Source organism: Sphaerodactylus townsendi, linkage group LG04 (assembly GCF_021028975.2).
Source record: "Sphaerodactylus townsendi isolate TG3544 linkage group LG04, MPM_Stown_v2.3, whole genome shotgun sequence".
Taxonomy (NCBI): Eukaryota; Metazoa; Chordata; class Lepidosauria; order Squamata; family Sphaerodactylidae; genus Sphaerodactylus; species Sphaerodactylus townsendi.
The window spans coordinates 83,299,208-83,583,869 of NC_059428.1; the positions used below are offsets into that span (position 1 = coordinate 83,299,208).

Here is a 284,662-nt window from a genome sequence, read left to right on the forward strand (position 1 = left end):
CTCCATTCAGACAGTCACACTAACCAGTTAGTTTAGCTACACCATAGTTTGAATGATGTCTAAACAAAGCCAGTGCCTTTCTCAGCAGCAATAAAGAGAGTCTACACTGTACAATTTATCTATGTGTTTAGGACTGTAATTTTACTGCGCATTAATTTGTAGAGTAAGGAGGAAACCAGTGTTAATGGTTTCAAGCCATTTCCCTCTCTCAGTAATGTATTTTACACAAAAAGAAATTGTGAATATATTGAGAATATATTAGTTACTGCTGTAGAATGTTAGAATTTTGCTCATATCAAGATTCTACTGTTTACCCACCCCAACATTTTAACAAACTATGCATTGTATATGTTTGGGTAGGGGCTTCATGCATACAGCCGCTAGAATTTAGATGAAAAATGCTGGTGGTTCTAAACTTGTATCAATATATGTCAAGCTTACAGACAACTTATCCTGAAAAAAGTGGTTTGAAAAATCTACAAGCAATGACAAACTATATTTGGTTTAGTTCCAGCTGTTTCACAGGACTCCACCCAGTTCTAAATAATTTCTTGTCTACTGTTGCCAAAAGGAATGACTAGACTTCAGCTTTTGTCCCGAAAAGCATGGAATATTTTCTGTTAGACTCTTATCTTTATTGTCATACATCATTATTGTTTTACCACTATATTAGTCAGAAAGCCAGTTGCTGTTACCCCCTCACCTTTATTGCTGCATTTTATTATACAGGAAAGCCTTTTATAAAGGGAATAGATTCATAGTTAAGGTCTATGAAATGTTAGGCAGTTTTCACTGTTTTGTTTATTTTATAGATTGCAAGTTGGGGACCCATGAGAACTCCTAGAGAAAGTGAAGGTCTAATTTCCATTTTCCTTCCCTACTTTTTGCTTTTTATCTTCACTTCCCTCTGACAGTCCCTTATCCCTCTCCTATTCTTCACTCTCACACATCTACCCATCCACCCGGCCACCCACTGGCAGTCTGTGCCCTCCCTTACCCATCTGAATGGCCAATGAACTTAACAGGGGCAAAATAAGACCTATAGCTCTTCCTGCTATTTTCCATACGGCACATTTTCTAACCTCTGTAAATTACATTGAATATCACATCAACTTTATGCTGTTGGTTTTATGTGTTGATTGTTTTTACCCCATGAGCTGCTTCAAGCGGGTCTCCAGAATAGCAGCATATACATTTTTTAAATAACTAGATTCTGTGGACAAGATGTACACTGGCTTGAACTCCTTTGTGGAACCACAGGATAAGCATTTGAGGCGTGGAATGGAATCCCATTCCTGCACCATAAGAACTAATCTATTAATGCTAATGCAAATCATCTCTGTGGACATATGATTTGTATATTTGTCTGTATGGAGAAGGGCAGAGGAAATCTTTAACTAGAAGCCTTTGGTAGATTTAGGCAACTTTGTTTTCAATGTCAGATCCCAGGAGGCTCATTGTAAGGGTATTAGTCTAGGTAGAGTGGCTATGCTATGTGAAATGTTAGGTTATTGTAATTCTGTGATTATTATATTGCTACTGTTATGAAATGTTATATTTAATGTTGGTGTTATTATATGTTGATTTACTTGTTATGACTTGTTAACCTGATTACATTATTGTCTGAATTGTTGGGCTGGGAGGCTATTGAATATGGGTACTAGCCTTATGGTTTTGTATTATTATGTTATTGCGTATTATTATGTATTATTTTGCTGTTGTGCACCGCCCTGAGCCCTCCGGGGGAGGGCGGTATATAAATATCATATCATACTGTGGTATCTTATTTGCTTGGCAGCCTGACCTGGCTGGCCCAGGCTAGTCTGATATCATCAGATCTCAGAAGCTAAGCAGGGTCAGTTCAACCTAGAAATTGGATGGGAGACCACCAAGGAATACCAAGGACAGAGGCAGGTAATGGCCAACAGCCTCCGAATGTTTCTTGCCTTAAAAACCCTGCTGGTTTGCCATAAGTCGGCTGTGACTTGACAGCACTTTGGACACACAAATACACACACACACACACACACACAATTAAGCACATTAATCAGAAAAGTGGGAATCTGGTTTGCTGCTTCTGAGCTGACTCACTGTAGAACAGCAGGAGCTATCTAAGTGAGCAGTAATTTCAGCTGAGTGTTCTTAAATGCCCACATGAAGAATTATTTGCCCCAGACTCCTCTTTCTCCAAATAAGTCAGTCTAGAAATATTTTAATTTAATTTCTTTATGTATTCCCTTCAATACTTTTTAGAAAGTTATGTCATGCTAGATCTGGCTTGTGTGAATGCATAGAGTTAGGAGTCTATACTTGGTATAGAGACATAACAAGTTATAGTGCTGTTGACCCTTCTTTGAACATCTTGTTCACCTGCCCAACAACCTGATCACCATTGTTCTAGTTTATTCATCCTCATAGTACACACCATGGTGCTTGCTCAAAGAACAACTGTTAGAAAACCAGTTGACTTTCACTGAGTCTGTATGGTGAACAGTACTCATTAAATTACTCCCCATTCAGATTCTAGTGGGGATGTATGAGCAGATTCTTAAAATTCTTCTGGTAATGACTGCATTAAAGTCTTGTCAGTATGGATGGAAATAGCTGCATTTTCTTCCCTGTATCTATCATATCTGTTTAATCTTGATGGATAATGCTCTATCAGATGTGAAGGTAAATATTTTAAATTGTGGAGAAGTTTTAATTCAGCTTGTTTTTGTGCTTCATTTAGATACAGAAATAAACCATTTTCTATGCATTATACTTTTATGAATGCAGAAATCCAGAATATTTATTTATTTCAATTTCTATCCTGCCCTCCCACCTCAAAGTAGGGATCAGAGAGGCTAACAACAATTAAGAAAGAAGAAGAGAAGTTTGGATTTATACCTCTTCTTTCTCTCCTGTCAGGAGTCTCAAAGTGGTTTATAAACTTCTTCTTTTCCTCTTCCCCCAAGAGACACTATGTGGGATATGTGGGGCTGAAAGGGTTCTGAGAGAACTGTGACTAGTCCAAGGTCACCCAGCAGGCTTTATGTGTAGGAGTGGGGAAACAAATCAAATAAGAACCTACCACTCTCTTAAAAGGTGAGGAATCAAACCCAGTTCTTCAGAATAGAGTCCATTGCTCTTAACCATTACACCAGGCTGGAAAATACAATTCACTATACCATGCTGAAAACTATAATAAGAACAATTTTAAAGCTCTGTATATAAATACAATAAAATACAATATAAAACTTAAAGATCCAACAAAACATTACGTTTTGTTGGTTGTTACATTACGTTTTGTTGGTCGTTCACATTACGTTTTGTTGGTTGTTACCAAACTGGAATATCAAACTAAGGTTTGTAAATTGTATATTAACCAAATTGTACTAATTTCAACCACTAATTGTACTAATTTGTTGTGATGTCTAAATTTACAAATGACAGATTGCTGTGGTGTCACCTGTTCTGTCCATCTAACGATAAAGACATAAACATTGGCAGGATATCCTCCCAGGTGGACTTCAGTGGACTTAGAATGATATAACTCTTCTTAGGATAGCACTGTTACAGGACTTTAGAAAGGACAATTCTGCTTAGGATAGCACTCTGGTAGGATCAATATAGTTGGATACTATAATCATTCACCCAGACTTTGCACTTTAAGTCTGTCCAGATCCTGTAGTACAAACTGTGGTTTAAAGAAAACATGGTCCACTGTAACATCTGAAGTGTTGTAGTTTGAGGGTCTGTATGGTTTTACAGGATCTACATGCTAAATTGAAAACATGATCAAAGTGATGTAATATTAAAATGTAGTTAATGAGTGAGCTTTGGAACCAATTTAATTTTTGAACAAAACTGACGCCTTTGAAGAGCATTTTGAATTGTAGTCTTCATAAATGCCAAAACAAACATCTGAAAACTTTCTTCTTGGTTAGGCTAAAATTATGTCACTTGTGTAAAGATTTTATTTTCTTTAGTATTAGTACAAATGCTTCAGGGTATCAGGAACACTTCCTAAGAAAATATAACAAAGTTACTCTATGAACTATGTAATTTTTCAAAATGAGAAACAACAACATTTGAAGTTCTGCAAAAGAATGACTCTTTATAACCAGCATGCTTTGTAGAATCATCAGTATATATAAAAGAGTAAGTCTAGCTTGTGGAAACGACTCACAGACAATCGTGACACACAACACACTTCCAGCCAAGCCAAATGTGTCAATTGGCAGGAAGTGAATCATTTGTGGTGATTGACAACCTGGGTTGCTCAGGGGCCAGCAGCAACTTTTCTCTGCCAGGCTGCCCTCTTCTGTTGGGCCCTTTCCGCACGGGTCTTTTACAGCGCTCTAGGGACTGCAAATACGCCGTCCCTAGGGAGCTGTTCACATGGGGGGCGCAGCTGCATCGCAGCCGCGCCACCCTCGCTCCCCCCCCAGCGGCGCAAAGCAGCTGTTTCCAAACCTTGCTCCCCGAGCGAGGTTTTCTGGAAACAGCGACTGGAAGGCGCCATCCCCCCCTTTTCTGATTGACTTACCTTCCCTGCAACCTTCTGGCATGTTGCCGAGGCCTGGGGACACGCCCCCGTGGCTCCGGAGTGGTCGCGCAGGACAGGGGGGCATGTCTCATAGACTCGGTGACGCGCCGGAAAGTCGCAGGGAAGGTAAGTCGATTGGGCGACAGCGCAGCGCCATCTTCCCTGTCTTTACCAGGACTGTTCGTGCGAACGGTCCCGGGGTGTGTGTGTCGGCATCGTATACACCAACGCACCCCCCAGCGTGGCCGTGCAGAAGTGGCCTTGGTCTCTGGGCTTTGCTGGGGGGTTGTGAAAGGCATCTCCTGAGACCAAAGAGGTGGAGGGAGGGAGCAGTGCTTTCACCTGGCCTGGGTTCTTTTTCAGCCCCCCCCCCCAAGAGAGATGGGGCGCATCTCCTCCCCAGTTCAGTACTAAGTAAACTGGGAAAGACACTCTGTACATGCTCCAGGACATGCAGATCCCACAACAAAGTGGCGCTGCCTCTGACCACTGAATAATCATCACATTTGGCTTAGTTGGAAGTGAGTGGTGTGTGGCGATTGTCTGGAAGTGAGCCATCTCCACCAGCTAGGCTTACTCTTTTATATATACTGATGATGGTTATAGTGTTGGATGGGCTGTGATCTGGGAGACCTGAGTTCAAATTCCCACTCTGGTACAAAAGCTTGCTGGGTGAACTTGGAACAGTCAACATATTTTCACCCTAACCTACCTCACAGTGTTGTTGTGAAGATAGAAGAGAGAAGAATAATGTAAACCACTTTGGGTCCCTATTGGAGAGAAATGGAGGGTACAAATGAAGTAAATAAAAGAAAGAATTAAAAACAGAGGGACAAATGCTAATTTCCCACAGGTATGAAGATTATGGGCTCAAGGTGGATTCCAACTCCAATTTAAAAACATACAAAATTTAATAAAATTGCTGTTAACCTACATCCCATTAAAAGCCATAGTTAATAGAATGGCCTTGCAGTGCCTCCTAAAGACAGTATCTTAGTTACCTCCCCAGGAAGCCCCTTCCATAAAGTGGGAAGCTACTACAGAAAAGCATGGTCTCTAGCAGATTTCAGGCAGGCTGGCTATCTTGTGTGAGAGATACAACTAGCAGGTGGTGATCCAGCAGACTTAGGTGCTTTGAATAAACTGTTAGTAGTGGAGCTACATATTAAGAAAGTCAGTGCTGGTTGGAAGTATTCATTTAAATAGAGAGCACTGGGTGCACATTGCAACACTGTGGAAAACACTGTCTCACTGCCTCCATATGAACAAACTTGCTAAATACATGTATATGCATGACAAGAAAGGTAGACACTGGACAGTTAAAATTATTATTGTTGTTGTTGTTGTTGTGTTGTTAAACTTATATGCCATTCTCCCCCATATGAGAATGAGAAGAGCAGCTTTCATTCAATAGATCAAAATAAAATACATTAATAAGATACATTAAAATACAGATTAAAATAAATACATTACAATAAAATACATTAAAATACATTCAATGCATTAAAACAGAATACATTAAAATACAGTCCACTAAAACCCTATAGCCGGCGGCATTCCTCACAACTTTCCTCCTCCCCCCTTTCCTGAGGAGAGGCTCATTGATGTTATGTAGGAGACCAATTGGTGTGATGGCCTCAACCAAATGCCTGGTGGAACTGCTCTGTTTTACTGGGCCTAGGGAACTTTTTCAAGTCCCGCAGGGCCCTGTTGGAAGTAGGTAGAGCGTCCCACCAGGCTGGGTCCAGACCCGTAAAAGCCCTGGTCCTAGTCAAGGCCAGTCACACCATGGGGGGGGGGCAGGGGTCACCAGTAGATTTGCCTCCACTGATCGGAAGGAACATGTGGGGCAATTCGGGGGGAGTCAGTTCCTAAGATAAGAGGGTCCCAGCCAGTGGTGCGATTCAAATTGTTTAACAGCCAGTTCTGGTGGTGGAATTCAAATAATTTAACAACTGGTTGTTTACAAGCACCATTTTAACAACCAGTTCTGCTGAAGTATTGCGAACCTGCTGAATCCCACCATTGTTCCAAGCCCACTAGTGGTCTCAAAGGTTAAAACCAACACCTTGAACCTGATTCGGAACTCCACTGGCAGCCAGTGAAACTCATGGAGGACCGCGGTGATATGCTCCCAAAGCGAAATGCCAGACAGGAGCCGTGCCGCCATGCTGTGAACCAGTTTTACACGCCGAATCAGGAATAAGGGAAGATCAGCATAGAGAGAATTACAAGAGTTCAGCTCCTAAAAGACAGTATCTTGGTTACCTCCCCTGGAAGCACCTTCCATAAAGTGGGAAGCTACTACAGGAAAGCATGTTCTCTAGCAGATGCCAGGCAGGCTGTCTACCTTGTGTGAAGGATGCAATTAATAGGTGGTGATCCAGCAGACTTACATGCTTTGAATAAACTGTCAGTAGTGGAGCTACACATTAAGAAAGTCAGTGCTGGTTGGAAGTATTCATTTTAATAGAGAGCACTCTGAGATGGCCTCCAGCAGCTGGGACATGTTGCCTGCTGGTGCGCTAGGCAACTGGTACACCAGACGAACAGCCAGCCTCTCCAAGGCACCCCACATCAGACCAACACATTGTATCCTGGAGATACACAATGTAGGAATCGCCCTAAAGGGAATAGAATCATGGATGAAGACTGCCACATCCCCACTGGCTCTGTGTTTGGTATTGGTGAAGGCACGTGAAACCTAGGGGGAGGGGGAGCGCACTCAGAGCAACTGTCTTGCCTCTTTAACCCAGGTTTCCATGATGTCCACCTGTTGGTCTTTGAGGTAATCCCCAAGGACCCTGAATTTATTGTTGATGGACCTGGCATTCACCAGCACCAATTATGAAGCAGGGAAAACCACTTGCCCACAACCCTCAGATCTGGGAATAGGAATGAGGCCAGAATGGGGACAAATCATATATTGTCTCAACGCCCTTCTCTCATTCAGCTCATCCTATCAGCATACCTTCCCCGCCCCATAAGAACTGGGATCCCTGACCCCTTATTGGCCCCCATAGTGGCCAGTCTCTACCCAGGACTCTCATCAAGGATGTAGGTAAGGGGGTGTTCCCAGGTTCACCCCCCCATTGCATGTCCGAAGCTCTGCCCCCATTTGTTTTTTTTGTTTTTTAGTGTTTTTTCAGTTTTGGCCTGTAGGGGGCGCAGCTTTTAGGCTAGCAGCACCAAAACTTCAGAGATTTTTTGGGAGACATTCCTGTTGATATCACACAAGTTAGGTGAGGTTTGGTTCAGGGGGTCCAAAGTTATGGACTCCCAAAAGGGGCACCCCCAAAGCCCATTGTTTCCAATGGGAGCTAATAGAAGATGGAGGCTACACCTTTGAGGTCCATAACTTTGGACCCCTAGAACCAAACATCACCAAACCTGGGTGGTATCATCAGGAGAGTCTCCTAAAGATACCTTAAAAGTTTGGTGCTGCTAGCTTAATAACTGCACCCCTGATAGCAGGCATCCCCCAAATTTCCCAGGATTCTCCTTTTAAATCCCCCCTCTTCGGCATGGATTTAAAGGGAGAATCTGAGGCCCTCAGTTTAAACATTGAAAGTGATGCTGTTTCAGGGTGGGGGAGAATCCACACTTTCAATGTTGTTCTAACTGGGGACCCCAGATTCTCCCTTTAAGGTAGATTTAAAAGGAGAATCTGGGCTCCCTAGTTTAAACACCATCAAAAGTGATTCTGTTTGAGGGTGGATTCCAGTATCACAGCAGCCGCCCATGGGGGGGCGCAAAACTCAGATTTTGCACCAAGCTCCATTTTCCCTACCTATGCCTCTGCCCGGAGGGGAGAGCAGAAGGGACTGCCGGTTGCCTGCTGGGAGCCCAGGCGGGGCGGGGGGCAGGGGAGTCTGCCATCCCCGGCCTCGGAGAGCTGCTTTTGTAAGCACTGAGGCTGGGGCAGGGCTTGTGGAGGCGTAGTCCCGCCCCTGTGGCCCCGCCTTCCAAACCCACCCCATAAAAAATCTATACCTACGTCACTGACTCTTGTCCTCACTAATGCTCAGCTAGGTTAACACAAAATCAGTGGCTACATGGCCATTATCCGATGAGCCAAACTATGGCACCAACGGAAAGAATCATAACTACTGCTAGCCTCTTATTTAACCCTCCCCTCCCCTCTTACAGTAGAACATTCCTATGTCAGCCTAATAATATAATATTAAACATCTTTCTGAGGACTTAATTAACCCAAACTTACAGCTATCTTAACAAGACTAGCTAACTACTACTAGGGAGATATAATAGACTATGGGAAGCAGGTTCAGGTTGTATTGCTAAGATGTCTGCTCCATTGCTGCTGTCATCTTGGGTCCCCAGCCATCCGGGCACAGGTGCAGGCCACAGCTCACCAGGTGTTGTTCTGCTGCAAGGTAAGCAGGCTCTCTTGCAGGCAGGACTGCCAGGCTGGCTGCCTTGGGCTGCTGCTGCTGCAGTGTCTTTGCAATGGAGTTGATAGTAAGCAGTAGCGTTCCTGCCTAGGGACAGGGGGTACCCTATGTCCCCGGGCGCCCCCCATTTGGTCACGTGGGGGGGGCGCCAACATTTCAGGATCATTTGTGTTTTTTTAATTTTTTTAGTGTTTTTCACGTTTCGGGCTGCAGGGGGCGCAATTTTAAGGCTAGTGGCACCAAATTTTCAGGGTACCATCCAGAGACTGTCCTGATGATACCACCCAAATTTGGTGATGTTTGGTTCAGGGACAGCAAAGTTATGGACCCCCAAATGGGGTGCCCCATCCCCATTGTTTTCAATGGGAGCTAACAGGAGATGGTGGCTACCCATTTGAGGGACCATAACTTTGGTCCCCCTGAACATAACTTCACCAAACTTGGGTGGCATCATAAGAATAGTTAACAGATGATACCCTGAAAATTTGGTGTCACTAGCTTTAAACATACACCCCTTCCAGGCACCCCAAGAAATTTGCCCAAGATTCTTTGTTTTGCAGTGACTTTGCTCCATTGTAGCCAATGGGGAATTTCTGAGTGTGTAGGCAGGCTGCACATTTTTGAAGATAGAGGCACCAGACTTTCAGGGTGGCTCCAAGAGGGCCTCCTGGTAATAGCATCCAGGTTTGGAGACCTTTGCTTCTGGGGGTTCAATTTTATGGGCCCCCAAAATGCTTATTTTGTTTCCCCGCTCCTGCACATGAAAGCCTGAGGACTGAGTTCTCTCAGAACTCTCTAAACTCACCCCCCCACACCCAGAAGCAAAGCTCACCAAGATTGGATGCTATTACTCAAGGCCTCTTGGAGCCACCTTGAAAGTCTGGTGCCTCTATCTTCAAAAATGTGCAGTCTGCCTCAGAAATTCCTCATTAGCTACAATGGAGCAACACCCCCCCAACAAAGAATCTTGGGCAAATTTCTTGGGGTGCCTGGAAGGGATGTATTTTTAAAGCTAGTGACACCAAAATTTCAGGGTATCATATGCTAACTATTCTTATGATGCCACCCAAGTTTGGTGAAGTTATGTTCAGGGGGACCAAAGTTATGGTCCCTCAAATGGGTAGCCCCCATCTCCTGTTAGCTCCCATTGAAAACAATGGGGATGGGGGCATTCCATTTGGGCATCCATAACTTTGCTGCCCCTGAACCAAACATCGCCAAACTCAGGTGGTATCATCAGGGCAGTCTCTGGATGATGCGCTGAAATCATGGTGCCACTAGCTTTAAAAATGCGCTCCCTGCAGGCTGAAAAAAACACCAAAAATACCCCCCCCCCAACCCAAATACCTTGCATTCACATTTGTTGATTTTGGGGCAGGACATAATCGGACAATTTTTGTCTGAATGTGCCCAAATTTGCCCAGATCCAGCCGAATCTGCTATTTGTTTCATCTGAATCTCCAACCTTCAAAAGTGATGCTGTTTCAGGGTGGGGGAGAATCCATTAAATAGCATCACTCTCTACTTTAGTGCTAACCGGGGACCCCAGATTCTCCCTTGCTGGGTAGATTTAAAAAGAAGAATCTGAGTTCCCTAGTTTAAACACCATTGAAAGTGATGCTGTTTGGGGGTGGATTCCACTGGAGGTGTTTTGTGAGAGATGATGCTGACATTTGTTTGGTAAATGTTTTGCTGGGGGTGATTTGTGAGAGATTTACATGCTTAATACCCACTTGCACTGCCTTGGAGTTGTTTCTCAGGCTAACAACCTACCTCATAGGGTTGTTGTGATTAGGAAATTAGGAAAAGAGTTGGTGGGTAGAGAGCCATGTATGTTTTGATGGGAGTGGGAGGTGATTTGTGAGCTGGTGCAAAAAATAATTGTTTGGTCATGGTGGGGGAGGGTGGCCACCCATACGCCGGGTGGGGGGGGGGCGCCAAACTCAGGTTTTGTCCCCGGGTGCCAGTTTGCCTAGGTATGCCCCTGATAGTAAGGCAAAAGGAACTACCAAAGATGGTAGTTAACGTCCCCTATAGTTAACGTATTTTTTCATTTGCTCTCCTGTCCATTATTTCTACAAACTCTTAATTGTCAAATCCAGAGAAAGTAATGACAGAAGTGATATTAACTAGACTACAATTGGAAATTGTGCGGAAGAAGGGCAGGCATATTCAAAAACAACAACAGCAGCACTGATATAATGCTTGTCTATTTATTTACTGGAATTGTCATGGCTGACTCATGGCAACGTCATAGGAGTTTCAAGGCAAGAGATGTTCAGAGGTGATTGGCCCTTGCCAGTCTCTGTGCCGTAACCCTTGAAGATCTCCCTTGCAAACACACCCTCGCTTAGCTTCTGAGATCTGACAAGTTTAGTTAGTCTGGGCCATCCAAGTCAGGGCAAAATATTAGGATTAGCCAAAATACTACAAAATAGGGATGGTAAGCTTTGGAATTCGGCAGAATTCTTGATGTGAGGCTGTGTGATAAGTAGAAACAGTGTGTGGTGGAGGTGGGAATGGCCTGGCATAAGAAGACCCCTGCTGGATCAGACCATTTAGTTCCTGCCACACAGAATGGCCAACGGATTGCCCTGGTGGGCCAACAATATAGCATAGAGGCTGATGTAGTCTGCTAGGAGTTGCATACTTGGTGGTGGTGGTGGGGGGAATCAATCACAGCGGAGGAGGCAGCTGCCATCCCCTCCAAAGCGTCTCTGCTGCGCCCCCACAACCCCTCCACCGCCGATGGCGCCAGGACTGGCTCTGCCTAGGCCCCGCCCCTCACCCTCCCCTGCCGCCGCTACTGTTTCGGCGGCTGTGGAAGGAGCAGGTCTGCGGCGCCTGCCTGCTTGCACTTTCCCGGGACCAGCTGCCTCCAGCGCCGCGCGGCGAAGTTGCTGCTGAAGCCTCTGCGGGGAGACCAGGTGGGGGCTTCTGCCTTGGACTGGAAAGGGACTGAGGGATCTCCGGGGAGGGGGCGGAACTGCTTGGCACCAGGGTCGGTGGGCAGAAATGACCCGACAAAACCTCGGCTGGAGGGTCGTTGGTAGCGCGTTTGGAGAGACGCAGGGCTACCAACGACCCTCCAGCCGACCCTGGCGCCAGAGCACTTTGCTTTGCCTTCATCCAGCTTTGCCAAACGTCCGCGGGGCAGCGAGCGAGGCTCAAGAGCCAGAGCACCTCTCGACAAAGTTGCTCATTCGGGTTGCCGTCTGGGAGGGGAGCAGCCCGGTTTTTGAAAGCTTTGCTTGGGGTGTATAAATAACGGAGAATGAATTGCAGTCGGGACAGCCCTCGCCGCCCCCCGAATTCGCAGGCTTGCTTGGGCGAGGAAGATGCTAAGCCTTCCTTAGCCCAGGCGTCTGGAGCGTCCATCTCCCCTCGGGAAGGGCCGGTCCGAGAAACCAGACTCACTTTTTCCGTCAGCCAGATGGAGCGAGAGGAAGGAATGAGAAATGGACAGTTTGGCCTCAATAAAAACTTGCGGGATGACAGACTGACTCCTCCATCCCTTCCACAGCTTGCTGGAAAAGACGGGTCTGCTGTGGAAACGGAGTGGCCAACAGGTGTGAGGGACCGCTCTGTTGGCAGAGTTGAAAGCACCGAAGTAATGGCGTTCCCTGATGAAAAATGCTATGAAGTTTAGGGAAAGAAAGAAAGAAAGAAAGAAAGAAAGAAAGAAAGAAAGAAAGAAAGAAAGAAAGAAAGAAAGAAAGAAAGAGTGGACATCCTGTGAAGGAGACTGTACAGATCTCTTACCGAGTTAGTTACTTTGGTGGTTAAAGAGAGGTTGAAACTGTTTGAAGAATGGCATAAGAGTGGAGTTACCCAGGTTTCCAGGAATGTAGACAGGTGAAACTAATCACTGTTCTTAATTCTGGAGAACACATTAATTCGAGCACATTAATAAAGCATCAAATAGAATGACATAGATGATCATCAGTAGTGTGGTCTCTTTTAATGCACTTATGTAAAAGTAAGAAGTAAGATTTTTCTTGGGATCCAAGTTCAGGCTAGAGGTTTGAAACTTGAAATCTTGGGTCCTGCTTTGTGTTGTTGCAGTTAGTCCCAATAAATGGCACTAGGCTGCTGCTGATTTGTGTTTTTTTGGTTTTCCTTGCAGTCTATAGATTATCAGAGAACAACAACTCCATTAGTATACTTTGGAAGAATGGGAGATTTACTGTTGTTTAAGCACCTTGATTGTGTAAACAAAAGAGTACTTTGGTAACTGAACCACAATGATTCTGGATAAGTATTTTTGTGTTGTGTTTATTGACTTTGATAGGTCACTTTGAACCTATATGTCATAATGTGCAAGACACAATGCAAATGCTTTGAGGTTGCATTAATGTCAGTTACATGAAAGAGAGTTAAAACAAGTCCAGACAGCTATCTTAAACACACTTATTAGGAAATGTCCCATTGCATTTTGTGAGAAGGGGTTTACTGCTGAGTAAACATGCATGGGATTGTACTGCGTATGTCTTTAACCTTGACTAGACTGACTGATTTTTTAAAAAATCTTACAATCTGGTAACAATTGGATCTGGTAAAAAGTACGGTTCATTGATTTCCATGGGGAAAAGTAAGGACAGGCTTAATTATTTGAATTGAAATCAAGGGAACTTATAACCAGTTCTGTGTCTGGTATTCAAGAGTACATTCCACTGTGTGTGTTAGGATTAGTCCCCTTGTATGTATACAATTACAGCCATAATCGCTTTTTTCAATTGTTTTCTAATTCTTTAAAACATTATCAAATTACTAAAAAAGATTATGTTGAAGATGTAAGCAAAAGTACAGGCATCTATGAATCTACCAACAGAAATGTGTGGTTGCTTAATAGTAGGGTATATCTTTTAAAATCCTTTCATCCAACTCTTTCTTTAGAATGTTCAGACTGATTTATGTGGAATATGTGTGATGCATAGATGCACAACAGCAGAAGAACCTATGATGTTTGTTCAGTAAATAGCTGGAGAAGACAATTCATTACCCAAACTGAATAAATTATGTTTAGGTTGATAGTAGTACCGCAGAAATAAATATTGATTGCATGGCTGGTTGGACAGGTTTTTCAATAAGTTAAAGGATAAGGTGAAAGAATTTTTCACTTTAATGTTGTAGCACAACATTTCCCTTGTTCTCATGATTAAAGAGGATTTGACCTGGGGAGTACAGACTACCGCGGTGGTTAAGAAAGCCCAGCAAAGACTGTACTTTCTGAGACTTTTAAGGAAGCAACAACTAGATGGAAAACTTCTGGTGTCCTTTTACCGCTGTGCTATAGAGAGTGTCCTAACCTACTGCATCTGTGTATGGTTCTCCAGTTGCACAGTGGCGAATAGGAAGGCGCTCCAAAGGGTGATCAATACTGCACAAAGGATTATCGGCTGCCCTCTCCCCTCCTTGGAAGAAATCTATAATGCCCGAAGTCTAAATAAAGCCCAAAATATTCTAAGGGACCCGTCTCATCCAGCACACTCTCTTTTTAAACTGCTACCATCTGGCAGACGATACAGGGCCCTCAGAACTAGGACAAAGAGGCTTAGAGACAGCTTCTACTCTAGAGCTGTGGCTATGCTAAACTCCGCTGCTTCATATTGATGTATTTGGGGCTATGTAGGGATGGGTGGAGGATGATGATGTATGAGTCTGAAATTGCATGAGTCTGAAATTGTATGAGTCTGAAATTGTGTGCATCGAGGAATGCTGCTGTAAATTTCGTTGTGCGTGCACAATGACAATAAAATGCTTATGCTTATGCTTATGCTTATGCTTATGCTTATGCTTATGAGGGAACATGGCATGATTATGATACACAGAAAGTTAGCTATTTCAGGGAGTCAGTGTGCCTCACTCTCCCATGAAAAACAATAGTATATTAAAGTACTTAATAGTGGCTGAATTGAACCCCACATATTTTGGGAAATTACTTATGAAATATTTTTATGGAATACATATATACCAATAAGAAAAGGTTGCATGCAGAGAAGATTTTTAAAAACTGAGATTCCCAATGTGCCTCACCAGGATAATGAAAGACAAACTGGGAAATAAAAGCATACAGAGTTTCAACCATTGATTTTCCTTAGCACAGTATACATTTACTTGGAGTCAAGTCTATGCAGTTAATCAAAGATAACTGCGTGGGTTGCAACCTAAGCATGCTTACTTGAAAGTAAGTTTTCATTAAATCTTACATCAGTATAATTTGGATCCTAAAACGGGTCATGTGCGGCAAGATTACATTGAACACGCTGGGCAAATTTTGTAAACTTGTGTTCCTTCTTCTTCATTTCTTTGGCAGTGTTTCTGGTTTATATCTGTATTTTAAGGATTCTAGTGCAGTCGATTTTAATGGGGGAATGAAGAATAAATTTAAATAACATGCTGAATTAATGGGACTTTAAAAAGTTGAACATTGGCTGAATTATGGTCTCTTGAGTTTATGTCTATCAGATTGATTTAATTTCATATCTAGAAATACCAATCTTCTAGACACAGTTGTATTCTATGCCATTCCTAATGTACTTTTTGTGGTTTGGGACTGCATTATTTATAGTGAATTTCACTTACATCATCAGTTCCTTCCTTTTTATGTATCGGTAATGCAGACTTTCTTGTTAGGGCACACGTCAAATGTACAGATCAGTATAGATGGGAGAAAATCCTAGTGGGCAGATTCATAATTATAGAACAAGTAAACAATAGAACAAGAAAGAGTAAGTGGGATAGGGAGGGTAATGTCACAACCCTGGAAAGGAATGACATAAAACCATGGTGAGCTCAGTCTGTACAGCATGACTTCAATGGTAAATATCTGGGATTATCATGAGCTCTCTGATGTTCATGAGTCCATTCAGTAAGTCTGCTAGTTGTTTTCATTGGTTTTAATGGCAAACATCTGAAGTGAGAATGAATTAAAGGTGCTAAACTTCGTTGGAGAGGCAGGTGCTCTGGTGAGGCTAGGGTTGCCCACTCTGGTTTGGGAAATTCCTGGAAATTTGAGGGTGGAAGGTTGGAGGAAGGGAATGCTGTCAGTGAGGTATAATGTCACAGAGTCCAGTTTCTAAAGCAATTGTTTTCTCCTGGGGAACTGATCTCTGTTACCTGGAGAGCAGCTGTAATTCTGAGAGATATCTAGGTTCCCTTCTGCCTGCCCCAGGAGGGGTTTCTGGAGTTGCAACTGGTTCTGGACAATGGGCTATAAATTTGCTCTAAGAGGAGAACAGGGTTGTTTCCCAAGGTGAGACAACTGTCACCCAGTTTGTAGGACAAGTAAAAGGTCTGTCACTGGTGTTTGTGTTCTGAGATACTCCATTTTTTCAGTGGTCTGAAAGTGGATCTATAGATTTAATCCTACATGACACTTGATACAGCTCACAATGGCCATGCCCACTGCAAAAATGGGCTATGCATTGCTAATCTGGGATTACAGCTCTACAGTGAAATTTTATATATGTTTGCTTAGAAGTAAGTTCCATTTGGGTCAATAAGTTTTGTATCCAATGAGGTATGTTCAGAACTGTGACCTTCAGTCAGTGAAGGTTTCCTTGTTTGAAGGAGGTTTAAAGTTACTGCCTTTAATGAATTGTTTAATTAATTGTTCCTAAACTGGTTTTCTCCTGCCAACTTTCAGCCTTTTCAATGTTTATTTTCTGAATTCAAGTCCAGCTGTTTCTTTTGTCTTTATTATTTATTAGTACATTTGCTGAAGCCTAGAAATGAAAGTTATCTTTAAAAATGGTCTTCAAAATTGCTGATGGATTCAGGAGAGTATTAAGGAGAAGTAAGAAAACACAGGATAGAGTAAGGCTATCGAGACAGGAGAGATGAGATGGCTAGAAGAGGGCTCTAACAGCAAGTGAGTCCTATTTCAATAATAGTTTGGAAGACACCTGACAGTTTGCTCCTGAAACATATTCATAGAACCATGAAGTGGGCTTGATTCATGTAGCTGTTCTGCTCCCCACTCCACAGGGTCAGTTCTGATGGATAAATGCAATGAGAAAGTACCACATGGAGCTCCAGGCCTATCTCTGTCATTGTTAGCGCTGCTGGCTCTGGGTTGGAAAATATCTGGACATTTTGGGGGTAGAGCATGGGGGGAGGGGTCTGAGGAAAGGAGTGACCTATAATGCTATAGACTCCACCCAACCATGTCCTTCAGGGGAATTGATCTCTGCAACCTGGAGATCTGGAGAATGCAAAATTTTGAGAGATCACATGTCTCTACCTGAAGACTGGCGACCCTAACATGGTGCATGGCTCTTGCAAGACTGACACAGCCACTCAGCAATGGAGGGCATATATTTTGCACACATGAACATTTTCAAATTATTTATTTTTTTTACTGTCAAGAAAGGAGATGGAGATAAAAAATTGTTTTCCTTTTTATTGCTGTATTTTTGTGGGGAAAAAATTGAGAATTTTTAAAAGAAAACTCCCCCCACCCCCAGTTCCAGTTGTTGAAAAGTTATGAGGAAAGCACATGGCTTAACATATTATTGCAGCGCCACCAGGAAATGGTGGGCGAACAATGCAAAAAGCCTGGGATTTATCAGCCTTGCTGCTGCTTGAAACCCAGAACCAGTCCTCCTACTGGCCAAATCATACTGTCCACAATAGACAGTATGATGTTACGATTTTCATTCACAAACCGGGCTTTAAAATACAAGAGGGCAGCAGGGAATCGAATGTGGCCGTTTGGCTGCAATGTCTTCTGGATTCTCTGTAATAACTGAGTGGAAGAATTAAGTCAGTTCTTGAGAGCAAGGCTAATATGGAGGCAGACTCTATGATGTAAATGTATTTATTGATCCTGTGCCAATGTTGCATAAGAACTTTCAATAAAACCATGTTGCAATATTGTTTTTGACTTCATTTTGAGGTGTTTTTACTTCTTAATACACCTTGGGAAAATGTCCACCAGCTATTAAGGATAGTGTTTTTAAAAGAAAGTTACTTCTTTTACTGTTAAATCGGTGGATAGTAAAACTCTAGTTTTCTCAGTGACATAAGACTTTCCAGTATACACACCTTCTCCATTACTCTGCCATCTCATGCCAAGGTTTAATAATAAAAAATGCTTTACTATTTTTGTAAGCCAACGGAATTATGAAAGCAGCTGATGGAAGAGATTTATATTCTAATAACCACAGGCAATAATGGGAAGAGCAGATATTGACTTTGACGATACTCCTTGTTCTTTTCATTCCATTTATAGGCTTAGATGTTTTGATATTTGCTGTTTTGATATTAATAATATCAATAACAATATATTGCTATTATTACAATTGCTGATTTGATCAAAGAGAAGTCATATCAACAGCATTGATTTAAATATTACTCTAAGGTTCTCTGTGCGTGTAAAGTGTTGTCAAGTTGCAGCTTATTTGTGTTGACCTCAGCAAGGTCAAGTCAAGTAAGAAGCAGAGTGCTTTGTCATTGCCTTCTTCTACAGAGTCTTCCTTGGTAATCTCACACTGAAGTACTGTCCCAGCTTAGCTCCAAGATCTGACGTGATGAGTCTATAACATGTACCCTCCCCCCCCCAAAGGCTATACTTCATATAAAATCATATTATTTACAGTGTGTTTATTCCACTTGATATTAAAAATACAAGAACTGTTATGTTTGGCCACTATGGCACAGAGTGGTAAACTGCAGTACTGCAATGAAAAGCTCTGCTCACAACCTGAGTTTGATCCTAATGTAAATGGGGTTCATGTAGCTAGTTCAAGGTTGACTCAGCCTTTCATTTTTCTGAGGTCGATAACATGAGTACCTAGCTTCTGGGAGTAAAGTGTAGATGACTGGGGAAGGCAGTGGCAAACCACTCTGTAAACATGGTTAGCCTAGTAAACATTGTGACGTGACATCACCTGTGGGTCAGTAAAGACAGTATTTGCACAGGGGACTATGTTTACCTTTTATGTTTGGGGAACATATTTATCTGAATATTGAAACTGTAGACAACCAGCAGAGAAGAGCCATTATCGTTAAGCTTGCATATAAGCTTACTGAAAGTATCAGGGTAGCCACTGATGAAAGTAGAAGACCGGACTCAAATGGCTTTTGGGTCTGATCCATTATTTTCTGAAACATAATGGAAATATTTTAAATATTTAAAATGGACTATTACAGTGAATGGACTGCAGAAAAATATCTTCAGGTCTGAAACATAGTGGAAATATTTTAAATATTGTGAGTGAGGGCAGTGGCAGAACCACCTCAAAATGGCACCCGGCCCCCCTACCACCGAAGTTCCGCCCCATGCCCCCTCTGAACTCCTGCTGTCCCATCACTACTGCACTCCTCCCACCTTCTGCCACCATTACACTCCTCCACCTCCACCACAACCATTGCAACCCCCCACAAACCTTTTTCTCCTCCCAGTGGCACCAGCTGGCAACACACTAGTGCAGGGGAAAGGCCAGGAAAACTTCTGCCCCCAGTGTGCTGCTGGCCAGCACCGCTGGAAGGAGGAAAAGGTGTGTTGTGGGAGGAGGTTTGCAGGGGCAGCGAGGCAGCAGTGGCGGGGGAGTTTGGCAGCAGGCTGGGCACGTGAGGAGAGGGGGCAGGGGGGAGGGAAATGCACCCCCATCTGATCCAGGCAAATGGTGCCTGGATCGTCTGCCCCCTCTGGCCCTCCTAGTTCTTCCTGTGAGTCAGGGTCTTCTTGCATGGTTACTTCAGTAGTTTACATGTAATTTAATCATAGTCAGATGTTCATGCATGGTCTAAGTCAGGGGTAGGGAACCTGCGGCTCTCCAGATGTTCAGGAACTACAATTCCCATCAGCCTCTGTCAGCATGGGCAATTGGCCATGCTGGTAGGGGCTGATGGGAATTGTAGTTCCTGAACATCTGGAGAGCCGCAGGTTCCCTACCCCTGGTCTAAGTTGTCAGTTTTAACTGCCTGAATAGTCTTTCTTCACTAACTCTATGGAATGCAGACACAGAGAGGCACTGGGAAGCCTCTGGCACAGCAGAGTTTGCTGTAGTGATAGGTGAGGGTAGATGGATCACCGATACAAAGACAAAGCAGGGCAGGCACTTGGTATCCAGCAGGCTATCTTGGTATCCAAAAATCTTGGATCCAACAGGCACTTGGTATCCCACAACCTAAAAGAGACTGGTCTATATCCAGCCATGCATTTCTGATGATGTAAGGAATGTATGTTTTAGGAAGGGAGGAGATAGTTGTCAGCCTAGATGACTAAATGAAATCCCTGTGCAGAGAAGCAGGGCTATCAGAGCCACTTCAATCGTATAATTTACATAAGAAGAAGATAGAAGGATTTAGATTAAGAACCAGAAAGTTTTATAAATTTCATGTTATATTAAAAGAAAAAGCATAATGTGGAAAAACAGCATTGGATGGCAAAACTATATCACAGGATCAGATCACCTGCTAGAACAAAGAGGAACACCTTGAATTCATGTGTTAGATAGTGCTGTGTTTACACTGCCTCCTGACAATTGAAATTGAGGGGGACAGGCGAAGAAGGAGAAGTTGTTCCATAATCAAGAGGCTGCTACTGAAAAGTCTCGCTCTTGTATACCCACCAAACAAACTTTTTTGATTGATAAGATAGTCCAGAATGCATCTCTCTATTATCTGAGTTATCAGGCAGGAATATATAGAAGATTATCCTTCAGGTAACAGGTCCCTAAACTATGTAGGACTTTAAAAGTCAGAACCAGCACCTTGAATTAGACTTGGGAGTGGATTGATGTAATTGCTGTAATATCGGGAATACATTCTCCTGACAGCTAGCCCCATAAGCAGCCTAGACATAGTGTTCTGTCGTAGATCTCTCAGAGGGGTCACATTTCTCTGTGTTCTTTGTCTAGTTCTTTGTCATCAACCAAGGTGACCAAAACAGTGTCTGTTCTCAATTCCAGCATGACCCCACATTGAAATGGATCAAGAAAATCAGTCTCTTCCAAGAGCCCCTATAGCTGATAAACCCCCTTTAGCACCTTCCCCAAGACAACCACTGCCCTCAGGAAAGTGTTTACCACTCCACTTATCCACTCAGCCAGCGTTCTTCTGGAAGTTTTTATCAGCCAGGAAGGGCAAGGGTCAAGAACACAAGGGGTAGATGTCATCTCTCCACAGATCTTGTCCACATCCTTGGGCTTTGCAAGGTGAAAGCTATTTATATAAATTGTACGTGATGCCAAAGGTACATCGTCAAACGTGCATCCATACCAGCATCTAATCAGACCAGATCTTTGTGATTTTGTCTGCCAAATTAGTGAGTCGAGAACAGTGGGCTGTTGTGTGGTCAGAATCCCAGTCCTTGGGGCAATGATGTAAACCCACAAACCACATGAAATAGCTGATTATGGGTGTATCTCTGATTCTTTTGAGAGACTTTCTTGCTGGACCATGTGAAAGTCTAACAACTTATGAAATTACTTTAAAGCCATTTCATAATATTTCCAGTGTTGATCTTTATTCTGACCATTTCTTTAAAATAATTTGTCTGTGTGTGCTTTCTAGGATGATAACTTCTGGAGTACACCAATGCTTTGCTGACAGAATATGGAACTTTTTACTGAAATGTAAAGCTTCTTGTGGCGGCCTCCTTTTCTTTTCTTTGATATTGGCTACTTCTGGCACAGGTAAGTTCTTATTTCTCATATTTGTCCAAATATTGTCCCTATAAAAAGTCACTGTCACCTAGATTTTTTAAAAGTCTGATGAATACTTTCAGATTATAATTCTGCAGGAGGTATACATAGCAACACGTGTCACATGATTAAAGCCACATTCAGTATCTGATCAGTGGCATCTCCTGATGGAGTATTGGGAGGGGTGGGGAGCCCAGAGACACTGGCATGCCAGTCAGCTTCCTGCCGCTTGTGAGAGCAGCTCTGCTCATGAGAAGTGGAGCTCTGCAAGGTTCCTTGGACCACTTGTAGCATGATCTTCAAAAGGGCTTAGGAGGATGCCAATGGCTGTCCTCTCCAAGCTGAGCAAGAAGGGAACTGATGAGACACAGACCCTCTCTTCTATCCCTTTCATGCTATGGGTGGTGTTTCAGGGCCTGTGCATTTGGGAGAGCCAGGCTGGGAACCTCTCTGCATTTTGTAATCTTATAATCTGAACTAGGAAACTTACATGGTAGCTTTGGGTAAGTCATTATTTCCCTATCTCGTAGGGCTGTTGTGAACATAAATATGATTCATCTAAGAAATCTTATTAATGAATACTGGCTGCAGGAAGCCCCAGTTCAGAGCAAAGCATGGGGAGACTTAGCCATCCCCCCCCTTACAAACACACATATTTTGGGTTTTTTCCTCTCCAAATAATCTGTGTGAGCACATGTTTGTCCAATTGTGGAAAACATAATATACCAGCAACTGGCCTGTTTCCTGAACAGAACAAATAGCAGCTCTAAGAGGACATTTGTGGTTGGAAAAATGGTGCAGGAGAAGGGGATTTAAAAAAACCCAATGTATTTTTAAACTGGTATCAGCCACAGGAGCCCAAAGTTTGATCAGGAGTGTAACAGAGGAGAGAAGCATTATCTTTTAAAATCCCTTTCACCTGCACCATTTTTTCAACCTCAAATAGTGCCTTAGGGCTTGATTCAAACTGGGATCACGATACATTGTTCACAGTGATTCAATTGTGGATCCTACTGCAAACATTTTGTCGACCTGAAATTAGAGTGTCAGGCTCATAAGACTGGATCCAGATTAAATTTTCTGCTCACACAAGGTGCTTCCGTTAGTGAAATTTAAGGTCTGGAACACAGCAAGGGTATTGGTGGAAATTACCATACCTCTTCTTTTAGCAAAAAGTTTAGTCTGGATCCTTCCCATACATTTATTTTTCCTTACCCTGTTGACTAGAAAATAATTCATGGAGGATAGTTCCATTAATAGCTAAAAGTTATTGTGGCAAAAGGAATCTCCATATTCAAAAGCAGCAAATTTCTGAATACCAGACTAGGAGACATTATTTGTTGTTTATCAGGAGCAACTGGATGGCCACTGAGTGAAATAGAATACTTGACTAGATACACCATTGGTCTGTTCCAGCAGGGGTCTTCTTATGTTCTAATCAATTCTGAATAGAACACTGTGTATGATATAGCCGAATACTGGATCTATGTGTACTCTGTCAAATCTGTTTCGAAAAAAAAGGAATAGATTGTTAGGTCAGGGAGATGCTGGGATGTTGTCTGGTCTGATGTTACTTTCTACCCAGGGTGAGTAGAATGATGAGAAGTTACACTAAGTAACTTCCATCCAGGTTCTTAATGCATATGATTTAAATAAAACGTCACTTCAGTAGTAGTTTACTTACATAAGAAGCATAACTCAAAAGCACTTGCTGTTTCAAAATAAGGAAATAGTTCTAGTGCTATTTTAGACCTTGATAGGATTTACATGCTCTAGAATATGCTTGGAAAACAAAGATTGGATACTTAACACATGTTTCTTTGGTTAAGTAAATTGCTGTTTACAATATTTCATCTTTTCCAAGTATCTCTCTGTGGGGACTTTATATAGATATAGGAGTTCCATATATGTGTGCATAAAATTGATTGGCCGCTGTGAACAGTGATGGTGTAGAGTAGAGCCTGTTTGGATCTGATCCAACTGCGTGTTAGGTCAACAGTCAAATGAAGAGATATGCGCCTGGTCTTAGGAAAGGAGGGGCACATTTTGTTTGATATTCTTTTGCAGTAATTCCCACTGAAGAACTGATTGACTTTGTGGCACTGGAAAGTACAGAAGCAAAAAATGTATATACATAAATTTAAAAAAATCCATGTCTACACAGTTCACATGCTGTACCCCACAATTTGGTGGTGGGGTCATGATCAGCAGAGGCCAATTTACTGGTGGTTCCTGGCCCCTCAATGATGCGGCTGGCCTCCACTCGGGCCAGGGCCTTCTCTGCCTTGGCCCCTGCCTGGTGGAACACTCTTCCTCCAGCTGTCCGGGCCCTGCGGGACCTTGGTGAATTCCGCAGGGCCTGCAAGACTGAGTTGTTCCACTGGGCTTTTGGAGTGTCCAGCCGCTGATGAGGTGCCCCTTCCATTCCTCCGGTTTCAGAGCCCCCTTGTCGTCTAGGGAACCCACTTTCTTTTCTGTTTAGCCCTCTTTGGGAGGGTTTAATTGGGGTTATTGCTGACGCCATTTTATTGATTTTACCGCTGTATTTTAAATGTTTTAAATTCCAAATCTTAACTTTATATTTACATTAATTAATTAATGGGGTTTGCTTGTACACGTTATATGAAGTGTATGTTGTACACCGCCCAGAGCCCTTCGGGGGTTGGGCAGTACAAAAATCTCATAAATAAATAAATAAATAAATAAATCTTACTTTAATTGAAGTTTGCAAATTATACTTCAAATATCTTTTGATTGCACTACTGGACTGAGCATCTGGGCTGAAATGAGAAGTGCTAAACTGACCACTGGTACTAAAACCTTTGAATGACTCAAGATCCTTTAGAATATATTCTTGCATTGCGTTGGTAGTGTAGCAGCATCACTTCCTTCATGTGCCGCCAAGATAATGTGAGAAACTCATGGAAGGAGCCTACAGTGCAAATCTTTCCTATATCAGCATCAACCCATTTCCTTACAAGTTAATTATTGATTAGGGAAGATTTACTCTACGGATTTTCCCACACAGTCTGGGACTGGCTCACAATGCCTCAGTTATTAAAGACAGCTCAAGGTTGCTACAACTCTCACAGCATAATGTCAGGACCAAGTCTTACACAGTTGCCAGTGTATCCTCTCCCACCCACCCCATGGACATATAACCTGTATTTGGGATTCAATAAAGGAAATGAAAGACTAGCCATGCCTCCTCCACCCCCAAGTGTCATTGCTGTGATCCAAGTTGATGTTCTAAGTTTAAAAACTACCTGGGGTTATAATTTCCAGCTCCAAGCTGGGAAATATCACGAGATTTTGGGGGTGGAGCCTGAGGAGGGTTGGGGTTGGGAATAGAAAGGATTTAAGTGGAGTATATAATACCATAGTGTCCACCTTCCAAAGTGGCCATTTTCTCCAGGTGAACTGTGCAATAGCAGGAGATCTTTAGCCAGCTCCTGGTGATTGGCAACCTTATGTGGGATCCATTCATTGAACTCCTATTTTTTCATCTAGCTTGGTCTCGTGTGTCAGGATTGAGGAGGAATTTAAGGAACTGTATTTCAAATACAGTTTTTCACAAGACAACATGAATACAGATTCAGAAATCCACAATAACACTGCATCAGCTAGTAAAGATAAAGTTATTAACAAGTTTTGGGTTTTTCCCCTTAGCTCATGATGGTTTCTTAGGACAATACAGAGCTGTGTTTAATGCTGCATGTAATGATGTCTGGACTCTGTCACCTGGAATTTCTGTGCCTGCTCTTAAAAACTTCACGGTTTGCATTTCCCTGAAACTATACACTACCAAAAATTCTTGGACTGCATTTGTGTACAACAGAATGGAACTTAATGACACTCCTTCCATAAACACACGTGAACTTGGACTTGCAGGAAATCATGACAAATTGACTTTTTGGGTGTTTGGTAATGAAATAACTTTGGATGAAGGACTGGATGAACGCACCTGGAATCAGGTATGCATAGTATGGAGAAGTGAACTGCAGGAAGTGACCTTATATATCAACGATGAAGAGAAAAAGAATGAAAAACTATCTAAAAGTGAGGTACTTTATCCAGATGGGCAGCTTTTACTTGGCTGTTCAGAATCGCCAGACATGTCTTCAACTTCTGCTGAAGGAATGGTTGGTGAACTGTATATGTTCAGAATGTGGGATAAAGCAGACATAAATCATACTCATGACTGCCAAGATGGCACCGTTATACGCTGGAGGAAAGAGTACTGGATCCATAATAAGACAGCGCGTTACAACAACTCTTTAGCTTGTGGTAAGTAATGTGTCATTATTTTTGCTTATGGGAATACCTCAGATTATTTTCAAAAGGTTTAATATGTTTAATAGTTTAATATGTTGTTATGTGAGCTAGCTCAGTCCTTGGCATTGTTATTATAATGGATCCTCCAAGCAGTTCATTTGCCTTATTTCCTTATTCTTCTACTATTCCCCTGTTCAACCTGAGGTACCAGCAGAGTTAACTATGAAATATTCTGTAACTTTTTAAGATTCATTACTCTGTTTGAATCTGAAAAACTTCTTTCCATTTTGTTCATGGAACCAAAGTAACTTTAAGCCTTGGGTGTCCTTCTTTGTACAGTTTACGGCAGAATCTTAAAGGTTAGAGAATTGTCTATGAACAACTGACCACTTTCAGGATATCTGAGCACAGCAATAACAATAACAGAAGAAAACATAATAGGTTGCTTCCAGGCCAGGCTCTAAATATTTTACTAAATGGAACTCTTTCTGTATTTTTGTGCAACTGGTGGAAAGAAATGGTCAGCAGTCCCAAGATTGTGCATACTCCTTGTTGCTAGGACATTTGTTAATCAGTTGGCTCAAATTAATTAACTGATTAATTAACTGATCACATTAATTAACTGATTTGTTAATCAGTTGGCTCAGATTAGCCCTGAATGACTGGGAGATCTATTCCTGAATCTTCAGTTTTTTGGAAATGTAATATCAGAATTAGGACTTCTCTGTGATCTAAAGGAAGAACAAAGGAAGAATTTTAAGACAGTTTACAGTTTCAGTGGGGAGAATAAGAGCAAGAGTGAGTAAACTGTGTGTTGATTGATTCTGAAAACTTGCTGGAAAGTAAGTCCCACTAGATTTAGTGAAATGTGTTCTATAGAAAGAAGAAGGTTTTCTGTCTTGTAAGGAGTCTCAAAGTGGCTTACAATCACCTTTCCTTCCCCTCTCTGCAACAGTCACCCTGTGAGGTGAGACTGAGAGAGTTCTGAAAGAACTGTGACTCACCCAGCAAGCTTCAGGTGTAGGAGTGGGGAAACTAATCCAGTTCACCAGATAAGAGTCTTCTGCTCATATGGAGGAGTGGGGAATCAAACTAGGTTCTCCAGATTAGATTGCATCACTCTTAACCATTACAACAGAGGGATTAGGTTATATGTTTTTAAAACAGCAACAGTTTTTTTAAGGAGAAGTAGTGAATTTAGGAGAAGAGATTTGCATGCACCTATTAATGACTCCTTAAACCAGACACAAAGATACTTAACTGTGGTTCCTGCGATATATTTTATTCCTGCTGTGTTGTTTCAGTATTTGGGCATCCATATTTAAATACCAAATGGTCCTTGTTGCCTCCAGTGCTCATATCTTTCCCTTGGTGCAATTTCTTCCATTGCCTCTTTTATGTGTCATGTTTACAATTTTAATATCATTTTAAAATGATATAATCAAAGTAGCACACACAATGCATTAAGTTGCCTGCACTTTCCTTTTCACTTTAGAAAGGAGGAAATTCCATATATATTTTCAATGGATGTTATCGAATCATAGAATCATAGTGTTGGAAGAGACCACAAGGGCCATCAAGTCCAACCCCCTGCAATGCAGGAACACACAATCATGTGTGTTTGATATGTTCTTAAAAAGAATAACTATCCATGGGGAACATGTAGTAACTGAACAAATAATACTTGCTGATTCCCATTGGTAAAGAAGCTCAAATTTGACCTTTCCCTTTTTCCTTCTCATTGTTTGTTTCTTTTCCTTTGATATTGGAGTCACTATCTGAAAGTTCCGTTTGTGAGAAATGGTGATGCAAACTGTTTACCCTCTTGCCTTTGTCATAAATGCAAGTGGAACTTGCTTCCATGTTTACTCCATAGTTGTACACTCGTATGGAGTATTCGGGGTAAATAGTGCTGACAGGTTAATTTTGACTGATTTGATTTTTGTGGTCAAAAACAACAAGTTTAAACAAGCCTGAGAGCTGCTTTGATTTGATTCCCCCTTTCGTTCCAAGCATAACACATTACACATAAACCTCCACCTCAAGTATTTGATTTTGTTGTGAGCTACTACAAGAGGACCATGTTCTCTTTCATTGCTCCTGGAATACTTGATTGTTGTAGAACTACTATTTTCCTTACCTTGATTGGCTTGGTCACAATAGTTCATATTTTTCTCATAAAACATTAAAATTACAAATATTTGATTGTAATTCATAGAGTGGTAGGAAGTTCATGGCAAGGTAGGCTTAATTTTCTTTGATGGAAAAGCTCAAGAATATGGAGGAATACACAGGATTAAAGGAAATGGTAGAACAAGAGAAGCCAGTACTAGGTGTACCCTCCCCCAAACAATTCATCCATGAAGTCCTAAAAAGCTAAAAAAAAGTCCTAAAAATACATCTCTTCATGTTTGCCAAGGCAAGTATTAACCAATTCACAAATATCTGCCAGTTCTGTAAATACAGTCCCTGTATTTTATTTATAATCTATTTTATAGAATCATACTGCTGGAAGAGATTACACGGGTCATCAAGTCCAACCCCTGCCATGCATAAATACACAGTCAAAGCACTCCTGATAGATGGCCATCCAGTCTCTGTATAAAAAACTCCAGAGAAAGAGACTTCACCACCCTCCAAGGCAGAACATTTCACAGTCAAACAGCTCTTACCTCCAGGAAATTCATCCTAACGTTTAGGTGGAATCTCTTCTACTGTACCTTGAACCCTCCTTGTCCTGGTATCTGGAGTAGCAGAAAACAAGCTTGTTCCATCCCTTCAAACATTTAAACATGGTTATCATGTCATCTTTTAACCTTCTCTTCTCCAGACTAAACATACCTAGCTCCTTGAGGCTCTCCTCATAGGGCATGGATTCCAGACATTTTACCATTTTGGTTGCCCTCCTCTAGACCCCCTTCAGATTGTGAAATATCCTTCAATTGTGGTGCCCAGAACTGGACACAATATTGCAGGTGAGGTCTGACCAATGCAGAATAGAGTGATTCTATTACGTTCCTTTATCTAGACCAGGGGTAGGGAACCTGTGGCTCGAGAGCCACATGCGGCTCTTCTGCCCTTGCACTGCGGCTCCACGAGCAGAGCTGCCGGCCCCATCCCTGCCCACCCTGCAGGCAGCAGGGCGGGCGCACCAACTGCCCGCGGTCAGCTGGGCCGTGCTGCGGGCTTCCCCTCTCACCCGCCCCGTTGGAGCGGGGTGGGTGCTTTCCCGGCGGCCGGCGAGGCTGAGCTGCTGGCCCCATCCTTGCCCGCCCTGCAGGCAGCAGGGTGGGCACATCCATGCACTTCTCAGAATGAGCGGAGTAAAAGGTAAAAAAAACCCCAATATATATAGTGTTATCTTTATTTTAAATGTCAAAAATTATTTGCGGCTCCAAGTGTTTTCTTTTCCCGTGGAAAACGGGTCCAAATGGCTCTTTGAGTGTTAAAGGTTCCCTACCCCTGATCTAGACACTATGCTCCTATTGATTCAGCCCAGAATTGAATTTGCTTTCTTGGCTGCCACATCACACTGTTATCTTCAGTTTGTGGTCTACTAAGACTCCCAGATGATGATCCCTTTCACATCTACTGTTGTCAAGCTAGGTGTCACCCATCCTATATTTGTGCAATTCATTTTTTCTGCCTAGGTAAGTATCTTACTTTTATCTCAGTTGAAATTCATTTTGTTAGAGTGGCGCAGCTCTCCAATCTGTTCAGGTCATTTTGAATTCTAACCCTGTCTCCTGGGGTATTAGCTACCCTTCCTAATTTGATGTTATCTGCAAATTTTATTAGCATGCCCTCTATTCCATCATTCAAGTTATTGATAAAAAATATTGAAAAGCACTGGACAAAACGCTGTGGCAACTCACTAATCACTTCTCTCCAGGATGAAGTTGAGCATTGGTGAGCACTCTTTGGGTTTAGTCAGTCAACCAATTACAAATCCATCTAACAGTAGAATTGCAGTCGCCCGCATTTTACTAGCTTGCTTGCAAGAATGCAATGGGGGACCTTGTCAAAGCCCTTACTGAAATCAAGGTATACTACATCCACAGCATTCCTGTTGTCTACCAAGCTTGTCACTCTATCAGGAGAGAGAGAGAGAGGATTAGTCTGGCATGACTTGTTTTTAAGAAAGCCATGTTGACTTTTAGTAAGCACAACATTCTCGTCTAAGTGTTTAATGATCTGCTCTAAAATATTTCCTAGTATTGATGTCAAGCTGACTGGGCAGCAATTTTTTGGGTCCTATTTTTTCTCCTTTTTGAAGACGAGGACAACATTAGCCCTCCTCAAGTCTGCTGGAACTTCTTCTGTTCTCCAGAAATTCTCAAAGATTATTGCAAGTGGTTCTGAGATTACTTCTGCCATTCTTTTAATATCCAGGGATGTAGTTCATCATGTCCTGGAGATTTGAATTCATTTAAAGTAACCCTGTACTACCTCTTTATTTATTCTGTTCTGAATTTCCCCTACTGCATCTTCTGTTCCATTTCCCCCTGGTTGAGCACTGTTTTCCTTTTGGGAGAAGACCAAGGCAAAGAAGGTGTTCAGTCATTCTGCATTTCCTCTGTACCTTGTTAGCATTTTGCCATCTTCTCCTATCCTTTTTCTTCTTTTTGGTACAGACAAAACCAAAAAAGCCATTTTTATTGTTTTTAACTTCTCCAGCAAGCCTGAGCTCGTTCTGTCTTTAGCTTTTCTGACTTTCTCCCTACATGTCCTGGCTATTCGTTTGAATTCCTCTTTGGTGATTTCCCCTTTTTTCCATTTCTTGTACATAACATTTTAAAATCTTAGCTCAGTTGAAAGTTCTTTAGACATCCATTCTGATTTCCTTAGACACCTTCTTTTTTCCCTCCTCACTGGAACTGTTTGAAATTGTGCCTTCACGATCTCACTTTTAAGAAACTCCCATCCATCATGTATCCCCTTCTCTTTTAGTATTCTTAACCATGGAATCACATCCAGTAGTTTCCTAAGTTTACTGAAATCAGCTTTCTAAAAGTCTAGACTATACTTGGCATCCTCTCTCACTATATAACAAATTCCAGGAGAACATGATCACTCCCACCTAAGGATCCTACCCCTTCCACCCCATTAACCAGGTCATCATTGTTGGTTATGAGCAGATCTAAAATAGCCAATACCCTTGTTGCCTCTTCCACTTTCTGGACCATGAAATTCCAATGAGGAGTATGTTGGATCATACAGTCTTGGCAGAGTTTGACTTCCAACAAATATCCAGATAATTGAAATCTCCCACTACTACTATTTTTCTTCTTTCTAAAAGTCTGGTAATCTGTTCCAGGAAGGCATCATCCAGCTCTTGAGTCTGGCTTGGGGGTCTGTAATAGACTCCCACAATGAGATAACTGTTGTTTCTCTACCCCTTAATTTTTACCCAGATTCTTTCAACCTGGCTTCCATGATTTAAGTCATGGGCCTGCTCACAGGTATAATCATCCCTGACATATAATGCTACTCCACCTCCTTTCCTAGTTGGTCTATTTCTCTGAAATAGGTTATGCCCTTTAATTATTACATTCCAATCATAAGGCTCATCCCGCAAGGTTTCAGTGATGCCTATTATATTTTCTTTGCTGTGTTAAGAGTTTGAGTTCATCTTGCTTATTTCCCATGCTCTGTGCATTAGTGTATAGACATCTAAGACCGTGGTTCATTTCCCCTGGCTTCTTATTTAAGGTTTTTTCTTCTCCCACAGTCAAGCAAGTTGGAAGAGTTTTTGTCTCAGAGAAATGAGTTTTTAATTAACTCCCCTTCCATTTAGCTAAATAGCAGATTGTAAGGGAAGACAGTATTCCCACATTATCAAAGTCAGTGCTAGTCAGTACTTTATTGTGATTTGTAAAGAAAGCTGAAATTTAGTAGAAGTGTAGGAGTGATAGGAAGTAGTGCTACACAGCTGGGGTTAAAATTTAGATGCTGTCTAGGCCCTCCTAGCTTTTTGCACACCTATGGATATCTGTGAAGTTGTCCACCAAACATAGTGCCAAAGTATTTCCATGTTTATGGAGGGAGTCTCCTTGCTATAACTCTTTAAATCTGACAAGCTTTGTGCAGCTTTAAGGGATAGACAGCTCCTGATTATCAGAAGATCAGAAAATATCAACATACTGATACATGCCTTGAATAGGTGATAGGGAAGAAAATACAGGAAAATCTGCCAATTTTATGGAATGAAATTTCTTTCTGCTGCACTTTTGACAAATGTTCTGATAGTACTAATATGTACAAAGTACAAATCAGATGAAACTTGTTTAATATGTCTTAATATCTTTATTCCATCCATTCCATGAACCTTTCATTTCAAATTTACCAGAGTGCTGTTTTACTCAGAAAAGTGGTGTAGCTCATGTGTTTGCTTCCAGGACCAAGGTTAGGAAGAAGGAAACATAGGTGTTATTTAAGCTGGGGCATTCCCGTGTAGCTAATCCCTAGCAGAAATGTTAGAACACACAGCACTGAGTCAAAAGACATGGTTCTTTACACAGAACTACCAGCTACATATTTTATCCAAGTGATAGCATTGCAGGAGGCTAGCAATCAATTGGCCCCTTAGCCAAGTTCTTCTACCAACTGGAAAAGTGGTATTTTTAAATTTCTGTCATGGAACTATTAATTTCTGTTAAGAAAATATGGACAGCCCAAGTGCCAATGTGAATGCAGCATTCTTTTCGATGAATAATACAATATGGTATGTTTTTGCAATTATGACTACATTCATTCTTTGGTGGAGTGTGTTTTTTAACATGGAAACTAGCAGAAATAATGTAATGATGAAGAAAACATGTGTGAATACACCTGAGAAACTCTTTGCAACTATTTTAGATATATTTGCATAGAAATATATTGCCCATTTTTCATTTTAAATACAAGTTACAGTGGGTGTAATCAGATGTTCATGATTTGCCATGCATTTCAAGCTTGGCTCTAAACCAACCTATTTTGGGGCAATAATTTATTTTAGAATTGACGCAGATTTCAGAAAGATTTTCTGAAATGAAGACTTATGAAGAATCAGGAAAACATTCCTTAGCCTCTTTCACTGTGTTTAAATGAGGGATCTGGAAAGGTGCTAATAAGTTGCTGAGTTGTAATGGTCAGTACAGAAGTCTTTGGGAAATAATAGTATTTTTAGCATTTGTTGGTAGCCTTGGAAAATAGCATCCTTTCCTAGAACTCCTGGAAGGTTCAAGTGATGGCTTTCTTAAATGAGCAAAATAATGTTTAAAGCAGATCATTTTTTGTTTTGTTTTCAACGTGCCACAAGATATTGTACTTAGATGTCTAGGTGATGGGCCCACAGTAAACCAGTTTTTTTTGCATGGAATTCAGGTGTGCCACAGGTGCAAAAATAACCCACTTTTGCACATTTAAAGGGAGATTTTTCTATCCATCACTGGTTTGTTTTGTCTGGGTGATGAGTGAAGACAAACTAGGTTTTTCAGCAATAAATAATTTCAAAGGCAGAGTGGAAAACTTGTGTTTGTGAGATACAGTAAATATTTGAGATGCTTCAGTTTGTGAATCTTCCAAAATAATCTAGACCATGTCTCTGCAACCTGTGGTCCACTGATTTGGACATAATCCAACAGCCAGTGGTCTGTCAAGGACTTGTAACTTCCCATCCCAATTTTGCTGTTTAAGACAGGTACAGAAAACAGCAAGTTTAAGGAGCTTGGTTGTCCAGTTCTGATCTAATCTAATCTAGCAAAGTTGCAGAAGGTATCCATCTGATAGTGCTTCAATGCTTTGGTGAATATTTATTGCTCTGTAGCAAAGCAGCACAGTTCAGTAGGAACTGAAAAAGTAGTATAAATTCTGTGTAGGTTGGACTCAGGTGCCATATGCAGTATTCGGGTTTTTCAAAGTCTGGTTCATATGGTCAGCTTTGTTTCCTGATTTGCTGAAAACATATTTGAAAGTATGAATGTGGACCATCAGGGACATGGATGGTGCAAATACATTTCAACATTTGGCATTGAGGACCATAGCCATTCTAGGGCTATAAATATTCACTATTTAGCCTCCACAAGGTTTTTTTCTCCTTGTTTAGTTTTCTATACTGTTATGGTTTGCATTTTTGGTGCATTTTGGTACTTCTGAGGATGTGGCGTTACAAACTATGAGAAAAAAACTGGCATCCAATTTTTTAATATTTGTTCAGAGGTCAGGCAGCCCAATTCAGAGTCCTGGGGTGGCTAGGGATGGGGCCACTGTGGCGCCACCCTGCTGCCTTCAGAGGGCTTCCTAACAGTGCAGGGAGACAAAAAAAACCTTCTCACTGCTGGAAAGCCCTCCAAAGGGGTGGTATAAGTTGCAGGCTTGGTCATGGTGTATTTGGAGGGAAACCCGGGGTGGCAGTTGATTAATGTTGGCTCTGGAACACTCCTGCTGTGTTGATGGGGCCTCAAGTGGTGCCAGAATGCTGATGCAGTGCTCTACGTCATGTCCAGGCATTTTGGAGGGCCACAGTGGCTGTTCACTGGTGGATTTGACCCTCCACCAAAGTAAGTGCAGATGTCACTTCAACATGTCGCTTCACCCCCTCCTTCCCAATTGGGCATCTGATGTCCATTTTTTTGCTCAAGAAACCCAAAAGCTGCATATGGCACCTGAATCCAAACAACAGACCACAACAAAGGAACGATGGCAAATGCTGAGTTTTCAGTGGAAAAGTAACAACTTCTTGTTAGTCAGTCATTGTGAGAGTAGGAAAATGAAATGAATGAAGGTGGGGCTTATTTTTAGATGTGCTGGCCAGCTGGTTCTCTCCTGCTAGGCTGCCACCAACTGCATTTTCCCTCATAGGAAGAGAGACATATGTTTGTGTTGAGTAGCACCTACTTTGGGCATCTGTAGAATTGAACCTTTGGGCCTAATTCACTTGAAATATTGTAAAATTGAACCTTTTGACCTAATTCACTTGAAATATTGGCTGGAGGGGGGAGGGGTGGTGGATCTTAGATTAGAAGGAATATTGGCTGGAGGGGGGTGGGGTGGTGGATCTTAGATTAGAAGGAATATTATGTTACGTGCAAATTTGGTACCATTACCTTTATAAGCTGCCTCACACCCTCTGGTAGATTCCTCATTGAGAATAATGGGTCTGAAACTTTATAATCTGAACAAACCACACACATGTGAATCTTTGACTGGAAATGTCCTGCATTAATTTATGGATGTACAGTAAAATATTTTCTCCCAAATCCAAGGTAGGAAGTTATAACAGATTTTTTGTTACCACATACCCCATATCTAAATATTAGTCTGAGCAGATGCAATGTGCCATCAATAATTAATTATCCCTCAGTTTCTTTCAGAAAATGAACAGATTGTGTGTGCGTTCCATAAGTTGTTTAAGACCCAGAGATGAGTAGCTAATACTAGCAAATATTATGTTATCAAGCCTTTCATGTCTTAACAATGAGGAAAACTTGGACTGGGCTTTTGAATTTTGTTCAAACAAAATAAAACAAAGAATACACGAGGGTGTTTCCTTCTATAAAATTTACACTTAAATAGTTACCTATATGTTGAATGAAACAATGAGCAAACAGTTCCCCAGAGTCAGGCTCCAAACTTAGAACAGAAAGTGCAAGGAAGGAACAAGGATAGAGAATTTTGACCTCCGAATGACAGGCAGTTCCAAGTTAAAGTGTGCCTGCTATATTTGTTTTTGTTAAAAACTGGAAAAAAAACCCCACTGACATTCAGATCATGTGGACACTGACACATGAAAGCGATTCACAGTCCAACCTTACACACAGTTACTCCAGTCTAAGTCAATTGATTTTTGTGGATTCATACTGAACTAACTCTGCATGGGATTTCACTGAGATAGATATTGAGATAGATATGGCAGTGAAAGCCCTTAAACCAGTATTTTGCCCCAATGTGTGTTTTTGCTGTAAGGTATGATTATAAACCGCAAGAGAATGATTCCTGGCTTCATATCTGACAATCATATCAAGTCTGCTAAGTTGCTCTTCGAATAACTTGCTTAGCAGGTTTGGGATGTATTATTGCGTATTAAAGGATTACAAGTTTAATATTCCAAAAACAAGCCTGAGATGAAGGGCTTGAGATTTCCTGTTAGTTTAGGGTGTGGAAATAAAACACAAAGACTGTGGACTCACTTGAGATTTATTTTTAATGTAAATATGGGATTTTTTCCCCTATGTTCCCTTCGGATACTCATCACCTAATGGATTCATTGCCCACTTGCACTGGTGATACCTCCTCTATTTTCATTTTTTGGTGGTTCTATCCAAAAGGAGACAGAAAAAGAGAATTGCCAGATGAAAAGGAATATTAGAGAAGAAGTACCAGTGTGTATAGATGCAATCCTAAAAACCTTTTCTGGAAGTAAGCCTCATGCCATTAAGTAACCTGGGACTTTCTTCTTGGATTGCACCCACTGTGACATACACATGTGTGTATAGCTTTAAGTGAGCCCTCAAGATTTAGGTCCTGTTTTCCCCTTATGACTTTTGTGGAAGAATCCTCAATTAGGTCTTATTTTTGGTGCTGTCTCCCAGATAGTGTTCTTTTTCTGCAAATGTTCTCTCCAATTGGAAGTAATAAAGGTGTGCAGGATGCAAAGTGAAGGTGCAATCTAGAAACAGTATAGGTTTAGAAACAATAAGCAATAAACAGTCTAGAAACAATAAGCTCACCCTACCCACCATGTCACAGAGGATGGTATACCCAGAGGATGCTGCACACCTGGTTAAAAAAGGGTGACGATGATGCGTGCCTCTTTTACATCTCATTATTCCAGAAATTAAAGGAAAGGGTATTTTAAAGGAAAATATTTTAAACTAATTCCCATGATGTAACTTCAAATTCAAAGTGGGCTATGGGTCTAATGATGCTGAAGAAGAAGAAGAAGAGTTTGGATTTATATCCCCCCTTTCTCTCCTGCAGGAGACTCAAAGGGGCTGACAATCTCCTTGCCCTTCCCCCCTCACAACAAACACCCTGTGAGGTAGGTGGGGCTGAGAGAGCTCCGAGAAGCTGTGACTAGCCCAAGGTCACCCAGCTAGTGTGTGTGGGAGTGTACAGGCTAATCTGAATTCCCCAGATAAGCCTCCACAGCTCAGGCGGCAGAGCTGGGAATCAAACCCGGTTCCTCCAGATTAGATACACGATCTCTTAACCTCCTACGCCACTGCTGCTCCTACAGTGTTAGAACTTCGTTATTTTGCCTACTGATTTAAGGATAGTAAGTGATATTTACTGTATAGTAAATATGTAAATGGTGAGAACTTTTCCACTTTGTGTAGTGTTGATGCCTAGTAGGCTGACCAGATTAGCTTGTTGTGGCACAAAAATATTGTAGCAACAGTTAGATTTAATGTATAGACATTTAGAAATTTGTCAAATATATGAAGTGTTCTCCTAAACTGTATATGCCTGAGGAGATCAGGTTAATACAGTGGAAACACCAGAAAGTATATAAGTCATATTTTTATGATGAATGCAAGATCCACAATCCCATTAACTTCAATGGACATAGTAAGGTATGACTCTTCTTAGGATAGAACTATTGTCTAGATAATTCCAATTTGGAATTTCCACTCTGTGTGAAATTCTGATAATCTTAAAATATGTGCATGAAAACCAACATGCACTAAGATTTTTAGCTTTCGCGTAATGTCAGATCTAAGTAGAACACTCAATGTATTTTAACCTTTGGCACATTAGATTTTTTTACATTTTTAGACAGCTTCTATTTATATCAGTAGCCACTGTCAATTTAATTTATTAATGTTCAGATATCGAAGAACGGTTATTCAAGGATAATCACTTTTTCAGCTGAAGTGAGAAATGTGAGAAAAAGTGAGAAAGCAGTTTTTTCCATTTCCTTAAATACTGACCTAGTTTTAAACACAATACTGTTTTTATTAATGCTATATACTTTTCCATTATATATATGCTAAACAATTCTGTTTTTAATTGTTCCAGTTTCAGGGTTTTCTTTTCACATGTAGGATTATTTTAAATAGTTCAGTGTTGCCCTCTTCTGGTGGATACTGCTTCCAAACTGGAGTTTTCTCTCTACCTCTCTTTTTGATATAACATGGTAGTTTTCCCCATTCTCAATATGCTCTTCCCCAAACCTTGAGTTCTTTCCGAAAAGACCAGAGTATTCCAAGTGTATTATTAGCATGAAGTGTGAGAGGAATTGTACACATTATCCTGAAACAATGTACACATTGTTACCATTTTCCCAATTTTTTCTCATTTTGCTAGAAAGTTTTGATCACTTAAAAAAGAAATTGCTATAGTTTGATATTCTAATATGTTGGTGCATATCTGTTTCCATTTCAAATGTTAATAGTTGTGTGTTATTGCTCATTTGTGAAGAAATAAAATAGGTGGCAAGTCTTCATGCCAGCTGTGACAGCCATACCCCCAAAGTCCAATTGCTATTGGCTATTGCTGAGCTCATGTGGAAAAGAAATTATAGGAACAAGATGGAAGAAGGTGTGCAGTCAACATGTGGAAAATCTGTTCACCAGTGTGCATATTCCTGCATTCACTGTTCACCAGTGTGCATATTCCTGCATTCATAGTGACAATAAGAACAATGTGGAGAATCCTTTCAGTGTGGAAGCAGCCCTAGATAAGAAAGATCATTGTTACAAAAACATTTTCATTTAACCTAACAGGTGTATTGAATTGTTCACTTTATAGCGGGTGCTAAAGATGGCCGATCAGGACTACAAGTGGATCCAGCAACCACTCCAGGTAAAACAACAGCTGTCTCTCTTGTATTTTAGTTTAAAAAGAAAACAGTGGATACAAATTACCAGAATAATTTCTAGTGTTGGTAAAGGAAACAGCTGTCTCTGATGTACTCTGATGATTGTAAACCATGTCTTGTGTCTGTTCATTTTGAAATCTGGTCTTCCGTGTGAATATTTCAGATCTCACTTGTACAGAATATTCAAGATAAGTCAGTGAAATAGTTTATCTGTCATAGAGATATGATGGTCTAGAGGCACTTACACCAATTTTGGGGAAAATATATTCTTCTTGAAAACTCCTATTCATCTTTTTTTTCTCTTTGGAATGAATGGACTGCTTTAATGACTTGATTCTACTCACTCAAATTGTATGGTGTACAGTTTTTGGCAGACTGGCAGGGAATTTTGGGATGAGTTAGATGACAAGAGATTTGACATCACACCAGTGTGCAACATCACTTGTGATGCAAAATGAGAAGTGATTATATTGTTCCAAGTTCTGCACTGGAAGTGATGTTGCACACTGGCGCTATATTGAATTTCTCCCACCACCTTGTTGAGCAGTTGCTGGGAATAGAATGCTGAGAATGAAGACTTTTTCTCCTTTGTGATCACTGAATGAGTTTAAGACAAGGCTTTACCCACTCAAAATATGGAGCCTAAAAATTATGTAAGACAATCTACAGCAGTAATAATTTTATTTATTTTATTTTATTGAATTTATATCCTCCCTATTCCCAATCAGAGTCAGGCTCTGGATGACTTACAAAGATTAAAAACATAGTACAGTGAAACCTCAGTTTTCGTTGACTGCGGTTATTGTCAGTTTTGGTTTTTGTCGGATTTCTCCGCGTTCGTCGCCATGCCATGTGACCTCGTTGCTAATTTCCTATGGAAATATCCTATGGAACTAATTGCCTCGGTTTTTGTCGGTTTCGGATTTCGCCAATTGTTTTCAGACGGATTACCAACGAAAACTGAGATTTCACTGTAATAACATAAAACTAATAGGAAATTAATCTTTCTAAAGTCTAAACATAGGATCTATTAATGGCAACTAAAATAGCAGTGTCCTCTATAGCCCGTAGTATACATTTCCCTGCCTCAGCAGATCTCCTGTTTATCCATGGATTGGAAAAACAAGCAAAGAAAAGGGAGGTACATAATTACTAATTAATAACTAGTAGTTGATAGCTTGTAGTTTGGGAGACCAGCAAGACAGTATAGCAGACAGCAGGTGCCTGCAACCAAAAGCCTGGAGGCACATCTCCATCGTACAGGTCCTTCAGCCAACAGCGAGTTCCAACAGGCTGGAGCCAGGGCCAAAAAAGCCCTGGCTCTGGTTGAGGCCAACCTCATGTCCTTGGGGCCTGGAACTAACAGAAGATTACTGTCGAGAATCTAAGTGTCCTCTTAGGGCAATATGGGGAAATGTGTTTCCAAAGGTACAAGTTTGTAAATGAATGTTGTAGACATATACCGCATATTTTCAGAGAGATATTTACTGTTTATATGTAAATAATGTAGGCAACAATTAATATGCTACAGTGTGATTGATAATATGTTATTGAAGAATTCAGTTCCTCCGTGTTGTTGTTTAATCCAGATAGGCTGATGATCCTGTGGTAATTGCATTAATCTTTTTGGCCCAGTAATATCATTCTTTTGTTTACTACAAAATTTGTTTTTCAATTTCAAAAACCTTTAATGGCATAAGAAAATTTGTTTTTTTTTCTAATTTCAATTTTTTTCATTGCTTTTTCATCTAACCTATGGGAAGATTTTGATGTGTTACTTCTTCTGTGATCAGAGATCTATAAGGCTACCATTGAATGTCAGGTGACACAGAGCAAGGGTAGTGGGGTGGTCTCTGCTCCTTGACATTCTACCCCAGCAGATTTTCTTCATAGATGTAGGTGGAATCTCTGCTTTTGTGGAATTCTGCCTTAAGCATATAGTATATAAGTTGCCTTATTATGATAGTACAGTGGGATTAATTTTTATCTTGAAAAGCAAATCCACATATGATATTACAGCCTGCTTATAAACACTTCACATTTTTAAAAGACCTTTGCTGTGCTGCGTGGAGTAGCAGCTGCTGCTTGAAAAAAAAATCTAAAGCCTTTTAGTGTTCACAGAATGAGTTTTATGACTCTTTGGGCAAAGATAAACTTTTCCGCTAGTAGCTGGTACAGACTATTTATAAAACTTGGATGGAATATTTCAAAATAAAGTGAGTCTTGAGCCACTTTAAAGAATAACAAAACTTTTATTCTAGCATAATCTTTCATGGTCTAGACCTTCTTCTTTAAATGCTATGACTTTGCATTATTTTTTATTATCCAGAAGAGTTAAGGTATCATGAAATGCACAAAATCAAGGTGAATTGTAATTATGTAAAATTTAAAATCTAATCAAGAAAAAAAGTAGAAAATTATTCATCTAACCCAGTTAATACCAGTTATGGGTTGGAATTCATATATCCAACTATTACATAGTGCTGCCATGCTTAATTTCCAAGATCTGATGAGGTCAAGCTAGCCAACCAAGCCAACACAAACGTTGAAAAAAAGGATTCAAAGTATTATTATCTTAACAAATCATGTGACTCCCTACATTTTACTGGCATCAGTTGAACATAATTAAATAATTATTAGTGTTAATAATTTTCCTGGTTAGGCTTGAGTTTGACATAATTATATTTAATGTCGAAGGCTTTCACGGCCGGAATCACTTGGGTTCTGTGTGGTTTCCGGGCTGTATGGCCGTGTTCTAGCAGCATTCTCTCCTGACGTTTTCGCCTCTGAAGATGCCAGCCACAGATGCAGGCAAAATGTCAGGAGAGAATGCGGCTAGAACACGGCCATACAGCCCGGAAACCACACAGCACTCAAATAATTATATTTCATTCTGAATTACCTGCATTTCTTGACCCTGCCTGTTTTTTAGCCTCTTACAACAAAAATGATTGCAAAATGACTACCAGTGTATAACATCTGAAGAACTATTTTTATTTATTTATTTATTTATTTATTTATTTATTTATTTATTTATTTATTAAACTAGTTCTAGTTCAGAAAAACATATGCTAGAGTAACATTAGTCCAAGTTCCACAGATGCCCGTTTATTTTAATTGTAACAAGCTATCCCTTTAGACATTCCAGTCACTTCTACATATATAGCTTCTTACATTTCTCATTTCATTTGCATTTTAAAAAATATCTATTTATTTACAGCGGATTCATCTATTGTCACTTTTCTCACCTACTCCAACAGTGCAACAGGCAAGGCTTCATAAATATTTATCATACCTACCGGTAGTGGGTTTATCTTTAAATTATTTTCCCCTCACAGTTTTGCCATTTGTATTACTTTTGTGCTTTCTCCCCTTTAGATTCATCTTCATTTGAAACGATGCCTTCTGCAGGTGAGGATTTGCACAGAAAATATTATGTATACAAACTGTGTGTAATGGGTAGCTTTTAGTTTTAATAAAAGCAAAGCTTATCTTTAATTAAAACCGAAATTATCTCATACAAATTCTGATACAGAAAGTATTTGATTCTTTTTAGATTAAGAGAGCTATGGTTATATCTAAATGGACAATTTCTACTGTATAATAGTGAAATATTTTGGATGTAATACAGAATTTCTCAAACTGTGGGTCAAGATAGACAAAGGTCGATTCCTCATGGGGGAAATATCCTGGGATTGGACCGGGACCATAAAATACCTGTACCTTTTTATTCTGGTCTGTCCCTCCCTACCGCAGCTGTGTCTGCAGAGAGTTGAAACCAGGATCTTGAGTTGAAACCAGGATCAAGGTGACCACCTCCTTTCCACGAGCTCGGGATCAGCTTGGGGGCTCTTTTGTTGCTAGGCCATGATTGGCTGTTGCATTGGGGTGGGAACATGAATGAGCATTCCCTTTTTGTTTTGTTTTTTCCCCGTAACGATCACGTAGCTGCGTCATCACAAAGCATAGAATGTAGGGAGGCATATTGAGTTGCATGGTCGTGTGTGTGTATATATATATATTCCTGCCCTGAGTCTCCATTCGGGCACAGTGGCCTGGGAATGCTCAGAATGGGTGAGTCAAGGTGGGCAGGAATGCGCTTTAAAGTGCATTCCTGCCCGCCTTGAGTCACCCATTCGGAGCATTCCCAGTCCACTGCGCTCGAATGGAGACTCAGGGTGGGAAAAATAACATAGGCCTCATCCTGGGATGAGGAGGATATTGTAGGGCAGGGCTGGGACAGAGCTGAATTTGCCCCGGGAGCTGTGGGGAGTCCCTCCTTGAACCGGGATGCCTACCATGCTTGTCCCGGGATATTTCCCCTGTGAGGAATCGACCATAATGATTTTTTTGTGTCTGCCATGAGGATGCCATTTGAGAATCCACTATTTAAGAATCATTTAAAAATGCTGAAGTGAGGTGAGCTGAGGCACACCCCCCCCCCCAAATCTTGTCAAATGCAGAAAAAGCCATCCCACCTGCAGCTGTTTCAGCACTAGAAAAACTGGGAAACAAGAGAGCTGTGCTATGGGCTCAGTCAGGGAATGGCAAACCTTTGGGATGCATTGCTTCATTCCAAACTGGAATGCATTATTCCATGTAATAATTTGTGTCCTGGCATCCAACCATTCAGTTATGGGAAGGGGGTAAAGTTGCAACATGGCCTTACCTGTATGAGGTCTGTGATGTGTGTGTATTACTCTTTCTTCAATATCCTTTGTAACCTTAGTCCCCAACTGTACATTCTATTGCCCTTGTGGGGAAAAGTTATAGCTATCCATTCTCAGATATTTCTTCTCCCAGTCAAATACAAGTAAGACTTACAAGCTGTCTCCCTCTCCAAAGCATCCTTGAGTCTGGGCTAATGGGAGAAACAGGAATGATGGAAATGATGTTATGATGCATCAACATCACTTCCAGGCAAAAATCCAGACATAACATCAGTGTGTCAGAACACTCTAGAATCCCCACCTCCACCTCGCCAAATTCAATGGTAAATTCCACATCATTATCTAATACACTGACATCACATCTGGGTTTTTGCCCAGAAGTAATCTCAATGCATCATGTGACATCATTTCCACCCCTTGCCTAATGGGTCCAAGCAACCCTGCTCCTGGAACAAAGACTGCCAAAATAGTCCATGGATGGATGGGGACACTTAGCCCTCTCTGTACCACAGCCCTGATTTTGATCTGAGTTCCCTGGGTCCATTTATCTTTAACAACAGTCCTATAAATCAGGTGTGCCTGGACTTTTATTCTGTTTCTTATGCTATGTTATGAACCAGTTTTTCTGTTTGCAGTTCATCTTGCTTTTTTGCGGTCTGGACTTTGGCATTACTTTTTAAAATTACATTTATGTTGTATCAACTCTGTTTGAAGTTTCGATCAATTTTCTTGTTTGTAATGCTATATTTTATTAATGTTATTATTTGCATTGGATATTAAATTAGTTATTTTTAGCTTAAATCAATATTTTTCTATATTCTAGTGTTCAGTTTCCATCTGAATATTTGCAACGTGGTTGCTTTCTGCTCAACACTTTGAACTAACTTCTAAATACTGTAGAATAGACAATACAACTTCTAAATAGTTTGGGTTAATTTTACACGCAGTTCAAAATACTTTTTCATACAGGTATGAGTAAATGTTTCTGCCTGCAATGAGATTTAATTGCTTAGATACAAAGATGCCCTTCTGCATATGTAAGGTGAATGAGTTCTACTCACCTTACTTTAGCGAGTTGTGCAAGACAATGGTCATTTCTGCACAGCACAAATAAAACGTCTTGAGAACATTTAAAGAAGCATTTTGGGGAGAATGTTCGCACAGCATTTTCCCCAGGACACCTTCAAGATGTTTTATTTCTGTTCAACCTGCTTTTTAAAGAAAATGCTCAACTAACAATCTTTCCCCCTCAAAACAGGTTGAAGATGTCTTCTACTTGCTTGTGTGAACAAATAGGAAACGTTTTATTTCTCCTGCCCAATTTTAAAGCTCTTACATTCATTTTATTTATTTATTTATTTATTTATTTATTTATTTATTTATTTATTTATTTATTTATTTATTGTATTTATAAACCACCCTCCCCCGGAGGGCTCAGGGCGGTGTACAGACAAATTTTCATCGCAGCTTCCACTCACCATTTTCTCTATGCCACCCACCATTTGGTGAAGGTTTCCCTCAGTTTCCTCTACTTGCAGCTTATCTGCCACCATTTCTATGTAAGAACTACATGATTCAGCGCTCATGTAGTTTTTCCTTTTGCGTGTGTATTGAGGGAGCTGTCTTCGAAGCTACAGCGACTCAAAATACGTGCATATTGCAGATTCTCGTATCATGTTGTCGTAACTTTGAAGACACTTCCCTCAAAATAACAAAAAAAAAGAGAAAAATGACAAGTGCAACAAACCAGCAGTCAAAACTAACTTTCTTCAAGTACTTTGTACATGGAAATGGTGGGCAGATGAGCTGCAAGCAGAGGAAACCTCTGAGGGAAACCTTCACCAAATGGCAGGCAGCACGAATCACAAGCGGGAGAAAATGGCAGGCACAAGCTGAAATAAAAATGGAAATGAGAGCTAGTGGAGGGGGGAAGCAGGGAAAAGAACCACTTTTTCTGGCAACACAAGACTTTATTGTGCTGTGCAAAAATGGTCAGTGAAAACTAAACCCAAATATATACTTAACACATGTATGAGAGGTTGCGGAACAATTTGTACTAATGTATTGTTGAAGGCTTTCACGGCTGGTTTCAACTGGTTGTGGTGGGTTTTCCGGGCTGTGTGGCCGTGGTCTGGTAGATCTTGTTCCTAACATTTTACCTGCATCTATGACTAGCATCTTCAGAAGTGTAACACATAGAGAGATGTCTGTTACACACTGCGTCCATTTAAAGGGATCAGATAGGAAGTGATATCTTGAAAAGCAATTGCTAATCAGAGTGGACAAAACTGGTGTTGAAAGACCAATGGTCTGACTCAGTTTAAGGTATGTTTATGTGTTCATTAGAGCTTCTCCCTTGCTTTGAACAACAGAGGACCTCTTCAGATATAATAAAGAATTGTTATCAATCATATGCACATGCATTTTTGTTAGTATGTTCTTTGGAGAAGGAGAAATGGTTGACTATTGTGATTGATAGAATGTAGTTCTATAGCAGCAAGCCATGATGAAGCTGTGTGCCTTATGTATGTTCGTGGCTGATAGGTTAAAATTGTTGTGGGTGTTTTATTGCCTCTTTCTGAAGCATTGTTATGACAAACTGCTAAACAACAGTACATTTTAATTATACATTAAAATATTTTAATTATGTATTATTACTCAGCAGAACGGTTTTTCTCCCATGACTCCCAATGGTCATGCCAGGAAATGGTTATTATTATAGGTGGTATCAAAGTTTCATAGAATAAAGAACTATTTGGTTGTCTGGGAGACCCACACAGTTTCTATAACTCTGAAATGTCATAGCTATATGCAGTAAAAATTATTGTACTTAATATTACAATTTTTGCTGTTTGTTTAGAAACAATGAAAGTGACAGAACCTAACTTCTTAACCATCACTGGTATGTAGTTTTATCACTTTAGAACCCAAATTGTGAAGTTATTTTTATGTCTGAAGCATTGCTGTTTGACTTCTTCTGTGCCTATAAAATACATTTTGTGGCATGGATAGATACAATAATTTACAAGCAAAGCAAATCCTTAGATTTGTTTGCCTTCCCATAATAAAAAGAGTAGACATGATCCTACCAAAATGAAGCATTTTTATGTCTTCATTCACATGTGCTCCTTTATGGAGTATAATCCCCAATCTCCATGCCCACCCTAGGTATGCCACTGGTTTGAAGGCAAAACCTTTGCAACTGCAGTGAGTTGAGAATCTGTTCAACTTGGTGGGGGGGGGGGGGGCCATTGTTCTGAAATTGTGAATTAACTCAAGTTCAGCAGTATAGTTTTCCCCTCACATTTCTTTGTTTGACGACTGCCACTCTTAGGTCAGGAATGAAATTACCTGGAAGGTTAAAATATTTTCCCACTGGTTTTTGAGTATTGCAGTGTTTAATTTGGATTTATGCTCAATTATCCTTTTGCATAGGGACTGACCTTTTTGTCCAATGTAGAGAGTGGAAGGGCATTGCTCAAATTTGATGACATTATATTATATTATTTAAGGCATGATATTATTAAATTATTTATGTTATTATTTTAACATGCAAACTTCTCTAACAAGTGTTTGAATTGAATCAATGATTTCTTGCAGGAACTGAATTTCCAGAAAATAGTGTATGTAACTTAGCAGCCCTGTGTAAAGACTCGGGTTAGTGTCTTTTCTTTTATTATTTTCATTTTTGCGTGTAAGAAAATGTTTGCAGATTAAATAATATTTCTTGAACAACTGTTGAATCAACTGAACAACAGACACATTTCTTATACCAAGCCATTTTTTATTTATATGATTGTATTTTCAGTCTTCTACACAGGCATTGTGAAATTTCAGACCAGTGGAAACAGCACAGATGATTCATTTAGACTAAAGCTAGTAAGACTCTTTATTGTGATATATTATTTTATTGTCATGTTTTGGTTACATTCTCTGTGCTATAATACATCTGTCATATGTTAGGTACTAGAAAATTTTTGAAATAAAATTGTAAAAGAAGGGTTGTAAAAGTAGGGTTAAAGGGTATCATCTTATGGGACTATTTTCTAATTGATGTACCCTGTCATGAAAAGTATACTTGGGCCCATTGTACATGGAACACTTACCTTGGGACTCCTCTCTGTGCTGTGGGCTTGCAGTGGGCTCTCCTCGCAGTTCTCTGTGTACACACAAGGAGGCATTCCCTCCTGCACAGTTTTTCTGCAGAAAACTCTCCTGGCCTGATTCTCTCAACTCTGCCCATCAACTTATTCTTAAAGGCACAGATCTTAATGACATTCTTAAAGACACAAATCTCATTATGCTTAGTAGTCAAGATTGCTGGCTTAGTCTTTAAATTGCACTTTTATCTATATTACTGTTCCATCTTTTCCCCCAAATGAAAGTGCAAAGCAATTCCCTGCACTGCAGGGTGCTAGAGAAGGGGACATTGGGCTATAGCCAATATTCTCTGTCCCCGCCACTCCCTGCTGTTACTGCTGCAGGAGCACAGAGAGGCTTGTTTATTGTGTCAGTATCTCGATATATCAAAATAATGCGGAGGTCGGTATATTTTGGCTAAACCCATGTGAGTAAGTTTCTTTTCTTTCACTTGAAGGAGCCAGCAACATGGAAGGGAGGGCAAGGGGAAGGGGTGTAGGGCAGTGGGAGAAAGTGGGAAGGCTGGCTGTGGGTGGAGGGAATATGTCTGGGGCAAAGCTGTGCTCACTGGCAAATCTGGTCACTCTTGTGGTGAAGCAAAATTAAAATCATATTAGAAGTGGTCTCACTTGCTCCAGAGAGAATGACATCCATTCAGAGAGAAATACATCCATACAAGAAATTCAGAGAGAAATACATCCATACAAGAAATCTTGCTGTGATGGACATTTTCCCCCTCCTTGCAGCAAACACTTTGTGCAGAATTGGCCTTAAACAAGAAAGGAGTCACCAAGAAGTTTTCTTGGAACTCTTGAAGTCATTGGAAGGAGTGATGGCTGACATTAATTAGATGGAAAAGCAAACAGGCAGTGAGTGGATGGATAAATTAATTGCTGCTTAATAATTGCTACTTACCAATTTCATTTCCTCCTCCTCCTCCCTCTGCTACTATCTCCATTGCCATCAACCCAGACCATGTTTCCGCTGATCATATTTCTAGCAGATCACATTTTTCACTATAAGAATACTGAATCTACATTAAATATACATTTTAAATAATATCCAGTATGTATTCCTGAATATCATATTTATAATGTATTAATTGGCTCTTTCTTTTCCTAGCATTATTCTAGAGATAACACCAGTGAGGTTACGAAACTCCAGATGCCATTTATTCAGTCTTCCTCAAAGGATTACGAGTAAGCATATTTCTAGCTAATTATTAGATACTTATCCTTTTGCATTATTTTGAAATCAGCTGGAATAATATGATTAAATGCTGTCTGAATAGTTCACCACACATTTCCATGTTCCCTTTCTAACCATTAAAAATATACATTTCCTTAATGTTAATATAAATTAGATATATTATTTTAATTTTGGACTGTATTCCAACTATATTTCATACAGGTAGAAGGTATTTCAGTGGATGAGGAAAGAGCATTTTTGTTAATCCCCCTCCCACTTTACTCCCGTTATGCTGTGGGACACAGCAGGATTTAGCAGGTGTGGAATGGCCAGAAAGATTGTTGTTACAAGTGATGCTCTCCTTGAATTAAATCTGTAATGAATAATGTCAGGAAAGTGAATTAACAAAAACATTTGTTAGCTTGATAAAATATTAATTGAAAATTGTGTCTGAAGACACTAAAGAATGGTAAGCAATGCAAGAACAGTAAGCAACTATGTGACTTCACTTTTTAGTAATAGTATGTACATTTCACATTATTTACAGCTACAGCCACTTAAAAATATTGCTGTATGGATTATGTTTAATATGGAGCCCTGTTTTAGCTGTGCTAAATAGAGGTGTCTGTGCTAAATTGAGGTGTCTTCCACACAGAGAAGGGGTTAATCGCAGCATCAGGGCTTCCATGTGGATGATTTTGCTACAGTTTCCTTGCCTCAGTCCCTAGAAGGGCCCCCCTTTCCCCTTGGCCCCTAAGGCTTTTGCACTTTTAAAAAATTAGCACAGGAATATAATACCTATACTCTGTTGTAAGACAGGTGCAGTAAGTTCTCTGAATTCCCAGCTTTCATTAAAAAAAATAAATAACAGCCCCATCCGGGGAGGGCTAATTCCCCTCTGGAGCTGGCACACCTCTGTGCCAGGATGGGTGTCCACTCCACAAGTGCAAGGGGCAAATGCGCCAGCGGGGTTACTTACCATGGTGGCTGAGCACCGCGTGGCTCCTTAGTACCCAAACTGGAAGCCACTGCTCTTGCCTTGGCTTGACAGCACAAAAAGCTGTGCCAGCATGGCTGGGGGCATTCTGAGGGTGGGCTGGAGGCTGGAGCCAACATTAGTTGACTTCCTTCCAGCCTTTGCCTGCCGGAATGCTAGTGCTGGGGGCTTGGTCCATAAGTCCATAGTCCATAAGTCCTAAGTCCATAGAACCCAATGGAGGACTTCTTGACAGCAGAGAGACTTTTTTTTGCATTTGGCCTTCCTGCACTGCCGAGAAGCCCTCTTAGGAGCAATAGGGCAGTGCTGAAGCAGTGTTACGGCCTGCCACTGCAGATTGTGGATTGTGCTGTCAGTCTCTGTCGCTTTTCCTTGCAAAAATATGCCTGCTCAGGAAGGAGATAGAGAATTTCTTTTTAAAAAATGAAAGCTCAGAACCTGTTACACATATTGTTACAACGATGTATGTTGCTATAACAATGTTTTAGTGCCAATTTAAAAAAAAGTCCACCAGTTGGAAGGGAAGAGGGGGCTGCTGTGGGAACAAGGTAAGGAAAAATGGCTGCCTTGTGGGTCAGAAGATCCAAATTTTCACTATTATACATCAGCCAATCAGGCTTTATTTCAATCCTTCCCAAAATTCCAAAGCAAAACAGGCTTGAAAAAAAACTGAAGAAATGTCGGGGAACTCCCCAGAATTGCACAAATGCACTGCGGTGTTGTTGCAAAGCAGGGAAAAAAACAACCCCTGCTTCCTAAAAGTGTTGAATTTGGTGTGGATAACCTATGCAGAAGATGTTGAAGACTTGTGATCCAGTAGCTAATGCCGCAGGTTTTGGCTGCAAAGCTTGAATGGCAGATTTCTGTCCTCTCCTGCTCCTTCCTTATTGCTTTGCAACCATGTGATATAGGGACCCTTGCAGTGGGCTTAAAAACACCAAAGGCTTTTATGAAGGGCACTTCCATGGTGAGATACAAGCAGCTGAGTACTATTATCTTTAGTTCACTGCCACATGGACTCAGGGGACAGTTTGCAAATAAAAATCTAATGTAGAGTTTCTGTTCATACATTTTTTGTTTTAGAATTTCAAGTCTCAACAGTACGCTTCAAAAATTTACTGAGGTAAGTGATTGGGCAAGGCTGCATTTAATTATGGATTCTCAGAAATATACCTAATTTTGGATGATTAAATACATATTTTAATGATGAAATAATTATATTTTTATTTTCTTTTAGTTATCTTTCATACAGTGTGATGCAGGAAACCAAAGGTTTGTTCTTTTCAAAAATAATTCCACTTATTTTTATGATTCAGCACCTCTGCTGTGTGTATTAGAAAATATATTTCTGTTCATTTAAGAACTCTTATCCCATCTCTGTAGAGCCAGAGTGGTGTAGTGGTTAAGACTGGTGAACTCTTATCTGGAGAACCAGGTTTGATTCCCGTTCCTTCACATGAAGCCTGCTGGGTGACCTTGGTCACAGTTCTCTCAGAACTCTCTCAGCCCATGGAGAAGCAGACAATGGCAAACCACCTTTGAATGTCTCTTGCCTTGAAAACCCTATGGGATCCCCATAAGTCAGTCATGACTTGATGGTACACATACATATATCCCACCTTTGTGGGAGGGAAGTCAATATGGTATAGCTCAGTGTCTTCAAATCTTGAAAGCTAAGCTTGGCTGGTACTTGGATGGGAGACTAACAGGGAAGACTCTGTGGAAGAAGGCAATGGCAATCCATCTCTGCTTTTCATTTGCCTTGAAAAGCCCCTTGCAGGGATCACCATAAATTGGTTTTGACTTGACAGCTTTTATACACACACACACCCCACCTCTTCTTCACAGGGATCAAAGATTCAAGAACTGACAGGCGAGAGAGGTGTGAAGAAGCTTGCCCTAAGGCTAAGGCAAGACTTCAAGTTTCCCAACCGCCTGGATTATTCCCAAGAGGGGTTTTCGTTTCAAACCAACCTCCCTATGAGGTAGTGTAACCAGTGGGTTAATCAATCAGTAAGAGCACAAGAGAGCTTAGGTCCAAAGATTTATTATAGGCAAGAGCACCCAGAAAAATATTACATTCAGGCAAAACAAAATAACACTCTAGCCCCATTTTAGGGCACTAGCTAACAGACTTTCTCCAGTCCCAAGACAAAAGAACAGACTCTGGGGGTAAGTCTGTCAGCTTCAGCTTTCCATCCCCAGCATTCCGCTATGTTACAAAGAGTACTCCACCTGCAGCAATTCTGCCTACTCCCCAACCCAACCTGCAAAACTGTGCATTCTATCCAGACTATAAAATCCCATTCCTTCTGCCCGGTGTTTTACTTTACTAAGCACACTGTCTATCTGCCTAAAGTGAAATTATTCACAGCTGGCTCTTTGCCCTTTGTTCTACATAGATATTGTTTATCAATTTAAATTTCACTCTTCAAGAAGATATTTTCTTTTTAACAGAAGGATGTAGTGGGCCCTCTCAGCCATCCTTCCCAGCAACCTGAAATGCTGTAGAAGGAGCAGCAGAGACAAGGGTTAGAGTGCACAGATGATTGTTGTCAGCACACAGGCTCCAATGTGGGGCTCAAAGGATGCCATGGCTCAACATCTACAATGTTAACAGCGTTATACTTTTATTGAGGTGCATAAGGATATACATTTTTGCCTCCTGACTACCTGAAGCAGAAGATGAATAAAAGCCCCACTTCCTCATAGGATGATACAGTTTCTACAGAAATTGCCATAGGCCCTCAAATTACCAACGGTAATTTCATTACACAATGGGTAATGAAACTCGCATAGATATTTTGCCATTCTTTAAGGAGGAATTGGTTTTCCTTAATGGTGCTTGCTCTAGTAAGTAACAGTTCAGTGTGCTATGAGCCTATCTAAAAGATCAAGCACAGCAGGTGCTAACATCTGCAACCTTTTAAGAAAGTGATATGGAGATGTCATTATTTATATGTGAAAGAAATACCAGTTTTTCCATCGAGTGGGATTTACATTTATTTTTCCTCTTTGTAGTACCCTAGATTGTAGTTTCATAGTAAAGCTGGGCAAGAGAATGAACATAAGCAGAGTATTGGCATATTTACAAAGCCAAGCAGTTGTGGGCCCAGTTGGTAAGTAGTCTTGGAACATACAACATATATATCTTGATGTAAAGCTGCTGTGTTTTAGCCAAAGACAAATTTCTGAGTCCAAATTTCAGCACTTTAGTAGGAATTCAAACAGATGACAACACTGTTAGCTCTAAGGCAACAAAAGCCCCCAAGAATCAACAAACAGTAGTATAGCGCCAAAGGGGTGGGGGGTGGGGCATGGTGGGGGCGTTCCAGGGCGTGGGGGGTGGACACTGCTGCGATGGGTGCAGTTTCCCCTCACTCCGCCCGTCAACAAATGTAGGTTTTTTTAAAAATTGCATGGGCATGCTGGCTTCTTGGTCACCTTACCATTTTACTTATACGTCCCATTAAAGTATGAAAAACATCAGTATTATTTATCAGCTTTCACAAAGGATGTTAGTTTGTTATGGGTTAGTCTTCCATTTGAGGTTTCCTCTACCCAAACAATGATGGTACGTTAAGGGAGGAAAGATTACACTGCTTTGACTGATGTCACTGATCCTATGGGGGAAAAAGAAGTCCACATTCTTAGCAGCAGGCAAGACTAAGCAAAACTGCAGGAAGAGACACCAGCTGTGCAGGCATTGCAATACCATGCCCAGTAAGTGAACAGTAGCACCTAGTGCAGGCTAATGATATGGTTAACTTACACTGGGCAATATGGGAGACTGCCCGGAGCTGCTGATCCTCTTTTCTGTAAGCACATAGGTTCTCTTTTTATAGTTTGTAGTAGAATTGCATTCCCACCCCCTATTCCACAATTGGCCCTGGACAGAAATCTTAACAAAAATTATGTATTTCGTGTGATTTCTGTGAAGTTTAAAGACATATTGACAGTGTGGAATGGCTATATGGAAAACAATGATAGTGGGGAGGTATGTGTAATAACCTCAAATGAATGTGACATTTGTTTCCCCTCTCTCTTTCTCTCTTCTTTAAACTACAGAACTCTGCTGCTGTTCAGCTTCACAGATTTCTTCTTGTCCCTCAACTATAAAAGAACTGCAACAACTGCAATGGTAAGAGTGACATAAAAATGGAACAGCCAAATTTGGGGAGTTGGGGGGTACTTGGGTTGGGTGATTGTTCGTTCCAGCCAGTTGTGCAAAACATTTATCTCTGCATTTGGGTGTGTTTGATTCCCTATGTGGTTTTGGTTTGCATAGGGAAGACAAGCACTTGCTAAAGCTAAGCTGTAGTGCATAATTTCTTCCTTTCCACCAGGCCCCTTTTATGAGTAAAAGGTAAGCAGAGGGGTAGGGTCCTTTCCAGGGCTGTTTTGGTCTTTAAGGGAGGACTCATTGGGGCCAGGCATGTCAGGAGGCATGTCAGCTGGGTGACTTGATACTCCTTGACTTGCTAGACTCAACTAAGCCTGGCTGCTCAACAGCAGCCACCCCATAAAAGCCAGTGTGGTGTTGTATTTAGGGCTTCAGAATAGGGTCTGGTAGACCAGGTGAAAAGCAAGCTCCATCCTACTGTGGAAGCTGACTGGATAATTTTGGGCCAGTCACATACTTTCAGTCTAACCTACCTCACACAAGATTGTTGTGAGGATAAAAAGGATGAGAGGAGAATAACAAAGTGATTTAGTCCCGCTGTGGAAAAAAAGGTATAATTAAGTAAATAAATGATAAATAATAAACATAGCTGAAGATGGGAGGCAGATGTAGGTTGGTGAATGGCTGAGAAGGCAAGAATGAGGCAGAGAAAGGAAGAGTGTATGGGGGTTGCCAGGAAATACAGGGGAGAGTAAGGTGTTCCCCCCTCCCCACAAATTGTTGTGGCTTCTCTACCATGTGTGGGCCTGATCAAGCAGTCAGCACCATACAACAGAACCATAGCTGACTGCTGCCAGGGGAGAGGGAAAGCTAAAGATGTGGGTAGAGGCACTGATAATAGTAGGTTGGCTTAAGGGGGGAAGGAGAGAAGGAAGCATGAAAAGGGGAGAGGCTGTGGACACTTTCAGGGAAGGGGAAGAGAAAATGAGACACCTCTTGTAAGTCATTGCAGATCCCCTGTTTGTTTCAATATAGTTCTTGTGTTTTTGTCTTCGTATACCATTAAGGTATTAATTTCCAATGTATTAAGCTTCACTGAAATTTATCTAAGGGATCTGTAATCTGAGTAGGTGCCAAGAAAAACCCTGCAAACTGATGTGTTAGTACAGTGCTATATTGTGATCAGACTGTTTGTGGCAATAGGAGCAGGGAGACATCTTGTTGAGTGCCTCTTTTTCTTTCAAATCTTATCACATGTCATCTGCGCACTAATCCAAAAGCAAGGGCTTCTCATAACAGAATTATTAAGATATTTGTTATTCATTAGATATTTATTTTATTTAAAATAGTGATGTTCTTTCCTTTGCCCCTCGAAGTTCTATAACTAATGTGTTAGTGTGCAGAGAACTTGTTCATAGAATCCAAATCTTATGCACTACAGTGTTTCTTTGGAACATTATTTGTGTCTTTGCCTGTCCAAGTTGTGAATATCTGTATAATTTTGTCTGTTTCTCCCCTATAGTGGTTTGCATAAAGTAACCTGTGCTGAACATAGTACATCTGGCCCACCAGTATCACCTTTTGTTCCTTCTGTCAGGCCTTCTATCCCTGTAACGCAGCCTGACACTCTTTCTCCCAAATTAATCACTATGTCTCCTCCATTGCTGACCACACCTACAGCCTACTTTCCTGCCCCCACTCGGCTAGGATAAAAAAAACTACACTTCTTCCTTTCATCAAACTAACCTCAGTGGTCCTTCCATCTCCACCTCTGACAACATCTACCAAACCAATTGTTCTATCTCCTGTTCCTACTTTTGAAACAACTACTGCAGTCCTTCCTACAGTATTGTCTACCAAGTCTACTCCTGCACCTTCTATAACAAAGCATCCCACCATACGTACTACTGAAGTATCCTACACTACATCGTCTGCCAGTCTTTCAACAGAAGCTTTGCCAGCTACATCTTCCTTCTCATCTGCTGCAACCAGTGCTTTTTACATAAATTCCACAACCAATCCAACTGGAAATTCAGGTAAATAGACTTGATTTTAAATTGAATAATGATGTTATTTGAGTCTAGGACTGATTCACATATACGTATTGTGTTGCATGCTATTGAAAATGTAACCTTATGGACGTTGCTTTGTGTGACATGCTGTTTATATGAAGATCTGCAGTTTTGGCATTTCTCCACATGAACACAAATCTAAAGAAACTGTAGGCTTTGCAACGCTATGACGAAAATTGCCAGCATGTAATGGGAGCCATTTTGTACTAGCAGATTGTCATGAGGAGCAATTTGCATGAGTCTGCATAGTGGAACCAAGACAATGAATTCAGAGGGATGTCATCAATGAAGAAGGAACCTGGGACAGGGCATGTTAAAAAGAATTGGATGGATTTATTCAGTGCATCTGATTCAGTGCATCTGATTCTTCAGTGCATCTGTAGACTGGAATCTTGCACTAGCTCCTATTGGTTTGCATGATAGAAGGGAGCATCACAGAACATGCTGTTTGCTTTGGTCAAGGTGTCATGATGTCATGGCATTTCCCAGGCCACATCATACCAAGAAGAAAAGCAATATAAAAATGTTTTAATTAATAAATGAATACAATATGACTTCTCTGTGACATCTTCCAAACTTTTAAATTGGTGTCAAAGTGGTAAATAGGGAACAGGAGAAATCCATCAGCAGATATGCCTTGAAATCAACATAAGCTATTCATTCTTTTAAGACCTCAGAACATAATGTTTTCATTTTATATTTACAAATATATTCATAAATTATTTACAAATTATTAAGTAACACTTCCATTAATCAGGATTATGGATGAGACAAAACCCCCCGAAATAAACTGCTTTCAACATAATGCTTCATTTTCCTGTTTCTTTTGTAATCACCTTGGTATATATTTATAAATGTACATTTGGCGTATTTTTCTGCTTTCCCTTGCAGAACAAATATTTTCAGATGTCACCAAGGATATTAATTCTTCCTCTCTTGAGACCATAATATCTGAAATGGAGAGGATATTGTCTACAGAAAAAATTGAACAAAATCGTGCTGAAGAGATGGTGAACAAAGTTGGTAGCCTTCTGGATAATCCTCAATTGCAAATATCTTCAGTATCTAAAAGGTATTTCTCTTTGTAGTATGATGAACTTTTGTGCTTCTCATCCCAATATGCTTTTAATGTGTTGCACACTCAGGCATACATTTTCTATTTCATTTTAAATGTCATATCTTCTTACTAAAACCAGGATCTTGTGGTCACAGCAGTGCATCATTCTGAATCTGTGGAGCTGGAACAAGTAAAAATCCCTTGGATCTAAGCTTCCTTAAATGGATCTAAGCTTCCATTGGATCTAAGCTTCCATTGGATCTAAGCTTCCTTTAATTGGAGAAATTCATGGAAGAGATTTTACTACATTCTTCATCACCTAGTAGCTTCAGCATCCCCTAGAAGCTGTTCCTAAGCTTGTTGAAGGTCAAGGAACACGACAGATTGTCGGTGGCGTATCTACCTAGGGACAAGGGGTTGCTTGCTGTAGTAATTCATTATAAGATCAAGTATGACACAGAACTTGTGTTGGAATTTGAGTTGATTGTAATACAAACAACAATTGATAGATTTGTTGGCAGATCATAATTGATATTTTAGTAATGAGTATTTTGTTCAGTAGCTATTTGACTGTTCTACCACCACTACCCTTTTTGTATTTTGTATAGCATATTTGCATTGTCCTAAGGTACATTTCTCCAAATAAGGACATGAGATCACAAGAATGCATTTAACTAATTTAAATGGCCTTAAGTAGCCCTGTGTAACTCATTCTCTGATTTGTTGGCAAGTTTCCAGCACTGGTAACCCCATCCCATGTTTTATCTATTCAAGAAATGGCTTTGGTGCCATGAATGTATTTTTCCTGGATTTCCTAGATTTTAAAGAATTGCAAATGGAACTTCTTTATAAATGTTTGTACTTTTACCCGTGACAGAAGGAATAAATTAGTACAATATAATGTTTTACATTTCTTTCTTTTTTAGTTCCTTAGTGGTCAAGTTTCAAATAAACTTATATAGGTTTAGTGATGATTATATAGAAATCAAAAATGCAATATATCTGTCTTGTATTTTTACCTCATCAGAATAATAAAAATAGTGGATGCAATCGGTTTAAAATTGAACTTTGCGGCACAGTCCATTAATTTGACATCCGGTTCCCTGGCTCTGGCAGTTCTGAAGATCAACAACAGCTTCTTCAATGGTGTTTCTTTTGCTGTTGAAGATTCCTCACATCTTCAGGTAAGCCCAAGCTTTTCTAAAATGTTTATTTATTTCAATAGACAATGGGAATTTGAAAACATTTGATACTGCATTGAAGTCTAATATCCAGATGTACATAAAAGGAATTCAAAAATATAAGAATCTGAGAAGAGCCCTGCTAGATCAAGATCAAAAATCCATTTACTACAATGTCATATTTCCATAGTTATAAAGCATTTGCCTCTCTAGAATCCTAGAAACAGGACACAAAGACCAAAAGTAGTTAAAACCAGCAGTTCAAAACTCTTTTGACTTTTTTTAAAGATGCCATATTTTTAGTTTCATCATGGAAAACATAGAAGTGGAAATGTTATCATTTGTCAAACAAATCTTATGTGTGATACATTAGGCCTTCAATCTGGATAGTGTGTTTTTGCTACATGTGAAATCTTCTGTGGATGCCTTGCCAGCTACACTTTGGTCTGAAGATGGAATTAGTTACCTCTGTCTTGCAGCTGATACTTGACTTCATGGACCATGTACTATGTGCAGTGGCGAAGCTACCAGATACGAGTTTTAAAAATTGCATGGGCATGCTGGCTTGTTCCTGCCACCATTTTGCTTATCGTCCCATTAAAGTATAGAAAACATCAATTATTATTTATCAGCTTTCTAGGATGTTAGTTTGTTATGGGTTAGTCTTCCATTTGAGGTTTCCTCTACCCAAACATGATAATTTACGTTAAGGAGGAAAAGATTACTGCTTTGACTGATGTCACTGATCCTATATGGGGGGAAAAAGAAGTCCACATTCTTAGCAGCAGGCAAGACTAAGCAAAACTACGGGAAGAGACACCAGCTGTGCAGGCATTGCAATACCATGCCAGTAGGACAGACAGTAGCACCTAGTGCAGGCTAATGATATGGTTAACTTGCACTGGGCAATATGAGAACTGCCAGACTGCTGATCCTCTTTTCTGTAAGCTTTATAGGTTCTCTTTTTTTATAGTTTGAGTAGGGTGCATTCCCACCCTATTCCTAATTGGCCCCTGGACAGAAATCTTAACAAAATTATGTATTTAGGTGTGAGTTTCTGTGAGAAGTTTAAAGACATGTGGCCAGTGTGGAATGGCTATATGGAAAACAATGATAGTGGGGAGGTATGTGTGTAATAACCTCAAATGAATGTGACATTTGTTTCCCCTCTCTCTTTCTCTCTTCTTTAAGCTTCTGAGAACTCTGCTGCTGTTCAGCTTCTGAATTTCTTCTTGTCCCTCAACTATAAAAGAACTGCAACAACTGCAATGGTAGAGTGACATAAAAATGGAACAATGAAATTTGGGGGAGTTGGGGGGGGGTACTTGGGTTGGGTGATTGTTAGATTCAACCAGTTGTACCAAAACATTTATCTCTGCATTTTGGGTGTGTTTGATTCCCTAAGTGTGGTTTCCTTGGTTTGCATAGGGAAGACAAGCTACTACATAAAGCAAAGCTGTAGTGCATAATTTCTTCCCTTTCCACCAGGCTGTTGCTTTATGAGTAAAAGGTAAGCAGAGGGGTAGGGTCCTTTCAAGGACTGTTTTTTGGTTCTTTAAGGGAGGAGTTTCATTGAGACCAGGCATGTCAGGAGGCATGTCAGCCATGGGTGACTCTGATACTCCTTGACTTGCTAAGACTCAGCAACTCAAGCCACAATAGCAGCTGCTCAACATGTTACAGCCACCCCATAAAAGCTTTCAGTGTGGTGTTGTATTTAGGGAGACTTCAGAATAGGGTCTGGTAGACCAGGTGAAAAGCAAGCTCCCATCCTACTGTGGAAGCTGACTTGGATAATTTTGGGCCAGTCCACATACTTTCAGTCTAACCTACCTCACACACAAGATTGTTGTGAGGATAAAAAGGATGAGAGGAGAATAACAAAGTGATTTAGTCCCGCTGTGGAAAAAAAGGTATAATTAAGTAAATAAATGATAAATAATAAACATAGCTGAAGATGGGAGGCAGATGTAGGTTGGTGAATGGCTGAGAAGGCAAGAATGAGGCAGAGAAAGGAAGAGTGTATGGGGGTTGCCAGGAAATACAGGGGAGAGTAAGGTGTTCCCCCCTCCCCACAAATTGTTGTGGCTTCTCTACCATGTGTGGGCCTGATCAAGCAGTCAGCACCATACAACAGAACCATAGCTGACTGCTGCCAGGGGAGAGGGAAAGCTAAAGATGTGGGTAGAGGCACTGATAATAGTAGGTTGGCTTAAGGGGGGAAGGAGAGAAGGAAGCATGAAAAGGGGAGAGGCTGTGGACACTTTCAGGGAAGGGGAAGAGAAAATGAGACACCTCTTGTAAGTCATTGCAGATCCCCTGTTTGTTTCAATATAGTTCTTGTGTTTTGTCTCTTCAGACACCATTGCTGTATTAATTTCCAATGTAGTGATCGTCAGGTCAGATAAAATAATAATCTAAGGGATCTGTAATCTGAGTAGGTGCCAAGAAAAACCCTGCAAACTGATGTGTTAGTACAGTGCTATATTGTGATCAGACTGTTTGTGGCAATAGGAGCAGGGAGACATCTTGTTGAGTGCCTCTTTTTCTTTCAAATCTTATCACATGTCATCTGCGCACTAATCCAAAAGCAAGGGCTTCTCATAACAGAATTATTAAGTTATTTGTTATTCATTAGATATTTATTTTATTTAAAATAGTGATGTTCTTTCCTTTGCCCCTCGAAGTTCTATAACTAATGTGTTGAATTATTTTTTTTTGAAGAGAACTTGTTCCTTAGGAATCCAAATCCTATGCACTGGTGTTTCTCTTGGAACATTATTTACATTATGCGCTGCCTGTCCAAGTTGTGAATATCTGTATGGTACTGTCTGTTTCTCCCCTATAGTGGTTTGCATAAAGTAACCTGTGCTGAACATAGTACATCTGGCCCACCAGTATCACCTTTTGTTCCTTCTGTCAGGCCTTCTATCCCTGTAACGCAGCCTGACACTCTTTCTCCCAAATTAATCACTATGTCTCCTCCATTGCTGACCACACCTACAGCCTACTTTCCTGCCCCCACTCAGATAAAAACTACACTTCTTCCTTTCATCAAACTAACCTCAGTGGTCCTTCCATCTCCACCTCTGACAACATCTACCAAACCAATTGTTCTATCTCCTGTTCCTACTTTTGAAACAACTACTGCAGTCCTTCCTACAGTATTGTCTACCAAGTCTACTCCTGCACCTTCTATAACAAAGCATCCCACCATACGTACTACTGAAGTATCCTACACTACATCGTCTGCCAGTCTTTCAACAGAAGCTTTGCCAGCTACATCTTCCTTCTCATCTGCTGCAACCAGTGCTTTTTACATAAATTCCACAACCAATCCAACTGGAAATTCAGGTAAATAGACTTGATTTTAAATTGAATAATGATGTTATTTGAGTCTAGGACTGATTCACATACTAACATTATTGTGTTGCATGCTATGGAAAATGTAACCTTATGGACGTTGCTTTGTGTGACATGCTGTTTATATGAAGATCTGCAGTTTTGGCATTTCTCCACATGAACACAAATCTAAAGAAACTGTAGGCTTTGCAACGCTATGACGAAAATTGCCAGCATGTAATGGGAGCCATTTTGTACTAGCAGATTGTCATGAGGAGCAATTTGCATGAGTCTGCATAGTGGAACCAAGACAATGAATTCAGAGGGATGTCATCAATGAAGAAGGAACCTGGGACAGGGCATGTTAAAAAGAATTGGATGGATTTATCTCCAGTGCATCTGATTCAGATGCATCCTGATCTCTTCAGTGCATCTGTAGACTGGAATCTTACGCACAAAACTCTATTGGATTTGCATGATAGAAGGGAGCATCACAGAACATGCTGTTTGCTTTGGTCAAGGTGTCATGATGTCATGGCATTTCCCAGGCCACGTCATACCAAGAAGAAAAGCAATATAAAAATGTTTTAATTAATAAATGAATACAATATGACTTCTCTGTGACATCTTCCAAACTTTTAAATTGGTGTCAAAGTGGTAAATAGGGAACAGGAGAAATCCATCAGCAGATATGCCTTGAAATCAACATAAGCTATTCATTCTTTTAAGACCTCAGAACATAATGTTTTTTCATTTTATATTTACAAATATGATATTCCTACAAAGTGTTTGCACAAATTATTAAGTAACACTTCCATTAATCAGGATTATGGATGAGACAAAACCCCCCGAAATAAACTGCTTTCAACATAATGCTTCATTTTCCTGTTTCTTTTGTAATCACCTTGGTATATATTTATAAATGTACATTTGGCGTATTTTTCTGCTTTCCCTTGCAGAACAAATGTTTTCAGATGTCACCAAGGGATATTAATTCTTCCTCTCTTGAGACCATAATATCTAGGAAATGGAGAGGGATATTGTCTACAGAAAAAGTGGAACAAAATGCAGGTTGCTGAAAGAGATGGTGAACAAAGGTTGGTAGCCTTCTGGATAATCCTCAATTGCAAATATCTTCGAGGTATCTAAAAGGTATTTCTCTTTGTGAGTATGATGAACTTTTGTGCTTCTTCTATCCCAATATGCTTTTAGTAATGTTGGGTAACACTCCAGGCATACATTTTCTATTTCATTTTAAATGTCCTTATCTTCTTACTAAAACCAGGATCTTGTGGTCACACAGCAGTGCTGTCATTCTTGAATCCTGTGGAGCTGGAACAAGTAAAAATCCCATGGATCTAAGCTTCCTAGCATCTAATGGATTCCATTGGATCTAAGCTTCCATTGGATCTAAGCTTCCTTTAATTGGAGAAATTCATGGAAGAGATTTTACTACATTCTTCATCACCTAGTAGCTTCAGCATCCCCTAGAAGCTGTTCCTAAAAGCATGTTGAAGGTCAAAGAACACGACAGGATTATTCGATTGGCATTATCTACCTAGGGACAAGGGGTTGATTGCTGTAGTAATTCATTATAAGATCAAGTATGACACAGAACTTGTGTTGGAATTTGAGTTGATTGTAATACAAACAACAATTGATAGATTTGTTGGCAGATCATAATTGATATTTTAGTAATGAGTATTTTGTCTCAGTGGCCTATTTGACTGTTTCTACCACCACTCACCCTTTTTGTATTTTGTATAGCATATCTATTGCATTGTCCCTAGGGTACATTTCTCCAAATAGGGACACTTGAGATCACAAGAATGCATTTACTAACTAATTTAAATGGCCTTAAGTGGCCCCAGGTAACTCATTCTCTGATTTGTTTGGCAAGTTTCCAGCACTGGTAACCCCCCATCCCATGTTTTATCTATTCAAAAGAAATGGCTTTGGTGCCATGAAGATGTATTTTCCTAGTTTCCTAGATTTTAAAGAATTGCAAATGGAACTTCTTTAATAAATGTGTTTGTACTTTTACCGTGACAGAAGGAAATGAAGTGGTACAATATAATGTTTTACATTTCTTTCTTTTTAGTTCCTAGTGGTCCAGAGTTTCAAATAAACTTATATAGGTTTTAGTGATGATTATATAGAAATCAAAAATGCAATATATCTGTCTTGTATTTTTACCTCATCAGAATAATAAAAATAGTGGATGCAATCGGTTTAAAATTGAACTTTGCGGCACAGTCCATTAATTTGACATCCGGTTCCCTGGCTCTGGCAGTTCTGAAGATCAACAACAGCTTCTTCAATGGTGTTTCTTTTGCTGTTGAAGATTCCTCACATCTTCTTGTGGTAAGCCTCCAAACTTTTCTAAGATGTAACATTTATTTCCAATAGAACCAATGGGAATTTGAAAACATTTGATACTGCATTGAAGTCTAATATCCAGATGTACATAAAAGGAATTCAAAAATATAAGAATCTGAGAAGAGCCCTGCTAGATCAAGATCAAAAATCCATTTACTACCAAATGTCCTTATTTCCATGGATTTATAAAGCATTTGCCTCTCTAGAATCCTAGAAACAGGACACAAAGACCAAAAGTAGTTAAAACCAGCAGTTCAAAACTCTTTTGACTTTTTTTAAAGATGCCATATTTTTAGTTTCATCATGGAAAACATAGAAGTGGAAATGTTATCATTTGTCAAACAAATCTTATGTGTGATACATTAGGCCTTCAATCTGGATAGTGTGTTTTTGCTACATGTGAAATCTTCTGTGGATGCCTTGCCAGCTACACTTTGGTCTGAAGATGGAATTAGTTACCTCTGTCTTGCAGCTGATACTTGACTTCATGGACCATGTACTATGTGCAGTGGCGAAGCTACCAGATACTGCGACAGACCGGGCGCACCATTTCTAGTCATGTGGGTGCATGACTAGAAAAATCCCCCCTTCCCCCACGGTCCCCTCCCACTTGGCGCCCCAGCACACACCACACCACTTATTTTTAGGAATGGAGCAGGCTGGAAGCCTGCCATAGCCTGGGCCTGGTGGGAACTACATTTCCCAGGGGCTCCCCTGGGAAATGTAGTTCCCACCAGGCTTCAAACAACACTGAGTAAGGTTCCGGCCTTCTTCTCCAGCCTGCTCCTTTCCTAAAAGTAAGTGGGGTGGGGTGCCGACATGGGGACGCTGCTGAGAATGCTTGATGAAATAATAGGGGGGGGCTTAATAGCCAGAGTGTTCACTGACGACTCTGGTCCTGGGGGCTACGCCTCTGACTATGTGGGGAAGACCATGTACTATGTGGGGAAGAGTGTTTCATTCTGGTCTACTTACTTGCCAGTGCTGTTAAGCATACAGCTAGTCTCCTTCTTTTGCACTCAGAGTTATTTTATCTCCTTTTTAATGTGCAGGTGGCACTAGGAAGTCAAGTTCCTACAAATAGTGTTGGAGCCATTTCACTCCCTTCATCAGTAATAACAGATTTGTCATCCGGAGACAGGCATTTGGCTTCTAGAATTATATTCAACTTTTTTGAGAAGACAGCTTTGTTCCAGGTAATGTTTATGCAATCCGAATACTTCACATTCATTACAATGGCTCTCCTGTTGCAACCCGAAAGTATCCAACGCAATCGGTTAATAAGCTTTTTTTAAAAAAACCTCAGGATCCCTCATTGAATGCATCTCTGATCAGCAGTGTTATATCATCAAGTGTCGCTAATCTCACGATTACCAACTTGAAGAAAAATGTTATCATCACTCTCAAGAATACTAAGCCTAGCCAGGTATGACTCGAATTTTGATACCTTTGCTTATTTGCCTAGTTTAATAATGATTTTGGCTAATCTGATCTCATCCTGCTTCTATCTTGTGCAATATTTAAATGTGTTTTTTTCCACTTGAATATTCTTAGTTCTTAATTTACCTGAGTTATTAAGTAATGAGCAACTTTAATTTATAGTTACAGTGGGATCATTATATATTTCTAAGGTAGCACTATAGGGCAGGGGTGTCACATCTGGCCGCTCAAGAGAGCTAATAAGCCCCGCAAACCAGCTGAGGCATGCCCCCCACTTGCTCTCAATTGGCTCATGAGCCTGATAAGCCCTTTCAGAGCAGCCACCCCATCCCACTGTGGACTTGCCAGTCCAGTTCTCCCCCAGTGCCGTTTTGGGGCCAGCTGAAACAGTCTCACCCCCTCAGCCCAGCCCGATCAAGTCACATTTATGTCATATTCGGCCATCATAACAAATGAGTTCAACATTGGTGTCCCTTGTTTTCCTTTTGGTGTTTGAATCTGGAAATCCATATTGATGAGATCAGTAACCTAGAGCAATGGGGGAGCCTTTGTAGACCATGTATACTTCAAAGGACATTTTTTGCAAAGATGCAATGAATTCCAGTAAATAGCCCATCCCTTTTGACTTCCGAATTGTTCATCATTTGGATGACTACTGAAGCTCTAACAAATTTGCAGCAGTAAATAAAGACATAGATAAAAGGAAAAATGGGCAAGCCCAAACCTTGTTACCCTGTGTGGTTTGGTCTGTGGATGAGACCTGCTTTCCAATCTGGTTCACATTCATTATGGAGAAAATCTTCTGCCACCTTTCACTCCTTAGCTAAAGGCACTGCTCACTTAAGGCTAAAAAGAATGACACACACTGTCAGTAATTAGTACGTAGTTTGGCAAAGTGGTAAACTAAGCAAGATTAGTGGAAGCAAGATCTCATGACATATAGTGAAATCAGAGATATTGTTATTGAGGGAATTTAGACAATCTAAATAAGCAGCAACAATAATATCAGACAGACAGAAATACACACGTTTAGGATTATCAACAGGCCTGGAAAATGTCCTGTACCTTTAATATAGGCTTAATGCATAGAGATGGGCCACTGAAGTATTTTATGAGATGATAGTAAATAACATCCTTCACATAATAAATAACACCTCATTAGCCTCTCCTAAAGGCAGGATATTCTTTCTCCAGTCCCCTTGGGAACACCAGGCAAACAAATACAATAATGCCACACTATACTCCAGCAAGGAAGGCAAAAGGCCAAAAATAGAACAAAAAGATTGAGCAATGAGTGACTAATAGCTATTTGACTGGGCTACCAGGGGAAAGATCGAAATCTTATCTACCACATCTGGCCAATTAATAAATCAACAGATACATTCAGAGGGAAAAGGACAGCAAGGCTTCGCATAGCAGGACCCAGTACAGGTTTTGCATGTTGTCAGGGCCCAAAGCAGGCAGTAATCTAATTAATGATCTAAATTAGTGAGGAGCAGTAATAGAAAAACAGTTCATCTGTGCAGGAACAAGAGTTTCCACAAGCACCTTACAGAATTAAATCAGAACAAATGCACAGACAATTCAACTTGGAAAAAATATTCAAGGTTTAGTTATTGGGTTAGAAGTTTGAATACACAAAGACGACTTCTTCTCAAACTTGCAGTGGAATCAAGGTGAGTCAGCCAGTATACCTAATGACTGGCAGAAAATGTAAGGAGGAGATAGATTTCCTATACACTGTCTCACAAAAAGATGTAAGTGGAACTGTGAATTAATCCGCTACCACTTCATCCCCCTCCCAACTCTCCCTCCACCCCAAAGAACAAGCCAGGCCTAGCAGGGAAAGGGGAGATTCTTACTCTTTCATTCCCGGGTGGGGCAGCAAGTGAGGCTCCTCCATGGAAGCCTCACTCCAGCTTGCAATGGAAATAGCTACGGGCTCCCTTCCCTTCTTCCCATGGTGCCTTTCCAGCTGCTGGTCAGGAGAGGGGAGAGGGCAGCTGGTGCTCCCCACCCAGATCTGGAGGGGGTAGCTTGGCCAGTGCTCAGAGACAGGTGGTGGGCAGGTGGTTGCATGCAGTTAGCAACTGGTGCATGGGGCTTTTATATTCTTGCGAGACACAGTATAGTTCTGGGGACACTGGCACATTTAAACATTTCCCAGTATCATAGGCTTTGCTCACATCTAGTAGAATACTGAACAGTTTCCATATAGTTTCTATAAAGATGTGTACAATTAGAAGCAAGGAATTTTACCAGTACTGAAAGTACTGAAAGTGATAGCACAGATGAGTCCTAGATATGACTGCAAAACTGCAACAACAAAAATTACATGGAAAATAAGAAATAAAAATGAAATACTCAGGTAGTTATTTTGGCTCTGATCAAAGGCAATAAAAGTATCAATTAACTCAAAGAAGAGTTATTGCTGTGATTTTTATTGTTTAATACTGTTGGTACTGTAAATACTGTAAAGTGTATAAGTGGCCCAGTTTTGCATTAAGTCTTTATAAGCTACATTAGACGAGACAAATATCCAAAGAGAGCAGCCCTTAAAAATGGAGTAAAAATGAAGAAGTGACAAAAGGTTAGGTAGCACTGATCAGACAGGAAAGAAGAGGCTATTGGAAGTGAACAGGCTGATTCAGAGGCAAATACAGTGTTTTATTTTATTGTCCATCATGTAATATTAAATCAATTCACAGTAATTTGAAACTTGTTAAATTGTCTTCATTTTTCTCCTGAGACAGGAAAATGTCACTGTCAGATGTGCATTCTGGAACTTTTCCATAAATGGTATGTCCTTGCAGTATAACTTGTTAGTTACACTGTCATTGCATAATATTTTAAAACTATCCCATTTGCATTTTTCTGTTTAAATAATGCAAACTTTTCGTTTCTGGCAGGTGGCAAAGGTGGCTGGTCCTATGAAGGCTGCACAGTTAAAGAGAGAAGAACAAATGAAACAGTCTGTAGTTGCAACCATCTTACAAGCTTTGGGGTTCTACTGGTAACACCATTACAGCAGCTCCTTACATTTCCATGTTCTGAAAGTAGTTTTGCATATTGTATTTGAGGGGAGGCATGAAGTCAAAAGTCTTGTTCCTTAGAGGGCATAACTGCTAATTGCAAGGTTCTCTGGATTGTAGCTAGGCGTCAGCTTAAAAGTGCCACAACATTGATTTCCTGGGCTCGTATATGGGAGAGGTCTAGTTTTGTTCTGTTTTTTTTTCCAAGGCCACCTGCAGCAAATGTAATGTTTTAATCATATGTACCGGATGGGGAATGCCCTGCAGACCTTTGCACCCTTATCCTTTCCTTCATCCATAGTGGCTCTCCCTTTAGTTCTAAGGCTCAACCATGGCACATGTAATGTTATATCTGCAGACATCAACACTACCCATGACCCACTTTAAGACAAGGCTTTGAAGCTGATTTTAGACAGTTTAAAACCAGCCATGGTTAAAATGAGCCTAACCATGGAAGGAAGGGCATTCACCTCAAGAAGTTTAAATAGACATATGGCAGTTAGCCATGGTTAAATGATTGAGAACTGCTATATCTGTTAGAACACATAGTGCCCATGTGTTCTTAATCAGCCTCAGGGTTATGACCTACATACTGAATTTCACTCGAATTATTTTCATAACAGGTATGTTTCATAATCCATAAAGAACCATGCCAGTTACTTAATTTTTACATTCAAATAGATCTTTAAGACTATTTCTTAAACAGATGTTACTTGGTGTAGTCTTAGAATGTCAAACTAGTATCTAGGAGACTATTACCAAAAGACAATAGCTCTTCTCTGACTTAAAAGGACTCAGAGGCAATAGGGCTCAGCTGCACAAGTGGGGTGGAAGTTGGAGACAACTGCAGGAAGAGAGAGAAAATACAATAATTCTTATACCTTTTTAGCTCTTGGGAGTCCCCTAAAAAAGTGACAGCAGATGAACCTCCTGGAAATGGTCACCATGCAGGATCTTTCCTAGTCTCAGTCTATGCTGAGATTCTCCATTAGGGCTGTCCCCACACACACACCCCTTGGGTATTATCTGACATACATTGATTACACCTGTAGTTTTACCATACCTTGCTGACCTTGACAGATATCACAAGCCTGCCCAAGAGTGTCTGATTAGTTTTGGTAGCTATGCTATCATCCCCGCTACTCCCCTGACTTCAAGCAACACACTTCCAAGTTCCAACACTTGAATAGAAAGGGAAGGGGTGACACAAACATCTGCTTAAAGCATCCAGGTCTTAAAGGTGAATTGCGCACAACTCAAACTGACATTGGTCTTCCATAGTTCTGCTACAGAAACCCAGGTTTTGATCCTCACTGCCAGACCCCTGCCAGACCCCTGCCCTGACTTGACTCCCCCCTCTCCCAGTGAGACACGGTCAGTGGGAAGCACAGAGGCACCTTACCTGGAGCAGTTGAGTTAGGGAAACCACAGGAGTCAAGGGGGAGGAAGTGGTTCCAGTTGCTGGAGCACTGGAACCATGGAAGAAACTGGAGGAGGCAGCCACAGCAAACAGGATGTAACCAGGAGAAAGGGGGTGAGCCAATGAAGGGAAAGAAGAGAATCAGAGTGTTGTAACCCCCTCTCCTTTCCCATTCTGAGGCTGGTTGGGAAGCCTACCTGATCCTCGGCAGGTTGGCAGAGGGCAGATCACCAGCCCACTCTGCCATGGAAGCTCATTGGGTGACCTTGGGCCAGTCACACAGCCTAGCCAACCTCGCAGGGTTGTTGTAAGGATAAAACAGAAGTAAGGAGAATATTGTAAGCTGTTTTGGATGCCGACTGCAGAGAAAAATGGACAGTAAACAAGATAAAATATAATACTGGCTGTTGTGAGTTTCCCAGACTATGTGGCTATGATCTGGCAGTTTTTGGAGCCAGTGTTTCACCACATCTTGGGCTGCTGGCATCTTCAGATGCATCTCATGGTAAGATGTGGGCAAAACGTTAGGAGCAAAAACTAGCTGATTCTGACCCTTCAATAGTGGCTTAAAAGAGGTAGAGGGAGGAGAAACTGTGCCCAGGGTGCGCGTGCATGCCCCGTGTTCCTGCCGTGGCGTTGCCCGCCCCCGCTACGCTCCCTGCATGACCCATTGGCGCTACACCACTGTGGCTTAATGTGTGGAAATGAAGGTTTTCATGGTAAATTTGTATTTCCTAATAAGGAAATAAATAAGGAATGCCTTGTAAATAGTATCCCATTAAGTGTGCATTAAGGGAGATGACATTTTTTCTTCAAACCTGATGGCAATAGTAGGGTTCATCAATATGTGCTATACCACTTCCAAAAGGAAGCAATGTCTGTTGTGCTGAGGCTCCAAAAAGATTTAAAGAAGACAGTTCACCTACGACCAGTAGCAAGTGTTACCTACCACGTATTTGACTGGATAGGAATGAAATGTAAATGTTTTCATATAGAAAAGGGAAGTCTGATATAGTTTTTAAAGACAGAAAATATTTCATTGTTCCATTGTCCTGGAAATAGTGTTTCTACAGAGTTGAAGCCTTGATTGTATTGGCTCTTACAATTTATGTAGGTTGTGATCGTTAGACATTTTTTCCATGACTAAAACCTATTTCTGTTTTCTTTTCAGGACTTATCAAGAAATACCAATCTCTCCCCCATCCAAGTGCTGGTCTTGACCTTTATTACCTACATAGGCTGTGGTCTTTCTGCAGTTTTTCTTTCTGTTACGCTTGTTACATACATTGCATTTGAGTAAGTATCCACTCAACAGTAGTAGTAGTTAAGGTGTCAGACTGGGATCTGGGAAACAAAGGTTCGAATCCCCACTCTGTCATGAAGACTTGCTGGGTGACTTTGGGTCACTCACACACTCTCAACCTTGACCTTGGCAAATATTTGGATGGGAGACTTCCAGGGAATACCAGAACATGACGTAGAAGCGGGATGTCCTTTGAAAACCCCATGGAGTCACCATAAGTCAGTCGCTTTATCAGTAAGCACATGGGAATTCTGAGTTGGATAGAAAGGTGTCAAAGAAATGTTTTTAAATAAATAAATGTACATTTGATCTTACCCAACATGATTGTGATATGCACATTGATATCAGCTAGATTCAGTAAAATCATTTGGCCTTTGAACTGCTCATGAAAAAGGCTACAATTTGCATCTGAAATGGACCAGTGATAATATTTAATATTTAAAAAGTATTACTAATTATAAATATTTTATTTGCTTCTATAGGAAAATTCGAAGAGATTATCCTTCTAAAATTCTTATCCAATTGTGCGTTGCATTACTTCTACTGAACTTAGTTTTCCTCCTGGATTCATGGATTGCCCTGCATCATATCCGAGGACTGTGCATCTCAGTCGCTGCATTTCTTCATTATTTCCTCTTGGTTTCTTTCACTTGGATGGGACTTGAAGCCTTCCACATGTATCTTGCCCTGGTCAAAGTGTTCAATACCTATGTTAGGAAATACATATTGAAGTTCTGTGTTGTTGGCTGGGGTATGTATACATATTTTAAATACTGGTTTATCTCTACAATTCATTTTGTGGGTAAAGAACTCCTATGCACACAGCAAAATGGCAGATTCTGTTCTGGAAACTGGTTTAGAATGCAGGGAGATTTAAGTTCAAGTCACCTTTAGGCTGGCCTTAGGCAAGTCATTTTGTCTCTTTACAACCATATAGAATTGTTGTGAAGAAACTTAACTAAGATGATGCATGTCATGAAGGAGCTTAGGAAACAAGGAGCTTAGGCAAATGTAACAAAAGCATTTAAGTACTTTTTTCCCCATCTGAGCAACTCATTTAAAATAACTACCATAGCTTGCATGCCTTTTGTAAAGATTATTGAGATAATACTTTTGAAGCACATCAAACACTTGAAACACAGTATCAAATGTTTGCTGTTATGTATAAATTCTCATTTGCAGGTCTTTCTTTGCAGCTTCTGAGTTCCCCTCATGATATCTGTTATGCCCTCTATTCAGGTTTATGGTTACATGTTTGTTTAATAATCATAAGAATTTTAATCTGTAATCTGCATACATTATCATGCAGGCAAAAATAGTGTATTGGCTCAAATGAGTTCCATTAAGTGAGCAGTTATGCTCCACTGGAAAAACATTACATGCTGAGCAGAAGGAAGTGCCTGGGTCTAATCTGCTGCATTTACTTGCATACAAGTTTATTCAATTTACTGATTACAAATCATATGATATTATTTTTGCCTTAAAATAATAACACAGGAGAGAATGCCTCTCCCAAGATAGCGTTTGTCACCTTGAATTTTTATTTAACTGATTTATTAACTACTAACCATACAACCTTACTTTTTCTCTTTCAGGTGTCCCAGCAATAGTAGTAGCTATCGTACTGGCAATAAAGCCAGATAATTATGGGCTGGAATCATATGGAAAGTTTCCCAATGGCTCATCTGATGAATTGTAAGTCAGTACTCTAGGTGCACTTCATACTTTTTTGATTCACTGTTAAGTGATGAACAACTACCGTATATACTTGCATATAAGTCGAATTTTTCAGCACATGTTTTGTGCTGAAAAAGCCCCCCTCGACTAGGTGATTTTAAAAAAATATTTTAGGGTTTTTAGTTTGTCGGCTGCCAGGGGGCGCGGTTTTTAGGCTAGCACCACCAAAATTTCAGGGATTTTTCAAGAGACTCTCCTGATGGTACCACCCAAGTTTGGTAAAGTTTGGTTTAGGGGGTCCAAAGTTATGGACCCCCAAAGGAGGTGCCCCATTCCCCATTTTTTCCAATGGGAGCTAATAGTAGATGGGGCTACATTTTGAGGGTCCATAAATTTGGACCCCTTGAACCAAACTTCACCAAACCTGGGTGGTATCATCAGGATAATCTCTTGCTGACACCATCCAGGTTTGGTGATGTTTGGTTTAGGGGGTCCAAAGTTATGGATCCCCAAAGTGGGTCCCCCATCCCCCATTGTTTCCAATGAGAGCTAATAGTAGATGCGGCTACATTTTGAGGGTCCATAACTTTGGACCCCTTGAACCAAACTTCACCAAACCTGGATGGTATCATCAGGAGGGTCTCCTAAAGATACTCTGAAATGTTGGTACTGTGAACATAAACATTCCTCCCCTTACCAAAAATCCAGTTTTGAAGGATTTTAACTCTTGTGTTTTCGCTTGGTTGCTGAAAAGTTTGAGCTAAGTTTTTGTACTTTTAAAGTTATTGTTGAGACCATATTGTTTTTGTTGACCCTCTTTTCCACTTACAGAACTAGTTTACTGTTTTTCTTTGAAATAAATATTCAAAAACATTTAACCTACTGATGCCTCAATTAATGTAATTTTATTGGTATCTATTTTTATTTTTGAAATTTACCAGTAGCTGCTGCATTTCCCACCCTCAACTTATACACGAGTCAATAGGTTTTCCCAGTTTTTTGTGGTAAAATTAGGTGCCTCGACTTATATGCAGGTTGACTTATACACGAGTATATATGGTATGTTATTAAGCCTAGTAAAAATCTGGTTCAGCAAATGGCTTAAAAATTGGACATGAATACAATTTTCCCTGGTTAATAATTTTATCTGCTGTTAGTGAATATATATTTGATTTGTATAATGTTCATCAGAACTGCAGTCTGTAGACACAATCCAAAAATTACCTGTAGAATGATACATGCACAGCTCTCTATTTTGCAGATTTGCAAGAAGAAATGCTATGGGCAGACATGAATGTTACAGAGCTAATGGTGACTTTCAGCCCATATGTTTTATCATTTTTGAAATCATTAATGCTTTTGACTGATATTTTCTCCCCCCTCCCCTTTTTCTCTTTGTTATATTTTTAGTTGCTGGATTAAAAATAACATTATATTTTACATTACCGTTGTGGGATACTTCTGCATAATATTCTTGTTGAATATCAGCATGTTCATTGTTGTGCTGATTCAACTCTGCAGAATCAAAAAGAAGAAACAACTTGGTGCCCAGCGAAAAACTAGCATTCAAGATCTCAGGAGTATTGCTGGCCTTACCTTCTTATTGGGAATTACTTGGGGATTTGCCTTTTTTGCATGGGGTCCTGTCAATCTTATATTTATGTACCTCTTTGCCATCTTCAACACCTTGCAAGGTATGTATTGCTGGGTTTATAAAAAGCAAATTATATAATAAAAAGAATATTTCTAATATTATGGACAACACACTGTGTATTATAAATTAAATTATTAAAATAATATAATGTAAACAGTTTCTCAGTGGTATCCATCATCATGGTGGTAGGCTAAAATCTATAATACCTCTTCAGGTACATGCTGGTTCTGTAAGTCCCGACTTTTTGTGTACTTAGGGTTTCTGTCATTGGGCTAATAACTTCTGGTGAAAAATTGTTGAATAGATAAAAGCTGGTATGTTTAAATGTGCCATTAAGACCAGCGATATGAGTCTTCTTTGTGGTTGGCCATGTTTGAGAACCAATCATTTTGTTTTAGAGCATATATTTTTAATTAGAAAAAATATAAATTAAGACTTTCTGATACCATTTCAAGAATCCTCATAATGGTCTTTATAGTCATTGTTCCAAGATTTAGGAACCTTATATTATCTCATGCTTTGTCAGTTATGGAAAGATCACATGAAACTATGGCTTCATAGAGAAGGAGCAAAAGTTTAGGTGTATTGGTTACATTTAAAGACTGAATCAGAAATTGTAAACATTTTAACAATAAAATAAAATGTCTCAAATGCAAGTTTGACTTGGTGCAGGCAGCACTGTTGCTTGTTTAAGGTGGGAGGAAGGGAGATTTCAGCCATCTTCCCTTTGCATGTGTGTGCATCTATCATACCATTCTGCAAGGTCCCTCAGATTCCAGGAGGGCCTTCTCGGCAGCACTGGACAGCAGGGAGAAGAAACAAGCAGGAAAGTCATATACTCGAAGCTGATATTAGACAAGTTTGTTTTAAATCACAAAGTTTTAGAATGCAAGTTCATGAATTGAAATGAATATATTTTCATTTGAGAGGATTTCCTATGAAATGGAAAAAACCCTGAAATCTTTTCTGTGTGATATGGAGAAAGTGACAGTAGAAATTCTTCTCACCCACCACCAAACATCCTGGCAGAATTAACATTAATGTCTTTCTTGAACTGCACAGTAGTCCAAATGTGGGCTTCTTTGTTCTCCAAACTTTTTTTCAGACAAATATTTTGAGCACAAACACACTTGCATACAAATAGAAATTAGCTCTTCGGTCAGAATAGTGGACACACACTGGTAGACTTTCTTCAGAATCACAATGACTGCTTTTTTCATAAGATGGCAACTGTAAGTTAAAGTTTGATTGTATAAAAAGGCAATCATGCATTACCCAATTAAACTTTTTAAAAGTCACAAAAATTCAGTGCCTTGTTCTGAACTTGTAATATATTATTCTACAGGATTTTTCATTTTCATCTTCTACTGCGTAGCAAAGGAAAATGTCCGTAAACAGTGGAGACGATATCTGTGTTGTGGAAAATACAGACTGGCTGAAAATTCTGGTAAATAAAAATATTATTTGATTATTCATTCAGTGGTTTATCAAAGGTATGGCACATGCCCTGAGTGCCACTTGAAAGTGGATGCAATCTTTGCTTGCCTGCCGCAGACATTCCATCCGTTCACTTTGTCTTGCCTTGCTCCACCCACCATCTGCCCTCTTGGTGCAGCTCTGCCACTAGCGGCACTGTGCCTACCTGATGCTCAGCTGAGCTTTGGGGAGAGGCTCCCACTGCTCTGATTCAGCAACAATCAGATAAGGTGCAGAGGTGCAGAAATGCATTAATTAAAATATATATAAACTGCACTACGTCTTAACAGTATAAAAACTGTATTTTCAACTCTGAATCATAAGCAATACTTAAATAAAGAGATTCTAAAATTTAAAAAATTCAGTCCACAAAATAGTTGCAAACTAATTACTATTACCAAAGAACTGTAAGGATGCTACTCACATCTGTATTTTAAAGAAAACTATGTGGGAATTTTCAAAGTGGCCTTCAAGCAGGCCAGAACCCAGTTATTATTTTCTTTCAGTCCTTCATTGGGGCATATACATTATTAGTGGAATTGAAATTTTGGTTTCAGAAGAAAAAAGTGGAGATGCATTTGAAAGTGATTTTTTTTAAAAAAAATCTTAATTGAGTCAGTATCTTTAAGATGGTAGACAACTTTAGAAAATGCAAATCTTGATCATCATACTGAATAAGGTATTATAAACTTAAAGGCTGCACTTATCAGAGACAGAATAGGCAAAATGGGATATGCGTTTAAAATTTAGGACATTACAAACCTGTTGCATAACAGCAAAAATATAATGTAAACAGTTTCTGTTTACATTAATTTAATGTAATGTAAACAGCATATAATGTAAACAGCAAAAATTGTTAATTTACAACTCAGATTTTATTGCACTGAATGAAGCTTAAACATACAACTATTTTCTGTTATATTTATTCTATAGATTGGAGTAGAACTGCTACTAATGGTTTAAAGAAGCAGAATGTTAATCAAGGAGTATCCAGTTCTTCCAATTCCTTACAATCAAACAGTAACTCTACTAATTCCACAACAGTGCTAATGAATAATGATTATTCAGTTCTTACGAATGGGAATGGTATGTATATTGAAGTAACCAATTTTACATTTACATTATTTTCTGTAACTTGTTTTTATACAATATTATGGCTAAAATAAGTAATATTTGAATATGTATGTAATATTTGAATACATCAAAACAAGTTGGTTTAATGAAAATACTATTTTCTCTATTTGTCTCTCTCTGCATAGAAACAAGCAGAATAATTATAAATCTTATGATAAAAGGATAAGTGCTTTTTAATGTAAACATAAGATTGTAGAAATATTAGTCAAAACTCTGAGGCTGCTTTAGTTGTTACATTTGAAGTGTGGTGACTGCCTAAAACCAGAGTTCTGAGAAAATGATCAAAAATGGCTCCTTATCACAGCAGTGAAGATGTCATTGACAGCATTATTTATTTTTATAACATAGCCATGATGGAGCCATTTCTTAAGGTCCATTTATGTATTGCATGAATGGCTTGGAAGCTATTTCATGGGGTAACTGATAATGAGAAACAATTCTTGCCATGGCTAAATTTTAAAGGAAAAAATACATTTTTTTTATTTCAGGCAACATCCTTAGTGAGAAGAATGGTGTTTCTTTTACTGTGCAGAATGGTGATGTGCGACTTCACGACTTTTCAGGAAAACAGCTTGTATTTCATGAAACGGATGAAACAGATTCTAAAAAATCCCAGATTTCACTGAGAAGGACTTCAAAGAGAGGGAACCTGCAGTTTATTGAACCAATGTGATTTTTTTAAAGCCCCCTTTATTCCATAGTGTGAATACAGATATATTTTAACTGTTTTCCATAATGTGAGGATACCAAAAAAAGACATTATTTAATATATAATAGAAAGTTTAAGGCAGCCTAGGATTTTGAAACAGTGTTAACTCAGATTGTCAGAGTTTTTCTTATAATTTTTAATGTCAGTGGTACTTATTGACAAGGTACTTTAGGTACAGCATCATAGCTGTAACCAATCTTCCAATATTTTTGGAAGATTCTTTAGTAAGTTCAACTTGCTGTTAGGAATAACTGAAAACAGTATGCAACGCTGTACAAACATAGATAATTGTAAGCAAAACTAAAGCAGATGCTCAAACTGAGCTCCATAGTAATCTGTGATGCTTTCATCTTCCTTTTAAGAAGTTGTAGTCACAGAAGCATAGCACTGTATATAGGCAAAACAACTTGTACCTTTTGATTATGCTATAATTTTATATTTATTTCTTGTAAATTTAATATTCCTTTGTATATAAAAAAAGTTGTGTTGGCTTTTTAGACATTATTGTAATTATTACTAATCTGTACAGTGCTAATTATTTTTGTCAATCTTTTATAAGTCTTACACTAGAAATGTGTTCTGTATGTGTAATATCTCAAAATGGCCAAGTACAAAAAGCTACAGGAAAACATCAAATTGTAAATAAGAATTTTGTTGCTACAAAAGCACTCCTTGCCTGTTTCTTGGATATTGAATCTGCAACCATTTTTGCCCTTTCCAAGGCAGTTGTTTTGAAGGGAAGACTTATAGTACAATCCTATATAGAGTTGGTCCAGTCTAAATTCATTTAAATGAATGGGCTTAGACTGGAGTAACTCTCTTTAATTGCACTACTTGTGTGGGTGAGGGAGGTAATATGTGGATTCCCTGCTATGGTCACTTAAGATAGAAAGTGGGAATTTTAAAAACTGTAACATTTTATTTCAGCGTAAACCTTCATAGATTAGAGCCATGGAACTTTATGTAGGAATAAAATTTTGTTATTATTCGTTTTAGATGCAACACATTACCACAGAAATTGACATCTATCCAGTGGTGGGATTCAGCAGGTTCGCACCACTTTGGCAAAACCGGTTGTTAAAATGGTGTTGTAAACAACCAGTTGTTAAATTATTTGAACCCCCCCACCCCCTGCCACCGGAACAGGTTATCCCACCACTGAATCTATCCTGTCTTACTGCCATAAATTCTAGAAACAACTGAATAGTCAGCGATCTACTGTTTTATGCCAGCACTATAGAAATGCAGATGGCCCTAGCCAGGACAATAGCCTCGGTCAGATCTTAGGTGTAGACTAGAGTTTGAGAAACAGAAAGGAAATAACAAACTTTGCCCTTGAGATCAGAAGAGATGGAAGATGAGATAATAAGAACTTTGGAGATGAGGAAGGAGTTGTCTTACTCTTAGACATTTTACTGCAAGTCATCCTGAGCACATGCTGATGAGACTACATGGGTAGAGCCCCAATTACAATCATGAATGCCAGAGATGTACCTACCTAAAATGGTGCCCAGGGCAAGAACTGAACCTGCACTCCCCTACCACCTCCCTAAGAAAAGTAGGCAGTCTGATCTCCTCAAGGCACACCTCTCTTCAGTCCCTGCCAGAAGCATCCCCAGGACTTTTGGGCACAGTGCCTAACATGCAGGAGAAGCCAAGTCCTGGCACGCCAGCCAAGTAAGCACCTCCCTTAGCCCACCTGGCTGCACCCTCAGCCCAAAGCTCACCTGGCGCTCTGCAGCCCGGATGCTACAATGCTACAAAAGCACTGGCACCTTTGCCACAAGGAAACATTCTGAGAAGTGAGCCTTGCCAGATGTGAAGGGAAAGCCACACGCCTCTGTCTCTAGAGGACTTCATGCTGTCCAGTTGCTGTAGTCCCACTGCAGCCACTGAGCAGGCAGGCAGCTGGGACTCTTGGATGGTGAAGGTGGGGCTCCCTCTCCTGCCTTCCAGACGGTCAGAAAAGGAAAGAGTCGGGTGGGTCCTTGGGACCAAGACAGATGGAGACATCTGGAGGTCACCTGGGAGATGAGGAAGGGGGCAGGAGGGGAGCACTGACCCAGGTGCACTGAGGATGGTGGCCACACAAGGGCTTGGAAGTTGGGAAGTCTTCGTAGTCAGGCAGTTGGTCCCGACCAAGCGGCCACCAATGAGTAGGTATAAAGGGGAAGATACGGCGGGGCCAAAATGTGCCTTCCCACATGACCCAAGCAAATAGCGCCTGGGACAAATGACCCCATCCCCTAGATATGCCAGTGATGTTTTCTAAATGCTTGCAGTTGCAGGAATTAAAAGCCTATTCTTACATACCAGCATAGAGATATGTGAAAGTTAGGATTTACATGATTGTGTGGCCTATTTCTTTTGTCTTTACTCAGTCTGTCACCTACCCTTTTTCCCTCTGGGAGATTAAAGTAGGGCTCAGGCTGGATGCATACAGCCACAGAAACATATGAAATGAAATGTATCACCAAAGTCTCCTGAGAAAACTTAGCAGTCATGGGATAACAGAATAGGTTCTCTTATGGAGTAAAAATTTGTTAAATTACAAAAAGCAAAGAGTAGAATAAATGGACAGTTCTCACGGTGGAAGGAAGGAAGGAAGCAGTGGGGTCCAACAAGTTTCAGCATTGGGACTGGTACTATTTAATTGGTTCATAAATGATCTGGATATGGGGTGAACAGTGTGGTGGCTGATTTTACAGCCGACACAAAATTATTCAGGATGGTAAAAAGCAATAATTATTGTGAAGAGTTCTAGGAGAATCTCCACAAATTATGTGAGTAACAATGTGGTAGTAATGCAGCAAGTGAAGCTCATTATGGGTAAGTCTAAATATATGTAAGTGTCATTCTGTGATGGAGACACCTGCTTCCAGATGGGGTTTTTTGAAGCACATCTTCACCAGAAAGGCCAGTGGCTGCGGTTTGCTTTAGGGAAGAGATACTGTTTTGACTGCAGTGTCCAAAGTAAGTACACCCTCCCCCATACCACAGTGAGAGACTACCAAACTCAGAGACCTAAGAATTTATATTGCCAAGTCTTTTGCTTCAGATTGGATTTTCTGTTAAAGACTCTTTGGGTTTTATCTTCAGGAAGCAGCTATTAGGTGCCAGGAAACACATCCGCAAGTGCCCTGGGGATTGCAGGCATAATAAACGTAAGGAAGGGAAACCCCATTTCTCTGTCACACGCAGAACTCAATTCCGATTGCCATGTCACTGGCAAAACAGACTGAACTATTTCAATTGAAACTGTCATCCCTACAAGGAATACTCTGCCCCCAACACCTTTTAAGGTTGCCAACCTGCAGGTGTGGCCTGGAGCTCTCCTGGAATTCCAATGGATCTCCAGGCTACATAAATCAGTTCTCGTGAAGAAAATGGATGCATTATCATGCATGTGTTGCAGGGGCCTTATTTAGTCAGCACCTGCCGGCGTTGTTTGATTCGTCCTCCTCGAAAAACAAAACAAAACGTCCATCAGCGTCACTGTGGCGCTCTCTCGTATTGTCCTGTTCTCTATCCAAAGGGAGCCTGCAACTAGGTCCTGACAGCCACATAAAGAAACATCCCGTTAAAAAAAAAAATAAACCAGAGAGAGCGGACTTTTAAGGACAGTCTTACACAGACAGAGCATAGAAATCCTTCCTGTCGTTTTCACCCAGTTTGTCTTTACCAATATTTTGAGGCTTCGGTCTGCTCTTCCACCAGCCCAGCGTGACCCGCCTGCAGAGCAAGCTGCTAGCAACACACCGCTTGTTTCAGGCTGCTCTCGGCCCCGGGAAACTGACTAATAGAGGAAGCCCCGTTTCTCTTGACCCGCGGCGCGAGTTTGGAGGGGACCCCACCTCGGGAGCTGCCTACTGGTCGACCGCGGTTGCAGTCAGGATTGCAGATTTGCAGTCAATACTGGCGTCGTTGACTTTAGACCACAAACCCAGACCCAAGGCTTCCTAACCGGGGCGAGGATCGGTGTCGCAGCTTCTGTCAGTAGCGAGAAGCGTCCTTGAGCAGGGAGGGTTGCGTATTGCTTCTTTATCAATTGCCGAAAGCAGTAGCATATCGCCACCCTGGGGAATGGAAACCGATAGAAATCCTTGGCAGGTAAGGGGATGGCCTCTACTCTGTACGCGTTTTCATGTTCGGTCTTGGAAGCGCAATGCAGTGAAAGTTGGTCTTGATAACCTTCGAGAACCCTCAAATTATGTTTTGGGATATGATGTTTAACATGTAAAAAACGCGGCTTGTGTCAATGGCGGGGGAGAGGGTGGAAATTGAAAACATTGCGTAGGGACTTGTGCTCTGAAATAATGGAACAGTTCATTTAAGCTGAACCTTAACATGTAAACACTGGGGCACTGAAGTAACATCTCAATTCAGATCGTGTAGGTCTAACTTTTTGCCGACCTGAACAATTTGAAATAGAGCTTTAAGGTCAAAGCCAACACTTTGAATTGGACTGGGAGCCGAACAGTAGCCAATGTGTAATAATTGCCTGTAGTATTGGCGTCACATGCTCCCAGTAGCTGGCTCCAGCTGCCAGTATAATTCCAGTGTTCTGCACTAGCTGCAGCCCCCGAGCATTCTTCAAGAGTAACCACAGTTGCAGTAGTCCAGTCTAAGGCATGGATCACTGTGACTAGATCTGACTGACCCGGAACTGGACACAGGTGATTCAGCAGCTGAAGCTGGGGAAAAGCTTTCTGGAGCACCACAGCCATCTAGTTCTCTAAAGTTATCACTGTGCTGAGCAGCACCCCATCCAAGACACGACAGTCAGTCTGCCTTTCGACTAACCCAGCAAACCTCTTTCTTGTCAGGATTAAATTTCAGCTTATTCACAGTCTTCTCGCCCACTACTTATTCCAAGTACTGCTTTTTAAATTTTTTATTATTATTAGATTTACTAACCCATCCCTCCACGTTTGGGCTCTGATAAAACAAATTTCCAAGTGGCGATTCAGAAAATCAACAGCATCTTTGGAATTAAGTGCTTGTGAGTCCTAGATACTATTGCCTTGTTATTTTTAATATAGTCATTAATACATCATATTCATTAATCACATTAAACCGGATTTATTGGAATTGCTCACTGGGTTACACTTCATCAGTAAATAGGCAATGAAGTTTGGATACACCCAAAAGTGCTGTCAGACAATTACAGTGCTGAGGCAGGCATCCATGGAAGTTTGGAACCCCAAGGACAGTTGCCCTGTCAGCTTAGGCCAGTCTTCCAGTCAGGTTCTACGGTGTTTTCAGATTCATTTATTGGTCTAAAGACGAGAGGAGAGGGGGATGGATGTAGGAGTAGCAGAACCATATTGGTTTCAAAAAGCTGTGGAGACCATTAATCTGGAAAGAACACAGCAGCACTTCTGCTGATATTCTTTTACCCCCTTTCTGATTTGACAGACTTATTCTTGCTGCTTATTCTGTGCATGTATTTTAGGGGATTTATCAGGACAGTGTTTGCTATCCAGGAATTACTGAAGTGAGGGTCGCATGTGAAGAAGAATGAAATGGCAAACCATCAGTGCTTGCATTACTGGAGTTCTGGCCGCTACCTGTTGTGATGGGCAACCTTGGACACAGTTTTTAAAAGTGCTAGGAGCATTTGTCTCCTTGCATATATTCAAGGGTCTTTAATGGCTAATCTCTATCATGTTTGACGATGGCCGTTTGCCTGGCTGAGGAGTGTACTCAGGTCTCCAGTTCTACATAGCTTTGTTTAATGTATCGAGATCCATGTGTGTTATGACCCCAAGTAAGATGTTTTTGGCCAGCTGCTTTCTTGGCTATCGTACCCCTCTCCCCCATTAGCTGTCCCAACTGCCTCACAGTATGCTGCATAGATTGGCTGAGAGAATTTTCTTGCCAAGGGGAAATGCCTTACCAGTTGTTTTAATATCTCATTTCTGGAACAGTGTCAAGATTCCCATTTCAATAGTATCCCTTTCCACTGGGGTTTTTGGGTTTCACTGGCTTTTTTCAACACTGCAAACATTTGTTCACATTTAAAATAATTTTATTCCACATTAAATTACTCTATATTGGATTATATAGAATAGTTTAATATGGCAAGCTATACCTATGTGGTTTACTTTCAGTTCTGATTCTAAGTGAGTTTATTCAGAAGTAAATTTCTCTCAAAGTTCCAGCAACTTAATCCTGCTTAAGCAGATTCTGCATGGGCCAAAAACAGCAGTGTGAAAATGGTGTGAAAACTGTGTAAAAGGGTTTAAAATGGTGTAAAAGAGTTTATACTGTTTTCACACAACTTTTTTTGGCCCATGCAGAATCTGCCTTAGATTGTGTAGGATTGCAGCCACTGTGTCATTTTGACTGTAGATTGTATGTAGGCAAAAGGGAAAACTCCTCTGTTATTCCTGATTTGTTGACTGTTTATTTTGGAACAAAGATGCCCGTTGACAACAGGAGTCAAGGTTCATCTTTCTGATGGATGAAGAAGCTGAAAAGTGCTAAGGTCGTCTGCTAGAAAGACCCAAGCTCCCTCCAACCAGACGCACTGTTCACCTTGAAGAGTTGGAGATGAGGAGCAGAAGCAATTCTGGAGTCCGTTTGGATGGCTATGCTCGGCTGGTTCAACAGACCATTTTGAGTCTTCAGGTCAGTGCAACTCCAGCAACCTATGCTTGATATAATTCTGTTACTCTTTATACTCTTCAAAAAATCAACCACTGGTTGTGTATAGGATACTAGCCATTTGTTCTTCTCCCAAGGATACTTACATTTTACTTCAGCTATGTGTATACAATATTGGGGGATGGGGAAACCATTTACCAAAAAAAGAGATTTTTTGAAATACATTGTGAGTATTTGTGGGTGAATGCCAGCAATATGCAGTTCAGTTTACAATAGTTATTTGGTTCTTGGTAGACTTCATAAAACCACATAATATAATAGATAAAAATAGTGTCAGAGAGGAGTCCAGCTTTCGTAATTCTCTAGGTCTCTTCCAAACTTTTTCGAAGGGTATGAGTGGGTTTTGAATAGTTTAAAAGTACTGACAAATTCCAAAGACAATCTGCGCAGCAGGGCATATTGCCCCCTTTTTAAGGTGACAGTGCACGTCAACTCAAGGATGGGGAGCTCTTATCCTCAGTCCTCCACGATCTTTCAGTTGAGTGAATATTGGCAGCAGCTGCTCCTGGTTTTGAATTACCAGTCACATTTTTGTGAAGTGAGAAGATTTGTCTTGAGTGTTCTCATTCTGTCTCCCACCCTAAGCTTTCCTCTGCCTTTTCTGGGTATCATCTCTAGATGTAACAGAAACTGACTGTAGTGGGGAATGTTTGGCCTTTTGCAGTCTGTGGAGGTATATGTTTCTCCAGTTTTTGTGCTTCCGCACATTTAGACAGCTTGAAGATACAGATAAACTTTTATCAGTAAATTCTTTAATAATATATTCACATAGTGTGGTTATACATATCAATTTAAAGCACAGAGCATTTTTCTAGTTTTACTGCATTGTTAATATAGTACAGTTGTAGTAGTAAACAGTAGTACCATTAATACTAGTGACTATTAATACCTTGCATGCATTATAAAAATTTCTTAATCAGTTTCCCAGATATTAAGCATACAGCTTCAGTAGCAAATACATGCTTTTCTCATAATTATGAATAGACATTTGTCTACAATGAACATGCTATATTCTACACTGGAAGTGTTCTGTTTGAAAATCATCCTGGTTGATGTGACCTTTAAACTAGATACTGTCCTTAATAAAACTGATAGTGTACATCTGGTATTTATGACAGTGTGGCTAAAAAAGGAACAACCTTGAGCTTTGTGCAAGTTGGTATGTTAAAAAGCTAGATCCAAGTTTTACTCCTAGATAGTCATCATGCTTTGGTTAGGTCAACCTGTTCAGCCATTTAACCTAATCTGAATACTTCTTAGTCTAAAAAGTCACAGTGTCTTGATATAACCACCAGTTAAATAGTCTAATCTGTACGTGAGGATTCTTTAACCCGTGATTCTTTAACCCATCTTCCAAATGTACTTCTTGCCAAATGCTGTAAACTGGGGTAGTACAATAAATGCAGCATTATACATTGTAGACTTTTTAAAAGATCTTAATGTCAATGGCAACTCTGTCACAAACTCTGAGTAGACTCTAGATAGGATGAATAACTTGGTCTTTATCCCCTTAGAAAGTTAACATGCATGCCACACTAAGATGTTTATAATATACATATATATTACAAATCATATGCTTAGAATAGGGTAAATCATGTCGGTACATGGTGTGATTCTTAGCAGCTGTGGTGTAATTCCCAAAATAAATATTTTTTTACTTTTAATTTAGACAGAGACTTTGAATTAATAGGTTTAGGAAAAAACCCTAGATTAAACTACACCCCTGAGATCTAGTGTGAAATATGTACATGTATGGTACCCTTTTTGAAGACAGTGGAACCATGACATTTCTCAAGCACATAACTGAAGTGAAAAACAAGAAGTACAAAAGAAAGAAGTGCCTCATATGACCACTCATGCCTCTTGTAACTGTTAATGTCAAATGACAAGCATAGTGTCTGTTTTGTGAACAAGGCAGATTCGATTTAAACCAATTTGATTTAAATCATAATTTAAATCATGATTTAAGTTACTAGTCAGTATGATTTAGTTTCTATAATGGCTTTCTACATAAAGACTCATTTTTGCTGATATAATCTTAATATTTGCAAACAGACGAAGGTTTCATTTTTAAAATAACTTTTTGAATTAGTTTTACACTTACATCAAAATTACTGATTTAGTTATACTATTAGAAATACATAGGTAAACAATTATAAAATTATTGCAAGGTGAACTATCTTCAGTTTTATTCAAGCCACTAGTCCTTGCATTTCTTTGCTACAGTGTTTGTATGCATGTGTGCCTGCCTTACTCATAGGCAGAGGAACTTATTCAAAGATTCCCAAACTGGGTCTCTTTTACAGCCGTTTGCCATTATAGATTTTCTCTTTCAAAGAGAGAATAATATGATCGACCTCAGGCTATAAACAGAGAGACCTCAAGACTTGTGGAGTATTCTGCTCAAAAGGTTTCACTTTCATTTTTACTGCTTGACCTCATACTTACTGCCCCATCTAAAGAGCTGGGCACCTGGCCACCAGGCTGCCACCCCCAAAGAGGCTTCCCAGTGGGGAGACATATTGTTGAAAGCCTTTATGGCCAGATTCAACTGGGTGTTGTGGATTTTCTGAGTTGTGTGGCTGAGTTCTGGTAGTTTTTATTCCAATGTTCCGTGAAGATGTCACCCATAGAGTTAAGAGAAATGTTAGGAGCAAAAACTACCTGGTAACAGCCACACAGCCTGGAAAAACCCCAATACCCAGACCAAATTTTTATTTTATAACATTTTTACTGTGAAGAAGAGGAATCTTATATCTGCAGATGCAAATTTATACTTTTGAGAATTGTAAAACCAAGCATCTGTGATAATATGCTGTAGATGGCACAACTGACAAAATAATCTTACAAGTGCATGCCAATGTAAATGGATTAATGGAATTAAATGTTGTATGAATATATAGTCTCATGCTACATAATACAATCTCATATTATAAACGAATCTTTATTTCATGATGAATAACCTTTGGACTACAATGTATGTTAAACAGAAAACTATTAAAACTATATTTAAATAGATTTTTCCTCAAATATGATTTTATTAAAAAGATCTGATTCAAATTTTAAAAATCCAATTTAATTTTTAAAAAATCTGAATTTTTATTTTAAAAATCTTTCACCCTGTCTGTAAACACCACAACTGAGTCCATGATAAAGTAATGTCAAAACAGAACCAGTAACTGGCAGTAGAAAGCTGAAATCTCAATTATTTAATGAGATTTATGTAACCTACGTTCAGAGGCGTAGCCAGGGAAAATGAAACCCTGTGCAAAATCCGAGGGCCCCCCACCCCACCCCCCGGGGTGGCTGCTGTGATGCTGGAATCCACCCCCAAACAGCATCACTTTCAATGATGTTTAAACTAGGGAGCCCAGATTCTCCTTTTAAATCCACCTTACAGGGAGAATCTGGAGTCCCCAATTAAAACAAGATTGAAAGTGATGCTATTTTGGGGTGGATTCTCCCCCACCCTGAAACAGCATCACTTTATGTTTAAACTGGGGATCTCAGATTCTCCCTTTAAATCCATGCTGAAGGGGGTGGATATAAAAGGAGAATCTGGGAAAATTTGTGGAGGGGGTGCCTGCTGTTAGGGGTGCAATTGTTAAGCTAGCAATACCAAACTTTCAGAGTATCTTTAGGAGACTTTCCTGATGATACCACCCAGGTTTGGTGGTGTTTGATTCAGGGGGTCCAAAGTTATGGACCCTCAAAGGTGTAGCCCCCATCTTAGCTCCCATTGGAAATAATGATGGATGGGGCCGCCTCCTTTGCGAGTTCATAATTTTGGACCCCCTGAACCAAACCTCAACTACCTTGGGTGGTATCATCAGGAGAGTCTCCCATAAAATCCTTGAAATTTTGGTGCTGCTAGCCTAAAAACTGAAAAACACTAAAAATACATCCGAAAATGGAAAAACACTAAAAATACCCACAGACCTGAAATTTTTGCACGCACCCCCGGTCCCCTGGTAGCTACACCTCTGCCTACATGTGTGCAAGACTGCAGCCCAATTCAGTTCTGGGTTATGCCATTTTACTTCTTCTGTTACTTCTTTTATAACACATTTTGAATTTTTCTTGAATAGGGTTTCATATAAGCATTCATTTTTGTTTACTTCATTTGTACTCTGCCTTTTAAAGAACAGATTTGTGTTGTTAATATCAATAAAATAGAAACAATAGGAAGGCATATTTTGTCACAATTCACTTGCAGCATGGTGTTACTCCCACTTGTAAAGAATGCTTTCAGGGCTCAGTAAAGTCTTTTTTTCTCCTACTTCTCCCTATCACTTTCAAGTGCTGTGCAACAAGATTATGAGAGTAAAAAGGAGATCTGTGAATACCTTTCCTGATCCTTTCATCTCTCAACCTTGCAGACATCTCATTCTCCAAATGGAAATAGCTTGTATTGGTTTCCTGTTCTGATTACATGCTATACAGCAGTGGCGTGGGAGGTTACGAGCTCGTGTATCTAATCTGGAGGAACCGGGTTTGATTTCCAGCTCTGCCGCCTGAGCTGTGAAGGCTTATCTGGGGAATTCAGATTAGCCTGTGCACTCCCACACACGCCAGCTGGGTGACCTTGGGCTAGTCACAGCTTCTCAGAGCTCTCTCAGCCCCACCTACCTCCCAGGGTGTTTGTTGTGAGGGGGGAAGGGCAAGGAGATTGTCAGCCCCTTTGAGTCTCCTGCAGGAGAGAAAGGGGGGATATAAATCCAAACTCTTCTTCTTCTTCTTCTTCTATACTCATGGAGGGGCGAAGGAAAAGAGGCTCCGTGGAGTCCTGTTGGGATTCTGTGTGGTCCAGTGCAAGATGAAAAGATCTCTCTTCCTTTTTTTTTTTAAAAAAACACCTGATAGTCATTGATCACACGTGCTATACTTTTGCTTTTGTTTGATGCGGGAAAAGTTCAAAGCTTTTATATCAGAATGACATTGTGAGCTGGACTTTAATAGTGCAACATAAACAGAGCCCTGTGGTTTCAGAGCATCAGGCATCCTATCTCATCCAGTGGCCAAATAATTACTCTGGAGGTCTGACAACAAGGCACAGAGGCCAAGCCATTCCTTCACTGGTAATCAAGTTTGCTGCCTTTAAATTTGGGTGTTCCTCTTAATTACTATGGTTTGTAGCCGCTGATAGACCTATCTTCTGTGAATCTGTCTAATCCCCATGAAAGCAGTCTAAGCCTGTGGCCATTACGACCTCCTCTAGGAGCCATTCCAAATTTTAATTACTCTTTGAGTAAAGAAGCATTTCCTTTTTTCCATCCTGAATCTGCTGCCCATAAGCTTTGTTGGATGCCTGGTAGTCCTTTAATTATCTGGTTTCATTTTAGATCCCTTTCCAAAAATCAGTGTAACTTTTACTCCTCTCCAGTGTTCTGATGCAGTGGCTGATTTGATGACAAGTTATATTAGGAGATCTACTCTCACATTTGAATTCTCATATAGTTAGATATTAATCTTTACAATGAGGCATGCAAGGGAAGAGAAGTGAGGGAGGGGAGAGAGTGAGGGGTGGCATGCAAAGGAGGGGAGGGAGCGGACCCAGCATCTGGACATGACCCTCCCACCCTAGCGGAGGGAGAGGGAAGGGAGGGAGGGGTGGCATGCAAGGGAACAGAGGGAGGGAGAGGGAAGAGACGGAGGGGGAGGCATGCAAGGGAAGAGAAGTGAGGGAGGAGAGAGAGTGAGGGGTGGCATGCAAGGGAGGGGAGGGAGGGCCAGTTACAGCTGTATGCACATGGAGATTTGAGCCCAGGGTAAGATTAGAGTTTACTTAGTTAATTTCATAATGAAATTGACATTCAGACAGCAGGCTTCCTGGTTCATAGCTGCAGGACAGTAAATCTCAGCTAGTTTGTAAAAGAAATGTTTGTTTGTTTGTTTGTTTTTCAGAACCCAGTTACAGGATTGCTGTCTGCCAGCACAGAGCAAAAGGATGCTTGGGTCCGAGACAACATCTATAGCATTTTGGCTGTGTGGGGCTTGGGAATGGCCTATAGGAAGAATGCAGACCGGGATGAAGATAAAGCCAAAGCTTATGAACTAGAACAAGTATGTCTTCATTGTCCACTAATTAATTCAGTGGACAAAGAATTAGTTTTCATTACTTACAGTACAGCGACATGAAGGTTTTGGCTTGCTAGATCTGAGTCCGGTAGCACTTTAAAGAACAAAAAGTTTTGCAGGGCATAAGCTTTTGACAGTCAAAGCTCTCCTTGTCAAGACCTGTAATCTTAGTTCATGATAAGTCCCATTGAGTCATATGGGCAGTGTTATAACTTTAGAACTGAAGAGAAGCAAGATCAGTGGTGAGGAGATTATCTGCTTCTTTGACTTTTCATGCCTTGAATAGATTTTGGAATGTAGCCATTGGATTTCATATGAGAAAAATTAAGGATTCTGTATATACAATAGTGAGCAAGACTTCTTGGACATGAGTAGATTCACATAAAACAATCCTAACTGGGGTTTGATCCAGGCCTTACTTAGCTCAGTTTAGGATCCATCCTATACTGAGCATCAGGTCTCTTTGTACACTTAGCCATGGCACTGAGAACATGACAGGATCTGAGACCATTTGCCTTTCTCCTAAACCCGGTGGAAGCAGAGATAACAAGAAAGGTACTGTAGCAGGAGCACTCCATGACCCCAGGGGTAGCCAGATCATTCCAGGATATTCCAGTGCAGGAAGAATACTCCTGATATCAGGATTCACGGTGGGAGGTTACAATTCCAAGGTCGCTTGGTACTCGCAATGCTTCTACAAGACCTAGTGAAGGCTGTTAACTGCTGCATTTCAGTGTGACAGAGAAGTGGGCCACAGTGGTGAGGTGGATTTGGGGCTAGTTCTTGGAACTTACTACAGGCTGTTCCTATATGTAGATAGGGGTGGGGTTAGTGTCCTGATTCCTGCATACCATCTACAGATGTTATTTTCCCCTTTGATGTATCATCTGAAAAAGTCCACTAGCTCACCCCATAAAATCAGAATGGCTGATGGAAGGGATGAGATGGATGATTCGATAATGCTTCTTTTTTCTTCTATTATATTCTTACAGAACGTTGTAAAACTGATGAGGGGACTTCTGCAATGCATGATGAGACAGGTAAGCTTACAAACAGGGTTAAAGTCAATGTCAGGACCAAATCTAACAATATGATTGCAGTTTATGAAGGGCAGGAGGAAAAGATAAGGATTTGGATAAATTAAGCAGTACTCAATTTATTTATAGCTCACTGCTCTCTCTCTCTTGTTTTTAAACAATTTCAGTTCTCAAACAGTGCATTTTGCAACATGTCTGCGTTGCCCTGACATTATTAATTAATATCACTTCTTAAAAGGAATATTAAAGAGGTGTTCCATAAGGGACGTTATATAGCTTTTTAAAGTCACACAGTATGTTTTCCTTTGTTTGTTTTTACACTATTGCTGCTGCTATTAAAGTGAGAAATGCCCCAGAATTGGTTTCTTGACTGCTTTAATGATACCTTGAGGTGACCGCATTGCCTGTGCCTTGGCATGAAAGCTTGCTTGACATGAAACCAGCAGTGCAATCTGGGGGGCACAGTGACGAAGCGAGAGGAAACTGCCGCTACCAAACAAACCTCCAAGCCTGTGCACTGCCTCTGCTCCCCTGGGTTCCTGATCCACTCCACATCCCCATCCATCCCCCCTGCCCCTGGAGGAGGTGAGGGTCTAGATATTCTCGCTCCCCATGTGACACCAATGGCACCCCCACCACCCATCCCGTTGCAGCTTCACCATGGGGGGCAAGTCTCCCACTGGGAGCAGCACAGGCTTACACTGGCAACATGCCCTCTCTGGTCCAAGGAGGAGGGCAAGGAATGGGCTGGCAGGAGGCCAGGCACAGCCCATGGGTCCAGCTGGCTGACTAGTGGCCTGTGGGCGCTGGACATCAATGGTGAGGGAGCAGAGACTTTCCTGAGTCTCTGGTGCACGCTTGGGGAATGGCAGGCTCCCAAGCCGTGAACCCCCCAGGCTGCAGAAAGGAAGCAAGCCCCATTCCTACCATGGGGAAACAGAGGTGCCAGTAGCCACATGGGGGTGTGGGAGAGGATGCAATTTCATTGCTTGCCCCTGGGTGCTTTTTACCATAGGCACGCCCCCGGATATAATTGTAAACCAACAGAAGAATTTGCTGATCTAGTTTTCAAATTTCATGTAGCTCTACCCAGACTGCTTTGTTAGTAAGCAGAGCATGTATTCTGATGAACCTGAGTCTTGATGTATTGAGGCCCATGAAATCAAACCCTGTTGAGTTATTTATTAAAAGCTGTGATTCAGCAAATTTTTGTGCCTTGGGAGCTTCTTTTAAAATGTATGGTTTTTTTGTAGGTAGACAAGGTTGAGAAGTTCAAGCACACACAGAGTACCCAAGACTGCCTGCATGCCAAATATAACACTGCCACCTGTGGTACTGTGGTGGCCGATAATGAATGGGGGCATCTGCAAGTAGATGCAACTTCACTTTATCTTCTCTTCCTGGCTCAGATGACAGCCTCTGGTAAGCTAAAATGAGTAATTTGGAATTGGAATTTTTTAAAAGGACAGAGCTGTTTAAATCAGCAGGTAACGTAGCAGCAGGAGAGTCTGCTGCTGTCCTGGCAGTTTGGGGGAGAAGGGAAAGAGTATCATTCTAGTTCTTCTACTCTCTTCTTGCTGCCAGCTGCACTTGGTCAATGAGAAGATACCAAGCTGATGATACTGACTGCTGGAAGGATCCTGAGATGCCTTATTTGTGGCACTGATTGTACCTGGAGAAGCCAGCATGCTGACTCACCTCTTCTAGCAACCAGCCCCTTCCAGCTCAGCTGGTCTTTATAATTCAGCTTTCCTGTCAAGGACAGTGCCAGGGGCAAATTAGAGGAGGACAACAGAGGGGGCTTTCCTTCTGGCATGTTCCTCCAGTGGGGAACTCTGGCAGCTGATGGATCCCCTCTGTGGGCTCTATTACAAGTGTTGGTTGTGGATGTCTGGGGAAGGAAATTTGCACCTGGCTGCCTTCTAGTGTGTCTGTTGTTCCTTCTTGGATTGAAATGATGCGTTGGATGAGGAGATGTGGAGGAGTGCTGGTGTCGGAAGATATCCAGGGAGATGTAATGGTGCTTGCTTCATGTCTAATCTCCAGCTCATCCCTCAGAATGTGAATGGAGACACTCTGTTAGGTAGCTCCACCTCGACCTTGGTGTTGTGCAATGCCAGGTCTGTGAAAGATAAGATCTCAACAATGTCTGGCCAGTTGCATAAGAAGCAGGCTCACTTGACTGAAACCTGGCAGGATAACTCTGATGTGGTCACTCTGACACAGCTCACATCAGCTGGGTATAAAGTACTTCTCCAACTTCAAACAGAATGATAGGGGTGGGTGGGATAGCATTTCTTTTCTGTGTACATTTCTCAATCATGTACAACGGCGTTACAATGTACAATGGTGTACATGTATCCAGTGTAGACAGAGGCCAGTTTTCATTACATGTACCTTGTGTTGGACACAAGGAATAGATTAGGGATCTTCTGGTTGTACCATCTACCTAGGTTACTATGCTTTCAGCATATGTGTAAAGGCTGCCTTGTCATGTCAGGCTCAGAATTCATGGCCACCATGACAACCATGGGTCTGTCTCAGATAGTTATGAGTCTATCACATGAAGAAGGACATATGCTGGACCTTCCTTTCTGCACTGAGAGGCTTATGGGGATCTGATTAGCAGCTGGAGTTTCAACGTTTATAGTGGTCAAATCAGTTTGGCTGGTTGCCAACTCCATTCAGGGCAGTGGACAGATTTGGGTAGTCCGCCCAGAGAGGTTAATGGATCCTGATGGTTTTCAGGTGGCTCTGGGGAATTTTGAGAGTTTGTGTCAAAAAAACAGACCGGAAAAATTATACAAGACACACGTATGCTGCTAAAGTGGCATTCAATGTATTACCCTCTTATATTTCTAATCATACATAAAATACAAGTGCAACAATCCTCGGGGATAGGGTGGTATAAAAATCTAATAAATAAATAAATAAATAAATTAAATAAATAAATAAATAAATAAATAAATAAATAAATAAATAAATAAATAAAAAATATTTCTATTCCAAGTGGACTTCCTTAGAAGGAGCGCAGGGATTTTCTCACGCGTGGACATCCATTAAGAGAGTAACAAGATTTAGAATGACAAGGATAATGGCAAATACGGAGCACTGAAGAAGGCATCGTAAAGCTTTAGTTACGCGACTAGCTTCTGCTTGCTGAACTTTTTGCTTACTGAATTTTTCTCCGCATTGCAACAAGGCTCCTTTAAATGGACTCCAGAAGGAGATCACGTAAGATTTCAGCCACGTATCCAGAATAACAACATACTCTTGAAGAATAAGAACTTAGTAAATGTCAGGATAATATCCTATGACTATGGTTTTGGATACAAATATATGAAGAGCAGGACTAATACGTTGGACTGTTTTGAGTGTGCACTCAAATATAAGAGGGTAATACATTGAATGCCACTTTAGCAGCATACGTGTGTCTTGTATAACTTTTCCGGTCCGTTTTTTGACACGCTCTTTCAGACGCACGTTTCCATTCATGAATTTTGAGAGTTTCACTGGTGACTCTTTGGAGGCCCTTGTAGCTTCATATATGGCTGACTCGGGCCATAAACAGAGTTGCTCCTGGCATCTTCTTCCAGGCTCTATGAGGCCCCTGGCTTCTTGGTTTACTGAGGAAGCTGAGTGACATGAAATAGACAGGAAGACTTCTAGAGCAACTTTGGTGGAAGTCTTTCAATGAATAAAACATTTAAAGGGTACATCATAAATCCCATTTACAGGCTTATGAGATGGTGGTGATGGCAGCAAAGACTTTATTCCTTGCCACCATTGCCTCAAGAGAATCTCATCCAGCTTAATTGTTTAAAGAGTTTTGTAACTTGATAACACCTTCTCTCTGTGATTCACCTCTGAAGATGCCAGCCACATATGCAGGCAAAACGTTAGGAACAAGATCTACTGACTATAGCCACACAGCCTGGAAAACCCACAACAAGCAGTTGAATCCGGCTGTGAAAGCCTTTGACAAAGCTTATATTTGTTTACTATCTGCTAATTACAATATTGCCCTTTCTTAGAAAGCAGGCAGTGATAAAATACTGATAGTCTCTGTGATATTTTAATATTTATGTGATTGTGATAAGTTATTTTTGATTCAGTATATTGCAAGGCACAGCGCCTATTTGTCCATGAACTCTTTTACTTTCTGCACCAGAGCTCACGTCAGTGCATATTTGTAAATGTTATCAAGATCACTCTTCCTATGATGAATTACTTGACTACCCACAAAGCATATGGCTATTTCTGCACTTATTATTTTATCCTTTAAAAGCAACTATTTCTTAAGGAATTTTCCTTAGTTAAATGTTCAGTTGGCCTGTAACCAATCACAGAACACATCGTTGTGGGTAAGGTTTAAACAGTCGTTGAGCTCTGATGCTAGAAAGTAGGAATCCATCCACAACAGAAAACTAAATGTGTATTATCCTGTGGATGGTATTTTTTACCAAGTAAAACTTACCTTAATGTCTGAATCAGGGTAAAAAGAAGCTTATAAAACCTATATAAAATAGATTATCTTCTTTCATATTATGTGAAACTATACCAAAAAAGACATCTTTCCAGGTGCAAATTCAGTGGGTCAGAATTGTGTTTCTGATGTTAATGAAAAGCAGCATAATTGTTATCCTTTCTTAATTAGGACTGCGTATTGTGTTCACTCTTGATGAAGTTTCATTTATACAGAACCTTGTGTTTTACATAGAGGCTGCATACAAAGTTGCTGTAAGTATGATCAAGTTAGTTTTCAATTACTGTTCATCTCAGGTTAATGTTATGAATGTCTCGAATCCAAGGAACCATTATTTTATATTTCTCTTGGGCATTTGTAATATGTAAATCAGAAATTATTGAAGAGACAGCATTTTGGTGAAAATGTGAATGGGAGGCAAGGTGACAGACTACAACCTGATCTCATCAGATGTTGGAAGCTGAGCAGGGTTGGCACTTGGGCGGGAGACCACCAAGGATGACTCTGCAGAGGAAGGCACCTTTGCTTCTCACTAGTATTGAAAGCACCTTGCTGAGATTGCGATAAGTCAGCTGTCACTTGACATGACTTCACAGTAATGGCCAATTACAGACAATAATGGCTAATTACAGACAGGCTTTACAATAATGGCCAATTACAGATGGCATCAGGTACATGCCAAGAACAGTAGGCGTGCAGCAACTTCCTTATATATTGATACAAGAAAGTTTGCTGTGCGCCACTTCTGCTCTCTGTGTGAGGCAACCAAGGAAGTTTTCCTGTGGGGGTTCAGTTGCCAGCATGCCCCAAGGGGCCTCCTGTGTAATCGGCCAATGTGAATCAATGTTATCTGATTTTTATGGTATTGGAGAAAGTCTTAAAATGACTGAACGGCTATCTTCAAAGTTGCAGAAACAAAACAACCAAATGGAAGATCTGACTACTATGAACTACTAGTCAAAGGGCATGTCCATAGATTTATATTACAAGATGGGGCAGACTTAGCATCTAAAACTTCCATTCAGGAAAGTGGAAAAGAATACCACCAGAAGTGATGGATTAGTTGTTGGCGGTTTTCAGATTAAGACAAGGGAATTATCCAAAAACTCATAGAAATATTGGTCATTCCAAGTTGTAACAGTTCATGGACAATTTATTGCAATTCTTGAGTTACTCTGGATTTAGTTTTAAATGTTTGTCTGCTTTCTTCATTCTTTTGTTTCAGGATTATGGCATGTGGGAACGTGGTGATAAAACCAATCAGGGCATTCCTGAACTAAATGCAAGTTCCGTAGGAATGGCTAAAGTGAGAATGTATTCTGTTTTTATAAATCAGTTTTGATGTAGTGAAATTTTTTTGCTTGCTGTAGAGTTCTTGCACAAGAAGAAACACAATAACATGTTTAATAAAAAGAAAATGACCACGAAAGTTGCTGTCACTAATCAAAGTTATTATATTTCCACTTGTGAAGATCTTGTGCGACCAGTTTCTGGGCACTTTAATACATAAGATGGAAAGTGCTAGGTATTGTACAAGATCTTGCACAAGCACAACTGTTCTAAGTTTATTCATGGCTCTCCATGCATTGGCTCCAAGTCATGGATTGAAAATTAAGCACTATATAATATATCGGATTGCTTCAGTACATCCATGCATTTTAAGCATTATATTATAAGATATTGGCTTCTGTTGTATTTAAATTCAGTACGATGTATTTGGAATTACAGCCTTCAGGTTGTAATGACATTGAGGGGAGGGGTTTCTGTTGATTTTAACAAGGTCTTGGTTGCGTTCCTTACCACAAAGGTAACTCTTTCCAGCAGAGGCGTGTCTGGGCAAACTGGAGCCCAGGGACAAAACCTGAGTTTGGCGCCCTCCCCCCATTGGCCAAACACACAAACCCTCCCCCACCACGACCAAACAATGATTTTTTGCACCAGCTCACAAAATACTTCCCACCCCCAGCAAAACATACATGATTCTCTCCCCACCAACTCTCTTTCCTAATTTTGTCCTCACACCAACCCTATGAGGTAGGTCGTTAGCCTGAGAAACAGCTCCAAGCCAGTGCAAGTGGGTATTAAGCATGTAAATCTTTCACAAATCACCCCTAGCAAAACATTTACCAAACAAATGTCAGCATCATCTCTCACAAAACACCTCAGTGGAATCCATTCCCAAACAGCATCACTTTCAGTGGTGTTTAAACTAGGCAGCCCAGATTCTTCTTTTAAATCCCCCTTAAAGGGAGAATCTGAGGTCCCCAGTTAAAACAAAATTGAAAGTGATGCTGTTTTGGGGTGGATTCTCCCCCACCCTGAAACAGCATCACTTTAAATGTTTAAACTGGGGACCTCGCATTTTCCCTTTAAGTCCATGCCGAAGGGAGTGGATTTAAAAGGAGAATCTGGGGAAATTTGTAGGGTGCCTGCTGTCAGGGGTGCAGCACCAAATTTTCAGGGTATCCTTAGGAGACTCTTCTGATGATACCACCCAGGTTTGGCGAAGTTTGGTTCAGGGGGTCCAAAGTTATGGACCCTCAAAGGTGTAGCCCCCATCTCCTATTAGCTCCCATTGGAAACAATGGGGGATGGGGCACCCCTTTTGGGAGTCCATGTACCCCATGTCCCCTAGACAAATACACCACTGCTTTCCAGATTAAACAGTCGCATCAAGTTGTGCTTTTCCAGATAATGCTGTAAAAGTGTACTTCTAATTGTATAAATAATGCCTATTTCAGTGGGATGAGATTCTATCAACTTGTGCTAATAGAAACTACTGAAGACATTCTGTTCCACCAGCATGACAATATTAATTAGAAATCAGAACCAAAAACTAATTCTATTTCTCTTTTTTTACTGGGCTAAAATCTGTACAGTGAATATACTGTGACAAATTGAATTCATATTTCAAGAGAGAATAGCCAAACAAGGAATGTGTGATCGGAGTTACAAAGATGTGATACCATATATTCCCCAGATATTTGTTAGCTACTCTGAGACTTGTTAAAGAAAAACTATACATTTAAATAAATTAGAAGAGGTCAAGCAGTGTTAAATGAGAAAGGAATCACAGAATCATAGGCCGTTTCAAGACGTGCTTCATTTATGATGGCCTGGGGCTGTGAAGTGTTTCCCCAGGCCGCCGCTCTCGCATTGGCCAGCAGCGGGCGCATTCCGGATTCTTCTTCCCTCCCCCCAGGGCGGGCGTCTGTCGGCTTTCAAACAACAACCCTTTTAAAGGGTTGTTGCTGGGGAGGGAGCATCTTCCCTGCGGCGCAGTGCGAATCAAGCCGCCTGGAAGACGCTGTCTCCCGTCTCCGCCCCACCATTTTACAGTGTCCTCCTCGTCAAATGCTGGATATGCGTCAGAAGCTCCTCGCTTCACACTGTCCCTCCAACCTCCAGGGGTCGGAGGGCAGCGTGGGCATGGGCTGGCACGCTCTCGCAGGCGACGAGGAGGACACCGCAAGTGGGAGGGAGGAGGGGGAACAGGCGGCTCCGGCGGCGGAGCCGCCTGCCGCCTGCCGCTCTCCGCTTCTCCGCTCTCGCGATAAGCTTGCATGAGTTAACGGGCTTGCGTTTCATCACCGCAAGCACTCTTGGCGGCGCGCAAGCTTAAGGAGGCCGTGCGGAAACGGCCACAGAGTTGGAAGAGACCACAAGGACCATCTAGTCTAAACCCTGCCATGTAGGAACACATAACCAAAGCACTCTCAACTGATGGCCAACCAGCCTCTGTTTAAAACATCTGTTTAAAACCTTCTGAAGCAGCATATTCCACTGTTGAGCCCTTACTGTCAGGAAGTCCTTCCTAATGTTTAGGTGGAATTTCTTTTAGTGTGGTTTGAATCTATTACTCCAGAAAACAAGGTTGCTCCTTCTTCAACATGACATCCCTTCAAATATTTACACATGGCTATCAGGTCATTCCTTAACCTTCTTTTCTTCAGACTGAACATACCGGGCTCCCCAAATCTGTCCTCATAGGGCATGAGGACACCTTTTACCATTTTGGTCACTCTCCTCTAGACATGGTCTAGTTTGCCAATATCCTTCTTGAATTGTGGTGCCCAGAACTGGACTCAGTATTCCAGGTGAGGTCTGACCAATGCAGCATAGAGTGGTAATGCACGAAACAGGCCAGACCTTGAGCAAGCCTGGTAAGAGCTGTAGAGTAACAGCACTTCTGAGCATTCTTGCTTTGGAAGTATCCAAGAGAATATGGTAAGGTCTGGACAATTAGTATCATGGATCCGTTTATAAAAGTAAAGATAACAGCCTGCCTCTCTGGTTTATTAGGAGGTGAAATGAGATTAAATGGGGTGGATCCAGTTGCATGTTCTCTTGAGTGCAGGGACTTTTGCCTGTGGAGTACAACTTTTCTGTCTTCCTCCTTTCGTGGCAGACCAAAATAGACCCTTAAATCTTGCTTCTGGGGAAGAGTCGAGCCCCGGTAGCAGGATTGGGGGGGGGATTTGGGGGTATTAAAGGAAGCAGGAGCTCTGAAAGTCACACTTCTTGGGTGGAAGTCATTGCATCTGCAAAAAAAGCACCATCAAATCCACCCCAATAATTGTTTTAATATTTGTTAAATTTAAAGTTTCATTCATTACTGAGGTTGTTGACAAGATTCTGAACAACTGTGTATTTTTTGAAGGCTGCATTGGAAGCAATTGACGAATTGGATCTTTTTGGAGCTGGAGGAGGAAACAAGTCAGTAATTCATGTTCTTCCAGATGAAGTTGAACATTGTCAGGTAACTCTAAAACTCTTTCTGCTGAGGGCAGTGTAGCTGTAAAACAGAATTTACCCTTTTTAAAGCTCACACTAAACATATCTGAAATATTTTTTAAAAACTATTGCTACAACTAGCATTTAGATCCATCATACAGATATTGTTGTATATGATTCTCCACTATGGAAGGCAAAATGTTTGAGTATAGGTATCCCATGGGTGTTGATGAGAAATCTCTGGCATTATTGGCAGTTTATGGCCTTATTCTGTTACAGAATGCACCATCAATTGATGTATGTACTGATGATAGCAAAAATAGTGATCTCTGACTTGTGGAAAGAGTTTGTAACTTTGAGCACAAGCAGAGTATTCTTTCTGTATTGAATAAAATACTTTGAAATAAACTAATTGTTTTTATTTTATCTTTGCTTTGTCTTTTTTTTTTTTTGGTATGTGCCTGTGTATTCTGCTTAGTCTATTCTATACTCCATGTTGCCGAGGGCATCCACATCAAAAGAGATCGATGCCGGTTTGTTGTCCATCATTTCTTATCCAGCCTTTGCTGTAGAGGACATGAACATTGTTAATGCAACTAAAAATGAAATTATCACCAAGCTCCAGGTAAGAGGCCAATTTTTTCTTTATTTTAGCTTTTCTAAAAACTCTTGTATTCATTTGTTGAGTAATAAGTTTAGACCTATACTTAAGGATGAAGGAACGCAGAAAATAGCATCCTGTGTCGTGAAATGCAAATGCATTCATACACACATACACATATATATGCACACACACCAGAGGCATAGCAAGGGGGGAAAGTGCCCGGTGCACTGGTGCGTTCTCTGCCCCGCCCCGGAACGACCACGCCCTGGAACGACCATGCCACCGCCACACCCCACAGGGGTGTGTCCAGTGCATCATGCCCCCCTTCCCCTTGAAGCTACACCTCTGACACACACAAAATATATAGACGCACCCAATAACAAAGTTCTCACACAGTGTTTGTTCTGTTTGTCTTCCCAGGGGCGATATGGCTGCTGTCGATTTCTTCGAGATGGTTATAAAACTCCAAGAGAGGTCTTGCTTTTGCAGTTCTTGAGATCTTGTCTTTTGCCACATCACATTGCTGCCTGTCAGATAGCAAAACTGGAAAAGCTACAACAGCATGAAAACAAGAATGCATACAATGATAGATAACAAAAACAATAAACATTCTGATGTGTTTATAACTGTCATTATATATGTTTTAGGTCTCATCAAGCAAGGCCAGTGTCAGCACACCTGGAAGTTTCTAGAAGGGGCCCCTGCTGCCAGCACCCCCTGCATACTCACTTGTCACCTCTCTTCTGGCCATGTGCCCTGCTGTGTGCATTGCCCAGTGCTACTGGGGAGAGGTGTGCAGGCTGTTGTGAGCACTTTTCATTAATGTCACTATGACTAATAGTATTGTGAAATGTTATGCTGCTTGTAGCTGTCAGTGAATCTGAGTTTGGATATAGATTGGTTGAAGACCTTAATGCCCAGATTTCACAATACAAACTGAATTGGATCACTGATGGGATGGGAGCATGCAGGTGGGATGTAAAGAGGGCATGAATGACTAATGTTGGGCAGAGGAGGGGAACCATGGGAGCCCTGTGTCTCGGGTCTCCCAAAGCTTGGAACCGGCCCTGCTGTCAATCAAGAATTAAACATATTGAACTCCCTTTCATGAATGAGGCATAAAAAGTCTTGGCTTTGGCCTTTTTAAATTCCTGAAGCCCAATCAGGAAGTCACCCAGTGACTTCACCTACCAGTGATCCAATTCAGTTTGTATTGTGAAATCTGGGCATTAAGATCTTCTGCCAATTAGTCATAATGACACTTAATGAAAATTTAATGTAGTGTTTAGTTCTAGGTTATTTGGAAATATTTTTAATCCTGTAAAAAAAAAAAGCAGATGTAATAGGTTGGTCATTTTGAAAAGGCAAGGCTAAGTACGGCCTGGTTCAGATATCATTTGTTTAATCCTGTGAATGGTGTTTTAGACTATCAGGAACATGCCACAGGCTCACAAAATCTCACAAAGTCCATCTTGTACTCCAGTGCCCTTCCTTTCTCATTTATGGGAGTAAACTGTGAGACATGATAATTAACTGGGAAAACTGTGGCATGGACCAACAATTATTCCAAACTAGGGACTGAAACCACAATTCTGTGAACTTTGTGTGTTTCCAATTGAAATATTTCTCAAGTAGTAGGTTTGTCTGAACAAGGCAAGTCCAAGATAGCACATAATTTCTGGATTAGTTATGTTTCAGTGTACTGTTAGTCCTTCTGTGGGTACAGCAGCATGTAGGCTATGAGCCTGAACTCATATGAGTAGGGACAGGATGCGAGTAGGAGAGCCAGAGGGGAGGTCATTCTGTGGAGTATCTGTGAAATAGCAATAATGAAGCATGCAACTTTTTACTATCTCTTTCTAGGATCCAAGTCGATTACACTACGATCCCGCTGAGCTCAAATTGTTTGAGAACATAGAATGCGAGTGGCCTGTATTCTGGACATATTTCCTCATTGACGGTGTGTTTAATGGTGACAGAATTCAGGTAAGAGCAGGAATGAAAGCAGGGCTGAAGTTGTAATTAGCATTTTGATAGCTGTCCATAAAACTGCTAAGATGTGGCTTTTGGGCAGGAGATGAGCAACCTGATTGTACTCTGGTTGCCAGTTGCACTGGATAGTGCTAGGTTAGATAATTCAGGTGACTCAACAAGGAGAAGGCAGCTTCATAACTTCCCTTTGGGATCCTTTATAGTGTAGCATCAACTACGACCCTTTCCGCACGGGCCAAATACAGCGCTGTGCAAACGGTGTAAATAACACTGATGTCGCCCCAATCCGTTAGCACAGCAAGCACATCAGCAGGGCTGCGAGAATTCGCATGGCGGTGCAGCGAGTTTTTTTGTTGGCTGCACTGCCATGTGAAGTCTTGCAGCCCTGCCAATGTAGCTATGCAGGAATGCACACATGTACTCCCACAGCAACGTTGACATTCCATGAGACCCTGATACAACCCTGTGCGCCTGCATAGCTACACAGAAGTGAATGGGAAATTTTAAAAAAAGCAAGTGTGACTGGAGCAGAAGCGCCTCTTGCCCGGCCTTTCACTCGGCGCTGGTTGCAGAGCGCTGTTTTTGGAAAGAATATATGCTGTTTTGGGGGAAATAGAGCATTGCAGTTTTGTTGCAGAAATGGTGGCTGTGCAAAGTTCTCTCCCAAAACATTGTTTTTACCGTCCTTAAACCAATGTTTTTGGCCCATGCAGAAGGGGCCTATGCAAGGCAAGTAGGACAGAGCTAGAGTATCTCTAATCCTGTTTGCTTCTGAAAGCTCAGCATTATATGTGTGTATAAATGTGGTTGATAGGAACACCTTCCTCCCACATACCTTTGAAGTTCATTAGTACTTCTACACTACATACAAAGAGCAAGTGTGGTGAATGGGTTCAGAGTACCGGAGTAGACCCAAGTTCAAATCGCCTCTCACTAAATGACTGTAGACTAGTCATGCTAGACTACCTCAGAGATGGTTGTTGGGAAAGGAAAGAACTACCTCAGAGATGGTTATTTTGAAAGGAAAGAATGACCTCAGGATGGTTAATGGGAAAGAAAAGAACTACCTCAGGGATGGTTATTGAGAAAGGAAAGAACCTTGTGCACCACCCCAAGTTCTTAGGAAGAGCAGAATCAAAATGCACCAAATGAATATAAAGGCACTTTTGCATTGATGCAGCAGTGCCAGTGTGTGAATTTGCACTAGTGCTTGGTGCTCTTAGCCCATTTCCTCTGCTTTTCCTAGAAAACTGTAGTAATAGGCCCTAAGTGCTCACTGAAGATAACGGAACTAAAGGTCTTAGTGTTCTAGTCTAAATGGCTATTAATGTTGCTGTGGTTTTGTAGGTGACCATTTGTCTTCTTTCACATGACAAGACTAAACACAGGAGGCTGGCTCAAGGATTCAGTTTAAAACAGTGATTTTCCCTACTGCACAGAACGTTATCCTCTAAATTATATGTGAGCATGAAATTTCAGTACTTGTTTCGCACTCTCCAGGTACAAGAGTACAGAGAAGCCTTGGAGGGAATACTAATAAGAAGGAAAAATGGGATTCTCCTGATGCCAGAACTGTATGCTGTTCCTCTAGATAAGGTATTTTTATGGCTGAACATGCTCTAACAATGCCCTATTCTTTGGTAGTTTTGAGTAAACCTGTGTCTTTTCAAACAATGTGTAGTCAGTTACAATAGCTTTTGGTTTTATAAAATATTGTAACCTCATGACACATCAATGTAAAGATTGTGATAAGTAAACAAGCACAAGAGGAAAAGAGATATTTGCAGAGAGGCAATAGGGAAATAAACACTGCTCTTCACAAAGGGAATAGTGAGATGTCCAAAATGGTGGCCATGCCTTGCCATGGACCTTATTGGATGGCTTTGTTAAAGTTGTCCCAACCTAGCTTACTGCACAGGGTTGCTGTGAGCAGAGCTTGGTATTCTCACCAGCAAGAGTTTTGTGGTCAGGGCAGTATATTTGAAACACACATACTGTGAGACTTTTTAAAACAGTTGCTACTCATGAAGTATATGGCAAGCTGGTTTTGCGGTTTGGAAGAAAAGCAGTTTTCAAAAAGGACTTGTAAAACTGAGAGTCCATTATGTGAAAGCCAGTATACAAAGTATTTCCAATCCCTGTTTACTACATATCTGGTGTGTGTTTAAAGGTGCAGCCTGTACTGTGGCTGTCTATTCTTATGTTGTCTAGGCAACAAGTCAGACCATCATACCTATCAGAAATCAGATTACTTGAAAAACCCATACTGAGTCATACAGAATGATTGCAATTTCATGTAATAACCTGCTTATATAGTCCTGCTCAGGCAACATCTGTAGACAGGTGATACACGGAGGTAGAAGCCAGTGCATGCAAATGAAAAGTGCCCTTGCCTGACTACATGCCATTTCTAGAATGTGGGGCATGATTGTATACTTGAGAACATTAAAAGAGCATTATTTTAAATCACAAGAATAGAAACTGTATTTATGTGTGTTTGTGCATATGTGGGCACCCTGCCCATATTCTAGTCTCCTTGTGGAGCAGGGCCAGCTCTTATAAGAGCTTGTAAGTGGGCCATCAGAGGTCTAGCTATGCAGTTCCGTATCCTCATTAACATAATGCTTTTCTGTGGAGTTGGGTCACACATTGGCCCCTTCCGCACATGCAGAATAATGCACTTTCAATGCACTTTCACAAATGTTTGCAAGAAGATTTTGCTATTCCGCACAGCTGCAGAGTGCATTGAAAGTTGATTGAAAGTGCATTATTCTGCATGTGCGGAAGGGGCCATGAAGCCAGGGGAGCATAGAAGAATCAGTCTTTATTCCATTTGCCAGGTGAATGAAGAGTATGAGAACCCTCACACAGTGGACCGTGTTCCAACTGGGAAGCTACCTCATCTCTGGGGCCAATCATTGTACATCCTCAGTGCCCTCTTGGCAGAGGTAATCTTTATATTGCCTGCAAAGTGCATTTGTGACAATCTTTGTTATACTTATTCTGCTTGTATCAGCTGTAGAAATTATGTAATGTGATGTTTCTCTGTCCTGGGTCCAATATAATCAGATTCTAACATGTCTACATTTCTGTGGCCTTTGAATCTTGATCTGATTGTGGCCTTTGAATCTTGATCTGATTCCCCTGTCCCCCCCCCCCCCCTTTTTTTCTTGTATGTGTTTTTTTTTTTTTTTTTTTTTTGTCTTTTTTTTTTTTTTTTTTTTTTGGCTTTTTAATTTTTTTTTTTTCCCCTGCCCCCCCCCCCCCCCTTTTTTTCTCCTTACAAGGGTTTTCTGGCTGTTGGAGAAATTGATCCTTTAAATAGGAGGTTTTCAACTGCTTTTAAACCTGATGTTGTTGTTCAAGGTAAGTGATTATTTTGTGTGTGTACCTTGTAGTCCTGTAGAGAAGGATAGGGGGCAGATACGGGAGCAATTAAAATTAAAAATGGCAATTCAAAAAGTCATTCACAAATAGGAATTCTGTAAGGGGACTGTTGCTATGACATGGAGTCAGTGTGTGAATTTGTTGCATTCCATGCCCTGTGAACTGGTTCTGACAGCAACACTAATTGAGAAATAAATGTTGTGTTGGATAACCTTTGTCTTGTCTTTTACACCAGTGGTTCCTGACCTGGGGCCGGGGGGAGGTGGGGGTGCAGGGTACATGCCAGAACATTTTGTGGTCTGCAAAAGAACTTACATAATGGGTTTGCTAGTATGGGGGTACAGTTTTAAGGAAATGGGTTGCCAAGGGTTTAGTGAAAAAAAAGGTTGGGAACCACCGTTCTACACTATCTACTGTTTAAAACTATAACAAAATATTTGGCAGAAACAATTGCGTATTTCCTGTTCTAATATTTCAGGCTAGATTGTAAGTATGATAGCAAAAGAAACGCCTTGCTTCATTTTAGGAAACCACAAGGTATTTTTTCTTCCCAGAAGACGCTTGTGTAACTGTATTTCCTAGAAAGTAATTCTGCTTAAAGCAACCAATTTTTTTATTTTTTCTACTTTTGGGACTCATGTACAGTAACTGTCCTCGCAGAATCCAATGAAATTAAGAAACTGTTGAGACATCATGGACTCAATGTTCAGAGTATCGCTGACATTAATCCGGTCAGGGTGCATCCAGCACGGATCCTGAGCCACCTGTATGCCAAGCTTGGTATGTTCTGCAATGAATGATCAAATCTTAAGTTGCTTCTCTCACTTTTGCCCTCATTTCTTTTTCTTTTCCTGTCATTTTCTTTAGCAGTTTAAAACTTGTGTGGCATTTTACATCATCATTATAGGAAATGTGAGCATTTTGTAACAGTGAACCAAAGAATATACTAATACTTGTTCTGAAATGGTTAGCATACTTCACAATTCTATAGGACTTTCACTGAAGTAGCATATGAGCCTCTATATGCCCTTTGATAGAGAATGTGGCTTCTATGCACCATGTTTGTAACTTGATGTTACTGATGTTACTGGAGGAGAACAGAGCAGCTTTTACACATGGAGAATTTCACTGTGCTTTGAAACTTCATGTGTGTTGAATGTCGTTCTCTTCTGAACTCTTCATGAACTCTAGCCAACAGACAAGAAGTCTGAACAAACGTTGATGACAAGGTACCTTGATTTAAGATTCTACAAAGGCCAACTCCAAATGCAAATTTTTTTTATGGTGATAGTATTTTGCATAGATGATTTTTAAAAAGAACATAAGAAAAACAATATCATAATCCCAAGTAGGTTTAATATGGGACAAGTTCAGACAGAATGTGAAAGCACCGTTTATTTTAACTATGGTAAATTGGGAGAATCCAGGGTTCAACTCACATGTGATCATTCAAATCTTGATTAGTGTTGACAGCTGCCTGATTTCACTTCCTCCCCTCTTATCTCCACCCCCTCACAGGTATTCCAACCTGTATTATGGTGAGGACGGTGCCTGGGATGCCATAGTTATATGAAATCATAATTAAGACTAACTGTGGCTAATAAACCAATTTCATCTATGTTTTCAGATCCACATTTGATTTATCCTAACTGACCCTAGTGACTGGAGTGGTCCATAACCAATCGATACTAATAATAGTTAGGTTAATTAAACCACAGTTTTGTGTAATGTCTGAACTGAGCCATTAGATCCAGACCTATCTTGGACAAAGTCAAGCAACTGGTTTATTAAGAAATGATAAACTGCTTTTAGAGGTGCCCTTACATGAGCAGAGTGCTTTTCTTCTCTTGCAAACAGAGGGTCTGTGGTTTCCCAGTCAAGCTACAGTCTCCTGTTCTTCAAGCTCTGCTCACAGTCCTTTGGATCCAATCTTATAAATATATTGATAAGCAGCTTTTAGATGCTAATGATACATATTAAGTGGAGTTTGCTAATTGTGTGCCCAGTTCTTTCACAAATGACTTAATGTATAATAAATGTATGAATAATTTATGAATAAGCCTCTTGGCAAACTTTTAATGGATTTGGAGAATCCATTAATAATTGTAGCAAATAAGTTACATGAATTTCAGAAAGACATTGCTTGATCTTATGAGGCAACGAGAACCTTTCTTTAATTCAGGCAATTTCATACTTAGTTATTAAATGGTAACAGTATATTACTTACTTTGTGAAGTAAGCATTTTTTCTTTGTACCATAATAAATGTGATATATTAATGGCTTTGATATTTTCCTTTGATGGAAAAATATTTAGTAATTGCATGTTGTATACCATCTATAGGTGGAAATTAATGTTCGGGGTTTTTTTTATTTTAAACAGGCCATAATAAACACATGAAATTGAGTGGGAGACCTTACCGACATATTGGTGTCCTGGGAACATCCAAGCTTTATGTTATAAGAAATCAAATATTTGCTTTTACTCCTCAGGTGAGCTTATAAAGCAGGCAAACAAAAAACCCTGTTTGGTAATTGTTAGTAAAACACTTGGTTTTGACGTGGCCTTCTCCTTTTATGTAGGCAGAACTGATAAAATTCTATTTGTTTTAGTTCTTTATACAGCTGGTTGATAATAAAACAAGGACACCGGTAAGGTCATTTTCTCTCTATGAAAGACATTTTACCCTTGCTAATGGCATAGGCTAGAAATTGGTCATGGCTAGACATTCCTTTCCTGAAGGCTAATTACAAGATCAATATAGGCCCAGCAAAGCTTGTAAGTATAATGAAATGATTACATTTTCTGTTAATTAGTTCAGTTGAGACTCTAGTTCCAACTACTCTAGGGCCCTTTCCGCACACTCAAAATAATCCATTTTCAAACCATGTTCACAACTGTTTGCAAGTGGATTTTGCTATTCCGTACAGCTTCAAAGAGCACTGAAAGCAGTTTGAAAGTGCATTATTCTTCATGTTCAGAATGAGCCTACGTGTAACACTCAAAAGGTTTTAGAAATGATTTAATAAGAGTTGTATAAAAGACCGAGAAATGTTGGTACCGAATGTACATGAATTGTTTGTCGTTTTATATGCCATTTGGAGTACTGAACATTTCTAATGGAGAAAATTGCCTTGCAATGACTTCAATAAATAAAATATTTCAACTAAAGTTTATAATAATTTGCTTTCAGTGGGTTAGAGACATCAGCCTCTTTTCATTGGTTAATCCCTGCAATTCAACCATGATGACGCAAAGTTCAGCCTCAGAGCAACAGAGAGCCATGGCTCATATGTAAAGCAATACGATGCTGAAATAGTACAGTATGGAAGGCACGCATGCCCCTCCCACCCAACACATGAAAAAATTTGCCTTGAGAGCATGCAGACATGAAGAAACCCAAGTTTGGTTGTTTGTTTTTTAGGGATTAACTTTGCACAAGCCAGGGTTCCTTTGGAATGAAGGACCTAGTTCACATTGGAGGCTGTCTATCTGGTGATCATGCTCAATCTTGCACCATTTCCATTCCAGAACTAATGTCTGGACACAGCAGAGCACATGTATAAACTTTCTGAAATGAGTGGACTAAGGCATGCTTAACTCTTGTTTATATTGCAGTCTTCATTCTTGGCATATCTATTCTGGGAAGAAGTACCCAGAAATCCTTCCTGTATATTCACACACATTTGGGTGGTTGGCTCAGGTGATTTAGTCTTGCAGACAAATAATTTCATCCTGTGCTGTATAATGTGCACAATCCTTGAAATGTATGTTACCCTGGACTTGCATGCACTTTGTGTTAAAGTTCAGGCCTTCTGTTGATAAGTAAATGCATAATCGGTTCCTTTGCCTTTCAGTTTACAGATCAGCATCACTTCTATTTGGCTTTAGACAATCGGATGGTTGTGGAGATGCTTCGAACAGAACTGGCTTATCTTACCTCCTGTTGGAGAATGACTGGGAGACCAACTCTTACGTTTCCAATTACCAACACAATGCTCAGTCAGTAACCTTCATAATTACAAGCCAAACACCACAGCTTTGCTCTAGTTACTCTTCTGAATGTTGCTCCTCTGAATTTGTGCTGTTCTCTATAGCATGTTTCATTTTTTGTTTCTCATATACCATGTATTAATGGATGCAGAAATAAATTGCTATCTTAATAAATCATTTAGACCTCTATCAAGATGAGTCTGATGGCAACACAATGATCGGCAGGATTTATTCCAGCATAAGCTTTTGTGAGTCAGATCTATGAGAATTAGATGCAGAAAGTGTATCTCCATAACTCAGATGCAGTTATATTCACCACAGAAAGGTGGTGGTGGATTATGTGTGTGAATATGTTGAATATCATTTCTGTGATGAGTATTGACCTTTCTGATTGAGTTTGAGTCACAAAAAAGTACGTTGAATAAATTATGTTAGTCGGTAAGGTACTGGACTCCCATTTTGTTTTGCAGCTACACACTAACTTGGCTATTTATCTATGATTTAGAATATTATAGTGAGTTTTATTTTCTTTAAGAACTTGGTATTAACTGGGCTTTAAAAGGCTTTTTGTAGTACTCTGTAGGATGGTAACTATAGAAGCTGTTACTAAGAACATTATAAAGAAGGGCTATTTTGTGTTTGGATTGCTTTGAAAGATGCTTTGAAATCTGACTGAAATAACATTTTATATGGCATAACTGTCCACTTGATAATGATGCTTACAAAAGTCTCCACATCAGCTTTCCTATACAGGAGATCTCCTTAAATCCATTGTGTTCTTCTGGTGCACTCAGTTGCTGAGGCTTCTGTGAATACCTTTAGCTTGCGTAGTGCAAGGGATTGCACCAAATCAGACTGAAGATACAAAAAGCAGAAATCATATTATGTTTGTAATGAACAAGAAATACTTAATGGATTTAATTCTAAAATTGGACAAACTAGATAAAATTTAAGTTTATATAAGGGTACTTTATGAAGTACAGACCTCTCCATTGCATTCTTCCTTAGAGGTACATTCTGTTGAACTCTTGAGGCCTTTCTTCTCCCTCTGTCCATCTTTAGCCTACAAAAACAAAACATTCAAACCAGCAATCAGTTCAAATTAGGTGATTTTGTTTAAAGTCTAATTTCAAGTTATCTTCAATTTTATAAAGAAAGCTAGTGTTAAGTTATGAATCCATTTTCTGTCTTTCTTTTCAGTTAATGATGGATCTGACATTGATCCAGCAATTCTTGCCACCGTACGAAAACTTGGGGATGGATACTTTGGAGGAGCTAGGTACAAACTTTCATTTATACAACATTACATTATTTATTGTAGCTTATGTGGAAGTCAGGAAGGGGGCAAACAACCAACACTTTTGAACTTAATGAAATTTGTGGGAAATACAGATTACAGTTTGCAGTTAAGTAAAGCATTTGCCTATATAAGCCAGTTGTTGAATTTTTTATTTAATTTATGTAATGTCCTGATGTTTTCCCTGGATAGTAGGACTCAGAGTGGGTATCTCAAAAATAAATACAGTATCACATCTACAAAAGTAAAAAGTAAGCACACAATAAACTTCTTTCATGGGCCTCTAAAGAACATTGGAAAAAATCCACTTTACAAAGCCTCCAAAATCTGTGTGAGGTTGGGAGCACTTTTGCATGTGCAGAATAATGCACTTTCAATTCACTTTCACAATTGTTTGCAATTGGATTTTGCTATTTTGCACAGTAAAATCCACTGCAGAGTGCATTGAAAGTGGATTGAAAATGCGTTATTCTGCATGTGTGGAAGTGCCCTAGGAGCCTCTTCACCTCCTTGGAAACCCAGTTTGACAGCACAGATGCAGCCACCAAGAAAACATCAGCCCAAGCGTCAACCGTTCTTGCTGAAGTATGTAGATGTTCTTCTCACGGCAGACTATTCCTTCTCTGAGGCGTGGGCCTCTTCTTGTATCAGAGGAAGGTTCTTGAGTTAAACAAAAACACTTCTACTAGCAGAACAGGTTGCCAGGTCCATCTTTAAGACTATGACCCATTGGCAAAGACCTTTAAGATTCTGCAGCCTGATGCATTATTTTTTCATATGCATATACTTGGTGCTTGCATGTGAATTAGGGTCTGGAACATAAGTAAACATACATGTGTATTCTTTGGTGTTGATTGCATGTCAGGAAGCTTCCTTTGCGTCCTATATGAAACCTCTCAAACCATGCTCATGCTTCTTAGAAACCTTGAGAAAGTTGGGGATGCCTCAAAAAAGATGGGGGTGACACAAGGTAGATCAGCCTAAACTGTTGGTGATTTGGTGATTTGTGAAATTGAAGCTTCCCTTCTTGATTTCAAAGTATTATTGTTTCTTAATGTGAGGCCATTTGACTATTATAGGAATAGTCCTTTCTTTATGACTTTGTGTAAACAATAAGAATCAGCAATGCCTTCTCCTGACTAGTGCCTGTGGACCATGGTGACCATTAGTATTATACAATAAGCCTATGGTTTCTCTCTGTTCTTCCTCATGCGATTCTTCAGGGTGAAGTTGGGTAAACTTTCAGATTTTCTTACTACTTCGTTCTATACAAACCTAAGCTTCCTGGACCCAGATTGTGATACAAAACTGTTTGATGATTTGAATGAAGGCTATTCTAGTCCTGAAAGTGGCTATGAACTAGAAGATTATACAGACTTTGGTGACAAAGGTAATTAATTTTCTGCTATACTTTTCCCATTTAAGTGGTATTATTTCTGTTTGTATCCAAAACTGGCACAGTCAATGCATCACAACACAGTCCTGTGCTTTGTCATGAGTAAGGTTGCTAACCTCCAGGTAGGGCCTGGAGATCTCCCACTATTACAACTACCGTATAACTGAGATTAGTTCCCTGGAGAAAATGGCAGCTTTGGCAGGAGGGATCTATGGCATTATAGCCTGCTGAGGTCCCTCTCCTCCCCAGACTCCACCCTCCAAATCTCCATCTCAGGGCTGGCAGATCTAGATATGAGGCAGGGACTCAGGCTGCAGAGGGTGTTTCATAAGAGTAGACGTGGGAAAGGGAATCTGTGGAAAAGTGAACGTGTGAATTTGACTTAACCATCAGATTGTTGGTCCATTTGGTGAATGACAGTAGCACTCTAGTATTTCTTGCAAAGGTTTTTCTGAATCCTGGTTTGTGATTTCATTTATTTAGAGCTGGAAGAGATACTCGGGAACTTCTGCCCCTGCATCCTTCAAGCAAATTATAGTACATGCACTAAGAGATTTTTCAAGTGCAGTCTAAGGACTTGGATAAAAGGCACATTGAGTATTTTTGATAGACTTGCACTTGGAATAATGCACAGCATCGTTCTAGATTCTGCCTAGATAAAGTTTTGAATTGTTTTCCTTTTGCATGTCTCGACAGAAAGCCAGGACGAACTGGATCAGTATATACACAGTATGTCACAGAGTACAGCTCTTAAATCCTATCTGCCTCCAATCTCAAAAACCTCCAGTTCACCCCATGTATTTAGTGCTGCTCATTCCACCAGAGAAATACTATCAATCATGGCCAAGGCAAAAGGCTTGGAGCTTCCAAGTGAGTTTTTATAGCATTTTACATTTCTGTGTGTTCATAAATGAAATACCCATACATGTCAAATTCTGTTGATTGAAAAAAGATTTGACAGTCGTTGGTCCAAACTGAAGAGGAAAGAACAAGTTGGTCCGAGGAATCCCAGAATAGTTGTGGCATTATTTCCACAAAGTAATGTGTCGTTTTATGGTAATCGTGCAATTAACTTGTTTCTGTAGCTAACATGTAGCAGAGTGTATCTGTAAAGAGTGAATCTAAGCACATGTGGACTGTAAGAAAATAAAAAAATAGTCGGATAGAAATGATGGCAAAGCAGCAAGATAGCAAAGGAGTGCTTAAATATTTGTTCAAATGACTTCTTCTAGGAAGTATAGATGAATCTTCGTGGTATTCTGGGGGACTGTGTTTGCGCAGACCTGCCATGGAAAGATTTTCACACTTTCTGCTCTGCAGCTCTAAAGAGCACTCACTCCCCCTCCCCCTCCTCCTAGGTCAGACCCAGAGAAGCTGAATCGCTGCCGCTGCCACACACAAGCCACCAGAAAAACTTGCAGCCCTGCCACTCGCTTCCACCGGGAGGCAGTCATTTTGTTAAAAAAAAAATGTAGGCAGTTTTCCAGATTGTGAGGAGTGCTGCACCCCTGATCCCAGCAACGTGGAAAGGACGACTGTACAGCATTGTCCTTTATCTGTATAACTGTAGTTCATTGAGTGGGTTTCTATGCAGACACACATCCCGCCCTCCTATACTGCCGTGGGCTGCTGTTTTCACAAAACATTGTTATTGGATGGTTTTCCCCCCTAATTTCTTGTCTAGCTGTGGCAATGGAAGTAAGAGATCTGAGGGCAGAGCACTCTTCCCTCGCCCATCACATGAACATTTGGGCAAGAACTTTCCCTCCTTGAGGGAGGGAGAAGTGAGTGCTCTTTGAAGTTGCAGAACAGCAAGAATTCTTGAAAATCTTCTGGTTTTTTGCATCCAATCAATTTCAAACTTTTTTTTCTGACAAGGTTGCTTTAGGGGCGGGAAGCTCAAGGTGAGGAACTATGGGGGGCAGGAACCCTTTATCTTTTCAATGTAGCACTTCCTCATTTACCCAAAACTGTTTTTCCTGAAAAATTATTGCTGTTATGCTTAGCAGCATGGATGGGTGCGTACAATTATCTCCTTTCTGTCACAGCACATTTTGGATTCTCGAAGTCCATTCAGTTCTTACACTAGCCCAGGGGTAGGGAACCTTTAACACTCAGAGAGCCATTTGGACCCGTTTTCCATGGGAAAAGAAAACACTTGGAGCCGCAAATCATTTTAAAATAAAGATAACACTGTATATATTGGGTTTTTTAACCTTTTACTCCGCGGGCAAGGATGGGGCCAGCGGCTCGGCTCATGGAGCCGCAGTGCAAGGGCAGAAGAGCCGCATGCGGCTCTCGAGCCGCAGGTTCCCTACCCCTGCACTAGCCTTTCTGCCTTTTCAGACTGGCCTGATTTGTTTGTTTTTCAGGTGTTTCAATGTCTTTGCCTACAAAGGTTTTAAACACACACCGGAAATCATTGAACCTTGTTGACTCCCCGAATCCAGTGATGGACAAAGTAAGCTTCCCTGATTTTTACATGTGGAAAGTGTAGTGATTTATCTTTTAATCACTGTAAGAAGAAAAGTTGCTTTTCAGCTCGTAGTTCCGTTAGGGAAATAAACGTGGACCATTTTAAATGTGCCGAATCTATTGACTTAGAATTGCTTGGCCCATAGCTGGATCATCACATGCTGAAAAAGGTATGAGAAGAGAGTTAATCCAAATCTTGCAGAGTTTGTTGTCTGTGGCTGCAGAGCTTGATCAGCTCCTGCAGAGGCAGTACATCTGCCTCTGAAAGGAGAAAGTTAATAGACTTGGGGAATATTGATTGCTTTCAGACAAGCCAAGAGATAGATGTTACAGGACAATCCTAACAGCTCTTTAGCAGTTTCATAATGTCTATCTAAGGCCAGAAGGATTGCTTTCTAAGCTCCTGCAGAACTGCTTAATGGTGCACTCAGGTTGTTTCTTCTGGGTAATCCAGACAAAACAGCACAATCCCAATTCAGAGAAGAATGGTTTGAGTCTATAGCACAACCTTCCCCCATTCTTTGTGAAATAAGATGCCATTGTCTCCTTCTCCGATGAGATTCATCCTGTTTATATATATGAGCTTAAAATTCTCCTAATTTAAAACTGATATGGGGAGAACAATTGCTCTTTAGAAAAGAAAGGTTCAAGCCTACCTGCAAACTGGATTGTGGCCCGTGTTGTTTCAATTTAAAGGGTGTTTTAGAGGACTAAATGAATATTGCTTTACTTATTCAAGACCTTGGAAGAGGGCCTGCACATTAAGCAGAATAAATGCATGTGATGTGGATTTGATCATTGTAACAGTGTTAAACCCTTATGAAATTGCACCAAGGACCAGAATTGAGTAGTAGATTGAAGGAGCCCCAACATCTTTTCAGAAACTGCGTCAACCTAAGTTTACCTTTATTGTTCCTGTCCATTGTATGTTCATTCAGATTGTAACTGCAGCTTCAGGGACTTTTTGTTTGTTTTTAGCATCAGCTCTTTGTTAGTCAGATTTCACCATGATGATGTCACTAGGACAGATAAAACTTCTTTTGACCTCTTTGTTCTCAGTGATATCATCATGAAACCAAATCTGATTCACTGTGTGACAGCGTCACTGTAACTAGGAAGAAGGAAGACTGTTTTGAACAGGCATTGAATCTTCAACTGGGGCTCCGCAGAGCTTCATGGTGTAGTGTCGTTAGAATGCCTGATATAGGGTGTGTCATTTTTGTCCATCTTTAACATAGAGACATAACCACCCTATGCGATTATACTATAGTGTTTCTAGCTCCTAGTAAAATCTTTCCTTTTGAAATTCTCCTCATTAACTCAAACAGCTATAATTGTGATTTTTACCAATTTTAAAAAGTTGACATTCCTGTTTTACTCTCTTCTATCTGGATGTCCACTCTCATGAAAACAGTAGGTTGAGCAAAAAGGGGAACTTTACTAAGGAGTTCTATTTCAAATATGCAATTCCATTTCTGTCTCCCTCACATTCTCCAGGCAGCAATTTTGGCTAATGAGTTGCAGAGCAACCATCCAAATTTGGCTCCTTTTGGTTTTTGGTTATCTGATGTTTGTATTTGATTAGCAGGAGCCGGAGGAGGTTCTTCACTTGCCCAAAGATGATCATGGTGATTTGGATTGTGAGAAGTTAGTTGGGCAGCTCAAGGAATGTCCAAGTTTACATGACCAGGCAGACATACTATACATCTTGTATCTAATAAAGTAAGTTGCCTGGCATTGTGGAGCTGATGCTGGTTTTTTATTTTGTGAAAGAACGACATTTACAGGAACTCCAAGTTCCACATGCTAATGTCGCACAAGATTCTTGTCCTACAATGCCCTGATGGCCATAAAAGTTCTGACTTTCCTATATTATTCACTTATGAACAGGAGCAATCTACAGTTGCACAAAGCTGTGTTCCAGTATTGCCATTTCCATATGTAAGTCGGAAGGCTCAGCGTGAACTGGTCCTTGCAATTACAATAATTTTTATTTCCCTTCCATTCTATTGCTTTTTCACACCTTTGCTAAACGTTGTGAGGGCTACCTTCTGTATGGTTTCAAGCTAGATGTTCCTTGTTAATTTTGACCATTTGATCTGTTATACTACAAGGCACAGTTAGCCAACTGTTATTCCGCATACGCTGCTATTTTAGGACTAAAGGCTGCATTCATGCAAAGATCTTTTGAGCATGAATGGAGCAAACACACAAGTGCCGGCTGAACATTGAGGGAATGAGTCATGCACTTGACTTCATTGAATTGCTCATGTGCCTAAATCAAGAACTGCCTTGCTGGGGTATTCAAAGGGGCTGTGGGAGGTTAAATGTCAAAAACCTATTAATTTGGAATTAAACTTGTGTGCTCAAGTGACTTTAAAAATAACAGCTTTTAGTGCTAAACGTCAGGTAGGAACTTTCATATACTTTCATCGAGATCAAGATATATGGCTATATGTTTTTTAACCATGGTAATTGTTAATGTGACCTTTTTCTTATTTTAAGAGGCCTTGACTGGGAAACACGGCTCTATGGCCAATGTGGAATCACTGTTCATTGTCTTCTGAGTGAGCTCTACAGCAAAGCAGGCCTGAATCAAGAATGGGGCTTGATCCGCTACATCTCTGGCATACTCAGGAAACGGGTGGAGGTCTTGGCTGAGGTACAGCACAAATTAGATATCTTAGTCTATACTGAATGTGTTGAACAAAATATTCCTTGGCCACATAATATGTGTGTGTTTATTGTGGATTACTAATCAATGCTAGATTTTTTAAAAAAATATATGCTGGTATTATGTTCTTTCTTGCGGCTGCCAGTGGATTCTCATCCAGGCTACTGATGGGTCATACTCACCTTTAGCAAACCTGCAACATTATAATCTCTCAGGGCAGATATAACATTTTAAGTACAATATAGAATGAGAATTGAAAACACTTTTTTCCATGGCTAAAGATAAGTGCCTCGAGATGCAGTGAATGTGTGCTCTGGCCTCTTCAATCAGACTTAATATATGTGCCTGACTTTATGGAGTACAGGAGTACCCAGTGCAAAAATTGATGCGAAAATTAAGACCTTTACTGGGACCCACTTGTTACCAGATTGAGAAATAACAGGTAGCTGATTTTTACCACACACCACTCTGGTTTGCCTGCTTGTACTTCCTCTTGTTTAACTCATGTTGAGATTATCTTTACCACAGCACTATGCTAGGAAGACATAGTCAGTGCAGCCCTAAATAGAGTTACACCCTTCTAAGTCCATTGACTTTGGTTGATTTAGGAAGGTGTAACTCTGCTAGAATGGCACTGATCATCTCCTTTTAGATGGGCAACAAGCACTGAGGGTGCACCAGAGTCACAGTGACAGGAGGCGTCGTCTCTTCTGCCAAGCATGCTGAACCTGTCATTTAAAAAAAGGAGACCCAATTTCTGTGAGTAGAGTTTTTTTCAAGGCTCATAATTCACATCTGCACCAGTGCAACAAGATTCAGAAAGTATTTTACAGAGTACAGCCCTTATGCCCAACATGGTAATAAGAAGCCAGAGCCCTTCAGGGATTGGGCGGTATATTAAATCAAATAAATAAATAAATAAATAAATAAATATAATAATAATAATAATAATAATAATAATAATAATAATAATAATAATAATAATAATAATAATAATAATAATAATAATAAAAATAAAAATAAAAATAAAAATAAAAATAAAAGAAGGAGGAGGAGGAGGAGGAGGAGGAGGAATGGCTTGGCAGATGAATAGATAAATGGGTGGATAGATTTTCTTTTGGTATTTCTTTATCTTTGCACATGTGTCCTCCTTGAATGTGTCTGATTCTTTTCTCCTGTGTCCCCACTCCATAAATCAATTTTATTATACACTAATGTTTACAGGACCAAGAAACAGCTTCTTACCACATTAAATTAAGCAGAAGAGATGGGGTTTTTTTGGGAGATGGGTAGTTTTTGGATTGCTGAAGTAACTAGAAGTTGTGGGTAAATCTGATCCCAGTAAGTTAAAAGATGTCTGTAATTGTAGTCTACCTCTCATGATATAAAATGGCAAATCTTCTAATTTTTACTTGCTTTCTTTGTCTTACAAGCGCATGCTATTGTAAATAAACTTCCCAGTGTATTGAACAGTGTTAGTAAAGATGTTTGTGACTCCTGTGAGGATATGGCCAAATAGTTCTGAACAAGAAATGCAAAAATAAAATAAAATGGTGCAGGGGTTGTCAAGTTTGATTAATGTTTTTCCCTATTGAACTTGTCTCTCCCCCTCCCCCCTTTCTCTTGTTTGGTTATTGGTGTGGCCCTCTCTCCTGGACTCCTGATTGGCTCTAATCCATAGTAGCAGACTTGGAGCTTAGGGTTGCCAACCTCCAGGTGGTTTTGTAAGAAAGAAAAGGGGGGGTGGATCCACCAGAGATATGGCAACAATATAAATCTGTATCCTTTTTGTTGCTGATACCACTAATCTGTTTATAAAAAGAAAGATGAAACCTAAAAAAATTACTTTCTAAAATAATATCCAATAAATTCAGCAAAGAAATGTGTGTGTGGAACTTTGGATTCTCTCTTGTCTAAAAAGAACTCTTGTTTACAATACTGCAAGCTTCCTCATGAGGAATATTAATATAAAGAGCAGATATATCCATAACCACTAGGCAAGCATCCCTTGGAATATGTTTATCTTCTACCTTACTGAAGAAATCCATGGTGTCTTTAATATAAGAAGGGGTAAGGGATACAAATTCTCTCAAAAATAATCAAGATATTGGGCTAAAGGTTTAAAAACTGAATTTATACCTGAGACAAAAGGCTGAGCCTCTCCATGGCACAGAATGCCTTAGATAAAGGGAATACTGACAATAGACTCTGTGGGAAAGAACAAGCTGCTGCAAGTGGTTGAAATGCGGGCAGAGGTTGTCTGTCAAGTATCTGCTACTGAGATATCCCTTTTAACTGGGAAGCCAAGGGCTGAGTCTGGCTCTTGATGTATGGAACCATTATTGATGTATGGAACCATTATTGGTTATGCGAAACAGCACTCAGGCACCCCAAGATAGCTGTTGTAGGTGGCATTCTCATTGCAAGGTAGGTCATGCCTCTGTCCCATCATGCAAACCTTGTAGAGTAAATGGGAGGTGTGCCAGATGCCTCACATCATAAAGCAGATGCAGATCTAGATGCATGGACATTTTGTCTGCATATCTGATTCCCAGACCTGCAAAGCAATCTGCACGTAGAGTCTGCTTTCCCTGCTAGATGGGGACACTTTTGCTAATGCCTCGAGAATGTGAAGCAACTGTTTTAACATTTGAAACAGACTATGCTGGCTGTTTACAGATTGATCTCTCCTGTTGTAGGCGTGCACAGACCTTTTGTCACACCAGAAGCAACTTACAGTGGGTCTGCCCCCTGAGCCACGTGAAAAAACAATCACAGCGTAAGTGTATCTGCCTCACATTGCAGTATTACTTAACGCTTTATGGAGCTTCTGATATACTATGAAATATTGGATTCAGGATGAATAATGTGGACTGACCCTGCTGAGCAGTTTGGTGTATGATATATGAGAAATATAAACTATACAAAATTTAGACCAACAACACAGCAGAGATGCAGGGAAATAGTGGCAAGAAAGACATGGTCATCTCTGCAAGCCTGGCACCAGGCAAATGGTTAGGTAAGCCTGGAAGCAAGAACAGCAAGGGGAAAGGAATTTGGTGGGTAAGCAGGAAAACTTCAACAAATATGGCTTGACTGTCGAAAAAACAACCTGGGTGGATAGGGGCTGATTCTCTACTGAACCAGACCAAGATCTGGACTTTGAAGGGAGGGGAACATTGTCCAAGAGAGCCCAGCCTGAGCTGAATATTCATTAATGTATTTCAGAAATAAAACTGTCAGTTTAAAGACTCGTGAAGTACTTACAGGATGTAAGGGAGGGGGATCTCTCGTGGTGGGACTTGAATCATTGCTGACAAAAATGTTGGTTTTGTGGTCTCTAATTACTGGTTCCCTATCTTTAGTCCTTTGCCACCTGAACAGCTTACTCAGCTTATCTATGAAGCCAGCGGAGAAGACATTAGCATTGCTGTTCTTACTCAGGTAATATAGAAAGAGGCTCAGTCTACTTGTACTGAAGGGCTTTGTTTGTCTTGTCATGTCACAGTTCTCATAACTGTGGTAAAACCAATTTTCTTGGTTCTCTTCCTCATGATAGGAAATAATGGTGTATTTGGCCATGTATGTCCGATCACAGCCCAGTCTCTTTGCAGAGATGCTCAGACTTCGTATTGGTCTCATCATTCAAGTGATGGCCACAGAACTGGCTCGCAGTTTGAATTGTTCTGGTGAGACCTGTTTTACCACAACCCTGTAATAAAATGGATGTGTGTTGTTTGTGAGAAAGAGTCATAGGATCCAATTTGCTGCCTCTAAACATGGAGGTTCCAACTGGATGTCGTGGCTAAGAGCTATTGATCCACATTAAATTTGTCCGATCTCTTAAACTGATCTAAGCCAAGGACCACTACCACTTCTCATGGTATATAGTTAAGATGTATTGGGTTTGGAAATTATGGGGATAAAACAGAAAGTTATAAAATTGTCCTACTGAAGAAGAGCATACCAAGTATTTATGTTTTAATTAATATGGGCACCTGAAGGGAATTTTTGTCGTTCATTTCAGCCCTTTCAATACGATGAACTGTGTTTATGACACCATGTGCTCTTATTAACGGCAATTGAAATTGAACCTTTGTTCTCATTTCTACAGGTGAAGAAGCCTCAGAAAGCTTAATGAATCTAAGTCCATTTGATATGAAGAATCTCCTTCACCATATTCTCAGTGGGAAAGAATTTGGAGTCGAAAGAAGCAGTAATGTTACTTTTCTTTAGTGTTCATTAGTACTTTAAAATGGCTTTTGTTCCAATTTAATTTTTGTAACAAGCAGGTTTTGTTTTATTTCCCCTTCAAGTGCGTCCTCTTGATTCTTCCACATCAAGCCCGGCCATATCTATTCATGAAGTGGGCCATACAGGAGCAACTAAAACAGAGAGAAGCGGCATTACGAGGCTGAAGAGCGAGATGAAGCAGGTGAAAACATGTCTGTGCATTTATCTCCAGGCACTTAAGGACAAGTTCCTAGGGCTCTTTTCTTATTGGTAACTATAGCTGATCCCTGATTTTTACTTGGCCTCTTATATTTATGAAGTGCCTACAAGCTAGATGCTGTACAAAAAAAATCTTTAGAGAAAGAAAAACACTCCCTGCCCAAGTAAGGCATATTACAAATATTCTGCTGGAATCCAAAGTGCTATACTTGAGCATCTCCTCCACTGGGATGTTCAGCCTTCTTTTTACCATAGTACCAAAAATCTGCTTCTGAATGTGGGAGACCTTTTGGACAGCTTCCAATATAGCATAAAGGGTTATGGCAAATAGGTCAGCAGTCCCCCTCCCTGCCCCCCATGTGTATGCAAAAAGCACTTTAGCATGTGCAAATGACCCTTCCCATGCAGGTCTCTCTCTTTTTCTTTGATAAACATGCAGTTTATCCCATCCCATGTGGAAAAGGAGGATTCTGGTGGTGTTTTAAAGCCATACGCCCGATCTCGTCACTGCTCTTGAAGGGCACAGTAACTCATATTAACATCTACATTAAGACACTGATTGGTTGTATGTATAGTGGGAGGATCAGATTTCACAGCATTTGCTACTGTTGTTAATTTTTGGCATCTGTAATGAATTTATATAACTTGATTTTATACCTCATTTTGTTCTATTCTAGAGGCATGGGAGACTAAGTAGTAGTGAACAGGTGAAATAAAAATGCCTATGTCCATATAACATTGTTACAGTTGCATGTTTTATTTGGTATTGCTTTATACGCACTTGATGTGGGGGTGTGCACGCACACACTCAGACACACACTCTTGGTTTGAAATATACAGTCTTCGACAGAATTACTAACATAATGCGTATGTGAGATTTTGAGTGGGTGGCTGTCGCTGGCTGGGGTTCCAGGGCTGTTTCCAGGGTTACTCATTCAAGCCTATCCTGAATCAATACTCTCATATTATAGGGTGTTTTAAAAATAAAGCTAGAGAGAAAAGAAAAGAGATAGCCCTCTGCTGAAAAGAAACAAAGTATTAGAAAGCTAAAATATTGAATTACATAAATTTGATATCAACTGTCAATTTTTTTTCATTCTTGTGTTTTAAAAACCAAAACCAAAAAATGTCAGCAGCAGTATCTCAGTCATTCTTACAGTTCAGTTTAGGGGGCGGGGTGTGCTCATTAAGTAAAATTCCAATGTGACCTGGTAGGTTTCTGAAAACGAAAGCTGGCAGAAATTCCCCATCAGCCTTTCTTTGTAATGCAGGAAAGGTTCTTAGCATACTGCACACTTTTAATTCCAAAGATGTTAATTGGGTAATGGTCAGGAGACAAAACTCTTCACTTATGGTCTTGTTTCTATTTGGATTTACCTCAACCCAGCCTAGATTGAAGCCAGTTAAGATTCCAGTTGATCATGTAGAAGGCAATGTGTGGATTCGTTTTGCCTGGAAAACAGCCTTATAGTTGATATTTGATTCCTTTTGATTTACTTTGTCTGTGTTCATCTCTTCTATAAAAATGATGGTGCCAAAAATATACTGCTGTTGCTGCAATGTGATTTTATCACTGTGTTACACCCACTCCAATCTTTCCACCTTCAGTTCCACGAAATAAGACTGAACTTTGTTTCCTGTGGAGAAGTCAGCTTCCCACTAGAGGGCACCATTAACATGCTGTCATTGTACAAGATTTCTTTAAGAGTCAAAATAAATTCAAAGTGGAAGATCTGTGAGTGGCTCTCCCCTTATTTATTTATTTTTAAAGAACAGCAGCTGTTGGGGCTGGAGGGGAGTCTTCTGATTTTAACAGCAGCAACATAGGATAGGGCTGTCTAAACTTTTTCATTGCACCTTCTTCCTGATCTAAAGATGTGAGTAAACCCTCAGCAGAAAAAATGCAGTATGAGTTGAATTTGGCATCCCCCTTCAGGTTTATGGTTTCAACATTCCTATAGAATGTACTGTGACATTGCCATTTTGTTTGAATCAGGTTATGCACCTATAATCTGTCTTGGGTACACATGATCAGAAAGTAGAAGTTTTCAGTAGGACAATTTTATCACTTTCTGTTTTATTCCCATAATTTCCATTACCATGAGAAATAACCAAAGGGAGAAAGTAGTGCTGTCTTTTTAAAAAGAGAGTGGCACTTTCTCCCATTGAAGTCATGTACTTAGAAGAGTGCATCTCTGTGTAGGATGGCAAGTGTTGGAAAGTGTGCAAAGGGGGAATGGGAAACTTGGAAAGGTCTTCTGGGTTTGCATCCTTGCAACCTGACATTGGTACCAAAATGGGATCTGTAAAATTAAATAGATTGGTATAAAGCATGATTTTGAAACATCAGTTTGTATATCATAAGTTGTATCTTGTATAGTGTCCAGAAGCTTGAGGTGCTTCCACAATTTTCCCTAATTCGAACTGGAGTTCTGAATTAACTGGGCTTTTGATGAAGTGAAACCTATTCATTAGATTCCCTCCATTTTTATTTCTGAATTTTGATCAGAGGGCAATGCACGTTCAGCTTGCAGGAACTCTAAGTTCCTTCATTTGTTTGGGTCACCTTCCCAAGTTATCAGTGCACATCTGTTAATCTAATGCACAGGAGTATATGTGCAGACTAATAAAACACTGTATCAAAGGGAAAAAACCTTGATGCAACCATACATATGTTCATAGCAAAATTACCTTTTTATACTGTTTTATCAATGTATCCTTGCAAGAGGTGGGGAATGGGGAAAATCAAAAGCTGCAGGAAGTTGCAGAATTAATTTAGAAATTCTCCTAGTTGAAGTGGAATTAAGGGGATATGGTAAAGGAACAGCAGCAGTAAAGGAGCAGAACGTGGAGAATCCATTCAGCCCTAGGATATAACCTATTATATTCTGATAGTTAAAGCTAAAAATAAAGCAATTCAGAAAATGTTTTTCATCATGTTTGAATGTTATCTTAACCTTCTGCTTCTTAGCCTGTTCTGCATTTTGATCACCTGCATGTTCTTGCTTTCTTAAAATGGAAATCACTAAGGTTATGGTGCATGTTGCATGGGAAATAGAATCTGACATTAGGCTAAATGTGCTGCATGTGTTAAAAATTATATTTCCCTCATTTGATTGAATTGGACCCTACCAGAGGATGGAGGGGGCCCTTTCAACTCCCCTCCCAATTATCCAAGGGATCACAGAACCCACACAACTTAGAATGGGGATTGAAGTGAGGAGGGGATCTGGGAAAGGTTGCCCCTTCTACCTCTTGTGCCAGCAGAGAATCTAACCCATTGTTATAATTGCTTCCTGCTATCTGAAAGCCAGTAAACAAATTTTACAGATTTGTAGAAATGTCAAGGACATTTTTCTTACAAATACAGATTGGGAATGACTTTTCTATCAAAAAATTGTATTCTGATACATGCAAACCAACTTATTGATAACCAGCAAACGGTATAAATTAAATATGGCATCCCTGATGCCAGCAAACTTGCAGAATTGAGAGAGAATTCATAGCGGGAACCATCCAATGAAGGCTTCAGAACATTTACATTTTTTTAGTTTTGTTGTTCATGTATCTGTCATTTCACTTGACTTTTCAGTTGTCATGTTTTCACTGATTGTCGTTTTGTATTTCTGTTTTGTAGTTCTTCTATGGGGGCCATTCCACATCCAGCAGCATGCATTCCTCCAGGTCCATGGTAATCTTTCATTAAGAATCTTAAAATCTCTCTCTTCTTAATAGGGACAAACATATGCATTAGTTTCCTGCCTCTGTTTGATAGTAAAGACTGTGTTTTGGGGATTGTCTCTTACAATGGGTTGTCATGCAAAACAGTTGTAAGCATATTTGTACCATTGTGTTTAGAAGTTACATAATTAGTTCACATTGTTACATGTCGTCCTGATAGACCAGCCTAGTTTAATCTGGTTAGAACTTGGAATTCATCGTTGTGTCTTCAGTGCAGTCCCGCATAGGTATGCTCAAAAACTTATTCATACATCTGAGATCCATGATATGGTGATAGTGAACCAAAAAAAGAAAGAGAGAAATTGAGTTGTGACCTGTGTAGACATGCTACCTGCCTTTCCCTAGTTGGTGGGTCCCTAGGGGAATGACTACCCCTCTCCCACTGCCTCTGCTGGGAATGTCGCCTATGTTGCTGCGGAATGCATGGGAATTGGAGATAGGGATATGACTTAGAGAGAAACTCTGTATTGAATGATGAAGGAAATGTAAGACTACTTTTTCTAATTCTTTTGAGGTTGGTGACAGTTTCCTCATTGAAGATAATTTTTCCTTTAAAGGGCAAGGATTCAACTCTTGCCCTAGTATCAGGAGGTAAAGAGGAAGCCTACTACTAAGCATGTCTCCTCAGAACTATTCCAGAGGTCATGGCTCTGCTAGCACTGTCAGCCATATGTCCAGCAGCACTCAACTGCTGCTTACCCAGCCTAGAGCCCTCAGCCCAGAGTCTTTTTGTCTTCTGGTACGGAATCAATTAATGGTGCTATATTGTCCCAAAGGAACAACTGATATCTATGACAGAAGTGAAGTTGGATACATGAAGACCTAACACACCTGAGGAATAAACCTTCCTTCCTAAAGTGTCTAGTTTCCTCTCCCCCTTATCCATTGGGGAGGAATGGGAACCAGACCTAGAACAAGAGAGATCTCAGTGATTGTGGATCTCAGTGATCGTGGAATTGGGAGTGGAATGTCAGAGTAAGAATGTCAGAGTAAGAATTCTAACCCCTGTGGATTTATTTTATATAAATTCACAACTTTTTTGGTGGAAACTTGACTGGAGGAAAGTCTAAGCTATACCCCCTCAGCTATCTCTCAAATACCCTTAATAAAAGGAAGGATCTATGTCAGCACCGTATATCACATTCATTATTGGATTCAAAGATGTTGGATCCTATGAGTATAGTTACTGTCCAGGGTTTTCACCCTTCAAGTAAATTGCTTAAGATCCTCTGTCAGCAAGACAGCAACAGTATCATTGACATTGTCCTCTGGAGAAAGCAGGAAGGTGTCATTAGCATCAGCATTGGAGTCAGAAGTGTAACTGTCATCTGGATCCTGATGAATATGCAAAAGATTGACAATATCATCACATCTGACAGATGACTTAGTAGGACAACAAGGAGGGATACAAGAAGGAGGCCTTTTCCAACAGGAACATGGGGCATATACATCCTGAAGCAGCATCCATAGGTGGACTGCAAGGATGTGAATGGATACTATGCTGCTGACAGGAGGAATAATTAATTGAAACTGAGCACTTGCCCTGATCTGAAGGAGGCAGGGGAGCTTTGATGATATCAAGGAGGGAGAAGAGCTAAACACTGGTGAAGGAATCCTTAACAATGGAGCATCTCTGAACTGATAAGTACAGCAGGATTAGTGGCATAGCCTGGGGAACAAAGAGGACTGATGGCCCAGGTGCCACTTGTGAGTGTCATGTGGAGGGCGCATTTGGCTGCCCCTCCCCCCAATAAGGGCTGTTTTGCACTGCCTGCCTCCCGCCGCCGCCACCTCCTCCTCTTTCACACACACCCCGCCTCTGCCTGCTCGCTTCCCACCCGCCAGAAAGGTAGGCAAGAGGTTGAGGGCACCCTTTCCTTACACCCCTCCTCAGGGGCACAATTTTTGGGGAGGCACAGTTTGGGGGTGCAATTCAGTACTTTTGGGGTCTACTAAACCGCATGGGAAATCATTGTGGGGCTCTGGGGGAGAGGGGTTAAGGTAGAGCCGCCAAATTTCCAGCAGAGCTGTGGGTAACTCTCCCTACAAGAACTTTCAAATTTGGTAAAGATTGGGTCAGGGTGTTCAATTTTATGGGCTGCCAAAGAGGGTACCATCATCCATTATTTCCGGGGGGGGGGGGATGGAGGCCCAAAAACTGGATCCCCCAACCCAAACTTTACCAAACTTGGAGCAATTTTAGACCAGAGACTCAAGCTGAGATAAATTTTCTCGCCATTTTCACAGTGGCAAAAATTTTTTTAAGCAACATTGTACTTTTGGGGGAGTTTTTGTGGAGCTCTAGGGAGCTGTTTTTGAGATAGAGGCACCAGATTTGTAGCATAACTGTTAGCGAGTCTCCCCACAAAGATTCCCTATAGGGTATATTGGACCCAAAAAAGCTTTTTCAGCTGCATTGAAATAGTGTTCTTTATTCTTCAGCTTTTTTCAGTTTGGCATATCCAAATGCGCATCTCTGGTTAATAACATAGAAACCTGGAAGACAGAGATGTTAAACATCTAGTTCCTTTTTATTAAAATGAGCCCACGAGGCAAAAATACGAAGGATTCAAAAGTGGGAAAGGAATGGAAAGTGACTACAAATACTGACAATCAGGTTGTGACAGAGTATTGTAACCAGCTCTCAGGTTGGATCCAATTACAAGGAAAGCTTGCAGGAAGCCACTGGAAGTAAATATTAGAGCATCTGTTATACTCTTTTCCACCAAAAGATCTAAGTAGAATTGTACCTAACAGAACTAGGTAGGCACTAGGACCCAAGTGGAACATTCTAAAACGAAGACAGTCCAGCATGTTGCGGATGAAGTTACAATTCTACTTAGATCTTTTGATGGAAAAGAGTATAGCAAGTCAGGTTTTCTTAAATGTCTGTTATCGAGCACTTGACCCTAGAGAACACAAGCATGACTAGTTGACATCAGCCAGGATGTGCAACAATTGATGCTGGTCCAGCTGAGGAGCACAAATGTCAGAAAGCAGAGGGGTGTTGAAAGATCCACACCTGTTATATCATCTGGTTACTGAAACATTCCCCTTCCCCCCAAAAAGGTTTAAAGTATCTGGAGCCTTCCCCATAAAGCCCCAATTTAATTATTTTTCTCTCAGCTCATGATGTTTGTTAAAGGGCTGACCTTGTAACCATGGAAAAACCAGTATGTTGACAATTTGTGTGGCATACTGAGTGTTAAATTTACTTAAGAACATGCCTGTTTCCTTTTACTACATCTTGTCTGCTTTATCCTATGAAATAGTGGTTTACAGAGCACTGCTGTTTTGCTAACTCAGGGAGTTAGCATTGATTTATTAATGGAAGGGGAATCTGGTTAAGCAAAGCTTATCGTTGTAGGAACAGATGACAGAACCACACAGAAGAGACACACTAATTACTTCAGCATTGGCACTTCCAGTGAACCATGATGTGACTAAATGTCAGCTCAGCTGAATGGAATACAGCCTGACTCATTTGCCATCCAGACTCTCTGCAGTATTAATGGACATATTGTGTATCAAGGGGAAAAACTATCTTTTCTTCCCTTTCTTGCTTTGTAAAGAAGTTCCAGAGGGGGTAGTTGTGGTAGTCTTCTGTAGTCTTCTGGCTTCTAAAAAACTAATGAATTCATGAGTCTAATTTGTTAGTTTTTATGGTGCCATAGCCTCTGTTATTAAATTGATCAGTAATTTCTTGTTCAAGGTGTTCTGTGATGGCCATATCTAGGACTGCCCAGATTTGAGTAGGTATGCTGTTGTAAGGAGCCCATACAATACAATACATTCTGCCACCAGGGCTTCTTGTACCCAGGCCAGTCATAATGTTTCCTAACCAACCATTTCTCTGTTGTTGCCCAGGCATAATAATGTTTTTTTACTTCATTCTCCAACAATTGGGAAGCATTCCTAGATAGTAAGCAGACTCCCTTGTCCTGGAGGCTGTCTTAACTTTGGCTTAATTTTTACATCTGGCTTAACTTTGAATGAAGGATCAAAATTGTTTTGCTTAACGTTTCCCAGACTGTATGCATATCAGTTCTTCGAACAAGCACTCAAGTCTCAAATTAGGAGCTATTCTGTTTCATACCCAGGTATGTATTATATTGGCTTGCCATGGTTGGGAAAGGGCCCCATCATGTCACATTACATCATGAAATTCAGCACCATCAATCTAATCTACCATTTCTTTTCTAATGAAAACTTTAAACAAAATACTAAGAATTTTGGTGACCAATATAGCATGCCTGGGACCAGCAGTAAACATAGGGGTGGGGACTGTGGGACCTGTTTTTTGGATGAGCAAGGAAAATTGTTTCACTCCCACCCCACCCCCTCTCTGGGCAGTTGTACATACAAATATCTGATTCCCCCTGCTAGAGGTTTTGCCCAGACTCTGTCACAGATTTCAGGTCCATTGTCTGGCTTCTAATCAAGCACCCCCAGACAAGAGAACTGTCCGTGCTAAATATATTGGATTACACAGTCTATTTTTTAATAACTCTTTTTTTGCCTTTTAAGTCACAACTGATTTTTTGTAGCCCTTTGGGTTTTCTAGGCAAGAGATGTTCAAAACCAGTGCCTGAGTCCATGTGATTCCCCTAGTATTCCTTGGAGGTCTCCCATCCAAATATATGCTGAGGCTGAAAGGGTGTGATTGTCTGAAGGACACTCAGCAAGTTTCCATGGCAGAGTGGGGATTTGAGCCTGACTGTGCCAGATGCTGTCATTTTACCATGTTTTATCACAAACATTCATCTGACTTACAGCAAACTACTTGACAGGATGGCACAAGTGACCCAGGTACACCTGGGTGAACTTTCTGACCAAATCTTAATCAATGCATTGGGAGAGCCAAGAATGAATAGATGCCCTGTGGTTCTTTTACTCTTTTTGTTCATGATACTTTTATGATGCAGATGTTTTCCAGGGAAGCTATTTGCTGTGTAAGTGGTAAACATGCCTGTACCAAATGGGTGTAGGGAAGAAAGCAGTTTGCATCAGGAAAAATGGCACATGGAAGAGTGAAAAACCCTCTCTCTTCACACCATTATTCTATTCAACTGCTCTCCCCCTTGTGATCTACTTTTTCTAAAATGGAGAGTTTTGCTTGCAGGTCTAGTTTGGTCCTTACTCTGGATCAGTAAAGCTACCAGCATGAAGTCTAGATCATGCAATAGGAATAGAGAAGAGAAATAAAAAAATTAAAATCTCTCACAGTACAGATCTGGACTTGATCTAGTGCTGAGGAAGTATGTCACTCAAGAGTTGCTCTTTGCCTTCCCAGTAGTCATAGCAAGGAAGGGTGAACAGTGAATTTTAGAACATGCCAAAAGCTTTTCAAACCACCATTCTTCCTTTTAGAATCTCTCATAATAATATTTCCAACTGCATTCAGGGGATCACATGCAGGAGAGTTTTTGTGTACCTTTAGTTATATCGAGCTGTACAATGACACCGGGTGTCCTCAGGCAGCAGGTTTTGCAGGATGGTCAACCTCTGCTGCTGTCATTGCCTCACCCTTGTTTTCCCTTCCCCAGCTACCCAGGAACTAGAGCAGACAATTCTCCTTTTCTGCAGGGGAAAAGGTGGAAGCAGCAAGGGATGGTAGCCAGATGTGACAGCTGCAGGCAGAACCCCTTGTTGAGCCCCTCCTCTTCCTGTACAGAAAAGGCAGTGTTACCCAAAATGCTGCCGTCTGCCCTTTTTAAAATGGGGAATTAGCGAGGACAGACCTTGGTTAGTGAGAAGGGGCAACTGAGACTGTTTCTACCTGTTTTTATTTTAGGTTTTTCTCCACAGAAATCAGCAGGTGTCAAGAATAAAGTTTAGCAATGTATTGTTGAAGGCTGCGTTACACATTGGACACATTATGTAACACACTTCTCTCTGTGATATACCTCTGAAGATGCCAGCCACAGATGCAGGCAAAACGTTAGGAACAGACCATGGCCACACAGCCCGGAAAACCCACAACAACCAAAAGTTTAGCAAGTTTTATTTAGAAAAGAAAAAATAATAACTATTCAAATACACAAATGATAAAAACACAGAGAATTTACACAGTCCTTACAAATAGGTGAGGGAAAAGGTCTGGAATAGATCAGGGTTTGGGCGAATAAGGCAATAATTACATGTTCTAGAAGCGAAATGGTCTGAAGAGCAGAGTTCAATTACCTGTGTTGAGCTTTGATAGAAAAACCAGGTAGAAAGCAGCACTGGGAACAGTATCTCTAGACCAGAGTGTCGTCCAGGAAATACTGAACTAGTTATAGGGAGAATCGGGCACTCAGGTTATGCTAAGAGACCTAATTTTCCCAGGACAAAGGCAGCTCTTGTTCTCTGGAGTGGACACTTAGGCTTAATTCTCCAAGCCCGGGGAGCATTCGAAGATGATTAGTTTTAGGTTGGAACTGATACAATTACAGATGTGGGATAATGCCAGTGCAAATGGAGGTGGTCTGAAGGTTATGAAATGAGAAGATAGGATTAGTGAATTGAAGAATAACTGACAGGAAACCTTGATGAGATTAGTTCACATAACCTTTGTTTCATGAAGACAGGTGTGCCGTGGTTGAGGAGGGAACTGACTTTTCCCAGGCTCGAGCCTTGGCCTTTTCCTAATTGCTTTAGGAAATTGCTTTAGGTCAGGCTGGCTATTTGCAGGTCCATATTGGCCAGAGACTTGTCCAGGCAGATTCCTCTCTTTATTAGTATCACTGAGCCAATACAGAGGATGAAATCCATTCTTGGCACTGTACTGCTAGCAACTTCACAGCGCATGACGTGGCCATACCACCTTAGCCATGCCTGTGTCATGTACTGGTCAATTGATGTTATTTTAAGGCTTTGCCGTATGTCATCATTTGGTACTTGGTAAAAAAGAACTATCTAAACAAATTTATTAGAACTTATGTTGGCATCATAATATGTTGAATAAATAAGATGTTACACACAACTAATAATGTACAAGTTGGATCCTACAAACCATGCAGAAGCGTATCTTTCTTTCCATTTCCGCAAGCAGCCTCCTAAGATCACTGAAAAAAACAGTATTTGGGTACAGCTGCCAAGAAGGGGGGGAACTAGGGTGCCAGAATTCCTGGGACTCTATGTAGTTTTTTCCTGGAAGGAATTGGAACTTCAGGCACAGTGGGAAGATTTGTTTTCCTAAGCTATGAATAATGTAGGCTCCTAAAGTAAATGTTGGGGTTCAGTCTGGGCAGGGTGAGGTGCTCCCAGGGGAAATTTTTGCTCCGGGCCCTGTTGGGCTACTCATCAATCCTGGCTGGGGTCATGGAAACCTCATGAGATAAATGCCTTGAATCACTGGGATAGACTGAAAGTGGAATTTGGGCAGAACTGTTCCTCTGTCCTCTTTCACCAAAATTGGGAAGAGAGAGATGAGAGATTTCACATAATTCTCATTACAGTAGGCATAGCTTCACTTCTGTGAGTATCTTCCATTTCCACTTCATAGAAAGCAATTTTGTATGGTCACTGTACAAGGAAGAAAGCAACTAGAGTAGTAATTCATCATATAGGATATTGAAGAAATGAGCAACGATTCCAGAACTGTAAAATGGAAAGAAACGTTCAGAGAGGCTTTTACTTTAGTTCAGTGCATCCAGTTATTGACCTCTGGTCTGTTTCTGCAGCCTTTCAATATGACTTCATTGGAGGCCCTTGCCAGCCAGCTAGCTGGAAACCTAGCAGTGGAAGACTGAAAAGTGCAATAATAAACACAGAGTGCCTCATGCATCCAAACAGTTTTGACCTCTCATTGACTATGTAGGTTTATGGATGCCCTCCAACTACAAAGTGGCTGCAGAACACATTGAATGCCTGTTACATTGAATGTAACAGAATGGTGAGCCGAGGATGCTTCCTTTGAATTAGTTCTGCAGTAGTAAGTGCTAACAGATGTACATTCAAACTTATGAAAGTGTCAACTTAAAAATCCTTAACTGGGGCAATACCATTATGATAACTAACAAAGATAACATTTGCCTCAGGTAGAGGCACTGATGATTGAGAATAGCAGTTTGTAAATGTTATTGTTTTTTAGTCATTGTAAACAAAGTGTTGCATATCATATCCTGACAAAGAGCACTAGATTTTTTTTGTTATTATAGTTTAAATGGTTTATTTTATTTGTGGTTTGCCTTTCTCGATGAGACCCAAAGTAGATTTAACCAAAGCAGCCAGTAACTGGCTCAGGGTCTCTAGCATTGCTGGTTAGTTTGGACAAGGAAATGGAGAACTTGTCATCAGCGTAATGATGGTACCCAACTCTAAGCTCGTGAATGATTTCTGCTTAGGGAGTTCCATTGAGATGTACAGGTTTGTTAGTTTGATTGAAACTGGTAGAACATTGATTGACATCTTCTGTTTGATCCTTACATGTTAGAAGGTTGTGACAAATTAGTGATAAACATGGGCAAAGAAGGCCTGTAACCTTTGGGTGAAAAGTTTGGAACAGAACTGTAATGAAATTCAGTGAGGTGATCAAATCTTTCCCTATCAGAGCTTTTTCTGAATGTGTTTAAAATAAATGGTTCTAAGGCTGATTTAGGTTGACTCCTCTTTCCCCAGAGATGCAGTAGTCCTTCTTCGCCTACTAGCACATCTTCTCTGACAGGATCTGGTGGACACAGCATCAGCTGGGGTGATCGTCAAGGGCAATGGCTTCGCCGGAGACGCCTTGATGGTGCTATTAATAGAGTCCCTGTCGGTTTCTACCCAAAAGTGTGGAAGATCCTTCAGAAGGTAAACTGGGGGAAACAAAGGAAAGAAAATACTTTAAGGCATGTTCTTAGTCTGTTTCAAATATACATTGAGTTTCCAAGTTTTGCAGGTACCTCATGGTTTATATTATCCTGATATAAAAATAGATGTTGTTGCTCAAGACACTGGTGGTTTAAAATATGCCTGACTTTCTTAAATGCCAGCATTGTGACAAGTGTTCCAGATTTCCTCTATAAAGAGAGGATATAAATTTGAAAGCTCTGGTACAGCTCATGGGCACACATGCTTTCTTCATTCTTGAGATCCAATGTGTAGTAGTGAGTAGAGTCTCTAAGACTGGACAGGGGAGTTGGGACTAAATTTGAAGCTATATTCCATCATGAGACTCCCGGTCTGACCTAGGGCCAGTCACCCTGTCTCAGTCTGATCTACTTCATAAGGTTGTTGTAATGTAAAATGAGCAGGGGGGGCAGGGCATGTAAGCTGCTCTGAGCTTCTTGGCGAAAGGACAGGAGAAAATAGATTGGGTGTTGCACAGCACTGGTATGCCAATCCCCATCCTAAAAACATGTTCACTTGGAGGAAAATTCCATTATTTTCAATGGATCTTGCTTCTTTCCCCAATATAATTGTAACTTGATCAGGCTGTCCCTAACACACATGGGAAATAACAATCTGGCACAGTCATCATACAGTGGACTGTGCAGGCTTTGTGGCATTGAAATAGGAAGGGAGAGGAAATCCCTGTATTCTCCTGATGACATTTTAAGGGGTGGCATGGTAATCCAACCCCTTTGTGTGGAATAAACTTGGTCATTTCCCAGCTCAGCTGCAAATAGCTTTATTTATTGAATTTGATGATGAGATGAGATGAGTGTGGGAGGACAGTCCATCCATGCCCTCCAAAAGAAACACTTTCTCTTGTACAGTCAGACTAAGTTTTGCAGTTTGCTTCAGTGATAATAAGTTTTGTCATTAGTTGAATTCTTACATTGTATGGGTTATAGTTGTAAGCCATTTTGACTGGAAAAGTATCGTGTACATGAAATAAAACAGAGGTACAGGACAACCTAGGAGATACTTCTTCACAAAGATTCCCCAAGGCATCTCTTCTAGATTAAGTATCCTGCGCCTCCATGGCTGTGTATGCTATGCACTAATGAGGTTGGTAATTAAATAAAAATACTGCCTTTTCCTGGCTTCTATGATTTTGTTGGATGCTGCTCAGACATGTTAAAGCCTTAGTTTGTTGCTGCCTTCGTTATTAATTTATCAAAACATTTGCCTTTGAGGCACTAGGCAAATTGAATTTTTTTCTACTGAAGCCATAAATATAAGACAGACCATTCGTACAATGCAGTGCAGAAAACATCGTATCTGCAAAGTCTTTTTAAATGCCCTTACAGACAGCAGTGCCTTACAAAGGTTTTTTAAAATCTTCATATAGATTGTCCCTCCCGTTTCCTCCTCTGGAAGCTGTTCCATAAAATGGGGGCCATTACTGAAAGGACTGGGTTCTGGTAGATGCCAGTTAATCAAGCCTTTGTGGGGAGGACATGCTGAAAGTGATAACCAACAGTCTCTAATTGGCTAATGGGAACAGATGAAGTGAGGTTATGCTTTCGATATGCGGGTCCTGGGCCTTAAAGGACTTTCAAAGCAATACCAAGTACCTGGAAGTGTACTCAGAAAAAATGTAATTGTTGTTTTTAAGATCAGCGGAGTATGTTCCCACAGACTGGCCGGTAGCAATAACTACCTATACATTTTTAAACAGTTTCTGAGTATTCATCGAGAATAACCACCCAGAGAGCATATTACAGTAATCCAGCTGCGAGATTACCAAGTGTCCAGGTTAACTAAGTTAGCTAAATTTAAAAAGGGAGAAAGTTTGGTGAATGAATACCACTGATGCCATTCACCTGATTTTCAGATATCTGTGTCCCTGAGCTCTTTATCAAGCCTGCAAAAAAGAGTCCCATCCTCTTGGGAACATGATGCTGTCTGGACTCTCATCTGTTGCCTTAGCCTCTTACACATGCCCTCAAAATGTTGGTTCAGGGCCAAAACAGCTGGGGGCATAGGTAATGAAATACAGAGCAGGGAGACCCTCAGCCTATTTACTCTGCTTGAAAGCCCTAGGAGGTCTCTCTTAGTGGGCTGTCACAAGTATTAAGTAGGTGACAAAACTGACCCTTTGAGTATTTCAGGTCCCAAAATGCCAACTCCATCCATCTGAAGGAAATTATGTATGATTGGACCAAAAAGGTCAGATCTGATTTTTCCAGGACCAGTCACAGCTAGCATACCACCAGAGCTTGTCAAAAGGCATTTTCCACATCCTTCATTATCTGCTTATCCAAAGACAGAAACTAGTATTATATTCCAGAAAATGGCAACTGGTTTCCTTTGATTTATACTACTCTTTCAGCATTCCCACTCTACCATCCTTTGCAGTTTGGTGCCATTTTTTTGCAGGGACATAAAGATGCCAGTTTTCTATCTCTAAGTTAAAGAATTCATGGCAGAGAACCTTCATGCATGGACCACTGCTGGTAGAAGTGCTCCATCATAGTCTGTGCACCAGAACAAAAAGTACAACTATCTGCTACGTATAAATTCTTCTGAATTTGCTGGTCTCTCACACATTTTATAGTTTTCAGTACAGCATTGTACATTCATAAATAATTTTTCAGCCAACTTTGTAAGATGGGATTGGGTGAAACTTTTTGCTATTATTTCATGCAAGTATATTGTCAACCTCAGTTGATACTCTTAGATAGGGTCAACAATAGTTTTGTTTTTATTCTTATTTTCTGGATGATAACATTTTCTTTGGCAGCTGTACTGAAAATAATTTTACAGTTGCTGCTTTATTTTTTAAAAGCTGCTATAGATCATAAAAAAAACAATTCCACAAAGCAACCTACCCAGACCATGAAATTCTCATAATTATTTAGTTTAAATTTCAGTTCATTTGGTTAGTTAATTCAGTATGTTTTAATTGCTCTTGTGATGCCTTGTTGCAGTGTCATGGTCTGTCGATTGATGGTTATGTCCTTCCTTCATCAACTACAAGAGAGGTAAGGCACAAAGAAACTATTTGGTTTAGGGAACTCTTGTCTGAAGCAGGACTGAATCTGTTGGCATGGATGTAGCAAAAAGGTGTGCTCAGTGCTTCTGCAGCATATCAAAGTCAAGATCTCTGAACTTGTGCAGAATGCATTTCCAGAGAGAGCTTTATTTCCTTCTCCCAAAATAGTAGAATTCAGAGGCCATCCAGTTAAGCTGATGGGCAATAGGTTCCAGAAAGACAAAAGAAAATAATTCTACATGCCATTCACAATTCACTTGAATTCTTTGCTGCAGGATGTAGTAATGGCCATTAAGGCAGATAGCTTTAGAAGGGGATTTCACAGATCTATAGAGGAAAGTTTCATCAATCGCCCTTAGCCATGATGGGTAATTATAACCAGTTTAGGGAGGCTCAGACTAGCAGTAAAGTCTGTTTTAAAATGAAATAAAATGGGCTCTAGAAGGAGTGGGTGTGTGGGCAGGATCAGGCTGGTCACACCCCCACCCCCGTTTCCCAAGCTCTGTATGACTCCAGAAACAGGGAAGTCCAGTGTGGAGGAGCAGATCCTCTTTTCCCCCTACCTTGCTTCCTGAGGCCGGCAAGTCTTGAAAAGGAAGGCTGGGACTTGATCCAGTGTGCTGGACCCAGTCCGCTTCTCCACACTTCCCTTCTCTTCCTGAGGCCCACAGGTCTTGGGAAGGGAGATGAGGGGTGGGAGCAGTGGTTGGAATGTTAGGAATGCACTTTGTGAGTCCTGCAAGCCCATCAGACCCTCTAACCCTTAGCAAATTATGTATAAGGATTAGAGAATCACACATTTACATTAGAAAATCCAAATAATACCTGGCTGTGCTCTTCCAGAGATCATCTAATTTTAAAAATGTGCATTTACAGACCTTAGAAAGCTTTTCTTTGTTATCTATGCTTGGAAAGCACCTGGAAACTATAGGAGAGCCATGAGATCACATTTTTCTGGCTGCCTAAATTGCGTGATCATTGCTCTTCCCTGACACTTAAATATCTGTGTCCATTGTTTTCACAAACTCTGGTGGAAAAATAAGGCATAAAAATACTTTTAAACACTTGGCTACAGCAAGGGAGGACCAGTCCCTTTCTCCTCCTAGGAATCTGCTTCTCAGATTTCACAAACTTAAATAGATTATCTTTCAGTTGAATCCCTAAAAGTGGAGAGGAATCAAATCCTGAACACAGTGGAGCCAGAGGGTTTCACATACACTTACAGTTCTGTCCTCTGCATGTTTGCTTAGAAATATTTACTTCCACATAAGTGGGCCTGAAAGCATACATTTCTTTTATTAATTAAATGATTTGATTTTGATTCCAACCATTTCATTCGGCCTTTTAGTTTCTCATGCAAAAGGAAAAGTTTGCCATAAATTTCCTTTAGCATCATATGAATAAATTAAGCTGCTGTGTTCAGCTTCGGAACAATTTCCGAGAAAACCTTGTTGAGGCCATGAAGGGTGAATTCAACATGTACAAAAATAATAGACTGAAATAAAGTTTAAATTCTTACACAAGATCTCAGTGGTGTTATTTAAGACTTTCTATAAACATGCAGTAGAATACAAAATATACCAAAGGGCTATTTTCCACAATATGTACTGTATATACTTGTGTATAAGTGGACCCGAGTATTAGTCAAGGCACCTAGTTTTACCAAAAAAACCTGGGAAAACTTATTGACTCGTGTATAAGTTGAGGGTGGGAAATGCAGCAGCCAGCGGCACAGAGCAGGCCACCACCGCCATTCCCCCTCTGCCCCAGGGAGAAGGCAGCCGCCTTTTCCCTGGGGCAGAAGGGGTTCCCTGCACAGAGCAGGGCACCGCCGCCATTCCCCCTCTGCCCCAGGGAGAAGGCAGCCGCCCCCACAGTTACTTTAACAAATAGAGCATGCTTGAGAAGAGGCCTGCTGCCTGTGATCCCTTCCAGGAAGTTGTTTGGACTTGGTGGGAACTACATTTCCCAGAGTCTCCTGGAAAATGTAGTCCCCAGCAGGCCGTTTCAGCCTCGAAGGAAACACAGGCAAGGCCTCTACTCAAGCCTGCTGCATTTGTTAAAGTAAGTGGGGGAGGGGGGCGTCGTGAGGGGGAATCACTGGACTTCAGCAGTGATAAGTCATAGGGGCATTTTTTCAGCCTTTAAAAGGCTGGAAAAAACCTCGACTTATCTTAAGCTTGAGGTTTATATGGTAGTCAGTCTAATGATTTCGTTACTTCACAGAAACAAGTTATAAAATAGAACACTCATTCAACAGGTGATTCTCTTTTATTATTACAATTACCAACCAAGAACAAGACTGACAATACTGTTCTAACAAATGCTGCTGTACTAATTACAATATATGCCACCACTAGAACAATAGAATAGAACTAATATAATATAATCAACCTGTTTATTATCCAGAATCCTGTTTAGATGATATTAAGGACTGTTTCAAGTTCAACAGATTCTTCTTCAATTATTTTGTATGCAAAATTGTAAAAAGAGAAGAAGCTGGTAATTCCAACAGAGCACTTCCTCCTTTGATAAGTCACATATATAGCAGTCTGCACAAAACAATATGCCATGCAGTCTATTAGTAAATAGAACAACAGACTGTTCTATGCAAAAACTTATCCTCTGGGAATAAACTCTTAAGACAATAATAAAAAAGTCTCCATTTTGGGTGCGTCTCTCTTGTATCGCCTAACACAGCAAAGTGACTTCCTTGACATCCAAAGACAGATACTGCCAAACCCTATTTAAAGGAATAGTGAATACAGTAAGTATGCAATCTCCCATGAGTTAAGGTGTGATTGATCATTAAGTGTAGCTGCCTAAAAGGTTACAAGAAGCAGGCATTCAATCCTTTTGGAGACAAGGATGTAAACTTAAAGATAAATCTGACTTTTCTGCTCTGCTAGTAAATGACGGGTGTCAGTGTAATCATAATGCTTGGATTTAAGAGACCACAAAACAAGACAAAATGTAAATCATTTTTTGAATGACCTTTTCTGCCTATAGTTGTTGCTTTATATTGTCTGCAAGCAGGATTTACCTTTTGTAATATGTATTTTTGAATACACCTGTTTGGTTAGCCATTATTATCAACACCAAATATCAGCCAGTTATACTTGTATTTATATATTTATATTCCATTTTTCTCCTCAGTGGGGTACCAAAGCAGCTAGTAATATTGATCTGCTGTCCTCCATTTTATTTTTACAACAACCCTGTGTGGTAGAATGGCCCAAGGTCAGTGAGATTTCATGGGAGAGTAGGGATTCAAACCTGGGTCTTCTAGGTCCTAATCCAATGATCCAACCACTGCCGCTTTGATACTCTAGGTTTTGTTATCACAGGTATTGGTCATGCATGGCAAACAATTTGAGCTTAAAGCTCAAGTCCCGTAGTTGCCAACATTTTTCTTTTTTTTAACTTGGTAAATTTGTCATCTGATGCAGTTAGTTCATTTTGCACAACAGTTACTGTCACAGCATGCAGGGTTTTCAAAAATGAAAGACACAATGGGCCCAGTGGTTCATAGACTCTGATTCAGAAAAAGCTGACCACAAGTGGTGGCCCAGATTTTTGTGTCTCATGATATCAGCTATTTTTTTGGCATTGGTTTCATTTGAATGCTGTTTCCTGAGTACAATGAAAAGGAGGGAAAAATCTATTATTAGCATTAGGCATTGTGTGTGTTAACAGCTCTGCACTTGCCAAGTGTTCATAATTACAGCTTAATGGGACATTCTAATTATAGAGGCAAAATTTATTTCCCCAGTTTTTGTCATATGGAAATAGAAATGCATTTGTTGACTTCTAGAGATTTAGAACTACTTGCTTGGTCTTGTTTTTCTATGGGTTCCAGACAGTAAAAACCATTCTCCAGTCCTGTGAGGGGTGGACTGTCTTTACTTCTGGAATAAGTACCTTCTCCTGGGATAGTCAGGAGAAACCTGAGGAAGGGTCAAACAGCCCCCCCCCCCTCCCGGTGGCCATTCCTACTGGTAAAAAGTGGCATGGGAAGTGAACCTGAAGCCCCTCTTTTCCCTTTGCAGTGTTGGGAGCTGCATGGAGTGCCTAAGAGGTTTTTAAAGGATTGTACCCACATGAACATATGATTGACTGAGCAGTCCACAGGCAAGGGCAAAGCTGCATTGGAAGCAGCGTGGCACAGATTCTGGCTTAGAGGCACTTACTTGGCAGGAGGGTGCCACACCTGAATCTGGAAGTTTGCCTCCATGCTGTCACTTCTGCACCATATGCCAGCCTAGAGGGGGGCATGGAGGGGGCATTTCGGGGGGGGGGGTGATGTTAGTCACCATTCAGTGGAGTTTCAGCTAAGGAAAAAACCCTTTTCGCAGCACAGACTTACACTACCAAAAAGTATGGCGCAAATCATTCATGATGATGGGCTTCCCCAAGAGATTAGAGATTTTTCTCCTCCTCTAGTGCCCAGACTGTGATTGCATCTTCAGAGGCAGAGCTGTGGTTCCATCCCAGGGCGCTGCTTTACTCCCCCCTCCTTTTTTTATTGGACTGTGAGAATAAGAGGGGTTGAACACCAATGATCTTACTTGTGTCTAACATAAATTGTATTGAGGCCCTTTGTTATTCAGTGTTCCTGGTTTTTTTATAACCTCCTGTAGCTGGAAGAGAAAGTCACAGATATCTGTCCTAGATAGAAATTCACCCACAACTGCCATCTTTTTTCTTGTGTCAAGAACACAAGGCTGTTGGGCCTTCATGAACAACTCATGCTGAAGATCAGGGAGAGGTTGCAAAAATATATAGTGCAGTTGGTTCACTGATTCACTTGATGGAACGCTGAGGTACTCCTTTGCCAGGGAGTGGGCTTGATTTCTCTTTTTTTCTCTGTCTTCCATATCAACACATCCACATATCCCTTAGGGAACGCAGCAGTTTGCCACAGGAATGGTTCTCTGATCCATATCAAGTATACATGAGACAGTTTCTCTCCTGGTTCTATCAAAAGTTCTGTCACCTCTATGTTAGGTGTGAGAGACCAGTCCACAGATGGAGGATTTACATGAGAAAGCAATGAGGCAAAGTTCTGCTGCTTATGAGGGTGCAAAAAAAAGTGAAAATTCAGAGGTTGTTCTTTTTCTTTATTTTTCTCCCTTCCCTCTCAAGAGTGGGGAGAGTCAGAAGGACATAGGTCTCTGCCCATCTGGGCCACTATTGAGAGATGAGCTTCGGGACGTATCTCTGAGTAAGCACCTCATCAGTGGAAAATGTAGTGCCTTCTTAGAGAAGTCTGATGTCTCTACTTGCATGGAGAAAGATCAGATGCAAGAATAGCAGAAAATATGCCGTTTTTTCCACCAGAGTTTGTCCCTATTGCTGCCTACACCTGAGGATCTTTGAATTTGCAGAAGAGTTAAAGAAGGCAGAGAACCAAGGAAGTAATCAGTTGAAGGATGCCAAAGAACCTTTCCTTAAGGTCCATCACTCTCTTTTCCAGAACCATCTTCAGATCTGTTTGAAAAGGTCACCAAAACAGAATACTAGTGGGGCAAAACAAAACTGTTACTCACCGATTAAATTATACACCTAACTTCAGGAGGCTATGCAGAGGTTTAAGGGGGTTTTTTTGGAAGATACTCAAGCAACACCACATCAGTAGCACACTCAGACAGGAATTTCTTTAAGATAATATTTTGAGGCAGCTCCAAAAATGCTTTTGAGGCCTGCGGAATAGCTGGAGGGTTATTGCTGAACTACTTGATTTCTAGAGCAGCACAAATGCAGTCATACAGGTTCGTGTTTGTGGAAAAAGATGAAAGATTTCATTGTTGGTAATATTTTTGGCAGTGTTGGAATCTCTGAGTAGGCAGTTCTCTGCTAGAACCATGACTATGAGGATGGCCGTTTGTATGGGCTTGAATACCCAACTTTTGGGCACAATCTTTCACAGTCCCCCTCTTTATTACAAGACCTATCACTGTCCTAGCATAGACTTTGTGGTAGTGAGGCTGGTCTTTAGGATCAGATACTCTATGAGGTAAACACAAATACTTTTATCATTTGAAAACCAAAACAGAAATGTCTGAGGAATCTCAGACCTCAAACAGTACTTCCAAAAAGAAAGACTGTATTTCATACTAGGACTGATAGTCTTTACATCTCATTCATTATTTTGTATATAGGAACAATTGCTAAGCCTTACTCTTCAGTTTCACTCATTACTGCCAAGGGTATTCATAAAGATTCCAGTACTCTTGATTGCTGCCTCAAATGTCCAAGGAGTGTTCCTGTATTTTGATATTTTCATCCACTTCTGCACTTCCTGTCATGGAATGTCAACCTGTGCACAGCGTTTCTGTGCATCTTAAAGTATGCAATAACCAGTTAAGTAGATATGATTTGAGTTGAGACAATGGAATTGTCTCCTGAAGCCAGAATATTGAACACTTGGGGCCAAACTACACAGTATGATTTCAGTTCCCCTGCAGCCACACACTATGTGCAGTGAACTCTAGGTTGCCAAATCTGGGTTGGGAAATTCCTGGAGATTTGGAGATAGAGCCTCAGTGGTTGAGGAGGGCAGAGACCTCAGTGGAGTATAATTTCATACAGTCCACCCTTGAATGTTGCCATTTTCTCTAGGGAAGCTCATCTCTATAGTGTGGAGATCAGCTGTAATCTCCAGACCCACCCTGAGGTTGGCATACCTAAGGGAACGGCATTTTAAAAGTCTACAGAGGTTCCAATTCAGCAGTTTCAAAATGGAGGCAATAATTTCTCCTTCCAGGATTATTCTAGTGTGGAAAACAGTGCCAGGAGCAAAGCAGAAATCCTCCTCCTTTATGCTATAGTCCCAAGCTGAATTGACCCCCACCCCCACTTTTAAAATGCCATTCTGTACAGCTGATGTGTGGTTTCAGAAAAAGAGAATCAGGTCCAGGGAATCCAAACCTGATGTGTTGGAAATCGTATCATGTGGTTTGGTCCTTAATGGATGAGCCTTAAGAACCAAAGATGGGTCTTTGGTATCTGAATATGGTGGCACATGTGAATAACGGCTGAGACCAAAGACATGAGACCCTTTTGTTCAGAGATGAGTATTTGGGTGGGGTTGCATACCTTCTTTCACCTTTTCAAAAAATGAACTATGCAGCAGCTTTTAAATCATTAAAATAAAATAAGAGGACTCTGGCAGCATAGGGTGATCATGACATGTGACACAATGAAAAGACAGACAAAGCTCAGTTAATTTTCCTAAACGGGGGGGGGGGGGTAAGATTTTTGTTATTTTCTTCTTGAACCAATAAGAAGAAACAGAAACAATTTATAATGCATAGCTTGTGACTACAAAAAATCATTTTTCTTGAAGATGCCAAGTGTCTTTATAATCTAATTTGTGTGGAGATGATAAATTATTTTCAGTATCAAGAGAGATTGAAAAAATTCATATCCTTTTAACAGGCCTGTCAGAACTTGGCAATATCCAATTTTGCTGCTTAATAGGAATCAAACTAAATAAGTGCAAGTTCTCCCAAGGCTCAGAAATTCTATGTGACATCTGAGCATTTTTACTGGTACAAATTAGGATCCTTCGCCTGACATGCAGTGATTGGATGTGTTCTCCCCAAAGAAAAATTTCCTGGCAGCAAGTAAACAAAGGCGAAGTTGAGAGATTTTGCACAAGGAGATTTGGAGTGAGGAGGCAGAAAAAGTTAGCTGAAATCAGTCTATATCCCTGAACTGCATTGCCCTAGTATTTGGATAAGCAACCTCCAAGGAAAACCCAGGACAAGACATGGTGGCAGGCAATGGCAAACCACCTTTGAATATCTCCTGCCTTGGAAACCCTATGGGTTCGCCATAAATCAGCTGTGACTTGATGGCAGAAAAAAATCAGTATGTCTATGGGATACAGACCATGGTAGAGTATGGAGAGAGCAAAATGCATACTGGAAGAGAAGGAATGAAGTATTATGAAATGCAAGCTCAAAAAGAAGTGTGATAGTGCTGAAAGAGGAAAGAGAGCATGCTATGTAGTACAACAGAAGTATAGCAAAAGTGCAATAAAAACACTTTGCTGCAGTTGATGTGGTTAAATAAATCAGTATCTTCTCCTAAGACCAAAGATGGACATGTGGGGCCATCTCCCCCCACTTATTTATTCTAACATCTTGCAACACCCACATTCAGGACACCATAGACATCCTTGTTGTTCAGAGTAGAGAACAGAATGCATTGGGTGTGTGGGACACCGTAGATACTAGAATATCTCCTGGCTGGAATTCCCAGACAGTGTGGTGGAATATTCAACCCAAGGGGAACTAGTGACCACTGGAAGTCTTGCCTGTATTTGAATTTACGTAATCTCTGCCATTCGTTGAAATGAGATTATGCAGTGTTTATGGTAAGAGGTCTAATTACCTTCACTATGTGCAATGTGATATATGCAAGCACCATTTCGAATATTCTCATGCTGTTCTTTGTCTTTTTCCATTTTGGCACCAACTCCACTGTACTCTTATAGATGACTGCTTGTGAGATCAAGTTTGCCGTTCATGTCGAGTCAGTGCTGAACCATGTACCCCAGCCTGAATACAGGCAGCTGCTTGTAGAAGCTATCCTTGTGCTTACAGTGTTATCTGAAATAGAGGTGAACAGCATTGGGGGTATAATTCACGTAGATCGGATAGTGCACATAGCAAATGATCTCTTTCTTCAGGAGCAGGTATGTGTGCTTGTTTTTTTCTGTAACCTAAACTGGTTCTTTGAGGAGAACTCTGGGTACTGTCCCATTGAAAGTATGGGTTTAAACCAACCCTGTATTTGAATTTCATTAATTTGAATGGTTCCTGCATCCTGTTCCTATGGACTGAGTTAACCTGCAGTTGTTCATTAGCTGTTGTAAAATGTCTGTGAAATGATAAAACCAGCTGGCTTCTCGTCTCCCCAGTGATTATCTGGTGCCCCCCCACCCCCAGCCAATGTTTGGTCTCTTCCCTTCCCCATCATTTCAGCTTCCGTACAATAAAACCTGGCAAGTGCAGTTTTCCTTCTCTCAGCTGGCAGGTAGAAGGGTTCCAAGAGACTGCAGGATCAGTTTAGTGAGATGAACTGTGCACCCATTCCAAGTGGTGATACTTCCTGGCATACAGCCAGATGACAGGCATTATGCCAATACTGAGCTTTAGGTTCGTGGGAATACAACTGAGAACATGATGAATAACTCATACTGAAGATCAGGGAAAGGTTGCAAAAATATACCATGCAGTTGGTTCACTGAGTCACTTGATGGAACGCTGAGGTACTTCTTGTGGGCCGCTGCCTTGGAAGTTAACTGCAGCAGCAGACAACAATCTGTGGCAGCTAAAATGAAGTGTTGGTTGTTACCAGATCGTAGCATCAGCACTAGGAACTGAGGGGCTTATCTAAGAGTGTGTACTTGAGCAACCCATTCAGATACTTGGCAGTTACACCAGTCCATTATAGAGTGTGGTGAGGGGACTTGCCAGTCTTCTAATAGGTCTACCAGCAGCTGACTTAGGGAATACATGCCAAATATTTGTTTGTTGGATTAAAGCTAGTTTTTATGAAGCTTTGCAATTCAATTGTTTGGTAAACCTATCTTTCAGAAGGTTAGATTGTACTGAAGCATTTTTGGACTACCCTTTTTCTCTTCCTTCCAGAAATCTCTTGGAGCAACTGATAGTTTCCTGGAACGAGACCTGGCCACAGGGATCTGCTACTTTTTGTATGACAGTGCGCCAAGTGGTGCATATGGGACGATGACTTATCTGACAAAAGCAGTAGCAAGCTATCTACAAGAGTTTCTCCCAAGCACAGGATGCTTAATGCAATGAACTGTCTAAAATATGAACATTCGTTTTTTAAAAATCAAAAGTCTTCTTCTGGTTAGAGTTGCTCCCCTCCAGGTGGCACCTGGAGATCCCCTGCTATTACAACTGATCTCCAGATGATCACAAACAGTTCCACTGGAGAAAATGGCTGCTTTGGAAGGTTGACTCTCTCCCCTCCCCAAACCCTGTTCTTTCCAGGCTCCACCCCCAGAATCTCCAACCAAGAGCTGGCAACCCTACTTCTGGTTCTAGAACCTGACTCTTTAAATAGTCTAGATCGTTGCCAAATTTCCTCAATATTGTGCATTATTTGTCTTTTACAGAGCACACTGGCCTAGAGATAATATTGACATTATTCTGGCCAATACTCTGGAAAAGTAAATGTAACTGTCTAGATCTGTTTTAGATCAGACACATGAAATTAAATATTGTATATCAGGACAAGAAGACAGATGTATGCCATTGGGGATTTTTCAGTGCTCAATAGGAAAACATCTCTCTGACTTAAAAGCAAAAAATGGAAACTTTGCTTATGTTTCAGGTTCACAGCATTGTATTAATTTAAAGTTAGCATTTTTGGTTATATGTGACACCAAGAATTTTTTTTTAGTGATCAAACTATCTTTTTTTTTTTTACATCAATGTACAGGAGAAACATCAGTAAAAGTAAATAAAATATCTAATTGGGAATCTTTTACTAGGAAAATTACTTTCAGCTGTAAAAGAAGCTGGAAAATAAATAGGAATTTTTTTAGATTCCCTCTTAAAAAGTAAAATCCTGGGTTCACATATTTCAAAATCCCATGTGGAAGGCACTCCTGTGCAGGAATGTGCATCAGAATCACGTGCAGAATATTAATATTTGAGACTTCTACTCAAAAGCAGGATATATATCTGGCGATACTGCATATTAGCTTTTTTAATTGCAATGACCACTTGCAAGAGTGTATATACACAAGGCGAAAAACCTGATTATAATATGGTTTACAAGCTGATTTCATGCTAATGCCTAAATGGAAACGTGTTCCTTGAAAATACTGCAAATACTGTGAATTAGTCCCACAGTGTCATTCCCATAGATGAGAAGATTTGAGAAGCTGAATTGGATTAAAAACATTCTGATTTTAAAAGCTGAAAGATTAAAAGCTTTCTTTCTTATATATGTGTGTGAGAGAGAGCTGGTTCAAACATTCATGCAAAAACACATGATAGTTCTTTCATAACTTCAGATCACAGGTGGACAATTGTTTGAATGGCCTGTGGAAAGCTAACACATCATCTCAAAGGATCTACATACGGGGGATCATGGCTGTTGTTTCACCCCTTCTTCCCTGATCATCATTATCTCTGTAAATTGTCTGTGGTTTTGTGTGTGTGTGTGTGTGTGCGCGCGTGCGTGCGTGCGTGACCCAGTAGGGTTTTCAAGGCAAGAGACTACCGGTGGTGGTCTGCCATTGTGTTCCTTGGCATAGCAACCGTGGTGTTCCACAGTGGTCTCCCATCTAAATACTAATCAGAGCTGACCCTGCTTAGCTTTTGAGATCTAATGAGATCACACTAAATCCAGGCCATCCAAGTCAGGGTTTCTGTAGCTCTAGACCTCTTCTATTCCTAGCCCTGTCCATGGACCATAATCACAGCAAATAAATTATGGTATGAATCTACCACTGTAACTAAAAATTAACAAGAGTTTACCTGTTGATGGTGGCAAAATTACAAAGTGTTTCACAAGCATGCATCCACTGTCAACAAAGGATTTTGAGACCAGAACCTCTCTTTGGTTCTAGCACATTGCTAACCTTTATAGGGCTATTAAGTTTTTTTTTAAAAAAAAGAACTTACCATAAACATTAGTAGATGTATTGAATCAACCAGGATCAGAGCAGTTGAATGTGCCAGTTCACTGTGCCTAATCAGAAGTGATTTTAAGAACAGTGCCCTTGGCTAAAGTACGAACCTGTTAAGATTTCAGTTCTGTGATTCTTCCCAGCACCGCTTGACTAAATATAGTTACTAATGGAACATTACGCTACCATTTGGAGCATCCCAGTGGAAAGAAATGTTGTGAGTGGTTCTGGGATTCAGATGAATGTCTTCTCTGTATTGCTGCAGAAGAATCTTAGCACCTCTCAGATAAATTGCAATGAAATCAGTGTGGCTCCTCAAAGGAAATGTGTGCCAGCTAGAAAGAGTGTGCTTTGCAAATGCAGCTTTCTCCCATGCTGGTTATAGTTCATATAAAATTATGTAACGTTAGAATTCAGAAAGAATATAAGCCAGATATGTGGAAACAGGAGACTGGATACTATGGCTGTGTGGGGGGGAGGTGCTGATGGCTGTGGATTGTTCCCAGCTTTATGCCTCCCTTGGCAGTCACCGGTGATTCTTGGAAAGGTACTTCTGTGGTTACCGAATCCCTGGGTCCAAGAAAGCCTCTGGGCTTGGGAGCTGCAGTGAAAAAGGAGAGTTGACTGAAATCACTTTCATCTTGCTCCACTGCCAGTCTCTCTCTTGGTGTTTCTTCCAGTGTAGTTCTTTGCTTTTGATTTCCAGTGGCACAAGACGGAGGTGTTTTTTTTAAATCAATTCAGCCCCCTTGCTCATTGTGTTTTTACCCACAGAAGCCCCTCAGTCTCCTACAATATCCTTTGAGGGCTGCAGAACTACCATCATGCTGAAGCATTCCTGGGTGGACAGTATTTTATAGATCTCAAATCTTCACAAGGCAGATTTCATATATATATCTACAAGCCTATTTGAGCCAATTTACTTAATTATGCATACATTTGTACTGGATTGTGCCCTTTCTGTATGTTTTGAATTAAGATGTTGATGCTTATTAACCTTTGTCTGAAATTCATTTCATGAAGCAAATGGTGTGAATTGTTATTTGCCAGAACCACAAAAATGTTATTCTCTGATTTCTCCATCTCACAGAGAGATGGAAGTTTGTAACTTGCTTAATTACAAATTCCTCTGCTGGCACAGTCAATACTTGAGGAGTGTGTTATTTAGAAAACAGGTAGAGGAGCAAAAAGTTGAATTCCTTGGTATCTGTGCTTGAGGCATCTGGTAATGTGCTTTGCCAGTGGGTAGGTTTGAGAGGTGTGATCTTAACATACAATATATCTGTCACAGAAAATACCACCATTACTATTTCCATTGTATCGTGCAATTACAGTGACTGTGGCTTTTGTGCCATAACTGGAATCTACTGTTGCTTCATGCATGTGTCAGGAAGGCATTATTCTACTTAACAGCTGAGGAGCATTTGCTGTTCCTTTCAGTGCTTACAGGGATTCCACTGGAACAGCTGTACTTTTATGAAAGGTTGTGAATCTTGTTTTGCTAGATGTGTGCATGTTTGTGAGGGTTACATTACATTATTCAGATAACAAATTGATCTTTTTACTAATGGGTTGGCTGACAGACATGAAAGTTCACATATAGCTTTGAAGTCAAAATCTAAAAGAGCATGAGTTGTCCTGATGCCTTCTGATATTTGAAGGCTTAAATGCCCAACTCTACTGAGGGGGCGTAATTCATACAATTATTCTGTTCAAATCCTTTTTTAAAAAATTCTGCATAAATATTGTCATTTCTGTTTCACACTTCCTTCTTGAATGTTAGCAAATGAAAAGTGAATTGTTTTAATCCAAAAGGAGACAACCCAAAGGAGAATTTTGAATGAACCCATATTTTCATTCTCGTATTTCCCATTCTTCTGGGGTGTGTTTTGTAGAGATGAGATATACGGTGCCACTTACACAAAGGGATTAATCTTACCTCTTCAGGGATTAACTGGAATGTATTCTTTCTTGTCTCTTTTATCAGGCACATTTTCAGTAGAAAGGTTATGGTTGAACAAAGCATGTATTCCTGGCCTTCCTCTTGTTTATCTCCAGGCTTCAGAGACATCCTGAAGTTAACAGTTTAACAGCTGGTTTCTTCTCAGGCTTACATATGGCCAAATGAAGTGACTAAGATCCAAAACACCATTTTTGGTCATGCAGGATGTATCTTGGCTTCAATATAGACACCAGTTAAGAACTCCAGCCTAATGTTTGTAATGGATAGTTTTTCAAAGTGTCAACCTTTCCAGAGTTTTTCTGTCAGTAATCTCAAGCATAATAGAATAAAATCTGACCATTTGACATCTTTAATACATTTAAATGAAGGGTGTATTTCTTCCAGAACAATATCAACAGTTCAGTTGCCTTTTGACACCCACTGAGTTGAGTTTTGTGTTTTGGGGTTATCTGTTGACTCTAAATAGTTTTCCTGAGGAAAAACAGTTGTTCACCATAGAGCTTAGTAATCTAATTTTGGTATATACTCTTATTTATTGCATTCCTGAGGATGGATACCTTATAAATCTATGGTAGGAAAAATTGTTGCATGTCTGCAGTACCATAAGGGCAGAAGATGCATGCTATATGAAGATATTCTGCCTTGCACATCTATGCAGTAATACCCAATAGTTGTCATAAGGCTGGCATGCAGTGCATGTGTATGCTGAACTGAATTATGTACCATATACAACCATATATGCTGCAGTATTTTTGAAATTTTAACCATACAAATAAATGGTATAATTGTAGCAGCAAGGAAGAGAATCATGGTTAATCTTTTATTATGAAAAATGCTACCATTAGTAATATTCTTCAACAAACTTGTTTCTTATGAAAGTTACTAAATATCTGGACATGCTTGGTTGAGGAAGGATCCCCAAATATCATGTATTTCATGCATTTCAACATTGTTGGGTACCTGGGTAAAGTTAGCATACAGAAAAGTGGTCCTTGATAGTATGACTAAGTCCATTGTAGCTCTCCCATATACATACAGCTTCTCCCAGCCTCATTATTTTGAACAACTCTGACAGAACAGGCAGTATGCTTCTCTGCCCCCTCAGAGTTCCATCTTGCCTTTCTACATCATATTATATAGCTACAACCTGCAAGGACTTTTTCTGCTTCTCTATAAGGTTGCCATAGTACCTATGTCATCTGGGTTCTGCCTAAATTGTACTGGTGAATATAAATTGTACTGGTGAATATAAATCCTCTCTCTATTTCCTCAACTGGACTTAACAATAGGCTGTCTAGGCATGAAAAGTGGCTCCACAGGTGTACCATACTCACACCATGACAGCCTGGAGTAGAGATCTACAAGTGCAGTAGCCAGTGTTGCCCCAAGCTACGGACATTAAACAACACCCTATTAAATTCAGGGAGGGGAAAGGGGCCTCTTTCCTAAGCACTGCTGCATTCAGACATGTCTGGACTGAGGTGAGAGACTTTGGGACTGAAATCTTTACCAGGTTTTGAAAGTGTCACTTTAGGATGAAGCAGACTGGCAGAAATAAGAATGTCCTAATACAAACATGAATACTATTAACAATCATGCCAATTATCTGTGCATGAAATTTTATGCACAGGCACCTCATCACACCTCATCTCTTAGCAAAACCATCCAAAATTACATTAATCCCCATGTCCTTCTGACTGTTGCTTCTTACCGTGTTTCCCCGAATATAAGACAGTGTCTTATATTAATTTTTGCTCCCAAAGATGCGCTATGTCTTATTTTCAGGGGATGTCTTATTTTTCTGTGTTCTGTTCGTCGGGCATGCTTCCAAACAAAAACTTTGCTACGTCTTACTTTTGGGGGATGCCTTATATTTCGCACTTCAGCAAAACCTCTACTACGTCTTATTTTCCGGGGATGTCTTATATTCAGGGAAACAGGGTAGTAATCATGGCCCCAAAGAAGTAAGACAGGACTTTTTCACACTTGGCTTTTCCCTATACGTTAGTGAAGGGGGAAAAAATCCAACATATATGGAAATGCATTAGGATAGATGCAGATTGTATAAATATCTATTTTGCTATGTGGAGCTCTGCAGGGCATTCAGTACTAAGAAGATGGATGCTGTTCTTCTCATGTGATGGCACTCATACTTTTCCTCCTACACCGATGTATGCCTGGGTAAGAAAATTAACATCCAGCAAACAGCATGAAGAGGAAATGGTGATAGTGGAAAGTGCCATCAAGTCACAGCTGATTTAAGGTGACCCAGTAGAGTTTTTGAGGCAAAAGATGAGAGAGGTGGTTTGCCATTGCTTGCCTCTCCTTGGTGGTCTCCTCTAGCCAGGGGTGACCCTGCTTAGCTTTCAAGATCTGACAAATATGGCACTGCTAAGGTCATTGTTGAGAATGTACCTTTCCAAAAGACTATAGTGGTCCATCTGTCCACTTTTAGTTTCACTTTCTTGGTATTCTGCTGCAGCTTTTGACAGATTATCAGGTACTGCCTTTACCAGAAATCCTCTTTTCAAGTTGTTCATTCCACCATTTCAATATTAAGAAGGCAGTCTTTTTGCTACGAAATTTCCTTACACGATGAGACATCAGAGAAGCTCTTTGTCATCTTTCCAGAAGTGCATTTTGCTTCTTTACTTGCAGTTTCTGCTCTCAAATTTATGAACCACATGAAAGGCTTCTAGAAATTCATTGAAGTCAATGTTGCCATCTTTATTAAAATCAATGCTTCGGGCTAAGCTATCAATAGATTCATCATCTGCGTCAACTTTCAGGTGTAGGTTGAAGAGTTTCCATGTCTGGCGGAATTCATCAATCGAGATAAGACCTAGAAAAGGCAGGAAATTGTGTCTCTGAATAAGGCATCACAGAAATACACCAAGAACTTTGGTAATTGAAGCTAGTTCCAGCAGTGAAAGAAGTAGGAAAATGTAGAAAAATAATAAACCTTTGGAATCTGGCACAGATAAAAATATGAGTCATCCAACTGGTGGAGTAACTACCCACTATCCACTGCCTAGGGCCAGAAAAAAACAACCCCTAGAGCTGACCTTACATGAATATCTTTGGATGCAAAAAAAGAGAGAGTAAATTATAATACTGGATTGATGAATTTCAGCAGCCCATTTCATGTAACCTGCAATGTGGATATATCAGCTCCCTGCCCATCCTTAGGCACTGACATGAACCAGGATTCAACAGTTACATCAAGTGTAAAGGGAGTAAATTTCACACAGTAGCCATTAGGCATGCTTATCTGAGAAGTCCTTTAGATATTGGCATGGCTTTCTGACATTGTCAGTCAACACACGCCAATGCACTCAGGTCTCATGGTGCAACATGGTGCATTCTGAAGAATCCTTCCCCCAAACTCTCAAGTGTTTCTATTACTGCAGTGTAGTATTACACATCACTGTATAATACATGCATAGAAACACAATTGTTTTGCTTCAAATTGCAGTAGTAGTAACACCTGAGAGTTTGGGAGATGGAATCCTCACAATGCGTCATGTTGCACCTCTTTGTTAGGGATTGTTGCATAAGTGTGGTCCAAAATATTCACCTACTAAATACAATTCAATGGCTGTAAACAAATTTAAATCAAATAATGATACTCCCTCATGTGGGGAAAAGGGGGAAACTTTTCACAAATCTCCAGCATAGTTTTTAGTGTGAGCTTTTAGAACCAAGATGTTCCACTAGGGCTAGCTTATGGTTGAGGGCAGCAACAGTTTTATGTCAGTTGACCTCACTTCTACTTCCTCCCCTTTTCCTTTCCCCCTTCTCCCCTCCTTTCCATGCTATTCGCTTGTCCCATCCTATTTCTCCTTGTCCCTTTTTATGTGCCCCCTCATTGACAACTTTGTTGGCTCCTCTGCTCTGCATTTCCACAATTTCTCTCTAGAACTAGAAGGTATCAACTGAGCCATGACTATGGTGTTATTGTTAGTTTTAATCTTTGTAATAATGTTTACATGTTTACATATGGTTATTTATATTTTCAATTGTATTTATTCATGATGTCAGCTGCCCTAAGCCCGACTTGGGTTAGGAAAGGGTGGGACATAAACAAACAAACAAACAAACAATACAGTGAAGATTTTTCATCATCAAAATGGCATTTCTATCTTCCATCTGAGAGGAAGGAATCAGCATGCTTGGCCAACCTGTTGTCAGGTATGGCTCCCACCCTCCCTGGCATCACACCAGTCAGGCCCCAAGGGCACCCTTAGGCAGGAAGAAGCATCCTTTCATAAACTTATCTGTCATATGTTCATGGACCTTTTTTTCTTAATCACTGTGCTTGGTAACATAGCTACGTAAGTAGGCAACCTCACCATGGGCCTCCAGAAGGAGGGAGGAAGTAAGCAATCAGCAGAAGATTATCACTTGGACGACTGCTTGGCCTTGAGACACTCAGAACACAAGCTTTTCACACCTTGTTGTTCTACTAATCTGTGGGAAGATGGGAGGAGGTGTTCAAGCTGGGGGTGGGGGGGGGGGAGGGAATAAATGTGTTTGCAGAAGCCAGGATTCCCAGATCTGGCTTCTTACTGTTTGAGTTCTTGCTGACAATCCAATGAAGACTTCTGATTTTATATCCAGAGTCCAACTTATTGATCGTTGTACCAAGACCTTACACCTGGGGATGATCAACAAAATTCTCCTACTTTTAACTATCCGGTCACTACTTGTTCAGCTCAAATACATGGTAATATTACAACCAGGCAGCTGCTGCAGCTCCCCAAACTTCTTTCCACTTTTCATTCCTTCCTGCTAAGTTTCCTATACATGGGTCAGGTGCACTACTTTGGAAAAGTGGGCTTTGACATACCTGAGTGATCTTTGTCAATCATGTTAAAGATGATCTCCAAATCAGCTTTGTATCTACACAGGGTTTCCACCAGAGATGGCTGAACCTGAAGAATATTATTTTAAAAATCAGAGCACATCCAATGCCAGTATTAAACAAGCAATTTCACCAACTATGTCATTATAAAAAGTACCCTGTATTTATACAGTAAAGAACTGAGTGGGGAACATATTCCTTTAGCTAAACAAAAAGATTCATAGTCTAGATTGAGTTCACCTTCAGAGCAGCCCTATGAAGCAGAAATAGGGAACTGAGGCTGAGAGGAAAACATTTATTCAATGGCATTCAGTGAATCCATGCCTGAAGAAGAATTTGAGTTCAGGTTCCTGTCCAATGGAAACAGATCAGCCCTAATGGATATTTTTGTAAGGCATCTCTGCCTCAGGTGAAGAATTATTCAGATCACCCTATAGCATTTCCCCTGCCAGACTATCATATCCAACACTCTGAAGAGGTAAACTCTTTTCAGGAACTCTAATACCCTAACTGAAATAGCGTTTTTAATGAGATAGAATGGCTTCATATTCTTGCATGTCAAAAAAGCTAAACATAAATCACCATGAACTTTTCCTAAAAAGCTTTAAGCCACTTTGGGGAGAAAAATAGGGTATAAATATCCAGCTAAATAAAAACTTTGTATTCAGTAGTCCTCATTTGGCTACCCAAATAAACATGTTCTAAACAGACAATCTTGTTTTCAGTTCAGCAAAGTGGTGAAGTACAATTTTCTCAAAACAGCATTGCAAATGTCACAGTAATAGGTGACAGTGTAAGAAAATAAGCAAAGGTTTCTAACTTTAATTGGTTATGCAAACTGCGCCATTTCATATCTTTTTCCCATAGATTCCAGCTGTACAACGATTGTACAAAGATTTTAACTGCTCTTAATTTTTATTGATTGCTGTGGTGAAATAATTCTCCTCAAAGAAAATTGCTGTAAATTTTACATTTCTGTTTGTATTACATTTAAGTCCTGCAGCTAGCCTAGACTGTTTGGATTCCACTGGGGAATATATCTACATAGGACAGACAGCAGTAGAATTGTCTTTAATTTTTGTTGTTTAAGTTTTAGAGTCTTTCTGAGAAATGGTACAAATGTCGGTTAACAAGGAAGGAAGATCTAGTAAAGTAGGTCCCATTTTAGTACAGGATACCAAAGGTTAGCCACACATTGAGAACTTTCAATTGGCAAAGCACCCAATGGGAAAATCCCAAGTGTGTTAATTTATTATCACTACCTATGCCGATGAGTATGTAGGGGGGATATTTATGTGTATTTTATACACTTTAGTAACATTAAAATTAAGCAGGTAGTTTTGAAGGTCATCCAGGAGCAACTGAACTTTCAGATATCTTACCTCTTTGATAGGTAGTTCAACTTCTAAAGCATCAAAAGATGAAAGGTATTCCACTCTTCCATCTTGAGTCAGATGAACCAGCCGAGAACGAAGCGTTCTCCAGGGAAGGTCAAGGTGCAGCACAGACTCCATGACTAATGCCCACTGACTGGGAGAAATCTTCCCTGTCAAAAATGAAGAGTATTTAATGCCTAAAATGTTAAAGATGTTTAAAGGATAACAACCTAGCAGACAATGGAATGTGGGGGTTTTTTAGCTACTAGAATAGAAACATAATTGAAGGAACAACCCTGGAGTTATAATGTTCTGCCCACTGAAATATCTGACTGGCAGAATGGCTTTGCTTTTTAAAAGGATTCTGCAAAATGTAATGTCTTAGCCACAGGAAACACAAGCAGAAGCATTGTAAAATGATTATCTCTGTCCTATGCATCTAAGCAAAAAATTATTTGTATCCAAAGTAATAACACATTTTAAGAATATCAATGAGAGACTGCTCGAGGGAATCTTTCCTGCCATTATCATAAGGTTCAGTATCAGAGCTACATAAAATACTAGCTGGAAATTTGTTCACTGCCAAAATATAACCATGCTGAAAGCATAAAAAGAAATTAAAACTAATTTAACAAACCTCCCCAATCCAGCTATTCATGAAATTAGTGATGGGTAACACTTGGAGGCTGGCAAATTATGAGTAACATCACAGCTCTTGTTTTTTTTTCTTCCCCTCCTAGGAGCTTTAAAATTAGCTATATTTCCCAGGGCCTCCCCACAAATCCTCAGATCTCCTTTCTCTGGTGGCCAAGGCTCTGGCAACAACAAAGGGAATGGAGGAGATCAGCTTCTACAATACCCTTCTTCTTAGCACCTATACTTCAGCAACAAGGAAGCCTGGGAAATGTAATCCTCTTTCCCCTGGGTGCCTATTATGGATACACTAGAACAGAATTCAGGTACTAGGAAATGGGAGAAGGGTATTAGGGAGAAGAAGACAGAAATCTTCCCACTCTCCCTTTCTGTCATGGTTACCACATCTGCCTAAGGAGAAGGAGAGTTCAGAATTACATAGAGAGACCTGCTTCTAATTGCTGTTGCCAATGGAAGAACTGTCGCCACTAAAGAGTCAGTGGGTAGAAAGCAGAGATGCAAGCCTCCAGGTGGGACCTGGTGGGACCTGGTGGAACCAGACAGATCCATGGGGGCATTTTTAAGACTGGCCTCTACCTACCTTGCTAACCTTAGGGTTGGCCTAGAAATGCTGTGCCAAGATAGATGCCATTCTCTTTATTGGCTCAGTGTCACTCATAAGGACAGAAAACCTGTCTGGACTACCCTCCTGACAACATCGACTTAAAACAGTGATTAGGAAAAGACAATACCTTCAGCCCCAAAGAACAGTTTCCATTTCAACCTCAGCCTACTTGCCTTCATGAAACAAAGGATATGCCAAAATGATTTCATCGATAGTTCCTGCCAGCAATCCATATAAACACTAATCTTATCTTCTAGTTTCCTGACTAACTCCTCCAATGACCACCTTCATTGACAATGGCACTGTCCCGAAGCTGTTACTGAATCAGCTCCATCCTAGTTGTCTACGGCACTCCCCAGCTTGGAACATTAAGCCCAAATGTCAACCTTTAAGTTTAAGTATCCACTGCTTATCTTAAGTGTCTTCCATAGAACAAGAGCCGCCTTTGTCCTGGAAAGATTAAGCTCGCTTAGCATAGCTAGCGGGCCCAGTCTTCCATATAAATTAGCTGCCCACCCTGCAGTCAATGTCCAGTGTGTTTATCATGCTGTGTGCCATCTGCTTCCACCCTGTCTACTTGGAGCTCAGTGCAGGCATTGAACTCTGCTTTTCCACTCACACACCCTTTCAGGATAAGGTAATTATAGCCTTCCCCTGAACAAATCCCAATTTATTCCAGATCTGTACCCTCAGCTCTATATCTCAGGACTGTATGAAGTCTCTACATGCTTTGGCCATTTGTGTGCTTGTATTTTTATTATTTTGCATTTTTTCTAATAAAATTGTTAAACTGTATCCCTGATTCCTGCAGATTTCTTCCAAAAACCACCTCTATAAACACTTATGGAAAAGATCCTGGTTACTCCTCCTCTCATTAAGTTCAATCTGGCCCCACTAATTCCCGACTCTAAAGGGCAGCCTCTAGCACTTTGGGTAACACTGGGGACTTTCCAGAATTACAGCTTATCTCCACACTACAGAGATCAGTTCCCCTAGTAAAAATTGATGCTTTGGAGAGTGGACTCTGTGGTTTTATACCCTGCTGAGGTCCTTGTCCTCCATGTCCAAATCTCCAGGAATTTCCCAACTTGGATCTCAGGAATTTCCTCAGGAATTTCCCAACTTGGATCTGGCAACCCTATTCCCCCATGCCCCACCAGTGGCCGGGGGGACCTGGCAACTCTAGAGGAAAGAGTTCTCAGACTCAGTTTGTAATAATCCTGACTGAAACATAATTCTGGGCTGAAATGTTAACATTCATATTAAGGGTAAATATTACAAGATACAAAATATTACAAGAAGCCAAGATTTGAATTCACAGCCTAGAAACTACAAACTTCCTCCTGTTCCTAAACTCGGTATTCCTGGGGCTCCAGCCCCAAATCTCAAGGTGTTTTCCAGCCCAGAGATGATAACCCTAATTCAGGTACCCTGTCACTGCTTCTGATGCCATAAACTGCATTAAGATTTTTTTTTACTGGCCTTCATGGGAAACAACAAGGACTAGCATGAAATTGGACAGCAAGAGTAGTCTAGTGGTTAGAATGTTAAACTAGGCTATAGAAAACTCGAGTTTGATTTCCTCTCTGCCATAGTAGCTCACTGAGCGATCTTGGGCTGCTTATATTTTCTCACCCTAACCTACCTCACAAGATTGTCATGAGGATAAAAGCAGAGGAAGGAAGACCGATGTTGGGGAAAAGCTGGACATAAATTAAAGACAGAGGATGGTAGTGGTTGTCTTTCCAAGGCATACTTGCACTTGTCCAGTACAAAACCAAAGAATACTTCTAATTTCCAGAAGCACAAGCAAAAGTCTGGTTCTGTGCCCATAAAAAGTAAGTGTTATACAATGTATCTCCCACAGTAGCTTCCCGTTGCCTCATGGAAGTTCACAAGCAGTGCATGAAGGAAATCCCCTGCTGTTTGTATTCAGGAATACAAACAGCAACTGTATTCAGGGATAGAGGCTTCTGACTATCTACTCATTATAGCTAACAGGAACAGAGAGACATCTCCTCTGTGAATGTATTGGCACCAAATTCTATAAGTTAAAAATAGACAGTGACTTCCTTTTGTCTGCCCTGAATCTACTGCTCATCAATTTCATTGAATGGCCTGAATTTCTAGTGCTATGAGAGAGAGGGACAAAAAATTTCCCTCTGACTTCCTTTAAACTATGTATAATGTTATGAATTTTTATCCCGCCCCCCCAAAAAACTAGAAAGCTTCAAACATTTGAGCCTTCTCTCTTTAATTATTGTTCTTTTTTTAAAAAAAAAAACCTTCTTCATGACCTATACAACACTGGACACAGTGCTCCAAATATGACCATATCAAAGATTTATATAAAACCATAATAACAATGGCCATTTTATTACTTTCTCGCATCATAGCCCCTAGCATAAAATGTGTCTGTTTCCACCAATGCTGCCCACTGAACCAATACATTCATTCATATCACATTAGTATATAAATAAAGATTTTTGCTCTCATGTAGACACTTATGTACTCTAAGCTACATTTGTTAGGGTTAGTGCTATCTCAGTGCTATCCAAAACAGACTTACACTTGTATAAGTCCACTAAAAGTAATGGACTTACAAGGTGAACTCTGTATAAGATGGCCACTCATCCATTTTGGAGAGATCCATTTGGAATTTTGTGATCTGTCTGGGTTTTGCCATCCTGAACAATTTATCTGCAACCTCATTATTTACAGTGGATCATTTGTCAATGTCACCCAGGACCAGTTCCAGTACTGAAGAATCTTTGGAACAGCACTGCTAAAATCCTTCCATTGCTGAAACGGTTTGTTTACATGTAACCCTCTGCTTCCTTTTCTCTAGTCTGATTCACCAAAGGAGTTACCACTTACCCATTCACATTACAATGATATAGAGCAGGGGTCAGCAACCTTTAGCACCCAAAGAGCCATTTGGCCCCGCCTCCCCAAGCCCTGCCCCTGCCCCATCCCAGCCTCCCCAAGCCCTGCCTTCAGCCAAGCCAGTGGGATACATAGCAGCGGCAACACCAACGACGGCAAGTTGCACTTGGGACGTTGCGAGCGTGCCTCCTTCCCCACTTCCTCCTTCCTTCCTCCCTCCGGCGTCCTTTCCTCTCCTTCCCAAGTGCCAGCGAGGGAGGGAGGGAGGGAGGGAGGGAGGGAGGGAGGGAGGGAGGGAGGAAGAAAGGAAGAAAGGGAAGGAGGAAGGAAGGAAGGAAGGAAGGAAGGAAGGAAGGAAGGAAGGAAGGAAGGAAGGAAGGAAGGAAGGAAGGAAGGAGGGGGCGGGGAAGGAGATGGCGTACCTGGCGTCCCTAGAACAACTTTACCATCGTTAGAGAAGATGCGCTGCTCGCGGAACCACAATGCAGTTGGCAGAAGAGCCTTGCCGCAGGTTGCTGACCCCTGATATAGAGCAACCTTAGAGAAGCTGCTATCTTGTTTTATTACCTGTATCATTTGGATCATGCTGCCTAAAAGCCGCAATGAGTTCTGATTTGTGTGCGTAAAGTTTCTCTCGTAAACTCTTTAAAGCAGACAGCTCAACTGTACTCACCCTACAAAGAAAGTAATTAGAATTGGTAGTTAGCTGGCAAAAATCTATTTAACATTTCATTTCATTGTGCGACTAACATTTCTTAATAAGCTGCCCTCTGAAATATTCATATGCTATTAGGCACAAAAATAAGAAAATATTCATGGTACAGCAGGTAGTTTCAAATCATAAAAAGAATGACAATAATTTCAGAAGGGAGGGTTGAATTAATAGAATAATTTCAGCTTTTTTTAGATTAGAATCACCCTGTTGCATTCCAGCTGAGGCCTGATTTAAAGTGACACTGACAGTCAAATAAAATTTGTTTGTGATCTTACAAGTACCCAGCATCTCATCTAAACTGCTCAGCTGCAGATATGACATGAACACACCAGTGCAATGCCTACCTGGGCGTGGATTGCTTGAATGTATAACAGCATGTGAGAAAGCTGAGCAGACCAGTTTAGGTGAGATGCTGGGTAAGTGAAAGGGTATCTGAGATTTTCTGTACACATCAGCATCATAGTCTATCTTGATGTAATTTTTATACACTGCATCTTCTATAGTGGTTACATATGTGTGTGTGGGGGGGGGGGAGCAAAATAAAACAAAACCAGTCTTATTTTTCCACAGGTCTCTCCCATGAGTTCCTACTGAAAAAGACAAGCTATTCATTCTTATCCCTAACAAGGAAAGAAAGCTATATTATTGTTGTTAACTAATCAATCTGGTTTAACTACTTTCCATTTCTTCAAGCAGTAATAAGTCCAGGGACAGAGCTAGAGGATTTTGTTTCCTTTGGATGAGAGAGAACATAAGAGTCACAACATCCTTGTACAACATCCAGATTGAAGGGCAGGTGACACAGGTGACTTGGGATCAAAGGCTACCTACTCAACTGTCTACTCAGTCACTGAAACAAATTGCATATAGCTCATCTCCCCTGGCAGTAGAAGAAACACTAACCTACACAGTCAAATATTATTCTGTTTACTTTTCATTTATCTGTAAGAAAATATTCATTTATCCCCATTCAACAAACAGCATTTGTGAGTTACAGTGTAATCCTATAAATAGTTATGCCAATCTAAACCTATTGATTTAAATGGGTTGACACTCAAATAACCCTGCACAGGGTTGCACTGATAGTTCCATCATCATCATCATCATCGTCATCATCATCATCATCATCATCATCATCATCATCCTCATCCTCATCCTCATCCTCATCCTCATCCTCATCCTCATCCTCATCATCATCTTCTTCTTCTTCATCATCATCTTCTTCATCTTCTTCATCTTCTTCTTCTTCATCATCATCATCTTCTTCTTCTTCTTCATCATCATCATCTTCTTCATCCTCTTCATCTTCTTCATCTTCTATACCGCGTCGGTTGTCGCATGGGTTAACAAGGGTTGTGTTGCATGCTGATGTCCCTGGGCCTGGTCGACAAGTGGACTACAAGTGGACCAATCATCCAAATGAAAGAATTATAGTGTGCAAGAAAATCATGCCATCATGGCTTGTTTCCACAATTCTGAGCCAGAAAAAAATGCAACACTTCAAACAGGTGAATCATGACCCTAGGAGAGTTTACTCAGAAGCAAGCCCCATTGCCAGCAACCGAGTTTACTTCTAGGGAAAGGATCGCGCTTTAGTTCTTCCCATGAAAATCAGTGGGGTTTAACAGCGCTTAACAGGGTTACCTACACTGCTTCCCCAAAACTAGGTCTTAGGTTTAATGCTAATAATCTCCCTGAAATAATTACACTATTATCACACTGGGGGCCTGGTGGGGGAAGGGGGAGGGGTTTGGGGGTGAGGGAAGTAAAATTTTTGCTTTCCGAAAACCAATAACCCCCGCCCCACAAAATAGAAGTAAAAAGGCAGTCAAGGAAGGCAATCTTAAGCAATAATGCTGTGCGAGGGGTGGGATAACTTCAAGAAAGCTACATTGGTGGAGCAGCCATCTGATCTGCATTTTTTCCTTCACATATCATCACAGCACTTGACTTCCCACAAAAATGCAACAGTAACAGAAAAATAAAAGCAGTTCTAGCAAAGACCTTGGTGTGCTTTAAAAAAAATCCTAAATGCATCTCGATTTCTCCATCCTAGGCTTGATCTGCCCAGGCGATCGGCAAAAAACTTAGGTCCGAGCGTTTCCCTGGTGTTTGGAAAGGCACATATTTTGTTTGTTTAACCCCTCGAGCAGCAGCAGCCAGCCTGCTCCAGCCTCCAGCAGGTCCTGCATGCACCCGCCGCTCTGTCCTGTGTTGCTCCAGCACCTCTGCCCCACCCCTCTGCCTTCACCACTCCTGCTCGCACAGGGGCCAGCCTGCTCTAGCATCCAGCAAGTCCTGCACGCACCACTCTGCACCTTTCTAGCATCTCCGCCTCCTCTGCCTCTGCCCCCCCCCCTTGGGCAGCAGCCACCCAGAGCACAGGCATCAGGCCCACCAGCCGAGTCCTCCCTGTTCACCGCGGTGCACGCACATCGTGCCCAGCAGCCCAGGACAGCCTAGTTGTGTGTGTGCGTGCAGGGGGAGTGATTTTCTGCCCCCGACATGACGAATTCTGTGCGCTCGTGCCCACAGAGAGGACTCTGAGTGCCATCTCTGGCACATGTGCCATAGGTTCGCCACCAGTGGTCTAGGCCTACTATTGTCTTGTCATATCTGTCTATTTACAAATATACAAGCAGAGTACTTAAGAGCGAACAGACTCCAATGTAACAACTATCACAACCACTTATCCTCCATCAGCTTACCAGACAGCTAGTGGCTGACTTCAGACATCACACAAAATCCATGATTTAGTTAAACTCATTACAGCTAATGTAATAATCCAAACACTGGTCACCCTTTAACCAGGATTTCAGACCATGGTCTGAAGTTGTTTTATTCACCAGTGAATTTTAACTAGGTGTTTCAATGATGTACAAATGAACACAGCAAATGCTGTTTTCCTCCCTCGCTCAGTGAGCCAGGCTTTTGGGAAACAGCGTTTCCCTGCCGGCACCGTGCAAACAACAAAGGATTGGAGGCGCCATGGTGCCTCCATTTCCCCCCACACTTACCTTCTCTCCTTGCGGAGCTCTGCAGGGAAAGAAGGTAAGTGTGGGGAAACAAAATGGAGGGGCCTCCATGAGGAGGCGCCTCTGTGGGCCGGAACCACTCTGGGGCCGCTCACACCTCAGCATGCAAACGGCCCCAGGGCTCCACCGGCATCATATAGTGGCCCATGTGAAATCTGCCCCAGTTAAAACTGCAAGGGGCACCATATCTCTGGCATGTCTACTAGCTAAAAGGTATCCTCCAGAGGCATGGGAGAAATATTTCCAGTCACTATCTCCATTTATAAGGGACATGACTACAAGCAAGAAATCAGCTTAATAAATGTTGGTTTCCAAGCAACTGCAAACACCGTATACAACAATACCTCCTATAACACAGTGGATATAATCCTGGAAGCACATTGGGGAGGAGGGAGAGTTCTGTGTGAAACTGTGCTATATAGAGATGTTTTTCCTTGCTTTGTTTATTTACATGTTTATTTTTGTCTTGTAAGCCACTTTGGGTCTCTGCTGGGGAGAAAAGCAGCATATAAATGCTTAAATAAATACATTCTAGCATTACTCCAATGGAGACTTGTTCACAGTACCAACATTTCTTATGCATGAGTAACATACGGCTTTGCTGACCACAGCACCCCCAGATTATCTATCTATCTATCTATCTATCTATCTATCTATCTATCTATCTATCTATCTATCTATCTATCTATCTATCTATCTATCTATCTATCTATCTATCTATCTATCTATCTATCTATCTATCTATCTATCTATCTATCTATCTATCTATCTATCTATCTATCTATCTATCTATCTATTATGAGATTTATAAGCCGCCTCACCTCCGAAGGGCTTGAGGCGGCTCACAAAACGGCTGCACTTTAAAACAGCAAATCAACAGAACATTTCAAATGCAAGAATGCAGCTTAATTCATTAAAAACTTAAAAATTTAAAAGCTTAAATAGCGATTGCAAATTTACATACAAGTTAAAAACAACAAAGCGCCCAATCTAAAGGCCAGCGGAGGGAGGGGATAGGTAGGACCCAAGATGGAGATCAGGGCCCGACCAGGTGGAAGGCAGCAGCCTCAATGGGGGGTGATAAAACCGCAGCCAGCCCCCCTGAAGGCCCGGTGGAATAGCTCAGTCTTACAGGCCCTGAGAAACTCACCAAGGTCCCGCAGGGCCCGGACAGCTGGAGGTAGAGCATTCCACCAGGCAGGGGCCGGGGCCGTAAAAGTCCTGGCCCGGGTCGAGACCAGCCGCATCGTCGCAGGGCCAGGGGTCTTCAGCAGCTCTGCTGCCACCCAACACAGCGGCCTATGTGGGACATAAGGGGTAATGCGGTCCCATAGGTATGAGGGTCCCATACCGTGTAAGGCCTTGAAGGTCAGTACCAGCACCTTGAAAAAGATCCGGAACTCCACTGGAAGCCAGTGCAGGCAGCGCAGCACAGGGGTGATGTGATCTGAATAACCACCACCTGTCAAAAGCCGGGCTGCCGCATTCTAGACCAGCTTCAGCTTCTGGATCAGTCGCAAGGGAAGGCCCGCATAGAGCGAGTTACAGTAATCCAACCTCGAGGTGACTGTTGCATGGATCACAGTGGCCAAGTTGGACTGGGAGAGATAGGGAGCCAGCCGCCGGGCCTGGCAGAGGTGAAAAAACGCAACCCGGGTAACATGGGCCACCTGGCTCTCCATTGATAATGAAGAGTCCAGGTGGACCCCCAGGCTGCAGGCCAAGGATACCGGGGCCAGCTCAACCCCCTCCAAACAGGCGGCCGAAATTCCCCTGGTCTCTCCCCCTGGCCCAGCCAAAGGACCTCCATCTTCGTTGGATTAAGTTTTAACCTACTCTGCCTCAACCAACCAACAACCGACTCCAAACAGTGCTGTAGAGCTGCAGGGGCAGAGGCCGCCCCCCCCCCCCCATCAACAGAATGAGCTGGGTGTCATCCGCATATTGGTGACAGACCAATACTTCTCTCCCTTGAGCCCACCCTCCCATTTCTCTTAGGAGAAATGGGAAAAGTGGATAAGGGATTAGAGTGAATGCTAATGTCACTGTTTGAATCGTGACAACATTTCCATTTGTCTTCTCCATTGGCCCCACAGTGCCCACTGAGCCTTGTTCTTCAGCCATGCAGGTCTTTTTACAGGCAAATCCTTTATGTAAGTGGGAGATGTCCATTTTGCCCATGGCAGCACCAAGTCATGCCTATCCAGCCTCACTTACTTCCCGTCAAGCTGATCATACCATACAGCTGCCTCCCAGTTCCATCAGCCTACCCTCCCCATTTTATCATTAAAATTATACCCAAGACAGATTTATAACAAAGCGTGTTAACTAATGTACTTGCCTTCTTTACCTTACCTCTGACGAATAGTCTTTTTTCGTGTACCTTGGTTGACTTGATATTGAAAAAAACGGGGGATTAGATCTGGATTCAGTTTGATGTAAGCCCCACGGTTACTTCCTTCCTCATAGTAGTTAGAGGCAGAAAAAATTGTGATAACCTGATTTTAACAGGAAACGAAAACAACAATGAATGTTTCATACTGGATCCAGCCAGTTGAGCTGTAAAACTATCCAAACTAAATGTAGAAGCCTAACAAAGGCTGCAGCCCTGACCACAATGGTAAACCACATTATGCCTCCAAGGATTTTTCTCGGTTAGCTTGTGAAAAACGAAGCAGGACAGAGAAGTGAAGATAGGACATGCCAGCAAAAGAGGGAGCCATCAGAATATTTGCTGCATGTGCTGTTACTTATTGTGAGGAAAAGAAAGGCGGGGGTGGGGGGGTGGGAGAGGGAGAAGAAAAGAAGGCATGGGGACTGACAGCTAAAGCTGTGGCCAGGCTATTTTGGACAGTGGCAGACTGATAAAGCTAGCTGCAAACACAGTGCTCACTGTAATCATCCTTCCCCTTCTCTGTCACTCTTCTCTGCTGTAGCTGAATGTATGAGGCTGTCTCCGCTATTCCCTGGGTCAGTTTTTCGTTGAGGAAGACAGGATAAGTTAGAGTGGAGCAATAAAGCCCTCTTTTCCCAAATGAGGAAGTCAGTGACATTTTTATCTTGCACACTCCATACATGATTCTCCACAACCCCATTTTATTCTCACAACAGTAGCCTTGTGAAGTGGGTTAGGCTGAGAGACCTTCATGACTGAGTAGGCATTCAGACACAGATCTCCACAGACTGACTCCAACATGCTGACCACCATCTACCAAATCAGCTGCCATATTCTGTATCAGACCATTCCTCAATTTAATTCAGTATTATCTAGTCAGACTGGCAGCAACTATTTAGGATCTCAGCCATTACAAGTTGCCTGACAGCCTTTAACTAGAATGTCAGGGATTAGCATGGGATCTTGCATGTGAGCAATCCCACATGGGTAGGGTCTGCCCATAAGGCATTTGATGCATGCTCCCACGTCACTCCAGAATATTCTTTTTTCACATTGCAAAAGCCATTGTGAAATATATATTGTAAACTTGTGGTTTACCTTTCCATTATGGCTGATCTCATAGCCTTCTTGTTTGCATTCATGTGACCTGATGAGCATCTTCAAATTATATCGTTTGAGCAACCTGGTAGTAACATCTGGTCCAAAGTAGCAACCTCCTCCTCGATTTTTGTTTGGTGTGCAGCCATTTTGGTGTTTAGGATCACTCCAGAGAATATCTACCACCTTTTAATAGCAAATGAGTGCTAGTGACTATCCACTAATCGTATAACAAACATACAACTAGAATTTGAAAGAAATACTGATCACCACCTAAAAAAGCCAGCCTTAACTTGAGGTCAAAATCATCAATATTATATTGTATTGTGGCAGTGAAGTATCTGATACTGGCTTTTCCTGCACAGCACAAATAAAACATCTTGAAGATGTAAAAAGAAGCATTTGGGAAAAGGACTCTGCCCAGTTTTCTTCCCAAGATGTCTTCAGGATGTTTTATTTCAACTCAACCCACTGTATTCTGAAAACACTAAACTAGTGATCCCCCCCCCCAGAAGGTTTCAAGACATTTCCTGCTTGCTGTGTAGAGCTTAAGAAACACCCCATTTCTTCCACCGAATTTCAAAGCTCTCACTTTCATTTTCTTCGCCGCTCAGACCTGCCATATTCTGCAGTTGCAATGATCCTCCATGCCATCCACCATTTGCTCAAGGTTTCCCATGGAAGTTACTTTTGTTTGTGTTGCAAATACCAACCATTTCAGCATTTGCAGTACACTAATATACTTAATTTTTCTGGTAATTTCAAGAACATGTTGCTGTTTTTCCAATTTTGGGGTTTTTTTGTTTTCAATGAGGTGTCTTTGAAGCTACGAAGACACGATATGAGAAGGCTGCGATTCTCATATCAGGTTTTCGTAGCTTCAAAGACACACTGAAAACAAAAAAAATGGGGGGAAATGACATGTTCTTGGAATTACCAGGCAAAGCTAAGTTTATTCATGTACTTTAAATGATGAAATGGTGAGTGGCTGCAATGCAAGCACAGAAACAGTCTGTGGGAAACCTCCAGCAGATGGCCAGTAGATCTACGAAGCAGCAGAACATAGCGAGAAAAAGAACCTTTTTCACTGGCAATGCTTTATTTTCCGCACTATGCAGACAAAAAAGTGAAAACAGCTCTTTTTATAACATCTGCAAGATGTTTAATTTTTTGCTGTGCAGAAAAAAACCATTGATCAGCTGAGCAGGTATGATGTACAGAATGTCTGCTCAGTGAGCAATGCTTTCAGAACATTTGCAGTCCAGCTTCTCTCACAGATGGACAAGTGGCATGTTTGGCTGGGATTTTTTAAAAAAGAAACTTTGCAGAGGTCCTAAGGACCTAGGTTTTAGGGATCAGACTGAGGTCTGGAAAGAGGTTCTGGGAAAAACAGAACTATGGGTCAGGGAGCCTAAAACCAGAGTACCTGAAGAATAAAAAGCAGAATAGGCAGTGGACTGAACAAGAACTGGAGAAAAGAACAGGAAAGGAGAAAAGGAGAAGGCATAGTGGCTTAAACTAACCAACTTCCTGGAATATTTCCGCAATAATTAATTAACATATTTGAATTACTACACCGATTTAACTTTGACATTTTCTTTTTACAAAATGGCACATTTACTTTTAACATCCTGTACCTATTTTAAGAACCCCCCCCCCCCCCCGCCCACACACACACAAAAACAACAACATGGGTTCAGCATACTTGCTTCCATTCTTCAGTTGTTGACTCTGGAGATGTGCTAACACTGGACCGAAGATCTTGCACTTCCACAGAACTAGTTCTGCCAGAAAGGTCAACATGCTGCTTGGCATCAGTCACATCTTTGGAGCTTTGTTTTCTCTCACTAGATGCTGAGGAAGACTTTGTGATGTCCTGCCTAGAAAGGCATTTCTTGACTTCTTTGAGGGTGTTACAGTCTTCTATCACACTAGGTCCCTCTGGTTCACGATTTTTCTCTGTTTTTGACTTCATCAGAGTTTTCAGCTACAAAAACAATATTCATGAACACCATAATCAGAACACATGTACTGGTGTAGACTGACACATCTATATAATGGAACTCAGCTACATAGAGTGCCTTCATCACTCTTTGAGCAATAGTTCTACCAAGTCTATAAAAGTAGTAGTAGAAGAAGAGGAGTAGGAGTTTAGATTTATGCCCCCACCTTCCTCTCCTGCAAGGAGTCTCAAAGCAGCTTATAAACTCCTTCCATTCCTCTCCCCACAAGAGACACCTTGTGAGGTAGGCAGGCTGAGAGAGTTCTGAAAGAACTGTGACGAGCCCAAGGTCACCCATCAGGCTTCATATGTAGGATCAAGGAATCAAACAATTCTTCACATTAGAGTCTACCGCTCTTAACCACTACACCACCCTGACTCTCACTAAAGTTTTGGTAACAATAGAAATTTGCACAAAAACTAATCAGACGATCCTGGATAATCTTAAATGTTTAGGGCGCAAACCAAAATGTGTGTGCTCAAAGCTCAGAAGAATTAGGAATCCAAAATTTTAACACGTTATCCTTTGCAAGTTATGCTTGCTCCTTCTAATCTGCAAAATGCCACAATAGTTTGTCCTTACTGATTTCAAAAGGGCTAAGGTACATGCCATACTGAGATGAACTGACCCCACAGAATTAAAAATAAGTATCAAGAGTGCCTTATGAATGTGTTCTCTTACCTTGTTTCTCTGAAACAAGTTCAGAAAATTCAAATCAGTGGTGTCTGAGATCCCACCATGTACGATAAGAATTTTACTGTCAACTATAGTTGCAAGTGGAAGCCAGCTGAAAACATCTTGAAGAAGCCGCAAAATTTTTTTGCCATGGGACTATCAAATGAAAAATGAAAATGTTAAATTGTACTAATCTGTATTAAACGAATAACATTAGATGCCAGTCCTGAAAACATCTGAAGCCTTTGCAACAGCTAGATATGAACTTCACTAGTTCACTGCTTTGAAATACTACTCATAAATATAATAGAAAAAATTCAGGGGGTCTTGAAAGTGACATTTATAATACTTTTGAACATGGAAAGGAACTTTTACCGAAGAAAGTATTGCTAGGTAAGATCACAGTAAAACCAGCTAAAGAAATGTGAATGATTAACTACACAATCATGTGTTCATCCTGAATTAAAGCAAATCCAGTTATGGGTAAGACCACTCAGCAGGCTTCAGGTGGAGAAGTGGGGAATCGAACCTGGGTCTCTGGATTACAGTCCTGCTGCTCTTAATCACTACACCACACTGGTCCCAGGAAAGTGCTCTTAGGATTGCACTGTTAGAAACATATTGTCAACAAATAGAAAGAGTGCTAATACTGCAGACAAATGCCTCCCTATTTTGTTTTATGGAAAGTATTCAATATGAATAATTTACATAGCACCATATGGGAACAGAGCTGGGGGTATGAGGAACAGAGCTTATGAGGATCAGTGGGAGAGAATATCATTGAAAAAAAATCAGAGAATGCTGCGTGTGGATTCCCTGGAGCTGTTCCCCTTCTGATAGTCCATATAACTCAAACTGATGTAATTTATAAAGCAAATGGGAAATGGCTGACATGTTTTTAAAGTGGAGTGAAGAAAAATGCAGCCCTGGAAAAGATCCCCAGCACTGTCTCCCCAAAGAAAGGGTGAGGGGAAGAGACTTCTATGGCATTATAACCGTCTAATGACCAGTCTGCCTGTGTCCTGCCAGATTCCTTTCCGGATTATGTCTGACCACTCACATTACAGCAATACATGTTTGTGATCAGATTTTGGCCACTTTCCTGCACCCAATGTTGTAACGCAAGTAAGGAGAAATTACCTCTGGAATGAGCGTCTGTTCTTAAGATTCTAAAACTTGAAATGGTTCAACAGCTAGATTTCAGTCCAGTGGCACCTTAGACACCAACAAGCTTGGGGGGGAGGGGGTAGTCGTGAGATTAAAATAATTAACAACTAGTTCCAATGGTGGGATTCAAATAATTTAACAACTGGTTGTTTACAAGCCAAAGTAGTGCGAACCTGCTGAATCCCACCACGGTGGGAGGGGGGGGCACGAGCTTTTCAGAATCAATGCCTGTTTTGTCAGATACAGAAATTACTCAAGGAACCATTCTCCAAAAAGAGGACAAAGAAGCAACAACAAATCCTTACCCGGTACTTGGTCATAACTTCTTTTGTGAAACCATATCTGAAATGAGTGAGAATAAAAGGGCCATGATGAACCCATAAGCATTTAGCTAGATCTTTCCTCAGTGAGGAAGGGCTGAGGAGGCCATGATGGAGTGGAGAAGGGTTGCTCCCGTGGACTCAATCGTGCCACCCCAGCATGGTTTACATAGCACCTTGCAGAGGCTGTGCTGGGGCAGCATGGTCAGGGTAGGGGAATCCTTGGATGGTCTCCAAATTCCAATTGAAAGGCCAGACAATCATTGGATTCTGACATACTATTGATGTTAATCCTATTCAGTTTGCCAGAGGGAGATCATATTATTACTGGTTCAAAGGCCAGGGCAAATACTCCCATTACATTTCTTAAATTTATGTCTTGCAGCCTCCAATTTGCCAAGACTTAAAAAACACCAACAGACAAACATCTAAAGAACAAAGCAAAAAATAATTTGTCTTTCATGTTGGGAAAATGTGGCTTTATATATTTATTTACGAATATTGTTGCAAGATATTGGGGAGCAGATGTGCCTTTTAAATTCTAGAGTCTAGGAAGGTCAGACTAGCAAAACAAAGGATATAAAAATGTAGATACCTAAGATTCATCATGTGGTCTTCATGGTTTCCTCTGTTCAAATGAAAATGATTGGGATAGACAACAAGAAATGCAAACAGGATGATAAATATTTCTACAGAATTTTTCCCTCGGTCAACAAAGTCACCATTGAAAATGTAGGGATTTTCTTCTGAAGGAAGGCCATTCTAAAGAACAAAACAAATACAACAAATTGGAATGTATAACTTACAATATTGAGTCAAATAGTCAAGATGGCACTCTCTGTGGTCCTGTGTGCTCCCTGCCTCCAGCAGCAGGATATCTAAAAGGATCTCCTATACCCGTGGTGGCGAACCTTTGGCACTCCAGATGTTATGGACTACAATTCCCATCAGCCCCTGCCAATTGGCCATGCTGGCAGGGGCTGATGGGAATTGTAGTCCATAACATCTGGAGTGCCAAAGGTTCGCCACCACTGTCCTATACACTGTCTCACCAAAAGATCTTATGAAATTTTTCAATTAATCTGCCGCCACTTCCTGGACCTCCTTCCTCATAGTCTGCTCCCATTGAGTTCTAGTGCTTAGTATCCCCCAGACTCAAAGACCAAGCTGGGCCAGGCCAACCATATATTGGCAGCAAATGCTGCTCTCCTGCCAGGCTTGACAATAGCCTCCCCGTTCCCTCCCCCCACCCTTCCCCAGTCCAAATACCAAACTGGGCCTGCCCACCTCCCTGCTACCAACTCACTGCTTGCTCACCTGCTCACAGTCCGAGATTATGTTCTACTGCAGAAGCATGCACTACCTCCACACCACTAACAACTGCACTTTTATCTTTCTGAGAGACAGCGTATAGCCAAACTCAGTGGTGGGATTCAGAAGGTTTGCAATACTTCGACAGAACCGGTTGTTAAAAGGGTGCTTGTAAACAACCAGTTGTTAAATTATTTGAATCCCACCACTGGCCTAGCTGCTTTACATTAGTAGGTAGATCAGCTGCATGTCTAAGAGCTGCCATTAAGCTCCATGCTTACAAGCCTCCACAGCAGTTTCTAATTTGAAAAGTGTTCAATGTCGCAAGTTATGTTTGTCTTGGCAACACACTGTAAGGTAAACCACCATTGTTCTCCTTTCAATCACAGAGATGCTCTGAGAAAGAAAAAAAAACATTTTTTCCCATGGCCACTATTGTTAAGTGTGGACTGTAATAGTTTGAAGGAATCTGATGGCAGAGTTTATTTCAAAAGCTGCCTGGCAACCACAGTTAAGCCATTCTGAAATTGTAAAGGATTCAATAGTGTTGATGGTGAAGTAACCTTGAGTGCATTCCACAGCCCGGGCGATGGGCCAGCTTCATCGGCGGAGACTTTATCTTTGCGCGGGAGATGAAGACTCCGTTCCCATGGGAAGCAGGAGGGGGGATGGGGTGAATGGTGTTATAACCTGTGCTTCTGGCGGGAAGTGTCATTCCTGCCACTACGCGGTAATGCGGAGTTCTAAGATGTCTTAATAAACGGACTTTTACATCCAAAAAGCCTTTTATTTCTGCTTCTATGGAATTCCTTACATTGTGGCAGGAATCCAATTCAATATATTCCTAGTACAGTGGACCTCTGGTGTCTTGACATGGAGAGGTTGAATGTTACTGCGGAAGGTGCGGTAGCCCCCAAAGAGGGCTCCGACCTTTCCCTTCTGGATCTTGTGGAGCTGGGAGTAGAACGGGCGTCGCTGGGGGCTCTTTCCCGTCCTCGTGATTTCAGCAACGAAGCCTTCCTTTACTCCGTTGGAACAAGCGATGTGACGACGACCATGGGGACTTCCATGAGCCGCTTGGGCGCCTGTCTATGGATCGAGCGCCTGTGGATCGGATCTCTGCCCGCTGCAGGGATTACAAACCTCAGATGCAACCTGTCATGGAGGAGACGGGCCTGACCACCTTTCATGCGGCAACCCAGGAATCCATTGAACGATTCCTGGACTCGTATTTTGGTGATGCTCCCAAAGAACCACCGTGGCACAGCACTGGGGCCCGTCCGAAGGATACTGGGACTAAACCTGGGATTGGGAGGGGTATCCGTACTGTCTTCCAATCGGACCCCCCTGATCCCGGGCCAGCGACCGCACCTGAGGTGCCCCGGGGAGCCACCGGTTACGGTGTCTCCGATGTCTCGCTTCCAGACGACGAAGAGTCCGAAGAAAGCCTGCACTCCCAGCCGGATCTGTCCCTCTCCCATCGAAGGAGACCTGGGATGAGGAAGTGGGCGACTGCGAGATGCCCAAGAAGCATGGACCGAACGCCAGCTATGGGAGGAGGAACGGCACAGTTGCAGCAAGAGCCTAAAACCTGCAGAGGGACCTGGGAACGGCAACGCAAAGAAGTCCAGCTCGGTTGGACCGTGCCAAAGATGCGCTCCAACGACAATATGCTCAGAATCTGTCAGTCCATGATAAAGACCTGGACCACTCCAGACTGGATCTACAACGGCAACCCCAAAGCGTTCAGGTCCTGCGCACGCAAAGCGAACTCACGGCAGCTTTTAACCGGGACGAACTGGCTAAATTGGAACGAAGCTGCTCTGCATGCTAATTCAGGATGCATTGACCCGCGAGAGGGAGCTGGCTGCGTTGGAGAGAGGGCACTGAGGAGGCAGCAGACGAGGAAGCGCCAGGGTGGAGTCTATGCTGTTAGTGATCACGCTGGCGCCAGGGCCAACGTACCTGGGTCCTGCCACCCAAACGCCAGCGGCACCGCCAGCGCTTCCGATTCCGAGCAGACCCCCCCGTACAACAGCTGCCTGCCCAACCTGCTCAACCCGGGCGCGAAACCACCAGCAGGCGCCAAGAGCCGTGGAACGGGGCTACTATCAGCCCCCGATACCAGCCCGCTTTGATGGGACCGCTTCCAAACTTCCCTACTTCATTTTGCAACTCAATGCCCACTTGGAAGACTATGATGATTTATACCGCTCTGAGCGCGAAAAAATACAGGACATCGGCTCAGTCCTGGATGGGGCAGCAGCCGATTGGTTCGGTGACTCTTTTGGATTTGCAAGATGAAGACTCTCGCACGGTGCCCGTGATTCCTCCAAGCCTTAAGAGCTGGCTTCCAAGATCCAGGCGCCGAGAATGAAGCTATCCGCACCATCAAAACTATCCAGCAAGGCAACCGCCCGTTTGCAGAAATTTGCCCGTGAATTTCGTCGTGACTGCTCGACTTCCTCCTGGTGGCCTGAACGCATGAAATGCGAATACTTCTCGGATGCTGTGGACTGCAAGCTGCGTGAAACGGTGTTTTTAATTCGGGTTCCTCGTACTATTTCAGATTGGATCCAGGTGGGGTCCCAGGTGGCGTCTCGTTTGGAATACGCTCGTGCCGGAGGCCGCCCACGCCCAAAACCCACCACTGCGCCCGCAAGCCAAGCCTAGCCGCCCCTAACGAAACCACCTCTGAACGCCATCGCCCGACTGGGATTGTGTCTTTACTGCGAGGGCCAGGTCATCTAGCCGCCAACTGTCCGAAGAAACAAAACCAACCGCTCAGCTACGCCGCATCTCCATCTGCCAAGCCATGCCACGCATGAATCGGGGCCGCCTCCGACGGGCTCGTCTAAAAGCGGTCATCGAAGGCAACCCAGACGAGGGGGAAGCGGCTGTTTGCCTTTCTTCAGCCCCATGGACATGGGCCCGACTCCTGGCGGTGAGTGAAGGCAGCGCTCCCATTACTGGCCAAGCGTTTCAGGCGAGCCCAGCTAAACACACTCGCATTATAGCCTCGGCCCTTGTGGATTCTGGCTGCTCCCACTGTTTAATGCGACAGGTGGCAGAGGAGTTAGAGTCTGGACCAAATTCCCCTGGCTAAGCCCATACCATTCACCCAAATGGACGGGCAGCTCGAACGAAGGACCGGCCCAGTTCAAAACACAGCCGGTTCTCCTCCGTTGTGCCGACCATTGGGAGAAAATTAGTTTTATTTTGGCGCCAGTGGCCAAACACTCCATAGTTTTGGGCATGCCATGGTTATTGTTACATGAACCAAAGTTCATTTGGAAAGAACGGATCTTAGAATTCACTGACCCTCCCTGCGGTGAACACATGAATTGAGTGGAAAACCCAACTTCTCCTGACACCTCCCTGGCTTCTTCAGCGGTGCTCCCGATTCTATTGGCATCCCACCTGCGTATCATGATTTAGCCAGAGTTTTTCAGAGCAGGAATGCGATCAGTTGCCACCCCACAGAGACACTGACTGCAAAATCGTTATACAACCAGAGGGCGCAACTGCTTAAAGGTAGAATCTACCGCATGAGTCCCAATGAGGAGAAGGAACTCCGTGCCTTCTTGGATAAGAACCCCAAGCTTACGCGGGTTCATACGGCGGACTGTAAACACACACACGCTGCTCCGTTTGTTTGTAAAAAGAAAGATGGGTCTTCGCGGCTTTGCACAGACTATCCCGAGGTCTCAATGCGGTCTCTCTGTCCAATAAATATCCTTTGCCTTTGATCAAGGACCTTTTAGATGCACTCGGCAAAGGGCGCATTTTACTAAATTGGACTTAAGAGAAGCTTACTACAGGGTCAGAATTGCTGAAGGCTATGAACACTTGACTGCGTTTAACACGGAGTTTGGACAGTTTGAATACTTGATAATGCCATTCGGGTTAAGTGGGGCCCCCGGGGCTTTTATGGCCCTTATCAACGAAGTTCTCCATGATTTATTGTACAAGGGAGTTGTGGTATACTTAGATGACGTTTTGATTTACTCACAAACCATAGAAGAGCATGAAACATTGGTTCGAGAGGTATTGAAACGCTTGCTTTCGACAATTCTCTCTTTGCCAAACTCTCCAAATGCTGTTTTCACCAGACCTCCATTGACTATTTGGGTTACCGGATCTCACCGAGGGCTTGAATATGGATCCTGCTAAGATTGACGCAGTCCTCCAATGGCCTGCTCCCCACCAACCGCAAAGAGCTCCAATCTTTTCTTGGTTTTGCTAATTTCTATCGTGACTTTATACCCCAATTCGAACTGAACTGACTCTCCCTCTCACAGACCTCTTACGCACTAAGGGTAAAAATCCACTGTCCGCCAAGCCCGGGGCCCCTTTCCTGGTCCGAGGAGTGTCAAACAGCCTTTCAAATCTTAAAGTCTGCGTTTACAAACGAACTTATTCTAAAGAACCCTGACCAAGATCTACCGTTTGTGGTTCACGTGGATGCCTCGGAAAAAGCACTTGGCGTGGCATCTGTTGCAGAAAAAATAAAGATGGTAGGCTGGTTCCGTGTGCTTATTTGTCTAAGAAATTCTCTGGTGCTGAACTCAACTGGACTGTAGAGGATAAAGAGACTGCGGCCATTAAAGTAGCACTCTCCACTTGGCTTACTACTGGCTGGAGGGGCTAAACACCCCTTTCAGGTTTGGTCGGATCACAAGAACCTGGCAGCTCTTTCCACTCAAGATGTCCGCTAAAACAACTTCGTTGGGCCGATTTCTTTTCTCGTTTCTCTTTTACAGTCCATTTTTTCCCCGGAAAGACCAATAAACTGGCTGACGCCAGCTCTGGCGCCCTACCGAGGGGGGTGGAGCTGCTATACGAGACATTCCACGCACTGTTCTTTCCCCCTCCCAGTTGGGGCTGGCTGTCACCCGATCTCAAACGTCCACTCCTCCTTCACCCCCCATTCCCAGTCTCGTGTCTCCTTTCCTGCGGGGAACTTCGAGGGGGCGGGGCTGCTTTCGAGCCTCCAGCGGAGGAGGTGACTCCCAATTGCGTTTGGAGAATGGAGTTTGGCGGAGGGGGGAATGTTGGTACGTGCCTCCCCCCCTCCGCAAGCAGGTTCTTGAAGCTTGCCCACGATGCCCGCTACAGGCTGGACATTTTGGCTTTCTGAAAACTCTGCATTTGGCCGCCCGACAGTTCTGGTGGCGCGCAATGCGCAAGGACATTGAGGCATACATTAAGGGCTGCTCGGTTTGTGCAGAAGCCAAAACACATCCCGGGAAAGCCCAGCATGGACTGTTGAAACCTCTCCCGGTGGCCTCCCGCCCGCTTGGGAAGTCACATCTCCATGGATTTTATTACCAGTTGCCCGAAAGTCATGGCGACGGTTTTGTGGGTGGTGGTGGACTTATTTTCTAAAACAAGCCCATTTTATTCCATGTGCTTCCACATCCCCTCCGCTCCTAAGTTGGCACGACTGTTTCATTCCAGCATGTTTTACCGTCGTTCATACGTTAAGGTGGTCTCCGACCGCATGACTAAATTCATTTCAAAGTTCTGGAAGGCGTTTTTGGGGTTGTTAGAAGGGCCGCCCTGACCCGTCGCCGCCCCCTACCGCGTTCAAAGGTAATGGCCGAGCCCGGAGAGAGCGAACAGAACCCTAGAACGATATTTACGTTAATTTTGCACCAACTACCACCAAGACGAATTGAATCTTGAGCTTATTTCCGTTCGCGAATGCAGCCCTATAATATCTGCGGTTCCTTAGCGGTACAAAAGAAACCCTTTGAAATTGTGTCTGAGTAGCTCCTTCCCGCCCGTTGCCACAACTACCGGCTGCTTTGGACCCTCCAGAGTTTCAACAATGGATTTCATCCCTAGGCGAGGGATGGAAAAGCGGTCCAGACCGCCCACAACAAACTAAGGAATCCCAAAACACTGGCGGATAAACCACCGGCTCGGATTTCCCTCTGCGTGTGGGCTCTTGGAATTTATTTGTCTACTAAAAAATCTTAGAGGCGTGCATAAAATTTTCAAACTTGGCAAAAGATTAGGTGGACCTTTTCAGATTACTAAAATTGATTAATGATGTCACTGCCAGCTTAGATTTTGCCTAACTCTCTTAGTAACATTCATCCTGTCTTCCATTCCAGCTTGCTCAAGGAGGCTCCCGCTTCCCGATGCCTGGTACGATACCGGAGAGGCCCCGACTGGTATTGATGGTCACAAAAGCACTCTGAAATTGACGCTATCCTGGACTCTCGCTTTAATGTCATAGCGCTTGCAATATTTGGTCTGCCAAGGGTGGGATATTCCTCTGGGTATAATCAATGGGTTTATTCCGAAAATATTGACGCCCCCACCCTTATTTCTGCTTTCCACCGCGCCTTTCCGCATAAACCTGGGGGGGAGGGGTCTTCTTTAAGGGAGGCAGAGTGTAAAGGATTCAATAGTGTTGATGGTGAAGTAACCTATGAGTGCATTCCACAGCCGAGGCGATGGGCCAGCTTCATCGGCCGGAGACTTTATCTTTCTTGCGCGGAGATGAGAGACTCCGTTCCCATAGAGGAAGCAGGAGGGGGATGATGGGGTGAATGGTGTTACCTAACCTGTTAGCTTTCTGGCGGGAAGTGTGCATTCCTGCCACTACGTTAATGCAGTGAAGGCTTTTCTAAGATGTCTTAATAAACGGACTTTTACATCCAAAAAGCCTTTTATTTCTGCTTCTATGGAATTCCTTACAGAAATCCACAGTGCACAATAGATTAGATGTGCTGCCAATCACAACCTGGAATTCATAGTTTCTCAGACCAAATTATGTGCATTCGGCCTGGAAAAGGTTTTTCTGTTTGGTTGGTTTGAACTCTAGTTTCGAATGGAGTTTGACAATTATATTTACATTGTGAACACCCAAATTCCATCCATATTTACAATGCTGTATGGCCATTGCTGTCCCAGTTGCTTTCCTTGAACATTTCAGTGGCTTTAGATGATGACACGTGTTGCAGAGGCAGAGAATTAAAAAAAGAAAAGAAAGCTACAGCAGCCCGGCACACACAGGAAATGAGAGACAAGGACAGCTTTCCAATGGTTTGCACAATAGAAAGCACGGCTGCTGGGCAGCTGCCTTATTAAAGTGCCTTCCGGGTCTGTGCTTAATTAACTTCTCTTGGTCCATTTGCTTTTTAATTCCACTCCAGGATGTCTATATGCATAGCATCAATTTACACAGACAAATTTAGCAACTAGCAATTTGAAATATTATGGGCCCTTTTTCAGAGGAGGAATAATGTTAGGAAATTGCATAATTTAACAATTATTAGCGCAGTGAATGGAAGTACTGTAAAACCCTCTCTTTTCAGTAAGGTAAGGTACTATGCTTAAGAGCAGTTATTTAAAAGCATTAATGGGCAAATGCTATATAGCAAGTTATCTACAGTTTTCACCTAAAACCTTTCTGTTGCTTCTCCCTCCCCCCACCTACCCCCAGCCAAATCAAAGTAAACAGCAAACCTAGCTACAATATCAATTGTCAGCGGTGAATTGTAAAACAATTAGATGCCCAGACAAATCCACATTAGTAATTTAGGAGAACCACATGACTTATCCTGAGGGCACATTAACACTATTACAGAATGTTTTTTAAAAAGCACTCCACCCTGAAAAGAGGCAATGCGAATTATAAGGGAACAGGGAAGGAAAAAGCTCTAACCACATCCACATATACACCCTTTGTCTGCCTTAATTCCTAACTGCCTATATGTGTTTTGGAGGTAGTAGAATGAGAGATGAGCTTTTTTTCAGTAAGCTGCAGTGTGAAGAGGCTTCATGTCCCAGCACTTGGATGACTAAACTTGAATAGAACAATCCTCCAGCTATGGCCAGGAAGAGCTGCAAAACTAAAGCCTAGAATGGCCCATTCTAGTCACTGAAATATATTTTGACCAAGCAAAGTCTGTTCTCAGTATTACTTCAGAGAACCTGGTGAAGTGTGGCTCTTCAGATCTATGTGCATGAAGAGATTCATATCAACAGCAGCTCGACAGTAAAGTGTCACATGCATTAATAAAATATTGGAAAAAACAAAGCATTGGTACATTTAACCAGGTATCAAACCAATGCTTCTGAATGTCCTGGGATAATTCAATCTGGATAACCCACCTTAACAACATTAAAGACTGGTATTCATTAGTGGATAGATAATTAGATCCTCCAATACCTGGGTTTGAGGTTAGGGATTGGATGTTCCATTGTGATGCTGCAAAAGATAAACTAACCATTTTCCAGACAAAGTTTTCACCATAGTTTTGCATAATAAAACAGATCACATCTGAAACACTTATTTGACAAATACTGCTATTCCCAAACTAAGAACTGGTTTCCAGACCATGCCAACAGCTTACTTAGCTGGTCCCTATCAACAAATACATGCATAATTGCAATACTGTATTTGTGGAGAATATGTCTCTGAGGATGTAATGCACTGCCTTTTTTCTGACCATTATATACCAACCAAAGGGTTAATTTTAAAAATAAATGGTTCTTAGACAATGGGAGTCTAACAGATATGGAAAAATTGGTTAAACTCCTATTTGATATGGATCTGATAGTTACTACAATGTTGCATGTTCTGCTAGCTGCTACAAAGATAAGGGCTAAATATGCTTAAAGTAAGCAAGTCTTAAACATGCAATGTCTGTAGTAATATAATTGGATTAGCTTGATTTTAATGTTTTGTCATGATATTGCAATACGTTTTTGGGGTATAATTATAGCTGTATTTAATTTTTAAAACTTTGTATCAAGTTTTATATGGTTGTCAGGGATTGTAACAGCCTATGGCTATGTGCAACAAAATATGACCGATTAAAACACTATGTCCTTGTGAACAGCAGAGGTCCAATCAAAGGCACAGAGCGACATTTTGAGAGATTTTCAAATCAGCGCGACATTAGGTTCATGAGTCTCTGAAACAGGAATAAAGATGAACACCCCCACTATGTAGGACTTTAATAGCATCAATCACACCATCTCAGGCTCAGTCACTTGCCATACAATCCAGAAAACCCACAACACCCTAGTGATTCCGGTCATGAAAGCCTTCAACAATACATACTCCAAGAAGATTGAGCAAGTGTTTAGACTGGAAAAACCCAGCTCCAGGAGAACCCCCTGATGTTTATCTCACCTCCTCCTTACAAAGAAAAATAGCGTTGCACTTAACTGTAACTGTTATTCATTTAGTGGTCTTCTGTGCAGTCCCAAGAGGACTGCGCATGCACAGGCTTGCCGTGGAGATTCAACTACCAAGCTTTTTGAAAGATCTGCTCAATGGACTGCTCGTCCTCCCTGCCACAAACTGCAGACAGGGCTTTTCTCTCATAAATGGCCACATGACAGAGGGGAGGGAAAGACCAGTTCTCTCAGTTCACAATTCTTCATTGTCATCGTCTTCTTCTTCTTCCTCTTCTTCTTCTTCTTTTGCAGTTTTAATGCCAGAAATGCATTTATTTGTTCTGTTTCATAGGGACTGACTTGCTTGTCCAAAATAAAGAGTCGAAGGACATTGTTGATACATTGTTGACCACCCTGCTGACTACCCTGCTGGCTCTCTATAGACACCAATGACTGAACATTTTAATCGAGATTATTTTGTTGCTGATCTAAAAGTAACTGTTTTCCTACAGAGAAACTCCACAAAAATTACTGAATTAAGATTTGTCAAGGAGTTCAACACCCTATGCCCTTCTAGGTCTTAATAAGGGCTTTAGATTTTTCACTCACTTTATGGACTAACCTCTTGCATAGTCCACACCTTGCAATTAATTCAGCAACATTCCTTTCCAACTGGATCTGCTCACTTTGTTTCACCTTGCACTTTCCCAGATGTTGAACCTACTTTACCACTAATGTACACTTTTCATAGGTTCTTGTTTTAAACTCACCTCTCTTTGTAACCCCCACCTCTGTCTATTTGTCAGTGTAAATGCAATAGACCAGGGGTAGGGAACCTGCGGCTCTCCAGATGTTCAGGAACTACAATTCCCATCAGCCCCTGCCAGCATGGCCAATTGGCCATGCTGACCGGGGCTGATGGGAATTGTAGTTCCTGAACATCTGGAGAGCCGCAGGTTCCCTACCCCTGCAATAGACTAATGGGTGTGCGCTTTATGTCCCTGGTGAAGCAAGCTTTGAGAAAGCTCCTGCTGGAGTAACTTCTGTTCATCTCCAAGGTGACTCCTGCTTTATTGCCACTATGCATTTCTTTGGGTGCTGCCAGTAGCATCTGGGCAAAATGACTACATGAAAGAGCACTTTCAGAGCAACAGAGACCTAACCATTTCTACACTAGCCTCAAATATTTCTCAACAGGGACACTTTCAAGGGGAAGATTTGTTAGACAGGTTTGTAAGAAACGTGATCAGCACTCATTATAAAACTATCTTTTGGGATGAATGAAATGTTTTAGTTTTCAGAAGAACAGAAAGCATGAATAGGCCAGTGAGATTAAACAAATGTCTTGCATAAACACTGGAGACAACTCATGTTTATATGCATTTCCAGGCATATGGATAAGTACTAGAAAATATCTCTTATCTCAAAAAGGAAGTAAATTATACCAAAAAGGAAAGAAGCTAGCATTTGCTGAAGAAAAAGTTTCTGCCTTCATTTAAATCTGGAACTGCTGCCAATTTTCTCCATGTTAGTCACCAGTAATTGAGACATATTTTAAATGAGATGACAATAGCTGTTGGAAGTCAGTATCCAAATATGTATCTAAGGTGGGGCAAGCCAGGGTTTATGCCTTGGGCTCTGCTTGGAGGGGGGCACCAGGCAGCCCATAGAACCCCATTCTAGAAGCCCTGCCCTCCTCTGATGAACTGTGTCCCTGCCCTAAACTCCACATAGAGTTTGGGGGCATAGTTCAAGGCTGGTCCTCCTGGGTCCATCATTCAACTGTGGACCCTGTCCCTGAACTCCATGTGTAGTTAGGGGGGTGCAGTTCAAAGCTCGGCTTGGCTAGGTCTAGCTTTAGACCGCAGACTCTGCCTTAAATACGCTGTTTAAAGTTGGACTGCAGGTTCTGCCCTGGCCAAGTCCAGCTTTATATTGGTGACTCTGCCTCTGAAGTCCAGGTGGCTTTGGAGGCAGAGTGTCAGAACTCCTCTGCAGAGACAATAAAACAATAGAAAGTTCAAAAGATTTTATTGCTACAAGCAGAAAGAATGCAAAAATCTGTTCTGAGGATCACCCTCAAAACAGCAGGCAATATACTTCAGTGTATTCCCTCCCCCAACATGTGAAAACCCAAAGCAAAACATTCTCTGTAACTTGCTGTCAAGGTTACACTGGCAGGCCGAGTAAGATACAGACAGACTGAACAAGATAAGACACCTGTGAGAAGCAACAGCACAGAACAGCAAAGCACAGCAATATCCCAGCAGCCTCCCATCCCCCAAGGCACCCATCCTGACACAGAGCCAGCAGCATTAAACTGGGCTTGGCCAGGACAGAGCCTGCTACTCAAGACTGGGCTTAACTTAGGTGGTCCAGCTTTAAACTGCAGGCTTTGGAGTTCACGGTTTAAAGCTGGAGCTGGCCAAACCTAGCCTTGAACTGCACCTCCCAGAACTTCATGTGAAGTAGGTGGGGGGGAAGGGTGCGCCGTTCAACTTTGGACAGTCCTTGCTCTGAGTGCCATCTTTACCAGACATGCCTCTGTCAGCTTTGAGACAGCACACTCTGTTACAAAAAGCACTGCAACCAACATTAGAGGTTGGGGGCAGGGGGCAGGGGGCAGAAGCAGAATACATAAGTGGGAAAATGACAAGAAACAATTCCTGCAGCAGGTGTGACGCAGAATAGGAAAAGGCAAGAAAGCCAAACCTAAAAATGCTCTCATTTGTAAGGGCTTAAATGCTTTCTTGTGTTTGAAGTTAATTTTGTGGGCCCATCTGACGAACCTTTGCATCAACAATCTAACTCCAGTCTCATACATGCAGGTGAACACACACATAGTGACTGAAGTTTTTTTTTCACTCCAATCTGTTAGAACAGATACTTCACCATCTGAAATACAAAAACCATACAGGTTCGACTTCTAAACAGCTGCAGCAAAACAGTGCAGGACACTGAATACCTGAGAGAGGATTAGCAGGCCCTGTAATTTCCCTTCACTTTTTGCCCCACAGAAAACAAGCCATTTTTCAGCTTCTGTTTAGACATTTCAAGCATCATGAATTCCCTGCTCTTTCCTTTATGCTACATCCTTCCATTCACATTTAATTATAATTGAGCTTAGGGACTGGCCACAATCCAAAAATTGATACTACAACCTAGTAACAATAGGCAACTGCTAACCAGTTGTGTCAAGGCACTTACTTAACAGCTTAACAATTAACTTACTTTGTAGAATATCAGCAACAGATCATCCAGTTTCCCATGCAAATCACCTAGAAAGAACACAATATTCACAATCAGGTAAGGTCTAGGAGGGAGCATGGAGTAACTAGCCTCTCAATGGGCAATGCTGGAAAGTTAGCTGCTCCAGAAACTACAATTACTTCTCCTGGTAATTTCTCATCAGTGGCTAGAACAATACCCACTGACTAAGCTGGAAAAGCAAGTGCCCAGCTAATAACCCTCTGCTGTAAAACAGCTGCCCACAGGAAACAATTACTTCAATTTTCTGTTACCAGCTGCTTTCCTTTTCCACATCCTGCCAGCCACCTTGGTTAGCAATGTTTTTGGCAAAATGGATAACAATCACATATAACAAACATTAAATTAACGGCCAATTACCCACTGCAGGGTATTCCCCGCCCTCATGCTACTCTGGCACGAAAAATGGCTCCAAAAGTGTTCTCGCCTTCCCTGCAGAAAGTGAGAAGCACGTGCGGGGCAAGAGGAAGCATGTTGGGACAAGATGTTTTGGCCCAATGCACATCCCCTCTTGGCGTGCCACAAAGAGGAAGCGTGTCAGGATAAGATTTCTTGCCCCAACGTGTTTCCGGTCCCACTGCACACTGAGCAGTGGTGGGTAATCGGCCAATGTGTGCTACTTGCATTTTCATCCATTTTGCAGACTGTAGAATATTTTGGGTGTCCCAGCAGGCAGAAAGACAGTTAGGCAACTCAAATAAACTATGATTCCCCAGCCAGGGTTAAAGATCAGTGCTTGCAATATATCTATCCTTCCAGAGCAGTGCTATTGAGTTTCAATTGTTGGGTGACGAAGTTTCCTAAGCTTGCTATCTGGTATGGGAGAACAGGACATGTCCTGTGTGTAGTTAGAAAAGCTGACAGCATCTACAAGCCAGATGCAGTTTTTCACATTCCATGTTGATGTACACACGCGCACACACACACACACACACACACACACACACACACACACACACACACACACACACACACACACACTGACATTAAATACAGGGGAGAGGGGAGGGGAGGGGAGGGGGAGAAGAGCAACAGGATGGATGAAGAAACTTCAGTTGCCAAAAAAGTGCGAGAACAGAAAAAGTAGGAAAGAGGAGATGTGCCAGGTTTATTGGCGCTCCCAAGCAGATAATTTGTAGCATGGGTTACAAAAGACTCCTTGTTTAGGAATATCTAGCTTGCAAACCAACTGGGACACCTCTGAGATTACTAAATCGGGAGGAGTTTAGAGTTGCCAACTCTGGAACTATACCCACTGATTATTTGAAGGGTGGTGCTTGGTGAGGCTGGCGATTGGAAAGGGAGAACAGTGAAGATGTCATATCATAACATCTGTCCTCTTAGTGTTGCCATGTCATCCAGGGGTACTGATCTATATTGCTGGGAAATCAGTTGGGACCACAGGAGGCATGTTCCCAGTAGGAAAAAGCTACCCAGACATTCCTCTCTGTATCACTGTTTTTACCAACTAGGAGCTTATTGTGACTTAGGTTTTCTCTTTTCCATTTTATTCATGCATCAAGTAGGTTAGGCTGAGAAGGAATGACTGGCCCAAGGTCATCCTCATGTGCCTGTGTTTTTTTTTTCCACAGAGAATTTCATTTATTTAATTAGATACTCATACCTCACTTTTCTCCCCAGCAGAGACCAAAAACAGCTTATAACAAAGTTTTTCCCTCTTTCATTTTGACATCACAACAAGCACTTTATGAGGTAGGGTAAGAATGTGTGACTGGCCTAAGATCGCCCAGCAAACGTTCATAGCAGAGCAGGGATTCAAACCCGGGTAATCTGACACTCACTCTAACCAGCTGTGTCAAGGGTCAGTTGTGTCGTGTCAACGATCACACTCACTCTAACCAGTTGTGTCAAGGCACTTATTTAACATCTTAGCTATTGCCTTACTTTGTAAAAACACTGCTAAATTTCTCCAGCAAGTGATTGCTGTACGGAATCAAGGAAAACAGAAGGGAACACGACCTGTTTAATATTTACCCACTGCATCACCTCTATTTTTTTATTCTCTATGCCTAATAAAGGTTATTGATATGATAGGATAGGATATGATATGATATGACTGACTTTGTAGAATATCAGCAACACCCTATGCTAATTTGCTGTTCATAAAGTAAGAGCTTTGGACCAAATGATAGACAGCAAAGCAAAATGAGAAACTAGCGAAAAGCAAAAAAACCCTCAGCATCTTCATGGTTTCTTTATTACAAATTATTGCTGTTGTGAAAGTTCACTGTACTTATTTTGCATATATTTGACATTCACAGAGAAATGTAACATAATACTATTTCAAAGTGGATTACTGGAAAACAAAGTTCAATTCAGGGTATAAACTTCATTCTACACAAAAAGGCTTGGCACTGTATTTTAAAAGACAACTTTAAATAGTATACTCTCTGGTGAGGCCTGAAGATGGCCAGGCTTGATTCCACTAAACAGAAAGATTACATATTGTTAAGATGACACATTATATACATTTGTAGTGGATGGGAAAGAACAATGTAAACACAAAGCTTTTTCCTGGTATCTATGGGCGATTTCCCACTGGCGATTAATCGTGGGATAGTCATCCAAAATATCCAGGTTTCCTCGCGATTTCCCCACTGCCGAACCACGGAACACAGATCAGTCCTGTTTCTGGAGCTCCCCCTCTTATCAAGGGATTTTCCTGAACCTGCTTGTATATGCACCTTTTTGAAAAAACACTCCAATGGGAGCTAATAGGAGATGAGGGTCCATAACTTTGGCTCCCATTAAACCAAACTTCACCAAACCTGGATGGTATAATCAGGAGGGTCTTCTAAAGATAGTCCGAAAATTTTGGTGCTGCTAGCTTAATAATTGCACCCCTGACAGCAGGCCCCCCCCCCCCCCCCCGCCCCCGGGGCAGGCCTAGATAGTCTTCACTAGAAACATGCTGCAGTAAGGATGTTGGAACCTGGATGAAAAGGTGCCAATTCGTTTGAAACTTGGTTGTATCTAGATAACATTTTCAGTGATTCAAGAACAATATGGGGAAGAGATCAAGTGTTATTTTAATATTTTAATTCAATAGAGTTTTAGTGAGATCCCCACACATTTCAGATGAATATTACTCAGCACTTTGGAAAGCGGAGTTTAAAAGGATTTGCCAGAACTGTAATATATCTTGTTTTGAGTTAATCACAATTCTGGCTTCAACAACAGTAAAAATTACACTTTCATCGATCATCAATCATGTTTTTGGCTATTACAGTTTGAAGGACCACTTAAAATCCCTTTCGGATGTTCTTTCAATTGCACAAATGAGAACAGCATTAGGAGGAGGGTGTGTATACACTGATCAACAAGGACAGAAAAATGTACTGAATAAAAAGCGTTTATAGTCTTTAAAAGTCCTTCTTTGTGTCATTTAATTCAGTTTTCTATGTAGTCACCTTACTTGAAATATAGTACTGAATATCACAATAATAATTATTACATTTTGCAGCCAAACACTTTCAACCAAGCCAAGAAGTAACATCTTCTCAGAGACGTGGGCGCAGGAGCTGGGTGGACCGGCGCTCACCCAGCTGTGCCCCTCAGGGTATCTTGTACACTACCAACCCAGACCTAAGAGTCGGGAGGGGAGGTGGCCATAGTCCATAGACAGGCGATTGCCGTCACCAGATGCCCCTTCATTTCTATTCCAGGTGTCAAGAGTGTGTTCCTTGTCTTGGGCCAGGGACCCAGGACAGGGGTACTGTTGGCTTACCATTAATCTTGCTGCCTGGCAGCATTCCTGTCTGTGCTGACCGAGGTACTCTCAGAGATGGTGTTGGAGGCCCCCAGCTTTCTTGCGCTGGGGGATGTCAAGGTCTATGTTGAAGACACCTTGTGTGGAATGGTACAGGACCTCATGACTTCCATGACAGTGATGGGGCTGTCTCAATGTGTTTCTGGCTCAACACATAAAGCAGGGCACACTCTTGACCTGGTGTTTGCTACAGAGCAAAGGGATGGTGGTCCACTGATGGAAGGCTTTGAAATCTGTCCATTGTTGTGGTCTGTTCACCACTTGATGAAATTTGGTACTACCTGCCCACTGCAGAGGTTTGGGAGCAATTGAGATGGACCACCCTTGGAGGGAGATGGAATACTTTTTAAAAGTCTGAGGGTTCTGAGGGAGTTTCTGATTGACATGACTGGTGCTCCTGATGGTGAGATAACCATGGCCATTGACACAATTGCTCTGAAGCATCCTTGGCCTACTGGTAGAGCCTGGATGGCCCCTGGTATACGGAGGAGCTTAGGACTATGAAGCAGTTAGGACAACAACTTGAGCACAGATGGAGGAAAGCTCACTGTGAATCTGACAGGACATTAGTGAGAGCCCATTATTCAGCCTACAAGATGCTGGTGAAAGTGGCAAAGAGGGTTTACTTCTCCACCTCCATTGTGTCCACATATAGCTGTCCAGCTGAACTCTTCCATGTGGTGAATGGATTGCTGTCTGCCTTCAGGCAGACCAGCTCTGCCATCAGAGGCCAGCTTTAATGATTTTGCAAAACATTTTCAGGGCAAAGTCACTCAGATTCATATAGAGATGGACACCATGGTTTTGAGTGATCCTGAGGTGTTCTCCAGAAACTGTCTGGTTAAGTTGCATGGGATCAGTTCCAATTGTTGTGACCTGAGGACATGGACAAGCTGCTTGCAGAGTTCAAAGAACTGGTGATAACCTTTAAAATCCTACATGGCTTCAATCTTGGATATCTGAGAAAGCACATCTGCTCATATATTCCTGCCTGGGCACTGAGAGGCCTGGCTGTCCTGCCCCCATCAAAGATAAAGGGGGTGAGGGGAGCCCAGGGCATTTTCTCCATGGTGGCCCCTACACAGTGGAATGCTCTCCCTCCAGAGGTTCGCAATACTTCCCTCTTGGAGTTTTGGCACCTGGTGAAGATTGTCCTTTTCAACTTGACATCTGGCTGATCCCACACTGGGAGCCCCCCCCCCCATATATCCGTGAGACGTCTGTATACCCCTCCATTTTTTGTGGGCAGATGGTGTGAATGTGGGATATTTTAGAGTATGTCTGGGTTTTTAGAATGGGCTTATTGTGTTTTTATTGTCATAATATTTAATATTCATTGTAACCTAGTAAAGGGTGGGTAATAAATAGAAACAGAAGAACATAAGAACAAGCCAGCTGGATCAGACCAGAGTCCATCTAGTCCAGCTCTCTGCTACTCGCAGTGGCCCACCAGGTGCCTTTGGGAGTTCACATGTAGGATGTGAAAGCAATGGCCTTCTGCGGCTGTTGCTCCCGAGCACCTGGACTGTTAAGGCATTTGCAATCTCAGATCAAAGAGGATCAAGATTGGTAGCCATAAATTGACTACTCTTCCATAAATCTGTCCAAGCCCCTTTTAAAGCTATCCAGGTTAGTGGCCATCACCACCTTCTGTGGCAGCATATTCCAAACACCAATCACATGTTGCGTGAAGAAGTGTTTCCTTTTATTAGTTCTAATTCTTCCCCCCAGCATTTTCAATGAATGCCCCCTGGTTCTAGTATTGTGAGAAAGAGAGAAACACTAGATTGTCAAATCTAGTGTTGCAATTCTCTGCCATGAATAGAAAAAAATGCTATTTATTGAATATTTCTGATTAGAAGGAATCAGATCAATCATATTATACTCAAAGTATAATAACTATTTCTCTTGCAGTTTTACTTCAGAAAACAATTTTCCAAGGAAAATAAAAGTTGTTTTCAAAAGTTGATTGAGATTCTTCATTTTAATGTCATATCTCCATCTGGACCTCATAGGAAAAAAAAACACAAGGCAAAGACATCCTAGATCTGAGATGTATTTCACAGATTGGAAGACTACATTGACTTCCAATTAATTTACTCTCATGGATCTCTTTTTAAAAAACAAAACAAAAACCCAGAACTTTGAAAAGGCATTTTTTTACCATGATCATTTTAGGAACCGCTTGTAGAATTAATTGGGGAAAGGCCAAAGGTGAAAGAAATTATTTACCACACAAAATAGCATTTTACAGATGGAAAGGCAGCTCTTTTCTTAAAAGATTGCCTGGTTTAATCACTGACTCACCAAGTAACATCTGATAGAAAAAAAGTAGGAGGAAGTGTTTGGCTTACTTAAAATACATGCCAGAGGCATGAGTCACCAGGCTTATTTTCCATAATAAAAGGAAAAATGGGGAGGAACTGTAGTGTGGAAGAAAATGACATAGCAGTCCAATGGCAACCACAGACAAATGCTACACAATCCTACATACAAGATTAAAATAAAGGAATAAATAAACATTATTTTGCACCTATCATATTGACAAAGAAATAAGAGAGTGGTCATCACATCCATCACCATTTTTTTTTAACCAGAGGTGGATTCTGCATGGGCCAAAAACAGCGGTGTGAAAATGGTGTGAAAACAGTGTAAACCCTTTTACACTGTTTTAAACCATTTTACACCGCTTTCACACCCCTGTTTTTGGTCCATGTGGAAACCGCCAGAGATTTTGGAAACATACCACAGATTGTTATTTCCTTGACATAGGAGGTTGTCAGGTGAGTGATGTTTGGCATCTGCTGAAGAACTTTCCTGGTCTCATGCAGCAGCTGAAGAACATATCGAGCATGAAGTTGCTGTATCAAATTATGAAAGGAGACAAAAAGAAAACATTATAAGAGATGAATACAGAGGAAGTTGAACGAAGAACATTATTTTTTCATTGAGATTGGCAGTTTAAAAAATCCTTATTTCAAGTGAACAATCTTTTTAAGCTCATCTGGATGAGTGTTTTTAACATGCTGGTCTTGAAGGGAAATAGGATGATGTTCTAAATTTTTTACAGCTCAGGATTTTAATAATTATTTTAAAATATTTAATGACATACTGGTTTTATTGTTATTACCTGACTTGGAACCCAGTTTTCAGGGAGAAAGGCAGATCTGCAAACGTTTAAAATAAATAGGTATAAAGACCATCAACTAACATGGCTACCACCTCAAATTAAAACTTATCACAGCATCCCAGTTGTCTCAACATTTATGTTTTTCAAACAAGGGTGACTAGGCCTGAGACAGCAGTTGCAAAAAAGTATGGATTGGTTTGTTGAAGCCAACCATTCAGCACTATGTTAGAAGTACTGTAACATATTGTTGTAAGAACAGTGTCAGTTATGTGATTTGTTAGGCAGCTTAAAGGACTTTCTTAAAGAAAGCATTTTCTGTGGCTAGTATAGAACTCCCTCCCTGGTAAAATTTGCCTGGGTCTGTGTAGCATCTGTTAAGTTCAGAATGAATCCAATCTTATTTACCTTTGCATTTGATAATGTCTCATTTGAAGGCAACAGCTTCAAACTGAAAACTGTTTTTATGAATGGCCATCCATTCATAAAGGTAAGGGTGGCATATAAGTCCAATAATTTTAACAAGAATGCTTCCACATGGAGATAATTCTTCCTGTAGCTCTCCTTGCTGTTGCAAATGCAGAGACATTTGCAGGGGCATCAAAAGATTCATACAGAACATTTCCCTGCAGTTTATTCACCTCAGGGCGAGAAACTGTCTTTGAAGGGACTGAGGAAAGAAAACTGGGGCAGATGCAGCAGGGGCCTGAAAAAGCACCACTTTCCCATCCACGCAACATACAAAAATACTTTGCAGTCTTTCCAAAAAGATCATACAAACCAAGTTTGGGAAAGATCACAGCAAAGCAGTGGAAAACACAGTAACAGGAGGAATACATGACAACGCTATGTGGATGTCATTGAAAACTGTGCTGCAGTAAGGAAGCCAAGGCAGAGTAAAGCATTCAGTTGAAAAAAGTCCAACTTTTGATTTGTAAGCTATCTAGGGTGCTATTTTTTAAGCCCAAAGGCAGGATCGAAATAACTAGATAAGATAAAGAACACAAAAACAAGGCCAATTTGTTATAGAGTAATTAATTAACAATGTCAACCCAGGTGCAGCCAAAAAGCTTATACTTGGCATAGCTGAACCATTTTTTTTTACCTTAACGGTCAACAGATCAAATGAAGAGCATTTCTGAATGCCATGTCCAACTGTGCGCTTATTGTTTTGTAGTTAAAGCTACAGGTTTAAGCAAGGGATAGGATAGAGCTGAAAGTTTCAAACACCAATATACTAAGAACTGGCATGCCACCAGTGACGATGTCACTGATCAAAAACAGGACAGTGGAAGAGGACAAACAACAGAATTCTCAAGCTAAGTGCTCCACTTAGCAATTATGTTTCTCTTTGGCAATTATGTTAAGATAAAACAGTCTTCAAGATATTCTAATTTACTTCACAGAAGATACTCCTATCAATTAAAAGCCACTTCCATGTCAAGCACTTTTCTCTAATATGTCATGCTGTGTTAGTGGTGCCTAAGATTTTACACACATGCGCACGCATAGACATGCATCTCATTTTTAGTGTTGCCAGCCCCCAGTGGAATTATAAGTGGACTCTAGATGACAAATATCAATACCCCTGGCGAAAATGGCTGCTTTAGAAGGTGGTCTATATGGCATTATACACTGATGATATCATGCCCCATCCTTTGCCACCCTTTATCCTGTCCTTTCCAGGCTCCACTTTCAAAATCTCCAGGTATTTCCCAAACCAGAGTTTCCCAAACCCTATTTTCCCCTTCCTTGCTATTTCTTCATTTCCCTCCATGAAAGATTTTTCTTTACTGACTAAAGGTCCGACCTAACACTCTCCTGGTCCCTGCCTCATTTTTCTCTAATTTCTTTCTGTGCTTCTCCACCCAACAGTCAGCCAATCTTTAGCTGTCCTCACCCCCAACTGTTTCTTCAGCTTTCCTGCCTTCCCTTCCTCTGGCAGTGTCTCTCTTGGAAAACTATGGACAAGATGCATGGGGCTGGGTACCAGGCCCAATTGTGCGGTGCAGAAATTGCAAGGACTGGCAGAGGTCACCTCACATTCCCCTGTATTGCCCTCCCTACACTATCTCCTCTTTCCTTCCTTCTAGCAACCACTGTATCCCCATCTTTCCTGCCTCCTTCTCTCTTTCCCACTCATCAAGCAAGCTGCCTTTTATGTTTGGCAAATCTATCTATCTATCTATCTATCTATCTATCTATCTATCTATCTATCTATCTATCTATCTATCTATCTATCTATCTATCTATCTATCTATCTATCTATCTATCTATCTATCTATCTATCTATCTATCTATCTATCTATCTATCTATCTATCTATCTATCATCTATCTATCTATCTATCTATCTATCTATCTATCTATCTATCTATCTATCTATCTATCTATCTATCTATCTATCTATCTATCTATCTATCTATCTATCTATCTATCTATCTAATACTCCTTTTTTCTACCATGGAGCTCCAAAAAAGCTTAAACCATTCTCTTCTATTTTATCTTCACAACAAGCCTGCAAGGTAGGTTAGGCTGAGAGTGACTGGCCAAAGGTTACCCAGCGAATTTCCAAGGTGGAGTAAAGATTTGAACCAGGGTCTCCTAGATCCTCATCTGAAATTCTTACCTTTTACCCATCTTTAACTATATTTAATATTTCATTAATCTCATCTTTCTCCCTCATGGACCCCAAAAGCTCTCCTTCCTTGTATCTTCACAATTACCCTGTAAGGTAATATAAACTGAGAATGTGTAATTGGCCTAACGTCACCAAGTTAATTTCCCTAACAGAGTGATGATTTGAACCTGGGTCTCTAGACCAGGGGTAGGGAACCTGCGGCTCTCCAGATGTTCAGGAACTACAATTCCCATCAGCCTCTGTCAGCATGGCCAACAGAGGCTGATGGGAATTGTAGTTCCTGAACATCTGGAGAGCCGCAGGTTCCCTACCCCTGCTCTAGACTGTAGTCTGAAACTCTAACCATTATACAACACCACTTGCTTTTTGTGGGTGGCAGCTTTTGAACAGTAGCAACCTGCCAGGCCTGAAAGATATGGAAGTTACGTGGTAGCAAGTCAGCTGGTGGTTGGTGGTGGGTCTGGCCCTGATAAGCCCTTCCTCATAGGCCAAAACAGCTCAGCAAAACGCCCTGTCCCTTCTCCACTTTTATTGACAGAAACCAAGCCTTGAAGGCAAGCAATAACATGAAGATGCCTAGCAACAGCCAATGAGGGCATTCATTTCTTAAAGTTATGGAGGCAGGTGTTGCTATCTTGTGGGTGTTTATCTTCCCCAGTTGTATTTGTTTTTAGATTTCAGATTTTTCTGTGACCCAATACAATAGCATTTGTTGCATATGGCCAAAGGTCATTACAATTAATCAGAAAGAAGAATAACATAAATCATAATTAATTGGAAGATAAAACATAAATCCTAAATAAATAACCAGATCATGTTAAAACGTTTCACCCTTCAAATACAGCTTTCACTCATATTTTCTTGGCTGCCAAGGCAAATAGCGACACTCTATATGAAATAAGTGAGTCGGTATTTGAGAGAAGGAAAATCAGCTTTTCTGCTGATTTTTCTGCAAACCGGGGGCTTCGCTCAAGTTTGTAAAAAGATCTTTCTTGTTTGTTCATGGCTTCAGTCTCCAGATTTAAGTATCAAAAGATTTGGCCATATTGAGAATTAGATACATTGATATATATTTAAACTATCATTTAGCTCGACTTGCCTGTCGATACTTGAAAGCCTGAATAAGTGCATTAGTGTCAGCAACAGTGAGTGGGAAACAGAGATGAGGTCCATAGTAGGAGTCGGGTATTTCTATTGTCCTTTCATATTCTCCCATAATATCTGAATCAGATATATTGTTATCAGTGGTACTGGAGGAGTGTGAGTTCGTGCCTATAAAGGAAGCAAAAAGGGAACACAAATATATGCTTTAGTTGACATGTGTATCTACTGACAATGGTTTCATTTCAAGGACTGAAATGGCCACAGTAGGCTTTGGGAATGCAAGACTTCTGTGTGAGGGGGGTTCAGGAGGCTTTACAGCATGTTGTAAGCACACAGGAGGTTTAGAATGCCTGAAGCACCCCTTTTTCTGCCCCCGCTTGGGCTCTGCTAAGGTGCTGAAATCCCTGGAGAAGTCTGGAGTCAAAGGGGTAAAGGGGAAAAAGATGAACTCTGAAGTCATGCCCGCGAGGGTCACCAGGAAGAGGCGAGACGCGGAGATATCATCTGGTGGAGAGCGCCAGCAGCAGGAAGCGCGGGATTCCGTGATCCTAGCAACTCTGCCGTGTGCTGGGCCCTGGCACCTTTTATTAGGGTTTACAATAGGGGCGGCAATATGGGCGGACCCATAGGCGGGACAGCGGGAGAGCGGGAGAATATCATATGACACATGACATCATGGGGCTGCCTACGTGCGGGAGGAAGCGTCCGCGTCTGGGTCTAATCCACACCTGGGGGCAGGAGCCCCTTTGTCCCTTTGTCTGGGACATCTGGTGACCGTGAGTCAGGCATCTCATGACCTGTGACTCACGGGGGAACGGGGGGTGGGGGAGCGTGTGCGCCCAGAAGGCCGTAGCTGGCACTGGCATTCCAAGCACTCTATCTACGGTTCTGCTGGGTTCGCGGGCCCATCCCTACAAACTCTTCTCTCCACCCCCTGAAAAACTGGGAGTTGTGTTATGCTTGGATTTGCCAAAGGCCATGAGTAGACTTGCTCCCCCATCTGATAGGTGTGGCCTTCCTCAATGCCTTGGGAAAAGGAAGGGCACAATAACAAAGGGCCTGGTCATGCACATTATGGGCTGTCAAGTCACTTCTGATCTCCAAAACCACCTTTTGTTAGCAGCCTTGCTCAGGTCTTGCAAACTGAGGCCATGGCTTCATTTATTAAGTCAATACATCTCATGGTGGGTCTTCCTCTTTTCTTACTGACTTCAATCTTTATTTTCCAGTGAGTCTTTCCCAGTCACTAAAGTATAATAGCTTCAGTTTAGTCATTTTAGCTTCTAGCGGCATAACTACCAGATAAAACATTCTTCGGATGTACTATATCAGAATGTGAAAGAGCACAAGATGTGTTTGGTGTATCCCATGTAAAAATTATATGTGCTGTCTTAGTCATCCGCAAACTGAACCAACAATTGGGCCACACAGTATACAGAAAACCTACACACACTGATAGGTATCTACATAAAAACTCCAATCATCACCCAGGACAGAAAAGGAGCACAATAAAAACTTTGGTAGACAGTTCAAAAAGAATCTGTGAACGCCACCTCTTTCAAGATGAACTGAGTCACCTAAACTGGACTCTACAGGCTAATGGTTACTTCTCTACAGACATCAGAAGAGCTGCAAGACCAAGAACAAACCACAGGAAAGAAGATATAGCCACCCAGAGGGAAAATGTTCTAACCATACATCAAGGGAATCACTGATCCTATGGCAGTGGCGGAGTGGCAAAGGGGCGGGGTGTGTGTTGTGGACCGGGCGCATGCCTGGGGGGTGGAAAATCCCCCCCGGTCCTTTACCCTTTTTCTTGCACACACACACACACACCGCTCCCCGCAGCCCCCCGGTTTCCTTCCCACATTTACCTTAGTTCCTTTTCTTTTTCTGGTACTTTTTCAGGCTGAAAAAAAGCGGTCTATTTACAGTTCAGGCTAAAAACTGCCTGAGGAACTACAGTTCCCAGGAGATCTTGGGGCTCACAAGGTCTCCTGGGAAGTATAGTTCCTCAGGCAGTTTTTAGCCTGAACTACAAAGAGGCCGCTTTTTTCAGCCTGAAGAAAGTACTAGAAAAAGAAAAGGAACAAAGGAACTAAGTGTGGGAAGGGGGGCACGGGGGGGACACCACGGGGGGAACACACTGCGCAACGGGCGCAGTTTGGCCCAGCTAACCCTCTGTCGTATGGGGAAACTGATGAAGAAACATAACCTTGAAACAATCTACAGACCCACTAAGAAAATTCAACAAATGCTATGTATGGCAAAGGATAAGAGGGATCCTCTAACTTCTGCAGGAGTCTACCATGCACTGTGCAGCTGTGGACAAGTCTGCATAGGGACCACCAAATGCAGTGGTTCAGACACGAACCAAAGAACATGAAAGGCAATGCAGACTAATTTAGCCAGAAAAATCAGCAATAGAAGAACACATGATAAACAGAATATTATTGGAAACACAGACATTCTGAACCACACTGACAACCACTGTCAGACTACACAGAGAAGCCATTGAAATCCACAAGCACATGGACAATTTCAACAGAAAGGAAGAAACCATGAAAATGAACAAAATTTGGCTACCAGTACTGAAAAACACTAGAATCAAGACAGTGACTAATGAACACCACCCAGACAAAGGATGTCTCTAGGCAGTAAGCAATCAAAGGGATCAAAAGGCCAGGCTACTACAATGCAGTTTCTCTCACTAATTGACTATGCTATCTTCATGGTTAGTCACATGCTAAATGGGTGGATCCCACCCAATACATGCAAATCAAGCTTGCACCCTTTACACTTGTTAACAGGCAAATGGTTCTTTCTCCCACCCTGGACATTCCACAGGTATATACACTACACTTGCTTACTACCATCAGATCCTCTGAAGATGCCAGCCACAGATGCAGGCGAAACATCAGGAGAAAATGCTACTAGAACATGGCCATACAGCCCAGAAACCACACAACAACCATACAACATGTGCTGTATTTTTAAAAAAATCTGAGAAAAGGCTAGGATAAAAAAACTTTCTCCTTGGGATGAGTTTTTATGTATACAAGGGGGTTGATGGAATATTCAGACATTATAGATAGAGAAAATAAAGTAAAAGTGTAAATATTCATTAACAATTCATAGAGGTCAACAATTTTTTCTATAATTTTAAAGGAATTGTTGATTATATATGCTGATTATATGTGCAGATATAAAGATATGTATTGGAAGCGTAATTTTATAATTTTGGCCACCTCCAAAAAATGCTCTAGAATAATCCAAAACCCTATGTTAAACCATAGAGTTCTGGATGTGTGCTAGAGCTTTGCCAGTAATCCAATGACATCAATATGTCATCTGGGAGAAGGGATCCCCTGCTGATGAATCTCCCACTGTCACCATGTGGTAATTTTCGAGTATATTTAACCTATTAGATTCAAGTAGTCACAATTATCTGTGACAATTCTAAATGAGCCTGTAGTGAAAGATGATACTACATAAAACAATACACTTACAACGCATTTTAAATGTTCTTAGTTCTTTCAAGCGGATCTGCATGGGCGGTATGAAAACAGTGTAAAAGGGTTTTAAATGGTGCAAAAGGGTTTCCACAGTTTTCACACCTCTGTTTTTGGCCCATGTGGAACCTGATTAAGAAAGCTTTGAACTATTCAGATCCATACAAAATTCATTAGGTACCTTATACAGTTTCTAAAAGGTGCACTTGCCAGTGAGAAAAAGCCCAACTACTTATAATTTGTAAGCAAGAGTTTCATCAGTTGCCATGATTTATTCACTCAGTTTTAATGACGAATCCAGAAGATGTCACTTGAAAACCAGCACATTCAAACATTTCCCCTGTATCCTCCAGTCTCTTTTTCAGTTGATTTGTGGCAATTTTTAAAAAACTTAAAATGCAACTGCAACACTAGTTTATGTAGCAACTGGAACATATTACATTTTCCCAGGGCTACTATCCTCTAAATTTTCCTCATTTCCTTATATATCCAACTTAATTACTTCCTGTACCTTCTCACCATTAGGAAAGCATGAATCAATTATCAGCTCCTAGACCTAGGGCAAAGGGATTAAGATCTGCTTTACGCTTTACAGGCACAGCTTCTTCCATTAACATTTTAGCTTTACTGTATTATTATGAAATTATTACAACGGAAAATAAAATAAAATACAAGTGGTGTACAAGTCTACAAAGTGAAAAGTAGTACACAGGCCATCCAATGCAAAACAAAACAAAACTAACAACTAACAGTTGATTCATTTGTAGTATGGCAACAGCAGAGGGAAAAAGAAGAAAGTAACTAGACTGTAAAACAAAGGAACAAAAAGCAAACCAGAGGGAGAAGAAGACTTGCTAAAGAATTACTTCCAAAAAATAACAGGAACCCGGCCCTGGATGGCGCAGACTAATCCGATCTTGTCAGATTTTGAGAGCTAAGCAGGTGGCTCTCATTAGTACTTGGATGGGAAACCCCCAAGGAAATCCATGTTTGTTACGCAGAAGCAGAGACTAGCAAACTATTCCTTGCCTTGGAAACCCCACTAGGGATCACCGTAAGTCAGCGGCAACTTGATGGGCTTTCCACAACCTATAATAATAGGGTTTGAGCCTTGATGGGCTTTTATGGGGAACATGGGGCCATATTAAATGCAGTGTAGAAATCCACTTTTAACTCCTCTGCCAGCAGATTGTAGACAAATAATCCTTAGCTGCATTGTTCATTTTCTTCTTAAAGCATCTAGTATGAAATTTAACTCAGGATTTCAACCAAAGGAGAGTTTCTAGGGATCAGATTTTCTGCTAAGAAGTTTCACTTTTCATGATGTATTTCCAGCATCTGACACGTCAATATTTGGTTTAGTTAGGAATTAGGAAGTCAATTTTAATTGTTTTCATGTTTTGACAGTTCAGTTCAGTTCCAGTTTATTATTACGGCCTTCAGGCCAGCCAACATGTATTGACATTTTAATACTGATTTCTATACAAATGAAATTTATGTTTATATTATAATTCAATTACAGTGCAAGGGCTCTGTGTTTTCAGGTACATTAACCAAATAGCTAATTCACAAAACAACAGTGTGGAAAAAAATGTTTACCTGCCATATATTAATGTGGGAAATACCCATCAGCATTTGATCTGTTCTTTTTCCAACAGTTGTAAGCAAGCACCAGATTGAGTAAAACACACTGGCTGCATTATTGTTCAGCTTTCATACTAAAAGGCAGTGAAACGTTAAACAGGAAAAGGCTGCGAACAACAGAGCATGTAGCAAAACACATTTCTGAACTCATAAAACCCTAGCTGAATGTATTCAACAGGACACTCACATGGAATTGCTGGAAGGAGCAGATTGGCTATTATAGCTTCTGGGAAAATTCCTAGTGGGCCCAATGGCCTAAGGGGCTTCCCTTTACTGGGGCTACCTTGACCCCCAGGGGAAGTGGCCTTAATCTGCTACATATTCTCCCTACAAGCACAGGAAGGAAGCATCCAGTCCAGCCTTGTCCCATGCCTTGGCCTGGCCATGTTCATGTGGTGAGGGACCAGATTAGCACAGCCTTGCAGGCATGGCTTGGTAACAGACTGGCTTGATGCAACCTCACTCACTTGCCCAGTGACTGGCCCAGCTTGTTCTCCTTTCCTCCTTTGTGAGGGTGGGACTATGACAGACTGAGACAGGGTCCTTTTCCAGGACTGTCGTTTCCTCCCAATCATTCCCTGATTACTAGACAAAAATATTAAAATAATCTGTTTAATGCTATCATTCAATTAAATATGTCCTTACTTTTGCATTTTTCTTCAGCTGGATCAGGCACATTGGGATGAGTGAAACGGTCCAGCATAAATGTGAAAAAGCTGGAAAGCTGGAAACAAGAAAACATATATTGATTAGTTTAAATGTTAAAATGTGATTGATTTTCTTTACCTCTCTATTCCACATCTGTAAAGTATCTTAGATCCATCTATGTTGTGACATTATGCAAAATTCAAAATTCTAGAAATGCTGGGATTTCCTTTTCTTTTTGATCAGAAAAGAAGTATTGCACACATGCATAAAGTTTGTCCATTGCAGGAATGAAGCAGTTCTCCACTCACAGAACAGAACTGGGGTCCTTGTGTACATTGAAGTCAGGAGGATATGTAGGCCCATTATGCATAGAAGGCTTACCTTGAGGCTTTTCAGTGTGCAGTAGGCTTGTAGTGGCATCTCCTTGTGTTTCTTTGTTTACATGCAAGGAGGCAACCCACAGCCTGCAGTGCATTTTGCTGCCGAACTCTGCCAGCTCTCAGTTCCTGGTTCTCTTAATTTCACCCATCAAATCAGCCTTAAAGGCTCAGATCTCTTTCCCCCCTCACCTACACACACACACACACACACACACACACACACACACACACAAACATTCAGTCTCTTTCTCTTCCTGCTGCTGCGACTGCAGCAGGAAAAAAAGAGGCTTGTTTTAAAAGAAAGGCAGGTAAGGTACTAGAGATCTGCTATACCAATCAAATTTATAGCACCCATTAGTTACATTTTTGTTCTTTAAAAGCAAGAATTGAGACAAGCTCAAACATCTCTCATTACTTGGCTATTTTGTCATATAGTCACTATTGCACATTAGATTTCAAAAGTGTTTTCCAGAAGCCAACACATGTAGTGGGGAGCAGGAAGAAGCATGTAGGCCTCACCCCCAATGTCTCACCATATGGACTGGATTTCATCACAACCTATGCACTTTTGCTGTATACGTGTTGTATACATGCTGTACATCACAACCTATGCACTTTTACTGTATACATGTTGGCTCCATCTCTATGATATAGATCATATCATGGAGATCGAACTCTTACACATCTAGTTTGTATGCACAAAGTTATATTGTTCACATTCTGAGCTGCATCAATGGGAGTTCAGTGTCTAGAAAAAGGGAAGTAATAGTACCACTCTTTTCTGCATTGGACAGACCTAACCTGGAACACTATGTCCATTCTGGATACCACAGTTCAAGAAGGATATTGACAAGACAGACTGTGTCCAGAGGAGGGTGACCAAAATGATAAAAGGTCTGGAATCCATACCCTATGAAGATATATTTAGGGAGCTGGGTATGTTTAGTCTGGAAAAGGGAAGATTGGGGGGGGGGGGGCATGATAGCCATATTTGAAGGAATGTCACGTTGAAGGAACATGTTTGTTTTCTGCTGCTCCAGAGACTAGGACATGGAATAATGGATTAAAACTATGGGGAAAGAGATTCTACTAAGAACTTCTTAATGGTAAGGGCTGTTTGACAGTGGAATACATTGCCTTGAAGGGTGGTGGAGTCTCCTTCTTTGAAGGTTTTTAAACAGAGGTTGGATGGCCATCTGTTAGGAGTGCTTTGATTGTGTGTTCCTGCATGGGGGTTGGGCTGGATGGCCACTGTGGTCTCTTCCAACCCTATGAGTCTATGAAATGTGCAGGAACAACATCCTTATTCCTGCTGCTATGTTACATGAGCTGAGTGGTCCCCAGATGTTTCATCTATGCAGTGCTATTACCTATCTAATTTGGAATAGTTGTACCAGGCCACTGACATATTGGTAGAAAATGAGCCATCTTAAGAAACTAAAATCCATCTTTTTTCCCTCTCACCAGAGACTGTTGTCTTGGACCAGACAGATAGCATACAGTAACTGCATGCAATAGATGAAAAGTGCCAATAATGATAAAGCTTTATTTTATTTGTTTCATTTAGAACTCTCCCCCATTTCTTCCTAATGGCGACTTATCCAGCTTACATCATTCTCCTCTCCTTCATTTTACCTTCTGTGAGGTAGGTTAAGCAGTGAGTGTGATTGGCTCAAGAGCACCCAGCACTCTTCCATATTAGAATAGGGAATCAATCTAGGATCTCCTGGATTTCAGTCTTATTCTCTAATCCATATGCAACAATGCCATAGTAAACTGAGATGGTATCAAGACCTAAATTCACAACATTTGGTAACATCCAACCTTGAATCAACCCAGATTAGAAGATGTGTTGCAAAAATCTCCATTGGTTAAGTGTTGTCACTTGGGAAAGTGCAGAGAGTTAGGATTCCTCCTACATAGTTCATATGTACAAGTGTTGGTCTAGTAAGTGTTGTGTCATCCATCTTGTGAATTTCCTTCAGCTGTGCCTGGAGTCATGAACACTTTCAGGCCAGCCCTCCCACCCACCCCTCCCCCTTTGCTAGTTTTAAAAAGGAGGATCCTTGGCAAACTCCAGTAGCTGCTTTCATTGCTGATATTGGCCCTTTCCACACAAGCCACTGAAAACATTTTGGAAACATTTTGTCCACACTCATCCCCTTGAAAATGCTTCCTGGCCACCATTTTGTGGTCGTTTTGCTTGGTCGTTTTTAGATTTGTAGCTGCAAAGCTTCAAAGCCTCATGCTATGATTTTGTAGAGGTCATGTAGCTATGTAGCTATGTAGACACAACCCCCTTCAAATGAAAAAATGATGGAAATACATCACGACACAGCTGATGCGAGCTCAAAAAATGGCGCCAACAAGGAACTCTTGTGGACTGCAGAGAGGTGTGAGAAACATTTTAAAGAGATCACATAGCAAGTGAAATCATTTTCAAAACGTTTTCCCAAAAATCGCTAGGGAACAGCATGCAAATAAAATGTTGTCAGGCAAGAAATGAAATGTTTTGGGCAGAATTCCATGGAGGGAGTGCTTAATTTCTCACTTGAAAATGTTTCATTTATGCTGTGCGAAAAAGGCCATTGTTGTGAATTGTTCCCAACAAATGCAGCTCTTAGTGTAATAGCATGCAACTGTGTTTATATGTAAATTAATTACCACTCTTATTTTCACCTTTATCTGCTAATTTTTATAAAACTGGATTGGAGGAAAGTGAAACATTACACAACCTATATTTTTTAAAACAGCAGATGTCAGATTCTCTTCTTCCTACCCTCCTCCAGCCATAGATCACCTTTCATTACACATCCAAGCCTCTAGACCATTCATTACACATCCCAGCCTCTAGTGAAACATAGACATTGTGCTTCTTATGTTACCTGGAAGCTTGTGGGGATTTTTTTTAAAAAAAAATTACAACTAAGAACATGACCGTTTGTCCCCAGTCATATGTCAAGTAAACAGATATCAGATCTTAAAGAGTGGAGGAGTTTGAAGGTCAGCAGTAGGTTCAGAGTGCCAGAGAAATGTGCTCTATGATTACACTATAACTAGACAGCATTTTGGCTAGTAACAGCCTCGACAGAATCCCTAACGTTATGATTGTTCTAGAAATGACTTAACAGTAATAGATCAAGGTAAGACAGCTGGATCTGCAAATTAATTTTAACAGACATAAAACTTCTTAATAGCCTATTTAATCGTCACCAGATAAAGTGCATTGACTTTTTAAACTTACAAAATAGCCTACTAATAAAGTCTGATTTTTAAAAATATATATATTTTGGCTACTAATTGCCAACCGCTTGGTGTTTAGCATATTTCCAAGTGCACATTTTAAACACTGAACATGAATATAAAAATACATTTATAAACTACGTAAGACATCTGAAAAGGCAGCATGTTCTATCTCTCTAGCTTTTTGTGCTGAAGAAATTCCACACAGTACCAACCTGCATCTGAGCTTGCTCTTCTGCATATTCAATGGATTGAAAAATACTCAAAGCATATCGCCGCCTCATCTCCAGCCGGGCCACATAAGACCGATACCACCTCTGAATGAGAATAGCTGCTTTAATAGCTGCCAAAATATGAAGCGGCCAGAAAGAGAAGATTAATCACACACAGTGAGTAGCACAGTTCTCAGGAACTAGGGTTTAGAACTAATTCTGTACATTGGCCTATGTTACACGAACAGTTCTTCTAAAACACTGGAGGTGAATGATCACTTCCTCATTCATCCTACATGCACAGTTCCAAATATTTTCTAAAGAATATTACTGTATATATTATATTTAGATTTGAATCCAGTAGCACCTGAGAGACCAACAAGAGTTTCAGAGTATATGTTTTCAAGAGTCAAAGCTCAATTCGTCAGACATGAATAGGAATGGAGATCACATGTAACTTTCATGTGAGCATGCATATGCTCAAATGGCCTTTTATCCTATTATTTTGAAGGATAAAAAGAAATGGAACCCTACAGAGAATACTACAGGGTTGTGGGTTTTTTTATGGAGTCATGAATTAGTCATCAATGTGGGACAGAAATCACTCGCAGATCAAGGATTTCTAACAAACATATTGTCAAAGGCTTTCATGGCCAAAATCAACTGGCTGTTGTGGTTTTTCTGGGCTGTGTGGTCATGGTCTGGTAGTTTTTGCTCCTAACATTTTGCCTGCATCTATGGCTGGCATCTTCAGAGGCATCTCACAATAAGATGTGTTTCTTTCTGGCCCCTTCTGCACATGCAGAATAATGCACTTTCAATCCACTTTCAATTAACTTTGCAGCTGGATTTTACTGTGTGGAATAGCAAACAAGTCCATGCAAGAAATCACGAGTGCTTGCCCTGTTTCCACTCTCTCTCGCCAAGCACTGCTCGCTAGCCAAGTTGCAACCCAGCCAGCCCAGTCCTGCAGCTCCAAGCTCATGTTCCCAGTGGGATCCTGGTAGGGGCCAGGAAGCTTTTCTGGGAGCCAGGCAAGCGAGCCTGTGAAGGAAAGCACTAACACTTGCCTTGTACCCACTCGCTCTTGTCAAGCGTCACTCACTAGCTGAGCCACAGCATGGAGAGCCCAGCCCCACAGCTCCAGGCTCATATTCCCAATGGGGTTCTGGGGGGGAGGGGCAGGGAAGCGCCTACCTGGTAGGATGCTCTCATGCTGTGACAACCTCAAATACTAGTCAAATGTTATTTATTATATTGGGGGGAGTGTCTCGTGCTGTGGTTTCTTGCACATCTTTTCAATGTCGATGGGACATAGGGCTCTGTCCAATATCGGTCAAAAGTTTTTACTCTGTATAGTACAACGTGCTTGCTGTATTGCTCACTGCACCACCTCCTTTTCAAAGCTAGAGAAAGGGGTATATGTGTCCTGCTTGGTTTTCCTGCAGTTGCTGTAGATCTACCAATCAGAAGAATTGCCGAGGGGGGGGGGGAGAGCCAATCAGAATGCAGCACACCAAGGATGTTCAAGCATGCATGCTACATCTGCATTGTAAAAACAAAAAAGCAGGGCTCATGTGAAAGAAATCGGAGTATTTCCTCCTGGTCTTAACTTGATTCCTTCATGGAAACAGGAACCCATGCAAAGGGAGAAACCGAGATAAAGCAGACCCAGATTTTTAAATACCGACTATAACCAGTATTATTATGTTGTGCAGAATTGACTTCTGTGAGATGGACAAAATATATATCCTACCATATAGTCTCTCCACACTGTGCCACAGAGAGAAGCACATGCTGCTTTGACCTCCCTCTGAAGATGCCAGCCATAGATGGAGAAAAACATTAGGAGCAAAAACTGGCAGACCACAGCCACACAGCCTGGAATACCCACAACAGATGGATTTCCAACAACTCATCCACTTCTGGAAAATGTGCCCCTTTAATAACACTCCAGGGATGTGACAGATTACGGACAGTCTGGTTTAGGAGAAGATAAAAAACTGGGAAATAAGGATGCTTTCACCCCAAAAGTCACACCCAGTAGTCCACACTTTCCTCACCAAATTTCTAAACCTATGATCCATTAGAAACTCACTCACAGGCCAATGGGTTCAACTTTTTTTTAAAAGTCAAAATTTCCCTACCAATTTGATAACATTTTGCTGGACTATGCATCGTTCAATGTACTTTGACATTTATTTCTTAACTACCACTGTTGCTATTTTCCAACTATCTGTGTCACAAAATGTTGCTCAAAAGAGAGAGAGAGAGCAGCAGCAGCAGCAGCAGCAGCAGTCAGCAGTCGCAGCAGTCAGCAGTCGCAGCAGCAGCAGCAGCAGCAGCAGCAGCAGCAGCAGCAGCAGCAGCAGAAGAAGAAGAAGAAGAAGAAGAAGAAGAAGAAGAAGAAGAAGAAGAAGAAGAAGAAGAAGAAGAAGAAGAAGACCTTGATCCCAAACAGCAGGGGGTGTTGAAAATTTTAGCTTAATAAAGATAAAGGAAAAAAACAATATTTCTGTATCAAGATGACATTTGGTTACAAATTTACAGCATGATAGGTCAAAAGGAAAATTTTATATAGAAAAATATTTTTAGCTTTGCATGTGAGCTACCAATAAAACACACTACCCTCCATATGCAGTGGTATTTACTGATTTATGAAGTGGTACAGGCTAGCCTGTGTTTGCCAGATCTCAGAAGCTACACAGGGTTGACCATGGTTAGTATTTAGATGGGAAACCACCAAGTTCAGGATCACTATGCAGGGTAACTATGTCAAGGAAGGCAATGGTAAACATATCTCTTGCCTTGGAAACACTTCAGGGTTGCCATAAGTTGGCTGCAACTTGGCAATATTTTCCTCTACCACTACCATTAAGTTGGTGCACGTATTAGCATTTCAGAAAACTTTGGAGAAAACCTCTAGAGAGTGGCTGTTGAACAGGATGTCAAGAAGTACACAGATCTTAAGTTATTAAGCAAGCATTGACATGCCTTTAGAATGGTTATCCCTGCCAAAGAGTGTGGTTCCCTAGGAACATCACTATCACTGCACTTGATTTCATTATTCCAATGCTCACTAAAGTACAGCAGAAATGAAGCTTCGGCATTAATACAATTAATTAAGACACAAGAGACATGGGTCAATTACCTCAACCAACAGTTTCTGAGAAGCCAACCACGCCAGGATCTGTTTTACTAAGCCAGCAGAGGCAAATGAAAGATTTAGGAGTGATATAGGAAAACTGCCTAGTATGTCAAAATTTCTTTCTTTCTTTCTTTCTTTCTTTCTTTCTTTCTTTCTTTCTTTCTTTCTTTCTTTCTTTCTTTCTTTCTTTCTTTCTTTCAAATATTTATATGCTGCCTTGTCAAGATGGATAACAATGCAACAAACTAGTGAGGCACCATAGTTTATGCAGATACTCGATACCATATTGACATACTCAATTAAAAAATATGAACGGCTCATTTTGATACTGCCATTCATGTGAAAAGCTCAGGTTTAGTACATGGTTCTCTCCCCACCTGCATTTTAACCTGCGGGAGTGGGTGGGATGGCTCTGTGAAATAAATCAAACCAAGAATGTGAATATGGCTCAAGATCAAACAATAAGCTTCATAACTAAGGGTGGAGAGGTTAAATCTAAGTATCCTGAATCTTGTTCTAAGATTCTAGCCATTGCACCACATTGATTATCTGGATGCAACTCCAAGTAACCTACAGACTGTGTGGTTCATCTACTTTACATATAGAAGAGCAAGGTTTTCAGCAGTCATCTGTGCCGAGCAGTGCTCTTTTGCTTTTCTACAAGATCCAGGTTGTATTTATACACACAATGCATAAATCTTACTCTTGATGAATTTTGAAACATTACTATGCAAAATGAGGAGCTCCCAGTCTGATTGGGGGTGGAACAAAAATGAATTATTCTGGAAGCCCAGAATAACTGCTGTTGTAATGTATACTGCCACTTAGGCTCATTCTGACCTTAGAATGTTGAGAGCATAAAGGGTTAATGAGGACTGCAGCCCAATTGGCTAGAGAGAACTGGTGCATATTCTTAACCCAAAGGCAGTTGGTGCTGAGGGGAAGAAGTGTTTTGAATGTCAGAGTGGGTGGTTTTTCTGATATAGATTTGTGCTCTGGAGGCTGAGAGCTATAGTTCTGTGAGAACTGAACAACTCTGAGTAGGGGCCAATAAGGGCAGATTTACATTAAGGAATCTGTGCCAAGGACCTATAGTTAACTATTACACAGAAACCCTAATTAATCACTCTGATGACTTGGTTTAGTTTCTTTGAGGAGAACCCACCTAGATATGGGACAGAGAAGCTACTGAAGGTGGTATCAGCAAAAATAGAGAAAGGATCCTTCTCTGGTGAGCACTGTGTGAAACACGTTTCAGAAAAGGGAGGTAGTCTAGGAGTTAGTGGGTTAGGAACTGTGTTTGTTACTCTTAACTGAAGTGAGGAATTAAGTTTTTCCTGTGCTTTTATTAAAGAGCTCCAAACAGAAAACAAAACACACCCTGAGTATTAGGATATTTTTCTAACTGATTGTAACAAAGTTTGAAGGCACTGGAGTTAGTGGCCTGTGCAAACCTGGTAACAACAGTATAAAGATATTGAAACATTTTCTAAACAAATATCTTTTCTGAAACAGCTTCTTGTATATTCTTATTAATGTGATTCTTTGCTTGAAACCCTTTCTGATTTACCTTAATTTCCTTGAAAATAAATTTAAAAAACTTTTTTTGAACTCTACATGCCTCTGGTGCCACTTTACTGTTTTTCTGACTTACAGAAATAGGTTACTGATTGTCTACACAAAACTACACATCTTCCTAAATGTAAAGTGCCTTGTGGGGTAATCTATTATAGCAGGCAACTGGGCAGAGAATTAGCAACAAAGCCCCCATAATGAGACACTGTGCTTATTTATTTCTCATTCTTAATACACAGCTTGATTCATATCTAAATATGCTCAATCTATACCCAAATGAAGGATTCAAAGACACATCCCCTCTGCCCCAAATATAGTGTCATAATTAAGTTTGTAGCAGTGAATCACAACTGAGAGCAGGACTAATAGTAAATACACTGGGTGGTAACAGAAAACTCACCTTTGACCCCCCCCAAATGCTTTTTGGGTACCCAGGTAACTTCAAAAGATTGGGAATACAAGATATTGTTTACTTGGACACCTGGAACACCTTTCTTAGCTTGGTAACAAGTATAACTAATAAATAGTATGTTACAAGTATTATTTATAGAATTTCTTTTTAAAAAAGTTTGTGCAATATAAAACCCAGAATAATAACTAAATGAAAGCAAAGCCGACAATCTAAAAAAGCAGGCACAAAAGGGAAAACACGTGAGGGAACCATGAATTATCTCGAACAGCTCCCACTAGTGCAACCCAATATTCCCGTATACTTTTGTGGTTCCCAGCTTTAATAAAGTATAAAAGGGAATTAGACCAGTAATTAGACCCATAAAGCAGATACAGTGCATTGCAACTGAAAGATGTATGCCAATTTATCCCAGCTTCAATTAAGTCATGCAAGACTGTAACTTGTTTGGAACAATTAAAGTCAAAGCAAGCAATTCTAAACAGGTCTGTGAGTCCTAGTAAAGTATTTTAAGGAAAGAAAGGCAGGATGGTATAGCGGTAGCCTGATCTCTTCAGATCACCTTGAAAGCAAGACTACTAAAAAAGAGTCTGCAGATGAAAGCGATGGCAAATCTTCCCTGCTTCTCACTTGCCTTGAAAACCCCTTGATGAGGTCACATACAAATCAGTTGCAACTTGACAGTACTTATATGTGTAGACAGTTTTTAAGACTGTAGTCAAAAGAAATTAAATTAGCAGTTAGTATTTTAGTTTCAATGGCCCTGTGGTTGGTCTTTCCTTTAAAAATATTTTTCCTTTAAAATACTCCTTTAAAAATAAGAAGGAAGTGAACACACAATGTAACATTTTATAAGGAAAATCAAATACAGACATTAAAAGTTCTGAATTAAAGCAAAATAACTAGTTATTAAAAATACATGACAAGAGATGTATTTCACTCTGTTTCCTTAAAACATCACAAAAATGCAAAAATGTCAATAAATCTTCAACTGAAGAGGTGAGTTAAGTCACTTACAAATTAACTGTTGAAATAAACATGGAAACTATAAGTGAAGCCACTTCAAGCGAAGTGTGCTCTAAGCATGTTGTGTATAGTACCACATATTTATGCTTGCTCAGATATTAGCCTCCATTTCAATTTGACATTGGAGTTGGAGTACCCAGGAAGAAATTTAACCAGTGCACCTTATCCAAACACATACATGTCTAATTAATTTCTGCTTGACACTTCAACAGTCACAGGTAAAACTCTTCCTGCTTCTTCTCAGGCTGCTCTCTGACCCTTTTTGTCCACTGAAGGGCAATAAAGGCCTTCTAAAAATGTGCCTGGTATCAAGGAATTAATCTACTGCAATAAATAGTGCAGTATAATTATCACACTACAGCATTATTTATTACTTTTTTATCCAACCCTCGGGATATGCTGTTTTCCCCTGGCCTTCATTTTGTTCTTGCAACTTCATAGATATGCCAACCTGTAAGGCTGCAGCCTGGAGATCTCCCAGAATTGCCACTGAACTTGATGCTATGGAGATCAGTTCCCGTGGAGAAAATGGCTGCTTTGGAGGGAGGGCTCTGTGACATAACGCTCTGCTAAGCCCCAACTTCCCTAAACCCCACCTTTCCCAAGGTCCATTCCCAAAATCTCCAGTAAGTTCTCAACCTGGAGTTGGCACTGAAGCTGTGAGGAGACTGAACGTAAGCCTTAGACGCACAAAATGTGCAAGGGTGGAGTCTGGGAAGAGCACGTTTCGGTGAAGGGAGAGTCATACACTCCACTTTCCAAAGTAGCCCCTTTCACTAGGTCAGGGGTAGGGAACCTTTAACACTCAAAGAGCCATTTGGACCCATTTTCCATGGGAAAAGAAAACACTTGGAGCCGCAAATAATTTTTGACATTTAAAATAAAGATAACACTGTATATATTGGGTTTTTTTACCTTTTACTCCACTCATTCTGAGAAGCACATGGATGCGTCTGCCCTGCTGCCTGCAGGGCGGGCAAGGATGAGGCCAGCGGCTCGGCCTTGCCGGCCACCAGGAAAGCACCCACCCCGCTCCAATGAGGCGGGCAAGAGGGGAAGCCCGCGGCCCAGCCGGCTGTGGGCAGTTGGTGCGCCCGGCAAGGATGGGGCCAGCGGCTCAGCTCGTGGAGCCGGAGTGCAAGGGCAGAAGAGCCGCATGCGGCTCTCGAGCCGCAGGTTCCCTACCCCTGCACTAGGTGAACAAATCTCCATTGCCTGGAGATCAGTTGTAATTCTGGAAGATATCCAGGCCCCCACCAGGAAGCTGGCAATCCTATTTATTGATAGGATTCCTAACATGTGTAGTCTGCCTCCAAAAGCTACCATTTCCTCAGCAGAACTGATCTGTGTAGTCTGAACATTAGCTGTCAATCAGGAGAACTCTAAACCCCACTTTGATGTTAGTAACGCTATAGGGGACACTTTTTTTCAGGCATATATTTTCAGGCATATATTGTATATGCTTGAACACTATTCGTTTTCATGTAAATACTACAGCCATGCATCAAAGGCCAGAGTTGAGACACTCTCTACTTTCTCTCTCTGCATGCATTGTTGTATATAGAATACTACACTGATGGCCCATATATGAATGTCGTAGCAGACTAGGGAGGGATTTAAATCAGCTCTTGCAGGCCAATTATAGTTGCCATCTCCAGATTGGGAAATTCCTGAAGATTTTGGGTGGTGCCAGGGGAGAACAGAGTTGGAAAGGAGAGCAGCTCAGAAAGTATAAGATTCTAAAGACACCACCCTCCAAAGATGTAATTTCCTTCAGAGATGGATTTCCTTCAGGGGAACTGAGCTCTGGAGATCAGTAGTAATTCTGCAAGAACTCTGGGCCTCACCTGGAGGTTGGGAAATGTAAAACTAACACTCTACCCACTACATTATATTTGTTCTCAGAATGACCAAGGTGTAATCAGGCCTTACCTCTCTCTGATTTTTTAACCCGGCTATTTGTAACAGAAGTGCCACATCCCATGATTGGGCATCTGATTACATGTTCCTCACAGGTGCTGATAGTGGTTCTCTTTGAGAGAGTGCTGCTGCTGCCATTTGTGGCATTTGTGCTTTATAAACTTTTCATTGTACTACAAAATACAGTGCCAGGGAGATGCGCTTCTTCCATTTGCCCTAATGAGAAAAGAGAGACCAAAATGGGACAACAAATATTTCTGTCTAACAACAATAGGGTTATGAACATCCATTATGAACATATTGTGGTCTGTGGAAGATGAGCACAGCAACACTGAGCTATTCTGCATAATTATTAAGATATAAAATCTCTTCAGATTAATGTATTGTTGAAGGCTTTCATGGCCGAAATCCTTACCTTCAGTCTCTTCAGATTGCTTCTGCTTATCTAGGTTCTGATTTTGTTCAGAAAAATGTGAGGTATATAAATACTCTAAATAAATTCAGTTTACACATCTATTATTAGAGATGCCATTTTTACAGACAGAGCTTTAGATGTTATGGATTTTCTGTGATTGAGTAGGACACCCTTCTCCATCCCAGTGGCTACCTCCACTCACTGCTCTGAGGACCCCCACAGGATGCCCCGAAAGGGTCTGCTATGCTCAATACGAGCAATGAAGATGCACCCAACCAGTGCCAGGAAGCCTTCTCACAGCTCAGCTGATGATCAGGGGCTTGTCTGAAAGGCACAACCACATCAAGCCTGCAGCTCACCTGATAGGGACACACTCATGTTACGCTGTAGCACAGGCTGCAGTTCTGCCCCTGCAGCCCAGCTGACAGGTAGGGACGTGACCATGTTTTCCAGCAGCTCTGGCTCCATTACTAAGCTTTTCCAATTACTCTTGTTTTTCATAATGAGATTGAAATACTCAATTTAGTCATTTTAGCTTCAATTGATAGTTTAGGCTTGATTTGATCCAGAACCTGCTGTCTTTTTGGCCGTCCACAGTACCCATAATACTCTCCATCCACACCAGATTTCACAGGAATCTACTTCTGTCCTGTTAACTTGCTTCATTGTTCAACTTTCACACCTATGTATACCAATAGATACTATTCCATGAATTGACTTTATCTTCTTTGCCAGTGACACATCCTTACACTTAAGAATCTTTTCTGGCTCCTTTGTGGCTGCCCCTCCCAGTTTCCTTCTCCTTCTGATTTCTGGGTTACAGTCTGCCTTTTGGTTGAAGATGGAGCCAAGGAATAGAAAGTGACTCAGATAAATGTGTGTATGCGATTATGTGCCCATGTCCTAAAATGTACGTGGGAAAAACGTTACGCCCCTTAAAATTAAGAGTGTCAGAACACAGAAGTTGTATCAGGGCTAAAAAAATGGAAGCACCACTGGTGGAACATTTTTTGACGCATAACCATATGGACACTGACCTCCGTTTTTGTGCGTTACAGCAATTTCAGGGAGATTCTCCTCACATGAATTTAGACAGAATTATCCTCCAAGCAGAAAACCGTCTCATATATAAGTTTAGAACAGATTCCATTGGATTAAACAGGTCATTGGATTTTTCTTGTCATCTTTAATACTGTGTCTTTAAGAACACTGAACAGGTGTTACTTATCAGCTGTGCACATAGCTTCAACCAGAGAGAGTCAGCTACCAGAGGAAGGTGTGGTAGGATCTAACAGCTTCTTGGAAAGCGTTTGTAAGTGGAACTAATAACATTAGTGAGCTTAATAATTGCTCATTTCAGTATATATGTATGTTATAATTGTATATATATATGTGTTTAATAAGTGATGGATTCAATAAGACATTGAAATGAGCTATGAATTGATATGATGTAATATCCATTGACAGATTACCTATAGAACACCTCATGTACAAGTAAATGGCAAATTGGCACTGATAAAGGCACCGAAGAGCACAATTTCGTGCGATGCGTTCCTGCCAGCAATGAATTGAAGACTGCAATATTTATGACTGAACTTTGTTATCAATTGCAAGAACTTGGATTTATATGAATGTGGATACACCTTTGAAAGGACTATTGAATGAAAAAAGAGAAAAGGTTTAGTTTAGATTATTGAATGAAAAAAAGAGAAAAATAATTCATGTGATGATACAACAGTGAATTATATTATTGTATGTGATGAGCATTGTTCCTTATTATATAAATAAGAAATACCAAACAAATAAGGGAACCTAGGCCTTAGAAGCTCTGAGGTCCATGATCCTTCTTAGACTATGCTGCTAATAAACTTACTAAAGCCAGCAGATTTAAGCAGGCCTGTAACTCTTTGTGGGATTGTGACATTTGTGTTCAAAATGGTTGTCGTCCAGTATAGAATAGCACTTGGTATGCTTATTTTAGAATTTGTTCCTGGAATCCTGAATGTTACCTGTTTTCAATAGCCAAATTTTTACTATGTGTTTTGAACTAGGTATCTTTGGCTTCTGCTCTCATTACCTTTACTGTTTTTTTACTGGATTTACTTTTCTATTCTGTCCCTTTGTTGCATGTGCCTAATAAAGGTCTCTGAATTCTGAAGACCTGTTTTCAACAGATATGATATAGATGTCAAATAACCAAACTACTGGCACAATAGGTAGTAAACTCCAGAGCTCTGATTCGAATAATAGGATCAGTTCCTACATTCACCAGGAGCCATTTTTGGTGCCCACCTTGCAGCTTCAAAAAGGGAAAGAGTCAGACTTCTGGGTGGGCAAGATAACATGTTGCCCAACCTGTCATGCCTATTTAAAGCTGTTCTCTCACCTTCTTGCCCTTTCATTGGAGGAGCTGACCCACGCTCCTACAGCATGGGTTTCATTGGTTGCTCTGGGTTCAGCAGGAATTTTGATGTCAGTCTTTAATTAGCCTTGAGTCAGTCCCTTTTTCACTCTGGTGGTGCTTCCTACTGATAGTGGGGAAGAGTTTAGAATCAAATAGGCCAACTAGATTAGACTAGTCAGGCCCTAAAGTGACATTATAATTAGGTCATTATAATGTTTAACAAGATTGGCAGGCATCCCTAAGTATTTTAGGTAAGGGGGAGGTAACCAAACCAGACACTTTGGGTTGTCTGACTGAAGTTCCTTGGGAAGAAACTCTGCTGCTGATCAACTCCTTAAATGTTCATTCAGCTTTGCATAGGGGAATGGTCTTGATTGGCAGTGTCTCTTGATGCAATTATGTGCTGACAAAGGCGTGGGACTGCCCAAATGTTGGCGAACCCATTGGGTAGTCTCTGAGGATTCCTGCTCTAATAGGGTATTTTATCTACTGCAGTTTGGCTTTTTACATAATTAACAATGCCCTAATCCTTTTCAGGTAAACGACCAAAAATAAGCTGCCGCTTCAGAAAAACAAACAGACAAAATCTGACATTTTATAAGAGTGGTAAGACTACTCTTCTACAGCTTCTTGAGTAGAAGAATACTATACAGGGTATTATTATAACTTCGGTTGATTTTATCTGAGGCAATTATTTATATATGGAACATTGTTTTCATTCCAATCAGATATGCACTTACAGTAATTAAGTAATTTCCTAAGGTCATTTAGAGTAAGAAGACTGGACTCAGTTTTGGTTGCCAGGTGGATGACCTTCACCAAAAGAAAAGAGACAAAGGAAGTATTGGTTCTCTTGAATCTCTTGGCAGAGTTCAGTACCAGAATTGTTGGTATTGTTCTGTACCAGAGACACTTGAGCAGGGTATCAGGGACACTACACTCTGGTGGTTTTAATGTGCCAACTAAATGATTCCAAAAAGTGGCGCTAGGGAAATTACTGCTTGACTTCATGGTACTTGCTACTGAGCCCCACTGGGTTCTATCTTATCTCCTTTGCTTTTTAACACCTAAATGAAACCATTGGAATGGGTACTCCGGATAATGTAAGTAACATTAGTACGGTAATGACCATGAATGTATACTGTTCAGCAGATTCAAGATTCCTGGCGATGCCAATGAACTTGATGAAGGCCAATAAATGAAATCTGAATAACCCTGATGGACTATTGGCTGATAATGCTACTAACTGTAAAACTGGATGTGGCTCATATTCTCTCAAAGTAGCAAATTTGCAGCTTGGTAGCCTTGTTATGTCAATGTTTTGTGGTGTGTAGTGCTTTAACTGGCTGGTACCTCTACTGCAACAATTTCTTGAGAGTATAATTTGGCCTCTGTTATACATGTTCTGCTTACTTCCAGTTAACCTACAACAACAGATTCTACATTGGGATCCTCAGAAGATGGTTTGGAAACTTCAAAATGACATTAACTTGAAGGAGCATATCCTACAATTGCTTCAAGAGCTCCACTAGTCAAAATGAGGATGGGTTACCAGTAAGGACATAGCCTTCCCTGTTGTGGCATTTTACATATGGAATGCCTTACCTGCAACCAGTCATGCCCTCTTTTCCTAGTTATCTAGCTTCAGCTCCTCACTTGCCTAGGTCCTTGCAAATTGGTTATGTGCCACTTTTGCCTAATGCATGTGCCTGTGCTGCTTAGGCCTTTTCTGATTATCCAGTTGGATTTAATTGCTGATGTTAGTAGGGTTTAGAACTCTTTTTTTAAGCCCTCATTTTAGTTCCATTTTAATGCTGCTGTTAGTTTGATTCTTGTATTGTGTTGTGCTGCATTCCCTAAAGACAATCATGAGAACTATTAACAGTGCAGTACAAAATGTAAAAAGTAAATGTGGTTTTTAAAAGAAATGGTTTGGTGGTTGATATACTGCCTGAGAACACAGAGATTTGATCTAACTCTGTCAAGGGGTGTGTCCACTGGCAGAGCTCTCACAGAGTAGGGGAAGGGATCTTTGGGTATGTAGAGCCAGGGAAGGATATGATATGAATGCATTGGCAGCCTCAGAGAAATTTAAAAGGTCTTTTGAGAGCCCTGTGGTGGTGAAAGGTATGCTACAATATTGCAGTCAACACTCTGCTCACAAATCCCAATAGGTTTCAGGTAGCCAGCTCAAGACTGACTCAGGCCGTTTCTGCACTGGCAGCAGAAAAGGCTGGCCACCAGCATAATTCATGCTGGTGGAGCCACGGGACCATTCGCATGGGTCCATGCGGGCGATCCCGAAGCTGCTGCGAGCTGTAGAGGTGGCTCTGCATGGAGCTTCCTCTGGTCTATGTTGTTTGTTTACCTTTTCTTCCTTCCAAGGCTGTGGAGGGAGGGACACGCCCACGCTGCCCTCTGATCCCTGGGGGTTTGAGGGCAGCGTGGGAGTGTCCCTTCTCCCTCTGGAGTCTTGGAGGGAAGAAAAGGTAAGCAAACAACACACAGGCAGCGTCTAAAAGCAGCGCCTTCACAGCAGTGCCCTTTGCATAGTGCTGGTGGGAAGACGCCACTTTCCAAATAACTCACTCGTTGAGCGAGCTAGGAAAGGAGCATTTCCCCACTGTTTTTTTTTGGGGGGGAGAGAGCAGCACTGCAGCCACAGCAGCTGTGTGAACAGTGCCCAGGGATGGTGTTTTTACCGTCCCTAGGGTGCTGTTTTTGGCCCGTACAGAAATGGCCTCAGTTTTCCATTCTTCTGAGGTCAATGAAACGAGTACACAGCTTGCTGGGGGCAAAGTATAGACAACTGGGGAAGGCAATGGCAAACCACTCTGTAAACAGCCTGCCTCATAAATGTGGATACCTCAGGGGTGTACCACTTATGAGGACATGGGGTAACCCATGTCCCTGGGTGCACATAGACCTGGGCGCCGGCACCAGCTCCGGGTGGTAGACCTGGACGCCAGCAGCAGTGGCTCTGAGTGGTAGACCTGGATGCCGGTGTGAGCTCCAGGCAGTAAGCTTGGATGCTGCCGTGGGCTCCAGGCAGTAGACCGGGATGCCAGCATGGGCTCCAGGCGGTAGATCTGGGGGTCTATGGGGGTGGAGGGCAGAAAATTCAGATTTTTGTCTCTGGGCTCCATTTTTCCTAGATACGCCTCTGGGATACCATCACCCCATGGGGGCATCAATGACCTGGTGCTTGCACAGAGGACTGCCTTTACCTTTCACCTTTGGGAGGCACTGGTTTCTTCAAGCTATCACATCCCATTCAGCTATATGTAATCTTAGAGAACCACTGTGGCATAGAGTCAGAGTGTCAGACAGATGACCTGGAAGACCAAGGTTTGAATCCTCAATCTACCATTTCAATTTACTGGGTGATCCTGAGTGATCACTGGGGTTGCCACGAGTGGTGGGATTCAGCCAGTTCGCACCACTTCAGCAGAACTGGTTGTTAAAATGGTGCTTGTAAACAACCAGTTGTTAAATTATTTGAATTCCACCACTGGTTGCCACCCCTCAGATAGTAGCTGGAGATTTCCCACTACTACAACTGATTTCCAGGTGATAGAGATCAGTTCATCTATAGAAAATGGCCACTTTGAAAGGTGAACTCTATGGCATTAAACCCCATTAAAGTCCCTCCCTTCCCCAAACTGCACCATCCTCAGGCTCCATCTCAAAATCTCCAGGTATTTGTCACCCAGGAGCTGGCAACCCTACCAATCACACACACTCAGTTCTACAAACTTCACAGGATTGCTGTGAGGATAAAATGGAGGACAGGAGAATGACATACGCTACTTTGGGCAGGATACAAATGATAAATACATAGCATATACTCTTGCTACAGAATATGCGCAAAGTATAATTTTTTTACCACAGAGTAGTTACCAACAGGTCCCATATACCTCTGCTAGGGAAATGCTTTCAGATTAGAGGGGACAGGACCTCCAAAATAAACTTTGAAAGTCTACATTGCTCTTTTTTAGAAATGAAGTCCGACTTTCTGGGCTAAGAAAAATAAACAAGGAAAGAGCAAGAAAAAGCTTAAAATGCAAAACTTGAAGTGAGAGATTCAATTCTCAGCATTTTAATCGAACCCAAAACAGCTTCTAATTGATAAAGCTAGATCTCTGTGCTTATTATTAGTTCTCTTGGTGAATATGATTTTTTTTCTGTAGAAAGCCTGGAGAAAAGAATTGGCTTTAGAATATTTTTTTAAAAGAAAGGTGATGCAAGAGATGTTAAATAAGCAACACATGAAATATGTTACTATATCCAATACCACATTCAACACCTATTCTAGAATGCACATAACAGGAGGTAAGAATAAAAAATGTTAAAATTTTATAATCCTTAATGTTTTAAAATCTCATTAGTTCATTGTGAAAAGGATGACCAAATGTAACAGAAAACAGAGCTTCTGTACCTTTAACAGAACAGGTAATTTTGGCCATAGTAACTTCTCTTACTACTTCAGTACTTGGCCATGCGAGCTTTTCTTGATAAATTCCTTCTCTTACACATTGACATAAAATGGTCAAGAATTCTGTTGTCCCTGGTCCTCAACCCATGGCACTGAGTAAATAGGAGTATATAGACTTGGCAGTATTCATACCTCCAAATGTAAATAAGACAGTGTCTCCAACCTTTTCATAAACTAAGGACAATAAACATGCAGCTGTTAATTCTATGAAACACAGAAAAGAACAAATCCAAGATTTCTGCTGTTTTAAATTATATGTCCTAAGGATATTTACTTGGCAATAAATACTGTTGATGTGAGAAGAATTTAATGCAAAAGAAGCATGTTTGTGAGCTCAATACATGCATGTTTAAACAACTGAAATTTATGTTATGAAAAAAAACACAGAAACATTACCTGCTTCCTTCCATTCAGTCAGCAAATAGGTTAGCATCAGAGTCGTCAACCAGCTCTTGTCAGCAGACTGCATCAAAGAGACATAAAAATGATATTCTGCTTCTCTCCACAGTGGATCACATTTGTGCCCTCCTAGAATTTACATAGACAAAATTTCTTAAGCTCCCTGCTTTGAAAATGACTGGATTACAAACATCTAGTTTCTCTGTTTGAGCTTGATACCAGAGCTCTGTGCGACAGCTATAGAACGGCAGTCACACTATTGTATTGGACCTCTGTTGTCACCACACTCCCTGAATCTCAGGCAGAGAAATGAACTGCTAAAGTTATCTGCTTCGTATCAGGAGTCTCGTGGTCTCTGGCAGCCATTATAATGATGATGAAGCACAACTCTGGATTTTTACAACCCCAGCATAAAAAATGGGAGGCTCATGCATTAAAAAAGGGAGCAAACTCTGTAAGGAAGAAAAAAAGAAAAACAAAGAAACAATACTCTGTTAAATTAGTAATATGTTCCAGAAGCAGCAGACCTCTGAATACAAGGAACCAGCACTTCCAGCTGGCCACGCATAAAAACACAGTACTGTAGGAGATGAATCCTGGTCCAATGCAAAGTACTTATTTTACTGAAAAATACCCCTGCATCCTAAAGAGCAGCACCGTTTTGGATAGCAATTCAATAAAGATTACTATAAATAAAATACAGAAAAATGATGCTTAGCTCTATCTGCCCCTTGACCTGGGAAAGCTTATTATTTGACTGGATGGACTAAACTATACTTATTGTTCCGCTTTCATGAAGGACTGCCTACATGAATGAGAGCAAGAAAAGACTTAACCTTCATCTCAAGTTGCCTATAAAGAGGATCATGATAACATGCAACTTGAGGAAACAGACATGAATTCAGTTTCCAAGTTAACATTCTCTTTGTTGACATCAAACACTATGGCAAGCACACTTCCTCCCCGTGAGACACAGCTTTCACACTGCCTGCTACCACGCAGTAGGAACATACTTAAGGATGAAGCAGCTATTGGTCACCAAAAGTGTCTTGGAAATATAGCTATGCTGAACTGATATGAGTTTGTTTCTGTCACAAGGTATGTTAGTCTGTTCCAGCAAAACTAGGAGGGAGCCTTCTAACATGTTAAGGAATAGTATTTATTGTGGCATAAACTCGACTAGGGACCATTGTGACATCACAATTTGCGACTCAGGGGTAGTCTCGTATTGGGTCTGGAGTATCTGGGGATCTGATTCTGAGACACAAATTGTGATATCAGTTTCATCAAAAGCCTTTTATTAACTGTATCTGCAGTTGGCAAGTATATACAACCAGGTGAACATAGAGAAACTTGTAAATTGCAGCTTCAAAAAGCAATGTAACATTTCTATCAAGATATTCAAGGATATGCAATGTATATAAGTGGTGACCATTCACAGCATCAGTAATTGATAACGAATGATCATCACTTTTAGTAATGTTAGTATTATGCTCCCTGCTCTCCCACCCAGAGGCGTAGCTATAACGGGATGGGATGGGGACAAACATCCCGGGTGGGCTGCCGTTAGGTCATGTGAGGGCAGAAAATTGCCCCGCACACCCCTTCTCCTTCCCCCTTTGGCCCTGTCCAGCCCTGTGGTGCCACCGTCTGGTGCCCCTTGGCCCTGCCAGGCCCGGCCCTGGTAGGCTGCCTGAGACTGCCACCGTGCTGCCTAAGGTAAGTAAGGTGCAGGGGGGCATGGTCCAGACCCACGGGGCCTGGCAGAGGGAGAAATCAGGTGGATGCACAGAATGGATGCACCCATGCAGGGCAACAGATCCACCACCCCACATCCCTTCCCCAGTGAGAGAGAGAAAAGGGGGCTACTCTCCAAGACATTAACTGATAGTTTTCTCCTTCTCTCTTGTTTTTCCAAACAAAAACACATTTTTCACCAAGATCCTGCATACAGACCACCTTCCCTGAGCTGAGTCCATCCCTGCCACACCTGTCCATTCTTTGACCAGAGCCCTCGAGGCACTTGCAGAATATGTACCCACTACCATTAAGAAGCACTATCATGTCATGAAGGATACATAGTTGTGTGGCTTGCTTCTGTAGTTTCAGAAACTTTCTAATTGCCTACTTAACCTGACTGATTCAGTGTTCACAACTATTTTGTTCATGTGCATTCTGGCATGTCTTTGCAATGGCTGTTATCCCTCTCCCCTTTTTCAAAAGCACCCGGGGGGGGGCAAATTAATTTTAAAAAGAAGTGTTTTCCTTGGTTATCCTGATCTCGCTGGAGTGGGGAAAACCTGCATGCCTCATCTCTCTAGTGTTCTGGCTTCGTTCATTTTGCCTCCCTGTATAATTCCCAAGGCTAAGCATGTTTGTGTTCATTTGTTTATATTAATTGGATTCATGGACTGTTGCCCTGCCACCTGAGAACTACAGTTCAGTCCAGTAAGTTCCAAACATGCACCAATATGATTAATGATGTCAAGTGTACAGCCACAAAAACAGTACATAGACTTTAGTGCCATGGATTTTAAATTATGTTCAACCTGTTAATAATAATGGCATCAGGCCATACAAAATTCAAGTAAGCCATTAATTGTGAGTGTAGACCAAACAAATGGCTCTCTGGCCAGCTACCATTATACAAACACAAAACTATTTGAAATGCTGTTTGTTTTTAATTATAAGCAAATAATATGAGGAGGTGGACTGTATGGAGAATAAGTATTCAAAGTTAAGTATGAATGTCAAACAACTTATTTGTGAAAACTGAATAATCCCTAGTTAAAGTGGGCGGCTATCCCAAAAAGTTTTGTAATGCTGCTATATCTGTCTTAACTGCAGCCCATGGGGCATGTAACCAGGACCAGATTAAGACATGGCAATGCCCTAAATTAGGTCAAGTTTAAGAGGTCCCATAGATTTACTCAAAGAAAGTAATTAGTAATTTTAGCTTCTTCTTGTTCTTCTTCATATTTAGAGTGCCTTTATAATCTGAGGTCCCTAAACTGTGGTTTGCTTTGCCTGTCCATAAATCCAATTCAGAAAGCTGCTCTCCAGCTAAGACTTCCTAACAAATAGCACCACAATAAAATAAAAAGGTAAATATTCATAAGAACACACTTGCCTTTGAGCAATTTTTTTACTGCAATCAAATAATTAGTTGTTAACTGATAATTTACAATTTGATCAGTCAGTTGACTGCAATATCATCTCCATTCTGTTGCTGACCTGAAAGTCCCTGTTAGTCAAAGACATCAAAGGATGACTTCAGTACTGAACTGCTGAGTTATTCATCAGTTACATTTTATCCCACATTTCTTATATGGAACTTCAAGCAGAATATACAAGGCTCCCATGCGGTCTACCCAACCAGACCAGACTAACTGAGTTAAGGCAATCGTATATGCCAGGCTTCAGGCCATACCCTGAATTAGTTTATCTGAGGTCCCTAGGCTTTACACTACCAATGAGGAGTCAGTTGCAATTATGGGTTTGTATTACACTACAGGTGTTAAATTAACGTAGCAAGTCTAGCAAGATTGTGTTATCACCTATTACTGCGCCTGTGAATGGTCCTTGTGCTTATCTTGTATGCATTTGAGCCTTGCATTGAAATGTCACAGGCTGTACCTCTTGCATTACATTGCCTTTTTGACCCCACTCCTCCTTACAATTTTTTCCCTCTATGGCCCTGAAGTGCGTCTGCTGTTGGCTGACGATGCAATTCATGTATCTGATGAAACCCCAGCCCAGCTTGTGCCACAATACATGTGCTAGCTCTCAAGCTGCCTCAGCACTCCTATTAGCTTTTGTAACCAGAGAAGTTGCAAAACAGCTTTGCTATCATCTTTTCCATTACATTTGTCTGCATTGTTTAACAAGAATGTACATTCTAAGTGCTAAAAAGCTAAGCATGACTGAACTGTTCTGTCTTAGCATATCATGTCGTTTTTGTTTAATTGATTAGCAACTGAGAAGATATTTTTAGTTGTTTTTCCCTCATTAAGTCACAGCCAGCTTATGGTGACCATGTAAGGTTTTCAATACAAGAGACTCCTTGGGGGTCACCAGTCCAAGTACAAACTAGGCCCAGCCCTGCTTAGCAGCTAAGATCTGACAATACTGGGCTAGCCTAGGCCACCTCAAAGACCAAACAAAACCCACAACAAGTATACATGGGCTTAGTCTACTAGCCTTAGATATAGCCAGGTATAGACAGAGTGTCACCTGGGAGTGACCAGTCACTCTCCACCAGTAACTCTCCACGCAACTGAAAGTAGTTCTCTTCCCTCTTCCAGTGTTGCTGTAATCACTTTCTTGTTCATCTCTTTAAAGCTACCACAGAAGATTTTCTCCTCTTTCTTGTGAAGGAGTTCCCTGCATCCATACACTTTTCCTTTAGATGGGAAAACAACATCAAAACCTCTTCTTTCTGATTCTCCTCGTCATTCAAACAGGTAGCCTTTCCCTGGATGAGAAAGAAGCATGCTGTTGACTCTTTCACCCTGCACTGGAGCTGCTATTTGTCTCTTCTAAGGAAAGCACAATGGTAAGCATAGGCTTCTCAACCTCCTGGGGGAGCCTGGAAATCTCCTGCAATTACAATTAATCTCTGGACAACAGAGACCAGTTTCCCTGGAGAAAATGGCTGGTTTGGAGTGTGGACTGTATGGCACTGTACCTCACTGAGGTCTATCTCCTCCTCAAACTCCACCCTCCCCAAACGTTGTCCCCAAATGTCCAAAAATGTCCTAACCTTTAGATGGCAACCCTAGTGCCAACTATATATATTTTCCTTGCAGGGCATTAAAATTTGGAAGAAGGGGGTTTGCTTTGGAGGAACGACAGAATAAAGCACTGCAGACATATACCTGAAACACTAATTATGTTTATACAACCACTTCATGACTAGCTGAACTGCCACTGTGTGACTGATCACTTCCAAGGCTCTTTAAAAAAAATAAGTAGTTCCAAAACATAAAGTCTACCTTTCCCCTGATTTAAACAAATATAAGTAGTTTATCCAGGGTGGTGTATAGTTGTGTATGTTTGGAATGGAGCGATCACCAATAATCTCAATATGGATACCCTTCACAGTGATTACACTGTTTCTGTTGCATGTAAGTCCTCTTTATATGTCCCAATGCACAATTTCTATTATTTTACAAACAGCAGGTATTTGGTTTATTGATAAGACAAATGGTGTCTAAGCATTAGTGTGGAAATATATAGCTCTTCTTGAGAATGAGAAATTTTGTCATGCTTCTGAACAGGTACAGGCAGAGTCTTAATTCAAGAATCATCAACAGATCAGGAGAGCACATAAAGTCATGAATGGTTAATCTACCTAGCAAGCACAGTCAGCCCTCTGCTGACAAGACATCAGACTCTGCTTCAAATGTATACTGGAGGGAAAAAAATCCAGCAGGTAGCCATGTTAGCAAATTAAAGAGGAATCTTTGTGGCACCTGAAAGACTAACATATTGTTATTCTAGCATAGACTTCACTTCCATGGACTAGAGTCCATTTCTTCAGAGGCAATAAGTTGATCTTCACTATGTTTGTTTGTTTTATATACTGTTTATTTAAAACATCTCTATCCTGCCCTTCCACTCAAACAGGGTCCCCAAGGTAGAGAACTGTAATATATTAAAACTTTTCAACCTTAAAAAATTAAGAAGTTAAAAACAGCATTTAAAATAGAGATTTATCTAAACACACAGAAAAATAATATGTTGTCATTTTATGTATTGTGAATACAAAACAAGCTGGGTCAAGGTACCATTACATGTAGATAGCGTGTATTGTTATGCCCCCACGGAGGCTTTTGTTATTTCCCCATTAAGCTTTAGTTTTCCCATAGTTAGCACGGTTTTAGTTCATTATTAAGTCTTCTAAGGGAGGGTATTTTAGTTAGCCCCTGCCCCTTTTAAGACATTTCCCAATAGGCAGTTTCCTTTTTTACCCAGCAATCCCCTGTTTTAGCTCTTACCAGTCAGTCAGAGCAAGGTGCCATGGGTAGCTGGAGACTGGAATATTTGTGACGTATATGGTGGTCCATAGAGCACAAGTTAAGATTAACAGCAATTAGAACCAGACAAAGACTGAAAGAACTAAAAGGAAGCAAGACACAGTGGACTTTCTTGAAAGCAGCCAAGAGAAGACACAGTCTACAGCTTCAAATCTGCTCAAGGCAAGCAAGTACTCTGATGTAGATAGACCCAAGGGAGGAGTTAGGGTCTTGATTCTCTTAAGTAATAAACCCAGAGGTGGGATCCAATCAATTCTCACCACTTCTCTAGAAGTGGTTACTAATTTTTTCTGAGTGCCGAGAAGGGGGTTACTAAAGCAACTTCCCTGCCCAATAGGGACTGGAGGTGCGTGTGTGCGGCGGCGCCACTGTTTGAATCCCACCACCATCGGACCCTGTTGTTAAAATTTTTGGATCCTACCACTGAATAAACCTATTGTTCACTGTTGAACCTGGCTTGGGTCTCCCCCACTCTGACCTAGCCAAGTACAGGGCACCAAAAACAGATTAACGGGGGGTGGGGGCGGGGGGAGAACATGTATTGTTGGTTCTTCATACAAAAACATCTGCAGAAACAGTTACTGATCTGGTCAACAATGCGGAACAAAATGTCTTGCACTCAAATATTCTACATAATCATTATCATTCCATGTGAATAGAGCTGAGATGACTCTAGAGCAGGAGGTAGCAATCTTTTGAACCTGCCGGTTTATTTGAAATTCTGACTCAGCATGGTCCACACACACACACACACACAAATGGCTGCCACAAAATAGTTGCCACAGGAGGCAGAGCCAGCCACAGAATGATTGCCACAGCTGAACTTTACTAACACAGCATGGATTCTTGTGCTGATGCGACCGCTGCTGCCAAAGCAGTATTTTACAAAATCTGCAAAGCCAATCAAATCTCAAACAATCCATCAGAAGCCTTGCCGGGCAAAAGTCCTATCTAGCTATAGTATACCCACTTTCTAAAAACACTGTGGGTGCCACAAACTGTGTTGGGGACTCTTGCTTTGGTGAAATAGCATTGCTTTTCGGCAGGGGGTTCTTTTTAACTAATTTTATTATTACATAATAGAGAAAGGGAGAGGGATTAGAAGGCAGTTTATCTATTGCAGACAAGCAAAGGGCAATGGGGTCATTTAAACATGTATTTACCTTTGAGGTTCAGAGTCAACACTGGAGGCAGGAGGACAGGAAACAGCCTGATCAGTTACTGTGCCCTTTGAAGTGGCTTGATATGCAGAAATTAATAGGTGAAACTTTCCACAGCATGGAGAGAAGAAGTATTATTATTACATCACCTATAAATCAAGTTGCTATGGAAGATATAGCAGCAGGTACTGGGGGTGGGCAGCTCTACTGCCCTATAATTTAAGGGATGCCCACGTTTCCCCGTGAGTAGAGCCTGTGCCTGTAACTGTTGTGTGACATCTAACAGGTGCAGCTTTTCCTAAAGTAATATGGAAGCACGCCCTGTTGAATTTCCTGCAACTGCCATTTCCTAAAGACGAAGACGCTTCTGCGGATGCATTTGGTCGGCTACCTGCACAGATAATAGTTCTTGGCCCTTCCTTTTCTCGTTTGTGAAATACAAATCGCAAGAAATTTCCTAACTCACTCCGGATTATTTTTTCGGATTTGCCTTTTGGGGGCACTACTACGGTACTACTTTGCTTCTGTGAGAAAAGCGTACTTCAGCTCGAAACAGCAACGCTTGTGTAAACTGTCAAATTTTGCATGTGTAATTTCTTGCTCCCGAGAAGGACTCGCATGTCGATGCAATTCAGCATAAGTGCATATCTTATTAGAAAGGGAAGCTTTGCGTGTGCCCGCAGCTGCTCCTCCCACTTAAATATGTCTACCAAGTAGATACAGCAGATGGTGGCGCGTACACGCAGTACTGCAAAGAACAGAGAGCATCGCGTAGCCGAAAATCATGAGTCTTTCCTAGGACTCCAGGCCGTCCCGGGGACTCCGGTCTCCACCTTCACGGAAAATGGGCGGAGAGTATGAATTATTAGGTGACATCAGACAAGCACATGTTGAGATACCAGAGAAAAGGATTGGCGGAAAAGCTTTTAGACGTGTGGTTCCATAGTGTAGTGGTTATCACGTCTGCTTTACACGCAGAAGGTCCTGGGTTCGAGCCCCAGTGGAACCACGGGGAAATTCTTTTCCTTTCTATTTATTCAGCGCTCCCTAAATGACTGCATGGACTGTGAAAGGCTTCTGAATTCCGCCTCATTTCCCGGTTTCCCTCGGGTGAAAAAAATCATGAGATAAGAACAATGTTCCGAATAACCGCTTTCTGCAGTAGTTTGTTCAAGGCGTTACTAAGCTACACAGCATGACGCTGCAAACAGAGTGTTATTTTTGGTTAATTGCTGGGAAGCAAAAGTGTGAACCACTTTCCGGGGAGGTTCAAAGCGGGAACCATAAAAGCCAGGCTCAGTGGTTGATGGCTCTCAGTCGGATCCTTTTGGGGCCTCGTCGTTTTTACACAAAGCAGCGCGCCCTCCTGCCCCCTAATAGATGTCAGCTCACAGAATCCGATTCGGAGTAGGGAGGTGGGAGAAATCCCATGCAAAGGAGAACGAGATTCTATGTGACAGATCTATTGATTGCCACTGTAGTAAAACCAGGCCTTTAAAAAAAAAAGTCACCCCAGGACGCGCGCTGCAGGTGGTTTTGCGGCACAACTATTAAGAGTGGTGCCAAGGGGCCCTAAATTCCCGCTTTCTACGTGCCAGCAACCCCACGAAAGCATCAGATGGAGAACGGGGCGCTGGAGACAAGGCGCAGCGGCCACGAGGACTGCCGGCTCTCCCGGGCCCCGCTCCACGAATGCTAAACTGGAGTTCCGGTGCGGGCAACACCCGCAGCAGCAGGAGGAGGAGAAAGGCGGAGGCGCCAAGACAATCCCCCCCCCCCGCGCGCGCGCGCCCACTTTTGCTGGCTCCGACACGATAATTGCATTGCTGCAGCGGAGGCCGCCCCCGCACGGGCTCTGTGCCGCAGAAAGCGCAGAGCAGGCGGGGTGGGTGTCTCTCTCTATGTGTGGGTGGGTGAGATTTCACAGCCCGGCTGAACAAAAAAACAGGCAAACCTACTCGTCTGTACCATTGCGGAGGTTTCCTACTTCAGAAAACCCCCTTGCTCCTTCTGGAGGGCCGCGGGACTGCCCAAGGGTCAGACCCTCCCCCCCCCCCCACCTGCGCCGCCGCGGGACACCTGTCTATCACACACATCCTCCTGCTCTCTGCTGCAAAAGAGCCTCTGTGTTCTTTGCCTTGGGGAGAGCAATTGGGGTGTTTCTGAGTGACCCCGGTTAAAAATAAGAATTGATCAGTGCTGTGCTGGCTCTGATAAAATCGCTTGGAGAATTCTAGCTCTGAGCTCAGGTTAAGCAGCCCCCTGGACAGGGTTGGATCAGAGGGTTGCAAGTGCTTCTGGCCATTCTACAGAAAGGTAGGAGGAAGAGGGGAGGCAATCGGGAAAGAGCTGGATATCGGGAGTGGGGGACCACTTTTCCAAGAGCGCCGCAGCCCTAACAATATATATGGGGTTTTTTTTCAATGCAAGGCTCCCCACTCGTTTCATCTGTAATTCAACTAAAATTGAGCATTTGAATAGGGAAGGAGGAACAGGTAAATCAGGTGTCTGCGCCTTTAAATGGCCAGTGAAATGCTATTACATTAGGGTCCCTTGCAAAATAGCTGTGTTTGGAGATTATAAACATACAGTGACTCTGTTTCTGCAGCTGTTTCTTCTGGAAATGGCTGCAGAAAATATTTATTAAAAGGCATATCCATTGAAGGAGCTCTGGGAATATGACACCTGTCCATTGCTGATGGCCTCACAACGACCCTTAGGTAGGATAGGAAGATAGATAGCCATTGGACCCATGTCACCCTTGAGGTCAATGGCTCAGCTGGATTTTGAATCTAAATCCAGCTTTGAAAAGTTGTCATACACCGTTTTGCTAAGCATGAGGTTTCTTGAAAGCAATGGCCACTTTGTGCTTTTGTCTCACAGGGACAATTGAAATCAGCTGGAAAGATTATCTCAAAACTCATGATTTGGGCAGAGAATCATACTACTGGGTTTGAATGGCTGTGATGCTCATTTTGTGATCATCTTTGTACTTTTTTGTCATCATAGTTGTATGCTCATTCAGGGAACAAGCCCTGCGCTAGATTACTCATCAAAGGACAATTATTTTTAAATGGCAAATTACAACAAGCCTCCTTGCCTAAACAGATCTCCTGCATTCTTTGAATTTGTGCCGCCGTAATGTTCTTTTAAAATTTGGAAGCCTTTTCCTTTCCTATTGTGGAGCACACTTCTAACGAGACCCAAAGCAGTGTTACTATGCCCTTTCTTGCCAAACTCCGCAGCAAGGCCAGCTACCCACACCTGTTACATCTATTCTACGGATCCGGGGTTGTGCACTGTATCACTGAAAACAGCTTTTGATCATTCCATGTGAATCCATGACATGAGGCAAATTCAGTGCCTGATAATTCATGTGCATATTTTGGTTGAAGACACTTTTGGGTACAGAAGGGGGGGGCGGGTTTAGAAAAAGGGAACCCACCAAATGGTAAAAAGGAATAAACCCCAAGGTTTTTGCATATAAGCAGTTAGATTTTTGTGCTCAGATCATTTTAAAATAAGATTGATGCTTGGCATTTCCTTCAAAACTGAAGTGTGATGAATATAGCAAAATAGCAGTTGTCTTCGTACTATGGAGTAGTAAACCCTTAAGAGCTAAAGAGAATAAGGTGCTTAATGAGTCCGTGCTTAAGTTAATCTCAGCCCTTTTCAGAAAGGTGAAGCACTTAGCAAGCCCAGTTAGAACTGAAAGGGGAATGAAAGTAAAGATGATGGATTTCAAGATAGGAAGTGTGGTTCTGTGTCTTCTTTTTGGATCTAAAGGTAAGCACCACTTGTGCTTGTGGGAATTTTCCATTTCCTCCCTGTTCCTTGTTACCTTCTATGAACAGACAATGAATGCTCTAGGTTGGACATAGACATTTATAACTGGTGTGTCTTTGACAGCATTGTTTCTGTCTCTAGGGTTACCAGTGTGTTTCATGAATAGCATTCAACGTTTTAAAAGATGCTGTGTCTGAGAAGGAAGGGCAGCAATGATCATGATCTAAAGATCTTGCCTGGGCTCACGCAAAGGGCTTGTACTAGTCCAGAGGGCACTTTTGACAGCTGACTCCTAGTTCCATATCGCATGTCCTTTTCATTTCAGAAATAATTTCCCAGGTGCCATTATTGCTGCCAATGAAGAAAAAAATTAGGAAGTGCCACTGAATAGATGAGTAGAATTCTGAGTAGACCTGTTTATATTAGCACTATAAAGATCTCTTGGATTCACAGATCCAGTTGCATAACTGTCTGGGTTCTGACAAAATAAAATAATATTTTATTGTTAAGATGGCGTGCCATACACACACAATTCCAGCTGATCAGTAACCAAAGACAATGTACGATTCCTGACAGAAAGTGCATTTTTCTAAAAGATTTTTCAGACTGCCAGGATGTGTAGGAAAATCGCAGATGAAAAGGCTTAATTAAAGCCAATCACATACATATACATTATAGAGGAAGGAAGAATTAAAACATACAGTTGGTAAGTAAGTATTAAACTTTAATATCTACAGAAGCTAAAAAATGAATCTGGGACCCTTTTGACTTTAATTCAGCTTTTTGTGCTGAAGTCATAACATTGAGACTCAGATTTACAGATCTTGGTTCCAGTCCCAGAGGTACAAGTTGGCTCAGGAATACTGACTTTACTGGCTCTGTACCAGCCCCCACGCTTGCACATTAAAAATCTTCTTTGAATAGTTACATGACCAATCTCTGATTTTCCTGGCATACTTGAGCCAAAACTGGGATTATTTAGCTCAGGTTTCAGGTGACTTGCCTATTGGGCAAAACCTCTCATATCCCATCTTTCTCTTTAATTGTGCTGGATGTACTTTATGTTCTTTCAATAGCTAATATTTTTGTAACACTCTGTGTTTTGTTTCTCTTATTTTGGAAACCTTCCTATGTGAGCAAATGTCATGCTTGCTCAAAGCATCTGGGTATGGATTTATTCTGATGCGGTGTCTCTCAGCATTGCTACTGGACTTCAGTGGTGTTGTACCTGGTTACGTACATCTGGATAGTTTTGAGGAATATATTTGTATGCATATAATACTAATCATGTTTTCCACTGCAATTATTCCATTATTTTTGGTTAGTATATAATGTCCTGGACATTTTCCCTAGCATGTATTGTCAAAGGCTTTCACGGCCGGATTCAATTGGTTCTGTTGGGTTTTCCAGGCTGTGTGGCCGTGGTCTGGTGGATCTTGTTCCTAACGTTTTGGCTGCATCTGTGGCTGACATCTTCAGAGGTGTATCACAGAGGGAAGTCTGTTACACACTGTGTCCAGTGTGTAACAGTGGAACACGCTGTGTGTAACACACTGTGGACACTGTGTAGCAGACTTCTCTGAGTGATGTACCTCTGAAGATGCCAGCCACAGATGCAGGCGAAATGTTAGGAACAAGATCCACCAGACCACGGCCCCACAGCCCGGAAAACCCACCACAACCAGTTTCCCTAGCATGTTCGCGCTTTATTGGAGTGATTCAACATTCTTCAGAAGAATTCCCATCATTCTCTTCATGCAGAGATAATCTTAACTTGCCATTGTAAGAGGTACTGTCAGGTCATTCACCTAAGCTGGGAACAATGATCTTGTTCTTTGTAGTAACCAGCTTAGGAGTTCTTTTCAGTTTGGTTTGAAGCTTAGAGAGGATTCCATCCCCTGCTCTCTTCATCTGATTGAGTCTTTTATTTATGTTGTTCTATAGTACCATGCATGAAATTATAGGATATGCATATAAATGAAGTATTTATATCTAATACCAGAACACACTATTTTCTGGCTTCACAAAGACTGCCAGGGCTAGATTAATATGCAAGTGTAGTGTATTGCAGTATAAGGTCTAAGGAAGGGAGTGTATACATTGTGTAATCAAATTTACTTTGGCCAGGAAAACTCTGTTCTATTGCCTGAGCATGTAAAAAGCCAATTCAGAATGCTTCACACACTGCACAGGTCATACTCATATACTGCATCTATTATTTTATACTGCAGCTTTTGAATAGGTCTATGTACCCCGTACATTGCATGTATTAATTCCAGCTATGCCAGTAAAAAATTATCTCTGTCTTAGTTATAAAGTTATAAATACTGCAGTATTCAGCTCAAACCATCAATAAATAGGCACGAGTTCACATTGTGGGTGTGAAGACATTGTGTCTGAACACTGTAAGAATTCTTTTTACCAACAATGAAATACTTCAACTGCTTCTAGCCCACATTTTGAACATGCTGATTAGAAAAAGGAGAAAAAGATGAGTCTGAATAAGAATCTCTACTGCAATGTGATTTTTAATAGTACCTGTTACTTTTGACACAATGTTCAGAAGTATGTGTTTTACAGTGCAATCCTTTAAAATGTCTCCTTAGAATTTTGCTGAATTCTGCTCAGTGGGCTTACTCTCAAGAAAATGTTCTTAGAATTCCACTGTTAGTAACTGTGTAGGTTGAAGATGTGGAGGAAGAAGAAGAGTTTGTATTTATGGCCCGCCTTTGTCTATGGTAAGGAGACTCAAGACAGCTTTCAAACTCCTTTCTCTTCCTTTCCCCACAACAGATAACCTGTGATGTAGGTGGGGCTGAGGGAGTTTGGAAAGAACTGTGATTAGCCCAAGGGCACCCAGCAGTTTCATGTATAGGAGTAGAGAAACCAATCCAGTTCACCAGAAGAGTCCGCCCCTCACAGAAAGATGTACGGAATAAAACCCGGACTGTTTTTGCATGGCGAAATTGTACCGTTGTTAGCACGGGGAATACCCCAGTGGAGCCTGGAATTCTTCATGGTCCTCAAAGCTGCACTGGGTCTGTCCCTGCATTGCACCATCATTTTTCCTTTTCCCCGCGACTTTCAAAAACTGCCAAATTGGAGGTTCTTTTGAAATGCCCCTGTGTGACTCCGCTTGCCGATGTGTTCTTCCGCTGCTGTAAAAACACCACAGCAGCAGAACAGGGGCCATTTTTTCCGCCTCACCGCTCTGGCCTGCCCTACCAATTAACAGGCACTGGGTGTTTAACAGAATTGGCGCCCTGCACACCCCGCTCCCCTCGATCTAAAATCTTTGTGCATTTTGAGAGGATAGACGCCCTGCACACACACACACACACCCCGTTCTAAAATCCATGTGCGTTTGAGAGGATCGGTGCCCTCCACCCCCACGCCCCAACTAAAATCCACAGTTTCTTCCTCTGTGTTTTTGCCCCTACTGCAATGAAAGCCATGTCTCTTATCAACACAGGAGTTTTGGATTCAGAGTCATTTAAAACTAAACTAGTGAAAGTGAGTGGGGAATGGGGGTGGGGGGGGAGAATCAGCCAGTCAGAACGTGGGAAAAGGAGATTGTCCAGGCATGTGTGGAAGAGCTTGCGGAAGAGCTTGCAGTGCAAATGGAAAAGCCCTGGGCTCATGCGGAAACAGGTGGGGCATAATGCACCATCCCTGCCTTGACTCCTGGGAAGAACTGGGGAGCTGTGGGGAATCAGAAACAGGGGGGAAAGCCCTGCGACATGTAAGCTCCCGGATCTACCCCGGGCATTTTGACCATGCAAAAAAGGCCCCGGTTCTCCAGATTATGGTCCACCACTTTTAACCACTACACCACACTGGCAGGATACCCAAAGCAATTTAGAGACAAGATCTTTTCCCCCTTTTTTATATAAATGAAAGAGAAAACAACATGCCAGTCACTGTAAAAGCCAAAGATATATCACAGTGTTATTTATCTCTATGCTTGTCTGCATTCAGGGTCTAAAGACAGTAAAATTATGATAATCTTATATATCCTTTATAAAGCTTAACTGAATCAAGTGCTTCATAATCATATCCCAGCCTAATCTATTTCTCTGTTTTAGCACTGATCAAAATTCTGGAGTGGAAGGGTTGAAGAGGCTGCATGGGGCAAGGGGTGGGGCAGAAATATTTCTACTTTACTTTTCCCCTTCAATCTCTAATTTTTGTTCTTTTAAGAAGTGCACTGCATGTAGAAGAGAGGATTCAGTGCAATCATACAAGCAGTCTTGCTGAGTCGGATAACACTTTTCATTCATTAATTACTATGCATGTGCAAAAGTTTTACTGGACCATAATCAGTACAGTGCTGGATGAGTTACAACCTGAGAATGGAGTATGGGCATTGGTGCAATGAGAGGTTTTATCATACAAAGGTGACAAAATAGGTATTTTGCAACATAGCTTATTTTAAAACTATCTGCATGTAATCTAGCAATGATGTGCTAGTCTTTGTTCTTGGGCCTCTGAATCCATTAGACAGAAACTGATAACTGTATATCATGTGCAGCAATTATTTGGCTACAACCTCTAATGATGATAGTGTAGCTGTCTATTTCAATTGGCAGTTGTAGACATGTGGGCATTTGCAAATCACCCGGTACTCTCTCACAGCTCACGTGAAACAATTTGGACCCATTCTAAAACATCCATGTGCAAGTCTTGCATAGCGCCAGAAAGTCCAAATGGTGCTGTATAGGACAGAATGTCCTTTTCTTCAAACCCCTTCCCTGATCATTCCCAGCACAGTTATTTAAAAAGTGACCTTCCATACAAGATTCTCAAAATACTATTTATAACACAAAAAAGACTGAAAATGCTCAAGAATTTCAAACTGCATAAACAATCCACTGTAGAGCAAGATGTCCCTCTCTTTAACTTGTTTCCAACAACTATCAAACAATTCAAATACCATTTCCATATGTTAATCAAGCTCATCTGATATGCTCCTCTCCATGGTTTGCATGATTTGACACAGTAGTTTGACATAATTTTGCTTCATATGATTTGACATGGCTTTGTGTGCCTGATTTTTCACAGGTTTGTGAGAGTTGTTTTTGATCAAACTATCAAAATTGTTTTTCCCTGAAAATCAACCTGTTTTATACTTTTTGTCATATTGTCATTTGTATTTCTATGCCTTATTCAAAGGTAGAATTGATTTCATTAGTGTAATGTATGTTGGCAAGGGAATGGTGACTCTTGATTGACTTGGGATAGCTACAGGTAATTGTGCTGAGGAACCTCCTATAAACTCAGTGTTTGATATAGGGTTGCCAAGTGTCCTCTAGCTATTGGTGGGGGGTGGGGGGTAGAGTTGCCAGATCCCATGCTGGGAAACTCCTAAATATTTGGGGATGGAGCCTGGGGAGGACAGGGACCTCCGTGGGATACAATGCAATATAATTCACCCTCCAAATCATGCATTTTCTTCAAGAGAACAGATCTCTGTAATCTGGTGATGAGCTGTAATTCCAGGAGATCATCAGGTCCCACCTGGAAGATGGCATTTCTAGTTTGGTAGCCTCAACCATATGAGAAGTTAATCTTTTGTGGCATTGGGCTATATGTTTGTCTAAATTAACAGTAAAGGAGTAAAATTGATCTTGTCATGTGGCCGGAAATAATATTTCCAACAATAACATCTCCAAGAAGAAGTATTCTTCATGAGATGGTAAAAATCCTACCTCGTTGCATTTGACAAAGTTATTATGACTACAATTGAGAAACTGTGAGCTTCAGGTCATAGCAAGCCATAAAAGTCACAGAGAACAACCAAAAGACAAACCCATAAAGCAAACTTGTCTGATCCTTAGTGGTCCAAATTTAAATCATGTGGTTCAGACATAACCAGCAGTTTCACTGATAATTTAAAAAGGAAATTGTTTTTAAAAGAGGTATAAGAGAAAGCAGTATCCAAAACATTAATATTGCATCTAACTTTGTGCGTAGGGTTGTCTGGCGATCAGCAAGTAGGGTTGTGGATGAGGATATGGAGGACACTGGTTGTGGCACCATGTAATTTCCAGTAAAAAAAAAAAAAAGAAAGCTCCAGGAATCACAAAACTCTATGGCTTGGAGCCGCAGTGGGAATGGGAGGCAGGGGATCTGTTGCCTTTGCCCAAAGATGGGATGGGAACTCCAGGCATTGTAAACGTTGCCCCAGTTTCCCATCTAAGTCTTAAAGCTTATAGGCTATTCGACCAGAAAAAGACAGCAACTAAACAAAATTTAGTGCTTCTTATTATTTAAGACAATGTTTAGTATTAGCTGTTATATATTGTATTTGTTCTGTGTCTCATTGTACACCGCCCAGAGCCTTTCGGGGGTTGGGCGGTCCATCAAGACCAATAAATAATGATGATGATAATAATAATAATCATGTTAAATTATAATTAGGGGAGCAAAGAAACTTTCTATAAAATGAAGATCCAGAAATGTCTCTCTCAGATCAGGATAAATTATTCAAGAAAGGAAGAAGAAAGTTTGGATTTATATCCCCATCCTCCAGGAGAGACCTGATGTTCTCCCAGAACGACAACTCACCACTAGACTCCAGACATCTGTTTATCTGGAAGAAATGGCAGCTTTGGAGCATAGACACTATGCAATCATATCCCCACTGAACTTTCTCTCATCCCAAACTCCACCCTCCCTAAGTTTCACCCCCAGACAATAGGGCAGTTCTTCAAGAAGTAGTTGGGTGGAGTCAACATTAGTGCAAGCTGGCAGCTCCTGCCTCAAGGGAGCTAGAAGCACCCACCAGGAGAATAGGAGCCACTGTGGCAAGCTTAGGGATGCCAACCTCTATATTGGACCTAGAGATCCCTTGGAATTTCAACTGATCACCAAATGGCAGAGATCAGTTCCCCTGGAGAAAATGACTGTTTTGTAAGGTAGAGTCTATGGCATTATAGCCTGCTGAGGCCCCTGCCCTCCTCTTGGAGATGGAGGAGGAATTCTGTTGACAGAAACAGTATCCCTAGGGGGAAGGGTTCTAACAGAACACAACACCACTACTTTGGGCCTACACTTATCCATTCAATAAAGCTTTTGTTAAGAGCACAGTTGTTTATTGATGCCCTCTGAAAAGTGTAACAGAAGGAGTCATATGATCCAGTCTGATACAGCCTTTCATTTTTAGGTTTACTGATTAAAAATTAGCCTCAACATTTAAAGTAATCCAAGTCCATTAATCAACTGAAGCTTTGCTGATTGATCTACTGACTTGGACATCACTTCTAACAGTGATGTACTTTTTCTGAAGACTTGGTTGATGGGTTTTACTCAGACTCAATTTTTGAAATCACCATATTTTGATTTGGAAAGTTAGATTAACTGCAGACTAACAAGTGGCTTGGCTTTTTCTAGGGTGTAGATCGCTTGGAATTATAGTTTGTCCCTGAACCACAGAGATTAGCTGGAGAAAATGGCTGCTTTTGAGTGTGGGCTTTATGGCATTGTACCACACTAAGGCCCTTTCCCTCTCCAACATCCACACCCAAATCACCAGGAATTTCCTAGCTGGAAGTTCTCAACCCTATAACCTTCACCAAGCCTCAATACTAAAATTGCCAACCTCTAGGTGGTGGCTGGAGGTCTCCTGCTATTACAATTGATCTCCAGGTATTATACTCCATTGAAGTTCCTCCTTTACCCGAACTCCACCCTCCTCAGGCTCCACCCCCTCTCCCAAATCTCCAGGTACATCCCAACCCAGAGCCAGCAACATTACCCAACACACATGCACAACACACACACACACACACAATTAAGATAAAAATAAATGAGTGGTTAAAAATCTGGCCTGGGGGAGGGGACTGACTTTTCCTTCTCTGAGTCTGCTGGAGCAGCAAGGAAGGCCAGTACCCTCTGGGACATTGTTTAAATGGTTGATTGAAAACTTTATCCATAGCTAAGACATCCTAGAAGTTTCATAATCTAATTGTGGCCTGAGTTTGGATGCAAGACTGTCAAAGTTAATCACATAACCTTGAAACACCACATTAGCTACTCTCTGGGTCCTGACCCCCTTGTATCAGACTCATTGACAATTGTATAATTTATTTCATGAGGACTGTCTTTGCTTCTCTCCCTTCCCCCTCAAAAGCAGCCAACCAGAGAAAGGTATTGACTAAAAAGTGTCAATTTGCCTGGTGTCTGCTTCCTATGGCTAATTAATTCAATTCATGATTGGAACATGTATTTGCCGCAGGACATAGCTAATTTACACTACCAGATTGTGATTAACTAGTTTTGAATTGATCGAAGATGAAGGCACGTATAATTTTTCCTGCTGAAGCAACTTTCATTTCAGGATTTCTGCTTCTGGGGAAATCCACTGTGTAAGCCTTCGTGAGAAACATTCCAAATGGATCCTTTGAAGTAGAAATATATTGATCATACAGAAGGCATAACCAAAAGATATGCACAAGTTTGTCTTTCTGGACTGGCAGGCTGAGGTGGCCTACTTCAAGAACTTGGGATAGATTCTGGAGTGTCCTTAAAAGACAACAGAATGTCAGTGATACAGCTTACAAGTGTAAATTCTCAAAACAGTTTGTAGAGGAGGGAAGGTACGGTGGAGCAAGATGTGGACCAAAAGGACAATATACTGTTCCCCCTTCTGGCTCTGAAATCACTGTTTTCATCCTGTGATTCCTAATGCTCAAAACCCCATGAAGGCCCTTGGGGCCAAAAGAGGAGAGTAAGGCTTATTCTGTACTCCTATTAGTCACTCTCAGATTACAAATTGTGAAGGACAGTCCTTGTTTGAAGTTACAGGATCATTGGGGGGTAGCTGTCCTCCCTTTTCCTAACCACTCTCTTCACACTGCTCCTTTCTTTTTCTTCTACATACATGGATACTGAAATGAATGTGTTTTGTTGGTTTTTGCATGTTCTAAAGTATGTCTGTGGCAGCAAATTAATATTAAATTTGTTTTTGTTTTATAATCACGTATTTCTACAGGATAGGCTGGACTCCATGTAGAACAATTTACTTCATATCCCAATAAACCATTATACATTTGCTGTTTGCCAATAGCTTTTATCATTATTTCCTTCTTTGAAATCAGGGCTGCTTGTACGTAGACAGCATTTTGCATTCATTGATTGGCAATGGATTATCCACACAGAAGTTTCTGCACACTTTAATAGAATCATAGAATAGAACCATAGAATTTCTTCCATCAGCCATAATTTTTTTTAAAAAAATTTCCCCATGCCACCAAAGAACTTTTTTCAAAAAGGTAATTGCTGGGGGGAGGGGGGAGGGGGGGGGAAATAGCATTTTAATGCTATAGTACTTACTTTCCTTAAAAAAACAAATTAAACCCCCCAAATATCCTTTGGTGACATAGCAATTAAAATGGCAAATGTGAAGGACTGAACTGAGAAAACAGGGGGAAATGGAGCCAATATGGGCAAGACCTTCTAAAATTATCATTTTTTCATATGGATGGCATTCTAATATGTACTGTCTCAAATTCTTTTTTAAAGGATCATACAAAAGCAAGTTTAAGAAAGTACTTGAAGTGTCACAAGGTGAATCTGTATGTCAGAGAAATTATTGCTGCTCTTGACCTTGCAGCTGTATTACAGTTGTAAATGCTCTGCTGAACTCCAGACTTTGCTTCTTGAATATCATGGAAAAAAGAGCTTATGTGACCATTGAGGTCAGTTGAATTGAGACACCAGAAACTCTAAACTGTCCGTGAGGTTCATGTCCTCCCAGTTTTCACATTAATATTCATCACAGAGAAACAAGTGTGTGTGCATGCATGCGTGTATGAGAGAAGCTTGTAAGTCAGTCTGTATAGGGCGTGTTCATCCCACCAGGCCTCCAATGAGCTCAGAACAAAGTATATAGTTCCCCCTACCTCTGTTTTGGCTCATAACAACACTATGAAGTAGATCAGACTGACCCAAGATCCCCCAGGAAGCTTCACGGTTACAATAGGATTTCTGAGGTCCTCATCTGTATATGAAACCACTGTACCATTTCTCATTCTAACCAGTATACTGCATAGATGTATAGCTCCATTGTAGGGGGGTTTATCATCCACATAGGAACAAGGCAGTTTACTAATAAATGTAGTGCTGATCTTCCCTTCTAGCCATTTACACTAAGGACAAATCAGATTGGCAATGAGGTATCAGGACATCATCATGTTCCTTATGCAATTTCCAAGTGCTATAATAACTCAAGGAGCGCAGACAGTGAAAACAGGAATTTAACCATCAGGAGATGAGAACTATGGATTGCTGCAACTTGCTCTTTTTTTGACATTGTCTTAAAAGTGGCTGAGTGTGAAAATTTTGTGCAGCCTTTATTCAAGACTTTTATATGAATTTAACTTTGGTGACATGTTACCTGAGAGAACGGGATGTAACACAAAATCTCTGCAGGCCCCCCTAAAATAAGTGCTTAGTGGAGTGCTCTTTATCTAGGATCCACTTACTTGTTCAGATAAATGTTGACAAACTGAGGACTTTAATCTCATCCACTACTGTTTTCACACAACTAGAGGATAGCAGCAGCTACATTTTGGCCCACCCTTTTTCAGTTCATCATCCCTTTCTTCTGCTATGCAAAGAAGGGGGCGGGGGAGCTTTGATCAATCTCAGGAGGTCATGTACTCATATAGGTTGTACTGAGGGGCTGGACCCACTCTTGGTTTCTTGTTATCAATCTAGATTGCCATGTCTGGACTAGCCACTTTAGAGTGCAATGCACTGTTTTGAGTGGGGATGCTGCAAACTTAACAGGTCCACAACAGCTTCAACAACACAAACATATATTAATTACCAAACAATAATGTTTAAAAAATCTTATAATCAGTAGGTGATTGATTGATTGATTTGCTTATTATTTATATGATTGGTTGCCCTGTGACATGACAGGTCTGTGAGGGAAGGTTGGGAATATTTATTAATGTTATTTGTTTGCTTAAGACTGAAGGCAAATTAAACACAAATAGGTATCTGATATATTTACACCATTTAGGGTTGCTGGGTCCCCCATCGCCACCAGTGGGGATTGGAGCTGCCCGCTCCAGGTAGTCAGAAGATGAGCTCCAATTCCAGGAAATCCCCAGATGTCACCTTGAGACTGGCATCTCTTAACATGACTATTTCTCTCACCTGTAAAGAAATGTGTTTCTTTGTTGTCTTGTTTATTTATACCCCCTTTCTTCCCAGTAGAATCCAAAGCATCATTATCCTCTTTTGCATGTTATCCTCACAACAATCCTGCTTGATAGGTTACGCTGACAGTCTGTGATTGGTACACAGTCACCCACCAAGCTTCCAGCCTGATAGTCAGCAATGTAACCCTTAACTTGCTGTGTTCCATTTCTTTTAGAATTTTGATCCCAGCTTGTCTCACTTCCAGTACTGAAGCCTGTGCTACAAAAAAAAAAGTGATAAGATGCAGAATGCAGCAAGTATAGAACTGGGATAATTGAGGAGGCGGGGAGGGGAGCCTTTGCCTGCATGCTGCATTTTTACTTTAAAATAGACTCTTCTACCACTTTCTGACATGTGAATTAGTTGACTGGTACAAATTTAGAAGGGACTTCCTCATGATACCCCTTTCCAGTATGGCAAAACAAACTAAGCCTGCAGGGTAGCTTTGCAAACTGGAGACTGCCTGTACAAATCACCACATGCCATATATTCCACCTATGCCTGATAGAATTTTATTGCTATGTATTATTTGTGCCTGTTCTATCACATTGCCAAATTTCTTGTGTTTGCCCAAACACTACCTTCTGCCTGTAAAACAGGGGCTATTTCTTGTTTTGGTCTGAAATTTGGAGCATGAGATTTCTGTGCCTGAGTATGTCATCCCAGTTGGATGAAATGAGATATAAGCAACAGTTGGTAATACATGTAGGGGGGAAAGAACACAAGCTCACTAGCTAATACTGACTGGACTATTGTTACATTCTTTATATAGAGTTGCTCTTGAAGACTAGAAGTTGGTTCAAAATGCGGCTACCCAGTTTCCCCATGAGTTTCCATTAACCAAAACTAATCAATGAAATGAAGATATTTTGTTTTGGCTTCCATTGTTTTAGAATGTATTACCCTTTGTGTACCTTAATGGTTTGCATTGTTGTCTGCAAAAGGCTTCCAAATTACAGTTGAACAGCATGAAAAATTTCAGCTCTCATCCCTTCAAATTCAAACCATGATTTGCCACTCCACTGCAGAGCTCCGCTACAGGCAGAATTCTCTTCAGTGAAGGTCCTTCAGGTGTTCATCCCTTTGTGAATGGGGTGTTGTCTTATTTGGTTGTGTACTGGAAGCTCTCATGTGCCCAAGATTCGTTGACCCAGGCCAACTATTCACAGTTTATAAAGGTTTATAAAGGTAAGAAATTGGGTCAAGCAGTTAAAAAATAAGATGGTGGATGATCTGTGATGATGATCTGTGATGCTTCCCACCATTTTTTTAAAAAAAACCTACTAGTCATTTCAGCACAAGTTTTTGCAAAATATCTTGCCACCAAATGCTTTTTTTAAAAAAAAAAATCCACAGTTTTTCCTCTATTTGGTTCTGGAAACATTTTATCTTCATTTATCTACCATTGTTTTCCTGAGTACTTCAAGCATGATTTTTTAAAATCCATTTCTGAGCCAGTTTCCCTTGAGCAGGCAATCATATTGAAACCATCATAATTTCTCCACCCAGCCAAACACCTGGCCCTCACCCACATCCCTGTGTACTTGCCAAATCTTCCCTTCAGCCATTTTCTCCTTCCCTTTGAAAGGAATTCTATTTTTCGCTCTGTTATATTGCATTAACGGTATAACATTAAGGCTAAGATATACATTGTGTCAGCAGTTAGGAGCCAGTAGAAGTTACAAGGGAAGTTGCTTTTGCAGGACAAAACTGACAAAAGACGGCCACAGTAACCATGGCACATTACTTCAGCTCTAATTTGGCAGAAAAATCTTCTGGGGTGGGAGGTGGGGGGCTGTGTATTTCTATTCCTTCTGATAATGGGCCTGTTCCAGTCGGGTTATTTGGGGAGCAGCTTCCATTTTGTGTGGTAGTTTTCAGTGGTAGAAATGGAGAGTGAGACATTTTTGAATTGCACTTCCATGTAACTGCTCAGTAACCCTATAGCCCCAGCACAAAAGAAAAAAAAGGGAAGGATTGTTCTTTTGCATCATAGTTTCCAGAAGTAGTGTGTGGAATAAATGCAACTGAAGAGTCTAGGAGAAAAACGGCAGGTAATGAAGATTGCAGAATAGACACAAGGTTTATCACTGGGAAATGTGTGGTAAGCTGTGCTTAGGAAAAGGCCACTGATGTGCATGGCCCAAGTCACAGGGGAAGAGTTTAGGCTCAGCCTTTTCCACGTGGTTTTCTTAATAAAAGTGGATAAAAATACTCTGCTACTGTTGTTATCTCATTAAAGAAAAGAGAGGCAAAATCAGTTGCTTATTATTGTTCCTTAAAAGGACTAATGACACAGTATGGTGGGTATGAATGGTTCGTTGTGGTTATGGAGGAATTAAATCCTATTTCTAATCAGGCCTGTGTGGCCTGATTTGAATCTGGGCTTTACATGGCTGTAATTTTCCTTTAAAGGTTCTTGGAGATCCATGATCTCTATGTTATCTACTTTAACTTAAGAAAATTACAATCTGGATTATCCAGGAGTAGAGGGTAGGAAGGATCCGCTAAGTAGTCTCTGCTAGTAGCTTTCTACCAGTGATTCTTATTATTTTGCTAGCTCAGAAGAGGCAGCTCATATGGAACACATTCTGTTTTCAATTTTCTTTTGTGACTACAGTTTGACATCCATCGCACTGCAATATGTTGTGTTGAATGGGTGAATGGGGTTTTAGCACCTTTTACAATTCATTGCCACAACTTGCAAGTAATTGCTTTAACTGTCATTTTCTTGTTATTTCTTCCTATCTGTCCTGTGCAGCCACGCTGGCCTTGTCACCTGCTGAGGTAGGTGCTTCAAGCTTATCTGAATGTTCTCCCGATGCCTTTTGAAGGTTTTCCTGTCTTGTGCTAAGTTCTCCACTGTTCACCAAAGAAAATGAGAGAACAATAATGTGTAAAATTGGCATTTATGCTTTCAGGTTGTTTAGCCATAGGGTAACTTCTGGTATTTTAAAAACAGAAATATTTAACAACACATCCCACGAGTATTCACACAGCGCCAGAATGCATCCTCCTATCAAATAGCTGCTTTAAACAAACACATTTTCCACAATGCCAATACACTGATGTGGTGTAGTTTGAGAGAGACATTGTACAAAATAGATGTTGCATCTATGCAGAGAGATACATTTTCATCCTGGCTTTTTTCAGAAGGTATCCCTGTAGACGCCATTAAGTTTAGAAAATAGTCTGGGGATTGGGCATTAAACTTTTTGAATTGCTGCCAGTGTGTGCGTTGTCAATTCCCAATTTTCTTTCTGGGTGTGATACTTAGTATAAATGCCACATGTTTTGAATGTTCATAGAGTGATTCTACTTGTAATAATAACCAAAGGACTGTTCTAATTTGAATTGTATACTCTAGTTCAATCTTATTTTACATTCCCTAATTATTTCTTTGGAGACTACAGAAATATAAATGATGACTTACCAGAAGTTGTATCTCATGTGTATAGGCCCTTTTTTTGCCAAGTCGGTATAGTCAAACTGATGCCTGTGAAACCTGAGTTTGTGTAATAATCTGTACTGCTGTGAGGTTCTGGGTGTCCACCTGCAATTTTCTCATTCCAATTATATTGTTGTTCCTTTCCACAAAAACTTCTCATAAATGTGAACTCTGTAGCCTGTTTCTCCTTCTTGTCTGCTCTCCTAGGGGATAGTCAGAGTCCAACTAATGCTAATTTCTATATCCTGCTTAATATTTTGTTCTTTCTCTTGCTTTGAAAGTACCTGTTGTTGTTGTTTTTAAAAAAGCATGGGAAGTCTCTTCTTACACTCTGGTATTCATAGCAACTCTGGTTATTTAAACAACAGTGGAGAAGAAGCTTTGGGGGAGACACTATCTCTAATAACTAATTCTGTTATATCGAGGCTACTAACTTATGGACTATCCATTAAATGTAAGAAATAACATTGTTTTAAGATCTGGAGAAACCAAATATATCAACCACATTTTTTGCTCAACCAAACCTTTTCACAGCACAAAACAACCAAACACAAAATAACATGAAAATTAGAGGGAATGGTGCAACATATCAATGTATCGTACAAGTAATCATGATTAATATCTCTAATAGGAAACTGGATTTCCTATTACTTGCTAATTACAAAAATGGCAAACCAGGCCAACTACATACGAACTAGGTTGTTTGAGATATCTAAGGAATTCCCCTGATATAAAGAAAAAAATAGTTTGTTTTTTTTAAAATGCCCTCATGAAAATTGAGCATGATCATTAACTAATGATACAGTATGGTGGGTATGAAGGGTTCATTGTGGGTATGGAGGAATTAAATCCTATTTCTAATCAGGCCTGTGTGGTCTGATTTGAATCTGGGCTTTACATGGTTTACAGCAGGCAGCCTTGCCCCCAAGCCCCCCCCCCCCTCAGCCTCCATGCAGGCCTCCCCAGGCCCTCCCTGTTGGGGGTGGGGCTCGGCCTGCATGGAGTGTGGGGACGGGACTCAGCAGTGGGCAACCCCGCCCCTGAGCTGCACCCCCAAGCACTGGGGGTGCCCAGAGAAGTGGCTGTCTCCAGGCACCATTTGCGCACGCACGCACGCACGCACGCACGCACACACGCACACACCCCTGATATGCCTCTAGCTTTGGGATGCTGAGGTGGAAAACCAGGGGGACAGGAGCTATTCCTGGAAGCTCCACACTCAGCAATTTTTGACATGTTGAGAAAGAATCTCTGAACAGATCTCCTGCTATTTTAAAATTGCGACTGCCCCCTGCCCAGCTCCAAGTAGGGACTATGATGTGGGGAAAAATAAAGGATTAATGCTTTCCTCCTGAAGTTTTGGCACAATTTATATTGCTCCTGGGCTACTTTGCTGCTTATAATTGCCTCTCAGGTTCTTCAGACATTTTTCTTGTGGGGCAAATAGAAGTCCTGAAGGTGGGTTGAGATGACAAAAAGAAAGCACAGAAGCTGAAGTCTGATTCAGCCATAGATGTTTGCAGTTGATGAAATAGCAGGAAATCTGAAAACATCTCCCAATATTGGGCTGCCAACCTCCAGATGAGGCCTGGGAATCTCCTGCTATTACAACTGATCTCCACATGATCAGGGTCCATTCCCCTGGTGAAAATGGCAACTTTGGAAGGTAGTCTCCATGGAATTATACCCTGCTGAGGGCCCACCCCTTCCCCAAACACCATCACCCCCAGTCTCCACTATCAAAACTCCAGGAATCTCCAGAGCTGGCAACCCTAATTGTCAGGTTGTGCTATGCCCTCAACTACTATGCTACAATAGTCTAAATTCCAGCCTGAGATGGAATTGAATCCAGCCACAACTGTTTTTGCTGCTTATAGCTAAAGCTGATCAGCAAGATCGGATTGCCCTCTTCAGAGGCTTTAGTAGGACTTAAGTACAAGGAATGTTGGGATTTCTCCCAGTATCCCCCATATCAATAATATGGACAATGATGATGCACTTTGAATTGTGATTTACTTCAGTGTCGAGCACTGCCCTGTAGCCTGTATTGTATCCATTTATCTTGGAGCCCCACCCAGACAGTCAAAGAAAATTATCAGTTTGTTGCACATAAGAGTGATGCTGGCTTCTCTATGCTGTTAGGATGACAGACTGGAACACTGGCACAGTAAAGCGTGCAAGTGTGATTGTCAGGGAAGTGCCAACTCAGTATGGTCCACTGGAACAAACGGTCTGCAATGCATGCCAGGTAAGCTGCTTTATCTATGTAGCTTTTGTTTATAGTGTGGAAGCCCACAGACTATTTATACTTGTACAAGGACACTTCCACTGGTTGAGGGCAGAAACTTTGAATTCCTCCTCCAACTGTAGATCCCATCAGTACCACAGGAAGTCCTTTGAACACCGGGGGGGCGGGGGGGGATTTCAGCGGATGACACTACAGAAGAAGGAAGCTGAGAAAGTTTACATATGATAAGTTCTAATACATAGCTGACAGCATATTTTACACCTTCCTAACCCAAAGTATTATACACTCCTTAGCACTGGTCACTTGGAATAGGCTTGTGCTTAGGAATTAGAATCCCAAAGTTAATAAGCAGCCACTGAAGGTGCTGCTCTTGATGCCCTTGAGGCCTGCTATGGTTGCTCTTTGTTGCTCTTAAAGGTTGTGATACCGTGTGGTGTAGTGGTTAAGAGTGGTGGACTCTAATCTGGAGAACCAGGATTCAGTAGTGAATCTGGGGGGGGAGGGGGGACAGATGACCCAAGCGCCACTTTAAGGCATTATGTGCAGTGCCATTGGGCCTGTCCCCCCAACCTCCTTGCCCCAACCCCCCCCCCCCTTTGGTAGGTATCTTTAACATTTTAAGAGTTGCTGCTGGGTCATGGCAGCAGCTGTCTGCTTCCCTGCCCCCTTTGGCCTGCAAGAGAAGCAGCAAGAGAAGCAGCAGCAAGTGAGCAAGGCAAGTGAGTGCTGGGCAATCCCAGGCCAACCACTCAAGTTGACCGGGCTCTCCCTGGCAGGGCAGCAGGCTGCTCTGTTGGCACTGGGCTTCTGTGGGGCCGCTTCTTAGCCCAGCTTGCCCGCTCTTCTTTTCCTTTTCCTGGGGTGGAGCAGGAGGAAGAAACAGGGGAAAGGGAAAGAAGAGCGGGCAAGCCGGACAAAGAAATGGCTGCGTGGAAGTCCAACACCATTATGAAAGAGGGTTTTTATAATGCCATTAATTATTTAGAATAAAATTAATAGAGATAGTGGAAACATTATAAAAATATCGAGGAAGAAATTTGTTTCATGGCCATTTTCTTCTGTTTTTCCAGACGTGCTCTGCATGCATCTTGAGTTTCAGAATTCACCTGTAACAGATGCAAAGGAGCAAAATTTCAGATAATCCCTTAGTATTAAAGCTAGTTGCAGTATTTGACCATCTTAATTTAAATAGTCTTAATTCAATTTATTTTTGTGCTTGTTAAAAATTGTTTTATTACCAAATTGCAAAGTACTTGTTCCATAAGGAGTCCTAGTTTCTTTGGCACCAAATATTAACCCTAAAACAATTTTTAACACTTGGTCATTAACGACTTAGATAAAATTAGATCTTTAGCATTATTACTGATAAAAGTCTCACTTTTTTCCTATTAGTTTTTATTTTAACAATCTTTAACCTTCAAAACCTAGTACACATCCTTAAGGTCAATGGTACCCAAGTTAAATAGTTTAACTGTCTTGACCTAACAGTCTGCAGACATCTGTTTAGTAATCCCTTGTCTACAAGAGTCTTTAGAACAGAAGGTGGCCTCTTAAGTATATTATGCTTCTGTTACTGTGATTACTGTTACCAAAAATAAAAATTGTTGCACACATCTGAGTCTGACACGAAGTGGCGCTGCTTAGTTTGCACTGTGGTGACACTTTCATACATATCATCACTGCCATTTCATGATGGAACCTCTGATTGCTTCTACATGGAGGATTTTTTGGTGCTTCCGCTTCCAAACTGCAGGGCATGCCATTTGGTTCACAGTGATGCTGAATGCAAAACAGTGAAGCCTTGCTGTGTGAAAGCAGCCTCCATCATTCAAAATGTGCTTGTATAAGCAAAGAAAACTCAGAAGTTGCATAATGTCTACATAGAAATGTCAGGGTGCACAATAGCACACCACCACTGTAGTTTGCTTAATTATCTAGGTAAGTATACCTTTTTCCTATTTAAAAATGCTCATAGTTGCATGATGTGTGGATCTCTAATACAGTATGTGGAGGTAGTTATAGTACTTAGTTGCAGTAAAAAATAACAGAGTCTTATAGCATACTGTTGGCCTCAACACCATCAGCCAACAACAAAATCTGAAAATATAAAATTGCTTAACTAAAATGTATCAGTAAACTTCGTTCTACAATAGATCCTAGCCATTCACGGATTTATGATATGATTTCATTTATTCATGGCCTGTCACTTGATCACATGACCATGCTTCGGGGAAGTAATGGTGAATGATAATTACATCACTGTATTATATGTACTCACAATTTACAGAGAACAATACCATGCAATTAGTTTTCAAATATTGATGCACATATAACTCAGAGAATGTTCCTCTATATTGTAATGGAGCTAAGGAAACAAACTAAGATACAAATAACAATTATGCCAGCTAAGCACATTCTGGATTATTTTCACATGTGAAAGGAGGAGCTGATTTCTATTCCACTGAGATACCTGCCACGATGTTTTATCAGGGTTCCCTGTCCCCATGGAATCACATTTCATGGAACCCAGTGGCCTGTAGTGAGGGAGGGAATCAGCAAGAATTTCCTCCTTTCCAGGAGCAGAAAGAGGCCTTTATATTCAAGTCTCTGCCTTGAGGTTCCAGCATATATGAAATAATGTTATTGATGTCTTTTACAATCTGTTAAATCCTACCAAAACTGAAAAATCTGTAACAATTTCAAGAGAAAACAAACTTCATTCCACAAATGCTTCATCCTGTTAGTAAAAGGAAGGTGGGGGTGGGGGTTCTTTACTATCGTCTATAATGGTTTAGACAACTTTGAGAAGATAATGGTGAGTTTTTGGGGAACTCTGGCAATCTTCTGATAAGTGACTTGTATTTCTGTTACAGAATGTCCCTATCACAAACCACTTGGTTTTGAATCTGGTGCTGTTACTTCAGATCAGATAAGTTGTGCCAATCCAGATCAATACACAGGATGGTATACTTCATGGATTGCTAATAAAGCCCGACTTAATGGACAAGGCTTTGGGTAAGCTGAGAGTTATCCTATGTCTCTTAACTATTATTATTATTATTATGTTTCATGAGTATCACAAAATATTGAGCTAAGATGTGAAGTTCCAACAAATAAAATGTCTGAATTGTTGTGCCACTGACAAATGCCCACAATGGGTGAAGTTGTAGTACTCTATAGTTGGCCCCACTTGCATAGCCCCAATTATTGTCTTCATATTCCCATTCTGGGTTCTGTTTCTTGGTGGGATAAGGAATGTAGCACCATTTTGAAGTTTTAAGAGCACAACAATGAGAGAGAACAGTGTGGACTGGCTAGAATCTAGCGCCTGCTTTGCACAACAGTATAGCGCCTTCGACACTGGCAAATATGAAAGAAAAGCTGGAGATCTTCTGTTCTATTTCAACTTTCACCTGAACCACTGCATTTTTCTCCTAAACCTGTCACAGGTGTGCCTGGCTGTCAAAATTTCAAGACACTAACCAGTGGCTGCAAATTGACCTGAAGGAAATAAAAGTTATTTCAGGGATACTCACACAGGGAAGGTGTGATGCAGATGAATGGATGACAAAATACAGTGTTCAGTATAGAACTGATGAGAATCTGAACTGGGTCTATTACAAGGACCAGACAGGAAACAACCGGGTCAGTATGAGATTTTTTTAAAATGATTACTTGAATTTGGTAGAGATTCTTGAACAGAGTAAACTCAGTATCAAGATGAGTGACATTTTTCAAATAAAATTCTAGTATTTAGGGGGTTGGGTCCAGACTGCTGATTCCTCCTTCCTGTTGCAGACTCCCACCATGTCATTCGTCACAGTCCCTATCCCCCAGGGCAGCATTTATTAATTTGTTTGTTTGTTTTATATACCGCCCCTCCCCCAAAGGGCTCTGGGCGGTGAACAACATAATACAACAACAAACAGATGGAGCACATTTCTGGGGGGGAGGGCAGGGGAGGCAGGAAAGTTCCATTCTGTTGTTGGATGATTTAGTCCGTTTCCAATCCATTGATTGAGCTGCAATCCTGCTCATGAAATACAGGGACGGAGGGAGAGGAAACGTGCCTGCTCACGCCACTGCCCTTGTCCCATCCCCACCCCGCCTCCGCCCCTGGAAGAAGGGTCGGGGGGTGATTTTTTTGCCCCCATGTGACACCAATGTCATGCTCCTGGGGAGTGCCCCCCCCCCCCGTTGCAGCTTCGCCACTGATTAAATATGATACAAACTTCACACTTCCAGATAAATCACGTATTTTACTCTGGCCCCTTCTGCACATGCAGAATAATGCACTTTCAATCCACTTTCACAATTATTTGAAAGTGGATTTTGTTATTCCACACAGTAAAATCCAGCTGCAAAGTACATTGAAAGTGGATTGAAAGTGCATTATTCTGCATGTGTGGAAGTGGCCTCTGATCAAGCAAGAAAGATAAATATACATAAACCATCTTCTATATATGTAGCCAATTCAGGTGCAGATTTGTAAACTGATCCACTGTAAGGGCCCAATGTCTAGACATTGTGGCAGCAACAGTTCTGACCCATGGCAGTCAACATCATCTCAGAGAAGAATTCGGCATTTAAAAATTGGGCCCTGATTGGGCCCTTACAGCATTTTTAAATAGACAAGTTCTTCTTTCAAATGGTATTGGCAGCCATGGCTCCAACCCATAACATCTAGTTTGGACCACTGACACTGCCTCATAATGTAGAATAGTGAATTTCTAGTGCCTCAACTGGATTACAGTGGAAATTTCCCCGCTAGTGATATATGAAAGCAGAAGATGAGTGGAAGGCATACCATCTTCTGCTTTCATATATCACTAGCGGGCCCAGCCATGCGTTGCTGTGGCTTATTGTGGTGAAATGGAAAAGGAACAGTAGCAGCAAATCAATTGCAGAGGCCAGCAGTATGTGCTCATGCAAACACGTAGTCTGATACTGTGTGATGTCATTGATGTGTGTGCCCGCATTCCTTGGGGGGGAATGGAAAGGCACCCCTCCCACACATCTAGGCTGGCTGGTCATGATCCTTTACCTGGGAGTAAGTTTGATGGTGGCAATGGGTGTCGCTTCTGAGGAAACCCTCTGAGGGGTGCAATGCAGCCAATCAAAGTATGCCACAGTTGCTGTACCGAGCTTACTCCTGAGTAATGCGCACCTGGTTTTCTTAACTGTAACCGCAGTAGTCTGGGAATCTAGGGTGCCTGGGTCCTCCCTCCCGTCCCTTACATGTCACCCCTCACTCTCTTCCCTTCCTCCCTCACTTCTCTTCCCTTGCATGCCACCCCTCCCCCTATTTCCCTTCCCTTTCCCTCCGCTAGGGTGGGTGGGTCATATCAAGATGCTGGGCCCCCTGCCTCCCCTCCCTTGCATGCCACCCCTCACTCTCTTCCCTCTCTCATTTCTCTTCCCTTGCATACCCTCTCCCTCCGTCCCTTTCCTCTCCCTCCCTCTCTTCCCTTGCATGCCACCCCTCCCTCTCCCTCCCTTCCCTCTCCCTCTCCCTCATGTGTATGTGTGTGTATGTGTTTCACTTCCACTCGAGTTACTGCCTATGTACTGTTTTCACTGCTCATATCTGGCCATCTGAGTGAACATTCTAAGCTGCACGAACATTCTAAGGGTGACAGTTACACACAGGCAGCTGCATGTCCTTCACCATGGAGTGCCAGGAAAAAGGCGTTTTACCTGGGCCAGTTGTGAAATTTTAGGTATGCGAACATCTAAAAACACTCTCACCTGGCTGACTATAGTGGCTGGGAATTTTCAGAGGAATTGGCCCAGCAGTTACTGAGTTATACTACCACTAACAAAAACACTGTTAGCTTTTTATATATATAGATTTCAAAAAGCTATGCTTATAGTGAATCCATTACATTGGAGCAAACTTCTGTGCAGTCTGAATGGTGACAGTCAACAAAAAGAATAACCTGAAAATCTTCTGAATTAAAGATTTTGCATCATTTAAAAACCTTCACCTTTACAGCCTTTACTCTTCATGTACAATATTGGGAGTTTTCTATGTTTAACTTGACATAACACATTTGAAAGTGAGATTATTTGCCTCTACACACTTGCTGTTGTATTAACAAAATTTAGCTGTGGAAAGGTGAGTTTATCTCCCTCAGCAGAATTTAGCAACAAGCACCATGTAATTGGAAGCAATTTGTTTCTAGTGACTGAAGCCATCAGCAGCTTTGCTTGGTAAAGTAGTCATACAAAGTAATTTCAATCAGTCAATTTGTTTCCAAGTTGCCTTACACAAAATTAAAGGAAAGTGAAGACCTTGGTCTTTTCTCAACATCTTCTATAGGCTGATCCCCCACCTTTTCTCATTTGCCTATCTGTAGGTTTTCTACGGGAACTCAGACAGATCATCCTCTGTGCAGAACCTTCTGCGCCCACCCATTGTCTCCCGCTACATTCGATTGATACCACTTGGTTGGCATGTGCGTATTGCCATCAGGATGGAGTTGCTCGAGTGCATGAATAAGTGTGGTTGACATGGAACCGACAACACCACATGTTGGAAAGTATTAACAAGATTATAGAAATACAATTTTAAAATCATGTAGGTTCTTCCTGTACGTAGGATAGAGGCTTTCAATGTACTATAGAAATTATAAGCATTATACAGCTTCCTTTTGCTATGATTTATATCCCTGTCAACTTTGGAAGGTTTAATGGAATTATTCAAACTAAAAATAAAGTGGAGGTGGAACCAGGGCCTAGAAACTTTTCTGCAACAATAATTCTGAAACAATATTGCATGAAATTTCCCCCCTCCCCCTCTCCTTTAAGCACATGGTATTTTACAAGGGTGTTTTGTTTGATATTCCTCACGATTTCATGAAAGCTGAGAATTACTTGTGCCAGAAAGAGAAATATTTTGTGCTCAAGAAAACATTTCGTTTCCCAGGTAGTTTGGTCAGTCCTTATGGTATCTGTCAGTCTTTGCTGATGAGAGTTGAGCTATACTAGTATCCCATCTATTTCAATTTCCTTGAGAGATGTTATTTCCATGTGGTTAAGGGATCCTACTTCCCCACCCCCAGTGCTTCAAAAGGCCTAACAGAATAAATTGATACATCCTTACATGATTTGACCAGTACTAGGCCTTACATTACATTGAATGAGTATGTAAATTTCTGTTGAAAAATCTGAGTTTCTAGCTATTATCAAAGTGATAAATAATATATATATGTACTATCTTGCATTTTTTTCAAGCTAGGTATAGGCCTGCCATATACCTGGTGGGGGTGGGAGATTCCTTGCCCTGAGTTCCAAGTGGTAGCAGGATAAATGTTTCAAAAACTCATTTTTGTGAACATGAATCACTTCCAAGGACAACCAATGACAATAGCTCTAGACATTGCTGAAAACTCTATGGTTGCCATAAAGCTTCCTAGAACTACTGTAATCACTCACAGGTTTTCCTTGGAAGTGACATCATCAGATTATCAATCAGGACTGTCTTAAAAGCATTATGGGCAATGCACTGGGGCCCCTACCTACACCACTACTCTCAGGAATAAAAATGTAAATGGTCGATAAAATTAAACATGCATTTATTGGTTATATTTTTATAAGTTTAAGTCTTGAAAATGAATGTTCTCCTGCATAGTTGATCACCATCATGCCCATGAACACTCTGAGTGCAATTTCAGCATTGGGAAATGCTTTCAAGTTGTCAGATTTTATTCAAGTTGTCAGAAATTATTTTTCTGTACAATGCAGGGAGAGTTTTACAAGTTTCATCAAGAAGCCTGTAGTGCTTGGGATGCTCACATTCATTTAAAAGGTCACCATAATCAAGGTCTTTGTGATGCACATTAGCCAGATGTTCACATTTTTGTTTAGCTCACCAGAACCAATTGTTTTCCATTCACTGAAGAAGGGAAACAGATTTCCGATCAATGAATAAGCTTCTGCACATTTTGTCAGTTCAAAGATCGGAGTCCAGAACAGGAAGGAATGTTTCCACCTTGAACGTTTCACTTTTACTGAGAAGTATCTCTTCTTCTGATCCCCCATATCTAGTAAAATGCACACTTTGCTTTCATTCCCATTTTTTTCCACATAGCTATAATCAGTGGTGGGATCCGAAAATTTTAATAACAGGTTCCCTCGCCAGCCCCCCCTCAGCAAAGGGGGCAGAGGCGTACCTAGGCAAACCTGAGCCCTGGGCAAAACCTGAGTTGGATGCCCCCCCATGGGCAGCCACCCCACCACGACCCCAAAATTTTTTTTTTGCACCAGGTCATTTCTAAATCCCCCTCTCGGCACACACAAATAATTAGTAACCCACGCTTGGGAACTGGTGAGAACCTGCTGGATCCCACCTCTGACTATAATCTAGATTACACAGATTAGCACAGGGCCCCACTGCTCAATGCCCAGCATGCCTGTGCATTTGATGGCCCTGCTTCCAATGCTACCCCACCACCATGTCCCTGGCTGTAACCCTAAAGATGATCCAGTTTCTCTCTATCTTGTTGCCTGGTATTATGCTGGCAAATACTGAAATACACAAGGGAATGTACTTAAAGTGTGACTGGATTGTTATCTTACTCTTGGGCCTTTTATGCCAAGGGTTATGGCTTGCATACACTTAATGTTGGCAATATGAGATCCAGCAAAGAGATGCTAGAATTTTTTAATCTTTCTTTTATAGCTGTACATTCATTTGTAATAAATAAATACAAATAATACAGAAATCCTGATTTGTGCTAACTTAACCGACTTGGCATGTGTCTGTATCATGGTAGCTTGGGTGAAATGTAAATGTGATGTATACATATAGTAGTGTGTGTGTGAATATTTTATTTACACACAGTACTATTTTGTTATATATACATTCTAAATGGGTAATTATAAATTAGAATCTTCTGTAATAATTTAACTTATACACTCACTAATAAAGCCAAAACTTTTTGATGATTTACTGGGTTAGCTGTTGTGGGATTTCTCAGCTGGGTGGCTGTGGTCTGGTAGCTTTTGCTCCTAAAGTTTTACCCACAGTCCAAGGTTGCCAAAGAGGTGGCTTAAGTGGGGGCTTCTCAGCAGTGGGGAGAGTTTTTTCATTTTTCAAGCCTCCCCATGCCATCAGGAAGCCTCTATGGGAGTGAAGGGGTGAAGCGGCCATGGCGCCACAGCTGGCTGCCTGCCCCCTTGGATGGGACTGCCCAACTCTTATTCACAAAATTATCCAACCAATTTTTTCCTGTATAAATTTCCATGGGCTTTAGCTCATTTTGTCAAATGCATTTGGGATTTTAATTCTATTGAAAGTAGATGTAGTAAAAAACAAACAAATGGAGGTTTACATGACCAATATGGAAGTTAAAGTCAGTTAAAATAGGTATTTTCAATTTTAATGAAGTGGTTGAAGCAAAATATTTGAAAGCCAGGCTCTCTAGCATTAAAGGAAATGAATAATGAATATGAGTTGGAATGGCATATATTCTTCAAGCTCCAGTTCCTGCAGTTTCTCTCTGTATACTAGCAGGGTCAATGAATCTGCTGAATACCACTGTAAGAGTCTTTATATCGCCTTCCTTTAATGTTGGAACTATGATACCATGCTTATTAGCATATCTGGGAATCTAAATATATCTAAATTGCAAAAAAAAAAGCATTACTCTTCTCACATAAATTTGATACAGTAAATGAGGGCATATATAAGTACTTAAAATAAATGTCTAGATGTTCTGGGTGTTCTAGGTGGTGGCAGGAGATATCTTGGGATTGCAACTGATGCCAAGGTGAGAGAGAACAGTTCACCTAGATAAAAATTCTGTTTTGGAAGATGGACTCTTTAGCATTATACCCCATTGAAGTCCCCTCGCCCTTCCCCAAACCCTGTCCTTCTCAGGCTTCACCCCAAAATCTTTATGTATTTCCCAACCCAGAGCTGGCAACCTTATTTATTGTATCTGCTTGGAAGAGTTTGAGATGGCCATTTTATCCTCCAACAAACCTATGAGAAAAATTAAGCTGAAATTAAGTTGAAACTGCCTCCGGGTTTCCCATTAGTTTCACAAGAATTTGAACCCAGGTAGTTTTGGCTGGATTTGAATAAAACTCCCAAAGCCTGAATTCTGTTGTTAAGTCTATGATGGTTGTGATGCTTGTTCTCCGTGTAATGTAATAGGGTGCCTGCTGCCTTTTCTTTCTAGAAGTGGATACTGTTGTCTCATCTATTCAAAACCCTTATGGTGTAAGTAGTGTCCCTTGCTTGTCAAACAGACCCAAATCAAATTAGCCCTGGGTACGGAAGGAAAGTATACTTATGCAGCATTCCTGACAAATAGTTTAAACAAGACCCTCAGCTGTAGCCCTCTAGTTCTTTGCTTGATAATACTATGCCCCCAGATGAAAAGCTGGTTGCATGGAACACAGCATGACTAAGGGTTTTTATTTTCCCTTTTACATTGTAATTTAGATCAGGCTGTTATGGCCTTAAAAATTTGCCAGTAAATATTTGCTGTTACTGAAGTAGATGATGCACATTTCTGACGCATACAATATTCACAAGGGTTAAGTTACAAAATTAAAACCAAACAAATATTTATTGTAAGGTGAACACAAATAAGCAAATTAAAAACTTGTTGAGTCTGGAATATAAACTGCTAGCTTTATAAAAGCTGTAACATTACAGGATACATAGCTGATGTCAGTATCCAGTGACCAACTAAGCTCATATGCAGTAGTTCAGCCTCAAAGTTCTTCCTCAGTGGTCAAAACTGAACGGTTTTCTGCCACGCACACATTCAGAAAATAATATATTTTGGACATAGCCATGTGTTAGTATTTCTTATATTGTGTGGTATGATGTATACATGTAAGCCAGGCCATGAATTCCTTCACATGGTTCCTGTGCTCACATAATAATCTGTATAGATGTTATAATCTGTGGTAAAACTTCCAAAGTTTCTGGATATATATCTTCAACTAGCAATGCAGTTGAAACATCTATGGTTACTAGATATTGACATCAACATTGTATATTGTAGAGTCACAGCTTTCATAAAGCTAGCAGTTCGTATTCCAGACCTGAGAGGTTTTAATTTGCCTATTTGTGTATATGTTATATTTTTATATGTTCCTAAGTCATCTGATGCTGAGGGTATAACTGCATTCCTGATCTCTTCCGCGACCTGTGCAAGCAGGCGTGTTTTGTGAGTTCTGTCCTGAAAACTTAATTCCCATCTGTTGTGGGTGTCAGGATCAGAACTGAGGTGCATGGGGAGAGAGGGCTAATTCTCTCCTGAAAGGCTTTTGGGGCTGCTATTTGCCCCATTGGGCATTCCATGTGTACTGAGGGGTACAAGTAGGTTCTCAGTAGGTTCTCTAAGTGGGGCAGCCACCTGGGACAGTTTCACATGAAGAAAGAAAGCAAGTGCTGTGATTCCAATCCAAGGTAGGTCTCACATGCCTGGGAATGAAGTTTTCAGCATGGCACTCATACCATAGATCTGATCAAAAGGACCTGGGGAAAATATAATGCATAGTTGGAACATCTGATCAGTAAAGAGAGGCAACTAAGTGAAACACAATGGAAAGTTAATAAAAATAGTAGTTAATTACTTTTAGAGATGTTTATTCTTTAAAAACTTATGCATACCTACAACATACATGCATATAGACTTATTCCCCATAGTATTACAGATTATAGTACAAATATTGAAAATAATTTTGCTAGTAATAAGGATCTTGTTTTATTAACCTGGAGCATTATGAAAGGTTTTTGGTTCTGTCTCATTTGGACACATTAATAAAGTGTTTAAAAGAGAACATTTCTTCTGGCCGGGCAGTTGGGTTTTACTTTTGCATAGCAAGAGGTTGACGACAGCAGTTTTGCTAATGTTAACCAAACATGGTGTGCTCTGCCAATTTCCCCTAGCTTTCTTTTTCAATGAACAAATTACCTTTTGATTTGCATGGCAAACCCAGCTCTTTATTAAAATATTGAAAAATCTTCCCCCACCATTATAGTTTCCTGTGATATGAATGATGGGTTGTAAAGTAAGGCTTAAATCCTAAATTCTGCTTCCACAAAAGCTTGGTATAGAAAGACTCATAGAAGATGAGGAAGGCAATTTTTGCTGATTTCTTCCTCTGAAATTAGAAAAGGCCCTGGTCCTGATTTTTTACCTCCAGATCTTTTTCACAATATGATCAAAATGATGGACTCCTATACTGGAAGAGGCCATCATGAGAATACATGAGCCTTAATTCCTGAGAATTGGCAACAGGCAATTATAATTTTGAGAAGAAAGGTGACTAGTCTCAACTGGGGAATTATCACTCAGTCCTCTTTCTGTTGGGTAAGTTGTACACATCTTATCTGTTAAATAGGATATCCCCTTGGAGAACAGAAAATTCCCTACTGGTACCTGATCAAGTGGACTTTCAGTTGGGTTATTCTACCTTGGACCATTCCTTTATACTGTGTCATCTTATTAAAAAATATACATTGCCCTCTAATTGGTCAATTTATATTGCCTTTATGGACTATGACAGCCCCAAAAAACAGATTGTGGCAGAAATTTAGTAGCTATGTTGTCAACGCTTATCTACTTTGACTAATTTGCTTGTTATATGAATAATCTGAAGCACGAGTATGAATCAACATGCTAGGATTGTTGATATTGCATACAGGAATTAGTCAAAACATGATGTGTTTGGGTGCCATGCCTGTTCAGTCCTAAAATATAATTGCTTAAGTTTTGGAACACATAGCAACGATTTACTCCTACCAATCACCACACAGGACTCATTTCCAGCCAAGCTGTGTGTGACGCTTGGCTGGAAATGAGTCCTGTGCGATGATTGGCTACTGTCCCACAATGGCCCCATTGTGGAACTATTAGCACCTGCTAACTCCCCCCTCCCCCGCCCACAGCCAGCCTGCTTGAAGACTAGCACCCCGAACCCACCTTGCCACACTGATGGGTGGCATTGGGAGGAGTTAGGCTGAGAAGTGGAGGGTTTGGGCAGGAGTGGTGGGCTGGCAGCAAGCAGGAAGAACAGCAGCGCGGAGGCAGATTGCGATGAGCCCGCCTTGTCAACACAGGAGCAAGCAGCAAGGTGGGTTAAGGGTGCCAGTTCTCCAGATAGGCTGGCTGTGGGCATGGGGGGGATGTCAATGGCAGCTAAGGGCTAACAGTCCCATGCAGGGGCCTTTGTGGGACAGTGGCCAATCTATGCACAGGACTCACTTCCAGTTCCAGCCAAGTGTAACACACGGCTTGGCTGGAAGTGAGTCCTATATGGTGATCGGATAGGAGTGCATAGCAGCTGGGGAAGTGGAGTTACATCTAACTTGTGGGGGGGCAAGGGGTGGAAGAAAGGCAGGAGGGTTTGCCCCCCTCAGTGGGTGCACTTAATTCACCACGTTTTCCAGTGCCCATTGTATTTTTCATTTAGTGGGATTTACTGCTAGTCTTTATGATCTCCCTGACAGTGAATGATCTCCCTGACAGGCTTAGAGTGTGAAGCTCAGATGCATGTGTGCTAGCAAACGCCTCTATTTCTGCTTATATGTATGATGATGATACCTTCTTAGTAGCTTACTTCCCTGTCAGATTGCATTGTCTGTTGAAAACATGTTGAGACTATGATAAGTCTGAAATAGTTGAATTCTCTCTCTCTCTCTCTCTCTCTCTCTCTCTCTCTCTCTCTCTCTCTCACACACACACACACACACACACACACACACACACACACACAGAGTCCTAAGATCATCTAAAGGAATTTAGCATTTTTGGTTCCCTAGAGGTGGGCAATATATTCCTTCAGCTATTATCTTCCTTGAAGCAAAACAGTAACCCAGCTTCTTTACAGTGTTCCTTTGTTGGCGAGCATCTTAGAGCTATTCTGCATAGTTTCTAAGAAAGTTACAGGGCACTCCATATTTGTGTGGCAGAGATTGCTATGAAAACTGAGTTAGGGATTTGTTCCCTGAGGCAAAAACATGGACTTTAATTTTCAACGATCGATTAAAATTTCTGTTTGCTCTTCCTGAGGGCTGCTTTCTAAGTTGTTATCCAAGGACTCATATGTTAATCCTTGCTTTCAGTATGTAGATGTTAAATTTCAGAGGCTGGGATTTGAAAATATTTTTGTCAACTACAGCTTGGTCTTTGATAAAAAAAAAAAAGAATGTTCCAGTGGCACCTAAACAGCACTGTTCTCCGTGCCCACCATGTGTGCTCTCCTGCTTTTTTCAGGTGTACATATTCAGATTCGTGTTTTCTGTATATTGATTTTTTAACAATCCCAGTTTATAGAAGAGCTTTCTTTTTAGCTGAAGTCAACACACTACTCACAGCCATTTTGAATGGGTGCTAGTTTAAAAAGCCCTAGTTCAAGCATCGATGCTAGTCTAAAAAGCCCTAGTTCAAGCATCGATGCAAGTTCTGTTGAAACCATGAATAATTTTTTGCAGAAAATATAAGCAATTAAGAACACAGCTGATAAATCTGATATAGACATACCTGCAGGTAATAAGCTACAATTGCTGCTGGGTGGTTGTGATCCAGCTATCACAGTTCCACATATTTATTTTGGGGTTATTTTAGTTTAAGAGACATTAGGAGAATTTAAAGAACATATATACGATCAAGTAAATTACTAGAACATGGCCATACAGTTCGGAAACCACACAACGGATGTGAAAGCCTTCGATGATACAATTTCAACCTGTATCAGCTAGTCCCTGCTCTCCTTCTGATTAAGAGAAAGTGCCTCTGAGCAAGAAGAGAAAAGAGGCTAAAATAGCTGGCAGCTTATAAAACTTCAAAACAGCATATGTGAGAGGAAATCGAGGAACAGAACACAGCTTGTGGAAAATGTCAAAAGTGCTGTTGCAAAGTTGAAGTGAAATGGCATTTTCATGCTGGTGTCAGGAGGTATTGCTCCAATGAGTTGCAAGGCAGAAACAGTATAATATGGAGGCTAATTAAAAAGTATGCAATCGGCAGTCAACTTTGGTAAATTATGAGGGAAAGCACAATATATAGCATATGCTCATATCAAAGGAACAAAACATCCAGACCTCAGATCATTTAAGAGGGCTTAAGAAAAGGTGTTTTGTTTGAAAAAGACTCTTCCCTACAACATGTGAATAAATGAGAATCAAAAATAGGAGTTCTTAAGGTAGTGAGTACAGAGGAATAGGTTTTCAGCCATGAGGTTCATTGTGTGGTATGCAGGTAGAATATGGAGATCACTGAGGTAGCATTAGAATATAATTAATTAACCCAGGAAATAGCGCAGCACACCGGCTGGCTGGTAATGAAAACGTCAACAATTATAGTCAAATGAATAATCTACTGTAGTCTCAAAACTCAAATGTATCTTATTGACATAAGTTCTTAAACTGTTGATACAATTTTACATAGTAATGTACTGAAATACATCACAAATCCTAAAGAGGTATAGTTCATAAGAAGCTAGATTCCTTATTCAGTGCTATGTATCTAAAACAGCAGAAAGCAAATCGCAAAAGTCCATAACAGAGTGCGGTGCCAGCAATATCTTGCCAAATAGCTCGAGTGCTGCTCCGCTGTTGCGAAATTCAAGCGTCACTGTCTGTAAGCTGCTCCGCTGCAGTAATGCCAGCCTCGATTTATGATGATATGAATAGTTCAGTAGTTCAATAGTTCAGTAGTCAGGCAACACATGGATAGCTAAAGGCTGAGGTCTAAGACATCTTGTCTAATATTACAGCCGGTTGGCTTAATTAAGTTATAGTAAACTAGCATGTTCCTGAAGAAGATGGATGATTGAAAACGCAAATACGCGAGTGCGTTTGAATTTTCACGCCGCACACCTGTTTTGTTCATTTTGTAGCATTAGAATATAAACAATTAAAAAGTGGGTTGCGGTGGGTTTTCCGGGCTATGTGGCCGTGGTCTGGTAGATCTTGTTCCTAACATTTCACCCGCATCTGTGGCTGGCATCTTCAGAGGTGTATCACAGAGAAAAGTCTGTTTCACATTGTGTCTAGTGAGAAGGGAAAGTTTAGTGGGGTATATTGTCTATGGGGAACCAATCAGTAAGTGTTTGATAGGTCCCTAAAGAAATGAATTGGCATTAAGCTGTGAGGCATTTGCGGACTACTTCACGCACAAAGTCCTGACTCTCCGCTACAATTGATACAGTAAGGGAATTGGAGGCCCCTTGTTTGGACCACTTCAGCCCACTCGACCTGACGGATGTGGACAGGACGCTGGGTGCTGTACGATCTACCACTTGTCCTTTTGACCCGTGCCCTTCCTGGTTGGTGAAGGCTAGCAGGGAGGAGATACGGAGCCACCTGTTGGATAATGTCAACACCTCCCTTGAGCAAGGAGTTTTCCCAGGTCGGCTTAAAGAGGTGGTGGTCCACCTGCTCCTGAAATGACCACTATTAGATCCTTGGGATCCGGCCAATTACCGCCCAGTTTCGAATCTTCCGTTTCTGGGTAAGGTAATTTAGCGAGCAGTGGCGGATCAGCTCCAGCGATTCCTGGATGATGCAAATGTATTGGATCCCTTCCAGTCTGGCTTCCGCGCTTGTCATGGGACCAAGACAGTGTTGGTTGCCATCGTGGATGAACTCCAGCTTCACTTGGATAGAGGCGGTTCGGCACTGCTGGGGTTGTTAGATTTCACCTCAGCGTTCGATGTGGTAGATCATGACCTTTTGGTCCACTACCTCACTGGTATTGGAATCAGGGTCAGCTTTATGGTGGCTGGCTTCATTTCTCCAAGGCCGGGGACTGCAGGTGGCATTGGAGGGAGAGAACTCCAAGTGTCATCCCATAACATGTGGGGTGCCGCAGGGGGTGATCCTCTCCCTGATGCTTTTTAACATCTACATGCACCCCCTGGCAGGTTTAGTCTAGAGTTTGGGGCTGCAGTGCCATTAGTATGCATATGACACGCAGCTCGGGTTCATGATGGAGGGCCACCTGTCTTCGGCCCCTGATGCTCTCCAGCATTGTTTAGACGCTGTTGCTGGTTGGTTGAGTGCGAGTCGGCTGAAGTTAAATCCTACAAAGATGGAGGTCCTGTGGCTGGGTCGAGGAGAACGTCCAGAGTCCTTTGGCCTGCCTTTGCTGCATGGTGAGGCTTTACAGCTTGCCTCATCTGCCAAAAGCCTAGGGGTGATTCTGGACCCGGCTTTATCTCTGGAGACCCAGGTCACCTGGACGGCCCAGACGGCTTTCTACCATCTGCGGCAGGCATGGCAGCTGGCCCTGTACCTCTCCCTTCCTGATCTAGCCGCTGTGATTCATGCAACGGTCACCTCCAGGTTAGATTACTGTAACTCGCTCTACGCAGGCTTGCCTTTAGCCATGATCCGGAAATTAAAACTCATCCAGAATGCGGTAGCCAGGCTGCTTATAGGTAATTCGAGCAGGGAGCGGATTATGCCAATCCTACACTATCTGCACTGGCTGCCTGTTAGGCCCCTCCGCTCCTTGGAGGAGGGCCTACTCATGATCCCTGGCCCAAAAAAGATCAGGCTGGCCTCCACGAGGGCGAGGGCTTTTTCAGCCCTGGCCCCTACCTGGTGGAACAGGCTCCCTAAGGAGATCAGGGCCCTGCTGGACTTGTGGAGTTTTTGCAGGGCCTGTAAGACAGATCTGTTCTGCCAGGCATTTGGCCAGCCTGGTTAAATACATCTACCTTTCCATCTTGCCTCCCGTGGACATGGGGGTGGGGGAGAGGAGAGCAGTCAGACTTCATCTGCATTTTTATGGGTTCTTATTATGATGAATACTGATGTTTTAAATTATGTTTTATGTATGTTTTAAAACGGTTGTTCACCGCCCTGAGCCCTTAGGGGGAGGACGGCATGCAAAACAAACAAATAAATAACTTGCTATGCCAGCCACAGATGTAGGCGAAACGTTTGGAACAAGGTCTACCAGACCACAGCCACACAGCCCGGAAAACCCACCACAACCAGTTGAATCCAGCCGTAAAAGCCTTCGACAGTACAATAAAAAAGTTATTTACAGGTTGGCTTTAAAGAACAGATCAGCAACACTGGATGTGTCTGTTGATTGAGCCACAGTGGCTCATTACCGCTCCTAGGCCCTTCTGAAGGATCTGTGGTTACAGGGAAAGATTTTACAAAGTCAGGACTATTACCAAAACTTTCAATGTCATCAGCTTTGTTAACTTTTGGAAAGCAGTTTGGCATTCTGCTTCCTTCATCTTATCCAGGCTCAGTGTTGCTGTTTTTGGGATGTGGATCATGTATAATAGTCCTGCATTAGCAGCAAATAAATACATAGATGCCCCAATCAATCGTATCCCCCTTCCAGTACATTTGAAAGTCCTGGACCTGTAGCAACATCCCATTTAGTTTACCAAACTGATGGTTGCTAAGAAACATGTAGAGAGTTATTTATTTATTTCTTAGGTTTTTATACTGCCCCATCCCCAAAGGGGATATATAGTGTGATATAATATAATTGCATAGAGGTCCATAACCACCAATATGCAAGTTACTAAACAAGCTACCTTGTGTTCTCCTGGTTTTATGACACCTCCTCCTACTGATGTGTTTGAGGATTTTACTTGGCTACAATGCCACCTGGCCATCTCTCTCTCTCTCTCTCTCTCTCTCTCTCTCTCCCCCCTTCCCTCCCTCCCTCCCTCCCTCCCTCCCTCCCTCTCATCATATGATAAATACCTTGTTGTCCGGTTCAAAAGATCTGTCTTGGGCTCTTGTATCATGCCAGTTCTTTTGCTGGGCATGTTGAAGATTCTCACCTGCAGCTGTCACCATCTCAGAGTGTTCTGCAAGTTCTCCATTTATTGCATGATGGTTTCTGGGTTAGGAACGTCTTCTCTTTCTCCCACCTCTCTGATGACATTGAGGGGCCTTGCACGCTTCGACCATTCAAGAGTCCAAAGGGGTTGAACCCAGTGCTCTCCTAAGGGACTTCTCTGTAGGTAGGCAGGTTTTTGTCTCAGTCATTTGGATGCGATGCAATGTAAGATTGAATTGTCTTTCCCTGAGTTCCATTGATCTGCTCCATTAAGCTGTTAGTCTCCAGATGACACGAGGCTGATGTATGATGTTTCACACCACAGACAATCCATAACTCGTGCCTCAGAGCAGACACAGAGAAGGTTTTAAGGTCACTCACAATCTCTTTTTTCCAAATAATTTTTATTTGATCAACAAAGTTACAGAAAAAGGAAAGTTAAAAAAAACAAAACATAGGCCCCTTCCGCACATGCAAAATAATGCATTTTCAAACCACTTTCACAACTGTTTGCAAGTGGGTTTTGCTATTCCGCACAGCTTCAAAGAGCACTGAAAGCAGTTTGAAAGTGCATTATTCTGCATGTGCGGAATGAGCCATGAATAAACATGAGTAAATGTAACACTTTTAGCAACAATAACAGTAATACATTTTATAACTGATTGTATTAAGTGGATCTGCATTTATAATCTTGTAATTAAAATACTCATTCAGAAAATGTAGAGACTTTTTCCACATAATGCAGATCCAGATAAGAAAACATAAAGCAAAAGAACTAAAAAAATAGAAAAGGAAAAAGAGATATATTTTAAAAGCAAGAGGGCAGGGGAGGGCTATTTCTGGAAGCTCATGGCTTACGCAGACTTGCTGATCCTAGGTTTTCTCAGAACTAGCGGGTCTATACCCTTTCTAATCCATCCCTGAAATTTAAGGTCCCCAGTACCTGAGGAGGCAAAAACTGAGGAAAAACTCGCTCTCAAGCAAAATTGCACCTTTCATCAAGTGTAGTGAGGTGAACTCAGAGGCTCAACTGGAGTGATGTTCATTTCCTCAGAAGTCCAAGTCACTCACAATCTCTTTTGGTAAACTGAGTCTGCAGAAGAGACAGCATAGCATCCACTTATTTGAATGTTTCAATGTTTCTCAAAGGATCCACTTCTGAAAATCAATCAGCAAATGGAACCTGAATCAAGATATGCCTGTGTGTCCTCTTCTGGTGGGTTCATTCAGTGGACTATTCTGTTATACAAGCACATGAAACAGTATCATGGTGAACATTATTTCATCCATCAAGACTTAGCTTACCAATTTTTACCTTCTATCATTGCTCCACTTTATATAGCAGTTTTCCCTGCAATATCTCCTCTGCTGGGTGGACTGTATCCTGGTCTCAATGACTGAACCGTATTAATGAAGTATGAGTTTTCAATCAGATGGAAAGAAGGATCTGAGCCCCATCCAGGGTGTGGGGAGGGCAAAAAGGCTTAACTCAATGGAGGCAGATGTGCTGGAAAGTGACTGCTCAGTAAACTTATGATGTTAACTCCCATTCTTATAAACAGCACTTCTATGGTGAACAGAGGCTGCAGTTCTGCTTTGGTTCTGTGCCTTGGTAAGCTCATGATTTAGCAAACATGACATGTTTTGCAGACATCTGCCACATTTCGTCCTATCCCAGGCCAATAAAAGCACTGGGTCAGTCTGTACTTAGTAATGGCCACTCCCAGGTGACCTGCAATAGGCTTTCATGTGTCACTGACAGAAACTGCAATCCATATTCCTGTAGGGAAATCAGTTGGGCGTGCCTCTCCCAAACAGCTTTGCATAGACTCTATACAGTTGCCCCTCTTAAGCATAAATCTTACAGGGTGTTTCACAGACACTTCATGTGGGTCTTCTTTTGCTAGCTCTGTTAAGCCTTTTAAAGACTTGTTGCTTGTTCTGCAATTAGCACACTAGGCAGTGTATTCTTCTCCACCTGCCAGTCTGGTTCCCTAGGCAATGATTGCTCTTGGGCTTCTGTGTTGCAATTTCCTTCTCCCTCTGAGAAATCTTCTCCGGCTGCAGGTCTATTTTCTGACTTTTTATTCAGCATCTTACTTTGGCTTCTGGTCAAATTGACCTGTCTGACATGTCTTGCCAAATAATTGCGAATGCAATGATGGGATGTCTTCCCACATCCCCAGCTCCCAATCTCCTGACCAGTTTTTTTATGGTACCTGTACATTAGCTGCAGGCATATGAAAATACGGCTCTTCCAATCCTTTTTAGCTATCTATTTTCTAGATAAGGACTGTTCAGGCCTCACTAGCTCTGCCTTTGTTAGAGCCATATGAGCTGCTATCCATCACAGGTCCCCATTGGGGAAGAAGGTATATTAAAAATGGATTTAATGCAAACCACTATTATCATTATTCTCTCAGTTATGTAATTGTATGCCAGTAAAATCAGCTTAAAATACAATTAAAATACTTCCTGAATAATTTTACTCCTTATTATCACATTATTGTGTTTCCAATCCATTGGTACAAATCATTGCCTATTAAAAATGAAACAGAAGTGAAGCAAGCAGAATCTCCAAGTTAAAGAAAAAGGTTAAGAAAGATAGGGAAAAGTTGCTAGCGATCAGCATATGAATGGATTGTTTTCTCTATTACTAGTATGCACTAAAATTCAAATACCCTGAATTTATGAATGGGTGTACCTGAATTGAGGAAGAGAGAGAAAATCTGCTGTAAATATGATAGTTTCTGCTATAAAAAAAAGATTAAAGGGAATACTAAGAACATTTGTTTATGAAAACCAGTGTTGTTTCCTGCCTAAAAGACACTTGAGAAAATATTAGAACAATTTTAGATGCAGAGGAGTATTATGAGAAAAACTTGGACAAACAAGTTGTATTGATTTTTTGGGACCGCAGAGAAGGCATTTGATAATGTTTCTTGGGAATTTTATGTAAAAGTATTTTAGAAATGGATTTTGGAAAGAACTTCCTGAAAGGGATGAGGCTATTTATACTAAACAAAATGCCAAAATAATTGTAAATGGCGAAATGTCTGAGAAATACGAGATTTTTAAAGAAACAAGTCAAGGATGTCCACTTTCACCAGTAGTTTGTATACCGGTACTTATGTTAGAAATCTTAAACAGAAGTATCAGAGGTTTAAATGTGGGTAAACAATCTTATAGAGCCTGTGCAGATGACCTAGTAATAATATTAGAAGATCCAGTGCAAAATGTGGAAAGATTGTTAAATAAAATAGAAGAATTTGGTGATCTGGCAGGGTTCAAGATGAACAGGAGTAAAACAAAAATCAGAACCAAAAATATGGTCCAAGAATTACAAAACAAATTATCCCAACTGTCGGGATTCACGGTAGTTAAAAAAGCTAAATATATGGGAGTGTGGTTGACTAATAAAAATGGTTTACTATTTCAAAATAACTATGTAAAAGTATGGAATGAAGTAAAGAAAGATCTGTTGAGATGGAATAATGAATTTATCTTTGTTGGGGAGAGAATCTGTGATAAAGATGAATGTGGTTCCAAGAATGTTATTTCTCTTCCAGGTATTGCCAATAATTAATACCATAACATGTTTTACACAATAGCAAAAAGATATCAGCAATTTTATTTGGCAAGGCAAGAAACCAAGAATAAAATACAAGAATTTACAAGATGCCAAAGAGAAAGTTTAGCTCTGCCAAATCTAAAATTGTATTTTGATGCAACTGTATTAGTATAGATCAGAGAATGGTTAATGTTGAAGAATACTAGACTGTTGGACCTGGAGGGGTTTGATAGAAGATTTGGGTGGCATGGATACTTGGGGTACAATAAAGCAAAGATTCATAAAGAATTTACAAATCACTATGTTTGAAAGATTCTGCTCTGGGTATGGTTGAGATATAAAAGATTTATTGCAAGTGTAACTCCCTAAAAATTACAGCTTGTTATAACTTGAAGTAAAATTATTATAAGATGATGTATAGATGGTATTTAACATCAAAAATTGTCTAAAATGTATAAGGGAATATCAAACAAATGCTGGAAACGTCAACAACAGGATGGTGATTTTTTCATTTATGGTGGACATGTAAACAGGCAAAATTGTTTTGGGATTTAATTTTAAAATAAATGCAAAAGAATTTGAAAATAACAATTAAAAAAACCCTGAGGCATTTCTGTTGGGGTTGATGGGGGAAAGTATTCCTGATCAATACAGAACACTTTTTATGTACATGAAAACTGCAGCAAGGATTTTATATGCATACAAATGGAAGGACAACAAAATTCCAACAAAACAAAGACTGGATCTTAAAAGTCACAGAGTACGCAGAGATGGCAAGGCTGACGGGGGTTATAACAGAAAAGAATACGGACAATTTTCTGAAAGACTGGAAATCCTTTGCAAACTACTTTTTGAAACCATATACAAACAGAGAAACAACGGCACGATTCGAAACTTAAATGAAAACAGCGTATTGGATTAAGACAACTTTGTAAGAAGAACTAAAAGTGAAAAAATGTAGATATCAGTTATAAGCATGGAGATTTATTCTTGGATCCTTAGTGAGGTAGCTGAAAGTCACCATATATATGTTTAAATGTTTGTGCATATCTTCTTTTTCTTTTCTTTTCATTTAGTATTATTATTATAAGAGGAGGGGGGCTAAATCGGGATCTTTTCTTTATCTTTCTATGTATGTGCCATTTTGATGCGTACAATAAATAAAAAGTTTCATTAAAAACAAAAAATAAAAAAGTAAATTTAAAAAGAAGAAAAATAAAGATAAATGAAAATTGTCCCAAATCAATTCATAGCAGCTTTTAAAACGCACACACTTTAACAAATGCTAGCATAGAAGCATAAAAAGTTAACCGAAGGAAGAAAAACCTCAAAGACATGCCTGCCTTTTTAGAATGCTGTAAGAAACTGGGTATTAGTGAACAATGGTTGTGTAAAATCTTTTTTTGTAAACAACCCAACTTAAGAATTTTATCAACACTGTGCTACCAACACATAGGCAAGTAACTTATATTTCACATGACAGTGCAGTCCAAAAACAGTCTCTTTGGTTCCAAGTTTAAGAAAAAATATGAGAGCAAACTATCCCACTTGGATATGCACTTTGATGTGGTGAGAAGGTTTGAGTGTTGTTAGTGAAGCCAAGATTCTCTATCAAAAAACCCTAAGCAGTCACTCGAGGTGGAATGGTCAAAGCTGAGAGGCACGAGACTAAAATGCATTGACCCCATTCAGAAATCAACAGTCACATCAGTGGAAGCGAACTGGCAGCTCCAATGGTGATGAATGCAGAGGAAGCCTTGAAGGGTACCTAGTATTCAGCAGCAGTAGTGTAAGGTGACACTGGTGCAGGATCTTTCATGGACAAAGGCAGTGACATTTCAGCTAACCCTGGTTAGTAGCAGAAAGCAATGGTAAATCTCTTCTGATCATTTCATACCTTGGAAACCCTATGATGAGACAACCCCAAACAAAATGAAACATAGTGCTGGAAGACAGAACTGCAGAATGACTGCTGCAAGAAGTATAGCCAACCACAAAATGGCTGTAACAATAGGGAGACCCAAACATATTGTGAGGCCAACGGTCATATGTAACTTCAAAGGTCATGTGTACTCTTCAACATTTCAGAAGATCTGTTTAATGGGATACCCTTTAAAATAAGCATATTATTTAAATATATTTTATTTCATACACACAGCTTACCCTGAGACACACAGTGAAGTTCCTTGAGCTGTGGTGGCAGTTGCTGAGGAAGCAATATTTTAAAAAATGTGTACAGCCATTCAGATCTTCAATCACCAGTCAAAAGCTATACTTGAAAAATCCTCATCAAGCCTCTCACGTTTTGTAAAATCACTTGGTAGACATCACAAATGGTGTTGGTCAGGCACTATGGTGCTGTACTGGGGATCCCTGCTCTACAAGGTGGAGTCCTCTGCTAAAACGGTTACAGGGATGGAGACTCTGCGGATGGCAATGGTCCATAGAAACATTCCAAACACATATAATTACTTTCGTTAAGACCAGACAAAACATCACAGAACAACACATCTCTACACCACCTAACCCAATCAAAGATCTAACACAACCAGTATCCAATTTGTACAGTAGTTAAGAGCAGCAGATCTGGAGAAACAGCTCCATTTCCCACATGAAGCCTGCTGGGTGACCCTGTGCTAGTCACAGTTCTTTCTCAGCCCACACAGAGGCAGTCAATTGCAAACCACCTCTTGCCTTTAAAACCCCAAGGGGTTGCCATAAGCCAGCTATGACTTGATGGCACTTTCCACCACCACATACAGCCCCATCCAAAAGGGGGGGTGCAAATCCACCCATGGGAGTGGTATGTGGCCACCTAAGAGGATTTGCCTTCCCTGGGCACTTGCTCAGTAAATTCTGCCAGCATGCAGCCCCTGTGATCCTCCCTGGTGCTGGGATGCAGCGCCAGCATCTGAGCACCTCTATGGCTGCTGGCATAGTGGAGATAGGCTAGTGGATGAACTGACAGTAGTCAGCTTCCTCCTGGCCATTTGCTGCCTTGTGCCATCGGCCATGACTTTAAACTTAACGGCATCTAAAAAGGCACCGTAAGTCTATTAAGCCCAATGGGCCCTTCTCAGTGGTGGAGAGACTTTTTTTTGCTTTGCAAGCCTCCCCAGGCCACTGGGAAGCCCCTATGGAAGTGGTGGGGCAGGGCGGTTGCAACACCTTGCCTCTTAGATGGGGCAAATAGACTACTAAGGGTCCAGAAAAGTATTTCCTCTTTCAGCCCCCAATCCTCTTCCTCCTTTTTAAATAAACCTTTTTACTGAATATCCAAGCTGATGAAGAATTATAGCAAAGCCTAAAGATTATTCATCATAAGAACATAACAAGCCAGCTGGATCAGACTAGAGTCCATCTAGTCCAGCTCTCTGCTACTCGCAGTGGCCCACCAGGTGCCACTGGGAGCTCACATGCAGGATGTGAAAGCAATGGCCTTCTGTGGCTGTTGCTCCCGAGCACCTGAACTGTTAAGGCATTTGCAATCTCAGATCAAAGAGGATCAAGATTGGTAGCCATAGATTGACTTCTCCTCCATAAATCTGTCCAAGGCCCTTTTAAAGATATCCAGGTTAGTGGCCATCACCACCTCCTGTGGTAGCATGTTCCAAACACCAATCACAGGTTGCGTGAAGAAGTGTTTCCTTTTATTAGTCCTAATTCTTCCCCCCAGCATTTTCAATGGATGCCCTTTGGTTCTAGTATTGTGAGAGAGAAATATTTCTCTCTGTCAACATTTTCTACCCCATCGTTGTGTGGTATTTCAATTAAACTTAATTACATTACTTCATAGACAAATAATACAAACGTCTCAGAGAAGTTAACCATTTCTTGACAAGCACATTTATGTATTTCTCATGAACCCACTTCGAAATGGCTTAAAACAGAACTGTTAAGTAACATACCAACTCAGCAAGACTGAAGCAACGTTAACATATTCAATATATTTTAGTACATTAGGGATGACAACCTCAGTTTTCTAGTGTAAAACCTGCTTTTTTTTATTAAAGACAGTTTGAAAGGTCTGTTCAAAAATACATCATATTGGGTAAAAATTAATAATTCCCATGCTGATGATCAAAAGTTAACCCAGGATAGTTTCTCTTTAACTTATACTTATTTGCATATTCAAAATTATACAGGAGTTAAATGCATGCCTGAAAACAATTTGATGAAGTAAAATGACAATATGATACTAATAATTCTAAAAACATTTTATGATGATTTAACTTGGAGAGAAAATGTCTTTAAACACTCAACAGATGTTAACAATTTAGTTCAAAGATTAAAAATGTTACTATCACATAACTCTTTAATAGAACTCAGGTAAATTTAAGAATTTGTGTTTCTGAGAATTTCTAAAAAGGAGATTGTGGGTAATTTCCAGAGGTCTGGAAAGCTGCTACCAGAACTGGACCATTTTGATTATCTTCCTCTGTGAAACTATCAAGCTCTTCAACAAGTATTTTCTCCTCATTTTTTAAAGAATATTTTGACTAAGGGTATCTAAACACTTCTGGAATTTCTCGTGAAGATTTTGATCTGATATTTTTTTCTTCCACAGAGAACTTAGATTTATAAACCAAAACTGTACACCATCCAGCATCAGTCTCCACAGTAGCATAGGTAGAGAAATGGGGTGTATATATGGGAGATTCACAATCCTTGCACTGTCTTAAGATTTTAAAAGCCAGATCTCAAATGTTATTAATTTACAATTTTGCACCCTTATATATCATATTAACCTAATATTGTAGAAATATTGTATTCCATAAATTTTAGAGTGCATTTTTATATTTAAACGTTTCTTCTGAAGAGATACAGAATAATTATATCCATACTAGTTAATTTTTACAGTTTAATGAAAGTGCTTTGTGAAACTTGACAGGCTTTTCTTAGTTTACAAGTTTGCCATTAATGGGCTTTCAGTTCATAAATGAAACCCGAAGAAGAAAGTTCCTCTGTGTAAGGTCCTAAGAAAATAATTCCAAATGTTTCTAGTGCATTTTTGCAATGCTTTGCTCTAGCGTTCAGTACAAGCAGCAAGAGAGAATGCCAGTTTAAACGGTGCACTTCATTAAATATAGACTTTGGAATAATCATTCATATTGGCAATGGCTTTATTTTGCAAAAGACTGCTGTAGAACAAGGGGCTTCAATAGTTCATGACTTTTTAAAAAAATAATGCAGTAGGACTCAGCTAACATATATATTCGGTGCTTTGAAGCAGGGTCAGGCAATCATCCCAGCCATCCTCCAGTAAAGTAAGAATAACAACTGAAATAAAATAAAGCAGAGCTTCTGATAAAAGAGTCCATTGACAAACTCAGGTCAATATTACTTAGAGGGGATTTGGTATGTGCACACACACAGGCACCTTTGGGGTGGGGGCGGGATACTTTTGCAAAGTTTTCAGTTGAATGTAAAGAAATAAGCCTGAAAACACAGCTCACCAATTAGTTACTGCAAAATGAAGAGCCACAACTACATTAACTAGCAAAGACACTCATGTCAAAATTATTTGAAAATACACACGGTCACATCCTATACAGTTACAATGGCTTTTGTCCTAATTTACTACAGATTCTGATATATGAGGGCCAAACTAGAAGTTACAGAATCTATGAATCCTGCTCCATGGATACTTAACTCTATTTTTGAGAAGAATCTGGCCATTTTAAAATGCCACAAGAACATGATCCAACCTGTAGCAGGATCCAGCAATCTTGAAGATGTGGACAGGGATACAAATTCCAAAATCTCCCTATCCACAGGTTGGGCCAGTGGATACCTTAACATCTAGTTTGGCCTGAATCGGTATTAGAGGAGATGGATTTTGGAAAAGAAAGGCAGCAGATCCTATAGATTTTTATTTTAAAACCCTGTTTAAATGGCTGTTGAAATATGTTTCTTGAAGACCACTGCACCACTCATCCTTTACTGTGTATTCCTGCATGGCAGGGGATTAGACTTGTTGGCCCTTGTGGTCTCTTACAACTATGATTCTACACTAAACTTATTTATATAATGGCTGCAACACTGAATACACTTTCTCAGGAGTAAGTCCCCAGCACGCAAGCAGATTAACCTTTGAGTATACATGCTTATGATTGCACTTTAAGTGTACTACAGACATTTCAGTGCAATGAAAGATACATCTTTGGGGGTGAATGCTTGTCTACAGAACCTGATTTAATTGAATTATTTCTACCACTAAGAAAAACTTGGGGAAGCAATCATCAAACCAAACACATCTATTGAACATGTCTCAAAAAACTGACCAAATTTCACTGCCACATACCAGAACAGATACTAACTTTGAATTTCGACATACAGGCATACCTGTACTCTGCCAATTCTACATTTGATTACAATTGTAAAAATCTGTAGGCAAACTTGCCTTCCAGTTCCTGGTTCTCCTGTGTTTGTTGTTTTTACAGTATTTTCAGAAGACCACAAACAATATACAGTTTTAAGTAGATTACCATAAAGTATAAACATAAAGTAGAAAAAAATTAAGGCAACTGGGAACTTTCAGAAATACTTTGCACAGTCTTTGGGGAGGGTGGAGTGATCTATATTCAACTACAATCTCAAATAATATTATCAACAGAAAACCCAAATGCACTACTAAAGTTCCACCAAGTTGTGTCTTTACATCTCTTCTAGGATATAAGTTACCTAAGATTTCAAAAAAGCCAGTGAAGGGAAAAAATGTGGATTCAAAATTTTTTAAGCATTGGCATGAAGAAAACTTAAGATATATGAAATTAGAAAAATTGTTAAATTTCTGAAAACTTTAAACACAAAATTTGAAATTAAGTAGCAAAGCTGTAGGGGAAAGTGTATATAACAGAGAAATGTTAATTCCTAGAAGCTAGAAGTAGTACTTGCTATTCCCCCAAACTATAAGATCTTGTCTGCTGCTCTATATAATGCTAATGAATGACCTCAAGGAAATGGCCGAGAGAGGAGGGAGGGAAGCTCTTTTTGGAAAAAAGTATTTTCTAAGAAATCTATTCGAATATGTTTCCATTTTCACTAACACAGCTGTCAGGTATTTCTTAGAAACAGGAAACAAAGAGTGGGTGTAAATGGGAAGTTCTCACAATGGAAAGATGTCGGGAGTGGTGTCCCCCAAGGATCCGTTTTGGGACCAGTGCTCTTTAACCTATTCATAAATGACCTGGAAGTAGGGGTGGGTAGCGTGGTGGCCATGTTTGCAGATGATACCAAATTATGTAGGGTGGTGAGAACCACAAAGGATTGCGAAGAGCTCCAAGCGGACCTTGATAAATTAGGTGAGTGGGCCCAGAAATGGCAAATGCAGTTCAATGTAGCAAAATGTAAAGTGATGCACATAGGGGCAAAAAATCCAAACTTCACATACACGTTACAGGGGTCAGTGCTATCAGTCACAGACCAGGAAAGGGATTTAGGCGTCTTAGTTGATAGTTCCATGGGAATGTCAACTCAATGCATGGCAGCTGTAAAAAAGGCAAACTCTATGCTGGGGATCATTAGAAGAAAAGGAATTGATAATAAAAGAGCTGCAAAGGTGTCATGCCACTTATATAAATAAGCAGTGATAGGTGCGACCGCACTTGGAGTACTGTGTCCAGTTCACCAATGAGTACGCCGCATCTCAAAAAAAGGATATTGAGGGAGATAGAAAAAGAAGTGCAGAGAAGGAGCAACAAAGGATGATTGAGGGACTGGAGCACCTTCCCTATGAGGAGGAAGGCTGCAGCGTTTTGGGACTCTTTAGTTTGGAGAGGGAGACATCTGAGGGGATATGATTAGAAGTCTATACAAAATTATGCATGGGGTAGAAAATGTTGACAGAGAGAAATTTTTCTCTCTTTCTCACAATACTAGAACCAGGGGGCATCCATTGAAAATGCTGGGGGGAAGAATTAGAACTAATAAAAGGAAACACTTCTTCACGCAACGCGTGATTGGTGTTTGGAATATGCTGCCACAGGAGGTGGTGATGGCCACTAACCTGGATATTTTTAAAAGGGCCTTGGACAGATTTATGGAGGAGAAGTTGATTTATGGCTACCAATCTTGATCCTCCTTGATCTGAGATTGCAAATGCCTTAACAGACCAGGTGATCGGGAGCAACAGCCGCAGAAGGCCATTGCGTTCACATCCTACATGTGAGCTCCCAAAGGCACCTAGTGGGCCACTGCGAGTAGCAGAGAGCTGGACTAGATGGACTTTGGTCTGATCCAGCTGGCGTGTTCTTATGTTCTTATGCTCTTAGGTAGTGTCTACAAATTCTCAGAAACAGGTTCTATTAAAAAAAAAGTTTAATCGAGCATGCTTGTGCTTCATGAAAATCTGCCCACTTTTGAGATTTTTATTGCACCTCAGGACAAATTTTCAGAAATGCAAAATCATTTGCATCAGAAGTAGCGCTGCTAATACAACTGGCTTGAGAAGTAATTTCATTTGTATTCCCCTGCTTAGCACAGCTTGCCTACATTGCATGACTACTGATACACAAACTGGGATTCACAAATGACTGCTGGGAGAGGGGGAGTGAGAAAATCCACTTTCACTAGAACAGGGGTCTGCAACCTGTGGCTCTCCAGATGTTCATGAACTACAATTCCCATTAGCCCCTGCCAGCATAGCCAATTGGCCACTTGCCCAGGCATGACATGGGCTGAGTAAGAGGAAGTATGAGGATTCATGAACATCTGGAAATAGAATCGCTGGAAGGAGACCCCCCCTGCACTAGAATCTTCTACTGCAATAGAATCTTGCTCCTGAATGTTTCTATTACAAATAATTTTAATCAGATTCATGATAATAAATCATGGATTTGGATCTAAAAGGTGTTCTTCAACCCATGGAAGGGAAGGCATTAAGATGATTTTCCATCTCTCTATATAAAAAAATCTAAAATCCCATTGGAAAATGTATACTGTTTTAGTGATGCATAATCCTAACAGAGTGTTTTGTACCACCAATATCATCTGAGAAACAAAAAATGACTACGGTTAGCTGATGTTTCCTCGGCAAAGCTATTGGGTATAGAAATTACTTCTCTAATCTCAGTGAAGTTAAAAGCTCAAACTTGAATAAGAAGCTAAAAGGCTTTTCCCTTCTGACAAAGCTATACAAATCTCCATTAGCCTAATAAGATCAGCACATTTACAAAACTAGTATGTTACACAATTGGCTATATAAACCAACTAAGAGTGAACCTGTTACAATGCTTTAGAAATAGATTTATATTTCAATTACTAAAGACCACCATACACTCAAGCAGGATGTGTAGCTCAAATTAAACTAAATAAATTATTTACAGAAAAAAACAAGGAAAGCATACTTTCTTATAACTTGGATCCCTGCCCTAAATCCGCAAACATCAGATTAAAATATTCCAATATCTTTTCTAGGATACCCAGCAAAATGGGACAGTCAGGTTGACTCCCTTTCCTCTTGGACAATTCTGACAATGAAATTTGTGAATTGGTAGCAAGTTTTTTTTATTGGAGGTGATGCATAACCAATAGTTTATATTTTATCTCACACTTTTGTATCTGTATGCTCCTTTATCACAGTTTTTGTATTGTGTTATGATTCTACTGTATTATGCCAAATAAAGGCTTATCAATCATAACTTGGATCCCACAGGGGGGAAAATATACATTTTCAGTTTTACACCACAAAATGACAATACTAATTTTAAACATTTGAAAGTACAATTAGTGATCTCAGTGTCATTAATTAATTGCTGAAAAATTCCAATTGGAAACATTCATAAATAAGAATAAATAAAAAACATGCAGGTTACCAGCTATGTAAGAAACATTACTCATTTCCAGAAAACAGCCAACTAAAAAGCCACCATCTTATGACATTTGAACAGTACTGTTTAGTGTTCCAGTCACAAAATTAATATTGGATCCAAGAATTACTGAGGTAAATAAGAGATCCACCCATTTTTTTCCCTGTTCACGCTCAACTCTAACTGCAGTCACCATCCAATCCCTTGCCCCTGGCTTTTGTATATCTTTCAGAAGATTGCTAACAAACACCCATGACTGAAATACCCATGACTCCAGATACTACAAAGGCCCACCATGCTCTCACTTTCTCATTGTGATTTTCATAAATATCTGCTTACTATTTCAGATGTTGCTCCACTACCTTAATTTCTCAGCATCAAAACAGATATATCCACAATTCTTGCAGTAGTGGAAATGCTGGATTTTGCTTTGAAGCCTGCTAGATTGGCAAGGATGATTTTAAAAATTAATTTACTACATGTGTAACGTCACTGTACTATAGATTGCATCTTCCACAGTTACTGGTACTATGGTTTCCAACATCTGGGGGCGGCTGGAGATCTTCCAGTATTACAACTGATCTCAAGGTGACAGAGAACAATTCATCTGGAGAAAATAGCTGTTTTGGAATGTAGATTCTATGGAATTATACTCCACTGAAGCACTGGCGTAATGCCCATTGGGCAAGGTGGGCAGCTGCCCAGGGCATCACCTTGTGGGGGGCATCAAAATGCTGGGTTCGTTTGGGGGTATTTTAGTGGTTTTCCATTTTTGGCCTGCAGGGGGCGCTGTTTTAGGCTAGCGGCACCAAAAGTTCAGCGTATCATCA

The 284,662-nt window shown here is 41.1% G+C and overlaps 4 protein-coding genes and 1 non-coding gene across 12 annotated transcripts; 4 read left to right on the top strand and 1 right to left on the bottom strand.

Moving 5' to 3' along the window:
- The first annotated feature begins 12,058 nt into the window (after window positions 1-12,058).
- Window positions 12,059-78,327, top strand: ADGRG2 (adhesion G protein-coupled receptor G2). Its single transcript, XM_048494091.1, has 29 exons — window positions 12,059-12,798; window positions 21,466-21,587; window positions 25,266-25,883; window positions 38,604-38,657; window positions 41,894-41,941; window positions 42,052-42,084; window positions 46,204-46,245; window positions 46,944-47,000; window positions 47,152-47,222; window positions 48,606-48,682; window positions 50,752-50,791; window positions 50,906-50,940; window positions 52,690-52,787; window positions 53,737-53,809; window positions 55,314-55,482; window positions 55,515-55,827; window positions 56,755-56,935; window positions 57,948-58,104; window positions 64,875-65,018; window positions 65,129-65,248; window positions 68,016-68,061; window positions 68,172-68,275; window positions 70,886-71,010; window positions 71,500-71,768; window positions 72,613-72,712; window positions 74,105-74,388; window positions 75,694-75,795; window positions 76,758-76,910; window positions 77,447-78,327. Exons 2-29 carry the CDS (start codon window positions 21,467-21,469, stop codon window positions 77,629-77,631), a joined length of 3,819 nt encoding a protein of 1,272 aa, XP_048350048.1. The 5' UTR covers window positions 12,059-12,798; window position 21,466; the 3' UTR covers window positions 77,632-78,327.
- Window positions 78,328-81,258: 2,931 nt separating this feature from the next.
- PHKA2 (phosphorylase kinase regulatory subunit alpha 2) lies at window positions 81,259-149,492 on the top strand. Of its 7 annotated transcripts, none has more exons than XM_048493813.1 (34): window positions 81,261-81,777; window positions 84,092-84,300; window positions 90,241-90,399; window positions 91,407-91,454; window positions 92,705-92,873; window positions 96,109-96,191; window positions 97,163-97,243; window positions 100,598-100,696; window positions 101,150-101,296; window positions 101,696-101,749; window positions 103,139-103,261; window positions 104,768-104,863; window positions 106,108-106,215; window positions 106,555-106,633; window positions 107,300-107,434; window positions 109,036-109,145; window positions 110,511-110,655; window positions 111,847-111,925; window positions 113,167-113,333; window positions 114,036-114,209; window positions 115,712-115,800; window positions 117,400-117,536; window positions 118,320-118,476; window positions 121,188-121,267; window positions 121,854-121,932; window positions 122,048-122,177; window positions 122,603-122,704; window positions 122,805-122,923; window positions 123,618-123,647; window positions 126,578-126,631; window positions 135,283-135,456; window positions 138,465-138,518; window positions 147,033-147,233; window positions 148,192-149,492. In XM_048493813.1, exons 2-34 carry the CDS (start codon window positions 84,223-84,225, stop codon window positions 148,363-148,365), a joined length of 3,714 nt encoding a protein of 1,237 aa, XP_048349770.1. In that variant the 5' UTR covers window positions 81,261-81,777; window positions 84,092-84,222; the 3' UTR covers window positions 148,366-149,492. The 7 variants fall into 7 exon arrangements, 6 of the variants coding, with proteins under 6 accessions (XP_048349776.1, XP_048349770.1, XP_048349771.1 ...); XM_048493814.1 differs by having other exon boundaries at window positions 117,403-117,536; XM_048493815.1 differs by lacking the exon at window positions 123,618-123,647.
- Window positions 149,493-152,978: 3,486 nt separating this feature from the next.
- Window positions 152,979-224,117, bottom strand: PPEF1 (protein phosphatase with EF-hand domain 1). 2 transcript variants are annotated; one of them, XM_048493820.1, is made up of 18 exons: window positions 223,774-224,117; window positions 216,076-216,279; window positions 207,989-208,116; window positions 204,148-204,226; window positions 198,342-198,514; window positions 194,223-194,337; window positions 187,651-187,697; window positions 174,560-174,726; window positions 173,950-173,986; window positions 172,484-172,633; window positions 171,505-171,786; window positions 169,800-169,985; window positions 168,662-168,804; window positions 163,124-163,230; window positions 158,419-158,582; window positions 157,022-157,106; window positions 154,149-155,014; window positions 152,979-153,427 (listed from the first exon to the last, which is right to left on the bottom strand). In XM_048493820.1, exons 2-17 carry the CDS (start codon window positions 216,125-216,127, stop codon window positions 154,821-154,823), a joined length of 2,109 nt encoding a protein of 702 aa, XP_048349777.1. In that variant the 5' UTR covers window positions 216,128-216,279; window positions 223,774-224,117; the 3' UTR covers window positions 152,979-153,427; window positions 154,149-154,820. The 2 variants fall into 2 exon arrangements, with proteins under 2 accessions (XP_048349777.1, XP_048349778.1); XM_048493821.1 differs by lacking the exons at window positions 198,342-198,514; window positions 216,076-216,279; window positions 223,774-224,117 and having other exon boundaries at window positions 207,989-208,089.
- A 7,793-nt stretch (window positions 224,118-231,910) lies between these two features.
- Window positions 231,911-231,983, top strand: TRNAV-UAC. The gene has a single exon. It is a non-coding gene; the product is annotated as a tRNA-Val (tRNA).
- Window positions 231,984-234,635: 2,652 nt separating this feature from the next.
- On the top strand, window positions 234,636-259,237 carry RS1 (retinoschisin 1). The gene is made up of 6 exons (XM_048495192.1): window positions 234,636-234,760; window positions 248,733-248,758; window positions 251,562-251,667; window positions 254,541-254,682; window positions 255,117-255,312; window positions 258,027-259,237. The coding sequence occupies exons 1-6, from the start codon at window positions 234,694-234,696 to the stop codon at window positions 258,177-258,179; spliced, it is 690 nt and encodes a 229-aa protein (XP_048351149.1). The 5' UTR covers window positions 234,636-234,693; the 3' UTR covers window positions 258,180-259,237.
- The last annotated feature ends 25,425 nt before the right edge of the window (window positions 259,238-284,662 follow it).

What these genes read in the sequence shown, in the direction of transcription:
- ADGRG2 (XM_048494091.1), top strand. Translation starts at nt 21,467, where the DNA reads ATGATAACTTCTGGAGTACACCAATGCTTTGCTGACAGAATATGGAAC. An exon ending in AGAAGACAGCTTTGTTCCAG is followed by an intron (nt 65,019 to 65,128) that starts GTAATGTTTATG and finishes AAAAAACCTCAG; the next exon opens with GATCCCTCATTGAATGCATC. An exon ending in AATGGCTCATCTGATGAATT is followed by an intron (nt 72,713 to 74,104) that starts GTAAGTCAGTAC and finishes TTATATTTTTAG; the next exon opens with TTGCTGGATTAAAAATAACA.
- PPEF1 (XM_048493820.1), bottom strand. Translation starts at nt 216,127, where the DNA reads ATGGGATGTGGCACTTCTGTTACAAATAGCCGGGTTAAAAAATCAGAG. An exon ending in GACCACATGATGAATCTTAG is followed by an intron (nt 173,987 to 174,559) that starts GTATCTACATTT and finishes CACTCATTTCAG; the next exon opens with ATATGGTTTCACAAAAGAAG. An exon ending in AGATCAGCCATAATGGAAAG is followed by an intron (nt 168,805 to 169,799) that starts GTAAACCACAAG and finishes TGTTAAAATCAG; the next exon opens with GTTATCACAATTTTTTCTGC.
- RS1 (XM_048495192.1), top strand. Translation starts at nt 234,694, where the DNA reads ATGAAAGTAAAGATGATGGATTTCAAGATAGGAAGTGTGGTTCTGTGT. An exon ending in TGGCCTTGTCACCTGCTGAG is followed by an intron (nt 248,759 to 251,561) that starts GTAGGTGCTTCA and finishes CTATGCTGTTAG; the next exon opens with GATGACAGACTGGAACACTG. An exon ending in CTTAATGGACAAGGCTTTGG is followed by an intron (nt 254,683 to 255,116) that starts GTAAGCTGAGAG and finishes AACCTGTCACAG; the next exon opens with GTGTGCCTGGCTGTCAAAAT.
- PHKA2 (XM_048493813.1), top strand. Translation starts at nt 84,223, where the DNA reads ATGAGGAGCAGAAGCAATTCTGGAGTCCGTTTGGATGGCTATGCTCGG. An exon ending in TTAATGGTGACAGAATTCAG is followed by an intron (nt 103,262 to 104,767) that starts GTAAGAGCAGGA and finishes CGCACTCTCCAG; the next exon opens with GTACAAGAGTACAGAGAAGC. An exon ending in TATTTGCTTTTACTCCTCAG is followed by an intron (nt 109,146 to 110,510) that starts GTGAGCTTATAA and finishes TTTGCCTTTCAG; the next exon opens with TTTACAGATCAGCATCACTT.